This window comes from Callithrix jacchus, chromosome 6 (genome assembly GCF_049354715.1).
Source record: "Callithrix jacchus isolate 240 chromosome 6, calJac240_pri, whole genome shotgun sequence".
Taxonomy (NCBI): Eukaryota; Metazoa; Chordata; class Mammalia; order Primates; family Cebidae; genus Callithrix; species Callithrix jacchus.
In genome coordinates this window covers 102,454,013-102,718,868 of record NC_133507.1, presented here as the reverse complement: position 1 = coordinate 102,718,868, position 264,856 = coordinate 102,454,013, and the positions used below count along the sequence as shown (strand labels likewise).

General features: G+C 41.2%; 3 protein-coding genes and 2 pseudogenes across 19 annotated transcripts; 3 read left to right on the top strand and 2 right to left on the bottom strand.

The window, feature by feature from the left end:
* Nucleotides 1-55,139: 55,139 nt before the first annotated feature.
* On the top strand, nucleotides 55,140-55,812 carry LOC100400529 (large ribosomal subunit protein uL6 pseudogene; annotated as a pseudogene).
* Nucleotides 55,813-81,252: 25,440 nt separating this feature from the next.
* On the top strand, nucleotides 81,253-194,750 carry CCDC93 (CCC complex scaffolding subunit CCDC93). Of its 17 annotated transcripts, none has more exons than XM_078327947.1 (26): nucleotides 81,253-81,438; nucleotides 88,728-88,841; nucleotides 90,240-90,334; nucleotides 95,163-95,274; nucleotides 99,997-100,095; nucleotides 100,872-100,928; nucleotides 110,403-110,503; nucleotides 111,083-111,100; nucleotides 119,260-119,296; nucleotides 121,462-121,554; nucleotides 121,829-121,876; nucleotides 122,742-122,828; nucleotides 139,187-139,300; nucleotides 145,821-145,883; nucleotides 148,837-148,910; nucleotides 150,041-150,122; nucleotides 151,086-151,157; nucleotides 152,381-152,434; nucleotides 153,976-154,038; nucleotides 157,172-157,280; nucleotides 159,349-159,431; nucleotides 161,563-161,600; nucleotides 162,986-163,070; nucleotides 167,124-167,237; nucleotides 186,267-186,361; nucleotides 187,860-194,750. In XM_078327947.1, the coding sequence occupies exons 1-26, from the start codon at nucleotides 81,397-81,399 to the stop codon at nucleotides 187,882-187,884; spliced, it is 1,974 nt and encodes a 657-aa protein (XP_078184073.1). In that variant the 5' UTR covers nucleotides 81,253-81,396; the 3' UTR covers nucleotides 187,885-194,750. The 17 variants fall into 17 exon arrangements, with proteins under 17 accessions (XP_078184073.1, XP_017829013.4, XP_017829012.4 ...); XM_017973524.4 differs by having other exon boundaries at nucleotides 139,184-139,300; XM_017973523.4 differs by having other exon boundaries at nucleotides 121,826-121,876.
* On the bottom strand, nucleotides 183,099-214,065 carry LOC100400167 (5-hydroxytryptamine receptor 5B). Its single transcript, XM_002749514.5, has 2 exons — nucleotides 212,903-214,065; nucleotides 183,099-183,579 (listed from the first exon to the last, which is right to left on the bottom strand). The coding sequence occupies exons 1-2, from the start codon at nucleotides 213,851-213,853 to the stop codon at nucleotides 183,244-183,246; spliced, it is 1,287 nt and encodes a 428-aa protein (XP_002749560.2). The 5' UTR covers nucleotides 213,854-214,065; the 3' UTR covers nucleotides 183,099-183,243.
* Nucleotides 214,066-246,095: 32,030 nt separating this feature from the next.
* Nucleotides 246,096-264,060, bottom strand: DDX18 (DEAD-box helicase 18). Its single transcript, XM_008999007.5, has 14 exons — nucleotides 263,894-264,060; nucleotides 261,098-261,382; nucleotides 258,857-259,000; nucleotides 257,376-257,511; nucleotides 256,925-257,025; nucleotides 256,610-256,809; nucleotides 256,410-256,524; nucleotides 253,014-253,153; nucleotides 252,625-252,786; nucleotides 252,116-252,268; nucleotides 251,367-251,480; nucleotides 249,799-249,855; nucleotides 249,332-249,509; nucleotides 246,096-247,905 (listed from the first exon to the last, which is right to left on the bottom strand). The coding sequence occupies exons 1-14, from the start codon at nucleotides 263,997-263,999 to the stop codon at nucleotides 247,763-247,765; spliced, it is 2,034 nt and encodes a 677-aa protein (XP_008997255.3). The 5' UTR covers nucleotides 264,000-264,060; the 3' UTR covers nucleotides 246,096-247,762.
* LOC100399802 (selenoprotein K pseudogene) lies at nucleotides 253,987-254,636 on the top strand (annotated as a pseudogene).
* Nucleotides 264,061-264,856: the final 796 nt, after the last annotated feature.

Genomic DNA, 264,856 nt, shown 5'->3' with positions numbered 1-264,856 from the left:
TTGGCACTGGACTTTAGGAGGAAATCAATACAGACAAGGCAACTTCCCTTGTGAAGCTACAGTCCTGTGGGGGAAACACAGTAAATGGTGGAATTAATATATAATTACAAACTGAGATAAGTGCCTTGAAGATAGAACATCTCCATACTGTGAAGGAGAATAAAGGGGAATACCTGGAGACTACGGGTTACTTGAAGTTTGAGAGGGATCTGCTAAGAGCAGGATAAAAAACAGGTGTGGGGGCACAATAGCTGAAAACCTTGGTGCATTCTGGGGATTGAAAGAAAGGCAGAGCTGGAGTAGCAATTGAAAAGAAAATCATGAATTGAAGTTATATTTTAACATCATGATTGATGTTAATCACTTTCTATGTGTGCCAGGCACTGTGCTAAGTAAAATCTCATTTTACATGCTCAAAATCCATTTGAAATAGATACCAAATAGCAGATGAGAAATTAAGGCTAAAAGCAGTGATTCTTAACTTTAGCTGCATATTAGGATCATCCATAGATTTATTAAAAGTTCTAGTGCCTGAGCCCCACCCTCTGTTTATTCTGTGCTCTTTTAATAAATTCCTTGTATAATTCTAATGTGTAGCCAGTGTTGAGAATCACCAGCTTAATGTTAATTTGTCCAAGGTCACTTTGTAACTAAGTGGCAGAGAAGGCAGAAATTGAAGCTAGATCTATTGGATTCTAAACCTGATGCTCTTAGCCACTCACTAGTGCCCTGTCAACATTCAAAAGCATATAGTAAACAGTAGTTATGTGTGGGAACTCTGTTAAACACTGAGATACAACGATGAGTAAGACAGAGTTCTTGCCATCAATAAATTCACAGACTAGTAAAGCAGACGTTAGGCCAGCCCACACGTACAGAAGCAAGTCAGCTGAGAACTCTCAATGAGGTCAGATATGTTTTTCCTTTTTAAGCTAGATTGGTGTAGGTAACTCATGACAGCGTATCTACGTAGGCTGCTAGTGGGATTGTCAGCTGAGAGGTGGTGTAAACCTAACAAAGTCAATGGCGGAGGATACAAAGAATCGTCAGGATTTGCTGACTGCTAATGTTAAGAGTGAAGAAAAGATGGTAGAAGATGATTTCAAGGTTTTGAGTTTGAAAGACTAAGTGAAAGTAACATTATTGATCTAGAACTAGTACAAGAATTGAATTTCAGGATGAATGAGTTCGAAATACTTGTTGAGCATTCAGGTCAAAATGTCTGGTAGAGCAGTGGAAATGTGCATCTGGAGTTTGAATCAGCAAATTGATCTAGAAATGAAGATCTGGAATTACTGACTTATAGGAGGTAGTTGAAACCATGCTTTGCATAACACATATTCAGGGTATGGAATTTGTTAAAAGACAATAGAGTTAGGAGAAAGAAAAAATCCTGACATTGCCATCCTGACATTGCCATACTTGAGTATGTCAATAAAACTATTTTTTATCTATAGTGATATTAAACACAATCAATTCACGATTATCCATGATGAGTTTTTAATACTTTCTAGGCTTTCCTTGGCCACATAGCAAATGTAATAGATGAGATATAGCCAGGGAATGCAAACCAATTTTAAATACTGGCTAAATATTTAAGAAGAATGCCATACAATGCATTCAGAAATGCAGTAGGAATATCCTAGAACAGTGTTTTCACACAAATAATTTTTATATACCCCTCATATTGACTTAAATTATTTTTATCATAATATTACTTAAACCTGAAAAAGCTACAATGTTCTAAACATTAAAACCAGAGAGAGAATTCTTAGGCTTAAGCTCATATACACCATAAAAGCAAAACATCTGCAAAGTAACTATGAAGAAAAGCATAAAGTAAGTAAGCGTAAAAGTATAGTAATGTTAAAGGACATCTTGAGATTGATGTGTAATGTCATCAATATTGAGGTGGGTGATGGGGGTCAGGGGGAGGTTTGCACATCAAAAGCTCCAAAAAAGGAGGAGAATGAGGACATTTATCTTTTAGTGGCATAGCACTTTGGGGGCATTTTTGGAATGGGTCTGAACGGAAGCAATGACAACTAAAGTCAATAAATTGAATGTATATAATGTCAAATGGTCCCTGTAAGGCTCGGTATGTATCATCAGGCAACAAATAAACTAAACAAAGCCCAAACGAGGTCACTACGGATGAGCAAGCAAATGCAAAATACACCTCCAAGACAAAGCCACTGAGGTGTAAAACATCAGAGTGAGAAGACACCTGGAAAGATTATAGACTATAAATTCTTTGTCAGAGAGGCAATGATAGAGACTCAGAATATAAAAGCAACACTAGCTATTAATTATTACAAGGGCCCATACTATTTGAGGTCAAAAAACATAACAAGGTGTTCTCTAAGAGATTTTTGTCCTGCTAATTCACTGTACTGTTGTTGCAGCTGTGGGATACTCCATTCTAACTGAACTCACACACAGGGGGGTTTATATAATGTTATATCCCTCCCAAAGGCAATGTATGTATTCTTATCTCTAACTGAACTTAAGCTAGGCTCTTGGTTGTCTAAGAGCATATAATATTTTTGTAAGACACTAATGGAAGTTTCAGAGAATTTCCACTGACTTGCTAATTATATGTATGTGTATATGTATATGCATTGGTTCACAAAAGCAAAGGGTTTCATTTGATAGCAGATGAAGGACATGATGATCCAATAATTAAACTTACCCAAAAGAAATATGTATAAAGCTAGCTGTTGTAACAGACATAAAACACACTATAGAAACTCAGGGACTTGAATTTAGATTTGTTCTGGGATTGAGACTTCCCAAAACCAAAAACTATCAAAAGAATTTCCCATCAAAGTAAAGAAATTATGTGAAATGATTTTAATTTTAATCCCCTTGGAATTTGAGAAAGATTGCTTTTTTTAAAGGCTAGGAATTAATACTTTAGTAATGATTGAAAAAAACTAAAAGAACATAAACTTTAAGAAGCAGATCTTAGATTCATAAAATTAATTTCAGTATTGAGCTATGTTAGAACCATCATCTGAAAAGACATTCCAAACTGAGAAACAGTATGTGTATCTCATTGATGGCCCAGAGATTCCTGGTGATGCTTAGTATTCTCAGAGGACATATTAGCTACTCTAGCTTCAGTAGATCCCATTTCTCCTAGAAATTCATCCAGTGTCCTCTCCTGGAAATAAGAGCTCAGTTGTATTTGAGGAAGCCTTGGGCCTGTTTAGAATAAGGCATATCTGTGCTTGCAGTCTGTGCTCTTCACTACCAGCTGGGTATTCTGGGACAAGTTATTTCTCTGTTCTTCCATTTTTTCATCATACAAGTGCCTCCTGTAAGGAATAAGTGTGATGAAGTAGTGGTAAAAGGTCATAGTTTTGCAGATTTATTCTTAATCACTTTGATATTATCCTTGACAAATGACCTTCCTATGTCTGTTGAATGCCTTCAGGATTGGAAATTCCTCACCTTTTGAGGAAACTGCTTTTATCTTTGCATAGATCCAGATTCAAGGGAGTTTTCCCTAGGCTTCAAGTGTCCCCAGCTTCTTTATAGCTCCCACCCATTCCCACTAAATTCTGTATGCCAGCCTTTAAATTGTTAAATCCTCTTCCAGCTCCATGCTCCCTGAAGACCCTTGTCCCGTCTAAATATATCCAGTTTCTTTAGTCATTTTCCATATGACTTGTTCTCCATCCCTTAACTATAATGGTTGCTTTCTTCTGGACATGCTTCGGTCTGTCACTATCCCTTCATAGGACCACTTCCAGAATAAACATCAGAGCTGCACCAACACATCTTTTGTTCTGTATACTTCTTTTAACTCAACATCCCATGACAGTGGCATTTTTGGCAGCCACATCCCACTATTAAGTTGTATTGAGCTGTTAAATTTAGACAACTCTTAAATCCTTTCCATGTGGGTAAACCACATTTTCTCTTTCCTGTTTTTTTATTGTTGGGGTAAAATTTTGGGGCATTTGAATTTTTTTTTCTATTGGGAGTAAGGGGAAGGTGCCTAAACAAAAGGGCTTATAAGTTCCCTGTTGAATTTCTTCTTGTTAAAACCTGTCCGTAGTTACTACCTATCAAGATGTTTTTGGTACAGTTCCAGCATTCAGTATATTGGTGCACCCTGCAACCTGCATCAGCACGCCGTCATGCTGTCAGAACCTTATTTGTAATAAACATTTTCATAATGCAACACCAAGACAGGGGTCTGTGGTGGACTCTGGAGGTGTGCCTTTTGGTTAACTAAATCCATTCATCAGAAATAATTATTTGCCTACAGCTATTCTCGCTGTGTGCCCAGCTCATATTCAGAATCATGTCATTAGAGATTGGTAAATTCATACAGAAATTCAGGTTAACCACTTTGTCTTCAGGAACTCATGCTGACTCCTTTGCTGAGAGCTTATAAACCATCCTTCTGAGAATTTGTTCTGGAAGATAACCCAGATCTGAAGCCTGGCTGCCTAGGGTTCACAGGCTTCACCTCTGTTTTTATAAGAAGACATTTACCCATTTTCAGGTTTCCCTAATTCTCAAGATTCTTCGTAATGATTGACAGGAGTTATGTTTTATCCTAAAGTTCTTTTGGTGTCTGAGAAATCTATCTCATGTAGGTCATGAGACTTACACACAGCTTCAGTAGGCAGTGCTTACTTATGGGTTCCTCACCTACCTTATTTTTTAAAACAAGTGTTAGTGCTGTCCTTCTCTATGTGACAGTTGTTCATTTGGAGGGAAGATAGGAATTAAAGCAGTTAGGGAGTTCTCCTTTCCTCCTGTTATCTGTTATCATTGTAAATTTCTGGGACTATCAGGCTCCTTTGACCTTCGGAACATTTCTGTGTCACACATAAAAATGCACCTTGCATAGCTCATCACATCAGCCCTGACCCAAGTACACTGGTATCATTCATAGGGTGCAGTCATGAATGCTTGCGCTCCATAGCCTGACCTGTTTCCAGCCTGATCTTAATACTTATTTTTCATCTTTCACTCTTACTTCACTCCTTAGACCTGATACTTCTCACACTTTGAATTTGTTCTTCGGTCTTTTCTCTGGGTGGATACTCTCTGGTCTGACATTCTCACCAGGTGTTTCAGTTATGCACTGCTTTGTATCAAACAAGGTAGCAGCTGTATCACCTCTTAAGTTATACATGGTCTCTTCTGCCATACTGTGTTGGCCAACCAATCACTGAGATTATCCCAGAGAGGAGAGAAGAGGAGATCTGGACTCCACCTCTAAATGAGAGGAGAGTGAGCATTTGCAGACAAATTTTAAAGCCTCTAAATGAGGATTAGCAAAGCCCAACAAACAGATCGTAGGCTCCATGCAGTGAAGATATTTGTTACTTGTTCTCCCTTCTCCATAGAAGTGTAGGCTTCCTTTTGCTAACTAACACGTTTCATATAGCTCACTTACATTCTGGACATTAGCATCTAATATTCTTACAAGGTTACGTTGCTACTTTATCTTTAAATGAGATTACTTGTCTGTTTTCTGTTTACATTCATCAAAGAACATCCTCTGAGCCTTTATTAGTTTCTCAGGAGTTCCTCCATTTGTTCCAGCCCACTGTATTGCCAAAAATTAAACTTTGAAAATATCACTCCTTCTCTTAGTGCCTCTTTAAATGGATTCTACCAATCCTTTTCTTATTCTTTCTGCACAACTCACTTTTACACACTAGATATTTGCATCTTGTTAATGCTCGCCATCCCTTTTTTAAGCCAAAGAGTATAATGGAGTGATTAAGAGTCAGACAGACATGGGTTTTAATTCCTGCTCTCCCTTACTATCTGTGTAATCTTGAAAGCATTATGTAACCTCTTTGAACTTCAATTAATTGTATATGATAGTCAGAGATTATAAGGGGATTAAATGACAGTGGTATTAAGTGAGAGAATATAAGTACATAGTAGGCACTCATTAAATGGTAGCTCTTAACAGTATTCATCTCTTATCTTTTTAATTGACAACTGTAATAGTCTCCTTCATTCTGTGCTTCAGTTCTGCTAAAACATACAAAACACCCTGGCAGGTGATTTTGTAATGTCGTGTTTTCTGCACAGGTGAGTTGTTGCATATGTTTCTGCCTGGTTTTGTTTTTGTTTTTTTTTTTGTTTTTGAGACAGAGTCTTGCTGTGTCGCCAGGCTGGAGTGCAGTGGCACGATCTCGACTCACCGTAACCTCTGACTCCCTAGTTCAAGTCATTCTCCTCCCTCAGCCTCCAGAGTAGCTAGGATTACAGGCACGTGCCACCGTGCCCAGCTAATTTTTGTATTTTTAGTAGAGACAGACAGAGTTTCACCATGTTGGCAAAGATGGTCTCAATCTCCTGACCTTGTGATCCACCTGCTTCAGCCTCCCAAAGTACTGGGATTACAGGCATAAGCCACTACACTCAGCCTTGCCTGATTTTATCAACAATTTTAGCAAGGTCTACTAGGGTCAGATTCATCCACTCTCTCTTCTTTTGTAATCTTTCTAGCTCCTAGCTCAGGCCCAAGCTAAAATGTCTAGAGGTGCATTCTAGATTATATAAACTGCTCCCACATTCAACAATTGAGTGTCAGAGCCAAGACTGACTGTTGCCCCAAATTCTCTCTGCAAACAGCTCTAAGACACCTTCCTACAGGAAAGCTAATGTAGAGGAATGTTGCTTGTCTGGAATGATTGCAGTGCTTGCAAGTGTATAATTAGTCACTAGTCAGTGTATAAATACACTGTAAATTGCTTTATTTGTTAATGTGAAAAGCTCTGCCGAAATACAAGGTATTATAGGAATGAAGGCTGAACATAGGAGATAAGGTATTGTGGGAGAAGAACAAGTGAGTGAGGCATCAGTGTGTGTCATGTATCCCTCTGCTGGGACGAAGCTTATAGGTTCTCCCCCTCTCATTTTCTAAGAACACCGACTCCCCTGGGTGGATAATTTAAAGGACAAATTACCACTCTTCTGGGTACCAAAGCCAGCCATAAGCTGAAATTAAATTAATTCATACAGCCCTACAAGAAACTGAGGGAAGAGTCAGAAATAAAAAAAAAACCAAGGGAATCCAGAGCTAAGGATGAAATATTAGAGTCAGTGCGATGTCCTTGCCTTCCTGTGCTGATGAAGTAAAAAACTGAAAACCACCCTGGTACAGACTTAAAGGACCACCATCAAATATCCATTGTTAAGTACTTGGCAGTGGCTATTGCAATGATTTCAATTCCGATGGGGTATTGGAGAGAGGTAGGAGAGAGAACACTAGATCAACTTCAAGTCCTTGTACTTAAGCTAACTAGCTAGGTGACCTTGAGCCAGCTACTACCCAATCTGGGCCTTTGTTCCCTTCATCTCTGGATTGAAATAAATGTAATCAGAGTTTGGGTTTCTATTTTGTTCCCCATATCAGCTCAGCGATCATAGTGAGCTGATAAAACACATATACAATTTGCCAATTAAAATATTGAGAGCTTATTTTCTTTTCTCAGAGCGCAAGCCCTATTACCACAGTAAAAACTTTCCCTGTACTCCTTAGTAAGGGACCAGGAGATAGAAGGGCAACTGTGGAAGTGGAAGACCTTAAGGTTTTGTTAAAACACTGTGTCCTCACAGTTTCCTCCAGAGGGAAATGAGTATTTACCTAGTGGATTAGAGGGGCGGGACTACCCTGTGTCCAGGAGGTAAGCAGTACTTTAAATGCCCAAGATTGGCTTCTGAGAAAGCAACTTGGCTTGCTTGTTCTGCACATCTAATAATCTAGTCACTTTACATCAATGGAATGAGAGAGAATTGTGAAATCATTTCTTCATTTAATCTACAAAAAGCAAGGACTTGGGTAATCAGTTTAGCAGCTGGTCTGCTGCCAATGTGGAATGTAGGTTGGAAACCAAGTAAAAGTCAAAAACAAAGCCGATGTTGTTTTCTAGGGTGCCATATCACTGAAACATGTTCTAGGTCCAGCATATTAAGCTTAACCCTATCAACATCACAGCTAAGCCTGATTAGCATTTACTGCCATGACAGTATCACAAGAAGAGAAAAACAAAATCCTAAAATTCAGTGGTTCTTTGTCATGCTAGAAAGCTATGCTTGACTTCTGGGCATACATGGGTAGAGGCTACAGTACAGGAAACATCTAGAAATACTCACCTACTTGGTAGTCCCCAGATCTTTGGATTTCATTGGCCATTAAAATCTCAAAGGAAGAGAGAAAGAGAACACGAGAGACTGGGACAAATTTGATGCCATTGCTTAATTAAAACATCTGGTTCATGCCATACTCCTAGCACTTTGGGAGGCCAAGTTGGGTGCATCACTTGAGGTGAGAGTTCAAGACATCCTGGCCAACATGGTGAAACCCGTCTTTACTAAAATTACAAAAATTGCCAAGCGTCGTGGCAGGAGCCTATAATCCCAGCTACTTGCGAGGCTGAGGCAAGATAATTGCTCGAACCCAAGGGTGGAGGTTGCACCGAACTGAGATCACTCCATTGTCCTCCAGCCTGGGCAACAGAGAGACACCATCTAAAAAAATAATAAGAAAACAACTATTATCCATTACTACTATCATTATTAAAGGATGTTTTAACACAAAAAAATGAGGAAGGACACTGTCTTGGAATAAAGGAAAGCCCTTTAAATTGCTTTGATTTTGTTATTAGACATACCAACCACATTGCCCTTCAGTTTTCTTAGTAGTCATGGATCAGTGAAAACTTCATCCTCAAGCAGAATAGTTCATCTGTGTGAATCATGGAAAGCACTGCTCTTTGGAAGATCCTCTTAAAACTAGAAAGCCTTCTTCTCCAAAAATTCCAGTCTTAAATCCCCTCAGGGCCCAACTTCAAACCCCATTTTTACTTTGAAGGTTTTCCTGACTACCTAATGACCACAATGATCTACTTTCTGAATTCCTGCAGCACTTGTAATTTTAATATATAATCTAGCATTTTTATTTTGTGAGAAAGGTTTTTGAAATGTAGAATGTTTTGGAGATAACAGTTTAATTTTTATTTTTATTTTTGAGATGGAATCTCGCTCTGTCGCCCAGGCTGGAGTGCAGTGGCATAATCTCACCGCAACCTCCGCCTCCTGGGTTCAGCAATTCTCTGCCTCAGCCTCCAGAGTAGCTGGGGTTACAGGCACCCGCTACCACACCCAGCTAATTTTTATATTTTTAGTAGAGACAAGTTTCACCATCTTGGCCAGGCTGATCTTGAACTCCTGACCTCGTGATTCACCCACCTTGGCCTCCCAAAGTGCTGGGAATACAGGTGTGAGCCACTGTGCCCAGCCAACAGTTTAATTTTTAAGTAAATATTTAAAAGCTTTATTACCAACTGATAGAGCCACAACTTAGCATTTCTAAAAAAAATTCTAATTTAAGAAAGAAAAAAAGTATAAAACTCTAGAACAGAGATGAAGCTTCCATTGTTCAAAATGCATCTGAAGGTAGCTGAAGTCTTTTATGGTTGGCAGTATAGAATCCAATATATTTTGATCGATAGGCTAAACTTACATTAAGAAAGGCTCATTAGCCTTTGGATTTTCATGTTTTCTCTTCTCTTCACCAGGATAAGTAAGCATCAGAGCAACTCTTCTACTTCCTGTTTCAAATGATCCCATATTCTCATATAGCTAGAATAACAGACTCTTATGTAATAGAAATTGATCTTAGAGATCATCTAGTTTATATCTTTGTTTAACAGAGGGAGTATCTATAGCCAAGGTACAGTGAAGTGACTTGCTTCAAATCCCAAATTGATCAGAATTAGAGTTGGGTTTTCTGCCATGATCTCTAAGCTTGCAAGTATTTTAAGTATGCTAGTCTTATACTCTTGTATTTTTAGATATACAGTACATTGCACATCATGGTCCCTAAACAAGATTAAAAAGACAAGTTTTCCCCATCCCCTAGGCTCTTTCACTCTTGGCTATTTCTTCTTTCCTTCCTTGGCACCAGTTTCCCTGATCTCTCCTCTCCCCTCCCCACCCTACTTCTAAACCCATTAAAATCTAGGTTCTTAGGAAAGGCTGTGAGAAGCTCATCTACACAGTGTAAATTCCTCATAGTTGTTCATGGAGTGATTGATGTGTGCCAGACATTTTTCTGGGTTGGCTGAATGTAGGACTTTTTGCAATTTTACAAGGTAGGAAGAAATAAGCCAACAAATTGAATCCTCATTCAAGGGAGAAGGGAGACTTCTTATTTCTTTGAAATTACCACATATCAGCAATGAGTTTATTTCTAAAATCAGCCAAATTCTTCAGAATTGGAAGCCTGCCCTCCTTTTGTCCCTCCACTACAATTGCCACAAATATTAAATATTTAGAAATATTTACAAATCTATATTGATAACATAACAGATCCTTTTTCATTTTCCTATTTGGGAACTGGTCTTTTCCACCTTCACAAAAACCAAAGCCTTAACACTTAAATGGAGGTTTGACATATTTTAAACATTTTTAGCTGTTATTCTCAAAACCAAGTAGACCCAGTCCTAGAAATGAGGGCTACCTTCTCTGGAACAAATTTACTACCTGACCTTCTCCAATTCTCTAAATTTGCCTGGCCACAAGTTTTCACATTTGTGAAACAGAAAAATTGTTCTTAATGGAGACTGAGGTATTGGAGGGTTGGGACCACACCTTTTAATCTTCCGTATGTTACCACATAGAGCCTCGTCTCGGGCTCTGCCCACGCAGATGCTCAGGAAATGCTTGCTAACTGAAGATTTTTATGATCACTGATAGAAAGACGGAATAAATGCAAAACACGATTTTTCCCTTGCCCCGAGTTACCCAGGAGCGTCATTCTCATTCAGAGATGACCACATTTCAGAAAGTGGGTCTCATAAAACATACAATTTAATGAAGCCATCTGGGAAGATGATTGTCATATAAATGCAAGATATTGATATTATCTGGCTACTTGGGGAAATACCATGTAAATGAAGGCGCAATCCAGCTCCATAATTCAAATCTAGTATTGATGTACAAGGTCTTTGGATAATGGACTTTGCAGATTGATATTTCTCACACATCTGAAGCTACTTTTCTCCCCTCCTTTGCAATTTTACTATATTCGCAGTAAGATTTTATTTTACTTTTTGGAAACATCTTTTTTTTTTAACAGGAATCTCTCAGTGTCAACTGGGAGTCTTGAAACAGATTTTACATCTGTACTGGTGTTTTTAAGCTTCTCTTCTTTTGAAGCAACGAATGATGCAAATAACATAGGCATTTCTTTGCTGCTCCAGTAATTATACAGGATGTTGTTCAGTTATTCAGCTTCCCAGTTGATTTGGCTGCTTTCTTTTCTTTTATATTCTAGCAAGAAGGAATGCTTTACTTCTGATATTATCCTGAAGACTATTCTAAATGAAGCCACCCAGTAATCTGTTCTCCTCTCTTAACAAATGTTACCTCCTTTCTCTGAGCGACAATTGCTAAAACAATACCAAATTCAGGCATGCCAGCAGTCACACAATGATAACATCCAGCAGGCTTTGGCACTCTGTATCTTTTATGTAGTCTGAGAAATGGATGGAGGGTTCTCTCTACAATTAGGACTCTGTCTCACTACCTCTGCTGAAGAAATTACCATTGGCATTGAGGCAACAGCTGCCCCCACTGTATAAACCAAAGTTCTTCTGAGGTCCTCACCATCTCTCCAGGAAAGAATGGGATCTAGTATTTGTGCTTGCCCCTCCTGACACACTGAGCCTGTTTGGCCCTGGCTTTCCCCAGCCACGCCATCACCTCACTCTCAACAAATAAGACTTAAGTGCCGTCAATCACCACACTCTTCCTAGAGGTTGTTGGAGCTCATGGACATTGTCTGAGTATATGTGTCATAGGTTTGCTCACCCAGGAGCCACACATGGTGTTCAAACATGGTGTTCCTTTAGAGAATATGCATGGCAGGGGTTAGAGGTGCAGAGGTGGAGGGATTGTTTCCCATGCTGTGTCTGGCTGATGACTGAGGTGGATGGAATAGATAGGGAGCTGGTAATATATTCTTGATCTTTAATTCTTTTGATATTCAATAAAGAAATTCTTTTTCCCATTGTTAACTTCTTGCATCCCTAAATCACAGACTAGAGGTAAGTGTGTCCAAAGCTGAGGGACAAGACACTTGCATGCTTTATATCCCAGGGTGGAGTTTGCATGCTGAGAAGCAGGGTAAGAAGGAACTCCTAGCCCTCTTTCTCCTTGGTCTCATACAAGCACTGTCACTGCTCATCCCTGATGGGAAAGGAATATTCAGGATTTTAGTCTAATAAGGCTGAGGAGAGGAGAGTCTTAGAAATAATGTTAGCAAATGTATTCAGTGAGTGCTATAGGCCAGATACAGTGCTAGGTACAGAGCAGTGACATCACCAAGATGGCTCAGTAGAAGATGTTAGCCTTCCTCTCCCCACACACAAAAAACAAATGCAGGTGGCCATTGAACAATTCAGGGTTAAGGGCACCAGCCCCCCATATAGTCAAAAATCCATGCACGACTTTTGATTTTCTCAAAACTTTACTATTGTAATAGCTTACTGTTGACCAGAAGCCTTACAAATAACATAAACAGTTGTTTAGCACATATTTTATGTTATATTATATATTTTATTCTTAAAATAAAGTAAACTAGATAAAAAATGATATTAATTGCAAAGAAGAGAAAATATATTTACTATTCATTAAGTGGAAGTAGATCATTATAAAGGACTTCATCCTTATCATCTTCCATTGGTGAGGCTGAGGAAGAGGAGGAAGAAAAGGGATTGCTCTTACTGTATTAATAATGGCAGAGGCAGAGGAAAATTTGCATGTAAGTGGAGCAGGATAGTTTGACCTTTTGTTGAAGGGTCAACTGTATAGAGGACTCGAGGACCTATTTAAAAATCTACAGCAATGCAGTGGAGTAAAAAACGGTGAATATCTACACAGTAAGGTACTACACATGGGGTGTGGTAAGGAAGAAAACCCAGTTTGTGCCTTCAGAGAGTTCTCAGCCTGGTAAGGGGCTCATAGCAGATTTTATATATATACATCTGTTAATATTTCAACATTAATTTTCAGAGTCTCCAAAGTTGTTCTTTTTCATGTTGCAAAACATGACACTAAAATTGCAAAGTTAGTGACAAAAATAGTCTAAACACTTCTAGGGATTGGAACTCTAACATAGAAATAACAAGTAGAGAGATTATTCCATCCAAATAGCTGACTATATCATATCAACGACTAAGATGTTGAGAAAAACAGCAGATTTGTGGCAAACAAAAAACATATATACCAGGGAAAACCTTTCAGTTTCTCATAAAACATTACATAATTATGGGAGCCAATTATTTTTTATTTATTTTTATTTTTTGAAATGGAGTCTTGTTCTGTCACCCTGGCTGTTGTGCAATGGCACAATCTTGGCTCACTGCGATCTCCACCTCCCAGGTTCAAGCGAATCTCCTGCCTCAGCCTCCTGAGTAGCTGGGATTACAAGTGCTCACCACCACATCCAGCTAATTTTTGTGTTTTTAGTCAAGACAGGGTTTCCCCATGTTGGCCAGGCTAGTCATGAATTTCTGATCTTAAATGATCTGGCCACCTTAGCCTCCCAAAGTGCTGGGATTACAAGCATGTACCACCTCACCCAGCCCAAACGTTTATTTTTAAAAGGTATCTTTATATAGAGAGATTAGGCATTCCAATAACCACTTTTTTTTAGCTGACTTCTATTCAGAGCTAGGTTGCCACAGTAGAAAGACAAAGAAATGTAAGACAGTCTTTTCCTTGAGTCACAATATTAGTGAGAAGATGAAGTTTTGAATGTGGAAAAATTAAAGGTATATTGATTCACACTGTAAAATATTTTTAAAACCTTTTGCTTGATATCTAAAGATTCTATTGAGGAAAAAGATACACAGCCATAACCAAGAAGTTAAAAATTGGGTTAGGGGCTTTTTGTAGTTAATTGAGGTACAGAGGGATACACATAGTGACAAGAGACATAGCTGATGAAGTGCTGTTCTTACAAACATAAAGCAAAATCCTTTATAATCATTATCCCCCAAGCAATTTTCTGTAAGCATCAAAAGTATAGATGATACTTAGAATGATATAGGGCTTCATAATTCATCATTAAAATGTTAGAGAAATGTTGAGCCAAAAATAGAGTTGTTTCGGAAAAAAAAGGGAATCAGAATTTCTTTTTTAAATTTTCTCTTCATAGCAAAACATTCAGACTGTATGGCAAAGAATAGAGAGAAAAACAAGTCACTCATAATTCTGCCAACAGAGATAATTATTAGCATTTAGGTGTATGTTCTTCCAAGCATTTTTTCTATGTATGTATACACAAATATTAAAATATAGCTTTTTAATATAAAAACGGAATCACACCAGGCATACTGCCGTTTAATGCATATTTTGACTTAATAATATAGCGTTTTGCCTAGCAACAATACAGATTTAGGGCTGGGTGCAGTGACTCACACACTTGTAATCCCAGCACTTTGGGAAGCCAAGGTGGGAGGATCACATGAGGTCAGGAGTTCAAGACCATCATGGGCAAAATAGCAAAATCCCACTTCTACGAAGAATTTAAAAATTATCTGGGCATGATGGTGTGCACCTGTGATCACAGTTACATGGATGCTGAGGAGTGAGGATCACTTAAACCCTAGCATTTGAGGCCACAGTGAGCTATGATTGCACCACTTCACTCCAGCTTGGGTGACAGAGGAAGACCCTGTTTCTAAAATTATAATAATCATAATAATACAGATTTAAATTGGTCTGAGCTGAAGAGTGTTCTCAAAACATTATGTCTGCCTAAAACCTGAGAATGCAATCACTTCATAGATGAATAATGAATACTGATGATCTACAAGTTTTTTTATCGTGTGCTTCATTAGTAAAAAAAATACACCATGCTCCTTGAATTTGTATATTTATTTATCAATTACAAACATGTGCTATTTTGCTATATGCACATTATAAAACAATCTCAAAAATGGAAGTTTCAAACGGATAAGATAAAATCTTTTAAGTGTTGGCCTTTTTTCCCCACTCTAGTGGATCTTCTGGAATGCCCCCTTCCCCAGGGTTCACATAAACCACTTTAAAGATCCCTGATGATACAGTATTCTCAATTACAAGATGTTATAGTAATGCAATGGGTTCAAGAATGTTCTGATCACCCAAATGTGCATGGAACCAACCAGCAAAATATTTCTGGAGGACGCAAGGATCTGTTTGGCACAGATTGCTTGTTGTTTCCCACTTGCTCGTTCTTCAAGAGTCTGTTCTACAATTATCCCTGCATGAAACTTCTCGGGGCACTTCAGGTAGAATTGACAACTGCCTCTTTTGGATTGTCCTATCCCTATGCAGATATCTACATAACGTTTGTAACACTTGATTACATTTATTGGTTTCTGCATCTCTCTCCCCATCTGGATTTCAGCTTCTTTAAAGCAGGAATCATGTCATATCCTTCATTAATTTGCCAGTGCTCGTTATCTAGTAGGTCCTTAATAAATACTAGGCAAATGAGTCGACAGAGCTAGAGAACCAATGCAGTGCATAAAAATTAGGATGTCCCGAAAGCCTACAGAAGAAAAACAAAATGCTATGAGACACTACCTAGAGCTTCTTCTACATATGATTATGTTTAATTAGATTATAATGTCTGACTTGTTTGCAGCAAATTTTACAGAATCTCCCAGTGAATTCTCCAGATGCTTCAGTGAAATTCATTGTTGCTTCGCTTATCTGCACAGCTCCTTCTCCGCTCTACAGAGGAGGGGATTTAGTCCTGGATTGGGATGTTTATGTACTTGCTAATCATACATTTGTTTTCCCTCTAAGCTTAGTCCTGCCTGCCAAGAATAGCTCAAGATGACAATCATTTTCATGTTTTCAGTCAAAGGAAGGCTCCATACGAATAGGAATAAACAAAGCCAGAAGTTTATCATCAACAAGAAGGAAAAAAGAAGAACATAAGTTTAAATACTCTGCTCCCATGTTTTGCTATCCAATGTCAGCATTTTAGTACTCCTGTTCACCCACAACTGCTTGGCACATTGGGGATGAGAAGGAGTGGGTAGACTTTTTAAGTAGCTACAATAAATAAGAAGGCTCAATTTTACCCTTTGCTTATATCCCTCAAGAGCCACTGGAGTTTTTAAATCTCTCTCATTCCCTCACTTCTGTGTGTGCCCCTGTACATGGGTGCCTTTCATGTTAACTTGAAGCCACAACTAGTAACTTACCAATATTTATTTCCACATCTGCTTCCTTAAATTGTTGTTTTCCAAACTAAATTCTATGACATGTCCATAGATGCTCTATAGAAAAGGGTTCTGTGGTCAAATGTTGGGAAAAGTTATAGTTATACAAGTTAAACAGATGTCTTTGCACAAGGATTTCTCAAACCCTTTAATTTACTGGTGTATCTTGTCAGTCTTCAAGAGGAAGCATGGGTTGCACCAAAGAACCCTCTTTCCCAGAATTATCTGGGCAAACTGTATTCTATTAACATACTTTAAGAAATGCTGCTGATTCGACGTAAGGGTTTGGCTTAAACTGGAAGCTCTTGTCACCAGAGACACAGACATTCAGAATTACCTCAGTCACTTGGATTGGCAACCAAGCTCTTGAAAAAATGGAGAAAACATCACAAAAAAACACTCCCAAATACTAACAAAACTCTAAAGTCATCCCTCCTGTGGGCTGGCATCTCTATATTCTAGAGCCTGAAATGCCATTGTTGCTTAGGTACACAAATGTACACAAATGTGTACCTAAGCAATGTTGCAGAAAGAGATATGCTAGAGAAACAGCCAGGTGGAAAGGCAAAAGGACCTAACCAAGGCACTATGGTTTTAGGAAAATACAGCTCAGGACCTGACTTACACATATAATCTCTGGGCAGTTGTCTGATAGAAGTGGAAATCCCCTTCCATCTTGGGTGGCTTTCATGGAGAGGCCCACATTTTCCATTTTTACTCCCACTAACCACCACATGAAGCCTTCCTGAAACACATAGTTTTGTTTATATCGTGCTCCCAGCATCTCCTCTATACCATGTAACCATCATAGAGTGTACATACGCAAACCTAGATGGTACAGCCTCCTACACACCCAGGCTGTATGGGATAGCCTATTGCTTCTGGGCTGTAAACCTGTGTAGCATGTTACTATACTGAATACTGTAAGCAATCATAGCACAATGGTAACTATTTGTGTACCTAAGCATATCTAAACAGAAAAGGTACAGTAAGAATTCAGTATAAAAGATTTAAAGGCCGGGCGCGGTGGCTCAAGCCTGTAATCCCAGCACTTTGGGAGGCCGAGGCGGGTGGATCACGAGGTCAACAGATCGAGACCATCTTGGTCAACATGGTGAAACCCCGTCTCTACTAAAACTACAAAAAATTAGCTGGGCACGGTGGTGCGTGCCTGTAATCCCAGCTACTCAGGAGGCTGAGGCAGGAGAATTGCCTGAACCCAGGAGGCGGAGGTTGCGGTGAGCCGAGATCGCGCCATTGCACTCCAGCCTGGGTAACAAGAGCGAAACTCCGTCTCAAAAAAAAAAAAAAAAAAAAGATTTAAAAATGGCACACCTGTGTAGGGCACTCACCATGAATGGAACGTGCAGGGCTGGAAGTTGCTCTGGTGGGTAAGAGTGAGTGGTGAGTAAATGAGAAGGCCTGGGACATTACCGTACATGCTGTAGACTTCATAAACACTGTACACTGAAGCTTCATTAAATTTATTTTTTTTATTCTCCAATACTATGTTAACTTTAGTTTACTGTAACTTTTTAACTTTCTGAACTCCTTTCTAAACTGTTGACTCTTTTTTAATAACACTTAGCTTAAAACACAGTATAGATAGGCTGGGCGCGGTGGCTCATGCCTGTAGTCCCAGCACTTTGGGAGGCCGAGGCGGGTGGATCTTGAGGTCAAGAGATCGAGACTATCCTGGTCAACATGGTGAAACCCCGTCTCTACTAAAAATACAAAAAATTAGCTGGGCATGGTGGTGCGTGCCTGTAATCCCAGCTACTCAGGAAGTTGAGGCAGAAGAATTGCCTGAACCCAGGAGGCAGAGGTTGCGGTGAGCCCAGATCGCACCACAGCACTCCAGCCTGGGTATCAAGAGTGTAACTCCGTCTCAAAAAAAAAAAAAAAAAACAGTATGGATGTACAAAAAAAAGTTCATATCCTTATTCTATAAGCTTTTTTCTATTCTTAGAATTTTTTTAACTTTTAAATTTGTTTAAGATCTAAGACACAAACACACATTAAGCTAGGCTTACACAAGGTCGGGTCTTCAATATCACTGTCTTCCACTCCCACATCTCGCCCCACTAGAAGATCTTTAGGGGCAGGTAACACGCATGAAGCTGTCGTCTCCTAGGATGACAGTGCCTTCTTCTGGAATAACCTATCTGAGGCTGTTTTACAGTTTACTTTTTAAAATAAAAGTAAGAGTATACTCTAAAATGACAACAAAATACAGTCGAGCAGTAACATGGTCATTTATTATTATGAAGTCTTAGGTACTGAACATAATCGTATGTTCTTGTATGTGCTATACTTGTATACATCTGGAAGTGCGGTAGGTTTGTTTATGCCAGCCTCAACATAAACATATGAGTAATGCTTTGTGCCACATTAAGCTGCCTGTGACACCACTAAGCCATAGGAATTTTTCAGCCCCATTTTATTACGGGGCCACCATTGTATGTACGTCCCATCATTGACCAAAATGTTATGTGACATAACTGTAGTTCTCCATGGTAGCTGTGAAAATACTGTATTTTTTTACACAAATTACACAACCTTAGTACTCTTTCCATAAACTATACAGTACAGTGATTCCAACTGTCCCAAAGCATTTACAACCCCCTCTCACGCCACATACATTACTGAAGCTCTCCGTGTAGCCTAGCAGACAGAATGTGGACTGGCAAAAACTGATCCATACGGTTTTCTGATGGCCATCATGCCAATCTTCCTAATGGCCACTTGGAATCCCAGTCCAGCTCCATGCATCTGGGTGGAACGAGCAGCTGGCTGAGACCTATCATCCCAGGCAGGACTGCTCTGCAACCCCCTGTCATCCTAATGCTGGAGGTTGCTTACATAAATAAACCTCCAATGGATGAGACTGGAGGGGACAAGAAGCTGTTTGCAAAGCCATATTATCTATTCTAAAGACCTCTCCCATGAACATTTGTGAGGACAAATGAATATCCTAAGCTAAAAGTGATGAAAGAAGTCTCTTTTCAGAAAGTCAACCAGGAAATCCCCTTCATGAGGCTTCTGATTGAGTATAAAATTGGATAAATCCCCTTCTTTATTAGCGGCTTTTATATGCTCAGGTGGGGTTAAACAGACCTCTGAAAACATGCCTTTAGTTTGTTCACTGCTGATGAATGGGGCTGAAAGTTGTATGTGCGGCTGACACATGCCTAGGTGCATTTTCATGGCTCTGAGCAGTCGTCTGTGCTGGGCTGGATTATTCGTTGGTATAAAGCCACCAACAATTTATTCTATCCACAAATAAAATTGCCCTCAAAAAAGGAAAGGCAAGATTCTCACAGCTCTCCTGCAGCAGGTCGCCAGCTCCAGCACTTCCATCAGAGTGACTCATCTTTGTTTCTGAATAAATGGGAGCATTGGCTTGGGGTTAGATGTGATGTGATCCTATCCTGGCCTGGCCCCTGTTTATGGCCCAAGCAAAAAGACTATGGTTTTATTTTCTATTGTGAAATTGCTGAAATAGCTTATATGTGTATCTTTAGAAAGTAGCCTTTTATAGTATTAACAATTTTCTGTAGTTACAGTTTTCATGGTGTCTACTGGTTGAGAGATATAGGACTTATTCATGGAATTTACACTCTGGTGGTTTGATAAATATATAACATGTTGAAAAGGAGTTTCATGGAAAAGTAAACATTATTCATCAGGGCTTTGGTTTCTCTTATATTTGCTTTCAGCTGAGAATATTGTAAGTTGTTCGTTTGATTTTTATTTATTTTTCATTTATTTGGCTTCCTTTCTAGATCCTTTACCTAATCTAATCCAAATAAGAACAGCACTTAACAACTCTAAATATGGCATAGGGGGAAATGTGTATATCCTTTTCTTTATATTATCTTTTGTTCACGTACTGAGGGCTATGGAAGGCAAAATGTGATGAGGTGCTATTTTATAGTGTGGTTAATGCTTATCAGTGATTTTTTCCCTCTGACCTTCTGCCTCAGACAATTAATTTTCTTGAACTGCTCACACACTGGCAGAACATGGAGAGGGAATAATGTTAGTACCAGTGAATATAATCTTGGAAGAAAAGCTGTGCAATTATTCAAAGACCTAATCTTATCTCTTGTTTCATTTTTATATCACAGGTCCACATTTAAAAGTATTAGGTATCCTGTTCTGCTATCCCACACCTTCAAACCTCAGTAAATAAATGCTGCTAAGTGCCACCAGGAGTGAAAGAGCTTGTAATGAGAAGTGTGAGGAGATATGTGCTCCATTCATCATTCTGTTCAGACCAATATTGAGGCTCTTGTTATCAGCAGGATTCGTGGCGATGTCATCATGGCTGGCATAAATCTTCTGTCAGTGTGGGTCGGACTGATGCCCTATTAAAACTCTGCTTTCACCTAATCACAGAATGACCTTTCGATGTCTTTAATTAACCTCTGACCTGAACCATGCCAATGTCTTGTTGGTAGGTAAATCTATGGCATGACATTTGCTTATGACACTACATTTGTCTTGCTTTAATCATCATACCTTTCAGATTATGGCTTGAATAAAATACAGTTGGGATCCCTGTTAATAGTTGGATTAATTTTTAAAAGGTTAGAACATAATATTTTCCTCTGAGCTCCCACTGATATCTTTGCAGACATTTTTCCCTAGGGAGTTAGGGTTCTCCATTAAAGTAAATTCAGGTGAGCCTTCGTTTCACCAATAACAAAATCTTTTCTATCCAAGTTATTTTTTTTTTAATGACCTGGAACTGGAAGCATTCTATGTCTTATGGATGACCAGAGTACAAAAGTTTTAAAACATAATGTAGCCTCACTTGTCCAAGACATTCAAATGCAGTAGTTGCATGGAAATTAAAGAACTCGAAATAGAGGGAGAGGGGAAGGGAGACAGGGACAGAAACTTTTTATCTCATTTGGGGAATGTGCTTTTCTACTCTGCAATATGTATGCCTCAGGTTCTGAGACTTTTTGGATAATAAAATATCATTCACATCCCATTCTTTCACTAAAAGAAAGTTTATTTGTGAACTCCTATCTGAATTAGTAAATATTACAAATGTAAAATATTTATAATGAAATATACTTTTCCTATAAACAAATGTAATTATAAATTGATTGAAATGGCTTCTAATTCACATAAATTAAGTAGGTTGTTCAAAATAGCAGGTCATGATTGGCCTATAAATCATAACATTATATGAATAAAATAAAAGTTTTGAGCTACCTAAGATTTATCCAATTTTATACTCAATCAGAAGCCTCATGAAGGGCTTAGACTAGATAATCTCTCAGGTCTTTTTCAGTTGTAAAAGTCTATGATTCAGTGTCTCAATATTGCAAATGCTGGGTTTATTGAGTCTGAATTCAGAAAGTTTTCCTGCCTTTAAAATATAATTCAAAAGTTATACTGTAAAGACTTTAAGAGCTGGGAAGTTTTCAAGCATCCCACCCTGTTCCCTGCATCTTCCTCCTACTGAGCCTTTGTTGACTCACCTATAAAATGAGAATAATAATACCTACCACTAGAATTGCCGTGAAGATTAGAGAAGACATATGTACCACACCTTAAACAGTGACTGGCGCGTAGTAATGCCCAGTCCATTGAGGATGCTGGTGCATTATATAGTATCTGCTGCACTTGCCAACAGGTGTTACCTTCTAGGCCTAACTTAATCTCTTTCCTTCTAAAATTGTATAATGTTATGGTTAATAACTTTGGAGTCACTCCTAGGTTCAAATAACTGCTATATCACACCGGTTTATGGCCTGTATGATCATGAGTAATTTAGTTAACCTTCCAATGTCACAATTTCTCAACTACAAAATGGGAAAATAATTGTGCCTAATTAATAGACCTATTAAATAAGATAATGCATGAAAAATACTGTCTCTGATTTTGCTCAATAGCTTATTCCCATTGCCTAGTATAGTATCTAGCACAGGGCAAGCACTCAACAAATATTAATGAAGCTTTAATTGTTTTATATAATTATTTTATTATTTAATTGCATATTAGCATTACATAACTATCATCATCAATAAACTTGTACTATTTATATCTCCCACCTTTCTTGGTATAGAAGTGGTAGTCACATATTTAGACAAAAGTAGATTTTAACATTGAATATACATGAACACAAAGAGTGGAACTACAATAGACATGATTTTACTTGAGGGTGGAGAGTGGGAAGAGGGTGAGGATTGAAAAATAACCTGTAAGGTACTATGTTCACTACTTGGGTGATGAACTCATTTGCAGACCAAACCTTAGTGGCATGCAATTCACTCATGGAATAAACCTGCACCATGTAGCCCCCAAACCTAAAATAAAAGTTGGAAGAAAAAAAAAGTGTGTTTTGGTTAGGTCTTAGTCTGAAGTAGGAAATTACTCCTGTTTAATTATTCATTTATTTAGGAAGCCTTGTCTGAGCCAGGCTCAGGGGATGTGCCAGGCTCTGGGGATACTACGAAAGTTGAAAGATACACAATCCCAGCTGTCATGGAGCAAAGAGTTTATGAGAGAGAGGGATGCTAAGCCAAGAAGGACACTAACAAATGACAATTGGATAGCTTTGCCAAAGACCATGAAGGAGACAGACACAGCTCCATGAGGGGGCTTTGACGTAGGGAGGTAAGGTGAAGTCTGAAGCAAAGGATGGAACAGCCTGACCACATGGGGGTCATGTTTTGAAATTTATTTAATAGGGAGTAGGGGATAGTATCATGATAAAGTTTGTGTTTCCAAAAGTTTCCCTTGATTACAATGTGGAAGGTGAATCAGAACAAGAAAAGGAGATATAGGGAGATGTTAATGTCAGTGATTTTGTACTTAATCCCAAGGAGGTGGTCTCCATGGCAATTCTGTCTTTGAATCTCAGCAGAAAGTTACGTTGATGCCTTGCTCATAGGCACCAAAAAGATAAAGGGAAAGAGACCACTCCCCATGCCCAAATATACAAACTTTTCTTTTCACAACTAATATCAATATTGAGGACAAGAGATACCACATAGGTCTCTGAATTTGTTATTCTTCTCTGCCACTTTTGCTGTGTCCACAAGAGAACAAAGACGCCCATATTTCATGTTTTATATTATGGGCAGTCACATGCCCTCTAATTGGAGGATTGCATGCCAAACCAATGGCCTAGCCTCATAAAACTTCATTGGCTCTTATAATGATGGGGCCAGACTATGATGTAGAGTCATGAAACGTATCTCTAAACCTTAGTTCCAAAAAGGACAGAAAAAGATTAACCATTTCTAGCTAGAGAGCTCTCATGGCAACCAGCCTTTTAAATGAATAAGGCAATGAGTTTATTCATATTTCATCCTGCAAATATTTACTCAACTCTTATTATGTGCCAGCCACCTCCTGAATATTAAATGGTGAACTAAGCCCAGTCTTGAGAGGGACATCTGCCATGTCATGTGATTTAAGGGGGAGGGCTACCATTTATGAACTTGCTGTATACTTTATATAAGTTATCTGATTTGTTCATCAAGACAACTCCACGAAATAAAAATTATGACCTCTACTTTAGGAAAGCTAGGTTTTGAACCTAGGTCTATTGACCACAAAGCCCTTTCCTTTCCATTATACCATGTTGTTTACCAGAAAGGAGTCCCTTTTCAGAGATAACTCCCCAAGGAGGCCAGAAACTCTGCCATTAGTGAGTTTCCTTTGTGCCAAGATTCATCCTTTCTCCAGCACGCTTTTTAAAACCACTGCAGGATTTCTCAACCTCAGCACTACTGGCATTCAGAATCGGATAATTTTTTGTTGTGGGGGCTGTCCTGTACCTTATAGGATTTTTAGCAACAACACTGACCTTCACCCACTAGATGTCAGTAGCACCCCAGTTGTAATGACTAAAAAATGTCTCTGGACATTGCCAAATCTCCCTGGGGAGGACAAAGCAGAGGAGGAGAAGGTTGTGTGAACAGCCAAGAAAGCAGAGTTACAAGAAAGAAATGGTTGGCAAAGACAGCTGTTGCTGAGAAATTGTGTAAGATATGGGCAGAAACAAAATGATATTTGAGTTTGCTGATGAAGAGATCGTTGGTGACCTCAAGGAGGGCAGTATCAGAGGGCTGGTACGGTCAGGAGCCTGAGGGTGGGGTATATGTGGAAAGTATGGAAGTAGGGTCAGTGAGGAGTGATTCTCCTTTCAATAAGCTTGAGAATACTGCAGAAGTGAGGCTGTGCCAGCTCTGGGCACAGGACTCATTATCGTTTCTGTATCTTGGAATACTCTCTCTGGGATCCTGAGCATCTATATAAGATGTTCAACCAGTCTGAGACCGCCATATGGTGATTGTACTTTCAAATGAACCCAACATTTCACCTGTGCCTGCCAGGCAGCAGACATGCAGCTGAAGCTATCTTGAAGCCTCTAGACCAACCCATCCACCTGCTGAATACCAGTGAGTGACCTACATCCAAGCTACTAGAAGTGGAATTGCCAGCTGATCCCTGCCTACATTTCCAAGCCACACAATTGCAAGATACTGTAAAATGGTAAGTTTTATAGCAGTGTGCTACCCAGCAGTATGGACCTGGAGCAGACTACAGCACCAGTCCTGGTTTCCCTCTCCTAGTCAATACAAAGATAGGGATGATGAGCTAAATGCCACCCAGTCCCCTCTGCTCTGAGAGTAGCCCCTAAGCATGTGTTTTGTGTCATGGTGATGGTCAAGCCCTCAGACTCTAGAGTCATACAGACCCAAGGTCAATTCTTATACCTCTCTACTTCATGGATTTGTAAAATAGTGATTTTTACAGGTCCCATTCATAGAAATGGGGAAAAAATGGAGTGAGATGCATTTATGTAAAGCACTTATGCAGTGCCTGCCACAATAAATGCTCACTAAATGTTAGCTTTCATTTAAAACATGAGTTTTTCTGTCAATGGACAGCAAATCATCACATTCCATGTAAAATGAATCTGACTTCACGAAAGTTTGCGCTAACTTCATCTCTCCCCACTAGAGGGACTAATGAGGCCTTGTGCTCTCACCTGCTTCTTCACAACCACAAGTCCATTCCTTTTGTTCTTTTCGTGGCTTCCAACCTCCTGTTCTGACTATTTGACCTACAAACCTTTAAACACACACACACACACACACACACACACACACACACACACACACGAAGAGAATGCCTCTAAACCACACGTTCTCCTGTGGGAGATGTGTATATTAAAGGATTGACTTCTGAATGCCCTTTTAGCAACCACAAGCATTTTTATTCTAGTCTGCATGACTTGTGAATCACTCCTGTTTGAAATAACCAGAAAAATAAAGAAAATTAGGTGTTGGGAGCAGAAATAAAGGCTAAAGGATAAAGCAAAGGAGGAATAGAGAATTTGCAGCGAAGCATTGGGGTACTCTGAAGGAAGTTGAAAAAAGAACAAGATGCCTGATTCTTCCAGGAAGCAAAAAGCTAAGCTATGTATTAATAGGGCCCCAGGCAGAGCTGAAGCTATAATCCTGGTTCCTCGACAGATATTTCAAATATACCAAATTAGCCATGAGAGCAGCCCAAGGCCTTTTCCAACTAACACACCTTAACTAGTCTGTGTTTTTAGACCACAGGGGATCCAGGGTCTTGGTTGTGGGAGTTAATACTTCTGAGTTCAAACATGAACAAACACTGAACATTTAGGAAGAGGAAAGACACAGAGAGAAAATGTCTCCTCCTATTCCTATTATCTGATATCTGAAAACACAGTTTACAAACATTTCACTGATTTTCCCTGGGGAGGAATTCCTGCTAAGTTGCTCATAAGCGATGGATAACATAAAAATAATTTGCAACACCCATCATAACTAATTTGAGTGGGTGAAATGTTACCAGAAATGTATTTAGTATGCTCTCTTTATTGTTTTATGTTCAGAAACAGAAAAATGTAAGGTAAGCGGCAACCTCTGAGCCTTAACTCCAATTTTCACATTGTCAGAAGTTCCTTATATTCCATGAGCTTTTCAACAAGAGGGCTAAGGATAAATACTGGTGTGTGGAAGGGTTGGGCTTAACAGAATGGTAGCTGGTAGCCAGGCACTCTTCTAGGATCCTTTTGGTGCTAAGGGAACAGGAGAACTTTGTAGAAACAAGTTGATTTGATGCCTCCTGAGTCAAAGGACTTAAGATGTGTCTGTCTTACTGAGAACTATTCTGTGTGACCACAGGGCACGGAGCTGTGGACCAACTGTGCTTCCTGTCTGTAGAGGTTCCTTTGAGTATTAAAATGCTCCCCACTCAGTTCCATTTAGACCTCATTCCCCACAGTGAGGGCTTTTCTTGGCAAGGCTGAGCATAAGTGGGGAATGGGAAGGAGAGGAGCCAGATCTCACATTCATAAAGGGCTTGGAATTTAGACTCTTGGCATTTTCTCCAAATGCAGTTATATGATCAATATAATTCTGACGTATTAAAATATTAATTTATTAAATGTAAGCATTTAAAATCTACCACACATTTTCACCCCTGTTTTGGCATCTCTTCTATTTTTAATATATCTGGACCCTCAAACGAAAGTGGCCTAGGTTCTTTCCATCTCTGGGAAACACTGCCCAACCCAGCAATCATCCACAGCCTTTCCCCAAAATGTTTAAAGTCCTGAAACAAAAGGAGTTAGATGAGGAGCCGAAAATGAGAGTGATAAGTGAATATGCAGTGAGTCTGTGCAGGTCCAGAAGAAAATACTAAAATCTATTCCATTAAGCCCCACTAGAAGGTACATCCCTTGAGAGCTGGGGCTTCATCTTTCATCTCCATATCTCTAATTTATCATGCAGTCCTAGAACACAGTAGGAGCTCAATGCACTTGTGTTGAATGGGTGAATGAATGAATGAATGAATGAACAACACTAGCCTGGACAGATGATTCTTTATGCAATATATGATACTGTCAAGTTCAACTGCCTGCAAGGGAATCATTTGTCTATGGAGTAGGCAAATTTTCAATATGAAGCTGACTTCAAGCCATTGCTCAGACCAAGTGCCCAACTAAAGGAACATAAATGATTCTTAATATCTGACAAGGAAAAGTGTAAGTGGGAGAGGGGATCTGCAGCTGGAAAAAGCAAAGCATATTCCAAAACCAAAGAGAAATTCCTTTTGGATTGTCAATTATTTGGGATTACCTGGGCCTGGGTCACAGACCATTGGTGTGGATAATCAAGAATTGACTGCACATGTGGATATCAAGCCCGCTTGGACTCAGGTATCCCCCAGTGGCCTGATCACAGCCTCCACTACTCCCCATCACACAGAGCCCAGGGTAGGAATTGGAGGCATAAACCTACTATGAGACTGTGGGGCAGAAGCCTTCTAATACCCTCAAAGGTTAGAGTTTCCTCCATAGTGGCAGGAATGAACTGGGGTTTGTCATGAACTTGGCAACCAGAACAAAGGTTAGCACAAATAGGGGTGTCATGAAAAAGAGAATCAGGAGTTGTCTGTGCCAGTTGCATTTTCCTTGTTGCTACAACCTTAGAATTGTCTGTCTTAATACATTACATATATTAAAAGTAGGGACCACTATGAACCAAGTTGAAGAGTAGGAATTCCTGCTGTGGGCACTGCCGTCCTTGTCTTCGCCTTTCTGTCCCCATCACTTGGCCTCCACCCTTGGCCCATGAGTGGCTAAAGGTCTTCCCTGGACAATGTTTTCTGAGGATGAACCACATTCTCAGCCTCTCTTCCAGTTTCATAACCAGTTTCCTGTTCCACACTCTGTTCTGACAGAGGCCTGCCCTCAGCTCTCAAAGGTCAAATCTAGGATAATTTGATAAATTAATCTGGTCTTTTAGATTAATGTGTTAATGGATACTCTTTCTGACAAGAGTTTTCAAGAAAGTTGCCCTATTTGTGTCAGACCCCCAATGGAGTGACTCAGAAGGAAGCCATCACAGGGCTGAGTCAGGTGTGGTCAGCCAGCGGGAGAATATTTTGGGTTCTGTGATCTGAGGCTCTCAAGACACTGTTGGCTTCCTATGGCTGGATCTGTCTGTGATAGGAATTTTCTGCACTGAGGGATAAATGTAGAATGTCACTTGATAGATTTCTACCCCAGTGGGCTCCCAGGGGCATTTTATGGATTATTCTAGTTTCCTGAGAGTATGTAAGCAAACACAAAAGGAGTCAATTTGAGAAAATATAAATACAGACAAAGGAATCCACAAGAAATGAGAGATTCTGTGGCCCATTCTAGTGAGGGAGGGCAGAGGACGCAAAAGAACTGAAATTCTGCTCCAGATTGAGCTTTCTAAAGGAGTCCTTAGCCTCAGCAGAAAGAGAGGGATAATTTATAGGTTAACATTTCCTTTTAATGTGGATAGCATTTTCCTCATTTATAGTTAATTAGGTTAAGCATGCATGGGGAGTAAGGGAAAAAGGCTTTTAGTGATGCTCTAAATGATTAGTAATTTGAATACAGTAAAGAACCTCTAAAAGATGGAGCACTGGAACACATTGAACAGGCTTCTCTTCTAAGTGCTAGAATCAGCTCACTCTAATTTTGAAAATACTGTGGCAATTAAAGCACTAAAGATAAAAAGCCACAGAATGTGCTAAATATTTTGAACAGGTTTTAAGCTATATGTATGTGTGATATTAAGTGATTTCAAAACAAACGGCTTAAGATTGCAGATGTTGTCTATTTGGCATCCTGGCAACCCCAGTGTTGAGCTTTGGTCCTGAATCATGCCAACCTGCTAGGGCCCAGGGATAAACTAGTAATAATGGACAAGAGACAATATGTTTTAAGCTTAGCCCCTCATTTGTTCAATGGGAGGAATAGGGCTAGGCGTGGTAAGTCACATCTGTAATCCCAGCACTTTGGAAGGCCAAGTCAGGAGGATCACTTGAGCCCAGGAGTTCAAGAACAGCTTGGGCAACGTAATGAGAAAATTAAAAATTAGCTGAGCAAGATGGCGTGCACCTTCCAGCTACTCAGGAGGCTGAGGTGGGAGGATTGCTTGGGCCCAGGAGGTTGAGGCTGCAGTGAGCCATGACTATGCCACTGTACTCCAGCCTGGGCTGCAGAACAAGACCCTGTATCAAAATAAAAAAAAACAAGGTTGTGGGGGGAGAGGGGGAAAATAATAATAGTGCCCTTCTTCCCTAACTTTGTGGTGTTGTTATGATTAGAGATGATATATGCTTATCGTTTAGCAAATAGTGGGCACCAGTAAGTAGTAGCGATTGTTATAAGTTTAAAACCTTCGTTTAATGGAATCAAACATTTCATCATTTCTAGTCCTCTTCCTTTTAACCATTCCAGACCTCTTATGTTTAGGGCTGCTACCAAATGCAAACAAGGTGCAAGTTTTATACCTGGTTTCCCTAGCATTAATCCAGCTGGAAGAGTTTCAATAACTGCTTCCTTACCAATAATTTTCAACAAACAAAAATTTAAGCAACATGAAAGGTTATTCTGTAAATAACCTTTACAGAAGATAGGTTTCTTTCTATCACAGTGCATCAGCTTTAAGGCATTCTTGGGATATCCCTAAGCATTTCCTTTCCTTTCCTTTGCACAGACAGGCAAGTGTGGTGTCACGAAGAACCCAGGAAAGCTTACGAGGATCTGGTTTTGCCGCCCCTACCTATGTGACCGTTGGCAAGTTCCTAGACTCTCTGGACCTCTGTTTCTTTTCACTCTTCATAAAATGAGGGCAATCTTCATAAAGTAAGTAAAATAAATGAGAGAATTATAAGTCTCAATCTACCAGTCAAGTAATCAGTTTCTGAGACACCAAGTTTTAATGGTTTAAAAGAATCGTTTGCCCCCATTTCTCTGGCTGACCTCTCAGCAGTTTTCCTTTATCAGCCTCCTGGTGAGGGCTTCCGGGTGATTTTGAGTGGAAAGAGTATAGGCTTTGGGCTTCCGAGCCAAGCAAACTGAAATTTGGATCTCTGCTTCCATTTACTGGCCATGTGAGCTCCAGCAAATATCTTAGCAGATTGAGACCTCAGTTTGCTCCTCTTTAAAGTGGCTAAACTAGCACAGAGCTCACTCCCAGTGTCAGCATGAGGTTGCAATAAGGACAAACAGGGCCTGGCACATAGTTATCGAGGAACAAGTTTCACTTCCCTTCCTTCCAACGATCAAACTGGACATGTGGTAGATTTGCAAGATCTGCTTCCCTATGAACTCCTGCATAGACCCCTGAAAGTAGTCAATAAAAAGGTACTTTCTAACTATCTCCTGCACGCATGTGTGCATGTGCACACACACACACCCTTCCTCACCACCTTGACTGCCTTTAACCTTTGCCCACCTTCCCCATTTTCCTCGGAAATGAAGCTTCCATGACAGTGAGGTCTAGGGAAGACAGGACCACTTAAAAGCTGTGTAGATCCTGGCAGGGAGGGGTCATTGCCTTCCAGATTCCGAGCCACCCCACCCCCTCCAGGCAGCTGGCCTGATGAGGAGCAGGTGATTTCTTTTTTCCATTGTTTTAATTTAATCCTAATTAAATGTAAGGCTGGAGATGCCTTCAATGGGCCCTTTTTTCTGGTTAAATTTCCTTGGGGAGTGTACCCTAAGACCTCTCTCTTTGTGATAACTTATTCTGGCCAGCAGAGCCAGGTCTATTTATTACATCTCCCGACCACCCCCCTCCACAACCCTAGCAGGAGGGGCCTCTCTGCAGTTGCTGATGACTAGAGAATTACTCAAGTGTGAACTGTTTCACTGTCTGTCACTTTGCTCATTAGGCAAGTGAGAAAATGTATCTATGGCTCTGTCTCACGGTCCTCATTAGCTTAGAGGCACATTTTTACTTCCCTTATTTGTTTCTAAGATGAATATAAGAAACAGTATTTAGTTTGTGTTCCTCAGTATAATTTTAAGAAGCAAAAGCCTGGATAATCTTATTATCTTCCCAATAATTGTGTTGTTTGGATGGTAGGGAAAGGGTAATTGCCTCTACTGCATTTCCAGCCAGGGTAGAGAGGGGTGTAGCTGTTTTAGCTGTAGTAAGGATTCAAGTTCTCAGCACTGGGGGAAGATTATGGTATTTTCAGAAAGGTGGTAAACAGATACCCCCAATAAGAACAGCTGAGGAGCCTGTACCCTGAGAATGTCGTTTTGTTTTCTTCTAATACTCTACTCTCTGTAGGTATAAAATATAGTATTATTATTATTACTACCTGTGTGTTGCACGTAATTCTATTTCTACCTAGAGGTTTGGTAAAAGGTTAGTGTTTTTTTGGTGGGGGCAGGGGTGGAGGATGGTGATTGGAGAGGGATAAGATTTGTTTTTTATGGAGCATTTGTTACAGGTATTTATGGTTGTTTATCATCTGTAGATTTATTTACTGAGATGATAAAACAAAGCTGAGATCGCCCAATATCATTTCAGGAGTTTGACATTCTGGTTGCCTTCCTGATAGAAATGTGTCAACCTATTTCTTGTTTGCTGCGCTCAATTTGGGGTGTTTAGGATCCATTGTTGATCAGCCACTTAAATGTTGTTCCAAATTCATTAGCATCTGTGTGGAGTCCCAGACACGGATGCCCTGTGGCTGATAATTTAAGTGGAGAATGTCTGTCTTGCAGGGCTAAAGGAAGAAAGAGGCCAGTTCCTGTCTTCACCTAAAAACTTCTAACACATATGGAGCATGTTAGGCTCAGCATTAGCTGCCTGCATTAGTTCACAGATAGGTCTGCAAAATAGAACAAACGGATGAACTAGACTGGTAAATATAAAGAGTGTATTTATGTTTATTTGCATTTTCAGATTTGAGTCTTAAAATCTAAGAAGTGCAGAGAAAGCAGCATTCTATTTGTTTTAAAAGCTTGATTCTTTCAGTAATAGTGCCAAAGTGACTGAATTTTCATCTCCCTCAACCATTTTCTTCATTCAGAGAAATGAGAATGCACATCACCCATTCAAGGGAAATATAAAGCATTATTATAATATGCCTTGGCCTAAGTAGCTAATCACTTTTTATTAACACTTTTTGGCCCAGGGAGTTGGGATTTCTCCAAGCTGACTGTCAGGGTAGGGATTCTGGGAGTCCATATTAGTAATTAGCATTGCAAGATCTTGACTCCTGGGGTGATTCAAATTAATACAAAATAAAAGTGCAAATTTCTAAATAGCTTTGAAAGCCATATCTATTATTAAATTTATGTTATTAAAGCCCTTTCCAGCCAGTATGACAGGAGTCCAAAGCAAAAGCTTTCCTTAAATATCTGCACGACTCGTCTTGGATTCTTTAAAATTAAATAAAAGAGCATACGATGAAAGATCAAAAGAAATTTCTGTACAATTGAGTTACGCCCTGGCAGTAAAGTTTTCCACCAAACCAAATCCCTACAAAGCAATATTAGTTTCATGGTCACAGTTGCTTTTGGACTTTCCTTGATACATTTGGCAGCTATCTTGAGAGCATCCAAAGAACCGCTGGCAACATCAATCACTCATTTCATAAGCAGGCGCTAAGAGGCGACAGGAGGGCGCTTGGCACAATACCGTCTCTCCACCATGGAGCCCCTCCCAGGCAGGGAAAAAGAGAAACGGTGCAGCATAGAGACATTATGGAGCACTCGGCTTCGAATAAGGTTCTGCTAATGTGTAAATAACCTGCTTTCTCTAACCATGTCTTTAGCAGACTAAGTGGTTAATTGTTATTGATCAGCTCTGCCCACTGTTCCAATATCAGTCATCATTGAAAATAATCTCAGTATCCTTCATTAAGCATGCATCTGTTTCCATGGGAATGCATTTTAAACACAGAGAGCTACTTGAGTGTTATTGGTTTCACTGGTAGCACCGGCACCGAGGGCTGTGGTTGCCCAATCTGTCATAGTTAATCAACTCTCATCTCTTAACACTGGCTGCAGTTATCAATGAGGTAAGGATTAATATTCTGGGCGAAGCGGATGATAAATCATTTGTATATAATTAGTGTACAGCAAGGTTACAGCTGACATGAATTTTTATCTTAATTATGAGAGAAATTTGTTCCATTAATTTAATTTAGTTTGCATGAGTGGCTAGACACCTAACAAAGTTAATCTTACACCTGTCATTACAACATTAAGTAGAAAGCCTCGTGTTGAGGCACTAGTCTCATATCCTCCTGCGGATGAGGATAATGTTGTTCATCTTGATGTGAAAATAGATGATTGTAGACAGAAGATGTAAAGTCGACTCTTTTTAAAGTTGTCCCAGGGAATTTATGGGTGAATATTGAAGCGACTCAAGTTGCTGTGCTTTGGATGCCACAGTCCCCTTGCAAAATTACCTCTCTCCTGCCTTGCAAATCAGGTGGAAGACACTACATACAAGAAGAGATTGGTTGTTTTCTAAATGTATATATGCTAACTTCAGAGCTTTTGGCCAAATAAAGCTTTGCCTCATTACAAGCTATTGCATTTGTATCAAATGCAATGCATTAAGAAATAAATGTGTGCTAGTTCGAGTTGCCTATTCTAAGTGCTTCATGTTTATAATTGACTAGCAGAATTCATATAACTCGATTTCCTGTACAAATGGTAATTATGCAGACATCCCAGAGGCTTTAGAGTACTGCATAAACCTAAACCCTGTACTAATTATCCAAGTAATCACCATGTCTGATCAATCATATTTGATTGATAGATTAGGTGGGGCTGTTTATGCAGTAGAATGTGATGTTCTTTATTTTCCTAAAGATTAGCTACATATTTGAGATTTTAAAAACGAAGAAGAGACTTGCTGACTTGGCTTATTTAAAACGGTTTTCTTATAGACTTATCTTTGTGATAATTATTTTGCCTTGATGTCTGACCTGGTGTAGGCAGAAATCTTTAAGTAACAAAAGGCAGGAAGTCACAAAGTTACAATACAAAATCCCTGAAAACAGGATGACCAAGGAACAACTCCAGAATGTGGAAACAGCACTAGAAATGGCATCATGGAAGAGCCCATTTCTGAAATCGTGCATTTGAAATATAAGCTCTGGCTTCCAAAGGACTGGGCTTGCATTTAGGAGACCCCAAATAAGCCTGCAGCTGAAATGCTAATTGCACAGTAACTCAGATTAATGTATTGTAATATTAGTCCACAATTATCACTCGGAGATAGGGTCAAGAAGTGTATAGTTGGTTATTCACAAGAAATGACTGATTTAAAAACAAAGAGCTCTAATGGAATTCAATAGTGCTTTTCAGTCATTCTGCTTGGCATCTCTATTACCTGAGATGATTCACAGTCCATTATGGGAGCTTCCATGCTAATAGAATGTCTATCTTCTGTAATACAGACACATCAGAGCACTAACTGGGAATCTGTCACAATGAATTTCATCTAGATTTCACTTCATCTCTTCATGGACTGTAAAATTTGCTCTTGTACAATGCCTAAATTTACTGTGGGTAATTGAGAGAGATCTATAGATGCAGCAGCACTCTGTTAAAAACAGTTTTCCAAAGATCTATTGTAAATTGTGCAGCTTTGCCTCAGCTGGGGAAAGATTATGGTGAGCTGAATCTTGCCTTTACTAATGAGATGTTGTGGTGAGTTCAAAAGAAAGAGGGGGGAGATGCCTTAGTGAATTCCACCACGTGGAAAAAGGAAAACAAGGAAGGGACCTATCTTTCATTCAGAGGAAAGCTTTGCAAAAGGGACAAGTTTGGACCTTCATTACCTTCCATGGGAAGTGTAAATCAGGGCTATGAAAGACATAATATTTTCCAAATCGGCCTGCATTTACTCGGCAGAAAAAGAATGTCTCGTGCATGGCCCAGCCTTCTAGTAGCTTACATTTGCTACCTCGTGCAACTGCAGGTAGAACAAATTCCGTCTCTCATTTGCTACACCTTCTGTTTCACAGATTGTTAATCCTAACTAAAATATTTGGTATTAAGCTATCTGCATGAATTGTTGATAAAGAATTAAGATAACATTTGAGCTATTAAATATAATGTGTGCTCATATTTTTTCAATGGATACTTGGGTTACTGGTCATAAAGTATACACGCTAACCTTTTTTTTCCTTCAAATCGTTCCCCTTTCTTTATTTTACTTATTCCCATCAAAAGCTAAAACAGAATCACTGGGTGCCCTTAACAATTGTAGAGCTTAATATTTGTTAGCCAATTAGAATTGTGATATATTCTACAGCTTTTTTCCTAAGCCAGGAACTGAATAATAGCATCATGCTTCACTGGCGGTGAAGTGAGCTGAGCCTTTACATTAGGAGAAAATCAGAATGGTATGACTGCAGTTCATTACTGAAATAGGTAACTGATGAACTGAAAAGACAAAGGGCATTGTTAAATGAAATGTCATTATTAGAGGTGCTCATGTTTAACAAATGTACTGTAAGTTAATTCAGTAGTGTTTTCTATAAAGTTCTCCACTGAATGTTCGCTGCTCATTTTTACTGTCTCTGCATACCTAACATCTCCTTAAAAATGTCTTCAAGGAAACAATGTCAACTCCCAGTCATGGGGAATATTTCAACCAAGGTCAGAACCATCTTCTAGGCTCAGGTGTTTGCGTCACTTTCACTGAAGACCTTAGCCAGATGCAATTGTGTTTATGTTCCTAGATCTACATGCAATACATTAGGATATTAAAAATGCTGCTAGGGGGCTGGTGGGGGGGGAAATAAGCACAATCATTTTGCAGAAGACTTGAGAAAAATGTTTTCAGCTTAAAGAGGAGGAAAGGCAATGAAACCCCTTTGGCATCTGGGCAAAACTGTTTGCTTGACTCTGGAGGTGATAAAAATAATTTATGAAGCTCTACGATTTTAGCAAGAGGAAATGACCTCAGCTTTTGGCAATCTGATGCAGTTAGTGAAGCCTCTCTGTACTACTTTTATGGATTTCCTTAAGCTACATATTCTGTGACCTGTATTTCAGATTTATTGGCAGATACATAAGCCACATTAAGTAATATAAAATGCAGTGAATGCATCAAACAACTCAGCAGGGACCCACTGACAGCCGGCAAGAGGCTGCCTCTTCGAAGAAGTCACTCTAAATCGAATACCTGTTTATGCATTTGTCGAAGCAGGCTCTGAATTTTTGTTTGAAATAAAGACATTAGTTCAAAACAAAAGAATCTCCAGCCAAACCCATAACATATTGGGTGGCAGGAAGAGGGTGTACAGCCAAGTTTAAAATCTAATCAAACACTCAGGATTTTGAGTGGGTACATGCTTTGCTTCTAGTTTGGGGGGAAGCACAACTTCTCAGGAGGAGAGAAGGGGACCCCAGCATATTGTGTTTGATTCTCAGCAAGACAATAGAGTAGCATTTTGATGAGGGAGATGCAGACTGACCAGTAATGTCTTTTGGGAAATTCTTATTGCCTTGATAGAGGTACGTACCAATGAGGAAATGAGTATTGCACAGAGCTATAAGCTAAGCACTCGAAACAGAACTGAGAGAATATGTATAAGACCTATACGCCCATCCCTGATGCCATCAAAGGCAGGGGCCCAATGTGGCAACGCAGAAAGAGAATGAGTATGGCAGTCAAGAGACTCAGTTTCTAGCTGGGTCAGCTGTGTCACCTTGGGCAGCTCCCACCCTCTCCCTCGAGGTCATAGCAGGACTCCTGGCATTCCTTTCAGCACAAAAATCCCTTGATTCCTTAAACAATGATGTCCAAATGATTGATATAAGAGAAATGAGATCACAGGATTCTGGGGACACCTGAACCAGCCGTGAATTACTTGAGAAGATTCAGGCCCTGGCATTAAGCTAAGCAGAAAAATGATGGACATGTGGTTTCATGGGGAGCTTCTAATTCACCTTCCTGTGACTGTTATATTTTACTGCTAGCCATTCCCTTTTGAAGAAAGCTTTGTGGGACTCAGGTGAAGTTACACTCCCTCCAAAAAAATGTTCTGGGTAAATTCCACCCTATTATGGTCTATCCAGTCACTGCAAATTGATAGCCCTTTGTTTGTACCACTTTATACTGTCCATGTGAACCGTTAAACAGGGTGGTTAAGGGCTCAGGTTCCAGAGTCAGGTGGCCCAAGTTTAAGTCCTGATTCTGTCAGTATTAGCTGTGTGATCTTGGGGAGGACTCCTAACCTCTCTGAGGTTTTTCTATTCTGCAAAATAGGGATGACAACAATAGTTTTGTTGACTGGATGATTGTGATGTTGATATAAGATCCTATTTTTAAAGCATTAACACAAATATGTCACAGAGTAAAACTCTCAATCTATATTAGACATTATTATTATTGTGTTTCATGCATGTCCATTTTGTCTTTTCCTCACAAGAGTGTAATTCATTAAAGACAGAGTCACAGCAGCATGTTATTTGCGTTCCCTACAGTGTTGGGCTCACAATATGTTTTTAGAAAATAAGTACTGAGGGGTAAAGTTCTGTAACGGTGGAGAAAGGAGAATGAGGCATAATAGAATAGAAATCTCTTCACTCCTGTTGCATAAAGAGCAGTTGTAACAATGCTTACCATTATTAAGCGTTCACCTCTTGCTTCTTGCCAGGACTTCACACAAGTTATTTCTAATCACTATTCTGCCAGATATGTATTATTATCCCTGTTTTACAGAAATAAAAATTGAAGTTAAGGGTAGGTAAGAAATAATACACATGACTGAAGTGAAACAATGGAATTCAAACCCAGGTCCGTCAGCTGCCAATATCCAGTTATACCTACATTTAGCCTTTCCACCCACAGCCTGCTGTCCAATCAGACAGATGCTCCTTCAAACAGCCAACATAGCTATCTCCTGCTGGCCAATGGTAAGAAATTAGATGGGATTGCCAGAGGAGCCTTTGATGCTGACTCACCCAGAGCAAGACATATCACAGGCAATGACAAAAGCTGAAAGTTGAGAGTCAGAGTCAGTCTTCAAAAATGCACAGTATGAAAAGAAATGCAGATCACAGTCATTCCGGGCTCACACCTTCGCAACTATCATCACCCAGGTTCTATTTGAAGCCAAACAATAGTGCCTTAAAGGTGCTGAATAATTAAGACATTGAATATAGGTATTAAATAACAACAATATGATACTTTAGGACCCAGAAATGACAGCCATGCCTTACACTTGCAAAGCTCCTCTATCTCCCTAGAATGTTCCCTCGCATTAAGTGAGGGGTAATAAGACCGGGGAATTCACATTGCCAAGGTTGGTACATGGTCTGAGGAGAAAGACGGGATTAGGAGAGGTAGCCAGGATCAGCCGTAAACTCCTAATTGGAAGTTTCAGTACAGGTTGTGGCTTGGACTAGGGCCAGCCAAGAAATAGGTGGTTCACACAAAACATGTTGGGATCCATATTGTCCAGAAGGACGTGGTATTATGAATGTCTTTGTCTGAATGGAAATAGCTAGTCTCTCCAAACAACCATTTCCAGATCTCAATATTGTCTGCCTTCCAGAAATGTTTCATCCTAGACTTGAGTTATTCACATTGTTTCTCCAAATGCCAAGGAGAAATGCTTGGGATGATAAAATAGAAAGCACAGAATACATTTGCCTTAGGTGCACATTCTTAGAGTACTTCACCACAAAGCAGTCCAGAGCTCTGCTAGCTAATAAGAGAGTTGAGGCAAGAACCAAAACTAAAATTAGACATTCACTTGAAAAATCTAGGTAACCGAAACAAAAACGAGGGAAGCTTTGTTTATTTAAATTATGAGATAATTGCCACAATTCTCCAATTCCCCTCACTAGGGTAGACTTGGCTTGAGTGTATCAGTATCCATGGTGACTCATCTAATAAGTAAACTGCATTAGCTCTGCTACCAGCAGAAAGGAAGGGGAAAGGTCTTGAAATATATCTGTTGTGGCTTCCTTCCAGAGCAAGGGATTTCATTATATCCTGAGGACATGAGACAGTTCAAAGAGATTTGAAATATGGAATGAGAAGGCAGAGGAGGAGGAGTTTGGGATTATACACTTGCTTTTTAGTTTTGATTTTATACATGAGAATCAGACGCTACAGACCGAGACTCTAGGGGGAGACTTTATTCTTCTGGTCCAGGGTTTTGTTTTGGTTCATTCTGTGATTGATATCTTTCCAAAAAGTTCCCCTGACATGGGTAGGCCTTCATGTTTACTCCCATGTACATAATTTCAAAGAAGTAAGACAGAAAATCCTTTAAAAAGCACACATGCCCGATTTTCTAGTCCGTGGCTGAAATGAAACTTGATGGAAAAAATGCGTGATGGTGCCTATTTACTAAAATCCAGACAATGCAGAATGATAATAGGAATCATCCCGAAAGAGGCACTGCAATATTCCTTTAATAACAGAATAATAACTTGCTTTGCATCTGTCTACTTTTAAAATCATTTTACAATTACAAGCATGTAAGCTATTCTAATTATTACTGTAAATAATTAATCATTTCCTTACAATCACTTATTAATTAGCTGTCATAACATTGTTGTGAGTTAGGTGGAAGACAAGGATTCAATATTCAGTTATTAACACCTAATTAAAATATTCATTGTTTTCCATATGTTGTTTATAGCTTTGCTTCCTCGCACTTGAAGACAGAATTTCTCTGAGAACAATGTCCTCTATTTGCTTAGCTACATCGCCATCTGTTGTTGAGAAGTAGAAAATGTCCTTTCCTGCTTTTTCACATAGACAATAGCTTAATCCTTACCTCAGTTTTTATTTGGAATTGAAAAAGATTGATCCACAATATCCTCCTCCTAAAAGATTTTTCTTGACTTTATTTGTTCTGCCGCTGACTACATGAAGTATTCTGCTGACTAATGCCAATGGTATCATTTAAGCAGTAAATTAAGTGAGCCTATTAATGAAGCTACAGTGAAAAATTCAAATTATTCCAAAGTAGTTAAAGTATAAGAAGGGGAGTTAGCCATCGTTTGGTTTACAGAAGGTCATCATAGAGGGAAATTTAAGATTTAATAATCCACTAGCCCAGGCAATGTGGCGAAAGCCTGGTCTCTACTAAAAATACAAAAAAAATTAGCCAGGCATGGTGGTGCATGCCTGTAGTCTCAGCTACTCAGGAGGCTGAGGTGGGAGAATCACCTCAGCCCCAAAGTCAAGGCTTCAGTGAACCATGATCATGCCATTGCATTCCAGCCTGGGCAGCAAGAGTGAGACCCACCCCACCCCATCTCAAAAACAAACAAAAAAATGATTGAATATTCTGAATCATAAAGATATGTTTTATACTAACTCATAATAAAAGCTCATGTTTATTGAGAAACTACTGAATCCTAAGCACTGTTTATTCTTGCAACAATCCAGTAATGGAGACAGTACTGTGGTTGAGCCCACTTTACAAATAGGGAAACAGAATCACCAAGAAGTAAAGTCAATTGCTGATTCAGTGGGAGGCTCAATAATTTGTGGGGCTTAGTGCAAAATGAAAATATGGGACCTTTTCTTCCAAAAGTAGGGAAAGAAGTGCCGTTAAAGGTATTAAAACATAAAGCTTTTCCTTTCTTCCTCAGCCTCTCTCTCAACTTGTTACGATTTTTTAATTTGCTACTTAATGTTATTTTAAGTAAAGGAAAAATTTAATTTTGTCATTGTATGAATTTTAGTATTCATCTTTTATATTGTGCAATATGTTTTAAATGCAAATAGAAGAGCATGTAACTCACATGCAGAATAATCAAAATTTCATAATTCATTATTTTGTAGCTCATGTGTATATTTCACTCTCACCAGAATGGTAGAAATGCTTCACAAAACTAACTCAACTGTTTTCACCTCACTTGATATGTGTACATTCTACCAACACTGCTCATCTTTGGCTTACTGATGAGTAAGGAATTACAATTCTCTTTCCTTGTATGTCATCATTTTCAGTATAAGTAGTTGGCCAACACAGACGTAACATGTCATTCATGTGTCTTGGAATGCCCTGGCCTTCTTTTTGCATTCAAAGCAAGTTCTGGCTCAAGCAAAAAGTCGGTGGTAGATATGTAGATATGCCATGCTCCCCTTTTACTCTTTGAGTCTCACTGAACTCCCACATATTGTGGGTCCACCAGAATTCTATGTTCACAAGGTGTTTTGTACTCTGTAAGGAAATAAGGTAGCAAGGAAAGCAGACACCCCATTATTCTTATTGATTAACATATTGTGCTTATCTTCTTTACTCACGTGCAAGCTCCAATGTCCCGTCAGAATTCACTTGCAAAGCATAAATTCAAACATAAAATTATCAGTAATTTCAAGACAGTGACAACAGAGCATTAAAGTAAGTGTGAGGTTATCTGAGCCTGGGGCCCTGGGAGACTACATGCATTGAGCAGACCCCGAGAAGATGGACACACACAGAATGACAGATCTGTGTCCAGAGTTCACACTCCTAACCACTGTGCTCTGCTGCCCCTTAGACTGTGCCCAGAGGCACCTTCAAAAGCTTCTGCTTTATGTGTCCATTATTCATAGAATTAAAGAAAGATGATGGTGAATGGAGGGCCTTAGAATTCCAGCCTTCTCATTTTATAGACAAAAGACAAGAAATCCAAAGAACCAGGATGACAGCCCTGGCGTCCTGAATCTAGGCCTCCTCAGATTGTCAAAATGAATGTAATATCTCCTTCCCTTTTCCATCCCTTCCACAACCCACCCTTCCTTTGGTGCCCCTGTTCAGTAATCCTATTCAGTCCCCATGGTTCTGGGAAGTGGACTCACCCTCTGCACTCAGGCCCAGAGGAGGACACAGAATGCAAGCAGGCTTAACAAAGCCTTATTCTCCACAGGAACTTGGCTACAGCTGTGGGGAAAGAGACACCCTTTTCCTCTGGGATGATGAGACATGACATCACAGAGCACTGGATTTGTCACCAGGTAGAGAGGGACTGCCTGAGAATGAGGCCAATATGGAAGAAAGCAGAGTTGAAATACACAGACAAAAATAAACCCCTCAAGGAGTACAGATATTGAGCATCTCAGTTGAGGCCTAAGTTACATACATGAGTTAATATACTCTCCCTTTGTTTTTTAATCAAATTTGAATCAGGTTTCTGTTACTTGACTGTTTTCAGCTCACTATCTTCATATGTGCACATTCTACCAACACTGCTCACCTTTGGCTCATTGATGGGTAAGAAAATTACAATTCTCTTTCCTTCTGTTTCATCATTTTCAGTACAAGTAGTTAGCCAACCCAGAGAAGTAACATAAGAAAGCATATGGCAAGCTTTCCTGTCATTCATGTTTCTTGGAATGCCTTGGCCTTCTTTCTGCATTTAAAGGAAGTTTCTGTTTCTGTTTCTAAAATCAAGTTTCTGTTACTTGAAACAAAGAGTCCTGATTGGTACAAGTTTGGAAATCATTCTGTAAATATGATCATTAAAAACATGGTGAGAATGCAAATAGATCCAAAGATTAAGCTATAGGGAATGTCATTTAAGGAGAGAGCAAAGGAAGAAAAGTCAGAAAGAAAACTGTGGGAATGATCAGGGGGTTCCAGGAGACACGGCACAGGAGACAGTGTCCAACAGGTAAGAGCAGAAAAGAGGGGTGCGGGTGCGGGCAAGGCCTGGAATGCAGAAAGTTCAAGCAAAGTGATGGTTGGAAAGTCTACTGACCTGGAAATTAAGAGGTCAGTGGAGACCTGCACCAGGACTTTGTTGGGAACAAAGCCAAGGGGCTGTGGGTTAAACAATGAGTGGAAAAAGTCTTGTGTTCAACACTGCTGAAAGAAATAATAAATGACGCAAACAAATGGTAGCACATCCTATGCTCATGGATGGGATATTATGAAAATGACCATACTGCCAAAAGCAATCTACAAATTCAATGCAATCTCCATCAACGTACCATCATCATTCTTCAAGAATTTAGAAAAAAAAAATCTAAAATTCATCTGGAACCAAAAAAGGAGCCCACGTAGCCAAAGCAAATAGAACAAATCTGGAGGCATCACACTACCTGATTTCAAACTATACTATAATGCTATAGTCAACAAAATGGCATGGTATTGGTGTAAAACTAAGCACATAAACCAATGGAACAGAATAGAGAACCCAGAAATGAACCCAAATACTTACAGCCAACTGATCTTCAACAAAGCAAACAAAAAGTAAAAGTGAGGAAAAGACACCTGTTTCAACAAATGGTGCTGGGATAATTGGCTAGCCACATGTAGGAGAATGAAACTGGATCTTCTTCTCTCACTGTATAAAAAAATCAACTTAAGATGGATTAAGAACTTAAATCTAAGACCTGAAACTTTAAAAATTCTAGAAGACCAAATTGGAAAAACCCTTCTAGACATTGGCTTAGGCAAAGATTTCATGTCCAAGAACCCAAAGGCAAATCTGATAAAAACAAAGATAAATAACTGGGACTTAATTAAACTAAAGAGCTTTTGCACAGCAAAAGCAACAGTCAGCAGAGTAAACAGACGACCCACAGAGTGGGAAAAAGTCTTTACAATTTGTGCATCTGGCAAAAGACTAATATCCAAAATCTACAACCAACTCAAACAAACCGGTGAGAATAAAAACAAACAATACCATCAAAAAGTAGGGTAAGGACATGAATAGACAATTCTCAAAAGAAGATATACAAATGGCCAACAAACATATGAAAAAATGCTCCACATCACTGATGGTCAGGGAAATGAAAATCAAAACCACAATGCAATAGCACTTTATTCCTGCAAGAATGGCTATAATCAAAAAAATCAAAAAACAGTAGATGTTGGGGCAGCTGTGATGATCGGGGAACAATTCTATACTGCTGGTGGGAACGTAAACTAGTAAAGCCACTATGGAAAACAGTGTGGAGATTCCTTAAAGAACTAAAAGTGGAACTACCATTTGATCCAGCAATCCCACTACTGGGTATCTACCCAGAGGAAAAAAAGTCATTATACAAAAAAGTTACTTGCACACGCATGTTTATAGCAGCAAAATTAGCAGTTGCAAAATTGTGGAACCAACCCAAATGCCCATAAATCAATAAGTAGATAAGTAAACTGTGGAGATTATATATATGTGTGTGTGTGTGTGTGTGTGTGTGTGTGTGTGTGGTATATATGTGTGTGTGTGTGCATGTGTGTGTGTGTGTGTGTGTGTGTATATATATGATGCAATACTACTCAGCCATAAAAAGGAATGAATTAACGGCATTTGCAGCAACCTGGATGAGATTGGAGACTATTATTCTAAGTGAAGTAATTCATGAAATGAAAAGCAAACATTGTATGTTCTCTCTGATAAGTGAGAGCTAAGCTTTGAAGATGTAAAGGCATAGCAATGATACAATGGATTTTGGAGACTAGGGGAACGGATGAGAGGGGAACAAGGAATAAAAGACTGCAAATAGGGTACAATGTACACTGCTCAGGTGATGAGTGCACCAAAATCTTACAAGTCACCACTAAAGAACTTACTCATTGTAACCAAACACCATCTGTACCCTAATAACATATGTAAAAAAAATTTTTAAGTCTTGTTTAAAATGGTAGGTTGGGTATACATACTGATTGCTTCTTCCTACTGAGACACAGCTGAAGTGTGAGGAAAATAATTAAAAATATATATTTAACCTGCAAGGACAATGAGAACAGGAGAAAAGACCACTATGGACAAAAATTGAACAGCAAGTGAAAAATGTCAACAAATTTTTGGAAATGGGGAACAAAAAAGATGGAGAATTGGTATCTGGCATTGCAGAGGGGAGAATGCAGAGTCACCTCGGAGCCAGTGGGGGCAGTGGCAGAGAGTGATTCATTGCTTAGAACTCTGACAACTTCAGGGTTAAGGCACAGGTAGCTTGGAGAGCAGGAGTAAGGCTAAGGCAGAGCTGAAAACAGGGAGACAGTCTGAAAGCCTCTGTTAGAGCCACTGGACCCATCCCTGATCATTCCCATCCTTTACAGTTGCATCACCAACTCCCTGATTCTCATAAGCAACCAGAAAATTATTTCCAGGAGACCCCAAAAGGGCCAGAATCCTGATTCTGAAACATGGCAGAGTCAAGGCCATGAATGAGGTTCTGTGCCCAAACTGAAGGATTGGTAAAGGTCCACATACTCACAGTCAGAGACCTATCCTGTCTCTCATCTTTGACCAGAGCACCAGGAGCCTGGTGTATGCTCCCCATGCAAGACAATAAAAGAGCTTCTCTGCAGAAACAATCTCCCTGTGGTTTGGTACAGTGGCAACTTAGCTAAGTGGGAACTGCGTTTAGCAGAATCCCCTTCCCTGGGTGGCTCTGCTTGGGATGACAAGAAGATCTGGGTGAAGTTTGGAAAGCAGGAAAGGGAAGCAGCCTCCACCATGTTCTGAATGTGGGTGTAGGGTTCTAGGCACCACCACAGCCCCCGAACATCATCACTAGTGGCTAGCTCACTCTGGTTTTATAGGGGGGCCTCCAGACCCACAGCTCTGCGGCCCCCACAGACTTCCTCACCTCCTTGCCTTCCAGGTCAGGTATGGCACAGCTCTGCTGGGGAATGCTCCGGCTTCCTTGGCAGGTCACCTGCACCGTTGAGGTGGAGATGGTGGTGGCAAGAACACCTCTAACTACTAAGTAGGTGTTTGAGTACCACAAGCTAAGTGGCTTAAACAGCAGGAATGTATTCTGACACCTCTGGAAGCCAGAAGTCTGAATCAAGGTGTCAGTAAGCCATGCTCCTCTGAAACCTGTAGATTTCTTCCCCACCTCTGCCCAGTTTCTGGTGCCTTTTTTGTTTTTGTTTTTGTTTTTGTTTTTTCATTTCCTGGCATGCAGCTGCGTGACTATGGTTGAATTTGAGGATTTGCTTTAATATTAACTTCACTTCATTTTTCAGGTCTTGATTCCTCACCTACAAAATGAGAAAATCGTGTTAGCCTAGAAAAGGATTAACACTAATATCAATAATAAGAAATACTTCACTTTTCAATAAAAAAATTATGGGTTCCTTCTCCACGCCAGATACTGTACTAGGCCCTGAGGATATTCCAGGCTACATGACAGGCATATTGTCTGCAGCTTCATGAAGTTTACAGTTCAGAGCAGGTAAGAGTCATGAGTATTCAGAATAATGGATTGTGGCACATTGGTACAGTGAAATATGACAGCCATAAACATAAAATAAAATACCACTACATGCAATCATCTGGGTCCTTCTCACAGCCACAGGGTGAGCATCTATAAGAAGATTAAGAAGAGGAAAACTAGTCTGTGGTGATAAATGTTAGAAAAGATAATTATGTAAGCAGGAGAGGAGTAGAGAGCCTTCTGGGATGCTGAAATGATCCACAGCTTGATTGGGGTGGTGGCTCCTCAGATTTATACGTAAAAGTTCTTCAAGATTAGGCACTTTACTGAGTATATGTTATACTTCAATACAGTGTTAACCAGTGTTCCCACATAGCATTAATCATTTGCAATGAGTGCTATCAAGAAAAGTTATAGGCCAGGCACCATGGCTCATGCCTGGTAATCCCAGCACTTTGGGAAGCCAAGGCAGGTGGATCACCTGAGGTCAGCAGTTCAAGACCAGCCTGGCCAACATGGTGAAACCCTGTCTCTATAAAAATACAAAAATTAGCTGGGCATAGTGGTGTATGCCTGTAATCCCAGCTACTCCAGAGGCTGAGGCAGAAGAATCCCTTGAACCTGGGAGGTGAAGGTTGCAGTGAGCTGAGATTGTGCTATTGCACTCCAGCCTTGGTGACAGAGTGAGATGCTATCTCAAAAAAAAAAAGAAAAAGAAAGAAAGAAAGACAGACGAAAGAAAGAAAGAAAGAAAGAAAGAAAGAAAGAAAGAAAGAAAGAAAGAAAGAAAGAAAGAGAGAAAAGGAAAATGTTAAGTTGTAGTGTTCCACAAGAGGGCCTGGTGTGACATGGGATCTCAGAGAACACCAGAGAGGCTGGGCACAGGAGGTGTCCAGGGGCTGTGGTGTGAAACAGGTATGGGTCAGAGTGGGCACCCACTTGCAGCCCACGATAAAGACATTACACTCATCTCTGAGACCTATGGAGGGCCTTCCAAGCATGAGACATGTCATAGGTTACTTTGAGAAGAGTGAATGTTCAAGTACTTTTTTTACTAGCTAAGTTAGCAACTGAGTGTGTCTCTGTAGCAATACTTTATTTTTCTATTTTCATTTAGGGCATACACTCATTTCATATAGATCATGATATGCTTTGGATTTGTGTCCCCATATGTCAAATTGTAATCCCACATGTCAAATTGTGATCCCCAGTGTCAGAGCTGGGGCCTGGTGGGAAGTGGTTAGACCATGGGGGCAGATTTCCGCCTTTGGTGCTGTTCCCCTGGTACAGTGTGGCACCTCCCCACTCTCTCCCTTCCTCCTGCTCTGGCCATATGAAGATGTGCCTGCCTCCTCTCACCTTCTGCCATGATTTTTAAGTTTCCTGAAGCATCCCCAGCCATGCGTCCTCTACAGCCTGCATAACTGTGAGCCAATCAAACCTCTTTTCTTTATAAATTACCCAGTTTCAAGTATTTCTTTATAGCAGTGCAAAAACAATCTAATACAAATAATGACTTCTCTCTTCATTTTTCCCATCTATTTTGTTCAAGACAACAGTGCCATTAAGTCAGTGTCTGACATACACACAGGATAGTGCTCATATACCTCTCCCAGACATAACTCTAAGAATGGACTACATCTAGACCAAGACTCTTTTGCAGAACCAGCCAGCCGGATCTTCCAGTGGACCATTGCTCAGACAGTGCTCCATGAGGCACTGATTAGTAACTGCAGTGTAATATGCTTGGGAAATATTTGGTCAGACAAAGTTACACAGTTTTCCTACTGCAGGACTTCTCATAGAGTTTCTTATGTTAATGTGCATTAAGGGGGGACATTATATGCAACATTCTCAAACTTATTTGAACCACAGGACCCTTTTGTGAGGTGAACAGTATTTGCAAGCGAAGATATTATGTTGATGTGAAGACTTACAACACAGTGAGTAGGTAATCTCTACTAGTTACTGATTTGCCTCCTTTATCTTAATTCATTTTTAGAATAAATGTAAAGAAATGACAGAAAGCTGAGGTTGTTCTTTTATTTTTGTCTTTCACAAAGCCTTATTTCTTCTATCACCATTACCTGCTCACTTTCTTCATCTGTTCTTTAGAGGCTCATTCATCTTCATTGGCTATTGATTACTTTCTTCTCTGGTGATTTTTAAGTAGCTAAAAACACTCCCACTGACTCTTCATATTGTGTGAAAGAAATTGTGTTTTTTTTTTAACCCCTTTCAGAAGTTATCATAAAACTAATGGGACTCAGATCACCGTTGACACGTAAAATCGTGTTTTTCATATCTTAAGTCCAAACTCATGTTCTCTGTTGTAGATAATTTTAGTGAAATAGACTGCAAAGAATCCTAGAAATGTTAATTCTGCTACATCTGACATATGGAGCATTTTTGGTATTCAACTCAAGCTTTGCATTTTCTTTGCAATTTTCAACATGCACAGCCTCACACTCTCTTTCAAAGGCTCTGGTATTATCCAGAAGCAATTACGAAGAAAAACGAAATTACCTTTCGTCATTCTATCTATTCAGGGCCTTGGAAATGCAGACTGACAATGAACTGACAATTATTTGCAATCCACTTTCAGTTAATTTCACCATAAATTGAGCCTGAGGACTGCTGACAAATAAAATATATTATTCATCTGAAAACATTCTCGTTGGGTCTCCAGATCTCCAATCTATTTCATTAGTGATCACGATCAAACTATGTTGGGAATTGATTTATGCAATAGTTATCCTCTACAATAATTAATTAGGAAAATAATACTTTGGTGGAGCTTTGAATAGGAACAGTTTCTAAGGCTGTTTGATAAAATAGAAAACTTTAAAAATAATTATGAGACAGTGTTCCTAAGGGAGTAGATATGCATTGCCTTGTCTATTTCCACAAGACACTAGACTTAACTCACAGTCAGGGATAGCTCCTTGAATCTCAATTCAGTTCATCTAACAGTTTTTGAGAATGTACTACATGCCAGGCACTATGTGCCAAGTCTGTGAAGGCAACAGAAAGGGAGCTTCTTCAGTGAGTTTACATGGGCAGGTAACCATGTATGGTATTAACTGTCCTAATAAATGCTATGATAGACATAATTGGAAAGTATTTTTGCAGTCATAGCAGCTCAAGGGATTGATTCTGCTTACATCACTGGGGAATGCTTCATGGGAGAAAGTCACATGAGAATTGGTCTTTCAATTGGGCGAGATGAGTGGCTGTGGGCTGGAGAGAAAGCAAGTGCAATTCTAGGAGGAGAAAATATACAAACAATTGCAAAGAGCTGGGAAAGTTCCAAGTGGGTTTGAGGACAGGTGAGAAGTCTGGGTTGGCTGTGAGAGGTTAAGAGAGGAGGGTATGTTGGGATCGGATTGTGAAGGAGAGATGTAAAGTGCACAGACAATTTTTAACAAATAGGGTTTTAAGCCAGAAAGCTGTGTTGTTCAGGTGATAAATCTGGTTGCAGTGCCATAGGGTGAGGGAATCATTGGAAGATATTGCAATTGCCCTGGTAAGAGGCAACGAAAATTATAGGAGAGGAAAATAGGGAAGAAAGGAGAAACAGAACTTGGGAATCATTTAGTTTAGAGGTCAAAGAGTTACAAGGATCTCCTGGGTGTTGAGGTCATGGAAGTTGAGCAAATGATGGTGAAGAAAGACACAATGAATCAAGTGCTAAAGGCTTGAAAGAAGTCGGAGGTGTCTAGGAAGCTGATAGATGAGGATAATGTTTGTTCACTCTTTGGTTCATGTACTTATTCGAAGGCCTGTAATTCAGAACCTACTCTGCTGGGCACTGGGGATGCAAACACCAATAAGACACATTAAGTCAACAGCATTGATCAAAGAGAAAATGTATTATCTTCATGCAGGGAAATGTTTCAAGGTTAGTCAACAGACCTCAACAGTGGAAAGTCATGAAATTCGGGATAATACGTACAGGTCAACGAGAATTTATAAAGAAATGGGAAAAGGTGCTGCTTCTACTCAAGTTTCATGTCACTTTTCCAGGCAGGAAGACAAGAATGGAAAATGGCAAACAATATGTATGTTAAATTTTAACCTTTTATGAAGGATTTTTTTAGAAGTCATTCACTTACATTTTATTTTTCAGAACGGGTCACATGTCTATTCCTAGTCTGCATGAAAGCGTGAGAGATGTAGAATTTAACTGAGTATGTTTTTGTGCCCAACAAGTTATTCCAGAAAGGAGCAAGAAAGAATAGACATGGCTTAGACAAATAGCAACTACATTTTGATGGTAAAGGCTCTTCCCAAGGAATAGTTAATTATCCTAAATATATGTGCACCCAATACAGGAGCACCCAGATTCATAAAGCAAGTTCTTAAGAGACCTACAAAGAGACTTAGACTCCAGCTCAATAATAGTGAAGGACTTTAACATCCTACTAATAATATTAGACAGATGATTGAGACAGAAAATTAACAAAGATATTCAGGACCTGAACTCAGCTCTGGATCAAGTGGATCTGTTATACACCTACAGAACTCTCCACCCCTAAACAACAGAATATACATTATTCTTATCATGACACTTACTCTAAAATTGATCACATACTTGGAAGTAAAACACTCCTCAGCAAATTCAAAAGAACTGAAATCATAACAGTCTCTCAGATAACAAAGCAATCAAATTAGAACTCAAGATTAAGAAACTCACTCAAACCCACACAACTACATGGAAATTGAACAACCTGTTCCTGAATGACAACGGGGCAAATAATAAAATTAAGACACAAATCAAGAAGTTCTAATGAGAATACATGCATACAGGGAGGGGACCAACACACACTGGGACCTGCTGGGTGTGGAGAAGAAGAACATCAGAATAAATAGCTAATGTATGTAAGGCTTAATACCAAGGTGATAGGTTGATAGATGCAGCAAACCACCATGACACACGTTTACCTATGTAACAAAAATGCACATCCTACACATCTCCTGGAGCTTTAAATTAAGAAATCAAGAAGTTATTTGAAACTAATGAGAACAAGGAGACAACATACCAGGATCTCTGGGATGCAGCTAAAGCAGTGTTAAGAGGAAAATTTATAGCACTAAAATGCCTACATCAAAAAGCTAGAAAGATCTCAAATCAACTACCTAAGATCACACTAAAAGAAGTAGAGAACCAAGAGCAAACAAATCCCAAAGCTAGCAGAAGACAAGAAATAAGCAAAATCAGAGGGGAACTGAAGGAGATAGAGACATGAAAAACCCTTCAGAAAATTAACAAATCCAGGAGTTTTGTTTGTTTGTTTGTTTGTTTGTTTGTTTTTGGAAAAAATTAATAAAATAGATAGACTGCTGGCTAGACTAACAAAGAAGAGAAGAGAAAAGAATCAAATAGATGCAATCAGAAATGATAAGGGGGATATCACCAGCGACCCCAGAGAAATGCATATTTAAATATATTTTGGCCAGACATGGTGGCTCATACCTGTAATCTCAGCATCTTGGGAGGCCAAAACAGACCAGGAGTTCAAGACTGGCCCAGGCAACATAGTGAGACCCTGGATCTACCAAAAAGAAAAAGAAAAATTTGCCAATTATGATTGTGCACAACTGTAGTCCTAGATATTTAGGAGGCAGAGATAGGAAGATCACTTGAACCCGGAATTTCAAGGTTACAGTGACCTGTGATTGTACCACTGCACTCCAGCCTGGGCAACAAGAGATCCTGTCTCAAAAATAAATAAATAAATAAATATATTTTTTTACTATATCCTCCTCCTTGATTAAAGGTTTCCTAGAGCATAAGTTCTAGTTTAAAAATAATTTTTCTAGAATTTTGAAGCATTGCTCCATTGTGTACTAACTTCCAGCGTTACTCTTGAGAAATTGTGCCACTCTGATTCTCATTTCTTTGTTATGTGACCTGGTCATTCTTTCTGTAAAATCTAGTTTCCTCTCTTTATCTCTACTGTTCTGAAATGTCATATTAATGTGGCTTTGTGTAGATCATTTTTCCATTTCTTAACAGTGGCATTTGGAGGATCTTTTCAATCATGACACTGCTTTATTATTTCTTTGAAAATCCTCTCCCCTACTGTTTTATACTAGGATATCTGACCTTCTGGACATTTTCTTTATTCTATTTCCAACTCTTCTACTTTATTTTTAAATTTCAGCTATTATTTTTTAATTTCCAGGAGCCCCTTATTTTTTCTCTAATTATTACTGATATGGTTTCACTATGTTAAACCATAATCTCATCTTGAATTATAGTTTCTATAATCCTGATATGTTGTGGGAGGGACCCAGTGGGAGGTAATTGAATCATGGGGGTGGTTACCTCCACGCTGTTCTCATAATAGTGAGAGTTCTTGCAAGATCTGATGGTTTCATAAGGAGCTTTTCCCCACTTCAATCAGCAATTCTTCTTGCCGTTGCCACGTGAAGAATATATTTGCTTCCTCTTCCACCATGATTGTAAGATTCCTGAGGTCTCCCCAGCCATGTGGAACTGAGTCAATTAAACCTCTTTCCTTTACAAATTACCCAGTCTCAAGTATATCATCATAGCATGAGAATGAACTAATACAATTACTAACTATATTAATAATTATCTGTAATTACAGTACAACAAGCTTTTAAGTGAGGTTTTTAATCAATTTGGAGTTGTGGCTGAGGCTTAAAGCATAGAATGCCATGTATGCCTGTATTAAAAAAAAAAAAAAAAAGATGCTAGACATTCATGAAGGACTAACATAGCACGCATTTACAGTAAAATAAGTCTTGTGCCCATAGCCTACATCCCAACTTTAGTCCATATGTGATGAAAGAAAAATCCATAACAAGGCTAGAAACTCTTTACAGTGAGTTAGGATATTTTTTTGAGGAGTGTCATATGTAGGCATATGAACATTTAAAGTAGCAGTTTCTCTCCACCTTCTCTTGGGTGGAGCAAGGGGAGGATTCATGCATACTCAAAAGACTGAGTTACTTGCCAAGGGTGGAGACCAACATCTCAGCCCCCAGTCAGCTACTGCTGAGCTGAAGAAATGTGTAAGCTTGCTCTGTGCTTCTACTTGAGCAGAGAGTGGGGAAAGAGTATTCTTGGGAGAACTAGACCCATGTCCTCTGGATTTAGGGGGTCAGATGGAGGTGGGGCAGAAGGATTTGTGCCTTTCGTTCACCTGAGACTGCCTGGAGATGCTTGTATAGAACAAAGAAGGGACTGCAGTGGGAATGATCTAAACTTCTGTCATTGTATTGGACAGAGAGTCAAGAGTTTTCCTAAGAACTAAATGGGAAACCAGGAAAGTAATAGTGAGCTTGAGTTTCCACCCAAGAGTTCTGGCTCAACAGAATGAGCTTGCATCGAGAGTACTTGTAAAGAGAATTAGGGGAAATCATGAGAAGTCAGCTGCATGGGGTGTCACCAAGTGAAGTGTGGGGAGAACAGTGTGAAGTCAAAAGTCTTATGGGGGAGTAAGCAAAAGAACTATGCAAAAGCACCTCCAGCAGAAAGGGTCAGCGTTGGGGTTCCTGCCACACAGAGGTACCAATGTCAGGTACAGCAGCCCAATAATATAGGACTGTCTTTTTCTCTTCGAACCCCTGCTTTCCTTGGGCATAAGACTAAGATGGGCATAGAAGCATCACTTGGCGAAGACAGAAAGAAGGGTTACAATGGAGAGAAAAAGAATAGACCATGAAGCTGCACTTTCACCTGGCAGAATTCAGGATCAACCCAAGCTAGGAAGTGGGAAAAGATATAGATTAGACAAAAGATTGAAGATTGTATGAGAGTGGACCTTTTAATACCCCAAAATGAGACTATTCTAGTCTCCAAAAGTGCCCAGAAAAGCCTTGGACTCTGCACAAGATGTTATCCTGCTATAGGAGAAAGGAAATCTGACAGAAAATTTAAAGATGACCAGGTTGTTTCCTGCTTGTATCTTATCAAGTACAATCCATTTAAGAAATCGGTTACAATAGCATTTTTGTTTCCCTTTCCATTCTCTGTGTCCTTGTAGAATCATACTTTTTCCATCATTTCAGTGGGATTTCTGGTGAGTCGAAAGATGGCCACATGTGCTCAGTCCCTTTTTGAACCACAAGTCAGTGTAATTGCCTTATTTATTTTTATTTTTTGGACCAAAAACTCCTCCGGAAAGGACTAAGTTGACCTATTGATATTTGAGTGAGAAATCAGTAGATAGCAGGAAAGTCCAAACTTCCACTTCAATCGTGGGCATATTCCACTTAGATAAGTTCACCTAAGAGAAAAGTTTTAGCCAAGCATAGCGGTGCACACTTATGGTTCCAGCTACTCGGGAACCTGGGAGACTGAGGCTGCAGTGAGCCACGTGAATTCCCACGTGAGTGACAGAGTGAGACCCTATCTCAATAAAGAAAAAAGGAAAGAAAGAAAGAAAACAAAACAAAAAAGAAAAACTGTGGTCCATTACCTTGTAGCTAACCATCTGAACTAATTTCTCAGAAAGAATAATCATTGACTGTCACATCTGCCACCTAGTGGCCACTCTGATGCACACATTATGCTAATATTACCGTACTTAGCCTACACCTTTTCATCCTTGATCCCTGCATCCATCATTCATTCCTTCACCCATCCATCTATCCATCCATTATCCCTTCATCCATTCACCCACCCATCATTCATATTCACTCACCCATCCATCCATCGTGCCTTCATCCATCTGTCTACACATACATGCATGGTACACTTATTTGGGTCAGGCTCTAGGCATGCAGAGAAACAGAATAAACTGAGCCCTCGTCCTTTCTTAAGGAACTGATGATCTAGTGGGGGAGAAAAACTTGTATTTTTTTTCTTTGATGGAGGATTCTAAAAGCTAAGGCTCCAATGTCCAAGTCTGTGTTTCAACCTTCTTTAAAAAAAAATCTCGGATACAAGTACGTGATGAGAAAAGACGTTCCTTCTTTGCCACGTTTACTGCGAGAATGAAGACCATTCTTAGCAATCAGACTGGCGACATTACTCTGAAGGGACGCACAGTTATCGTGAAGGGCCCCAGAGGAATCCTGCGGAGGGACTTTAATCACATCAATGTAAAACTCAGTCTTCCTGGAAAGAAAAAAAAGAGGCTCCAGGTTGACAAATGGTGGGGTAACAGAAAGGAACTGGCTGCTGTTCGGACTATGTGTAGTCATGTACAGAACATGATCAAGGGTGTTACACTGGGCTTCCGATACAAGATGAGGTCTGTGTACGCTCACTTCCCCATTAACGTCGTTATCCAGGAGAATGGGTCTCTTATTGAAATCCATAATTTCTTGGGTGAAAATACATCTGCAGGGCTCAAATGAGACCAGGTGTTGCTTGTTCAGTATCTCAAGCCCAGAAAGATGAATTAATCATTGAAGGAAATGACATTGAGCTTGTTTCAAATTCAGCGGCTTTGATTCAGCAAGCTACAACAGTTAAAAACAAGGATATCTGGAAATTTTTGGATGGTGTCTATGTCTCTGAAAAAGGAACTGTTCAGCAGGCTGATGAGTAAGACCTTAGAGTTGTCCAGCTACAGAAACAAGATGCTTATCATAGCTAAGACCTACTTGTGATATTTACATGATGCAATAAAATACCTATTAATTTGGAAAAAATAAATCTCAACTGGCTTCTTCCCTGTAATTTAACGAAATACTTAAGTCTTTGCAATAATAAAGGGGAAAAAAGCAAAAAAACAGTTTATGAATCATATTACCCCTAACGATTTTCTTATTTCTTTCCTTTTATTCATAGCCAAGTTTCTTCAAACTGGACTCTACATCCTCTGAAATCCTTTCCTCGTGTCTAACTCATTTTTGTGGTCCTGTTTCTTTATTTTATTTTTTAATATATTTTATTGTAAAATAAGAATATTCAGAAAACAAGCATAATATAATTACCTATGTATTCATCATCTACTTTTTATCAGACATTATGTCCTTTTTTTCTTAGATCTTTTTTCCCCGAGAAATAAAATATCACAGATAGTGACTTTCTCAGTTCCTTCTTTCTGCTACCTTCCTGCTCCTTCCCCTTCTCTTTCTGCAGAGAAAACCATGATCATGACCATAACTCCATGCATGTGCTGACACTTTTGCTACCCATTTATGTATCCATAGCAGTGGATATTATTTTGAATGTCTGTAAACTTGGCAAATCATTATGAGTGTTGCTTTTTTTAAAACTCAAATTTCTATTTATAGTTTTTCATGTTTATCCATATTCAAACTCCAGTTCATTTTCACAACTGTGTATTATTCCACTGTATGAAGTTATCACAAATAATATATATCTATTCTTCTTTTGATGAATATTTAGGTCATATTCAGTGTTTTTCTATTTCAAATAATGTTTGCCATGAACACTATCATGGGCATCTTGTCCACATGTGCAGTTCTTAAGCAGAAGATCTTCTGTATTACCCCCAGGAGTTCTCTATATCAAGGATTTTCAATAGCAGGCAGGAGCCATGGCTCATGCCTGTAATCCCAACACTTTGGGAGGCCAAGGCAGATGGATCACCTGAGGTCAGGAGTTAGAGACCAGCTTGGCCAACATGACAAAACCCTGTGTCTACTAAAAATATAAAATTTAGCCAGGCATGGTAGTGGATGCCTGTAATCCCAGCTACTCAGGAGGCTGAAGCAGGAAGACTTGCTTGAACACAGGAGGCAGAGGTTGCAGTGAGCTGAGATCGTGCCAATGCACTCCAGCCTGAGTGACAGGGCGAGACTTAGTCCCAAAAAAAGAAAAAAAGAAAAGGATATTCAAGGGCCCATTACATCTTCCACTAGCAACAAGAAATGTGCCTGTTCTTGCACTACATTTTGTCCTTTGTCCACACAACGTGGTAACAGGGGTGAGTCACCTAAGTTGATTCCACCGTGTAATAAGAACATGTCCGAAGATTCAGAACCACAGCAGGACTATTTATTCCTCTCTACTGCTAAAAAGAAAACTATAGGAGGCCATTGTTTGGGGCTAAACTCCTACATGAGGCTCCAGTAAACCAGACTAAAAATTAGAATGCAATTACCAATGCTCACTGAACGGAAACTGAGTTGTCATCTGGCCTTCCAAGAAATCAGGAAACAGATAATGTAATGCCCGAAACAGGCCAGTTTCAATCTTCAATCAGCATGCTAATAAAGTTCCTCTCTTTTACCCCTGCAACAAAGAGTGACATGCAGTAACCCAATGCTGGCTAATCAGTTATCTTTTTATTGCTGTTTCCCTGTTCCCACCTTACAAAGAAAGTAACTTTGAAATGACCAATCCAGTTTTTGCTTTTTGTTTCTGCTTTATTTGGCCCCTTTTTCTGGCTATAAAGCCAACCACCTTTGTTCAGCTCATTGGAACTCTTATTCTATTTTACGGAATGAAGTATATTGCCCAATTCTTAAAAGATGCCAGTTTTTAAGGTAACTGATGGCAGTAAGTGGTCATTACTGAAGGTCCTCTTTATTTCTTCTCTTCATGCAGGTCAGGATGTCAGGGTCAAAGCCATCTCAGCCCCAAGAGACCCAAGATCCAATATAAAAATGGTATTAAATTTCTAAAGTTCCAAGTACTCTGCCTTCCAGCCATACCTGCCTTTCACATATGGGAATTCTGGCTCTGAAAGCTGCAAATTTGACAGCAGTGACAAGATTCTGAAAGCAATTCAGAATTATAATGGCCATTACATAGAATGCCCCTGATAAACGATACCACACTTTTTAAAATTTTTAAATTTTTAAAAAAATATATAAGGTCTTTCTATGTGGCCCAGGTTAATCTCCAACTCCTGGGCTGAAACCATTCTCCCGCCTTGGCCTCCCGAGTAGCTGGGATTATAGGCAAAAGCCACTGCACCTGGTTCAACATTGTATCAGTGGCAGTGAATCTACACAAACCTGCAGCGACTCCATTCCTGCCTCCTTAAAGGAAAGAATTTATCTGAGGGACATAAGGCACAGCAGGAGTGAAAGTTTATTTAAAAAGTTTTAGAGTAGAAATGAAAGGAAGTAAAGTACACTTGGAAAAAAGCCAGGCATGCAACTTGGGAGATTCAAGTGCCTCCCCTTGACTTGGAGTTTATATGTTGCTATAATTCCAGGGTTTGTGCTTCTTCTCCCCTGATTCTTCCCTTGGGGTGGGCTGTCCACATGCGCAGTGGCCTGCCAGGACTCGGAGGGGGCACATGCACAGTGTGTTTGCTGAAATTTGCACATGCTCATTTGAGGCACTTTCCCCTTACCAGTCATGTGTTCCTAGAAGAGGGTCATATACCAGTTAAACTCTGCCATCTTGCCTTTTATTGTGCATGCTTGGGCCCATTCGCCCTACTCCTAAGACATTATTGGGAAGGTGCTGCTCATCAGCTTCAGGTGTTTTCTATCTATCTGGAGATGGCCTTTCCCTGGCACCAGCTGTGACCAATTATAACAATTAGCGAGACAGTTTAACAACTGCCTGACCATTACTTGATAGTCGCCTGACATTCCTGGTGGAAGGGGGTCCTCTCTAGACATGTCCTGCTCATGTCTGCCTAACTACCCACACCCATGGAAGGGGTAGCTATTGCTTTCCTGATCATCTCATTTCTTGTTCTGAGAACTTGGCTGACTTCATCTTTTGGGGGTACATGGGTCGTTGGGCCTGTATGTACAGGTGGCGAATTAAAAGGCTAGTAGCCTCAAAAATATAGCTAGACAAAAATGCAGCTGCACCCCATTTGCAGCTAGCAAAATATGGCCGGACAGAAATGTGAGTTTCACCTTATTTGCAGCTAGACTGTGATACAGTAGAAAATATTTAGAAGCAAGGTGTGATGGCTACACCTGTAATCCTAACACTTTGGGAGGCCAAGGCAGGCGGATCACCTGAGGTCAGGAGTTTGAGACTAGCCTGACCAACATAGTAAAACCCCGTCTCTACTAAAAATACAAAAATTAGCTGGGTGTGGTGGCATGTACCTGTAATCCCAGCTACTTGGGAGGCTGAGGTAGGAGAATCACTTGAGCCGAGATTGCACCATTGTACTCCAGCCTGGGCAACAAGAACTCCATTTCAAAATAGAAGGGGAGAGAGAGAGAGAGAGAGAGACAGAGAAAAGAAGGAAGAAAAGGAAGAAAGGAAGAAAGGAAGGAAGGAGGGAAGGAGGGAGGGAGGGAGGGAGGGGGGAAGGAAGGAAGGAAGGAAGGAAGGAAGGAAGGAAGGAAGGAAGGAAGGAAGGAAGGAAGGAAGGAAGGAAGGAATTATTTAGGCAGATAGTGAGGACAAAGAGTCCTTGGCGGAACTTCCCTTTTAACAAAAAGCAGCCCTAGAAATCATGTCTTTTCTAACAAAGAGCAGCCTGAAAGATCAAGCTGCAAAACGTAGAAAAGGAAGCTGGAAGCTCACACGGGGCAATGCCAGCAACTGCACCAATAGAAAAGGGCTACCTGGGAGACAGGCATGTCCGCCGTGGAAGCTCCATCTTCCCATTTTTGTTAGCACAGGTATAGTAAGAAAGAAATAGGCAACATGGAGAAGCTCAGACATAGAACTCACCTTCATAATAAAAGATTGGGGTGGGGGCTGCCAGAGATTTGCACCTTATGCAGATTTGCACTTTATAAAGATGACACACCTGATCCTAACTGATTTTTTGCATCCTATGTAGATCAAACATCGCCTCCCCATTAATTCATCTATAAAAATCACTGCATTTCACCATGAATTGGCAACCCATTTTTCCGGGACACCTCTCTGTAGCAGAAAGCTATTCTCTTTCTTTTGCCTATTCAATTTCCCCTCTTAACCTTACTCTTTCTGTGTCTGCATCCTTGATCTCCATGGCCACAAGACAATGAACCTCAGGTGTCATTCCAGGCAATGAGGCCGCTTCAGTTGTTGCAGCTCTCCAGACATTATCTGAGTCTTTGGTTTTTTTGGCTGATTTGGAATTGGCTCTGGAAGAGCTGATCTACAGGGCTCCCAGATTAGACCCACCCAGGGATGCCTTCAATAGGCATAAGCTTCTAATAGTGCCTTCAATAATGCAGAAGCTTCTAAAAATATTTTTTTAAAAATGTATTGCATCTTTTTGTTGTTAAGAACAAACAGCTTCTCTTCAAAGGGTTTTGGTTTCTGATTCTTTGTTCTATTCTATTAAGTAATCTTGGTAGAATACTATCTATTAATTCATCTATCAGCCCTCCATGTCTCTGCTGTGACCAAACACGCCCAAGCATTTCTCATCACCTATGTAACTGTCCTTCTCGTCAAAAGCCCACCCTTGCCCCTTGATGATGTCAACAGTAGCCAATCAGAGTTAGCCTAGATTGTGTTATCTGAGCCCAGCCCACAGGGGAGGACACAGGAACAGGGTCCATGTTAGGGAATAAAACTGCTGCTCTCCTTTGTTCAAGGTGCTCTCTCTTGCCGCTGCCTGGCATGCAGGAGACGCCCTTCTATAGAAGTAAATTGCCTTGCATTTACTTTTATCTCCCACATTTTGAGATAAATAATAAATAAAATGCTTAAGCGATTGATAAGAAAATTAAATCTGTTGATCTTTTTGTTTAGCCCTGTTCATTAAAGAATTCCATCCTAAAGTGAGTAATCTAATGAAGAAACAAGCTAAATTGAAAAGACTGCCCATTGAACTAACTTGGTCTCCAAAATACAACCTTCTTCATTTAGCTAGCTATTTTGAAATCTCTGTAAAAAGAAATTTACTTCTATAAATGAAATCTTCATTTGTAAGGGTATCTTCCTCCCTGTACCTAAACCACAATAGGTAAGTCGTTGATCGAAAGTTTACATAACAAATCTTTCTCTTGTTTAAGGTACTTTTCCCGGCCATCTTGTCTTAACTGAGTCTTTTACCTATGCCCTTATCTCAGCAAATAACGCCATTGAGACATACAAGTTCTATAAATTTTCCACCTCGTTTCACACAAATGTCATGCCTTTGGAAATGTCAATTTAAGGCCACCTACCTAACAATTGTTTAGAGCAAGGAATAAGCAATCATAAGATTGATAGTCTAAAATGGGGAGATTGAGATTTCGAAAACTGGAAAATGCAAAATATTTATTTATTTATTTGTTTTTGAAACAATGTCTCACTCTGTCACCCAGGCTGGAGTACAGTGGCACAATCATAGTTCACTGTAACCTTGAACTTCCAGGCTCAAGCAATTCTCTCACTTCAGCCTTGGCGTAGCAGGGACTACAGGAGCATACCACCATGCCCAGCTAATTTTATTTTTGTAGAGATGGGGCCTCACTATTTTGCCCAGGCTGGCTTTGAACTCCCAGCCTCAAGCGATCCTCCAACCTGAACCTCCCAAAGGGCTGAGATTACAGGTATTAAAAAGAAATAAATCTCAGGACCCCAAAATCACTAAGCCAAAGAGAAAAGTCAGGCTGAGAACTGGGAAGGGCAAACCTGCCTCCCATTCTATTCCTAAATAAGATGGCTACAAAGATTAAAAAAAAAAAAGCTGCATACTTCCCATACAATTTGTCCACAAAAAAATTCCTTGTGGACAAAGGACAGACAGAACTCAAAGCCATCCCTTTGCTCACAGGAGACAAATGCACAGCTGAGTGCTTCTTTTGACTCAGTGGAAGGCTAATCAAAAACTCAAAATAATGCAACCATTGGTTCTTTAATCTACCTGGAAGCCCCCCTCCCCACTTTGAGTTGTCCCACATTTCCAGACCTAATCAATGTACGTCTTACATATATTGATTGATGTCTCATGTCGTCCTAAAATGTATAAAACTAAGCTGTGTCCCAACCACCTTGGGCACAGGTTGTTAGGACCATCTGAGGCTGTATCATGGGTGCATCCTTTTTTTTTGGGTTGTTTGTTTTTTTTTTTGTTTTTTGGGGACAGAGTCTCAGCTCTGTCACCCAGGCTGGAGTGCGGTGGCACAATCTTGGCTCACTGCAACCTCCACCTCCTGGGTTCAAGCAATTCTCCTGTCTCAGTCTCCTGAGTAGCTGGGACTAGGGGTGTGTGCCACCACACCCGGCTGATTTTTATATTTTTAGTAGAGACCAAGTTTCACCATGTTGGTCAGGCTGGTCTTGAACTCCTGGCCTTGTGATCTGCCCACCTAGGCATCCCGAAGTGCTGCAATTACAGGCATAAGCCACCATGCCCAGCGGGTGCATCCTTAACCTTTGCAAAATAAACTTCTTAAATTGATTGAGACTTGTCTTAGATACTGAGGGACTTCTCTTCCCAGTCCGTGAAGGGTGTGGTTTCAAAGGCAGGAGTTTCCTGGCTCCATGCCTCCATCCAGGAACCAGAGGGGTTTCAAATATAAAGTTATTTCTCTGGGTTTCCCAGAATCACAGGCTAGGTGAGGAAAGCCAGGTGGGTTCCTTTGTCCCAAAAAACCTGCTGAAAGCTCTGGGAGGAGGGGGCTCTGTAACTCAGAGTTGTAGACCAAGTAGCCAATCTGGTATCAGTGTCAAAGATCAATCACTCCAGAGGAAGTTTAAACGAACTCCTCTCATTGAATGAGAACGTGAACGGGGAGGGAATAACTCAAGGGTTAAACCTCCAGCTGTTCCTACCTATAGGGATTCCTTCTCTGGGTCCCCTCCCACAACAGGGTGGGAGCTGTCTTTCTTTCTCTCTCTGTCTAACAAAGTGCTTTTCCGCAAAACTCTCTGGGTCCACGATATTTATTTGAAAGGCAAACTCACCACACCTCCAGGGGCCCTTTCCCCATTCTTCAGGGCTAGCGAGACTAAGAACCTCTTCAGAATGGGCAGTTGGATACACTCCCCAAGTTACATCTTTTGGTGAGCCAGACAGGAGAACATTGGACTTCAGAGTGGTGAGTGATATTGGACCCTTTTTGCTTGCTAATCTGTCTTTTCCCTTCTTTTAGATTTGTTAAGGAGGTAAAAAAAACAGGTGCCCGTCAGCCATCTAAGTGCAAATAGCACGGCCGTTGGTCCAAAGACACGGGTGTCAGGCTTTCTGGGAATGGACTCGCTAATCTCGGCTCTTTGGGACTGGGAGTGTTGGTCAGCCCTGAACCAGCTTCCATTTCTTGCTGTTCTTTCTTTCTCTATGCCAAGCTGCCATTCTGAACTCCAGTTCAGTCTGGTTGGAGGAAACAGTGGTGGTCCTGAACTCCTGGTTCAGTCCAGTTGAGGTCAAGAAAAAGCCGCCTATGCGAACCACACCCAGCCTTTCAGACCCCAACGTCCTGGGTCCAGATTTCCGTAAGGTAGATTTCTTCCTGGCTCTTTCCTCTAAGATATTTCCTACACAGGAGGCTATTACCCTTCTTGCTAGGACTTTGAGGCTCTTAGGGTGGCAATTCAGGTACCCTCGACTGTGGTGCCTTCAGGCTTATGCCTATGAAGACCTCCTCCTACAGGATAAATGCACAAAACCAGTTCTCATGGTCCACAGTGGTAGGTTATGTCCTAACAGAGCCAGAGTCTATTGTGTTTTTTTTGTCACCCACAATTTCCCAATCCAACTGAGAGGTGCCAGAATCCAATGATGTACAATTTGTCTTGCCTAGGATTGGCTCTCTGTACGGCAGAACTTCTCCATCTAGAATGCCATAGTCTGGCCTGGTCCGAGGCTCCAATAGTTAACTACAGGCCCCACAACCCTAGGGCATATTCCTATGGTGGAAAATGGGGTGGGGGAGAAGGCCCAGGTCCTGAGGGCATTGTTCCAGCCCCAGCCAGGCAGCCAGCCGTTACCTTCTAGACCATCCTGGTCAACAAGGTGAAACCCCGTCTCTACTAAAAATACAAAAATTAGCTGGTCATGGTGGCACGCACCTGTAGTCCCAGCTACTTGGGAGGCTGAGGCAGGAGAATAGCTTGAACCCAGGAGGCGGAGGTTATGGTGAGCCGAGATTGCGCCATTGCACTCCAGCCTGGGTAACAAGAGCAAAACTCCATCTCAAAAAAAAGATTGTTGTGCTTAGAGGCCCCTCCCAAGGAGTTTATCCTCCTAGCGAAGTTTTATGGTCAGGCCTATGTTAATTGAACTCTTGCTAGGGAATATTGGCACCCATCACCCAAGGCTCACTGGCCTAGTTCTTCAAGGATGCAACAGTACAGGGCTACTAAGCCCGGCAGTCCCCATGTCCTTATTAGTGGCCCATAAGGACATTAGACAGTGAGGGGTGTGCCCATGATGCTGGTAAGCGTGATTAAAACCAACACATGGTGGGGGGGGTGGCTCAGAAGATGATCACGCATCTAGGGCACAAAGAAACTACAAGGTGCTATAACTGGGGGACACCCCAGGGCCAGCAGTTGCAAGGAATAACCAGGGATGCGGGCAACCCAGTGTTCAATTTCAGATGGGTGCTACTCTTTCCAAGGCAAAATCACCCTTGAAGTATATTATGGATAACTGGCACCAATTTGACCCATGATCTTTGAAGAAGTGTTTTCTGCCAAACAGCATGGCTGCAATACTCTCTGCTGAATGGAGAAACCTGGCCTCCTAAGAGAAGTATAAATTATAACACCATTCTACAATTAGACCTGTTCTGTAAGAGGGAAGGTAAGTGGATTGAGGTCCTCTATGTGCAAGTTTTCTTTTCTCTAAAAGATAATCATCAGCTATGTAAGGCTTATAATCTATGTCCTACTGATCCCTCCTCAGAACTACTCCCATTTTTAGGTCTTCCCGTAGCTCCTCCCTCCACCGATGCTAAACAGGTCTCCTCAGCTCCTATAACCCAACAGGAGCCAGGGAAGGCCAAAGCAGCCAAGGCACCTCAGGCTACTAGGATACCCCAGCTCTGCCCCCTACAGGCAGTAAGAGGAGAATTTGGCCCAACCAAAGTACATACCCCCTTTTCACTTTCTGACTTAAAGCAAATCAAGGCAGACTTAGGAAAATTTTCAGATGACCTGCAGGGCCTGGGTCAGTCCTTCTGCAGGGCCTGGGTCAGTCCTTCTAATTATATTGGAAAGATATCATGTTATTGCTTAGACACTAACCAGCAATGAGAGAGAAGCTGCTCTATTAGTGGCCCAAGAGTTTGGGGACACCTGGTACCTTAGTCAAGTACATAACCAAATGATGCCAGAGGAGAAGGATAGATTCCCTACAGGTAGACAAGCAGTCCCTAGCATGGACCCTCGCTGAGATCCTGACTCAGAACATGGGGCCTGGAGTTGTAGGCACCTGTTTACCTGCATACTTGAGGGATTAAGGCGAACTAGGAAAAAGCCCATGAACTATGCACTGTTATTTACCATAACTCAGGGAAAGGAAGGAAACCCAACAGCCTTCCTTGAGTGGATTTGAGAGGTCTTAAGAAAGTATACTCCCCTGTCACCAGACTCCATCGAGGGTCGGCTAATACTAAAAGACAAATTTATTATGCAATCAGGAGCAGACATTAGGAGAAAGCTCCAGAAGGTGGCCCTGGGGCCAGAACAGAGTCTAGAATTATTACTAAATCTAGCAACCTTGGTGTTCTATAATAGAGACCAGGAGGAACACACTGAAAGGGACAGGAGGGACAAGAGAAAGCTGCAGCCCTAGTCATGGCCTTCAGGCAGGCAGACCCAAAGGACTCAGGAGAGAGAAAGGCTTGGGTTAGCTGCCAGTCTGGCACAGCTTCCTACCACTGTGGCCTACAGGGACACTTTAAGAGAGATCATCCCCAGGGAACAGACCACCTCCTCCTCCCTGCCCACTGTGCCAAGGGGATCATTGGAAGGCACACTGTCCCAGGGGACAAAGGTTCCCAGGGCCTGAGGTGGCTAACCAGATGACCCAACAGCAGGACTGAGGGTGCCCAGGGAAAGTGCCAGCACAAGCCATCACCCTCAACAAGCCCCAGGTAAAGCTAACCATAGAGGGCCAAGAAGTCAATCTCCTCCTGGACACTGGCACGGCCTTCTCAGTTTTGCTTTCCTGTCCTGTACAGTTGTCCTCCAAGTCTGTAACTGTCCGAGGAGTCCTAGGACAAGCATTCTCCCAATATTTCTCCCAGCCCCTAAGCTGTAACTGGGAAGATGTGCTCTTCTCCCATGCCTTCCTCATCATCCCAGAACGTCCCATTCCCTTACTGGGGTGGGACCTGTTAGCCAGAGCAGGAGCCATTATCTACATGAACATTATCAGGGAGGAAATCTCTCTCTGCTGCCCATTATTTAAAGGTTAATCCCAATGTTTGGGCAATGGAGGGACAACTCCAATAAAGCTAAAGGATCCCACCTTTTTTCCTTACAAAAGACAGTATCCCCTAAGACTGGAAGCCAAAAAGGGGCTACAGGATATTGTAAGGAACTTAAAAGCTCAGAGTCTAGTAAGGTCCTGTAACAGCCCTTGTAATACTCCAATTTTAGGAGTATAAGAACCTCATGGACAATGGAGGCTGGTGCAAGATCTCAGGCTTATTAGCGAAGCTATAATCCCTTTATGCCCAGCCATACATAACCCATACACCTTGCTTTCTCAAATACCAGGAGAGGCACAACGGTTTACAGTCCTGGACCTTAAGGATGCCTTTTTCTGTGTTCCATTACATCCTGACTTACAGTTTCTGTTAGACTTTGAAGATCCTTTAGACCAGAAATCTCAGCTTACTTGGACAGTGTTACCCCAGGGCTTTCGAGATAGCCCCCACCTATTTGGCCAGGCTCTAGCTCAGGACCTTAGTCATTTTTCACATCCAGGTACCCTGGCTCTTCAATATATGGATGACTTACTTTTAACCACTAACTCAGAAACCCAGTGTCAGCAGTCCACATAGGACCTCCTAAACTTTCTAGCCACCTGTGGATATAAGGTTTCCAAATCAAAAGCCCAACATTGTTGGCAAGAGGTAAAATACCTAGGGCTTGTCTTGTCTAAGGACACTTGGGCCCTTGATGGAGAACGTCTCCAACCCCTACTGGCCTTCCTCCATCCAAAGACCTTAAAACAGTTGTGGAGATTCTTAGGAATAACTGGTTTCTGATGATTATGGATTCCCAGATATGGTGAAATAGCCAAACCCCTATACACGGATTAAGGAAACCCAAAAGGCTAACACGCATCTAATACAATGGGACCCTATAGCTGAGGCAGCCTTTAGGACCCTATAGCTGAGGCAGCCTTTAGGACCCTATAGCTGAGGCAGCCTTTTGGACCCTATAGCTGAGGCAGCCTTTTGGACCCTATAGCTGAGGCAGCCTTTCGGACCCTGAAGCAGGCTCCACGGCAGGCTCTGGCTCTAAGCCTTCCTACAGGGAACAACTTCTCCCTATATGTGATGGAAAAGTCAGGAGTGGCACTGGGGGTTCTCACCCAGACTTGGGGACCATGCCACAACCTAAGTAAGGAAATTGATGCTGTAGCAAAAAACTGGCCACTTTGCTTGCGGGTCATAGCCACAGTGGCTATACTGGTCTCAGAAGCTGTTAAAATAGTGCAAGGGAGTGATCTAACTTATGGACTTCACATGATGTAGCTGGAATTCTGGCCTCTAAAGGAGGCTTATGGCTGTCTGACAACCGCTTACTCAAATATCAGGCCTTAATGCTCAAGGTGTCTGTATTTCAGCTGTGCATATGTGCAGCCCTCAATCCAGCTACTCTTCTTCCTAAGGAAGGGGTAGACAAAGAACATGACTGTCAGCAGATTATAGCCCAAAACTACGCAGCTCGAGAGGATCTCTTAGAAACTCCTCTAGCCAATCCTCACCTTGACCTGTACACTCATGGAAGTTCATTTATGGAAAGCGGAGCTTGAAAGGCAGGATATGCAGTAGTCAGTGATCAAACAGTGCTTCAAAGGAATTCCCTTCCTCCTGGAACTAGTGCCCAGCTGGCAGAACTAGCATCCCTCACTCAAGCTCTAAAATTAGGAAAAGGAAAGAGAATAAACGTATACACAGATTCCAACTATGCTCACCTGGTTCTGCATGCTCATGCTGCCATATGGAAAGAAAGAGAGTTCCTAACCTCAGCAGGAACTCCCATTAAATACCACAAGGGAATTTTAGACTTATTACAAGCTGTCCAAGAACCCAAAGAGGCAGCAGTCTTACACTGCCAAGGTCACGAGAAAGGAGACGAGAAGGAAGCAGAGGGCAAACGCCAAGCTGACCTAGAGACAAAAAGGGCAGCTAGACAAGAATTTATAAAAAGACCTTTAATATGGGAAAACCCCCTCCAGGGAACTAGACCTCAATACTCACCAGAAGAGGTAGAGTGGGCAAGCTCCCAGGAACATAATCTTCTTCCTGCAGGATGGCTAGCTACTGAAGAGGGAAAAGTACTCCTACCTGCTGCCAGCCAGTGGAAGGTACTTAAAACCCTGCATCAAACCTTCCATATGGGTATAGAGAACACATATCAAATGGGCAAATCTATATTTATAGAAAAAGTTTCTTCAAGGCTCTCCAACAAATAGTCAAATGATGTGAAATATGCCAGAAAAATAATCCTTCCTGGGGAACAGCGAACTGGTCATTACCCAGGTGAGGACTGGCAAATGGACTTTACCCATATGCCTAAGTCTCAGGGATATCAATACCTGTGAGTATGTGTAGACACCTACACAAACTGGGTCGAGGCTTTCCCCTGTAGAACAGAAAAAACCCAAGAGGTAATATGAGTCCTGATTAATGAAATAATCTCTAGATTCGGACTCCTTCTCTGTCTTCAAAGCCCTTCCTTCAAAGTTGCAGCGACCCAAGGAATTTCCAAAGTATTAGGAATATAGTATCATCTCCACTGTGCTTGGAGGCCTTAGTCCTCAGGGGAAGTGGAATATGAATGAAATTCTTAAGAGACATCTAAAGAAACTTGCACAAGATACCCACCTCCCATGGCCTTCTCTATTACCAACAGCACTCTTAAGAGCTCGAAACTTTCTTCAGAAAACAGGACTCAGCCCCTATGAGATGCTTTATGGATGGCCCTTTCTTACTAATGATCTTGTATTAGACAAGAAAACAGCAGATCTAATAAAAGATATAACCTCCTTGGCTAAGTACCAACAGGCTCTTAGACCTTACCTGAAGGACAACCTAGGGAAAAGGGGAAAGAGTTGTTCTGCCCTGGAGACCTAATGCTTAAGTCTCTCCCCTCAGACTCTCTCCCTCTCTAGGCCCATCTTGGGAAGGACCGTTTTCAGCTATACTGTCTACCCCAATGGCAGTTTAGGTGGTGGGAACTGACTTGTGGATTCATCACACTCGGCTGAAGCCTTGGACACCTCCTGAAGAAAATCTTAGGCCCTCCACTCTACAGCCTGAAGTTCCAGGAGATGACCCTTTGTATACCTGTGAGCCATTAGAGGATCTACCTTTGCTCTTCCAATGAGATCCCCAGGAAAGTAACTACTCACAAGTCTAACTTACATCCTGGTATTAATAGGACTATCACTCTTAACTTTACTATTTGTGACCAGACTCTATGCGGTTGCCTTACAGACTGGCCTAATAGCTCTTCTCCTCTCCTTCCTAGTGCCCGCCCCCCACCATGACAATTTACACCGACTCTCAGGTGCAGAGTCTTCTCTTGCCAAGGCCACACCATAATCGAACCCCAATTATTCCTTTCATAGTAGGGGGTGGCGGAATAATAGAAGGACTCGTTACTGGCATTGGAGGAATTACTGCCTCTACTCAGTTTTAGTATAAGCTATCTCAGAAGCTAAATGATGACATGGAAAAAGGTTGCTAATTCTCTCTGCAGAGGCAGCTCTCTCTGCAGAAGCAGCTTGACTCTAGCTACCATGGCTCTTCAAAACAGAAGGGCCCTGGATCTGTTAACAGCAGAAAAAGGAGGAACCTGTCTTTTTTTAGGAGAAGAATGCTGCTACTTTGTAAACAAATCAGGTATTGCCTTAAACAAGTTAAAGAACTCAGGGATCAATCGAACACAGGGCTAAAGACTTCCAAGAAACTGGATCACAGAGCTTGTTTAACAACTAGCTGTCCTGGCTCTACCTTCTTCTAGGCCCATTTATAATCATTCTACTATTGCTGGCCTTCAGGCCTCTCATCTTTAACCTTCTTGTCAAATTCATTTCTTCTAGAATTAAGGCCATGAGGCTACAAATGGTCCTGCAAATGGAACCCCGAATGTTCTTGGCTTGTAAATTCTATCATGGACTTCTGGATCAACCTGCACCCCTGGAAGACTCCCCTCTGGAGGAAACCTCAACTGCAGGGCCCCTTTTATGCCCCAGTTCAGTGGGAAGTAGTTAAACTGCGATTGACACCTGTGTCCCAACAGCAGTTGGACTTTCCTGTTGAGAGGGGGTACTGAGGGACTTCTCTTCCAGGGTCTGCAAGGGGTGTGGTTTTAAAAGCAGGAGTTTCCTGGCTCCACGCCTCCATCTGGGACACAGAGCGTTTTCAAATGTAAAGTTCTTTCTCTGGGTTTCCATCTCTCAGGCTAGGTGAGGAAAGCCAGGTGGGCTTCTTTGTCCCCCCAAAAAAACCACCAAAAGCTCTGGGAGGAGGGGACTCTGTACTCAGAGTTGTGGGCCAAGTAGCCAATCCAGTATCAGAGGAAGTTTGAAAGAATTCCTCTCATTGGACAAGAACATGAATGGGGAGGGAATAACAAGGGTTAAAACTCCTGCTGCTCCTACCTATATGGATTCTTTCTCTAGGTCCCCTCCCACGACAGCGTGGGAGCTGTCTTTCTCTCTCTCTGTCTAATAAATTGCTTTTCCACAAAACTCTTTGGGTCCATGATATTTATTTGAATGGCAAACTCACTGCACCTCCGTGGCTCTCTTCCCCATTCTTCGGGGTTAGTGAGGCTAAGAACCTCTTTGGAATGGGGAGTTGGATATGCTCCCCCCAGTTACAATACTGTTTGATTTGCACAGGCATGGGCCACCATGCCTGGCTAGAAGAATCTTTAAAAAAAACTGTAATATCTGCTTCTCTCTGTGTGTCTGTAGGTCTATATATATTAAGTGTATGTGATATTTTTCTACCAAAATATATGAAAAACGCTCTGATTAATTTGCTTGAAGAAAACCTAAGCATTTAGATCAAATATTTGAATGTCTTTGAGTTTATGTGATTTGAGTAAATCATTGGTAAATAGAACTAGTTTATTACTATTGTTGTTTTCATAAAAGCAACAGTGTCTTGTGATCAGGAAAATATTCATGTATTTAACTTTAGAGATTGTACTTAGGTGGCAGCTTCCTAACACTTGCATGCTATAAAAATAGTTAACAGGGAAATAACTTAAATGATGGTGAGCCTTGTTTCTGATCAATTCAAGAATTATTGTTAAAAACGAGTAGACTAGGTGAATATAGACAGGATAAAAGTTTATGAATCAAATTTTCATGGTTTCAAAAATCCTTTTTAAATAACTTAAAGTTGTGTTATAATTAAGTAATAGATGCTCATGAAATGTCTGAATCCTTTCTAAGTATGATAAATACTAAAACATTAATTGCTGCACATAAGTTTTAAGTTTGTCTTTGGCTTGTTAAATTGCATAAAAAGACAAAATGTATTTAGGGTTGTTTGTAAATATGTCCTATTCCACATTGAAAAATCGTATTTTAGCCAGGTACAATGAATGGCAAATGCTTGTAATCCCAGCTACTTGGGAGGCTGAGGCAGGAGGATCACTTGAGATCAGGAATTTGAGCCCAACTTGTGTAATAGAGACCCTATCTCTAAATGAAAAAGAAAAAGCGTACCTTCAGGAAGCACATATTTCTAGAAATTATGAAATGGTGCTAGTCTACAGAATTGATTTGCAACTGCTAAGGATTAAAAATTATAATTAGTATATAAAATTAAAACTACTAAAATAGAGAGAGCAACTCTGTATACTAAGTAAGAAAGTGAGTGTTTTCATTGAGAAAAATTATAAGGAAGGCATAAAGGTATGCTTTTTTTTCTCTTTGGGAAAAAAGTAATTTTGTCTAATTTTGAGATTTAAAGATTGAAAATATGGATTGAGGAAATAAATAGAAGCAAGGAAAGAGGGAATCAGTAAACAGCAGAAAGAGGGATTTTGTGTTTTCTCAAGATAATTTCCTATGCTATATACTATCTTTATTAGGTCTCTGATTACTTAAGGAAATGGAGTTAAATGATTAACTGTTTTAAAAGAATCAGAAATCTTTCCATTTTAAGAAGCCATTAAGCCCCATTATTCTTTCTTGTCAGTTCATTCCGTCTACGTAAAAAAATTTTTGTTCTGTTTGATCTTGGTTAGCAGTTTCATAAACCCATCAGTTCTAGAAAGTCTTACCCAGTCCAATGGCATCTAAAAATAAACGAAAAACCTCTAAGTTATCAGAAACCTGTACTTGAAATGTCTGAATCATTTCTAAGTATGATAAAATACTAAAACATTAATTGCTGAACATAAGTTTTGTTTTTGGCTTCTTACATTGCACAAAAAGATAAAATGTATTTAGGTTTATTAGTAAATATGTCCTATTCCACATTAAAATTCCACATGCAACTTTTTGTTTGTTTGTTTGTTGTGTTTTTCCATTTAGGGTCTGGTTCTGTTGCCCAGGCTGGAGGGTGGTGGCCTGATCTCAGCTCACTGCAACTTCTGCCTCCCAGACTCAAGCCATCCTCCCACTTCAGCCTTCCAAGAAGCTGAGACTACAGGAGCATGCCACCATGCCTGGCTAATTTTTTCATGTTGTTGTTTTCTTTGTAGAGACAGGGTGTATTAGACTGTTTCCACGCTGCTGATAAAGAGATACCCAAGACTGGGCAATTTACAAAAGAAGGAGGTTTGTTGGACTTACAATTCCACGTGGCTGGGAAGGCCTCACAATCATGGCTGAAGGTTAAAGGCATGTCTCACATGGTAGCAGGATAAGAGAAGAGAACTTGTGCAGGGAAACTCCCCTTTTTAAAACCCTCAGATCTATGAGACTCATTCAATATTACGAGAACAGCACAGGAAAAACCTGCCCATATTCAACTACCTCCTACCAGGTCCCTCTCATATACACATGGGAATCCAAGATGAGATTTGGTTAGGGACATAGCCAAACAATATCACAGGGTTTTGCCATATTGCCTAGGCTGGTCTCGAACTCTTTGGCTTGAGCAATCATCTTGCCTGGGCCTCCCAAATTGCTGGGATTACAGGTGTGAGCCACTTCTCCCAGCCTTGCAACTTCTTTTAATTAAAACTCTGGTTAAAGGAATAATTATTATTTCATAGTGACCTGTGATTCTATTTTTGATTGTTTTGAAAGTTTATTTTTGACAAACTTCCTAAAACCAAATGATAAAATTAAGTCTTTTTGACCTTGAGCCAGCTGTTGGACAGTCCAGAGGGCCCCTGGAAATGCAACAGAGAGATATTAAACAGATTAAGCAGCTTATTTGATTCATAAAATTACATGATAACTTTGTCAAATGAGAAATGGAATTTAATATTCATTGAGTTATATTTGTATGTCTTCAAGGAGGTTCATAAAAAGGATAGAAACAACTCTGGCAAGCACAGGTTTCTGATAACTTAGAGTTTTTGTTTTTTATTTTTTTAGATACCATTGGACTGGGTAAGAATTTCTAGAACTGATAGGTTTATGAAACTGCTAACCAAGATCAAACAGAACAAAAATTTATTACATGAGAGTGAATGAACTGACAAGAAAGAATATAATGGGGCTTAATGGTTTCTTAAAATGGAAATATTTCTTATTTTTTTAATGTTTTATTATTGTGATTTAAGGGAACTTTTTTTCATTTAAGCTATCTATAGCTTATAGCAATTTGCTAATGCATACTTTTGTAAACAAAAATTGAAACATTTTTGTTCCCTACCTGATTCCTCCAAAACTCAGGAAATAATTCATGAGCATTCTTATTTTTATTTATGACAAGATGGTTATTTGCATAAATTCAACAGGAATCTGTTCTCTTTAATATGATACAGTTGTAAACATTGACTATATTACCAAGGCTTGACTGGAATGTCATATTTGAAAACATGCAGAGAACGGCTTTAAGGGCAACGTCTGATATCTGCCTTGGTTTGACTTCCTAGCATCAAGAGGTTTTTAAAAGTCCAGTCTGAGATTTCTTGTAAAAATCATTGGCAAAGCAAACTTAAAAGGAGCCTATGTGGTTATTCTTGCTGTACTTATACAAATAATTAGGCCAAGTTTGAGAAAACTTATTTTACAAACAAATTGGTGTGACTGTGATTATTTTTAGTAGAAGTGGAGGTGACAATAGAGAGAAAAATTATGTTTCAGAAGAAAACCATAGTAAACATGATATTAGATCATATCCCTGTTCATTGTTTTCAAGTTTTTATTATTTATTTAGGATTTTATTATTTATATAGGAATTTAAGATCTTAAATTTCTATCATTTACTTCATTATCTGGCTACAACTTTCCAACCAAAAATAAAAACTGCTAAGCGGGACAACCTGACATAAGTTTCAGGGATCAAGTCTTATGCCTGATGTGTGGATCACAGGGAGAGCTCATCAGAATACCCAGTACCACAACCCAAGAAGCGAATCACGGGAACCCTGTTTTACAGTCAGTGGGCCAGAAGCTCAAGTCAAAATCTGAGTTTGTAATTGGCATGTGAAATGGGGTCAGGCTTCTAGGACTGAGACTTAACCTATCCTGCACCCTCAACTCAACTTTACCTGGCTGTCTCCAGGTAACCAGGATCAGAATTGAATCGAATAGTAGGATACCTAGCTGGTGTTTGCTGCAGAGTTGCTTGATTGGCATGTGGAGAAAAACCCCCACTCATCTCCACATTGGCATGTGGAGAGAAACCCCCACTCATACAAAGTACTGTATGATTGTGAGTAGAGATTAGGGAAACATACTTAGGTTTTTCCTATATATATGTCCACACAAATATATATGCTAGACTTAGTAAATTCTTTTCATCTTATTTGATTTCAAGATAATGAAAGTTGTATTCTTATTGCTACTTATTAATAGTAAGTCTCTCATATTAATCCAGAAAACAGCATTTTTTGTTCTCTCTTCTAAAGTAATCTTCATTTTCTCTCATTTAGTTTTCACATGATAGCTTGATGAAGCTATAATCCAAGGATAATTTTATGTAAATGTAGTCTATTTAGAAGTGAAATTCCCAAGTCAATTGTTTCCTTTCATTTCTAGACAGTGTAAGGATAGTACTTGAGTTGGTGGTGGTAAACCTTTCTCCAAAACATGAATGAGGAATGCCCACATAGGGTTTCTATGTGGGCAGTCCTGTCACTGGAGGCATTTGAAACAAATTCCATTTCTGTAGATCAAGGATAAATCACACTAGTGGTAAAACTAATATGTTTACAAAACAAATTTTTATTTAAACAAACCAACAAAACTCCATTTGATGGCTCTCATTGCCCTTAGGTAAAATCTAATCCCCTCCTGGTGACCCCCAAGGTTCTGCTTGGGCTAGGCAATCCAGCTGGCACCTAGTGCTCCTGCTTCAGCCCCTCAGGTGCAAGCTCCTCCCTGTTCATGGCCCCCTCTCAGTTGGAAGCCCTTATCTCACTCCAGATCTAACCCTCTTTCATCTCAGGTTTTAAATGCTGTGTCCCTGGAGAAACTTTCATTGACTTCCCACTCAAGACTGTTCCTCCTGTACCTCTTTTTCATCATACTTTTCAACTCATTATTAAAGGTACTTATTTCAACATGCACTGTGTCATTTGTGCTGTGATGATTTGGTGACTGTGCATGTTCATCCCAGGGCTCCATTTTCATTCTTTTCTGTAACCAGTGTTTTTCAGGCAGAGGGTTGGGTGCACTTATGGCGTCTGGAGGAACAATTCTTTGTGCAGTTTATTAGATTACGCATGATAATGATGCTTAACAAACAGTCTCCAAACCTCAGTGGTCACAACAAACATTGATATCTCACTCATGGGCCTGGTGCTCAGCTGGGCTCGGGACTCAGGTTTGCTCTGCTCTCTCACTGGTGTTTCCTGTTTGAGGGCCCAGGTGGAGGGAGGTATGGTTGCCTGAATATGCATTCTCCCGGTGAATGGCATGAGCAGAGGAGAGTAAGGGAACACAGAATGATTCTTAACACCTCACCCAGGATTGGCACAATCTCCTATCTGCTCACATTCCTCTGGTCAAAGAAATTTTTGTGACCTAAAGTCAATTTTATGCCTCATCTCTCACTGTTTTATGGCCTGCTGAAGCACACATTTTCACTGGCAATATGATGTTGCATCAAATGGACAGACTAATGTACTTAACCAGTCCCTTATTATGGACTATTTATATAGTTTATAGATTTTTTCTTATCAGTAACATTGCGATGAAGATCTTATATAAGCCCTAAAAGTGGAAGCATCATATCAAAGGATATTTTTTAAGTTCTTAATATATTTTGCCAAATTACTATTGAAATCTTACTCCCTAGACCCTATAACTCAGTTTCCCCAAACCCCAGGACTCACATCCCAGATATCCCTTCATCCCAAGACCCACATCCCAGATCCTCATACGCCAGGCCCTGCTGCTGAAGCCCTTACTGCTCAGCCTTGTGCTGAAACAAACAAGAAGAGGACTGAGAGCAGGACTGGAAGGGTAATGGGAAAGTGTGCAGAACACCTCGGATGCTCCTTTTGCCAGCAATGCTTTCCCCTGAGGTTCTTCTATGGCATCTTTTTGGAAATTAAGTCTCCTCTCAAATGACAGTGAAAAGCCTAATCCTGGCCCCTTCATCTAAAAGTGACTTTGACTCTAGCTATTCTTTATTGTATTACTGTGTGTGTGTGTGTCTGTGTCTGTGTCTGTGTGTGTGTGTATGTGTGTGTGTGGTGTGTTTTAATTGTAGAGATAGATATTTGCCATGTTTGCTAGGCTGGTCTCCAACTCCTGGGCTCAAGCAATCTGCCAGCCTTAGCCTCCCAAAGCTCTGGGATTACAGGTGTGAGCTACCACACCCAAACTACACTGTTTCCCTTCCCTCAATAGCACCTATTTCTCCCTGATATTAATTAAAGATTTAATTTCTATGAGTAATTATCTTGTTTGGTGTGTTGTTTGCGGTATCTCCAGCACCAGGAACAGTTTCTGGCACAGAGAAACTCTTCTCAAATTGACTGTTCATTGGGAGCCTATGAGGATTTGAAAATCCTATTCCCTACCCCACCGCCAAAAAAAAGAATTGTTTAATTATTAAATCACTTTACCCAAAAATGTAAATATCATTTTCTCCTGGAGATGGAGAATGTAGTAGATATTCTCAAGCTTGTTTATTCACTACTGTGTAGTTGGGTCCTTGACAAATCCTTCTAAATGTAGCTAATAGAGTATGATTGTACAAACTATGGAAGTTATTAAAATTCTTTGATAAAACCATCATTTTTTTTTGAAAAATGTATTGAAAGAGCTCATCCAAGTCTGTATGTGTACACCCGGTATTTTTTTAAACCTTTGGAAGTAGAAGGGGTTTAGGTCTGCTTGCACTGCTTGTGCCTCCATTATTTTACTGTAGAAATGTGATATGCTAAATATAGGATGGTGCATTATAAAATTGTACTGCTTAAGAATAGACCAGCATGCCATTAAGAATTCTTAGGGAGAACTCATTTAACCTATGAGCTCTTAGTTTGTTTATGGATTTTGAATTTTGTATGCCACTGTGATCTATAAATAAACCAACCCATAATGAAGTCACTATTCACTACTGTGCTATATATAAAACAATATGTTCTGAGGTAAAAAATTCAATATTCATGCATCTCCCAGCCCAATTAAATCAGAATTGCTGAAGGTAGACTCCAGGTGATTCCAATGTGCAGCCAAGTTTGAGAGCTACTAATGTAGAAGTAACTCAGCAATATTTGTTGGATGGATGGATGGATAGATGGGAGGTTGGATGGATGGATGGGTGAGTAAAAAAACATGGGGAATGAGAAATGTGGGGCTCTGGTTCCAGCACTACCTCTCATGTGCTGTGTGACCTAAGCTGTGTCATTCTGCTTTACTGAACACCCATTGTTGCACTACATGTCTTTTTAACTTCCCTTCTTGCTTTATGATTTCATCATTCCCCTTTTGGTCATAACAAGAGCCCAGAGTAGAAGGAATGAGAGAAGCCTGGAGACAGAATAATTGAGGCTTTATAGAAGACTTCCTCCAGAACAAAGCTAAGCCTAACAGGAAGCTCTTTACACATGAATCAGACCATTCTCACATTGCTACAAAGAAATACCTGAGACTGGGTATTTTTAAAGAAGAGGTTTAATTGACTTACAGTTCTACAGGCTTTTCAGAAAGCATGGTACCAGCATCTGCCTGGCTTCTGGGGAGGCTTCAGGAAGCTTACAATCATGGTGGAAGGTAAAAGGGGAGCAGACACATCACATGGCGAAAATAAGAGCAAGAGAGGGTAAGGTGCTACACTTTTAAACACCCAGATCTCGTGATGAATGACTTACTATCACTAAAATAGCACCAAGGGGATGGTGCTAAACCATTCATGAGAAATCCACCTAGCGATTCAATCACCTCCCACCAGGCCCCACCTCCAACACTGGGGATTAATCTGGGTGGGACAAACAAATATCCAAACTATATCTCTATGGTACTCCTTTACCTAGGAACTGGAAAGTATTTGTGAGGCTCCAAAAATCTTGCAATAGAAGAACATCACACAACTCTGTACTCGGTGTACAGAAGAAAGACAGAGTGACTGATTTCTAGTCCTCAGATATCACACTAGGGAGATGCAATGTATGAGGGTACCTGGAGTGAAGGGAAAGGGAGAGAGATGGATTTATCTGAGAGTTTCCTCACAAGTCTCTTCTGCATTGTCTGTTCAAGGTCTTCTTCAAGACTGTGAAGGGTTTCTACTCTCAAATATGGGCTGCTCAAACTTTCTTTTACTTTTTCTTTTTCTTTTTTTAAGAGACAGTGTCTTGCTATATTGCCCAGGCTGAAGTGCACTGGGATCACGGTCGTGATCCTACTAATGATCAGCACAGGAATTTTGACCTGCTCTGTTTCTGACCTGGGCCAGTTCACTGCTCCTTAGGCAAGCTTCCTCCCTGGAAGTCACTTTATTGATACCAAACTTAGCGCAGATACCTGATTGGCATGGCTTATTAAAGCCCAGAACTCCTGGCCTCAAGCGAGTTTCCTGCCTCAGCCACCCGAGTTGCTGGGACTGAAAGCAGGTGCTACCTAGCCCTGCTCAACAGTCAGACTTTCATGACTGTTATCATGGCTGTTTCACTAAGTTGTGTTTTTTTTTCTTTTTTATAGCATGCCCCATGTCCCTCAACTCTGTTACTGTCACCCTACACCTATAGTAACATAGGACAGTCTCTTATTGAGGAAGTTAGCTACACATGCTTATTTAAAACATTGCAAAAGCATTATAACAGGGGACTTGGGGTGTGGGCTGTCCGAGTCCTGTTATTCTCCAAGCCCTAGTCTCCGGGCTGCTATTACATACAGCTGTTTAGGTTTGCCTGTTATGTGAGATCTTGCTACCCATTCCTAGGCATCAGTATCTGTCTGGTTACTTAATAGTGGCCACAGATGATTATTACCCTCCATTCCCCCTCAACCTATACCATTTCAGTAGAGGACAGTTTTAAAGCTACAAAAACAACACATTTGGGAAGTTATGAGAATAGAAATTGAGTTTTATTAGCTTCATAAGGGGTAAGAGCAAGATGTACCACACAAGGTTCCCATCTCAATATCTTAACTTGCATATTTAAATTATTCAAATTATTGGCGACCAGGGGTCGGGGATTATGCACAGCTTTGAGTAGTATTTGCTAGTTATATTTAAGAATGAAATGGTGTTCTTAGGGCACCTCCAACTACTTGTGAGCTTTGGCTCCAGACAAACCTCTGTCTGTCAGGATAAACTCCAGAAGTATAAAGGGTGCAAAAAAAAAAAGTCAAAAAGAAAACATCACTGCATACTTTTTTTTTTTTGAGACAGGCTTGCTCTGTCACCCAGGCTGGAGTGCAGTGGTGTCATCATAGCTCGCTGCAACCTCAACCTTCCTGGCTCAAGCGATGCTCCCACCCCAGCCTACCGGCTAGCTGGGACCACTGACACTGGGTTACTTTTCTTATATTTTGTAGAGATAGAGGTCTTATTATGTTGCCCAGGTTGGTCTCCAACTCCTGGATTCAGGTGATCCTCTCGCCTCGGCCCCCAAAATGCTGGGATTACAGGCATGTGCCACCGCACCTGCCTACTCTTTTAAAGATGTTAGGGATGCAAAGAAGAGAGAAAAGCAAACAAAACCTTTTTGATCTCAAGGAGCTAAGTGTCTGACACTCTCCATCCCACACACAAATACAGAGGGAAGGATCTCTTCTACAGCAAAAGTTTTCATGGAAGTCATCTGTTTCCTCATCTCTTAAAAGACACAAAAAGCCGGGAAGCCGTTATGGAGTGGGTGTGGGGTCCTGTGACCTTTTGTCTAGCTGCCACCCTCCGGGACCGACAAGGGGTTCACCAAATAGGGGACGCGGCCGCTAAAATGACGTGAACACAGGAGTCCGCATTCTCTGAGATGTCATTCCTCCAGGAAGACCCAGAAACCGTGAATGGGGCGGGGTGGTGGGCAATATAGTAAGCGAGGTTTCCTGGGAACGCGATGCCACTGGCCAAGACGCTGGGGAGGGCTGCGAGCGTGAAGAACCCCTTCTCAGGGGGTCCGTTCCTGATCTGTATAGGGAGAAGGTTGTCCAAGCGTATGCTTATAAGGGCTAGAGCCGGGCATGGATTCGGAATCCTCAAGCTCATCTCTGTGCTTGGACTCTGACCCTGTGCGAGGGGGTGTCCGAAGTCTGGTTCACGGAGAGGACGGGACCCACCTGGGGCATCCGATGCCAGCGAGAAGGGAAGGGAGCCGAAATGTAAAATGTTCTCAAGATGCAGGAGGAACCCCTCTCATGCGGCGCCTCGGAGGAAACTTTAAAGCACGCGGCCAAAGATCCAACGCATCGCTAGGACCCGCAGCCCAGCCCACCTCTCCCAGGGCTCCTGCGGCGCAGGCGCAGTGGCTCCGCGCTCCGGTCCCAGCGCGCATGCTCCGCTCGGCCGCTGGGCTCCAGGCCGGCAGCGGCGGTGGCGGCGGCGGAGGAAGTTTCCGCTTTGCACTCCACCCCGGTAGCAGCTCCGCGGCAGGGACAGCTTCCTCCGGACGCTTGGCGGGGTTCGCTGTCGCCGTACGGCAGCCCAGTCGGATCATGGGGTTACCCAAGGGGCCGGAGGGCCAGGGTCTCCCGGAGGTAAGAACGCCTCCTTCCCTGGCACGTCGGGGTTGCTGATGAGAGGGCCGAGCCGCTGGGCGGCGGGCAGAGCGGGCCCCGGGTGCGTTAGGGGCGCCCCGCCCCCTTCCTCAGGTGTATCCACCTTGGGAAAGCGCCGACCCTCTTCTCGGAGGCTGGGAGCAGGTGCCCCTGCGTGGGCAGGGGGCAGCGGACGGGAGGGGACAAACTTAAGCCGCTCTGGGGTCTCTTGGGGCGGAGGTGGCCTTCCTAGCCCGACACCTGCCCTGACGCAGCCCCATGCCCCGCGGGGCCCTGAGCTCCCACCTCTCCCCACGTCCGGGACGGGCGCCCCAACCCAGCGCTGCGGGGCTGGCCCCGAGGGCCGAGGCTGCTACACGCAGGAGTCACGAGACCGCGCTCCGAGGCGGTCCGGGCTCGGGTGGTGTGAAGGACGGTGACCTTGGGACGCCTACCGCCACCCTGCGGGGTCCCGGCGGCCAGCCCCACCTGCCTTGCTGTCGGGAGGGAATGCCACCCTCCTTGCGTTGATCCGGGCTGGGGCGGCGGGAGGAAGTTTGGGAGACTTGCGCGCACCAGGGAGGTGTCCCGTAGGGTCAGCGCGCCGTGGCGTTCAGGGTGGGACGCACTCCAGGGGTGCTGTGTGGCCGGGGACCGAGCTCTGGGCGGAAACGTTGCAGCTTCTCCAGAAGAGGGCCGGGTTCCTTTCCAGAGGTGTTTGTTATTAAGTACTCAATACTGGGGAGAGGGTCATGAGTGGTTTCCGGATTTCCATGTTTGCCGGGAATACAGGGAAAGTGCATTCATTTTCTTTTGGCTGCAAATGTCACTTAACATCTCATAGGTAGTTTGCATCTGTCGTCCCTTTCAGTTGATTTCACTAAAAGCCCAGTCTGTTTACTTGATTCGGGAGAGAAATAGGATCCACGCCACACCTCTGCCCCTTTCCTAAGGTTCTGGAGCAAGCATTGGGCAGAGTGACTGCTTGCTTGACGTGGTGAGTGGTCCCTTCACACTTAACTGCCTGTGACCCATCTTGCTCCTCTGCACTCCTCTCAAATCCTCAGTTCTTTCATGTTACAAGTGTCCACTAATTGAGGGATCACTGTGTTCTGTGTCCAGAAGCTGGGAATATAGTGGTGAAAGGACAGATTTGTCTGTCAGTGTGTTCTCCCAGAATACAAGTCCATTTGTTTGTCTTAAGAAAGCCTAACAAGCGTAATGTTGTCAGAATCCCTGTATTAGGTAAAACCTTACATGCAGTTGCTTTGATGTGACTCAGGATACTGAACAATAGCATCTGCACTGTGACATTGGAAGTTTTCTTTTTTGCCGCTTCTTTATTCTAGGCTCTCATTAAGTTTTTGCCTGGCCTTTTGCTGTAGACTCCTTTCTGGTCTCCCAGGTTCTGCTTTAAATCCCTCCAACCCAATATCCTACAGTACTATCAGTGGAAGTCCTTCTGGAGAAGAAAAAAAGGCAAACTGCTGCTGTGTGTCATTTGTTTGACTGACTGCTAAGAGGCCAGGTCTAATTGGTAATTGTTTGGGAAGAACCTGAGACAGTTCCTGGCAATTATGAAGTCAGGGTGAATATAATCAAATTGTTATCCTTTAGTTCAGAAGCTTGTAAATATAAATATGGAGAGTGTGTTATCAGGCTGTCACTAGACTAGTTAATTCATTAAATTCATTCTTTTCCTTTTTTGAGACAGTCTCATTCTGTCACCCAGGCTGGAGTGCAGTGGTGTGATCTCAGTTCACTGCAACCTTTGCCTCTCAGGTTCAAGCAATTCTCCTTCCTCAGCCTTCCCCGGTAGCTGCAATTACAGACATGAACCACTGCCCGGCCCAAATTCATTCTTTTTAACCCTTTACAAAGATAACTAGACTTGGCCCTGCCTTCCAGCTTACAAGAACTATAGTGCATGGAAATTGAAAATTTATTGGACTTGGTTTAAGAGCCAATTGTTCATCTTTGTCAGAAATTTAGTTTTAACATCTGGATGTAATTAACCAGGCTGGTGGCTTTTTATGTCTTCAAGAGAGGGTCTTCTTTCATTCCCTGCATGCCAGGCAGTGGCCCTTTTCCACTTTGTTTCAGCGTTGATCTACTAAGTGAATTTGGAGTTAAACATACCCATTTGTTGTCTTGTGCCAAAAAGTTACTTCGCAAATTATATTGCAAAAGTATACTTCTCCATTTTAGGGGTGAGTGGATGGAAGCATGGGCCATGTATCTGTACTGGGGTAGCCAGTGGGTGCCCATTAGCTAGGTGTTGAGGCAGTGATGATCCTCCTATTTTTGTTTGTTTTTTGTCCTCTTCTTGGAAGTGTTTATACAGTAAGTGATGTTTTCATGGTAAATGACTGAACAAATGAAGTGTTCCTGTTTCACACCCCAGAAGTTTTAGGAAAGTACTTATGTCATTTTCTTTTTCTGCTTTAACGTTTTGAACTACAGCTACTCTTTAGCTTCTCTTTTCTTAGAGTCTTCACTTGTAGATGTTTCTCAACTATCCCAGATTTTTTGCAGAAGGGAGAGAAGGTGTGAATAATTTATATTACTTAAGAAAATGTTGAGGGAACGATCCAAGATGGCCGATCGCTAACATCCCGGGATTGCAGCTCTCAGGGAAGGCGCGGAGAACTAGAGGACGCCACACTTTCAGACAAAGTCTGGTCGCTCACGGAGCAGAAGATCCCCCAGTGGTGGAAACACAGGGGTCACCAGGGCGACTCTCGTGGTCGGCGCAGCGGTTCCGCCGGCACCTCAGCTCTCGGAGCAGAGTAAACGGGACCGGTTTCCCTTCTGACCGAGGTTGGGAGCACTGGGAAGGCAGAGTCACCTACTACGGACACAAGAAGGAAGCCCGACAGGAGAATCCTGGGCGGAAAAGCACCATCAGTTTTAACGCCGCTGCTCTGGCCCTGGGAACTAACAACCTGGACGTCCACTCAAGAGACCTAATCTGAAAGTTGGTAACTTCAAAGACGAGAGGAGGATAAATTTACAATGACGGGAAGAAACCAGCGTAAAAAAGCTGAGAATACTCAAAGTCAGAACGCCTCTCCCTCTAAAGATGATCACAGTTCCACATCAACAATGGAACAAGGCTTGATGGAGAACGAGCGCCTCCTGATGACAGAATCACTCTTCAAGGAATGGATAATAACAAACTTCGGTGAGTTAAAAGACCATGTTGTAGCCCAACGTAAAGAAACTAGGAACTTTGACAAAAGGCTTGATGAAATCCTATTGAGAATAGACAACTTAGAGAGGAGTATGAGTGAATTAATGGAACTGAAGAATACAATACAGGAACTCCGAGAAGTATGCACAGGTTTAAACACTCGAATTGTTCAAGCAGAAGAAGGGATATCAGAGGTCAAAGTCCAACTTAATGAAATAAAACGTGAAGAAAAGATTAGAGAAAAAAGGATAAAAAGGAATGAGCAAAGTCTCCAAGAAATGTGGGACTATGTGAAAAGACCAAATTTACGTTTGATAGGTGTACCTGAAAGCAACGGAGAGAATGAATCCAAGTTGGAAAATACCCTTCAGGATATTATTCAGGAAAATTTTCCTAAACTAGCAAAGCAGGTCAACATTCAACCCCAGGTAATACAGAGAACACCACAAAGATATTCCTCAAGAAGAGCAACCCCAAGGCACATAATCGTTAGATTCACCAGGGTTGAAACGAAGGAGAGGATACTAAGGGCAGCCAGAGAGAAAGGTCGGATAACCCACAAAGGCAAGCCTATCAGACTTATAGCAGATCTCTCGGCAGAAACTCTACAGGCCAGAAGAGAGTGGGGGCCAATATTCAACATCCTTAAAGAACAGAACCTTCAGCCCAGAATTTCATATCCAGCCAAACTAAGCTTCACAACTGAAGGAAAAATAAAATCTTTTATGAACAAGCAAGAACTCAGAGATTTTATTACCACCAGGCCTGCTTTACAAGAGCTTCTGAAAGAAGCATTACACACAGAAAGAAACAACCAGTATTAGCCTTTCTAAAAATACACCAAAAAGTAAAGAGCACCAACATAAAGAAGAATTTACACCAACACATGGATAAAACAGCCAGTCAACATCAAATGGCAGTAACCCTAAATTTAAATTGACTAAATTCCCAATCAAAAGACACAGCCAAAACCTAACGGCATGTTACATCCAGACCTGTTTCACATGCAAGGATACACAAAGACTCAAAACAAAGGGATGGAGAAAGATTTACCAACCAAATGGAGAGCAAAAATAAATAATAAATAAATAAAAAGCAGGAGTTGCAATTCTTGTATCGGATAAAATAGATTTTAAAGCAACAAAGATACAGTGGTAAAAGGATCAATGCAACAACAAGAGCTAACGATCCTAACATCCAGATAGGAGACTTAGACTCAATGAGACAGAAAATTAATAAGGGTATCAAGGACTCGAACTCAGATCCAGAACAAGTAAACTTAATAAATATTTATAGAGCTCTCCACTTCAAATACACAAAATATACATTCTTGTCAATACCACATCACACCTACCCATTAGTTTAAATGAAACATTGATTGGCCATTATTAATACCCAATTTTTTTCAAAATAAAGCAATATTTCCATTTACTCTCCCTCTTTCTCTTCCTCTTTCTTCCTCTCCTTTACTTATTTTTTTTTTTTTTCTTTCCTTCTCTCAAAAAAAAAGAAATCAACTTGTAAACCTCTAGATCCAGGTCGGCAATGTCTCTTTCATTGCTTGATTTCCTTTCTTCCCTTCCCTCCCTCCCTCCCTCCCTCCCCGCTTCCTCCCTTCCTTCCTTCCTTCCTTCATCCCTTCCTTCCTCCCTACCGTCCTTCTTCCCTTCCTTCCTGCCTTCCTCCCCCCCCAAAAAAAAAAAAAAAAAAAAAAAAGAAAATGTTTATGTCCACTAGGAACTGGTGAATGCTCATCTTCAAGATCCTTAAAGGACTGGACCAGGGTCATTTCAGAGAAGGATGTAGCTCAGTACCATCACCTCCCCCACAGCACTCCTACTCTATTGCAGGGCATTATCAGTCACTTTAATAATTCTGTATTAACTATATTTTAATATGTATTCTTCTTTTCCTGGCAGTTTATACATCAAAATAAACTTTCCATTGTCAGGGATATGACTACCAAAACATTTTAATACGTGACTGGTTTAAGTTCATTTACTTTTTGTAAGCATTAATACATCATTCTTCATTTAATAAGTGTGTCCTTTGAAGTTAATGCTGTTTTGATACAGAGGAGTAAACCCACATTATAATATATAGTCCCCTCCTTAACCAACCAATAGTCCAGCTGGAAAGAGAAGCAGGTACATAACACTAGATATCTCACTTAGAAGAGGTTGATATTTAATTATATATACAGCATAGACTTCAAATAAAATAGAAATGCAGAGGAGTGACCATTTCAGGATAGATTTGTGAGGGATGGCATTGAATGGGAGCTGGAATATGAGAGTGATTTCTCAATAGTTAGAGAATATCATAGCCATGACCGTGTCTTGGTTGTTTGGGGGGGAGTTAAAGGATGAAGCTGAAAAGATAGTTTGGTGGCCAAAGATCTGAATGTGAAACCAGGACATCTGGAGTTTATCTTAGAGGCAGTGTGTGTGAAGCATTGTTGATAAGGGCTGGGAGGGTGAGCTAAAGAGGGATCACATGAAAGCTGTGATTTAGGAAGGGGTAAGCAAAACAAATTAATAGGGAAGAAAGATAAAGCATTTGCAGGAGCCCTGGAATGAAGTATGAATACAAGGGAAGGGAGGATAAATGTGAGATGCATAGTAAAGAAAGACTTAACAGGCATTGTTGGGTAAGGGAGTAGTCAGGAGTATGAGAATGTGAACCAGGCTATCTTGTTGGTGTTTTATATAGGGATGGTTTTTTATTTTCTGCAGCAATGGAAGAGAGGCAAGGTAGTTCATGATAGTAAATAGACGAAGGAGTATTAGATTATTTAGATGGATTTAAGTATTAGATAAAGATGTGGGATAAAAGGAGGATATAAATTAAAAATTTTAAATCAAAACAAAATATATTAGAATAATTTATTCTTTTTAAGGCAATTGTATTATGTGGCAGTAATCATGGTTTAATATATCTGGGTTGGCAGGCAGCCTTTCTTATATTTTTCGAGATCAAAAAGGAAAGTGCAGAGAGGGATACATATTTGAATTGCCTTCTTCATTTCCATACCTCTTGTCAGTAACTTCTGGGACCTGGATGAGTATAAAGTTTTTTGTTTGTTTGTTTTTTGGAGACAGAATCTTGCCCTGTTGCCCAGGCTGGAGTGCAAGGCACCGTCTTGCCTCACTGTAGCCTCTGTCTCCTGGGTTCAAGTGATTCTCGTGCTTAAGCCTCCCGAATAGCTGGGGTTACAGGTGTGCACCACCACATTCTGCTAATTTTTTTTATTTTTAGTAGAGATGGGGTTTTGCCATATTGGCCAGGCTGGTTTCAAACTCCTGACTTCAAGTGATCAGCCCCCGCTTGGCCTCCTAAAGTGGTGGGATTACAGGCATGAGCCACTGCACCCAGCGAAGTATAGTTTTTTGGTAGAAGGTCTTGCTGTGTCACCCAGGCTAGAGCGCAGCGGCACAATCTCAGCTCATTGCAACCTCTGCCTCCTGGGTTCAAGCAATTCTTATGCCTCAGCCTCCTAAGTAGCTGGGACTGCAGGCATGTGCCACCACACCTGGCTAAGTTTTTTACTCTTAGTAGAGATGGGGTTTCACTATGTTGACCAGGCTGGTCTCAAATTCCTGACCTCAAATAATCCACCCACCTCAGCCTCCCAAAATGCTGGGATTACAGGTGTCAGCCACCACGCTGGCCCTACGTGTAGTTTTTTTTTTAAGAAAACACCATGAAACTTTGTTCCTGTCTGTTAAGGAGTTACAATTTATTTGAGAAGGCTGTCAAAGTCAACCATGGGTTAGAGAAAAAGGAAGTATTTTACTCTAATCTTTCTTCTTTTGGATTCCTTTAGCATGTGATGAGTAGTGTATTCTGCCTGGGCATATGTCTCCCTCAGCTGTGAAGATTAACAGCCCATTGAGGATTGGGGACCCATTTGTGACTCTGGCAACACTGTCCACATGCTTCTGTGTGAAGCTTGCTGAATTTTCAGAGAATCTAGTGCAGTGATGTAGCCCATGTTATCTGCTCCTTGGCAGAGAGATTGGGGCATCAGGGGATATACCTGGTATTCCTTTATTCAGATAGGTTTTACCAGTCAAACTTTTACCTTTTGTTTTAGGTGGAAACAAGAGAAGATGAAGAACAAAATGTCAAGCTGACTGAAATTCTGGAGCTCTTGGTTGCAGCTGGGTATTTCAGGGCAAGAATTAAAGGCTTGTCACCCTTTGACAAGGTAAGGGGAAATCTTTCTAACCATTAGACTGTTTTTGTCAGAATGAGATGGTTAATCATGGCAAAGAAAGGAGGAAGAAATGGTGTTTTAACTTCCTTCATGTCTGTGTTGCCATTTCTTCCTAATTCACATTCATTATGGAAGTGTTCAAATTTGTTTTCAAAGAGAGAAATGATATATCAGTGAATATGCTGTCAGTTCTTTTTATATGCACAAAGCTTTAGGAAATGCAAAGAAGCAAAATAAATAGTTCCTTCTCAAGGAATTTACAGTTTGGGTGGGGATTATAAAATTTATAGAAAATAAAATAATCAGAGTTAATAATGAGCTATCCCAAGTCAGCATGCTCACAGACAGTTGCCAGATATTTTGCGGATGGTAAATACTCTGATTTAGGACAAGAGAGATCACTGTACAATGAAATCTTTTAATTCAGCAGAACCTTGAATTATGATGCATAAATCATAGTAATAGGACACAGACAAAACAAAGGCACAGTTCTCAAAGAGCCCAATTTCTGTAGAAGAGGGATGAGAGACAAGTAAATCAACATCCACAAAATAAATGGCATGTTGCAGAAAGTGCCACAGCAGACTGGACACATCCAAATCAGATAGGGCAGGCTGTGGAAGACAGTGCTGAGTGCTCCAGGGGCGTCACAGTCCCATCTGTGCATAACAGGATCACTCTGGGTTATTTTATAACACAGAACCCAGGACTCATTCATTGAAATTCTGTTTGGCTAGGTCTGGGCTCAGGCCCTGGAATCTACATTTTTATCCAACAACTCATAAGAGTCTAAAACAGCCAGGGATAAGATTCAGTGTTGTTTTTTTCTAACATCAAGCTGTGTCTGAAAAGAATTTTGTTTTAAAATGGGTTTTTAGTCTTACTCTCATTTGCATCTCAGAGAATTCCTGAGGGAAAAGTAAAGCGAGGAGTTTTCATCTCAGGTAGATAAGAAAAATAAGATGTATGGAAACAAAATGTCAGCCTTGCTACCCGTGTATCTGGTCTATAAAACACAGAATTAATGTCTGTCCTTTTGACTTTGAAGAGGATCTATGTACATTATATTCATTTAATAATAAATGTCAGCTCCTTAGTCATGCCAGCCACATTTCAGCTGCTCAGCAGCCGCATGTAGCTAGTAGCTACTGTACTGGTCCATGCAGATAACAGAATATTTCTGTCACTGCAGAAAGTTTTCTGCAACAATGCCATTTTAGATTAATTGTAGTTGATCGGGTAAGGAGGACACATTCTCTCTCTCTCAGGATATATAATTTTGTGTGTGTACTGAGTCTGTCCGAGCTTTTTATAGTTTACCTACCTTCTACTTCTTCTATTCTCCCCAAACTAAAAAGAGAAAACAAGTATTTTATTTGTATCTTGCAGGTAGTTGGAGGAATGACTTGGTGTATCACCACTTGCAACTTTGATGTAGATGTTGATTTGCTCTTTCAAGAAAACTCTACAATAGGTCAAAAAATGTAAGTTTTTCTACGGAAAACCTAAAGGTGGAGAGAAGGGAACTAAGTTTCCTGTGCTGGTTTTACCATTTCTTGGATTCCACATGTGCTTTCTTTCTAAATTCCCCCTTGAGTTTTACAGTGGTTGTTAGGCCGCATTTTCATTTCGATATCCTTATGGGATATGATAGGCTTCCATCAGTGGCAACATTCCATTATACTTCTAATAGATATGGGAACACAGTATTTTTTATATGTATTCTCAATTCTTCATATGTATTTCTGAAATTTAAAAGATGCTGAACATTGTTTTTTCTTCTTTTAAAGTTTAGATACAAAGTTTATTTGGGAGCAAAACATGACCCAAATTGAATAAATTTACAGCTTTATTGATCCCACTTATGTGAATATTTGTAAGTTTTGCTGAGTAAATTTTTTTTTTATTATGGAGTGTGGCTCTGGATTTTCCTGGGTTCTTACATAATATATAGTATGTATCCTTTAGGTTTTTTTTTTTTGAGACAGAGTCTCGCTCTATCACCAGGCTGGAGTGCAGTGGCACCATCTCAGCTCACTGCAACTTCCGTTTTCCAGTTTCAGGCAATTCTTCTGCCTGAGCCTCCCGAGGAGCTGGGACAACAGGCATGCACTACCACCCCCGGCTAATTTTTTGTGCTTTTAGTAGAGACGGAGTTTCACCGTGTTGGCCAGGATGGTCTCAATCTCTTGACCTTGTGATCTGCCCACCTCGGCCTCCCAAAGTGCTGGGATTACAGGTGTGAGCCACCGCACCCGGCCTCCTTTAGGTATTCTAAAGAACTAAATGTAAAGAATTCTGAAACACATCTAACCCAACGGGTTTGGATGAGGGATTGAGGATGTGTTACATTCTCTGGTAAGTGCTTGATGTGTGTCTCTTAAGTGCAGGCCCATGAACTGTAACTGTGCACAAAGCTGGAGATGGGTTTATGTGGCTTAGGACCCACCAGACTCAGCAGTGTATCAGGGAGCTCATTCTTCATTATCTGTAGAAGACATGTTATGGCCATAGGGTACTGAGTCACCAAAAAGTCTTTTCTGTTTGGTTTTGGAATGTGTTTTGTTTGGAGTTCCCCACTCCCGTAGAGTTTCTGGTTAGGTGCAGTTTAGACTAAAATGGCCCTACGTTTGCAATTTCTCCTATCTAGTCAATTTAAATAGGTGGGCTGGACATACATCCAAGGAGTGCACTTGCCTATTGAGGGCACGGTTATCTCTCAAGCTGTCTTCTTTATGTACCCAATTGAGGCCCTGTTCCCTGGCATCCTTCGTTGCTGAGTGTTGCATAAGTTTCTATCCTCCATTTCTATCCTCTTCTGAAGCCCCATTAACAGAGGGTCCTATGGCTGGAGGCCCATAATGAGATCTTACATTTATAACTGAGTTTATTTCAACAACAAACATTTATTGGACATCTGTGTTACAAGCACTTGTATGTGTATTTTATTATTTTACCTTCACTACAGCAGGATTAAACCTAGTTTTATAATCAGAGTATTGGACCTGGACGGAGTTACTTGCCAAAGTTTCAGAGTTGGTGGTGGAACTTGAATTTAGACCCAGGTTTAATTCACTCTCTTTCAAACTGTTTGCAGTGGAGAAGAAAACAGTCTACCGAACACTCTCACAAATGAAAGGAGTCAAACTAATCACAGCTGGGCATGTTAAAAATCTTAGTCTAGGAAACCTGACTCTGCAATTATCACTTCCTGTGATTTTTTAGGAAATCTGAAGGATCCACCTTGAGCTGCAGAGAGAAGCTTGATGGGGGTTGTTAGATTTCTGGAAGTATTTCTCACTTTCTTTTCCTGCCCCCAGCTTGCCTGCATTTTCCTCCATGTCCTTATCTTAAACCTTCTTGGAGGCAGGTTTAAGAAGGTTGTAAATCCTAGGATGACCCGTGATAGCCTTCTCTCTGGGCCTTTATGAACTGGGTGAATAGGCTGGCTCCATAGAGTGGCCAGGGAGAGCCATGTCTGGAGGCAGGGGGTTAGGCTAGATGGTGTTGTGGATCCCAGCCTCTTGTTTTTAAGCTACTACCGTTCTAGGCAATTGATAACTCTACGCAAACCAAAATATCTGTAACCACAAGAGGGAGCACTCATCCTGCTGAACCAAAATGTAACTAAGCAAAAGCTGTATTGATTATGTGCCCCTGTATAGTTAAGACTTGCACTGAGCAAAACCAGGACTGATAGTCGTTTTTATTTGCTAAGCTTGGAGTTTAAGCAGCAGTTCCAGTTGAACACTCATCTCTTCTTTTTACAAGTTTCAAGGAAATTAAGAAATAAGCCATGAGAGTCTGATGGTCTCAAAATTAAAAAAATAAAGCTTATCAGAGAGAGCGCCTTAGATATGTTGCCAGATGGGTTTGTTAGTACTTCACTACAAAGCTATCCCATGTGAGTCCCAAGCAGACCTGGACAACCACAGGCTTCTGTAGGGCAGGCAGTACATCTTATGGCAGAAAAGAGGCGTGTGTCCCAAGGACAGGCTGCCCTGAAAGGAGGGGCACCAGGAATGACTGGGAGGTGCATAACAGTTTCCTCTTCTCAGAACTTTTGGTTTTGTTTTAAGAGACAGTTTTACTTTGTTGCCCAGGCTAGAGTGCAGTGGCATGATCATAGCTCTCTGCAGCCTCAAACTCTTAGGCTCAAGTGATCTTCCCACCTCACCCTTTTGAATAGCTTGGACTGTAGGAATGTACCACCATGCCTGACTAGTTTTTAAATTTTTTATACAGCAGGATCTCACTGTGTAGCCCAGGCTGGTCTCAAAACACCTGGCCTCAAGTGACCTCCCGCCCTGGCCTTCCAAAGCACTAGGATTACATACATGAGGTACCAGGCCTGGCCCCCCTTAGGACTTTTGGATAAATCACTCCTCACCCCTGCTTCTGTTGGAGGGGGAAGAGGCAGCAAATAATTCTATATGCTTCCCTCCTAGGATATAGATATTCCCTCTCTTCTATGAATGTGTGTACTAAGGTATTAATCTTCCCCCTTCCATTTTTTTTTTCCTATTAACACATTGGACCTAACATTTGATCTTATGATCAGTGGGGTGTTACTCTTGTTCTCAGCACTTTTAACCTTGGTCCCAACTTGGAAAGCTATTTTCCAGATAGCAGACACTCTTTCTGAATGTGTTCTCTAATGACCATTCCCTAGGTCATAACTAGGTCACCTAGTTACTATTAATACTAAGACTGAGGGTGAAACCTACTAAGGGAAACAAAGATAAGACAATAATAACTCTCACCCAGCCCTGAATCAGATGTTCATCTTGAGGGTGTCTGTCTCCTGGGAAGGATTATTGAAATGCAGAAAGATAAAGGTGGGCAAGACTTCTTTGAACAAGAAACACGTTTGGTAGACCCAAAACTTGTTGTATTTGAAGCACCTAGTAAGTTCTAAGTGACCCTTGTTTACCTGGACCTTCGTCTATTAGAACATAGTACTATACTTGGTTATACGGCCACAGTACCTCCTGCGACTGGCTAAGATTTTTTTAAAGGCTCTTGTGTGGCAATATAACCTATCATGTAGGCTGAGCCAGGAGCTCCTGTTTCTCCACATATCCACAAGGCCATGCCTGGTGACTGCTTCTCAGCGTTTCCAGGCTGTATACCATGACTTTGGGGTTAGGCACACTACTGAATAATGTATTTTTCTCCCCTCAAGTCTTATACTATCCAATTAAGATAGTATAAGAAACAGGATAATGTATTTTTCTCCCCTCAAGTCTTATACTATCCAATTAAGATAGTGTAAGAAACAGGAATCACATAGCTAGAGATCAAATGCTAACTGATTCAGGAAGGAGGCTTCAAGCTGCAATAAAACAGAATTGCCACTGATGCCATAAACTGTCCTGCCCCAGCTCAGGCTGAGCTGAGAAACCTCCCTAGCAGGAGAGAATGCTTACCACCTGCTCTACAGAGAATAACACTGTGGGACCTCAGGGAAGCTGGTTCCTCCCTTTCCAGTCCTGCCTTGTGGTCTTCTATAGGAGGAAGACTGAGGCGAGGTGTTAGAGAAAGGTCAGTGTCCCTCATGAGAAGCAGAAAATCTCTCTTCTGTGTGGAAATAAGCGTGAGGATATACAATTTCTTCAACTCCAGGATTTATTTTAGAGTATCAAAAAAGTAAAGATTTCTATATATTTTAAAAATATTTTTGTACCACAGTAGAGAACTCCAAATATCTTTTGGGGCTCCATGATTCGTCTTAGTATTCTGGGTACCCGGTGTAAGGTCTGGTAATTATTTGTTGCCTAAATGATATTTAGAATATTTTTTTAAACTTTTAGAAAGAGTAGCTCAGTAAAATGAAATGTAAAAAGAATACAGGGCCCTAATAACTTTTTATCTTACTACATAAGGATGTTAAAAAGATAGTTAACTCCGGGCGCGGTGGCTCATGCCTATAATCCCAGCACTTTGGGAGGCCGAGGCGGGTGGATCACGAGGTCAACAGATCGAGACCATCCTGGTCAATGAGGTGAAACCCCGTTAGAAGATAGTTACTACTTCTAACATCACCATTTCATAAAGAAAAAATATTTCACATCTAAAAAGGAAGAAAAACATCATAGAATAAAGGATGAAGGCAGTTTTGTGGACATACACACCCCACTAAATTGTGCTTGTTTTTCTCATTTTGCAGTCATCTAGGAGAAGCTTGTCATGGTCTGGATTAGCCTGGCATGGAGAAGCCCCAGATCCTTCTGTGATGCTGCCCAGACTTTAGAGTTGCCATAATGGCTACTTTGTGTGTCTCACTCTTTGCTTGTTGCTTTTTCTGAACAGAGCTCTATCAGAAAAAATTGTCTCGGTCCTGCCAAGGATGAAATGCCCACACCAGTTGGAGCCCCACCAGATTCAAGGGATGGATTTTATTCACATATTTCCTGTTGTTCAGGTGAGAGCTTCTGTATGGTTTCTTTTCTTCTGAAACATCAGAATTCCTATAATGGACCTGGCTTGTCCAGGTCCATCTGTCCTGGATCCTGAATTTAATGGGTGTGGTATAGACTTGGTACAGCAGAACATAGTAGTGTTCCTTGTGGTCATCTTCAGAAGATTGCTAGGGTATATTGCATATACCCTAGTTTCCTGCCCTTTTGGTAAAGACAGAACTCTGCAGCCTGGTATGCTCTGTTCCCTTTTGACCTATCCAGCTTGATTTCATTCCTTGCTTTTCTTTGTTCTCTTTGTTCTAGCCCCCTCTGACGTTCATTCAGATTTCCCTAGGTTTATTATGCTTCCACCTGTCACGGTGCTTTTGCCTTGTTGGTTCCTGGAATGCTCTTCCATTCTGTCCTTACCTGTTTAATTCATATGGCTTAATTCAACCCTTCAGATCTCAGTTCCACCAAACCTCTTCGAGAAAGCTTTCCCTCATCCCCTAATCCACAGCATGTTCCTTTATGGTATGCACTCCTATGGCCACATTCCCTTCCTTCACCAGAATCTGCTGCCTTACTGCAGTTTGTAATCATGTATATCCATGTGTGTGATTATTTACGGCTTCTCTCATTAGACTGAAAGCTGCATGAGAGTAAGGCTGCATAGGTGTCTTGCTTGTTTTGTTTCCAGTATCTACCAGAATGTCTTACAATGTATAGATATTTAGTCTGTATGGCTAAATGCCTAAAGGGGAGACTTTTCTCTGCCTCCAGCTGTTTCCCAAACCCCTAAGTAGCTTATGCTGTACAGCTCCCAAACAGTTGGCCCTTCATATTCGTGGTTCCACATCCATAAATTCAATGAACCAAGCATCAAAAATGTTTGGGGGAGCCGGGCGCGGTGGCTCACGCCTGTAATCCCAGCACTTTGGGAGGCCGAGGTGGGTGGATCACGAGGTCAAGAGCTTGAGACCATCCTAGTCAACTTGGTGAAACCCCGTCTCTACTAAAAATACAAAAAATTAGCTGAGCATGGTGGCACGTGCCTGTAATCCCAGCTACTCAGGAGGCTGAGGCAGGAGAATTGCCTGAACCCAGGAGGCGGAGGTTGCAGTGAGCCGAGATCATGGCATTGCACTCCAGCCTGGGTATCAAGCAAAACTCCGTCTCAAAAACAAACAAACAAAAAAAAAATGGGGATGGGGAGAAACACAATAAAAATAACAATACAATAATAAAAAGTAATACAAATTTAACAAGCTGGAAAAAAAATTAATACACATGTAAAAATACAGTATAACAACTATTTATGTAGCATTTACATTGTATTAGGTATTATAACCTAGAGATGATTTAAAATGTAGGGGAGGATGTGTTTAGATTGTATGCAAATACTGTGCCATTTTATATCAGGGACTTGAGCATTTGTGGATCAGTATCTAGAGAGTTTTGAGTTTTGGAACCAATCCCCCACAGAAGATGCCTTGGGACAACTGCATTCTTTGCCATTCTATATGGGCTTTCTCTGTAGGCATCTCAGAAAGAGGAGGTGCAAAGGGACTCAGATGTTTTGCTAGCTGTGTGAACACTACTTTCTGTCTGATCCTAATAGAGTTCTTTGAAGCATTTATTATAATCCCTTACATTTGAGGAAAGTGAGAAATGTAATTTCCTTACATTTGGGAGAAATGAGGCTGAGAGAAGGTAACTGATTTACTTAAGGGCAGAGAGCTATTGAGTGGACAAGCAAAGGTTTCAGTCTAAACTCTGTCTCCAAGCCTGTGCTTTTTCCACTCCTCCATTCGTGCAGCCACTGAGAAGGAAGGTACACAGTCCTAGAAGTTAGAAAAGTTTTCTAGTTCTGTGTTAAGATTATGAAATATAGGGGTCAAGAGTATGGACCCTGGTGACTTCCTGGGTTCAAATTTGTCACTTTCTAGCTGTGTGTGACCTTGGGTAAATAACTTTCTCTCTGTTAAACAGAAATAAATAATATCACCTACATGATAGAATGAGAATTAAATTAGTTGTATATCTAAAGCACGTAGATGAAAGACTGACCTTTTTAGTAAGTGCTCTCTGAGTGCTATATACTTGTTTCTGTTACTACTGTTACCTGCTGAATCTTCCCCTCCACCTGACTTCAAATCGAATGCCCTGAAATTTGTAAATTTGAGGTCACGACTTTACCTTAAAATTGATTTGTATGTTAGCCTTTTTGTCTTTCCGATACAAGGGGACACTACCTGATTGTTTTTGTGAAAATGGGAAGTTGAGGCCCTGTGTTGATTATCATTGAAACCTCCAACATAATCAAACTGTGACATTGTTACCTTTCCCCCAAAACGTGGATCTTTAGAGATTAGACCTTTGTTAACCCTATACTAGGACTATGGGGGCAAAAAAATCTAGTCAGGTTGTGAGAAGAAAAATGGGAAGTGATCTTCTGCAGTCAGTTTGGGTGTTTTGAGGGTCTGAATGTTCTCCATTGTGAGTGGAAAGCTAGAGGGTTTGTCTGGATGGGAGGCCCCAGGCTAGTGGTTACAATTTCTTAATTTCAAGGACCTGTAAAATTTTAAAGCAAGAATGAAGTGGCCTAGGGTTGCCACCTGTAGTTTGCCAGGCAAGGACACTTTTAAAAAAATAACTACTATCTTCCTTTATCATTTCCTAAAAGAATGGCCATTAATTCTCAAGCTCAGAAAAAAGCAATCCCTCAAATTAAATACAGTTAACATGATGAAAGTCACCATGTGCTTGTAGCTTTTCCCTGTTGATCCTCCTCCACCGCCCACCCCCACCCCCACCCTGCCCCCGCCAGCAGTGAAAGAATAATTGTGGGCCAGCAGTTGAAGCTGTTGACCTACTTCTCTTGTGTGATTCTAGAAGCTCATCATCGTGTTTATGCCATTTTAGCAAAGCTGTAGTAATGTTCTCTGAATGCCAGAAAACAGCTCTAACTTCTAATTCCTGGTGGTTCTAGGTCATATTTTTTTCTCCTGTGTTGGACATGTGAGTCCTGTGAAGGTCGATATTTTTCTTGAGTGCTAGGGAAGCTGTGGCAGAGCTAGGCTGTCCAAGAGTTTCCCTATATAGCCTTTCATGCTGGAAACTCCAAAACAGCTGTTACGACTCAACAAGCTTTCCCGTCCTTTCCCGTCCTAGTGGGATCATGATCTCCAGGATCCAGCCAAGCAGTAACTTGGGGTAGATCTGGGATTAGTGGAAGCAGCTCTGAAAGGGAAGCAGATGTGAAAAGCCAGAAACTGGGTTCTCACAGTTCAAAAGAAAGCAGAGCTAAACTGAGTTAAGCAATGACCTCAATGCCTTAGTTGGCCCTTAGTTGTCCTGGGCCATCATACTGGGATGGAGTACAGGTAAGGGGCTACAATAGTTCTGAATGCTCTCTGATCATCTGTATCTGGTTCTGGATTTTAGTTAGTGCTGGAGGTCACTGTTTGGGTGTGAAGTGGTAGACATATATGGAAGATACTAACAGCAAGGAATATTCCTCATAGAGTTATTTGTAGTTACCTCTGTTCCGAGCAGCTATTTCCTAAACATGTGCTTTACTTGAGCTGGCTGTGATTTATGAACAAGCATCTCTTCCCATCCCTGCAGGAGCACCATGCAGCACTGTGTTATGTGCCATGTGCCTGCTTTCCTAGGTGGCTAACCCTCACCAAGTGTGCTATGCTGTTGTGGAACACAACTACTGTCCAAAAACTGCTTTTGAGATGTAGTAGCTCTCTCTGGGGAGGGAGTGGAACCCCTCTGTGATGTTTTTCAGAGAAAAGAGAATGAATGAAGAGCTGGGGAGGAAAAGCAAAGGTTCTTTTTATACTTTACACCCTTACCCTCAGACTGGTTGGATCTTCTACAGATTTTAGTGGGGTAATGTTTTAATGATAATAACGAGTTTTAAATTGGGAGAAGTGAAGAGTAGCTGTTTCTGGGTATCAGCCTAACAAAGGTGGGAAACATTTCATAAAATCGTTTGTCCAGTCTTCCTTGTAGAATAGTCTCTAAGTTGTGACTCCCATCTTTGCAGCTTGCTAGCTGTGGATCCATGAGTAAGTTATATAGTCTCCCGGCATTTCAGGTTCTGTAAAACTCAGCCAGTACTATCTAAAGTTTTGAGGATTGAGAGAGAATGTTGTGAATGTCAGGATAAACCAGTGCCTTCAGCTGTGTACTCAGTATGCACCATTGTTGAATCTGAGTATTTTGGACATTTTTTCATCTGTCAAATGGGAAGTTACACTAGCATTTGCTGTGGTTCTCTCCCATTTCCCTGATCTGTGGTGTAAGGAGCACAGGAAAAGGATTTATATGAAGATCTGCCAGTAGGACCAGAAGTTGGGAGATAACTGTTTTGTGCTTCAGGTATTTACAAATCACTCTTCTACTTGTGATTTCATTTGCTCCCATGATAGCTCTGGGAGGTGAAAGGAACTGATACGCTTGTACAGAAAGGAAAACTGAGGCTCAGCGATATTACGTAAGGCTTTAAAGCTCCTGCATGAGTACTCAGCACTAGATCCTGCTGGATCTTAACATCTGGGATGTCCAGCTGGTTGCTTTTCCTATAGGGCAGCATGTGGTGATAGTTTCTTATCACCTGTTCAGTTCAGCTGTGCTGATTTGAGTTCATGAGTTGTGCCATGTCTGAATTGACCTTCACTGTAGTGGGATGTTGTCCTGAGCAACTCATGTCTTTTCACTTTCTTCCCTAGTGGCTGGTGAAACGAGCTATAGAAACAAAAGAAGAGATGGGTGACTATATCCGCTCCTACTCTGTATCCCAGTTCCAGAAGACTTATAGTCTCCCTGAGGTCAGTATTGTGATTTTCTCTTCTTGTCCCGCTGAGAACCAGAGTGCACACTTAGAGACTCCCCTGCAAAGAGCCGAGTAAGCTCAGGCTCCCCTATATTCCCACCTCCTACTTGGAATCCTTAGTGCCTCTTTTCACAGTCACTGAGTGCAAAGCTCTATAATTTTGTCATTTTCTCTGAGTTTTAGTGTTTGATCTAAAACTGTTTTATTAACTTAGTATTTGATCTAAAACTTGTTTTATTAACTTAAGAACAATGGTTGATTTTTGTATAAAGTTTTTTTGAGAGGCCACTTGTCCAGAATATCTCTATAGTAACAATTTAATAATAATAATAATTACCACAGTAATAGCTAATAGCCATCATGTATTTACTACATGCCAGTATCAACACATCTTATGGCCTTTATTCTTTAATCCTTACTGCCTCTGAGATAGGTGTTTTTATCTCTGTTTTACAGACAGAGAAACTGAGGCTTAGAGGTTAAGTAACTTTGAGGTGTCAGTGCTTAAGAGGATTTGAAATGAGAACTCTTGTTTTAAGCACTACTCCTTATGACCCCCTTTTTCTTGCTGACTGTGTAGGGAACTATGTTGGAGCCATCTTCAGGGTTCCTAGTTTTCTTATGGATAATATATTCCAATTTGTTAGAAAATTGAGACTTCTTCAGGCAAAGTAGTGATGAGAAGTCAGTTTATGAGGCAGATTCTGAGTGGTTCACTAGAGTTTTAATTTTCCCATGGGATTTGTTTAATTTCTCTGTTTTGTCTTGTAGGATGATGACTTCATAAAGAGAAAAGAAAAGGCCATCAAGACGGTTGTGGACCTCTCAGTAAGTTAGTTCCCTGGCTGTATTCTTCTGTCAGAGCCCTGCTTAGTCTCAGCCCTTTGATTTAAATCACAAAAGTGCTGCTCCTGAGGCTTTTGTCTGCAGGGGTTGCTTAGGAGTTAGACTCAGATGGCTGTGCTTCCCTGCTCAGGGCTAGGACACCAGCATGCACAGGTAGAACCTGACACACTACTGCTCTGTCTTCTTACTTCCAGTTTTAACGGAGAAATAGCCAAACATAGAGCCCTTTTTAGTTTATCCCAGTGGCAGGTGTAAACTTTGAATAGCTCTGAAGAGTAGGTGGTGAATAGAGATGATAACTTGAGGTTACTGCCCCCACCCCCATGATGGCTTTGCATAGACAGAATAGCCTCTGAGCTTTGTGTGGGAAGCTCTGGGAGGGCCTTTGTACCCATTCACAGGATATCTTAATCACGGCGAGTCTGCACATGTGTGCCCACTTTCCCAGCACGTGGGTTAGTGGAGCCTTTGACCATTTACAGAACACTGAACCTGAGCTGTGGAACCTCGTCAGCTGCACTCTCCACCCCCAGCCTTCCTACCTGAGCTGAGGGGAATAAAGCCTAGGTTCCTGTGTGCACATTCTCTCTCTTCTGAAAATAATTTATTTTGTTGTTTTGCATGCTTTTTACTTCATCTAAATTATATAGTTGGTTTTTAATAGTTGCATAGTTTCTTGTATTAATATGCCACCCAAATGAAATATCAGATGTACTTATACAGATGGCATGGGTTACATACCTGTGTCACTGTGAAGATTGATATTGTCTGGTGTTTGTGGCTTTGTGAACTGGCTGCAGAGTCTTTCCAGAAACAGAATTCCAAATTGGCTTATCCTATAAATAAATGTGTGGTCTACCAAGTTGTGGTATACCAAGGTGATTACTCTGAAAAGAACAATCTTGGTAATGAAAGAAACAAAAATCTCCTATGGAACAAAAGGTCTTGATCACTTTATCATTGTAATTTCTTTTTTTCTCAATTCCATTTTAGAAATGGAAGGGGTAGAAAACCTTTAAGAAAGTGACACTCCAAAGCCAGATACTGTTTTCAGATTTGGTGGCAGTATTAACAATAATAAGAAAGAATGATATGACCTCAGAGTAATTTTCTTTCCTGGTTGTGAAACAGGTATTCAGTTTAAAGCATCCTCAAAAGTTTTTAAAAAGGTTTATGGATGTAGGGGAATTAAATCAAGGTTGATTTTCTCCTTAATTTTACAACACAGAAGCAACCACTTTTAATTTTTGGATATATTTCTTCCATGTTTTTATTGTGCATTTTTAAACTGAATTGGAATTATACTTTAAAGATAATTTTGTGGTTTTTTTCACTTATCAATATAGAGTCTTTTGTATGCTATTAAGGATTCCTGCTGGCCAGGCATGGTGGCTCACACCTGTAATCCTAGCACTTTGGAAGGGTGAGGCGAGTAGGTCAGGAGTTCAAGACCAGTCTGGCCAACATGATGAAACCCCATCTCTATTAAAAATAGAAAAATCATTCAGGTGTAGTGGTTCACACCTGTAATCCTAGCTACTTGGGAGGCTGAGGCAGGAGAATCACTTGAACCTGGAAGGTGGAGGTTGCGGTGAGCCAAGATCGTGCCGCTGCACTCAAGCCTGGGTGACAGAGCAAGATGCATCTCCAAAAAAAAAAAAGCTAACTACACTTCTCATGGCAAGTAGTAACCGATTGGTTGGATAAGATATTGCTTTACCCTGTTTTAAATGTTACTTCATTTCTGGAACAATATGAAAACCAGGTGATAATCACATTATTTCTGAGGCAGGAAATTGCTAGGCCAGCAGCAGGACTGGAGGGGAAATTTTCTTTTTCCTGTAAATTCTGTACTGTTTGAATTTTATTCTAAATCTGTTTATTCAAAATAGTACATATTAAGGTTATTTATTTTTTTTGGTAGCAAAAGCCACATTCAAACATTAAAAAAAAATTTTTTTTTTTTTTGAGACGGAGTTTCGCTCTTGTTACCCAGGCTGGAGTGCAATGGCGCGATCTCGGCTCACCGCAACCTCCACCTCCTGGGTTCAGTCAATTCTCCTGCCTCAGCCTCCTGAGTAGCTGGGATTACAGGCATGCACCACCATGCCCAGCTAATTTTTGTATTTTTAGTAGAGACGGGGTTTCACCATGTTGACCAGGTTGGTCTCGATCTCTCGACCTCGTGATCCACCTGCCTCGGCCTCCCAAAGTGCTGGGATTACAGGCTTGAGCCACCGCGCCCGGCCACATTAAAAATTTTTAATGCTTAATCGAATATCTTCATTTGTAAATCTCACTCTGATCCCTGGGTAGAGAATGAGAAAATGGTATAGTGTTCAGCCCTATAGCTCGGAAGAAAAGGCCAATCATCCTAGTACTGAAAGTGGGCCTGGCATCTCTATGCCCATGGAATAGTTAAGGCCCCTAGAGTTACATTAATTTTTCTTTTCATTTTTAATGGAGTTTTTTTTTTTAATCCACTTCTGCTTGTAATGTGATTGCAGAGAATTAAGGAATATGTGATAATGACAAATACTTACATAGTGCCCAAACATTGTTCTGAGTGTTCATCTCGAATTTATCTAGTCCTCACAAGAATCCCATGAAGTAGCAGTTTGTTGTTGTTGTTTTTAACAAATGAGGAAACTGAAACACAGGTTATATATAAGTTGCCCAATGTCACAGTGGTGATGGTGGAGGCAGGACTCAAACCCAGTCTTGTAACTGTACTGCTGTGAGCTTCTAGATAAAATGCTGTTTGCCAGCTGATGAGAAAATAGTATCAGAATGAAGGAAAATGTGCCAGACTTGGTGGCTCATACCCATAATCCTAGCACTTTGGAGGCAGAGTTGGGCAGATCACTTGAGCCCAGGAGTTTGAGACCAGCCTGGCCAATATGGTGAAACCTCATCTCTGTAAAAAATGCTAAAATTAGCCAGGCATGGTGGCATGCACTTGTAGTCCCAGCTCCTCAGGAGGCTGAGGTGGGAGGATCACCTGAGCCTGGGGAGGTTGAGGCTGCCGTGAGCTGTGATTGTTTCACTGTACCCTAGCTTGGGTGGCAGAGTGAGACCCTGTCTCAAAAAAAAAAAAAGGAAATGGAAAAAAAATTGTGAGTCCCTGGTTATAATTTGTATTGTTTAGTTTATTTCCTTTTTCATTCATGAACTTACCCTCAGTTGATCAGCAATACATTTTCAGTAGGAATGATAAAGAATCTTTATGGATGGCTAAAGGCTGCCTTTGGGTTTTCTTTTTCTCATCTGCTGAAAATACGCCTCACTTCCAGGAGCTGTCTGCATAGGTTTCTCAGCTGAACTTCATCACCATTAACTTTCCTCCCTCCCTCTTGCCATTTCTGCAAGCCCTTCCTTAGCTGACTTGAAATGAGAATCCCAGAAGCTCTCAGAGACTCTAGGGCTGTGGTGCATATCCCTGACCTATTCTTGTGAGTCAGTACATAAAATTAAACCTCTTGAAATTTTATTTATTATCTTGCTTCTCAAGGAAAATTCCTCCCTTAGTAAATGAAAGGAAATCCTTAATTTTAAGTTGTGAATGGAAAATTAAGGACTAAAAAAATAAAGTCAAACACATAGGTTTTTAGACCCAGCCTTTTATAAAATGTAAGTTGTTAGACCCAGCCTTTTATAAAATATGTATGTAGCTGCTGTGTATTTATTAAGTGCCTACCATGTGCCCGGCATTTCGGTAGACATTTAACAAGCATTAGCTCCTTTATTCCTCATGAACACTTAAGGAGTTATATATTATTATTTCCATCTTACAAATCAGGAAATTGAAGCTCAGAAAGGTTAATAAATTCCCTGTGTAGTTGCAGAGCTAGGAAGAGGGAGCCAGATTTTGATATTGCACCTGACTCTAACACGACAGGTGTTGGCATTCCTCCACCTTTCTGGCTTTTCACCTGGTCTCTGCTTTTCTACATATTCCTGGCACCAGTTTTGCAGTACTATTGCTGACTTACTTCAGGGCCCTGGGATATTACTTATTTGGGTCCCAGAGACTCAGATGCATCCAAAGTGGTTGGGTTCTCTCCCACCACCTCTTCAGTTCCTATGGGAACATTGACTGTGACTTCTCATTTGAAGACCCTTTGCCCAGCCAAAGAATGGGTGCCAGGTGGGGACTGTCCTGTTGTTATCTTTTTGGTCAGCATGATGCCTTTGTGCCTCAACCAATAGTCTTTTACTTATTCTTGCTTAGACATAACATAAAACTGTTTAAATATTAAATCTTTAGCTGACTGTGTTTAGCCATCCTTAGAAGTGGCAACAGCATATATAAGCTTTATTTGGGTGATTCTTTGACAGGTTTGCTTACAGGATAAAGGAGTCCCTTGTACCATGAGACCATCCAGAAGCTTGGGTGCAGGGGCAACATCCACAGTGGGAGGAGAAAGGAAGTTCCCCAGATCGTAGAGGAAGCTCATCTTTCTTGGCGATGTTGCTGAGCATCACACAGGGGGTCTGTGGGTCAGAGGCCTATGAAGAGCCTTAGTGGCTTGAGGCCTTCATAGCCACAGGGCTTATCCTGTCTATGGTTAGAAAAATGCCAACAGTTTTGAAGGGTGGTGTTTTGAAGGGTTTGCAAAGTAGGCAGGGTCTAAATGACAAAACATAAACCTGATTACTTAGGCCATGTATAAAACATTTTGATAAGTAAAAGTTTGAGTTTGTCCTGGTCAGCTTTTGAGCCAATGGGTGTCAGTCTTCTGTGAAGAAGTCTACAACATAGGAGCCATCTTTCGCTCACTTATATAACACAACAATCTTATTCTTACCCACCGAGTCATACTGTTTAGTACAGACTCAAGGAGACCTGAGGTGGGACTTGTGCTGTACCTCAAAGAACAGAAGATGCATACTTACATAGCAGAGCTCATGTAAAAGAGAGTGGAAGAACAAGGGAGAGGGGTGTCACTGAAGAAAATTCTACAGAAATGATTGCCATCCATCCGCCTTTCATCATTCCTTCAGTCACTACCTAGGCACTTCATTTTTGTTGTTGTTCTTTTATTAATGTGAGAATTTTTAAGAAACATTGATTTGTCCCATTTGTAGTAACATTGTCTTACAAGATTTTTCAGGACATCTGTGGGGTCCCTTTAGGTAAAAGGCAGAATTACTGACAGGGCACATAAGCTAAGTAAGATAGATCTGTTGGAGTTGGGTTTGGGATGTGAGGATGAACTGTTAAGGTCAGCTTCCTGTTGAGTCGGGTGTGGGCTGGCCCACTGGAGCTTCTGAGTGTAGAATGCCAGCTTGGTGGTGGCTGTTTCACTGCCTGCTCCGCTATTTCAATAAAAAAGTTGTCTACAGTAATTGTGAGACACTGCCATGGTGCTGTGCTGTTCTGCCTCCCTTCCCTGCCTTGAGGAATGTGAACTCAGACTAATTTCTCTGACAGGTGAACCTGACTTGTAACCAGATCTGCAAAGTAGAGCTCTGACTCTCACAGTGCAGGAGTTCTCTACTTTGCAGAAGAGTCACCATAATTTTTTAACCCTGCATTGTGCCTTTTAGCGTCTGCAAAAATAAATATCAGAACCTAGATAAAGGGTGATGAAGGTAGAGGTATGAGATATTTTACAAAGTGCTTAAGTGTGTCAGTTCTGGAGTCATCCTGTTTTTATCACTTACTGCCTTTTTCGCCATCAGCAAGTTTTTTAACTTTTGTGTGCCTAAGTTAAACTATAGAAAGAAAACAAAGATAACTACCCTCATAGATGTGGGGATCAAATGAGCAGCACAGATACAGCAGAATGTGCCTGGCACATACCTACTATTCAGTAATTGATAACTATAACTATTGTTGTAGTTATCAACATGACAGTAATCTGTCATGATAAGTGACAGAAGGATAAATTGATTATATATTCCTTTTTAAGAGCACATTGTATAAAGCATGGCATATTTTTAATTAGTCTCAGGTTTTAAATTTTTGATGGAATTAATGTGGAATTAATAATTATCAAGTCAGTATCTTTACAGGTTTAAAAGAGCACGAAGGAAGAGATCCTAGGAGTGTCCTTCAATATCTGTTAGTACAACTTCATTTTACAGATACAGAAACTGAGGCCCATTGAGGGGAACTCCCTTTCCCAAGGTCATGCAGTTGATTAGTGGCAATGATGGGACTAGATATCAGCATTCCTGACACCTGTTGCTTTAAAGGGTGACTTAGCAATAGCTCCTTATAGTTGGCCTGTAAACCCCTGGCATTTAGGTTGTGTTACTTAAGCAGACCATTGCTGTGATCTATGTGGCAGCTTGAGATTGTAGAATGAGTCTTGTGAGAGGGCTAGCTGAAATGGCTAGTGGGTGGCTAGAATGGCAACACTGGGCAAGTTAGTGTCGGGGGCAAGCCTTGAAATGAGAAACCAGGTGACCTAGGGCCAGGCCTCATAATGTCCTATGGATCTTGTACAAACTATTCAGTGTCTGCTTCCTCAGTAGTAAAGCGAACAGTGTGTACCCTGTCTCTACTTCATAGTGTGGTTATAAAGTGTAAAAGAAAGGTGAGATGTATATGAAGTTTTATACTTTAACATGTGAGGAATAATTCACGAAAACCAACGTTGTCATTGTTTGGAAGAATAAAAGGTTCTTTTAGCTGTTGGTGTCCGTATGTTCTTGTTTTGGAGTTAGTACTTTTTTTTTTTTTTTTTTTTTTTTTTAGAAGAATCCAATTTCTTATCTTCGGTTATTGACTCTTTCAGTTGTAACTAAGGACAATAGAAGTGAAGCTCAAGCTGTAATAGTAGAGCTCAGTGGAAGCTAAACCAGGCACAGTAATCAATGCCACATAGTTTGATTATATTTTCTATCTCCCTGTAAATCTGTTTTATGTTATTTAGAGCTTCCGATTCATGTAGATACCAGCAGTAAACTGGGGAATATTTGTGGTAGGAATTTTTAAGAACAACCCTTTAGCATCATCTCAGGCCCTGTTCTATTTCCTTTTCCACAAAATCATTTTAGATTATATAGTGTGTGTTACAGAAATAATGTTTTTCTGTATGCTTGAAACTGTATATTAAAGTAAAATAGTAATAAAGTTAACTAGAATTATCCATGGGGAACATCCAATTAAAATAAAATGCCATTATCTGGAAAAGCCTGATGGTAATGCTCTTTGTGGCGATGTTCAGGTAATGATTAGATGCAATAAACCTGGGTAGTAGGGAAGACGAGGTGTGGGGAGGAGCAGCCCGAACACCTTACTGGCATAGCAGCTGCCTGCCTGCATCAAGAGCCCTGAGTAGTAGATACTACTAGGGTACTATTTGACAGCCGGCTTAGCAGTCAAGAAGGACATTTCATTTGGGGTAGAATGACAAACCACTTCATCTAGGGCTGAAGACCTGCATTTATTGATCACTTACAACATGCCGCATATATTGTTTAGGATATATATGTGTACATGTGTATAAGTTTAGAATATAACTCATGGTAAATTGATGGATATTTGCTTCTTTGTTTATAACGAAATCACACTGTAATAATTTGAAAATTCAGTGAAAGTTTCTAGTACATTTTGTCATAAATTCTCTTGAGGATAAACCCCCAAACACTTTTGTTAAAAAGCTGTATGTCTCTGAAGGGTTTGTATCCACTCTCCTTTTCTGGTATTAAACCTAAAAGAATTGAAATTTTCTTTGACCATTTAAGGTGGGGTTTTCGTTTGTTTGTTTTTTGTGCGGGGTGGGATTCTGGGTTAACATCTGTGAATGGTGAACTGGTTTCTGGCTCTGGGTGGTGGAAAGGTCTGGATGGGTAGTAACTGTAAAAAGCTTGTATTCTTTCTGGAAAACTTTATTAAAGAATAAGAAACACTTCAGTGTTTCCCTGCTTCTCAAGGCAAGACTCAATGTTATAAAAATGTCAGTTCTTCTCCAAATATTCTACAGGTGTGGTGTGATTCTAATGAAAACCCAACCGTTTTTTTTTTTGTAACAAACTTGACAAACTGACACTAGTATTCATTTGAAGAGAAAATGAGTAAGAATAGCTAGGAGATTTGGAAAAAGAACCGTGGAAACAAGGTGAAGAAACATAAAGCAGAAGGAATTGAAGACGGCAAAAAACTCTTAGATTCTTCCCGTTCACTATATTAAAAAGTCCAAATGGATTAAAAGGTTAAATGTAATCTGTAGGCTAAATATAGCTATAAAAGTAACATCTGAGAATTTTTATGTAATCTATGGAATAAGAAGTATGACAAAAATCTTGAACTATGAAGAAAATGATAAATTTGGCTGCATAAAAAATTAGAATGTCATGGGACCAAAAAGCACCAAATTGAAACAAAATCGACAATAAATTAGATGAAAGTTATTTGCTAAATAAAAGTCAAAGGACAATAAATTAGATGAAAGTTATTTGCTAAATAAAAGTCAAAGGACAATAAATTACATGAAAGTTATTTGCTAAATAAAAGTCAAAGGACCAATACTCAGTGGGTGAAAGTTATTTGCTACCTAAATAAAAGTCAAAGGATTAGTGCTCAGATTACATAACATGTTTACAAATTGGTTTTAAAAAAATGACAGTTTAAGAAAATGAAAGATTTGAACAAGATAAGTGGCAAATAAGCAAGATTTCTAGCCTCACTAATAATTTGGGGAAGCCTAATCAAAGCAGTGAAATATTTTTCACCCACGTGTCAAGGCTTGTGTATATTTTTTGTTGCCAAAGGTGTGATTAACAAATTGGTGGGCACACGAATCAGTACAGATTGTCTTTTGGCTCAACTTGGTAGCAGAAACACCCATCAAACTAGTGATTTCACTTGTCCTAGCAGTCTACTTATACAAGTATAAGTATTGTTTTTAATAAGAGCTTGGAAATAACCTAAATGTACCTCCATGAAAGTTAAATAAACTAGGAAACATCTATATTAAGAAATAGCACATCAGCTAGGCATGGTGGCTCACACCCTGTAATCCCAGCAGTTTAGGAGGCTGAGATGGGCAGATCACCTGAGGTCAGGAGTTTGAGAACAACCTGATCAACATGGTGAAACTCCGTCTCTACTAAAAATACAAAAATTAGTGGGTATGATGGTGCACACCTGTAATCCCAGCCACTTGGGAGGCTGAGGCAGGAGAATTGCTGGAACCCTAGAGGTGGAAGTTGCAGGGAGCTCATTGCATTCTAGCTTGGGCGATAGAGCAAGATTGCATCTCAAAACAAAGAAAAAAAGAAAGAAAAGAAATGGCACATCTATTTGAAAAGAATGAAGTAGACTCCTTGAAGGCCTGAGTGCCTTCTGTAGTCCTATAGCAGTGCCTTCTGTAGTCCTATAGCAGGGCTGTTGACATCCAGGCTATGCTAGGGAAAGAGCCCACTCCTACTTGCGGGAAGCATCCAGCAGCCAATTCAGAGAGCCTTCTCACACTTAGTAACTTGGCTGTCTCATCCACTTAGGAAGTGTACAAGCCCCGTCGGAAATACAAACGCCACCAGGGAGCAGAGGAGCTGCTTGATGAAGAATCTCGAATCCATGCTACGCTTTTGGAATATGGCAGGTAATGAGTGGGACCCAGTCTAGGTGTATTTTTTGTAAAACTATTTAAAAGAAAAGCTAATTTAACTTGCTTCGTTTGGATTAATTTGATTGGCTTCTACCTGATTGAGTTTCTACTTTCAGCCATGAGATTTCCAGTATCAGGGACTTTTCTCTGGTAAAGAATTATCTATTTCCATTGGTATCCTTTGTAATTCTTCTCTAGAAATATGCACCGGGCTCTGCCCTCATTTGGGAGTTGGGGTGTTCTAGGCATTTGCAGAGGCCAGGGTAGTCTGTCCTTCATGCCCCTGTTATTTATTGAAATCTTCAGGTAAATGAATGCAGTGAAAGCAGTTTCAGTGATTACACTGTAAGTGTTAGAATAATAATTTTGATTTCCAGTGAATATTCCTAACTAGGAAAATGAAGACTTTAGAAGTAGTTTTATCACTTTTTAAAAAATCTCTAGTTAAAAAAAAAATCTTATATTCTTAGTTTTTACTTTAAAAAAAATGCAAGGACATGCTTCTCCCCATTGAATTTTTTGGTTGGCACGGGGTATTAACCTTCCTTTGTGTCCTATGCATTCTCTTTTTAGGTTAACTGATACATTGATGTGAGTAAGTCTCCTTGTGCTTCCTTCCTTTGTGTTGGGAGAGGCTTCTGTGTGCTGCTCTGCCTCACAGCCCAACCCTTGTGGAGTGGCTGGAACTAACTGCACTGCCACTGGCATTTCCCTAAGTGAGCATCTGATGGCTTTGCATGCTCTCTAGGGTACTGGAGAGAACCATCGAGAAATTAGGCTTAATTATTCTAGTTTCCAAATGGAAGTGCATGCAATTGTTTTTGTTTAATTTTTTTCTTCCTAAGAAGAAAACCTTGTTTCTTTCAAAGGAAGTTGAAGTAGTTCTGGCCTTAGGCTGCGTGTAATGGCTGTCCCCAGATTTCACTAGTTACTGCTCTGAATTGAATGCCTCCTCCAAGTCAGGCATCACCAGGACTAGCTATGTAATGAAAATGCAGAGTACCTTGTTAGCAGTTATTAATGATAATTATTAAGAATTTAAAGACAGCAACAACAGCCAAGTGCAGGACCCTTCTAAGCATGGGGCACTGTGTGCTCAGGAAGCCAGCCCCGGAATCATGAGAGAGTATCTCTAGCCATGCCCAGCTGCAGTTGGGCAAGTGAGGCTTTAACTTGCTGATTTAGCCTCCCTGCCTGTCCTTGGGAGTGATTGATGCAGTTTGAGATGAGAGTCTGGCTTGTCTCTCTTTAGGAAAGGAAGCTAGACAGGTTTTCTGAGCGTAAGAAAGAGCGAGCAGTGTCTTGATACCAATTTTGGCTCCTGTTGGTACAGTCATGCTGACTTATTTCTAAGGCTGCGGTAGGCATTTTCCTGAAGGTGTTAGGTTTTGGGTTTTGGGGGGCAGGAGAGAGATGTTATTTTGTTTTATGTTTAGCTTTTTTGGCAAGGAGAGGGTAAGTTTGTGGTAGGTGGGGTAGTGGGTACTCAGGACATTCTGATAGTATATTTAGCTCATTCTCCTCTTTGAGACTAATAATAACATTCAGAAAGTTTAAAAAAATGACTAGCTTAATTAAGGTAATAAACTATTAAGAGGCTCAATATATATGTACCAATATAAATGCGACTAGTGTGGCTCAGGAACAGAATTTTGCTTTTAATTAAGTTCAATTTAAATTTTAAAATTTGTGCTTGATTTGGTTATTAGAAAATGTTTATCTTTGGAATAACCTGGGCATGTGAACCTACTAACCTAATTTAAAAAATTGTATGTGTGTCTTTCCTTACATTTCTTTTGTACTGTGCTATTCTAAATGTACATACATATATAATTTTGAGCAGTTTGTTCAATGTAGAAAACACTCAGTAAATGTTAACTACACGCTGCTGTCATTATTCTCCTTATTGTAATCATCATTATTAGCAGCAAGTTTTCAGTTTTTTTAATGCCCTCAGATGTGACCTTTTCTCCTTGTTCTTGTGTGCTTATGTATGAGTGCAGATGGGAAAGCTTACCCTTGGCCTTCTGAAGGTTCACTGAAAATAAACTGACAAAAGGTAGATTAACAGGAGAGAATGGCATACATAATTTATTATTGTGTGGGGGAAAACCACAGAAGTGTGACTACCCAGTAACCCAGTGATGTCCAGAGGCATGTATATCCTTCTTCACAGGGGAAAGGCAGATAGGGAAATATGGCAATTTGAGGGGTAGTAAATGATGTTTAGGGGAAATGAATCAGACCATGGTTAATAAATTACTCTTAGAAATTGAATGGGATGGAAATAGAGCATGGTTTGGGTTCTAGGTATCTTATTCAATTTTCAGTCTCTTGCTCTGTGGTAAATACTGAGATTTCAGGGAGGGGTTGGAAGACATTTGTTTCTTTAACAGGTCCTATCTTTATACAGATAAGAGAAAAAAGCCTATTCTAACATGTGCTGAACTTCAAATACCTTTAATTCAAGTTATTCAGCATATTGTGGTGCTATATTTTGGGGCAGCAGCCCATGGGCTCCTTGACTTATTACTCCTCACATAGCCATCTCTCTAGCCACAAATATGGGAAGTCTCACCCTCTGGCCCTTTTCTTCCTTGCCCCCATCTGGCCCTCTGCTGGCCCTGTGACTCACTTTGCTCCATCCTCCCTTTCTGTTTAACATGGCAGCATTCCTGACTTCCTCACCCACCCTCCACTGCAGTATGGCATCACAGCTTTAGGAGTCCAGATCCCCCTGCCAGTGTTTCTATTTTCTACCTTATCTTATCTCTTGTCAGAGGAAAAGTATTTTGACTTCTAGAGCAAGAAGGTCTGAAATCAGTGTTTCTTCTTTGGGGTTGAAGGTCACTAATCAGCCTTTCACCCACAGTGCCCTCTGGCTTTTAGGTCAGTATTCCAGAGAATGATCCAAGATGGCTGATCACTAACATCTCAGGATTGCAGCTCTCAGTGAAAGCGCAGAGAACAAGAGGACGCCACACTTTCAGACAAATTTTTTTGCTCACGGACCAGAAGATTCCCAGTGGAGGAGCCCCACGGGTTGCCAGCACGACTCTTGTGGTTGGCACAGCGGATTTGCCAGCACCTTGGTGCAGCAGCTCTTGGTGCAGAGTAAACGGGACTGGTTCCCCTTCTGACCAACGTTTGGAGCTCCGGGAAGGCAGAGTCACTTATTACGAACTCAAGAAGGAAGCCAGACTGGAGATACCTGGACAGAAAAGCACCATCAGTCTTAACGCAGCTGTTTTGGCTGACGCAGTGGGTTGCTCAGATTTCAGCCCTGGGAATTAACAACTTGGACGTCCACTCAGAGACCTAATTTGAAAGTTGGTAATTACAAAGACAACAGGTGGATAAATTTTCAATGATGGAAGAAACCAGCGTAAAAAGGCTGAGAATACTCAAAATCAGAATGCCTATCCCTCTAAAGAGGATCACAGTTCCTCATCAACAAGGGAACAAGGCTTGATGGAGAACGAATGCATTCCATTGACAGAATCAGGCTTCAGAAGGTGGATAATAAGAAACTTCTGTGAGTTAAAAGAACATGTTGTAGCCCAATGTAAAGAAACTAAGAACTTTGAAAAAAGGTTTGATGAAATCCTAATGAGATTTCTAGGATTTCTAAATCCTTTCTAAAGGAATATAAGTGAATTGATAGAACTGAAGAATACAATATGGGAACTCTGAGAAGTATGCACAGGTTTAAACACTTGAATTGTTCCAGCAGAAGAAATGATATCAGAGGTAGAAGTCCAACTTAATGAAATAAAACAAGAAGACAAGATTAGAGAAAAAAGGATAAAAAGGAATGAGCAAAGTCTCCAAGAAATATGGGACTATGTGAAAAGACCTAATTTACATTTGATAGGTGTACCTGAATGCGACGGAGAGAATAAATCCAAACTGGAAAATACTCTTCAGGATATTATTCAGGAAAACTTTCCCAACCTAGCAAAGCAGGACAATATTCAACCCCAGGTAATACAGAGAACACCACAAAGATATTCCTCAAGAAGAGCAACCCCAAGGCACATAATCGTTAGATTCACCAGGGTTGAAATGAATGAGAAAATACTAAGGGCAGCCAGAGAGAAAGGTCTGGTTACTCACAAAGGGAAGCCTATCAGACTTACAGCAGATCTCTCAGCAGAAACCCTACAAGCCAGAAGAGAGTGGGGGCCAATATTCAACATCCTTAAAGAACAGAACTTTCAGCCCAGAATTTCATATCCTGCCAAACTAAGCTTCACAATTGAAGGAAAAATAAAATCTTTTATGAACAAGCAAGTACTCAGAGATTTTATTACCACTAGGCCTGCTTTGCAAAAGCTTCTGAAAGAAGCGTTACACATAGAAAGGAACAACCAGTATTATCCTTTCTAAAAATATACCAAAAAGTAAAGAGCATCAACATAAAGAAGAATTTATATCAACGAATGGATAAAATAGCCAGTTAACATCAAATGGCAGTAACCCTAAATTTAAGTCGACTAAATCTCCCAGTCAAAAGATACAGCCAAAACCTAATGGTATGCTACATCCAGACCCGTTTCACATCCAAAGATACACAAAGACTCAAAACAAAGGGATGGAGAAAGACTTACCAACCAAATGGAGAGCATAAATAAATAAATAAATAAATAAATAAAAAGCAGGAGTTGCAATTCTCGCATCTGATAAAATAGATTTCAAAGCAACAAAGATATAGTGGTAAAAGGATCAGTGCAACAATAAGAGCTAACGACCCTAACACCCAGATACATAAGACCCATAAAGAGATTTAGACTCAATGAGACAGAAAATTGATGAGGACAACCAGGACTTGAACTCAGATCTGGAACAAGTAAACTTAATAAATATTTATAGAGCTCTTCATTTTAAATACACACACAAAAAAATTCTCCACTTTAAATACACAAAATATTAATCTGCTGTTATTAATACCCATTTTTAGAATAAAGCAATATTCCCGTCTCTCTCCCTCTTTTTCTTCCTCTTTCTTCCTCTCTTCACTCCCTTTTTTCTCTTTCTTTTCTTCTTTCCAAAAAAAAGTATGTTACTGCAAATATTTCATATAACTCTTCATGTGCATCTCTGCATATAAAAATAAATAAAAATACGTGCTTGATTTAGTTATTGGAAAATGTTTGTCTTTGGAATAACTTGGGCATGTGAAACTACTAACCTACTAATTTAAAAATTGTATGTGTGTCCTTTCTTATATTTCTTCTGTACTGTGCTATTCTAAATGTACATCCATGATTTAAAGACCAAGTCCTAGGTCTAAGCTCTGAGGAAGTGAACTGGATGATGGGAGGAGCTCTTTGGTGCTGACAGTGTGGATAGTAAGAGTTGTTGCATCAGAGCTAAAGAGGAAAGCAGGAGCCAATGGAAGCATGCGGCACTGCAGATCAGAGTGGCATTTGGGGGAAATGGGCAGGGCCAACAGGAAAAGAGGAAAGCGAGGCAGTAGTTAATAGGCAATTGTGGACAGAGCTTTGTCATGGAAACCTCACTACTGTGTGACATGGAGGAGGCCTTTAGAAAAATCATGTGGACTCTATTCATGCAATAATTGATTGAGTGCCTACTATGTGCCAGGCACTGAACTGCCAGGCAATGGCAGTATTGAAGTGAATTAAGCTGTACATGAATGTTTATAGTAGCACTGTAAATATGTTGTATAATATATTGCACAATTATGAATTTAGCAATTCATAATTGCTAAAAAGTGTAAACAACCCACATGTCTATCAGCTGATGAAACAAAATGTGATTTACCCATCTAATGGGATATTATTCAGCCATAAAATGAAATTAAGTCATGACTCATGCTTCAACCTGGATGAACTTTGAAAGTATTCTCATGAGTCATAGAAACCAGACACAAAGGCCACATATTGAGTGATTTCATTTCTGTGAAATCTCCAGAATTGGTAAATCCATAGAGACAGAAGGCAGATCAGTGGTAGCCAAGGGCTGGGAAAAGGGAAAAATTGGGATTAACTGCTAAGGGTACCAGAGTTCTTTTTGAGGTGATGGAATGTTTCTTGATTTCAACAGTGGTGATGGTTGCATAACATCGTGAATACATTAAAATCTAGTGAGCAATACACTTTAAAACGGTGAATTTTATATTATATGAATTATAAGTCAGTTTTAAAAATATTTTTTAAAAGTGAATGAAGCAAATTTCTTTCTCTCCAGGAGTTCAACACACAGGCTTAGAGGTTTACTCATGGCAGATAATTATGTTCACCATACAATGAGTGCACTGGCTGTGTAAACACAGAAGCTCACATCTGGGGGGCTAATGTAGTTTTCGTTACTTAGAAGAGTCTTCCCAGAGCCTCTGTCTTTAAGGAAGAGTAGATGGGTTCTGGGAATCAAGTCACTCAGATTTGGTTGTTTACTTCCTTATTTGGAAAATCCATGAAGTCCCTGGACCTTAGATAAGGGCCATATGTCTTCTGCCCTGAAAGTCTCCATAGACTAAAGGCATAAAAAAGGCAGGATGAATACTTGAGATGCAAGGACTCTTCTATAGGAGTGGGAAACTTTGGGAAGACCCTGTATCGTTTAGGGTACCCTGGTTGAGAAAACAGAACCCTCCCACCAGTTTCAGTAGAAGGGATTAGTTACAGGGCTGGAAAACTAGGCTGAGCCAGGGTCAGCTTCCAAGCTTCACATTAGAACTGGAGCTCAGGATGCTGTTTCTGCCTCCAGGATCAGAAAGCTAGCTAAAAGCCACTGTGATAGCTGCTAGCCCAGAACCTGGTTATTTCTACTGTGATCCACACAACACAATGGAACCTTTATGTCTCCCTCTCTCCTTCTTAACTGTTCCATATTCAGAACTCTAGCAAATGAATCTGATTGGTAGAATCTTAATAGTACTCAGAACCCTAGGTGCAAGGGAGTATGGAAAATAGTCTCTTTTCCAACCTCTGTAGTACTGGAAGATGGAATAGATATTAAGCCAGTCCACAGAATCTACCATAAGGTCCTTTACAGTTTTTGTGGATAGCCAAAATTTAACCTTAGTCTGCTACACTTTGGACCTATAGGTTTGTTTCTGAACGGTGGGAGCACTGTGCCCAGCAGTGACCTTTTGGTCTCCCCAGTTGTAGGACAGTCTGTTGCAGGGTCAGTTGATACTTTTGGCTTCTTGATTTTCGCATTTTTTTCACTTATGTTTAGTTGGGTTGTTCAGTGAATATTGGAAAAAAACAGATGTAAGGGTAGAATCATTGCTCTCAGGAGAATGATACAGATATGTAGTAGTTGCAGGTAATCACCATCTGGGAAGTGAGAGGAGCATGAACAGATGCAGGATGGGTAGGCCAGACTGAGCACATGTACATGGGGTATGCTTCACAGGGGAGGAGGCTGTAGAGTTGAGGGGTGAAGGGTGAGTGGAGAAGCAGTGGAGAGAAGGGAACAGCTTAGTGTGTGCAGAGCTCTCTGTTCAGGTAGTAAGTATAATAGGAATGCAGAAGGTGCTGCCGGTGGAAGGTGAAACCGTTGTTAGGCTGAGCCACGGAAGAGAGGCCTTAAGAGACTCCTGAGGATGTTCTGTTTTTTGATGAGGGAAGAGGCCTGCCACTGATAAAAGTGCATCAGGCCAATGCAGAAGTTGGACAAGGAATGGGCAGAAAGAGTGTGGGAAGTGAAGCTGGAGGACCAAGACCCAGATGAGAAGACAGCAAAAGACACAGCAAGTGAGGCATGTAGAAGCTAGGCAGAGAGTGGCCTTTAGTTTGTTCTTTATTTTTATTTATTTATTTAGAGACAGAGTCTAGCTCTGCCGTCCAGGCTGGAGTCCGATGGAGTGATCTCGGCTCACTGCAACCTCCGCCTCCCGGGTTTGAGAGATTCTGGGGTTCCAGCCTCCCAAGTAACAGACTACAGGCATGTGCCACTATGCCTGGCTAGTTTTTGCATTTTTAGTAGAGACAGGGTTTTACCATGTTGGCCAGGCTGGTCTTGAACTCCTGATATCAGATGATTGGCCTTACTCAGCTTCCTAAAGTGCTGGGATTACAGGTGTGAGCCACTGCATTGGGCTCAATTTGTTCTTCTTAACTGTTTGCATTAACTTTATTTTCTTACAAATCACTTGAAGGTGTAGGTGATTTTGCATTTTTTGTTGGGGGTTGAATGGTTTTTTGCACTGGTTTACTTGCTTTCTTAAAAAAACACAGATTAATTAGAGCCAGGAAATAAACTCTTTTAAACTGAATTGTGCTTGTGTGTTTCTTTGAATTTAAAGTTGTGTGAAGTGAGTACACATTATCGGCATCATGCTTGGATTATGTTTGAGAATAAAAAGTGTGCTAGACTCTACGTTATGGAAGTAGCCATTAAAGAGCATGTTTGGCTTAAGCAAACATATTTACATTTGTTTGTATAGATATTTGTAAGGCTTTTAGCTTAAATTATGGCTTAGAAATGTTGTTCCTGATTCAAAAAGTCATGATTGCACTTAAGGAAATGTTGTACTCTATACTCTCTGAGACTTCCGATTTACATTATAGTATTTGCATAGCAAGTAGGGTGGCTGGCCCTTTTATTCAAAAGACAGTGGCATATGTTTGTAATTTAGGCCTTTAACATTTTCTCTAGTCACCAAATGGCGTAAATTCTCTTGATGCTTTTCATGTAAAAAGTCAACCAAAATGTATTTGACTAAATTTATTATAATTTTTTGAGTAGTAATTCAACTCCTTTTTTGTGGCCTGCAGGAGATATGGATTTAGCCACCAGAGCAAAACAGAGAAGGTAAGAAAAGCATAGATAATGGGAGAGAATACTTGAGAGATGGAAGTGACTTCTCTCACCTCTGACTGACACTCACAGGCTGAGCAGCAGCTCCCTGGGAAGCCCAGGAAGGGAATGGCAGGGCTGTAGCTGCCCAAGCCCGGGTCCCTGGACAGGCTGTGATGGTAGGGATGTGTGAACTGCCTTTGGCTCCTGCATCCCCATCTTGGCTTTTCTAGCTTGCCTCCTCTGCAGATTGGGGAGCAAAGCAGCCATCTCATCCTGGGGCTGGAAATGAGGGGTGATAGAAAGTTGTGGCCCAGGGTCAGTCACATGGGGTCTAGTAGCTCTACAGTATGAAGATGAAGTCCACTGCCAGGGCTCCCAGACCACTCCTTGTCCGAGGCAAGAGACTCTAGACAGTTGTCAACAGGATGCTAACAGTGAGGTAGAGCACAGCTGTGAATTACAGGCCCACCCTCTGCTGAAGCAGCCAGTCATCGAAGAGCCAGGTAAGTCAGGAGGGCTTTTCTAACTTCACAACGGTTGCCCAAAGATTTCTGTTAATTTATGTGTTACTAATGATGCTTCATTGTCAACAGCAGGGCAGGTGCATAAATCTTATGGTGCCAAACCCCTTCTGTGTTCTAGGCTCTATATTAAGGGTTCTGTATGTTTTCAATTACTCCCTTTAACAGCTCTATGAGGAGGATACTTATTTTTGCTTTTCAGGTCGGAAAGCTAATGCTCAGAGAGGCTCAGTCATTTGTCCAAGGTTACACAGCTCTAAAGTTAATAATAAGAATCTGAACCCAGAGGTCTGTCTGACATAAGCGCCTGTGTTCATAGCCACTGCCTTCTAAATAATTGTCAGCTAAAGTGGTCAGTGGCCTCTTAAAAAGATCTATTATTAACCTCTTATTATTCTCCACCTGACCCCCAGATTTCTTGAACAGGACTCATTCCCCCTGATGTTCCCCTGCCACCCACTCCTTGGATATCACCACAAACATAGCTCCCCCAGGTTCCCCTTCTGCTTCCTGTGGTGACTGTTATCTTGGTCACTGCAGGCACCAGCAGTGTGTTTCCTGGATTTGAGTATGTCATGTTGTATCTGGTATATAATAAGGGTTTGCTGTGTACATTTAGTTTGATATGTAATTTCAGTCTGAAAAGATTGTCTTTATATATGACTGGGCAATTTGGTTATGATTGGAAAAATCATGAGATGTTCATGAAATAGTGTTCAAATTGTGCTTGTCCTGTTGTTCTTATGTCAGAGCGCACATTTGAATTAGAAGTCTCATCCCCTATAGATGTGCCTAAGCAGTTAGGAGCTCAGAGTGTTCCCATGGGCAGTGGTAGACTCGTTATAGAAAAGCATCCTAGAGTTGGGATGGCCCAAGAAGGGCATCTGAGACCAAACCTCTCTTTTGACCCGCGAGATCCTTAACATGCAGGGATCAGAGGTCACCCAGCTGGTGGATTACAGAGATAGAATTAAAACCTGTAGCCCATGATTGAGGAGGAAGAGCTAATCCAGGGTGCCTTGAGTTTGATGTGGTTCATTTAGAGCCTGGGACTGAGTCCAGAGCATGCTGCTTGCGTTTTCATCCTTCAGACCAGTGGTATTCAAACTGGATTACTCTAAGCAGTGAATGTGTCATTTTTTGTCATGATTCAGTGTACACACACTAATACCCCCCAAACAAAAGTTTCACTAAGTGGTACTTAACCCCTCACTACAAAGCACTCTGGCATGTTCTGTTATGTTAATTTATACAGAGCTAGTCATACCTGCCAAATTTCTTTTGTGTCTCACTAATTGGCCTTAATGGGCAGTTTGAAGAAACTCCTTTAGTAGTGATGTGCTCTTGAAAGTGTTAAAGTAGGGAGAAGATCCAGATTCAGTCAAAGTGCAAGAGTAAATCAGGCAAATGTGTGTGGCCTGAATTTAATCAGTGAGCAGTTGGGACATGGAAATAGGCATTTGCCAGTTCCCGAAGCTTAACCTGCCTGCCCTGTACTTGAGTGGATGTTCAGGCCTTTGGAGTATCCGTTCTCTTGGGGTGGTGCTGCTCTGCAGGTCTGTGTTTCTTTCAGACTCATGCCTCTTGGCAGTATTGTCCTTTCTCTGCTGAGTCTCCAACTCCAATGCTCAACTGTTTTCACATCTTCTTTTGCAGGCTGAGGACAAGAAAATGGCACTTTCAGCACGGCTGTCAGCTACAGAAAAAGGTGATGCCCACGAGGAAGATGAGCTTCGAGCTGCTGAAGAGGTGTGTGGTCCATGTAGGTCTGAGGTTTCTGTGTAAGTCATTTTGGGAGAAATTGTACTCTTATCCCTAGCTTTTCCAAATGGCCAGCACCTCCCACAGCGAATGGGCTTTTCACAAGTTCGAGTTTCCTTTTGTCACCTGTCTTTGTCACCTTCCTTTGAGATCAAGGAAGACACCCTTGGATATCACCACAAACATCCATGTAGGCATATTGCTTCTGTCTTACCTGTTCAGAACCGCTCACTGCTGCTCCCATCCATTCCTCTTTCAGCAGCGTATACAATCACTGATGACCAAGATGACCGCCATGGCAAATGAGGAGGTGAGGGGGAGTGGGGGAGGTGTAGGGATGGGGACTTGGCACCACCTTGCTCCGCTGGGGGTCTTCTCCCAGAGAGCCCATTTTCTCCAGAGCCCTCCTTACACCAGCATACCATACCTCCTCTTCCCTGGGGAGTTCCTTTTGGTAAACTGTTTTTAATGCCTAGTGCTGCCATCCATGGGAACCTCTAAGGAGGGAGACTTGAAGGACCCCTATGAAAGCAGAATATTGCTACTGGGAGGTTCACAGGGCCTCTGCGGAAGAGGTGGGGCTGGCCTTGCCTCACCATAACTACGAGTTATGCCTCATGCTGAGGCAGCTCTTGTCTTCTGCTTTCTTGTTAGACTATTTAGGTAGGAAGCAGGATTTTGATATTATAGTTGGTCTTTCCAGATCTCAAAGCCTGTCCAGAAGGTATAGCCAAGGGCTTTGAAAGGATCATTTCTTTTGAGGCCTGGGAAGGGCCTATGGTAGTACAGAGAGATTTTAGAGTTCTGAGATTCTTTGTCCTTTTCCATGCTCCTCTCTATTCCCTGTGTCCTAGGCCTGCCAAATCCCCTGCAGGCTCTGTTTGGTGACTCTCAGGAGGTGAGACCTTGGGGTGGGGCATAGAAGGGAAGAACCATTTTTCAGGGGTGCCCAGGGTCTGAGGAAAATGTAGCACCAGCAGCTCAGTGACTCAGGAGATAGCTGCATGTTTGTCCTGAGGCTTATTTTCACCCTTCCTGTCAGTAATACATGGCAAAGCCAAATTATTTTTTCCCCTAGAAATATTATCTGTTTTACTGTAATAGAGTGTTCAGATTTTCCAGTGCTGTGGAAGACAAAGCTTGGTTTTGAGAACATTCCCTCCATTTGCTTGCAGAGCCGTCTCACTGCAAGCTCCGTGGGCCAGATTGTGGGACTCTGCTCTGCCGAGATCAAGCAGATCGTGTCTGAGTATGCAGGGAAGGTAGGTGGGGGCCCAGCTGGAGTCTGTGCCCAGGATAATGCTCCATGGCTTTGTTCTCCCACTTCCCCACCCCTCTGCCCCAGCAGTGCTCTGTGTTTTCTTGTAACATCACCAGCCACATTTGTCAGAAACACACGGGGCTTTGCCATTCACAACCATCAGCACTTGTCCGTTAGTTAAATTAATTTTGTTCTGCAGTGTCCACTTTTCTGTAAATATAAAGAGAAAACCTGTCTCACAGAACAGTTAACCACATGTGATAAATTCATGCCTGAGGGTATTGGATGAGCATTTTTCCTTCTCTATCAGACTTCTTATAACTTGGGCTCAGTTTGGTGATTGGGCTGAGGAATGAAGCTTTGCCTCTTAGGAGATAAACCCCATAACTCAGCCAAACCCAAGGCAAAATTTTTTGTTCTACTTATTGAAAGAGTATCGAATGAAGAAAAGCCTGAAATCATATTTCAGAGTTCACTTTTTTTTTCCATCCTAAGGAAAGGCAGGAGGACCTTGAATATTTCAGGAGACGGTGATTAATCATTTTGCACATAACTGATTCTGGTCTGGCTGAGATGTAGTATCAGTAAAATCAGATTTACGGGACACTGTTGCACATCCCTCCTTCCCCAGCCTAAAATGTTGATGTCTGTTGAAGCATCCAGCTTGCTTTCTTTTTCTCAGAATCTTTTACTACAAATTAGCTCTGCCTTGACTCTTTGTGACATATTCTTCTGAAGTGATTGCACAGGTGATATGGTCAGGGAAAAAGTGTTATCGGCTATAACACCCCCAAGACTTTTGGAAAACTGTTATAAATGCCTAGTGCTGCCATGCATGGGAATGTCTGGGAGGGAGACTTGAAGTACCCCTGTGCAAGGAGAATATGAGTGAGTGAAACAGCTTCGAGTGTCTCCAGGTGAGATTCCTTTGTTTTCCCCACTCCCCCAAATAAGTGCTTGTTAACATGGGCTTTCTAATCCAACCCTCATAGAATCCAGAGTGTCTTCTCTTTCCATTTACCACTTAGGAAAGATGACACTGTTCAAAGTGTCATCTGAAATTTGACCAGAATAGGATTTTTGTTATCCTTAAAGTACAAATGAAGATGTAATTGTGGTAAAGGTATTAATTCACTGAGGAGAAAGTGTCTTGGTTTCCTGTCAGCACACACACCTGAATGGCAAGAGTTTATACCTGCCCTTATGTTGCCACCAAGCATTGCTGAACCCAGTTTTTTAGGAAGAAACAAAAGACAACTGGAGAGAGCAACCAATGCTGTTTCTGTGGGGAGCATGTAGGAGCTCTGATGATTGTAAGAGGAAAAGCAGGCAGGCAGAGCCCCTGTGGTTGAGTACATCTCTCTTTCCACCCCTTCCTCCGCCTAGGACTCCTGAAGCTCACCTGCCTTCCCCAGTTACTCTGCATTTTGCACATCTCCTTCTGGATCTCTTGCATCTTTGTCTCCTGAGCATTTTCTTCTTCACCCTTGACCAGTGAGCTGTATCCAGCTCTGATGGTTTCTGATGTTTACCTTGGACCATACTTTACTTCCATCCCATTCTTCTAGAAAAGAGTGAAATTAGGAGTAATTTGGACAGGAAGCAATGCCATGATTTTTTTCCAAGGTCATATATGCTGTTGATTCTTGATCAACACAGGATTGGACTGTGTGGGTCCACTTATATATGGATTTTTTTTCCCAACCAGATGTGTATAGAAATGATAGTATTCATGAGATGCAAAACTGGTATATATGGAGGGCCAACTTTTCATATATGTGGGTTCTATAGAGCTGACTGCTGAGTATGCACAAATTTTGGTATATGTAGGTGGTTTTGGAACCAATCCCCCACGTACACGAAAAGATGACTGTAGTTAAACTTCTGGTGGAGAACTGGAGGTGTCAGACATTCATTACTTGATTGTGTTGTTTTCATTGGGTTGGTAATATAGCATTGAAGCTGATAGTTTTTTTAAATTAAATTGCCTTTAATCCTATTCCCATATTATAGTTATTTTATATTTGTATATTATCTTGCAGTGTTTGTTCCCAGATTTCCATAGTGGGGCATAGTTGCAATCATCATATATGTCTAAAAGAGATAGGGCAGTGAGTGAGTGCAGTGATTAAAAGCACACCATTTGAAGTCATATCTTGGTTCACTTCTGCCTTTTTCATTTCCCAGCTGTGTGACCTTGGCCAATTATTTAACCTGCCTTTGCCCTAGTGTCTGCTTTATAAAATGAGAATAATGTTACTTTTCTGGTAGGTGTTGGGAAGATTAAATGAAATGTGACCAAAATGCCTCAAATGGTGCCTGGCATATTATAACTCTTCAGCCATTGATAGCTTTATTTTCATTTTTGTAGTCCTTTTTTTTTTTTTTTTTTGTCGCTTTACATCCTAAAGATTTTCTAGCCTTCTCATTTATTTTTATTTTTTTAAGAGTGCATGTGTGTGTGTTTCCTGAGGTAGGATCTCACTCTGTTGCCCAGGCTAAGAGTGCAGTGGTATGATCTCAGCTCACTATATCTTTGGCCTCCCAGGCTTAGGTGCTCTTCGCATCTCAGCCTCCCAAGTAGCTCGGACTACCAGCGCATACCACCATGCCTGGCTAAGTTTTGTATTTTTTGTAGAGATGGGGTTTTGCCATGTTGCCCAGGCTGGTCTTGAACTCGTGGGCTCAAGCCATCTTCCCACCTCAGCCTCCCAAAATGCTGAATTATAGATCTCAGCTACTGTGCCTGGCCATTCCCATTTATTTTAACAACCATATAATTTATTTGTTAATACAGCATAGTTCATTAACATCTTTTTTGTTAGACACAATTTTAAGCTGTTTCTGTTTGCCATTGTAGATAATATTGTGAAATATGAGCAGATAGTTTCTGCTAAGAGGTTTTCTAGGTGTTGGATGACTGGGTTGTGACTCCCTCTCTGTGTTATGACTACATAAAATACTATCAGTGATTAAGGGACTTCCCAGCATATGCCCCCAACATTTCCAGCTTTGATTTTTTGTTTGTCTTACTTATTGCTGTGATAACTATAAAATGGCAGCTCTTTAGACCACTGAGAGGATTGAAGATGGTTCTGTGTAAGCACAGGTTGCAGAGGTTAAGTAACTCATCCAGTACCATGTAACTAATAAATTCCAGGTTTGAATACAGGACTCTTTACTCTGTTTTATTCTCTGAATTGTCTGTTACAGACTATACTCATGTAATGTTTTCCTTGTGAGTTTGAATGAAGTCTGTACTTCAGATTTAAGTGTATTGTCACTGTGATGCAAGTATTTCTCAGGCAGTTGATTTTATTTTGTATAGTTTTTCATTATGTACTAGGAATTTGTACCTAAATTGGTCAGTCTTTATTTGTTCTTGTTTTCAGATGAGAGGTTCATTGTCTTTCCATCGATCTGGTGAAATAAACGCATGTCAGCTGGTCTTTTATTAATTGTTTAATTCTTTAACATATGTAAAATTTATTCTTCTTTAGCCTAAAGTGGGGACCTGACCTATTTTTCCTATTTGTATCCACTTATCCTCCTACTGTTTGTCAAATAATTTCTTTCTATTCATTTCGAGATACTCAATTCTAATTTTTTTTTCTTTTTCAGAGAGTCTTGCTCTGTCGCCCAGGATGGAGTGCAATGGCACGATCTTGGCTCACTGCAACCTCCCGGGTTCAAACAATTCTCCTGCCTCAGCCTCCTGAGTAGCTGGGATTGCAGGCAAACACTATCACACCTGGCTAATTTTTGTATTTTTAGTAGAGACGAGGTTTCACCATGTTAGTTAGGCTGGTCTCGAATTCCTGACCTCTTGATCCGCCCACCTCAGCCTCTCAAAGTGCTGGGATTCCAGGCATGTGCCACCATGCCTGGTGATGATTCTATTTTATGTCATATCTAATTTAAACTGAGTATGGCCTCTTTCTTGTTTTGTTGGTTTATGGTTCTATTTTATGCAAGTTCTATGCTAAAGTCATGTTTTGTGTTTTTGTTATTTGCTTGATTTATTTGTTTTTGTTTTGTCAGTGCTCTCCAGTGAAATGTGTGGTTGGATTCACCTAGGAACATATCTGTGGTTGAACAAGTTGGTGTATTGCTGCTTGTAGTGAGGGAAAACAAATACCAACGGGAATCACAAGGCCTTCCAGTAAGAGGGTGTCAGAAAGGATTTAGAATAGGATTTGGACTTACGTAAGGTGACTTGGAGGAGGGTTCAGGGAAGTAGGACTTTGATTTGGGTTTGATGCTATAAGGAGGGGCGAGTCTATGAATGAGTATCTTAATAAATCTTTGAGACATGGGGAAAATGAATCAAGGTTAAAGCTATGTATGCATAGTAGCCAGTATAGGGGATATTTAGTCATTATTAGGATTCAGACAATGTTTGTGTTTTCGTTCATGTTCAGACATGTTCATAGTCATAGGGTGGCCTTGTCTGGTGTTAGTATTCTTTGAAATTGTTTGTGTTTTGCCACAAGGCCTGCTTATGAGTGCAAGCCAGCACCCCAGCAGCATCAATGCCTTGCTAATAGTACCAGGCTAGCTTTCAGATGTCAGGGGCTGCTTTTCTCATCTCACATTGTTTGTGTGATTATCTGATGCTGTGTGGCAATATTGCCACAAATGTAATGATTTAAAATAGCACAAATTTATTTAGTTATTTAGTTATTATACTTTAAGTTCTGGGGGGCATGTGCAAAACGTACAGGTTTGTTACATAGGTATACATGTGCCATGGTGGTTTGCTGCACCCATCAACCTGTCAGCTGCATTAGGTATTTCTCCTAATGCTATCCTCCCCTAACCCCCACCCACCAACAGGCCCTGGTGTGTGATGGTCTCCTCCCTGTGTCCATCTGTTCTCATTATTCAACTCCCATTTATGAGTAAAAACATGTGGTGTTTGGTTTTCTGTTCTTGTGTTAGTTTGCTAAGAATGATGGTTTCCAGCTTCATCCATGTCCCTGCAAAGGACATGAACTCATCGTTTTTTATGCTGCACAGTATTCCATGGTGTATATGTGCTACATTTTCTTTATCCAGTCCATCATTGATGGGCATTTGGGTTGGTTCCAAGTCTTTGCTATTATGAACAGTGCTGCAGTAAACATACGTGTAACACACATTTTTTATCTCACTGTTTCTATGGGGCAGCAGTTGGGCACAGCTTAGCAGCACCCTCTGTGACTCTTACAAGGCTTCAGTCTCATCTGAGGCTTTCCTGGGGAAGGATTTGCTTCCAGGCTTACATGGTTGTTGGCAGCATTTAGTTCATTGCAACATGCTCACTGAGATTATCAGATTTTGCTGGCCATTAGCTGAAGGCTACCCTTAGTTCCTTGTCATATGAGCCTCCCCAAATTGCCACTTATTTTATCAAAACCAGCAAGGGAGGGCTTCTCCCTGCAGGGGAGACTTCTCCTTAGAGGTATTATAGACTTATATAATGTAATTACATATATGTAATCAAAAGATTCTTTTTCTGTGGTGTATTCTATTGGTTAGAGCAAGACACAGCTTCCATGCACACCCAAGAGAAAGGGGTTACACAAAGGCAGGTGTGAACATTGGCAGGTGGGATTCATGGGCCACTGTTGAGTTGTCCACCATGGTTTGCTTATTGGTCTTCTAATCTTACTGACGCAGACTGGAATGAATCTGGGCACTGGCAATGCCGCCACCTTCAGGGTCTTAGTAATGCACCTTGGAAACAGAGTTGGGATTGAGGAATGCCCAGGAGGGAATCTGTTGGTAGTATCTGAGAAAAACTCACTTAGGCTGAGGTCAGGAATTTTTTTTTCTTTGTGAAGAAAGGGGACAGGATGATTTGTGGGGAAAATCAAGTGTAAAAATGATTCTGTGACCAAGGAATAAATGGAATAACCTGCCTGGTTTGAGTGTTTGGGAAGTTGACAGGCAATGGGATATAAAAGCAAGGTAAAAAACATGTGCAGACTTCTCTTTCATTAGTAAAGTTCACAAGTTTTTTGTTTGTTTGTTTTTTGAGACGGAGTTTCACTCTTGTTACCCAGGCTGGAGTGCAATGGCGTCATCTCGACTCACCGCAACCTCCGCCTCCTGGGTTCAGGCAATTCTTCTGCCTCAGCCTCCTGAGTAGCTGGGATTACAGGCACACACCACCATGCCCAGCTAATTTTTTGTTTTTTTAGTAGAGACCGGGTTTCACCATGTTGACCAGGATGGTCTCAATCTCTTGACCTTGTGATCCACCCGCCTTGGCCTCCCAAAGTGCTGGGATTACAGGCTTGAGCCACTGTGCCTGGCCGAGTTCACAAGTTTTTAAAAGAGTATAACATAACATGTGTCTCAAAGAAAGTTCCTGAGCTATGTAACTCAATTTAATATGGTTCTTTTAGAGCAGAAGGAAGAGAAATTTTTAGACAGTTAAGCATTTTGGTTTTCTGTAAGTCATAGTAATAGATTCTTCTTCCCTGTAAAAATAAGTGCTATGATGCAGTAAGAATATTAGCCATCAACACAAAAAGCACAGTGGTGCTTCTTCTAGCACATTCAAGGAAGGTTGTTACCCTTTGGAAACAATGGCAGATGGAGCTACTCAGCCTAGAGTCTACAGACACTTATGAATTATATATCTGGAAGCTTCTTCACAATGCTTCCACCCTACAACCTCCTAAGCCTTTTTAGGAGCCAGAAAAAAGAAAAGGAAGCTGGGCCAGGGAAAGTGCAAGTTCCCTGGAAGGGCAGAAAGGGACCTTCCATAATGTTGCATACTAACTAACCATACACTGTTTTGACTGCTTTAATACTTAGTCTGCCAACTAAATTATTCGTTGGCCAACATCTCCCTAAGACAGGACCTTGGAACATTTTGTAGTTCTGGAGGCACAGATTTATCTTAGGGAGTCAGAACCTGAGTGCCTTCTCCCTTATCTTTGTGTATTCTTATCTCATTTAGTTCTTAAAACTTTCATTATTTTTTAATTCTAAAAATTGTTTAATTCATATAGACTGTCTTCTTGCCTATAATCCTCTGCCTTCCTCCATCATTATAGTTGTATGCAGTTGAAACTATCTGTTTATGTAGCTGTGGGCCACCTTTACTCTTGTGTGTAATCTCAGAGCCTGGCCAAGGACCCACCAGTGTTGTTCGATAAATGAGTATGTGTTACTGTATCAATTTTGGAGGCAAAGAAATGAGGTTAAGTGACTTGTCCAGTGCCATACAGCTAATAAGATCTAGGTTTCAGTACAGGACTGTTTGACTTTGCAACCTTTCTCTTTGGCTCGGTGGCGCTTCCTTAGCAAGACAAAGGGACAGCCTCCTTTACCATCCTTAGTGTCTGCCTTCCAGACTTGGATGTGACTGTGCCTCCTTAGACTGTCCCACTATTCAGCTGCCTACCTTGGGCTACTGGTAGGGCATGCTTGGAACTAACCACAGAAACAAGAGAGAGTGAAAATGGTGCAGCTCAGCCCAGACACTCACACACCATAAACCTAAGCTACTGAAAGCTGTGTAAGTTTCTGTTTGTAGTATCTAAGTGATTCTTCATGTTTCTGGAGAACACCACATTATAATGTTCTCATCCAGTTCTTCAAAGCGTAATATATGGCCAGGCATGATGGCTTGCACCTGTAATCCCGGCACTTTGGAAGGCTGAGGCAGGCAGATCACTTGAGGTCAGGAGTTTGAGACCAGCCTGGCCAACATGGTGAAACCCCCATCCTAATTAGCTGGACGTGGTGGCACATGCTTGTAACCCCAGCTACATGAGAGATTGAGGTGGGATTGATAGCTTGAACCTAAGAGGCGGAGGTTGAACCTAGGAGCTGAGATTGGCCACTGCACTCCAGCCTGGGTGACAAAGAGAGACTTCATTTAAAAAAAAAAAAGGCAGGGAGAGGTAATATCCTAGCCAGAAGAATGTCAGCATCTTGATCTCATTTTTATAGCAAGGTGTATTTTAGTACATCAAGGGACTTATTTGTGGAAGGAATCTTTTTTCTTAATGGATTTTGTAAATTTTCCGGTCCAGCAATTAAGAAATTCTGGCACCGTTGCCTCTGACCTTTTAATTCTGAGGATCATTCTCTGGCGGTTAGTCAGAGCCTTTGCTCTGTCTTGAAGTCATTTTGTTCGAGAGCACCTAGGGAATCTCACCAGATAGTTAGAGCTTGGGTATGGTCAAGGATGCACTTAGGAAAAAACACAAAGGAAGGGGTCTCCTCTAGAGAATGCAGACAGTCACATCTGATTAGAGCAGATCTTGTCCCCCCCTCTAACATGATGATTTTTATTCCACTTTATGATAAAATTAGCAGAGAAAACTGCCTCTTCAGTTCTGTCACTCACTAACTTGAACCCTGTGCCTTGTAAGCCTTTTGGTTACAAGTAATAGGAATCCTACCCAGCATGTTGCTATAAGCAAAAGAGAGCCTTTATTCATCTCTCAGAACTGGAAGTCCTTACGGGACTTAGATGGCTCTGCCATAGCCCTTTGCCCTTGCTTCACTTTGTCTCTCAGCCTCATCGCCTTGGGGACCTGACCATAGACAGTTTCTGCTTTACTGCCTCCTCCCTCCATCAGTATATAAAATTTTAAGGAAGGATTGTCCTCTGTCATGCCTTAGGTCACAAATTTCTCCCCAGGCCCCTTGTTTCCAGGAGTTGGGTGTGATTGGCAGCTCCTCTGAACTAGAGAGAATTGGAGACAGGGATTGCTATTCTACCAACAGATGAGGGGCACACACAGTGGCTAGCACCCCCATAAGTCCTTCATTTCCACTAGGCCCTCAGGAAATTTATTTAACAAAGTTGAAGGGAATTGACCCAAAATAATCAATTGTCAATAAATCCTCTGTCCTCTTAGTAGCTACCTTCATGTTGTTATTTCTATATCCTGGGTTTGTAACCCTTACACTTTTTCCAGGTGTCTGAAGTCTTCTGAAAATGTGTATATTTTTAAATTAGTACCATTTTTTATATATTTTAAGTCTTCCGTTTTGTTTGTTTTTCTGCCAGAGAACCGATGGAATTGACCTCGTAATCACTGTCATGTGAAAGAGTGGATTAGCTACATTTCTTCTTTCAGCAAACACCTGTTGAGCAGATCCTACATCCAGGCAGTGTCAGGTGGAGGGGGCAGGGATTAGGCTACCCGTGAGTCAGGGTTGCAGCCCTGAGGGGCTTCCAGTAATGAGTCAGTCAATCTGTGAAAAGATAAATTACAGAACAACACAATTTGTGTGCCTACAAAGTGGCTGCCAGGTGCTGCTTGGTTTGTTATTTGAAGTGACAGTATCTGCCTAGAGAAAAGTGATTGGCATAATTGATACTGAACTATTTTTGCCTGATAATAACCGGGCAGAATGGGTGACTTTTTAAATCACACCATGGGGTGAAATGGAAAAGAGGAGGGCTAAGGACTGAGCAAAGATACCACACCACAGGGACCTTGCCTGGGCCAGAAAGTCACAGGAAGCTTAGCAGCTAGGAGATCTGACTGCTTTGTTAGAAAATCACGCCTGATCTGGCATCTGTGTGGTTTCTAATAAGCTTAGTATGAGTGTTTTCAGTCCTGTTACCCTGCCCCAACTCAAAAGATGTTGTTAGCACTTGCTAGCAGCATTGGTTTTGGAGCTGGGTAGAAGTGTAGTATGGGGCAGGAAAGGGGTGGGGATGTTGCCCTCTTGGGAACCTCCTATTGTGGCCACAAATGGAAAAACCCAGGTTGGAATCAGGAGGGGTGGGGGCCTGGGTAGATTTTTAAACCCCTTCATTCTAGACATTGTTCCTTCACATAACATAATAGGTGTTGCATACATCATATTCCTAATCTCTAAACTCTTAGAGGGCCAATATTTCATTTTTTTATCTTTGTATTCCTGTTGCCTCATTCATAGTAAATACTCAATAGAAGATAAAGGATCACTTGAAGACTTTGTGGCGACTCATCTGATAGCCAAGAGCAATGATTCTGGGCCAGGCACAGAGGCTCATGCCTGTAATGCAAGCACTTTGGGAGTCTGAGACAAGAGGATCACTTGAGGCCAGGAGTTTGAGACCAGCCTGAGCAACATAATAGATCCCTATCTGTACAAAAAATTAAAAAAATTACCCAGGCATGGTGGCATTACCTGTAGTCCCAGCTCCTTGGGAGGCAGAGGCAGGAGGATTGCTTGAGCCCAGGAGTTTGAGGTTGCAGTGGGCCATGATCACGCCACTGCATTCCAGCCTGGGTAACAGAGTGAGACCCTGTCTGTTTAAAAAAAAAAGAAAGAAAAAAAAATTCCACTTCTTAAAAGAGACTCTTCTGTGATGTTGTAGAGATCAATGCTTTATCTCCTTCATAGCACTTCCCTCGAGCACTGTTTCATTTGTCTCTTTGCCTGTCTCCCAGGACTAGAATGTTTGCTTTACAGGAGGGCTAGGATTGTAGTAAACCCTCAGTGCCCAACAAAATTGGGTTTTCACAGACATTTGCTGAAGGAAAGAAGAAAGAAAGGGAGAGGAAGAAACAACAGCAGCTTTCAAAACTTCCTCTGTGACACAAGTTAGGCCTTGAGGATGCAACACCTTTGCTTATGAATGAGCTGGTTTTGTCTGACTAGATTATGAAGGGCCAGAGGTATGATCTTCGTCTTTTCCCACTTCAGTATGTATCCCCACACACTGTGCCCCCACACAATAAGATCTGAGTAAAGATTAGCTGAAATAAGCCAAGGAAGATGGGGAGAGATTTAAAATTTTAATCAGAGTTAAGAGAGGAGCCCTGTAAATCTGGAGAGGACAATGCTAAATTTGTTTGTGGTTTCCAAACAGCTCCAAGATTTCTTGAATTTGGAGTGACTGTTATGTAGTGAGTATACAATACCTAAGTGCAAAGGGAATGGTATCAACAAACGAATTGTCAACCTAGTAAAATTATCTTAAGCCACAGAGCACAACCTATACATTTCAGAGTCCTTATCAATTTGCATAAAGACTTGGGTTTTATCTTTGCCAGATTTGAGCATCACTTGCAAAGATAATTGGAGCATCACTTAAGAAAAATGTAAACTGTTGAATTTCAGAAAAGTGAGTTGTGCCAATTCACAATTTGGTGAGGATGCCATCTAACCTGACAGTAGTGTATAGGGATAAAAGTGGGAGGTGTTGGTTCTTGTTCACATCTCCTAAATGTTAAGCACATTCTGAGCAGGCACATCGTATTACTCACTGTGGAACCCAAAGCAAAGCCTTAGACTCAGTAAGGTTTCATAACTTGGTTTTTAGAAATTCATGGAATTTCATTAGTGGGTTTTAAAAATATTAAAAAGAGCATATATTTAGTTTCACTTTTGGAAGCAGAATGTAGATCAGGGAAAGTGGATGATCCCCTCCTATCTGCAGTGGTCACACATCATCAGGAGTGCTTCCGAAGTTTACTTACAAACTAGCGTATATCCAGAGGATAACATCCAAGGTGGTGAGAGGTGTCAACATCTTGTGATAGAAAGGACAAGTGGAAGGGCTGTGGACACTTAGTTGAACCGTCATCTGAAAGAGTGATTACTCTGTTGCTTTGTGGGGGGAAAGCATGTTTGTGTGTATATGGTGTGTGTGCATTGGAAGAGGGTATATTTGAATAAGTCTTTGCAGATACAATTCTGGTTTCTGTTTTCGCTGGCTTTTGTTTATGGTAGTTTGACTTCTTGTGTACTTTTGATTTTTGACTGTGAGCCCATATTCCTTGGAAATTTATCTGTAGGAACTATTTGGGGCCTAGGATTGAAACTTTGTTCTTTCAGGGAAGATCTGCTTTTGCTTCTGCCAAACACCTAGGGATAGGATACTTCAGCCCAAGTCCATTTTAAACCTAGTTCTTACTCATGGTTTTTTTAGACCAAAGTGGTGTGTGAATTAGGATTGCAGAACTGCATGAGGGCCAATCTGTTATAAAGTCTCATTGTGGATTTTTTCCCCTCTTACAGCTGTATCAGGATTCGTTACTGAATTGTAAAATCAAAGTTTGTGATCATCAGGTTTTGGCAAATACCCTTGGGAAAAAAAACCTGCTTCAGTGGGTACACATACATTCCTGGATTTTCACTTTCACTTATCTTTTGGCCTTCTGGAATTTTCTGGAATTTAACGTTCTTGCTAGTTCTTAGATTGAAAAACATTTTTAAAATAAATATTTCACATAGTCTGTTTACTTGTCTTTATTTATTTATTTATTTGAGACAGAGTCTCACTCTGTCGCCCAGGCTGGAATATAGTGGCACGATCTTGGCTCACTGTGACCTCCACCTCCTGGGTTCAAGTGATTCTCGTGCCTCAACCTCCCAACTAGCTGGGATTACAGGTGTATGCCACTATGCCTGGCTAATTTTGTATTTTTAGTAGAGATGGGGCTTCACCATGTTGGTTAGGCTGGTCTCAAACTCCTGACCTCAAGTGAGCCACCCACTTTGGCCTCTTAAAGTGCTGGGGTTACAGGGGTGAGCCATTGCACCCAGCCTACTTGTCTTTAATTAAAGGGTCAGTCAAGGTACCAAAAACTGAAGTCCATCTATTTAGTGTAGAGAACTCCTTGTACCGTATGAGATAGGGATTCTTTATTATTGTCAGCTTACTGACCATATTTTGGTGGGGTAAAGAAATGATACAGGAGAGAACCCTGTATTAGAACGATGGTTGATGTGTAAATAACCTTTTGGGTCTCTTTCAATTATAAAAGTATATAGTTTTAGCCAAAATAATCATTTTTTGCTTCTCTTGAGAATTGACCATTTTGAACTAGACTAATATTATTCAGTGACATTTAAATCTGTTTCCTCTAAAAATAGAAGTTGTAAATATCTGTCAGTTATTAGAAAACACTGAATTTACACTAGAAGTCATCTTAATCCACAATGTGTCTTTGAAAGCACGTTCTTAATCTGAAAATGTTGAACAAATCAGATTGGCACTTTAGCCCTCACTCCAATGTAAACACAAATGGATTATTTGTAGATGGTTGATGTTCTTTGACAGATGTTGCATTTTGGAAGTAGAAATCTGTTAGGATGCGCTAGGATTTAAATTTTTTCTGTCAAGGATTTAGTGTAAATCCCCTTTTCCTCTTCTCCTTCTGTCTGACCTTGTCTCATCATTCAGAATCCACCTTGGTCATCTAGTTTTCTTTCTCATCGTATCTCTCAGTGAGTGAACTATCGGATGAGACCTGCTGTTTTATGGACCTGTTCCTATCTTCATCAGTCTGAGTTCTCTTGGCTTTGAGAAACAAAAAATTTACATTGCTTGATAAAAAGCATGAAAAAATAGAGCAGTCAACTTACTGTTTACAAGGTTAGGAACTTTCATTTAAGCTCTGTAATAAACTGTTTTATCTGTTTAAAAATAACATCCCATTAAACAAAGTAGCTTCCCATAGCCCTGTCTCTAGACTCAAAGGCAAAGAGAGGAACTTACAAGTTTATATGTACTGTGTGCCTGTAAATGTGCATTTACAGGACTCCACACAGCACTAAGAATTATTACCTACCAATAAGGGAAAGTATTTTGAAAGCCCATGTTTCCTTGGAACATATGCTATTATAACAGATGTGATAGAGGTACACATAGAGACTTCAAGATTTTTTTCTGTGCATTGCGAGCATTTTCTCTCTGTTCATATGGTTGTCTGAATCAGGGGTCTAGTAAAGGAGTAGAATCAGAAAGAACTTTTCCCTTTCAGGGTTATGTAAATCATGGCTGGCCACTTAGTGAGCACACTCCATTAACTGTTCCAGTTCATGGGTGGATTACCAGGTGAACCATGCTCTTTAAAGTAGCAGTTCTCAACATTTTCTAATAGTTTTAGGACCCAGTTAAAGACTCTTAAAAACAACTGAGGACTCAATAGCTTATATATTAATTCATTTATAGTAACTTATGTATTCATTTATAATAGCTTATGTATTTATTTACAAATAATAATGAGCACGTTAACATCAGAGCAGTGATATCACATCATATAACATCTGGAAGATTTCACTGTATAATCATGAGAATGAGAGTGAAAAGGCAAATAACATCTTAGTAGTAGTATGAAAAGATGTTTGGCCTCTCAGACCTTCTGACAGGGTTTTGAGGGAATATGTGGCTCCAAAATTCAGATTTAGATAGATATCTGTCACGGGAATAATCTTTCCACATATCAAGATAGCTGCTGATTATCCTGCGAAGAATTCTTGTAAGTGAAGTTTGAAGGTCATAGTTTTAAAACAAAGCTGTATGTATGCCACATACACTAATATGAGAGCATGGAAGCTAGGTGGGGAATGCAGTTTTTATTCTCTTAGGACTTAGGCCATAAAAGCAGTTTATGAGCAAGAAAACTTGCTGAGAATCAGAGACATAACCCAATCCAGGCCACAGCTGCAGAACAGAATTGAATGAGTTTACTCAGCACCCGCACACTTGAGGAAGTCTGGAAGGTGAGTGATGCGTGAATCCACTGGAGCCTGCCCACATCTCAGTCTTGAAGCCTGACAGGCCTCTGGAGGAAGTCAGGATACTCAAGCATAATTCTGACATCAAACATAGAGACAGGTATGGGGAAATTAGTTCTGTTTCAGGTATCAGTAAAGCACAAATTGGAAGACTTATGTAATTCTGCTAGTAAAGCAGAATGCTCTGAGGATATCCTTATGACACGTTGGAAGTCAAAGTCAAGGAATCTAAGCTGGATGTTAAAACCCAAAGCTAAAATTAACTGTAAGAAAAAAGCTATAAAATATATAATGTACAAAAGTGGCCAAATTAATAACACAGTTCAGGGCAATCCAGTCAAAGTAGAGGAGATGTAGTTAATTGTAATTTTGTTTCTGGAAAGTGATTTAGAGTAGGAGTGGTCTTTCCTCTTCCCCCATCCTTTTTTAATATTCTCAAATAATTTTCAGAAATAGTTTGGCCTTCTCTATACTACAAGTTGTGAATATTTTGCTATGTCCAAAATTAATTTTAAACAGTTAATTCTAATTCCCAGAAATCCTGAAAGCTAAAATAATGTTGGCATTTTACAAATTCCCAGGTTTTAAGGCTAAATGTATTGTAAAACTAAATGCTTAGTTTTTCTGTTTCCTTTATGGCCTACCAGCCCACGAGATGGAAAATGATGTTTCTTACCATTTTATGCAGCCATATCCTGCTGATTGTTGTGTAACTACAGAGTTGTTAAGTAGCAGAAGAACTCATCATCCATTAATAGTACTGCTGAATTATTCAGAGAAATCCTTAAGCAGAATAAGTGGTTATAGCCATCCAATTTCTCCTCCCTCTCACTTTCCCATTCATTTTTCCTGTGGTTGAGTATCTCAGACTTTCAAGCCCAGGATCACTGTCAAAACATGCAGGGAAAGTCAAATATTCAAATAGTTTTGTTGTACATGAGTTTTGAATCAATGATTAGCTTGGAATTGGGGTACTTACTAAAAAAAAGGAGATGTTTTATTGTTGATGTTTGACTGTTTAATAAAGCTATCTATAATCATCCAAGAAGTATTATAATTGCACTTACTGCAAAAAGGTCTACCTTTTAATTTACCTTTCCTGGGGTTTCTCACAGGAGTCTTGAGGCAGGTGTTTGTATTTATGTACACCAAGCTGCTTGCTACTCTGCATGGTTTTTCAGTAATGGCCATTTGCCCTCCTGGAAAATGTCACATTCACTTCATCAGCTTGTTCAGAGATCTCTTTCACACTCACTTCTAGTCCTGAGAATCCTTCTCCATCCCCTCCTCTCTCATACAGTTGCAGAACTTTTCCTATGTGACCTCTCTCAACACCTTTAATCCATTTCCAGTCAATCCCCTGTTAACTCTAGAACATCAGAAATAGGAAATGACTAAAAGGGAGTGGGCCAGTTGATGGAAAATGTGTTGAGAGATTTTTTTCATTGTAAGTGCTGCTGAATGGCTAGACTTTTTAACCATATGTTTTTAATATTTTGATCACAGTGAATCAATTCATTATTCTTGATAACTCCAGAATGGTCTTATGAAGATATTACTATCACCATGTTATTCCCCTGTTTAAGACTTTTTGATGATACCTTATTTCCTGTATGATATTGACATAACCACAGTTATGTCCCTGTGCTTTTTTACACATGCTGTTTCCTCTGCCCAGAATGCAGGTTCTGTTGGTAGGAATTTGGCCATGGTATCAGAATCTCTTCTCTACACCAGAGTTTTGAACAGGCCCCTGTAGATGCCCTGGCTTGGTGTGACAGGCTTCCCAACAGCACTTTACCCAGATTGAACAGGTCTTGATTGCGTGAACCAAGGTGAACTAATTAAATTCTTTGGATTTGCCCTCCCTTTTTTCCACAGCAGACTGAGCTATCAGCTGAAGAAAGTCCAGAAAAATTAGGAACCTCCCAGCTACATCGTCTGAAAGTCATTTCCTTAAACAAACAGATTGTGCAGAAGACCAAACATCTTGAAGAGGTTAGTGTTTTCTTTTCATAAGTCTATTCAAGATCTTCATGGTAGATTGGTTAAAAGAGATTCCAGAACAGGAGTTAGCATACTATGGTGCTCAGGGCAATCCAGCTGCCACCTGTTTTTGTAAATAAAGTTTTATTGCAGCATATGTACATCCATTTGTTAACATATTTTCTGTGGTTGCTTTCAGGCTACAATGGCAGAGTTTAGTAGTTGCAGAAGACTATAAGACCTACAAAGCCTAAAATATTTACTATCTGGCCCTTTGCAGAAAAAGTTTGCTAACTTCTGTTATAGGAAAAGATCACAGAGTAATAATAGCATTAGTTCACAGATATTTACCAAGCAATACTGTATGCGAGGCACTGAACTAAGTTAATGGGATGAGTGAAGAACAAGTTATGATCCTTGCTGTCAAGGATCTAAAGATCTAAGGAGAAGGCATCACACTCATCATTTAATTACAGGTGTGATAAATGCTTAAAGGAGAAGTCGAGGAAGCTGGGAGAGTGACTAATAGGGAGACCTGCCCTAGCCTCAGGTCACAGAGTTCTGAGACTGGAAAGATGAGTGGGCATTTCTGGGCAGGAAGTCTGTATGGGCTATGTGGACTTACAGAACAGTGTGAACGAAGATCAGAGGAGGATGGAATGGTCTTGGCCAATCTGTTTTGTGGCCAGAGAGTCATAAGTGAGACGGTTGGCAATGTCTGATCGAACAGGACCACCCAGGCCATGTTAAGGACAATGGAAGCCACTGAAGGGTTTAGATAGGGGAGTGGCATGATCAGAACTGCATATTGTAAAGACAATTCTGTTTGCTGCAGGAGCATGAATTAACTGGACTTGAGTGAGAAGGAATTCAGGGAGAACTGGTAGGAGGCTGATGCAGTAGTCCACACATGGACTGTTACTATTAATGGCAGGGAAATGGAGCAAAGTTGATCTTTTAGAGAGCTGTAGGAGAATAGGAGAATAGGAGTAATACCTAGTGATGGATGAGACTGTTCTGGAAAGACCTACATATATTTGTTCTGAAAAGCAGACCTAAGAGGAAGCTGGGAAGTTTGACTCAGGAACAGTCATTGGACAATAAAAAGTTATGTGCTGCAGTTGCATTAGCAATAGATTAGATTAGAAACATACACGTAGCAAAAGATTAAGAGAATGAATATGGGCTGGGGGCGGTGACTCACACCTGTAATCCCAACACTTTGGGAGGCCGAGGTAAGCAGATCACCTGAGGCTGGGAGTTTGAGACCAGCCTGACCAACATGGAGAAATCCCATCACTACTAAAAATACAAAATTAGCTTGGCATGGTGGCACATGGCTATAATCCCAGCTACTCCACCAGCTGAGGTAGGAGAATCGCTTGAACCCAGGAGGCAAAAGTTGTGGTGACCCAAGATTGTGCCATTGTACTCCAGCCTGGGCAACAAGAGCCAGCTCCACCATTATACTCCAGCCTGAACAACAAGCGTGAACCTCCATCTCAAAAAAAAAAAAAAGAATGAGTATGGCTTTCTAAAGAACAATTCACCAGTAGTTACTATAACCGTTAGTTTTCTAAAAATGGGTACCAGTTGGCATTTTGCATTTTGAGCTTATTTTTTAATAAAGTCTCACCTATTTAAAAGATATTAACATATCAAATGGTCTTGCTCAATCGTTTCTTTCTTGCATTTCTTCTATTAGAATTTGTTCTACCATAGCTGAACAAACAATACGTTGGCTTTGCTAAATGCACTGGATCAAAGAAGGATGAAAAGATAGCCTACGATTTGGTTTCTGTTCAGTTATTTGTTTAGACGTTTTAGTGAGTTCTCAACTCAGACAGTATCATCTCTACTCCTGACCCCTGCTGGTGATATAAGAATGGTTCAAAAAGAACTCATCACAGAATCAGAAGGAGCAGGAGTCAAGGATGAGGCTTCTTTATTATGTTGTCTTTATTTCTGAAGGAAGATAGTTTTGAGGTTATTGTGGACTCCAGGAGCCAGAGTATCCCAACAGGAATGGATATTTGCTTCTACCTCCTGTCTAAACCTGGGGAGAAGAAATGGTAAGCCTCAACACAAATAGCAGTCTTGACATCTTCTTGATCTTCTTGGTCCAGCTGACAGGACAAGCCTCCCTGAGGCTTGAGTCTGTTTTGCAGTTGGTTCAGAACACGTTTACCCAGAGGCTATTTTTCCATGCATCATTATTGCTATATTTAACGTAATTAAAGATAATGATCAGCACATGCAATAATCCCTGGCCATGTAGCTAGGCCAACTGGGTAAGAAAAATAAGGTAGGGAGGAAAGAGACTTGCTCAGAGTCTGTATTTCATGTTTGTGTGTATGTATGTGTGTGTGTGTGTGTGTGTGTGTGCGCGCGCACATGATATACTAAACACATTACTTACGTCAGTTTCTTGGGTGTTTTTTTAAATATTTTTGAGATGGAGTCTCACCCAGGCTGGAGTGCAATGGTACAATCTCGGCTCACTGCAAACTCCACCTCCCAGGTTCAAGCAATTCTCCTGCCTCAGCCTCCTAAGTAGCTGGGACTGTAGGCGCCTGCCACCAGGCCTGGCTAGTTTTTGTATTTTTAGTAGAGATGGGGGTTTCACCATATTGGGCAGGCTGGACTTGAACTCCTGACCTTGTGATCCACCTGCTTCAGCCTCCCAAAGTTCTGGGATTACAGGCATGAGCCACTGCACACGGGCATTCTGTCAATTTTCAAACGTTTTAAGCGTCGTTTCTTTTTTTTTTTAATTGTAGGGATAAGCTCATTATAAATATAATATATATAGTATAGAACTATATAAAGTATAGTTTTTATATACTTTATATAGTATAGAACTATATAAGATAAGAATAAACAGAGCAAGCTACTATTTGTGTCTGCTGTGTTTCCTGACAAACCTTTTTTTTAGGCCTTTGCAAACGCATATGCCCCTTCACCTGGGGAGAATGAGTTGTATGGTTACAAAATTGAGTTTTTATTTCGTTTATTCTATCACAGACATCTCTCTGTCAGTAATAAGAATGGCTAATAAGTACTTTGTTATTGCTTACTAATTACTATATGCTTTATAAAATTAACTCGTTCAGTTTGCACAGCATCCTTATGAAGGGGAGGTACTGTTACTTTTCTCACTTTACAAATAAGGATACTGAAACACAAATTAAGCAGGCTGTCTGTAGTCAAACAACTTGTTAGTGGTTGAACCAAAATTTAAGCATGTAAATCTACCTCATTCTTTTTAGTGACTGGATAGTGTGACATAGTATATATGTAACATAATTTATTTAACTTGTTCCCTATTCATGAGTATGTAGGTTTTTCGAGGGTTGTCTTTTCCCAATTGCAAACTTTTGCTACCATGACCACCTTTGTGCAACTGTATAGAAGTGTTTGTATAAAATAGACTTTAGAAAGTAGAATTGCTAAATCAAAAAAAAAGTATTTTCATTTTTTATTTTGCTAAAAACTGTCAAGTTGTTCATCAGTTATTTTATCAATTTGTACATCTACTTGTAGTATGTGAGGGATTCCAAACTCTTTAACTTCCACAACCTCTTTTACAAGGTTATACAGGCATAAAGCATCTGACATGCATCCTTTTTTAGGCTTTTGCAAACACGTATGCCCTCACCTGGGGAGAGTGAGTTGTATGGTTACAAAACTGAGTTTTTATTTCATGTATTCTATCACAGACATCTCTCTGTCCATAACAGTAGTGGCTAATATATGGTTTGTTATTACTTCGTAATTACTAAGTGCTTTGTGAAATTAACTTGGTTTGGACAATATCTTCTTATGAAGGGGAGGTACTAGTATTATCCTCACTTTACAAATAAGGAAATATTAGACCATTCTCACCCTGCTAATAAAGACATACCTGAGACTGGGTAATTTATAAAGGAAAGAGGTTTAATTGACTTACACTTCTGCATGGCTGGGGAGGCCTCAGGAAACTTAGAATCATGGCAGACGGAGAAGCAAACATGCCCTTCTTCAGATGATGGTAGGAAGAAGAAGTACAAGCAGGGGAAATGCCAGATGCTTACTAAACCATCAGTTCTCATGAGAACTCACTATCATGAGAACACCATCGGGTAAACCGCCCCATCATTCCAATTATCTCCACCCAATGCCTCCCACAACATGTGGGGATTATGGGAACTACAGTTCAAGATGAGATTTGGGTAGGGACTCAGCCAAACCATGTCATGGTCCAATAAGGGAATATGCTACACAGGAATAAAAATGGAGTGTAGCTGGTAGGTAGCTGAGAAGAAACCCGAGAGTGACAAAAGATCCAGAGAGGTGGTGTTAACCAGCAGCTGAATTTTTCGGGTAAGTATAGGGGTTAATTATGATGAAGAAAATAGAGGAAAGAGAATCCTGGAGGACTCCAGCAAGATAAAAACTAAGCTAAGTTACCGGGATACTTCCTATTTAAGAAAAGATGATCGGATGAAGAATTAAAGAGTTCTTGTTAGTTAAATTAATTAAAGAAAGAGATGAACCTTTCCTTCTTAGCAAGCTCCTACTTCCCTGCCAAGATCAATCTGGGGTAAGTCTTTGTTGGTGAAGGCTTCCTGAACCCCCTGGTGAGGGAGCTGATTCTCTTTCCTCGGGCCTGCCCCTGCCCCATCTCATCTCATATTTTAATACCACAGTTACAATGTCATGTTCTATATCCCACATACCTCATTTGAACAGAGCGTTGAGTAAATGTCAGATGAGAGGTGGGTGCAGGGGTGAGAGGCTACACAAGAAGGTGGGTAAAGTAGGTGGGAAGATCCCAGGAACCTTTCCTAGAGCCTTGTCTTAGTCCATTTGGGCTGCTCTAACAAAATAGCTTAGACATGGTAATTTATAAACTACAGAAATTTGTTGCTTACATTTCTGATGATTGGAAGTCCAAGACCAAGGCACTAGCATATCTGGTATCCAAGGAGGACTCATTCTGCTCCACAGATGGCGCCTTGTTGCTGCTTCCTCACATGGTAGAAGAGGGCAAGGGAGCTCACTCAGGCCTCTTTTCTTTTCTTTTCTTTTCTTTTTTTTTGAGACAGGGTCTCACTCCATCATCCAGGCTAGAGTGCAATGGCATGATCATAACTCACTGCAGCCTCAACCTCAACCTCCCAGGGTGAAGCAATCCTTCTGCGTCAGCCTCCCACATAGTCAGGACCACAGGAACACCACCATGCCTGGCTAATTTTTTTTATACGTCTTTGTAGAGACAGAGTCTCACTTTGTTGCCCAGGCTGAGCCTCTTTATAAGGTCACTCATCTGATTCAGAAGGCTAGAGCCCTCATAACTTAATCACTTCCCTCTTGAAACTGTCATATTGGGTATGAGGTTTTAAGATATGAATTTGGGGCAGACACTAACATTCCCAAAATAGCAAGTGTCAACAGTTACATCACTGGGATTTCAAGAGAAAACTAAACTTTCTCCTGAAGTACCCTTATACTACCAGTTACACAAACAGGTTAATAGAAGTTGTCATTGCACGAGTGGCTCCTTTTGAAAAGGGAGACACCAGAATCTACCTGCTTCTCTCTCCTTTATCACTTTGCTCTCAGCTTGAGTTGGCTTCTTGATAGGCCTTGTTGGAATTATAACCATTTATCAGTCAGAAAGACTGATAACTAGATGGGAGTAACAATTTCTGAAGGTGATGTAACTCTTAATAAGCTGCTTACAGGCCCAAGGATGGGGCATGTTACTTTGAAATAACCGTTGAGATATAGGTTAAAATTTCTCATTGTTAACTTGAACTCAGGTCATAACTAGTTTGAAGGTGGTTTTCTGCCTCTTATCCTTTTCAGAAGTGAAACACACAATCCTTTTGAGCTTTTAAAGGGATGTTTTCAAATTTCTAGAAGTTGATAGATACACAAGGATATACTATTTTAGCAAGGGAAAGGAAATTGACTTTTTCAAAATGTGAGTTTACAGTTTTATAACTTGGAACAGTAAAGGTAATTTATTTTCATTCTCTTAGTGTTGAAGTCCTGAATCCTATCTTTTATGTGGCATCATTTGCCAGCCAGTCCTGTTCTATGCTAGAATCTCAAGTGCTGAAATACTGTTTGTATTCTGCAAACAGGCAAGTTAGTAACTACATTGAGCCCCACTGAAAAGTCAGAGGGACTTGAATTTGGATCTGGGCCTCATCAGTTATCAGCTATGAGACTTTAGTCAAGTAACTTAACCTGTCTTGAGTCTTTATTTCCTCACCTGTAAAATAATAAAAATGTCTTTTTTCACCGAATAAAAGGATTTGGTAATACGATTTATGCAAAATGCCTAGTACATTGGCTGACATGTACTTGGTGCTAATTAAATATGAGAGTTTTTTTCTTCATTTATTGTTGGCAACTCTTCTGCAGTTTCCACATTTGCTCAGTTTAAATCTTTCTGAGCTTTCATTTTCTCATCTTTGAAATGCATATCTGTGTTGTCATAAGGATCAAATGAGAGCGTGTGTATTTTATCTTTCATTTACAGCTGCGAGCAAGTCACACTAGCCTACAAGCCAGATACAATGAAGCCAAGAAAACACTGACAGAGGTGAGCAGATTGATTCTCCTTCTTCGGTCAAGAATCATTTTTGGCCTACACCACCAATGGAATGACTTGTTTCATCTATCTGTGAGAGGGACACATGATCCTGTTCTCAGAAACTGCAGTTTGAGGACATAGGACAGTTAGTAGTGTGCGACCCATGTCATCAGTTTGTCCACACTGCCACATTCTAGACCGTTAGTGGTCTTGGTGGAAAAGGTCTCTGGGCTGCGAGGATCAGGAAAGGCTTCCTGGGAAGGCAAGTCTGATGGGCTGGGTGGGACACAGAGAAGAACTCACAGTGTCACACATAGTAAATAGCCCCTGCTCCTCAAATATGATAGCAGCTTATATAATATACCTCTAAGATCCTGAATTCCTTGAGAGTGAGATTTCTTTTAAGATATGAGAGAATATAATTGTTGTTCAGAATTTCCAGTTATCTCCTAGGCAGAATGGGGAAGGGGCTGGAGGAGGAGAAGGACGGCTAGGAGTACATTTGTACCCTGAGATTCAGTCTGTAGTCCAGGTTGCAAGTGTGCTACCTCACAGCAGCTTTGTCGCTGCTCCCTTCCCACTTCTGATTGCTGAACAGTCACCTCTGCTGCCACCTCTATCATGAGTAGCATATAGATATTTCTGTCCCTTGGTTTCTACAGAGAGCTATCCTCACTCAGGCCTGAAAAGCACTCTTCCTTGTAATTTTGGTGCTTGGATTATAGCTGTACTGTGGAAGGATCTCACTGCACAATCCCTACTTTCTGGACCATTTGGAAACTTGGATCTTCAAAGACATCTCTTAAACCACCCAGTCTCCCACCTTTCTGGAATTAACATGACATTTACCAATTTAAAATTCTTATTTCTGTAGCAATATGTAGCAGTTAATTTGCCACCTTGATGTAAACCTGACAAAGCTTTTCAGTTCTGATCTGGACTAACCTCTTCAGTTATTGTCAGAATGTTTCAAAAGGGCAGGCACATGAATGGCAACTCAATTTTTCTCATTGTTCCTAAAGATGCCTGCCTTGCCTTTGGACAGATCAGCGTCCTTTACACTGCTCTGTGACTGCTTTCCTTATGGATTAGATGGCAAGTTCTGCAGGATGGGAGCCCTGTTGCTGTATTACTTTTAATGCTGCAGAGCCCCTGGCATGAAGTTTGCCAATTCATGGATCTGTTTTTACATAACAGTCTGGAGGAGATTAAAGGCAAAATATCTTGATTTTCTAAGATATTTATATGCCTTAGGATATAAATTATCAGTGACTATACAGGGGCTTTTTATATTAAACACTAAATCAAATATTTGTTGAGCCCTTTTCATGTTATAGAAAGGTGGAGGGTGTGATTTAAGTCAGTAATAAGACTATCCTCAGATGGAAACAGCAGCCAGCATATCATTTCTGCAGTCATAATTCCTTTTTGCAGATGGGGAAGCTAAGGCAGAGAGGCTAAATAACTTGTCAAAGGCCATGCAATAGGGTGTCAGGATTCAAAAACAGTCAGCCTGGCACCAGAGGTCTCTCTGGGAGCTTGCTGTCTAATAGAACAATGAAACTCATTCCCATCTAGAAAAATGGGAAGCTATATAAAACCTAGTACTGAACAACTTCTGAAGAAACTTGATTTCATCAGCCTGTGAGTAATGTCTTTCACCTCTGGGCCTGGTTCTTCTTACCTATCAAAGTGAATAGTGAGCAGAAAGAGCACTCTGAACCTTTCACTCCAGAGTTCCCTGCTTTTACCTCTTCAGCAAAACTTGCCTTTCCAGGATAACCTAGTGGCACTGAAAAACAGGGAGGACTTGTGTCTTTCCAGTAAATCTGGAAAAAGTAGAGCAGGGTGTGGAAGGTCTCAAACAGACAGCAGTGGTGCCTAACACCTGTGGGGGAGGCTGCATGACTGCTTCAGGAAGGCCAGGAGACTGGCTGGCCCCTCTGCTTTGTAACTTCAGCAGTCAGTACTCTAATTTCCTTTGTGTGAGGCTGATTCTTTTTATGCGGTATTCTTTTATGTCTAAGGACATTAATTGTATTTAGTTTTGCTTGCTCTGTAACTGTTACTTCATATTAGGATTAACTTGTTGAATTGATACATATTTTTTAAGTTTAAGGTATGTCTGTCGATGATCCTTGGTTATATGCTCATCTTTAATTTTAAAATTTAGAATTACCACCTATGCAGATCTATCCATTTTATGCAGCCCACTTGCTGTGTTTATTCTGGAAGGGATCTACCTACTGTTTGCTGGGATCAGCCAGTAGTAGCTGATATTCTCGGTCAGGGAACTCCCCATTTCTCCTGGGTATCACCAACTATATGGGACCCCGCCATGCCCCTCAGACTTAACCACCAGCTCTTGCATTTAAAAGAGTCTCTCATTACTGAGCCCATGTGACTGTTTCTAAAGCAGATCCACAGCACTGCACCCCAGTCCTTCCTGTGTCTGCTAACTCCACATAGCTTCTTCCTCAGGCCATTCCTATCTGCTGACCATCTTTTTTGGCCTGTGAGGTTAAACTCTCATGTCCTAATGTAATAGTCTGGATGTTTGGGGGTTTTAGGGCAAGAAGGGGTGGCTGCAAGTTATGCTTAGTCTACTATTTTCCACTAGAACTCTTGGAAGTTTTTAAAAACTTAAAATTTTTAAATAGGTAACACATTTACATGGTACAAAATTGAAAGAGTACAAAGGGTGTACGTTTGGAGAAACAGTAGGTGTTTTCTTCACCGAACAGTAGCTATTAGAGATCATTGTAAAAGAGCTCCTTTATTCTTTTTTTAAATATTGGCTTAGTATTCTGTTGAATGATGTAATTACCTACTTTATGCATTAAAATCCGAGTTCTAAGTTTCTTATTTAAAAAATGTCATTCTCTGCCTCACAAAAAGAAGGCGAAGTTGTTCACCTATACTACCAGGGCTCCAGCAGCCATGACTCCATTCTGTTTTGCAGCTGAAGACTTATAGTGAGAAACTGGACAAAGAGCAAGCAGCCCTTGAGAAGATAGAATCCAAAGCTGATCCAAGGTAAGAGGTTTCAGCATGCACTTGTTTTTGCTTTCTTGAAAGTAACTTTGCTGATACTTAACTGGCTTAATTTGTTTAAACACAGAACAAAGCAGCCAAAGGCTATTGGTCTGGCCCCTGCAGGTCAGATCATTTTACTGCTCATCCAGAAAGTGGTGAGACTCTGTTACTCTGAAATATGCTTGGGCTGCCCTGGGTTAGCCACCTTTCTTCCCATACCCCTTGTGTGCAGAAGCAGCATAGTTTTTTGTTTTTCTGTTTTTCAAAATGGTCATACCTTCATAGTACAGAAAAGGGTGTGTGGTAAAAAATGTTTCTCTCACTCCTGCCCCCAGCCACCCAATTCTCTTCCCTAGAGTTCACTCTTGTTACAAGTTTTTAAACAGCACCTGCCTCCTTGGTAGAAAAGGTGCAGTCTTTTCTGTCAAGACACAGCTACTGTAGGTATTTGTTCTTCCATGTAGAATGAATTGTCATTAAAGCATTAGAGGAGAGAAAGCACCTTAACATTTGACCTTTTTAGCTTCAGACTGTTTCAGTGGTAAAGTCTCCCAGGAGCTTCTTGTTTGAATAAGACTGAAATCATAAAAAGTTGGAGGCACAGAATAAGGAGTTCTGGTTTGATGAACATTTTTAGCAAAAAGCACCCATAGGTAACTTGACTCTAGAATTAGAAACCTTTCTTTCATGAAATGGACCAAAGCACTGTCAGATATTTGATACTTTTATTGTCAAATTAGTGCTTTTAATGACCTTAATCGGTTTCCTTTTCAGAATGAATTTTAAAAATAGTTTTCAATAACACATATTCCTCGAATACAGTTGAATAATTGGTATCATTAACTATATCCAGAACTATTGAAACTGATGATTCTATAGTTGATATTTTAATTCTGGAAGCTGTAATGTTTGCTTGGATCCGGCATGATGATCTTGGGTGTATAAATGAATAATAATGTCAGTTAAATGGAAGTCAGTGTCATTTGTGGAGAATCCATGAGACACTCTTAGAGCTGAGAAAGGAAATTAAAAAGAGAGTCCTTCTTTAGCTGGGAACCTGCTTTTAGCTGTGATTCATAAAATCATAATGGCTTGCCTATGTCATTTTTTTTTTTTTCTTTTCTCTTCAGTATCCTACAGAACCTGAGAGCACTTGTGGCTATGAATGAAAATCTGAAAAGTCAAGAACAGGAATTTAAAGCACATTGTCGAGTAAGTATTGTTTTGTGTTAGCAAATAAACCAGGACTCTTAACCAAATCTCTTGGTTTACCTCCATTGTCCTGTTGTGACGTCCTACCCAGTGCAGTTTAAAAAGCAGATTCATATAGCAGTTATTTGTCAGTTGTATAAACTGAATAGAGCGCCATGGTTGGGACCCTCCAAAGACACCAGAAGTAAGTCAGATTAGTAACTGTGCCAAACCCAAAACAAACAATGTCACCTAACTTACAAAGGTATTTGAAAGAAAAGTCTTATAAAATTTTTGAAAAAATATATTTTGTCAACAGATGGCCTTTGTGAAAAGAGTAACATCATACAAAACCAAGGCTGCCCTGAAAACCTGGGATGTCTATACCCTATGTATAAGTCCTGCCTGCCACCTTCTGGAAACTTGTAGTCTAGTCATGGGTTGATGTGTGCTCAGGTGACTAGTGTGAGACAGGAAATGACACCAGACAAGTTCTGTGTGAGCTCCAGGGGAGGAAAAGGCACTTCAGCACAGGAGCCATCAATAGGTAGATGTTACTTAACCAGGGAGGACAGCAAGTGGAAGAGGGACTTGATGAGGCAGAGTTCCAGGCTGGAAGATGGACAGGTGAATAAGGTTGAGGCCTGCTGGGGAGAGGAAGCAGGCAAGATCAATTGGAACTAGACTGTATACCACTTGTTACTTTCATTGCCCAGTGATCATTGCCCAGTGATTACTGCATACCTCACCAGCCCTTCAGAAAGAAAGGCCTCTTTTGATGGAGGCATAGCTAGCTGCCTGTAGCCTCCTGAAAAGAACTTTCCCAGGCTGAGAATTGGGGATCAGGGCAGCTACCCCATTAGCTTTTTGTCCCAGAATAAATTCATGGAATGTGAAAATAAGACTTGTAGACCAAATAGTTGAATAATTGCATCTGGTTACTAACTTGTCCAGATTTTGTAAACGTTCATGTTGCTTTTAAAGGAGGAGATGACACGGCTACAGCAAGAAATTGAAAACCTGAAAGCTGAGAGAGCACCAAATGGAGATGAAAAGGTAAAGGCTCTGAATTAGTCCTTGGGACTGTCAGGTGCTCTTATGCCTTACATGGGGAAAAGATAGTTCTAGAGAACCAAAGACCAGACAGTCTGGTGCTAACTTATCCTATGAAAACACATTTCTCAGCTGTTTTCCTTCTGTGATCTTAGATTTGCATCCATCTCTTTACTCTTTCCTCTGGGAGTTAAAGGCAGCAGAGGGCTTGGAAGGCAGCAACCCAGATGCGAATTAACAGATTACACAACTGTGGCCTCCCTCTGTTTAGGGAGATGTTTCCAGGAAAAGTCTGAGCTCTGTTTCCTGCTCATCCATTCCTTAAATTTTCTGCCTCATTTCACCTTTCTCCTTTCCTACCTAAGATAATGCCGCACTCCCAAAAGGCAGCAACAACATGAAGAAGGAGAGAGCAGTATTAGATTCAGTGGAACAGCTCCCGGCTTGCAGGAGCAGTCTGGGTTTAGGGAACACACCTGGCCAGCTAGTTCTCTGAACAAAGGACTTAATCTTCCAAGTTGCTAGCATGAATTTTCATTAAACCTTAAATTGTAAGAAACAAGGAACTTGAGGCTTAGGGAGGGCAAGAGTGTCCAGCCACCCAGCACCAGACCACATGCCCTGCTGCCCAGCCTAGCACTCTGCACTGGACTGTGCCCATGGCTGTATAGGACACTGCCATGCCCAGCGGGGAGACGAAGGCCTTGCAGGTCTCTTCTCACTTCCTGAGTGGTTGCATTATTTCACCCAAGCCATACAACTCTTCACATCTGTGAGGGGACTGGCATGGGTGAACAGGAGAGCCCAGGAGGCAGTGGTATCCCACTGGGTCATTGTCATAGAGCCCACCTCTCCAGTTGTTTCTAAAACTTTGAGCCTTTAAAGCTCAAATCATCAGCATGGTTAGCCTCTGAATTTGCACAAATTAGACTCTCAGGATCTTATTTCTCTTCCCAGCACATCTTGTTAGTGAGAGTCTTACATTCAAAAAGAGCTACAGTTTACTGTATGTGTAACTGACAGATACCTAAGAACAATTTAAAATCTGGGGCTCATCTAAGGGCAATTTCCTTTCTGCTCTCTTCAGAAATGCTCAAGGGACATCAGTGCATTTCTTAGCTGCACCCTTTTGCCCCTACCTGGCCCCTGCCTACATCTAGATCTTTGGCTTCTGTCCCATTCCCAAATGCTCAGCAGAAGTGTTTATTATGTTTTCATTGTTTCAGACCCTCCCCAGTGGAGAGCCACCTGGTACCCTGACCTCTGCAAGGACTCATGATGTAAGTACCTGCTGCTCAGGGTTGGCGTTGTCTCCTGAGGGCAGGCAGCCAGCTTTGCAATCTCCTGTGATGGCTTCTCATGCCCATTTTAATGTGCTATATGGCCGGCTCCACATCTGTGCTTTTCAGGGCATTTTCCCATTTGATACAGCTGGCCCCTCAGATGGAGGCAGGGTCTCACCAGGAATGGCCCTGAAGGTCACCCTTCTGGTGGGTTTTCTCCCAGTCCCATGTACAAGTATCTTGTTTTCATGCTGGCATCTCAGTTGGGAAGGGGAGAGGCCTGCATTGGCCACATATGCTGGTCACCATTCAGGCTCTGAGGGGTGGGGTGGTATATAGGGGAAGACCTTCTCTTTGTTGTACTATATACCAGGCTCAGCAAACTTTCCGTAAAGGTCCACATAGTAACTCTTCACCTTTGTGAGCCAGCTCTGCTGTAGTGACCATAGTTTATTGGTAAATGAATGGACATGGCTATGTTCCAATAAAACTTTATTTACAAAAATGGGCCACAAGGCATATTTGGCCCAAAGGTTGTCGGATTTAGCTCAGAGGCTGTAGTTTGTCACCCTCTTCTGAGTTAAATCAGTGCTCCCAGCATTCCAAAAACCTCCCGGAGAAAGATGGGAAAGGAAGTGGAGGAAAGGAAAAGCAGGAAAACTGTAAGCCTTCTTGAAGGGTTCCTCTTTCCTTTGTACTCTCATAATATCCCTGGAAAATGAGCTTCAGCACTCTTCCAGTGAAGTCTGTTGGAGATTACCTGCAGCTGAGTCCCTTGGGTGGGTGTGTGTGGGTGTGGGGATGTTTATATTCTCCACGCTGAGCCCCTTGAAGGGGTGTGTGTTTGTGTTTGTGTGTGTGTTTATATTACCCATGCAGAGCCCCTTGGGTGTGTGTGTGTGTGTGTGTGTGTGTGTGTGTGTGTGTGTGTGGTGTGTGTGGTGTGTTTATATTCCCCGTGCTGAGGAAAGAGGGCTCCTTTGACTTCTTTTATAACTTTCTCTGAAGTGACAAACCATCCAGCTATTTCTCTTACCCTGCTGGGTTCGATGGGGGACTAGTTTCTTTCTATTTTCTATATCAGTGCTGTCCAAAAGAATTTTCTGCAGTGATGAAAATGTTCTGTATCTGCACTGTCTGCTGTGGCTAATGGCCATCACATTGGATAACACAGTTCTAAGTAGAAACAGAAAACTAGCATAATCTCCAAATACAGGCATAAAACAACACAATCTTTAAGTAATGATTTGTCTCCACATCATTCATTATAGGTTTTTGCAGAAGAAGGGCATATACGTTTGGAGGTTAAGAACATTGGATTCAGACTGGGGGCCAGAAGGAAGAGTTTTATAACATGATATGAAAGGGTATCAAGGGTCTCAGATAGGTCCCAGACACTAAACTTGGCCATTTGAGAAGAGAAATTTAAGGCCTTAGGATAGGGCAGATATGATAAAATCATATTCAACTTTCAAAGAGTCCATTAAAGAGTGAAAGTTTTCTATTCTCAGATAATTACAGCCTTTTCCAATTTTTAGGAAGACCTAGACAGACGGTATAATATGGAGAAAGAGAAACTTTACAAGATACGTTTACTACAGGTAAGTAAAAAAAGGACAAAAATATGCATAAATGCTTCTAACTAGGTATAAATGTCCTGTGACAGAACTAGGAAGTCTCAATATCTAGGAACTAGAGAAAAATAAGTCATGAGCCTGCTGTTCACCAGTCTTCTTTCTATCTGGAGTACAGCTCAGCAATTTAAGATGTTGGTAAAAACATCTCACATTGGTATGTTACTTTAACAACCACTCCTTTGAGTTAATCCTCATCCCAGGTGGAAACTGGATATTATATCCTATTTTCTTTTTAAAGAAATTGACTCAAATAAGGTGAGTACTTGCCCAGAGTCAAGCAGCTGGTAGGTGCCAGAGTCAGGATTCTAGTTACCTAGTACTCATCAGGTACTAAACGAGAATTGTTCTCTAGTACTGTTCCTCTGAAACTAAGTGCCATTTCAACTGGTTTTTTGATAACTGGTGGTTTATTAGAGTGGCATCAAACATGGGGAAGTAGGTTTCAAAATTAGCTCTAAAATTTAATTCATGCAGAGTCAAAATTACATTTAAAATCCCCTACATTGCCAGGATTTACTCATGGAAGCTCAAAAGCCAAAAGTTCCTTGTGTTGCACTTTGGTTCAAGCCAACCTTCTGTTCACTGGGAGGGAAAGGCTGGGCTGTGGTGGGAATGGCCAAGGGGCTGCAGAGGCCAGTGAGATCCCGTTTCCCCTCTCTCTGGCACGTACTTATTTTGCTGAGCTGTTACAGTTAAATTTAGGTGAGTCAAATTTGTCCTGGTTACAGACTCTACTAATCTTTAAAGAGGCACAGAATTAAATAAAATCGGGACAGTACAGCAGCGTATTTGGAAACTTTGAGTGCTTTGTATATATTCAGCATTGCATCGGGTCCCAGAAATAATAAATAGGATGACCCATCTCCTGGAAACGCTGACTATTTGAGAACCAAGACATGTCTATATATACACTAAAGTACAAGGGAGTTTATGTGCAAATTGCTTACTAAGGGCAGGTTCAGACTGGCTAGGGGAAAGTTTCAATAAAGCCAGTGGCTTGCTGAGGGCAAGGATCTGAGTCAAGCCGTGGCTGTAGAATGCGTGGAAATGAACTGACAGAGGACAGATTGCAGGGCCATAACTGATGGAACTTAGTATCGATTGAGATAAAAAGAGGAGTCAAGAATGATGCTGGAATTTCTGACACAAGGGTGGATGACATTTGTGTTATTCATTGAGAAAAAGCATAAAAGAGAAGGAATGGACTAGGGTTAAGGGCGAGAGGAGAAGTATAAATGGGAGTGTTAATGAGATCTGTTTGGGGCTTTTCAAAGTTGGGGTACTCAACCACATTTAAATGTCCAAGGAGTGCTTGGTTGTCAGGCCTCACTCCCAGAGTAGTATGGGCCAGAGATTTGGATGCCTGGGCAGTGATGAGGACTGGGACTGTGGAATGTGGAAGAGGCCCTGAGACTAACCCTGGTGAGCATATGTGAGGATAGGCAGAGCAGAAGGACGGATCCCCAAGTGAGGATGCGCCTGAGCAGCCAGATGGGAAAACAAGTGTACGAGGCCCGTGGGAGCCTAGCAAAGAGCTCAGCAGAGAGAGTGGGAAGCGTCACTAGAAATCAAGAAAGCTAGGAGCTGAGAACTGTCCATGAGGTGTGTCCCTGGGAAGGTGCTCAGCGACTTTGGCAAAAGCAGTTCAGTGCGGCACTGGGGAGAGCCCAGTTACAGTGGGTTGAAGGAGGACTTGTGTGGACAGAGACGCTCGTGTCCATGGCTCTCAGTACATTTCTCTTACCTGTAAAAGGGAAGAGAGAGGCTGATAGCTCAAAGGTGATGGGACTTAAAGAAGGGCTTTTTTTTTTTTATGAGATGGAATCTCACTTTGTCACCCAATCTAGAGTGCAATGGCACAATCTTGGCCCACTGCAACCTCCGCCTTCTGGGTTCAAGCAGTTCTCCTGCCTCAGCCTCCTGAGTAGCTGGAATTACAGGCATGCACCAGGACGCTCAGCTAATTTTTGTATTTTTAGTAGAGACAGGGTTTCATCATGTTGGTCAGGCTGATCTCAAACTCCTGACTTCGCGATCCACCTGCCTCAGCCACCCAAAGTGTTGGAATTACAGGTGTGAGACTCCTTGCCCGGCCTAAATAAAGGGGCTTTTAAGGAGTGAGGACATGAATTTATTTAAATGCTGCTGAGAAGGGTCAGTAGGTAGGAAAACAGATGCAGTAAAAGACTGAATAGTTGTATCTTAAGACTCTTGAAAGAAAACTAGAAGTCAGGGCCTGAGCACCTGTAGAGAGTGTAACCTTGACCTAAGGGAGAAATACATCCTTCGCTCTCCATAGAACTGCTGAGACCCAGTTTTGGATTAGGTCACCAGAACTGAATGTGGGTTTCCCACCAGGAGGCTCCTGTTTTCTCAGTGAATTAGAGATTCACATCTGGTGCTGCAGGTGAAGCAGGCATGAGAGTGGGAAGATGTGGTGGACAGAGGGATGCAGGCACAGAAGAAAGGCAGTGCTTACAGCCCACTTGGTTTGGAGACTACACATGTTCAGTGGGATCCATGCACAAGTGAGTGGCTTACCCTCCCAGCAGCTGCACCTGCCCTGTGCCACACCACACACAGCAGTGCCATGCCTCCCAGACCCAGTCAGTAGGGCAATTTCTGGAGTCTGTGGAAGGGAGAAAGTAGGTCGTAGGAGCTTTTCCACCAGGATGAGGAATTTGGGGTGCATGTAGAGGCAGGCAGCAAGGTGGCATAGCTTCCCATCATTTTGAGCATTTCTGTTATTGCCTGTCCCCACCTGGCAGTGGTGGAGCTGGCTACTTTAGAGTCCTTGGGGGCCTTGGTTGCAGGTTCTGTCCATAGAAGCCCTTCCCATTCAGTGTCTTCCCTCCTGGTCCATTCATCTGGTGTCTTCTCTGGTTCAGTTCATAGCCACGCCTCCTCCCACACCTAGGAAAGTGGGAAAGTCAATCCAAATCTGAGATGGGGACCTTTAAGCTGATGGCAGAAGTTTGTGCCTGCATTCTAGGGTGTGTGGTTGGGCTCAGATCGGGGTGCAGGCAATATTTTGACTCCCCAAAGAAGTAAGGCCTTTTACCAAATAGTACTGTCTCTGCCTCCCTTTTGCATTTAGGCTCGAAGAAATCGAGAAATAGCTATTTTGCACCACAAGATTGATGAAGTCCCCAGTCGTGCCGAGCTAATACAGTATCAGAAGAGATTTATTGAACTCTACCGCCAGAGTAGGTGCATCAACCACAGACAAGCTCTCGAGGCTGGGGAGGGACAGGAGGCGAGGGGTCTGTCCCACTTTAGCATGGGAGAGCGTGCACCAAAGTGCAGTCCACAAGGCCAACACCAGAAAGCTCTGTTTCATCATCAGGCCCGCTTGGCAGTCCCGGGAGCAGCACTGTGGTGCTCTCACTGCCCTCTCCACGGACAGATTGTTGAACCAGTTGCGCTCTTAGAATAAAGCTTCAAAGCAGCCCTCATCCTGGTCCTCCACACAGCCTTCCCTGTGTTCCTGCACCACTTTCCAGCTTCACACAGAACATCGTGACCCTAATCTCTGAAGATCAGTCCTCACTCATGGTTCTTCCCTGCAGACTTCCGTGCTGATGTGGTCCTCAACCCTTAACAGCATCATATTCACCCAGTAACCCAGGTTCGTGTCTCCCTCAGCCTGAATAAAGGCCATCAGGCTCAGAGTGGCCTTCAAGGCTGCCATTGCCTTTCTCTTCCTACGACTCCTGCCACATCTGCTCTTGCATCATATGTCAGCTAAATGACCTTTAGCTGGGTGCCTCCAAGTCCCCTAGCCACACATCTGATTCTGTCACTTCTGTCTCTGCTAACAAATCTTCAGGAATTCCTTAGTCCCTACTGAATAAAGCCTCTTTCTTTACTATGCCTGGGTTCCTCCCCAGTCTGAGTTGCCTGCCTAGAGGCCCCTTTCCTGATCTGAACCCTCACTTTGGCCTCGCCAGTCTCTACACTGCCTCTAAGCAAACCCTGAGCTTTGACGTTTTAGCCTTGACTCCTGTTCCTGGATCCCTTCTCTTCTGTCAGGCTAAATTCTTCAAGACCCAACTCAGATCCTGTAAATCTATTCTAGGCTTCCTACCCCAGGCAAGAACTGATCATCTCTTCTCTAGCCTCCCACTTTTGTATGTCCCTATGATGCCTCAAACTCCACAGGCAGAAAACAATTTAGCCCCCGTACCCCATATTCCTCTTAGCCAAACTGGACCCCTCTCAGTTCTCTGACTCAAGCTGCTTGCCAGTTCTGCGTCTTACTAATTTTCAAGTCTGTTTCTTCTGGACTGCTACTGTAACCGCCTTTCTTTGCCACCCAGAGTCTAATTAGATCCTTCTCAACATATATTTGATCATTTTACTCTAAAAGCTTTAAAACTTAATAGCTCCCTGCAACTTTTTGGGTAATGTTTAGAATCCTAAATATACTGTACTAAGTCCTGCATCGTCTTGGCCCACTTCACCCAGCTTCACCCCTCTTGTACATCTGCATCTTGGCCTGTGAGCTGGTACCCAAGTCCAGAGTGCCGTTATCCTACAATTCCCGCTTAGTATTTCAAAATCCACCTAAGACTTTGCCTTGAGGGCTTGGCCTCTCCAGCTTCCTTCCTGGTGTAAGCTACAGCACTGACTCTATTGGAGGAGTTCAGATTACGCTTCCTTCACATCCTCTCTTCCACCACGCTGGGATTTCATCCAGTCCTCACATTGGACTCAGATGATCAGAGGTGGGGATCAGCAGTGACAGTTTTCACCAGAAAGTAGTTTCTGCTTTAAGTTAAGTCTTTCCCTTTAATTTTCTATTCCTGCTTGCTTCAAAGCTTTTGGCAATAATAATAATACTTGCATCTGTATATTTCACAGAACAAACTTCAAACAGGTTAAAGTCATTTGGTAAAGACATGTTTACACTAAGGACATTTTCAAGCAGTTGCACCAAAATACCTGTATCAATTTATTATTGTCAAATATCTACAACCCCCACCAATTTCTTTAGCTGGATAAGGTAAGGATGACTGGTCCATTTATGGGAGTGATTTTCAACTTTGGGTACTCACTGTCACCACCTGGGTCCCACCTTCAGGCATTCTCCTTTTGTTGATCCTAAGACTTGTTAGTAGCTTCCCAGGCGATTCTGTTTGTACACTGTGGGGTTTCTGCAGACTAAACTCCCAGGCCTGACAGCTGTCCTGGCAGTGCATTCATCGGGGAGAGGGCAGGTAGGTCGTTCTGATACCTGTTCTTATTCATGTGCTGATTTCTTTACATTTACAGTTTCAGCAGTGCACAAAGAAACCAAGCAGTTCTTCACTTTATATAATACCCTGGACGATAAAAAGGTTTATTTGGAAAAAGAGGTAAGAACATTTGTAAAAAGAAAATGGCTTAATCAGATGATCAGGTAACAGCGCAGTTGACTCCAGGAAGTCAAATGGAACTTGATGTCTGGGACAGATAATGTTCAGCATTAGCAGAAAGAGTGCCTATTTTATATGCTAAGTGCTGGCCTACCCAGTCAGAAAGTGCAAGATTCCTTTGGAGCCCAGATTGTCTGCTGTGAAGTGAGATTAGTGGACAGCCATTCTACAGTGCTGTGGGAGAAATGCCATTGTTAAAAGGAGCACAATGGAAGCTCTGGAGTTGGTGAGACTAGTTTGAATTTTAAAGGAAGGGAGGAACCAGTTGAGTGAAACGGGTTTGGGCTTGGTATCATTTACAGGGAGAAAGTAGCATTTAATCATCAGTGGCAGACATAGGCATGAACTAAAAGGTTTGTAAAATTCAAAGCAGGGGTGAAAGAGGGTTGATATGGTCACTGTCACTCCCTGCATCTTTCTAACACTTAAAAACAGGTTAAACTGAGCTTTCCCGAGTTGATGACAAACAAACGACTGAGGCACAGTATGCAGATATGTGTTAATTTTAAAAAGAAAGAAAAATCCTGGTCTTCACCAAGACAGCACAGTGTCCTGAAGAGAATACGGGCTTTGGAGTCAATCAGATTTGGGTTTATGTGGGTTATAGTGTGGCCTCATTTTTCTCACCTGTAAAATGGGGATAACACCTGATTGCATTGGTGATGATTATAATGAGGACAGAATGAGAAAATGTAAAGTTCCTTATACATGGTGGATTCCTTGTATAAAGTTCCTTATACATGGAGTATGGTAGTATATACTCGTTCCTACCCTCCCCCTCACCTTGAGGTTGACAGAATGTGTTTTCATTTTATCATCACCTTGCAGCTTACAATAATATTACAGATGTGGCTTTTACCTGCCCAAATTGAGGCATCTATAATTACTGTCACATTTATCACCTGCTGTCAAACCAGGTAGATCTCTGTCAGCCTAGAGGGCACTCCTTGAGAAGTTGTTTTATTTTTCTGTGTATCTGGGGCCTTATACAGTGGCAGGCATATAACAGACATTTGACAAATGCTTGAATAGATGAATTCACCTTGTTGGGATTTGCATCAGACCTGGGGTCTGTGCTCTGCCCCACATCCTGTCCTCAGAGCCCTCCTGCCTGACTTAGGGGTAGGCCAGCCTCTTCCCAAAGGCCTTAAAACTCCATTGACCTTCCTTCATCAGCAGTGTTTAAAGTTCTTCCACTATTTAAAAACTAGGAATATTGTGAGGCGGAGTGGGGAGCTGGGCTTCTTAATTCCAAGCCACATTAACACAGAGTGTTATATTTGAATAAATTTGGTATTTTATTTTAAATGGATTTATGCCTATGGTATTTTAACTTTAAAACCTTCTTGTGTAGTAGTAAGGATAAGAAATATTACTACATTGCAGGCTGTGAACCTAAAGTTAAAATGTGGTAATTACTTAGTTCTGAGCCTCCAAGTTGAGTCGTTTTATGGCCAGAAAGATGACCCAGGTTTCCTTACTCCTGTCTCAGAGCCCTTCCCAGGACTGTATAATTGGGGCAGATAGAGGATCTCCTGTGGGGCTAAGGCAGTGTCCATGGAGCCTTGAACAGTGCATCTTCTTGGAGACACTCAGCCACCCAGCAGCTTGCTTCATTGGCGAGAAGATTCTGTGGGAAGGAATACGGTGAACACAGTTCTCACTCTCCACACTGTCTGACTCCCTTAAGCTGTTATCCCTGAAAATAAAGTGCAGTATTTGGCAAGATGGAAAGGGCTATGGTGGCAGCTTGCCTAGAGAGCCCTAATGTTAGCTTGGTGTCCTCTCAGCTGGGATCCAGGTCCCTTCAAAGCACCCTCTCCCTACATTCCTGTGGGAATGCCCTGTAGAAAGAGGGAATTTTTTGTGAGAAGAAGGTGGATTCCCTGAGGAAAACTGAGACTGAGAACATGTGGCTCATTTTTTTTCATATGTTACTTTAATCTTCATAAACAAGGCATGTGTTCCTTGCAGAAGCAGTATCTGGAGACAGGCAATTGCAGCAATTGTAGTAGTGTGGACATCTTTTTGCCTTTCTTACAGTTTCATTTGTGTTTTTTTACTTACCCAGATTAGTCTTCTGAACTCAATTCATGAGAACTTCTCACAGTAAGTACTGTCAGTTCTCCTTCCTGCTAATACCCTGTCACTCTGCTCTTTGAATTCAGCCCACCTCACATTGCTGTAATGTGTTTGAAAAAGGCACATGCAAGACTTAATGCTGGGTATGTGATTCTTACTCTTTTAGCCCTTCTGCGAAATGCAAATATATCTTGTTTACACTGTCTGGAGTACCTGCAAAAATGTAACGATAGTAGAGTGAAGGAAGAGCTTAGGAAAAAAAGTTAACTTTCAAATAATTTGACTGTGCCTACCTACTAAAATCTTTCTGTATATTATCAAATTAATATTTGTTAATGAACACGTAGAGATGCTTTAAAATTTACATAATAGAATTTATATAATTTAAAAAATTTTTTAAATCTCATGGTAGTTTTTGTTAATGTGTACATTCTCCAGAAACTAAATGTCAAGACCCACCTGTTCCCAAATCATACCAGTCCTCAAGCATGTCCATTGCCCCTCCCCCCCACCATCCAGCAGCCCCAGGGCTTGCTCCTTGGAGAGCATGCTTCCCTTCTCTCTGGCACAAATCTCTGCTGTCGCTTGTCAGGTGACAGGGGACACATTGAGACTGAGATCACAATGAATTACAGGTTCTAGATTTTAAGCTTCTTTTCTAATTAAAAAAAAAAAGGGAAGCCCACAGCTTTCTAATAAGATTCAGATTCACTATGTATATAACATACAACCTTGTGACATTTGTAAAAATGCCATTTTCATCTTTCCCAGTGATTGAGAGAGCCTGTGGTTTGAGTATTTTGTGAAGAGTTCTGCTCCATCAGCACATCCTTTATGAGAATTCTTAGTGTGTGCACACGTGCATGCGCGTGTGTGTTCTGATCCTCCTGGTATCCTTCCCTCTACAGAGTTGGGAGGTGAAGAGGAATGTTTTAGGACATCAAGGAATCTACTTGTTTAGCTGCTGCTTCTAGAAATAGGACCAGGTTGCTCAGCCCTGATTTTAGGAAATCTCAGAATATGTCTACCAATCTCAAGTATCTCCCAATCCTCAAATTTTATAAACCAAATGAAATTCATTGCTTAAGCAGTACATGCCATATTTCAAATAAATAATATTTTTGTTAATTTTAATCACATTTTAAGAAAAGACATATTAGTTTAGAAAGTTATAGGGAAATTACGAGAAAAAAGATTAATATGCAGTTATAAGACCAGGCTAATATCCATGCCCTCTCAGAGGTATTGAATCCTTAATTGCCTGGGATTCCAGAGGCCCCCATGGCTCCACTGCCTTGCAAAGGCCTAGTTGCATTTTGGGACATAGTCTGGATACAAAGCTGACTGCTTGCCATCTCCCCCTGCCTCAGAGTCCTGTGTGCCACTCATAACTCTGCTGGTTTTTCTTTCAGAGCCATGGCCTCTCCTGCTGCCCGGGACCAGTTTTTACGTCAGATGGAACAGATCGTAGAAGGAATTAAGCAAAGTAGAATGAAGGTCAGTTGGCTTCTTTTCTGTAATGCAGCCCAGGTTTTATGTAATGCATTTATGTAATGCAGCCCTGGTGACAGGGAAGGTCCTGGGAAGAATAGGCCTCTTCTGGTAGTTGGGGAATGTGCCCTCAATCCTGAAAAGACACATTTCTGCAGAGGGATTCCCACCATGTCTCTCACTCTGTAGTGGGCAGAGCCTGTCCCATGGGATGCCTATACCCAGTGGTTTAAAAGCTGCTGTTAGGAGTAGCTCCCAGGATTGAACACCTACTTGGTCAGCATACCAAGCACTGTGCTGACCTTCCTAAAAAACCTGAAGTGAACAGTATTACACCCATTTTACAGATGAGGAACCCACTTTTCACCAGCAGGCTTCCTCTCTTGACTAGATTCACTTCCTCGGTGGATCTGTGATACCTGACATTCTGCCACAAGAGATTCAGTCCTTAGAATCTTAGGATCTTGAGAGCATTTTTATTTTCAGGAACCCCCTATAAAAAAGGGAAATCATTGCTGAACTGAATTCTGCTAAAGTGAGAGGAAATTCAACCTCAGAAGTCTGAAGAGAAAAGAGAGGCACCACTCAGGGTGCAACATGGGATTTTCCTACAGACACAACTGCAGTTTCCTACCACCATTCTCAGATGAATCCTAACTAGTACTTCCAAATAGCTCTTGCTTCTGGTCCTGTTTAAAAAATGTATCACACCAGAGTGGTTCTTTGACAAGGCAGTAAAATCTTCCAGGGACTTAGGGCTTCTCCTCTTATCATCTCGGGGCAAAGGGCCCCTGAGAGTGAAACCAAAATGTAAACACATAAGAAAGAAGGAATTACCCATAGGTCCTGTCATCATAAAATACCCTGTTACAGAAAACAAACATTCAAGCCGCCTGTAATCTCTCACAAGAGTTGAGCTAAGGGCAGAAGTGCTCCATAGCCCTTTCCCTGTAGAAAAATACCATTAATCTCTCTGTGAATGGCTTCAATAAAACAATGTCAAAGGAGGAGAAAAAAAGTATCGCTAGAAACAAGCACGATTTCTCAGACTATTCAGCCACAAAAATGAGAACTACGTAAGTCAGTACTTGCCTGTATATGCACACTCACCCGAGCCAGGATAGGCTGTTTTGCAGAGAGCAAATGCAGTCCCCTCTCAATGACCTGGGGTGTGAGTAGGTGGAAGGCAGAGAACCTGGCTGACCAAAAGCCTGTGACAACCCAGGTGTCAGTGTGGTGGTCAACGTGTACCCTGCCATTGCTCCTCAGAAAGCTGCTCTGGTTCAGTCAAGAACAACAGGAATTCATGGAGTTTTTTTCCTTTGGCTTCCGCTTCCTGTCAGTGTAAACAGGAAGCGGAAGCCAAAGGAAAAAAACTCCATGAATTCCTGTTGTTCTTGACTATGAACCAGAGCAGGGAAAGAAATGGGCCTCACCTTCACTCTCCCCCAGGCTTCATGCTCTTGGCACCTCAGTGCTGACCAGTGTGAATAGGCATCCCTGTATCTGTCTCTCCCCTCCATGGTGGGTATCAGATGGGCCAATGGTACCCAGGGCAGAGTGGGCTCTCTTTCTCAAGTCTGCATCCCCAGTGGCTAACGTGGCACCTAACCCCTGATTAAGCCCTCAAGGACTGTTTGTTGAATGAGTGAATTCATTCAGTGGAGTCAAAGAGCAGTTCTCAAAGAGGGTTCCAGATATGCTTTAAATGTTGAATGTTGACACTGTGAATAGAACAGCACTCACTTGGATGGATGTGTTTTATTGTGTTTATTTGAAAAAAAAAATGTAGCTTTCCCTGTAATGGTGCCATAATGGGTCCTGCTGTCATAGATGTAGCAGGGGAATCTGTGTCCTCTCAAGCACAGGTTTCTCAGAATCAGCAGGTTCAGAGTGTCACATTGTAGACCAGCATTGGGTGGCAATAATTGAATAGGTATTTATGCTTGGCACAAGCACTTCACAGACCTAGGATGTGAAGAGGTGATAAGTAGGGAATAAGAATGGTATGTTTCGGTAAAGGGACACTAAGAAGAGTGTGCAAATGAGGCTTATATCAAAGAGTCAACTCCGGATTCTTAGAGTTAGTTGGACTCTTACTACTTACCTCATGCATTCTAGGATGTGAAATGTTAAGAAGAAAAACTGTTTTTATTGAGCAGCTACTATGGACCAGATTGTGGATCATTCACTCAATATCTAATGTCGTGTGCTTCTCATAACAAAAACTGTGATATACATAATTTAAGTGCATTGCTACCTCACTAGGATATAATCAGTCATGGTGAGTGTTTACTAAAGTACAGAGCAGACAGGAAAGGCCTGAGATAGAGCTTCCAGTTATGCTAATAAGAGAGAGGGACCTAGCTGTGAGGTCCTAGACAGCACAGTGGAAAAGGTGTCTGCTGCTTTGACAGTTGGAGCCTATGAAGGAACAGTAGTGAGAGTTGTTGTGGGCTGGTGTGTCAGTGTGGTAGGATCATGAATGGGTGTGAGAGACCCACGCAGGCTGTGTTAGGGGTTCTGTCGACAAGGATTAGGACTTGCTGCTGAGCCAGGGCTCCAAGTGTAGTAGGACACCAACCAGGGACCCCATAGGGGACTGCCCACTCTGGAAGACTTGGGCACAAGGGAGGGCACCAAATTCAATACCTAGCATGGGTATGCAGCAGGCATCCATGTGCAGACCTGTGGAAAGAGTAGGATACAGGATCTCGAGACTCAGGAACTGGATGCAGGGTCAGGATTTGACCAGGCAGATCAGTCCCTCTATGTCATGGGTCTTTCTCTGAACAGCATTGGGATACGCCTTGGGGACACCAAGTTGCATTTGTCCCATGCAGTCAACAGAGGCCTATAGTGTGGAGGGAACTGCTGAATAAAATGTAGCCAGTTTACTTGTAGCTTATGTTTACTAAATCCCTTCCAAAGTGTAACACAGAAATCACGGTCAGGCATCTGCAAAGCCACAGCAAAGCATCTCTCGGAATTTGATTCAACAAGCTTTTGAGCACCGGCCATGAGTCAGGCACCCAGTCTGTACCATACATAACTCTTTCTGCCCTCATTTCCTGGCTGATGCTCTGGGTTTACCTTCTGGAAATACACCCCATAGCATTGCCAGCCCCACTGAAGGGTCCTCAGAGAGCCTCCTGGAGCTTCCAGCTGAGGAAACCATGTACCCATTCTCCTCTCTGTTTCATTTTCCTCACAGGACTGATCACTGTTGGGAATATTTTGTGTGTCTGTCAGGGTGCTTGCTTAACGAGAGTCTCTAGAATGTAAGTTCTATGGGAGCAGTGATTTTGCCGTGTTCACCGCTACATGTAGCTACTCAGTAGGTTCTAAGTCCTTATTTGTTGAACGAATAAACTTTTAGGTACCTTAGAAAAGTCTCTTTAAATCAAAGCCTAATGTCTATTTATGAGATAAAAATCCTGAAAATATCTTAAATCGTCTACCAGTAGAAAGATGGGTAAGTTAGCAATCAGCAGGAATTTTGTATTGTTTTTAAAATGATATTGTAGAAAATTTATAATATGAAAATACTTACACAGTTTTATTATATGAGCAGTTATTTAAATCAGGGTTTCTCAACTTCAGCACGTTAACACTTTGGGCCAGATAATTCTTTGCTGTGGGGGTATCCTGTGCACTGTATGATATTTAGCAGTATTGCTGGCCTTGACCCAGTAATGCCAGTAGTACCCACTCCCCACAGTTATGCCAGTCAAAACTCTCTCCACGCATTGCCACTGTTGTTGGGGGTGGGGGGCAAAATAGCTCCCATCTGAGAATCACCAACCTATTCATTGTGAAATTGTAGTGAGGAAAAAAAATGGAAATAGTTAATACTGAATGATAGAAAAATTGCTAAATTTTAGAGCCTCCATGTAATAGCATGCAAATAAATCAACCTGAAAAATTATATATTGAAGGAAAATACTGGAAGGAAATCCATGAAACTGTTAACAACTGCTGCCTTTTGGATTTTGCCAGCAGCCCTTGGGCAAAACACCCCATGTCTTTTCATCACCATTTCCCAAAATGTTTCAACAGATGGAAAAGAAAAAGCAAGAGAACAAAATGAGAAGAGACCAGTTGAACGACCAGTACTTGGAGCTGTTAGAAAAGCAGAGGCTATACTTTAAGACTGTGAAAGAGTTCAAGGAGGTAAGAAGAAGGTTGGGTAGCACTTTAAGGCTAATGTGAGGTATATGATCACCTCAAAAGTAGCCATTAAAAAACAGCAATATTTTGGTTTTCTTCTGGTCTGTGAAGGGAAATAACAAGACAGAGGTGTAATCTGGCAGTAAAGTATGGCATCTAAGTAGTAGAAGATTGCATTTTTCTGTGGCCCATCTTGAGGTCTAATTAAATGTTTTAAGACCTCACATCACTTTAGTTTTCCTAACACTTAGGAAGCACATTAAACTCAAACAAAATGATTTCATCAATTCGTATCAAGGGCCACCTGGAAACAGCATTTGTTGTGGATTTAGATATAGAATCTTCCCTCCTGCCAATCATAGGGTGGGGAGGGACATCAAGAAGCCATGTGGGAAAAGAGAACTTCGAAATGTCACAGACTTGGATTCGAATCCTACGTTTACGGCTTACCAGCTGTGTACTTTGGCAGTGACCTAATCCCTCCCAGCCTCAGTTTCCTTATTGGTGGGTCCCATTGGGTCAGATGAGACATATGAAACATACAGCACCAGGTCTGGGGCCTCCTAATACCCAACACTCAAACAAATTTTGTTTTTCCTTCCTGCATTTGGGCAGTTACTCTTCATTGTTCCAGAAAGAAAAGTGTCTTCCCTTGAGAGATTTTCCAAAAAGACTTCATTTTGTCCCTTGCTAAGGTCTCAGCAGCTTTATTTTAAGGGATTCCTTCTCCCTAACCTAAATCCATGGGGTTTCAGTGACTTTAGAGACTGCTGAAAATACAGCAGAGTTAAAGGTAGGTTGTATCCTGGTGTTTGGTCTGCAGAATAAAAAATGTGGTCTTTCCATGCTCATAGTTTTGTTCTTATTTTTTAAGACTTTTCTTTCTTCCTTCTTCATCTTTCCCTTCTCTTCTACGTCTTTCCTTTTTTTGTGATTTAACTTCTGGAAGCCACATCCCATGGGCATTTCAGAATCTTATCTTTTCCAGTGTTCCAAATCCTCTACCCCTGGGCAGATGCCAGTATACCTCCCTCCCCTTAAGGAGTGTACATTGTGGTAGGAGAGACTGGTGACAGGCTAAGAACAAGTCATAACAAATAAGTAGTAACAGTTCCAAACTCTGCCAGGTGAGGAGACTGATTTAGGTGATGTGGTCAGGGAGGGCCCTCTAGGGTAAGCAGTATTTAGCTCTGGGTAGAAAGAGTTCTTCAGCCACAGCAGTGCAGGGATGGTGAGGGAGGAGCTGGGGCTCCAGTCTGGGACTCCTTTGAGACTAGCACAGGCTAAAGCTGAGGTCCCAAAAGGGCAGTGAGCAAACTGGCAGGGAATAGTTAGGAACTTGCTGCCTGCCTCAGAGCGCCTCCTTCCCTTTAATCAAAATAACTCATAAGAGAAGAACTGTGTCTCAAATGTTGGTTGGAGACACCCTTTTGACAGTGTAGAAACAAAACACACGTAAGTTGAGGAGGATAAGTATAAGCTGTCAAAATCAAAGCAATTGAAAATGAAATGGAAAAGCTCATTTTCCTCCTGTAGGCTCTCAGGTGAGGGCTTAGGATGACCTTCAAGGCACCATGCTTCAGAGGTGTTAAGTGGCTTGGGTCTGGGTTCCCATGTGTGCTGGCAGTCATATGTCACACCAGACACAGAGGGTGGTTCCTTCACAGCCAGCTAAGACACCTACCAGATTCTTGCCAGGCCTGTTTCCTTTAGTCCAAAGCAAGTAAGAATAGGGAGAGGGGATGAAAATGTTCTTACATATTTCATTTAAATATATTTCACCTCACATTTAGCATGTCCTTTTATTTTTGGTGTTAAAATTGTCTTTCTCTTAGAAAATAATGGTGATGGTGGGTAGTCCTTTTTTTTTTTTTTTTTTTTAACATTTTACTTGGCAAAAATTTTAAATTGGCAACCACGTGTCAGTGTTCCAGCATCTTAAACTTTCTCCCACAAGCTCCTGCAAGGTAATCTGGGGCCACCACAGGTGTTGAGGAGGAGGTGGTGATAGGGACTTGCTTGCTGCTCTGTAGCCTCTACCCCGTATCTTCAGCCAGACTAGTTCTGCTTCTTTTCTGTTTTACATATTATAGTTCAATTTGGACTTTCATCCAGGGTGGAGTCTTCTCCCAGTACCCTCTGTTTTGCCTTCCCACCATCCCCTCACTGAATTCTCACTGTATCCTGGCCCTGAGCACTTGTAATGTGTAATAATTATTCTTAATGGAAAACACAATATTGTTGTCTACAGTGTGGTTTTTTTGCCACCTTAGCGGTTGCCTTAGTTGAGTTTTTGTTTACCGCACATTAAGTGGGCAACAGTTATGCATCATGTGCACCATTTAGGTACCAAGTCATGCCCTCATCCTGACAACCAGCCTCCTCTGGTTTCAGAAGCTTCTTGATTAGAGACATTGGGTTTTCTCTAAAACCCCGTTGACTTGCCCTGAGAGAGCTGATTAATTGTAAGTCTGCCAGGAAACAACACATACTCTGAAATCACCCTAATCATAGTATTAAGTGAATACTTAGTTTCACTTAGTGTTGCTTAGAGAGCCACAGTTTCTCATCAGGTCATGAAACTAAGATTTAAATTCGATAGCACTGATAAATTCAAACCCTACATTTTTGTCAAGCTGGCTTTGGGTACATGACATTGAGTGAACTGAGAGCTCTCTGTCTGGCACCTAGTGGGCCTGGATAGAGTTTTCAGCAGGAAAGAGATGAAGTGATGAGATATTTTCCCTTTTCTTCTAGAAACAAATACCCAAAGTGCCTCTTTTATATTTGCTTTGAAGACACAGAGTATGATTCTGTAGGCTTACATACTAGGCGACAGTGTAGACTGTCTCTACCAAAAAGTACAAGCATCACCTCAGTGTGCTGTGACACACACAGTTCCCCTTGGTGGAGTTCTGATCCTTCTGGGTTGTTCTGACCTCGTTTAATAGGTGGGATGGGTGACAGTTGAAATTTATTTACTGTTTTATATTTTCATTATGGAAATCTTCAAAAATACACAAAGTAGAGAGCGTAGTATAACAATATAATAATGTAGCTCTCTGTTCCTGTTCCATCTCTTCCCCTCCATTTGTTTTAAGCTGGAGTCTTTTTTCCCCCAAGTACATCTCAATAATCCATTTTATAAAGAAAACTTTCTTTTCTTTTTTCTTTTTTTTTTTTGAGACAGAGTTTTGCTCTTGTTGCCCAGGCTGGAATGCAATGGCATGATCTTGGGTCACTGCAATTTCTGCCTCCCAGGTTCAAGCAGTTCTCGTGCCTCAGCCTCCTGAGTAGCTGGGACTACAGGGGCCTGCCACCATGCCCAGCTAATTTTTGTGTTTTTAGTAGAGATGGGGTTTCACTATGTTGGCCAGGCTGGTCTCAAATTCCTGACCTTGTGATCTGCCAGCCTCAGCCCTCAACGTTCTGGGATTACAGATGTGAGCCTCTGCATCTGGCCAACTTTCTTAATTTTTAAAGAACAGATATAACCCAGCATCACCTTATTTCTGTCCTGCCACCACCCCACCCATGAAATGCCTCTCCCCAAAAAGGTGCTCAAGTGTTAGAGCACCTTGCTTCTGACAGCCTCAAAGTATTCAGCCTTACTACCAGGGCAAGTACCCACCTGTTTCCTTGCTCCCTGAGCGAAAGGTATGTCTGAATCCTATAGATGAGCCTGCACTAGTCTTAGCAAAACCAAGGTCACTGTGGTCATGCTGCCATCACACTGCCAAAAGATCAGAGGGCTTCCCAAGAGCTGGGAGCACCTGACCCTGGCCAGGGGAGGTGGAAAAATTGACGGTGGCGGTTTTGAGTGTAGAGGGTTCAAGGGTGAAAGTTTTTCTCCCACAATAAGTGGACCTCCAGGAAAACACAGCTCCTGGAGGGCTGACCAGTGCCAAGCCTTGGGCCCTGTGAGCTCTACCTCTCCAGGCCCTTTCTGTTACTACTTTTACCTCCCAATTTAAAAGCACCGTTCCTTGTGACCCTGCCCAGAGACGGGCTCAGGGTTATTGGAGGTTTGCTGGCAGGTGGAGGTATCCGGAGCTGCTAAGGCGAGTGGAACAGGAGCAGAAGGCGCGGTTAGAAGCTTTTGAAGATGACCCAAGAAGGGAACATGAAATGGTGCAGAGGTGACTTGTGCCACTGGATGTCAGATTCTACAGGCAGGGGCTGGGACAGTGACCAATTATCTTCAATGATAACCTGCAGTACATGCCATTGATTTCATATACCTTGGTTTTAAGGAAGGGCAGATTATTTCTTGATGAATATCTCTTACTCTATTTTCTGAATTTCCTGCTTAAAGACAATTCTTAGCCTTCACTGTTGTTAGAACTTCTGTACATGTTTTGCCTGCTATGTAAACTAGGACTGCCTTTTATCTCTTTTTAGGCTGCTGTCTCCAAAGCCTTCCTTTACTTCCTCACCACAGTAGGCCAAGATTGGCAGATAAGCGTGCTTTCTGCTTTCCCTTTGAGGTTTCATAGACTTCATGAAGTGTTTTGGAATGACAGTGCCTATCCTCGCATTTCATTCTCAGTCTGACAGCTTAGAAATGGAGCATCATTATAGCTATTTTGATGTTGAAGTCAGTAGATCATCAGGAAGCTTTACCATGCTGGCAGCAGCTTGCCAAAAGACAGGATCAGCCAGGAGGTATCTCCCATGGGGATATGAGAAGAGCATTAAGACCTTCTTGGCTTCACATGGGTGCTAACATAGTCACCACTCTCTTTACACTCTCTACTTCCCCTCCAGGAGGGCCGCAAGAATGAGATGCTGCTGTCCAAGGTGAAAGCCAAGGCCTCCTGAATATCCCCAGCCATGGTGTATGTCATTGATTTTATTTTTAAGCACCGTATATCAACTACAAGATCATGAGATGGTTGTGAAAGCAACAGTAGAAAGATGCAGATGTAATGGTTTCAACAACCTGGATGTTTTCTTTCTCCTCTGCTTCCATTCATCTCTGTTGGCTGTTGATGGAATCAGAGAGTATAAACACATGGCTTGGATAACACCCGTCATCCTCTGAAGAATGCGGGCAATACTTGTTCTCTGTTAATTCAACTTTTATGTCTCCAGTAACATTGCACTTTTGAAGGTACCTGTATTTGTATGGACTCTGAATAAAGAATTATTTGTTTAGCAAGTGGTAATTGAGCACCCACTGGGAATTAAGCACTGAGGAAGATTCAGAGACATGTGAAACACAGTTCCCGCCACACAGGCATCCAGCAGGTGGCCCAGAGAGGCAGGTAGAGCCCACTTGACCATAGAGCTGGGCCATCTGAGGTGTTTTTCAGTAAACAAAAGGCATTTAACTGAATGATCAGCCCATGTAGTGGTCACTTGGGCTTTTCACCTGCCATGGAACTTTTTGTTCCCAGCTCCTCCAGGTGCCAGCCAGCAGGCTTGGTGACAAAGCAACTGGAATGAAAGTTTGATGTCATTGGTTTAATTTTTATATGTTACTCAAGTTTATATCTCAGAAAATTGAAAATGGACCTCATGCTGAGGACACTTCAATAAAAATTACACCTTCCCCTGCCCCAGTGTTCATTTGAGTCACAGCATGCAGAGGGGCTGTGCATCCACCTCATTGAAGGCACAGTCCATGAAGCTACACTGCAGATGGGTCATGATCTGATCCAGGAGACAGATGGACACTCTTCCCTGCACTCTAGGCAAGTAGGGTGTCAGGAAGAGCAATGGTGTTTGCAGAAATCCAGGGAAATTTCCTGGAGGAGGCAGCATTTGGGCCCAATGTAAAGGGAGAATTGGATGTTGATAGGTGGCAGTAAGTCTGTTTTAAATGAAAATACGCTATGATTAAAAACCCAAGAGGGTGCAGAGGAGTGCAAGGCATGCATTTTGTGAAAGGAAGGGATAAGCCAGTCTCTGCAGGAGGCTTCAAAGACCCATCTGGGAAGTAGGGCCAAGACTAGGCTTTGGAAGGTCTTGAAGGGCAGTTGAGGGGTTGACTTTAATCCTTGGAAATGACCAGTGCAGATCAAACCCAGTTACTAATGCCCTGGACCTCAGGAGTCTGGTAAAGCAGTCATGTTCAGTACGTTTGTGCTCCATTCTGCATAAATCTTGCAAACATACCAGGCAGCAAGTTTGGACAGTAACACAAAAGCTTAAACATGTCAACCAAGTGAGGCATTCAGCGGCCACAGAAGTGTGTTCATTTTTAGTTCCCTAATGGATGTGATTAAGCAGGGCTGATGTGTACAGATTTAAAAACACACACACGTGTTTGATTAAAAACAGCCATTGGTTTCAGTGCCAGGGCCCACATGGCCTGCCTGAGCCAGGCAGAAGCATTAGCTTCCAAATCGAAACTGCCACCTGTGGATGCTTCCTGGGCCATGTGCAGCTCCGCCTCAGCTGGTCCCTGAGCTATGGTCATGTGGGGGCTTTGAAGGGCTCAGTGAAGTTGAAGGAAGTAATTGCAAAAGAACAGGTGGCGCTTTGAGGGCAGGCAAAGGAGACAAGTTTGTGTTTGAACTCATTTCAGTCAGGGAAACATCTGTGTGATCTTGTTAGGAATCTTACAGGCCCACCCCTGGCTAACTGAACTTTGTGAGTAGTTACTTGAATATTTGTCCACAGGTGGTAGGGAGGCAAATGACATTCTGTGGTTACTGGAGTCCACCTCTGTGTTGATGGGGAAACTATGGCATGATTAATCCAAAGCAACCAGTAATTCTTTTTGAAAGTGCAGGCATTTATTTTGAGCTCTATTTCACAGGTGTTTCATTTGGTTGGGTTTTGGTGTACAGAGGTCTCCATCGATCTCTTATTTCCTTTTTTTTTTTTTTTTTTATTGCATTTTAGGTTTTGGGGTACATGTGCAGAACGTGCAAGATAGTTGCATAGTTGACCCAGCAATCCCATTACTGGGTATATATCCAAAGGACTATAAATCATTCTAATATAAGGACACATGCACACGAATGTTTAGTCCCTTTTTTTTTTAATCCACAAGGCCTAGTACAGATAAATCAGTTTCTGTTGCCTGAATACACTTTAAATTAGACCACAAAAGCCAGTTTGAGAAATTCACACTTGCTGCAGACAACTCCCAGTGTGGACAGTGCCTTTCTGAGTAATTAGGATGTTACATGACTTTACAATGAGGCCATACAGGCTAAGGAGAAGCCCCAAGGAGGGCTGATCATTTCAGAAACCACCCAGAGAGCCAGAAGGGGGCCTCCCAGGGTTACGGCTCTCTGTGTGCCTAGATATAACATGGCATTGTGCTCTAAGCCCACAGGCTTCTCCAGAGTTAAAAGGAAGTGAGAACATCCTTAAGTTGCTTTTTTAAAATGTGCACTTCAGGAGGAACCAGGTTTCCCCAGGAAGGGGCAGGCTCCCTGCTCAGTCAGCACAAGGAGTTGCTAGTGGGCAGCCTGCGCAGTGCCGTGAACTCTGCCAGCCTCTGGGTCAGGGGCTCCCTCCCACTATGTGCTTCTCATGGAGTAGATGGGACTGCTCTGCTTTGAGCCGCAATCATAGCTGTTGTGAGCAGGACAAGATTGGGTGATCAAGAATTGTGTTGGGAGACACTGGGACATTTTTTTATGTCTTTGACCTGCATTCCATCTCTATTGGATGACTGGGGTTACCTACACCACCAGAGGGAGGTGCAGAGTGTTAAACAGAGTCACACTGAGGGGTGTTTTAACAGAGGACAAATTCCAGTTTGTCAGGCATATCTCTGTTAGAGTCTGGAGTTCATGGTTTTATCGGTTCTGGCTCGTTGCCCCTACATACTTTGAAGATAGCTGGGTCCTGCCAGTGTCCACTGAGTCTGTCAGCTGGGGAAGCATTCTCTGACATCACTGAGCCCTTGGGATCTCCTGAAGCAAAGGCTGGGGAAGGCCTTCAGACAGTCCTTTTACTACCTCACAAAGTGCCACTCCCGGGACCTCAGACCTCAGGGTTACGACATTGATGTCAGTCCCCAGTCACGTCTCTAGTGACCAAAGCAGACCTGCCTAAAAGGGCTTTCCGGACAGTGAGCCCTGGTTGTAACCTGTGCCCTCACATTTCTCCTTCCTCAGATGGTCTTGTTTGCCCACTTTTTAAGTGACTGATGATCACCCTAAAAGGGAGGTAGGCATCTAGCAGTAGCACAGTTACTTTGACTGAGCCTGACCCCTTGTTCTGAAGTGCAGATGTTGGGTTGAAACACGCATTAAGGAAGAACACTTTAAGGAAGCACTTTATGATTTACTCATGGCCAGTGTTGGCCTCAAGGTAAAAGAACATCTTAATGTAGAATAGTACAACAAGAGCCCCATAGGAAGGGGCACCATCATCCATCCCTCTGGTTGGGATTGCCAAGGAAAGTGCCTTGTTCCGTGCATCTTCAGAATCCCCCACACCCTCTCTTGATCCTTTTCATGAAGTCCAGAGCATTCCTTCTATGACAGGCTGAAGATGCTTTGTAAAAGGCAATGCTATAATAGCATTCCCTCTTTTCACAGTAAATGTGCAAAAATCCTGGGGTATTTGGTGCCTGATTTGCAGCATACTTGACCACACGGAATACCGTGGATATTCCACGCCAGTCTTACATCCGTCCCCCAAATATGCCAAGCTCATGCCTGCCCATGGCCATTGGCCCTGGGCAACAAAAGTAAGGGCCTTTCCTGTCCTACCACAGTCTCCCTAGCATCTGGCTCAAGGTAGCTGACTGAATGGGAAATTCCGGTTGGATAAAACGGCATTTCTAAATTGCAGCTTTGCATCTCTGTTTTAGCAAAATTAGATTTAACCTTTCCTTTACTGTATGCATAGTTTGAGAACAGGTAAAACAGTTTTCACAACTTTAGAGGGTTTCTTAATGTTTGTTATACCGGAACCTTGAAGTTTGGGATGAAACAAGGTGTCAGAGGTTTCTAATCTTTCAAAGGAATTACCTTTTACAGATTGTTTTTTATTCCCCAAGAAGGGAAAAAGAGAGAGAGGGAACGATTACACTAATGTCAGAGATAAGGTATGTTTTGGCTTAAAATGTGTCATGAATCTCAAGGTAACTTGATGGGTAGAAATGTCTCAGCCATATGAACCAAGAAGTGAGACCAGAGTGCATGGCTGTGGGTGGCAGCACTGGATACGGTGTTGGCAGGAGTGTGACCTATAGGCGCTCCATGGGGGACAGCTGTATAGTGTCCATCAAAAGTGCAAAAGCATAAGCTTTTTGAACCAGCAATGCTACTCCTAAGAATTGTTCCTGTGTACAATGGTTTTTGTTGAAACATTATTTGTAATAGCAAAAAGTTGGAGAGTGCCACCAATATAGGGGAGTGGTTAAATACATTATGGCCAGCTTAAACAATGGAATAGTTTGCAGAAGTTTAAAAGAATGGATCCTGTGTTTATGTACTACCATAGAATGATCCCTAAGATGCATGATTAAATGGAGAAAAAAGAAGCTCATGGTATCCTAATGTTTGGAGTGGAGAAAAATGTGTAGATTTGTGTGTGTGCATATGTTCTCACACAGACATATACATGTGTATATCATGTATCTGCCTACATAAGCCTAGGAGATCTCTGGGAGGATACTCAGCAACCCGGCAGCCTGATTGCCTCTGGGAAAAGGGGTGGGAATGACTTTTCAATGTACACCTTTTGTACCTTTTGAATTTTGTACCATGTACATGTATTATCTATTCAAAAATAAATAGTTTCTAATTTTTAATTTTGTTCACATTTCTTAAAAAATAGAACCAAAATGGAAGAAAATTCTGATTCACTAAATCTGCTTTCTTAAGATAAAACCTTTGATTCAAAAGTAGTGAGACTTTCTTGGGTCTTGAGGCGATGGGCCGTGCAAAGGGGCTGTCCTTCTCTGGTGGAACAGAATGGGGCAGTGAAGCAGAGGCTGGCTCTGCTCACACTCTGGGAGCATGTTGGGCTGGCAGAGAGAGAGATGGGGATGGGGAGGTGGACGGTGAAGTGACTAAGACCTGGGACAGACAGGCTGCTGCAGGGTTGCCTATGTCTCACAAGAATCGCAGTGCAACCCTGGTCCTCTAATTTTTGGGGTGCAAAAGGTACAAAAGTTGGAGTCATGGTCCAAGGGGAGCTGTTAACATCCTCCAGAAGCCATGGCCATCTTGTGTGGAAACCTGCTGTCGTTGATCCTTCCCCACTCCTTCTTTTTTTTAAAAAAAAAACAACTCTGATTTTGTCCAGCTCTGATGTGGCCCTGTGTTAGCCCCAGGAGAAAAACATGACATACCCAGCCGTTCCAGTCCGGGGAATCTCACTTCTGTTTGCCAAATGCTGGTTTGCGGATGGTCTAACCCAGCTATGACCAGTTTTGGGGAGACTGCTGAAACTTCTAGGAAAGACATTCCTGCTGATGAGTGAGAGATGCATTTGGAGAGCTTCACCCTTTCTTCCTGTGATAAGTTTTGGAGGAAGGACAAGACAGGGTTTGAGCAACTTCAGCCATCTTGAGACCATGAGAAGAGATATCCCAACATACTGAGGTTGGCAGAGGGGAAAGATGGAAAGAGCCTGGCTCTCTGAAGGCATGATGAGCCTCTGAACCATGCTGGGGCCTACCTGCTTCCATATTCTTGTTCCATGAGAAAAATGAACCTCTGTTAGCTTGTGCATTCAACCAACAAATACTTGAGTTTCTTCTATGTGTCAGGCCCTGAGAATATAGCAGTAAAAAAAGCAGACAAAGGAACCCATCTTCCTGGAGCTACTCTCCCCAGTGAAAAAAATATACAAACAAGATAAATATGTAAATATTGTCATGTGGTGCTTCAACATGCTGGTTAAAGCAAGGAGGAGTATCAGGAGTGTCTGGTTTGGTGGCAGTTGCAATTTTATATTGAGAAGTCAAGGAAGTCCTCACTCACTGACTAAAGAGGAAGTGAGTATAGAGATACTGTGTGAAGAAAATTCCAGGCAGTGGGGACAGCAAGTATAAAGGCCCTAAGGAGGCCAGGTGCGGTGACTCATGCCTATAATACCAGCACTTTGGGAGGCCGAGGCGGGTGGATCACGAGGTCAAGAGATTGAGACCATCCTGGTCAACAAGGTGAAACCCCGTCTCTACTAAAAATACAAAAATTATCTGGGGTGTGGCATGCGCCTGTAGTCCCAGCTACTCGGGAGGCTGAGGCAGGAGAATTGCTTGAACCCAGGAGGCAGAGGTTGCGGTGAGCCGAGATCACGCCATTGCACTCCAGCCTGGGTAACAAGAGTGAAACTCCGTCTCAAAAAAATAATAAAGAAAATAAAGGCCCTAAGGTAGGAGCATACCCAGTAGGTTAGTTTGAGGAATATGAAAGGGACCTGTGTGGGGAGCCACTAGAGGGTTTTGAGAAGGAAAGTAATGTGATCTGGGTTCATTTTAATAGGCATCCCTACACTGGGTGCAGAGGCTTATGTCTGTAATCCCAACATTTTGGGAGGCTGAGGAGGGCAGACCACTTGAGCCCAGGAGCTCAAGACAGCCTGAGCAATATGGTGAAGCCCCGTCTTTACCAAAAATACAAAAAATTAGCTAAGCGTGTTGGATTTCCATCATCCCGCCAGAGCAGATGCCTTGTCATGGCAGGTGGAATGTACTTCCCCTTGACTTTGGGCTTTTGCTTGTCCTATGGGTTGTTAGCTTACTTGATACAAGTTTCGAAAGTATGCTTGTATGGTTGGGTTACCTTCTTGCCCTTCTCTCTTGAGAAGAACATGGTCTGTTGGCCCAAGGACAGGTTGAAGGACAAACAGGGCAGCCTAGATGCAACCTACAGCTTGAAGCCAAGCCCAGAAGAGCCCCGCCTAGATCAGTGAAAGCCAAGCCAAGTCAGGCATATAAGCAAGAAATAAAACTTGCTGCATACCACCAAGACTTCATAGTAATTGCACACGACTATTGAGAATGTAGCTGATTGGGCCAACTACCAAATTGGTTTCATGCTAAGTTATCACCTAGAGTTGAAAAGATACCTCTGTACACCACCCAGGTGAGGGGCCAGAAGAGCAGCCTTCTCAGGATAGGACCTGCATGTGGAACAGACACTCACAGAGCAAAGCCATTATCATAAGAATCCAAATTCTTTCAGACAAGGCCGGGCACGGTAGCTCATGCCTATAATCTCAGCACTTTAGGAAGCCAAAGTGGAGGATTGCTTGAGGCCAGGAGTTCAAGACCAGCCTGGGCAACATAGGAAGACTGTGTCTCTATATAAAAAGAGTTTTAAACATTTTTAAAAAAGAAAAAGGCTGGGCTCAGTGGCTCACACCTGTAACCCCAACATTTTGGGAGGCCAAGGCAGGTGGATCACGAGGTCAGGAGTTCGAAACCAACCTGGCCAATATGGTGGAACCCCATCTCTACTAAAAATAAAAAATTTGCCAGGCATAGTGGCACACACCTGTAGTCTCAGCTACTTGGGAGAGTGAGGCAGAAGAATCACTTGAACCAGGGAGGCGGAGGTTGCAGTGAACTGAGATCATTCCACTGCACTCCAGCCTGGGCAACAGAGGGAGACTCCATCTCCAAAAAATGAAAAAAATTTTAAACATTCCCTCAGATATGCTCGAAGAAACATGGCCGTACTTAAAGGAAGAAAAGTAGCATAATTCATGTGTTATGCATTACCAAATTAATAAAATAAAACTCTTCCATTAGCCACATCCATCTACAGGCCTGGAATTTTGCAAAATTAAATTGTGACACCTTAGTGATACCTTAGAAAATAAATCCACTCAAGGAAGAGATGAATTCCTCCAACAGCCTCCCAATTCCATCTTAGTCATGTTCTATAGGCAAAGGGATGAAGGCAGAACAGAGACATTACACTTACCAAGGATGTTCTGAGAATGTCAGTTGGAAATCAGATGTGTTTTTGTCAATAGAATTCCATTTTGTTTACTCTGAATTAAAAGGAATCATAAGTGCATCCTTGCATAAAGTCAATCATCAACTGATCCATTTCAGGAATTCAACATTTTAGTTATAGTGAGCAGTTCAAGAAGGCTTTACTGACTAGAGAAAAGTTTGAAGTCTAAAATATCCAGCAGAAGTTGTCACCAAATTAGCAAGCAAATAGTTTTCTTTTAAGGAAATCTAGACATAAATGTGATTCCTTCTGCCCAGATGCTTCCATAATGATAGAATGTTAAGTCAAAGCCCCTGCCGAATAAACACGATAATAAAAGCACACTATCCAATAGCAAGAATAAACCAAAAAATTCTACAGATGTCTACCCAACCATACCCTGACCCTCCTTGAAACCTTCTTCCTGGAATCCAACTAGAATAATGCAAGAGGATCCACTATATCAGGTGCAGTCTGCAAAGGTTCATGCAGATCTCCTGCTGCAAAATGCAAGCCACAGTTGAAACATGGAGTCTAGTCAGGTTTCTGTTAGATTCCTTTCATCTTTCTCATGTTTGGATACAGGCAGACTTGAGTCCAAATACCTGTTGGCTGTGTACTCACTGTGTGACCATGGACAAGCTATTCACCCTCTTAGAATGTAGTAAAGTGAGGACTATATTTACCTTATAGAGTGAATGCAGTAGTAAGTGATCATTTGTATATAAAATCCAGTACAACAGCTGTACATGACTGGTGCTCAATAAACACTACTTATAAAATTTATTCCAGAATGTGCATTTTATGAAGGGAGAGATGGGGAAATTATTCATACTCCCTATTATATTTCACTCAACAAGGGAAAATCTTCAATGGACACAAGCTTGAGCTCTGGCCCTTAAAAGATAATGATGGATAACTGAGTGTATCATTTGACTGGTAACTACATACCTACCTGTTTCACCACCTCCTTAATTCACGGGATGTGAGGTGGCTTGTAGGAAACAAGCAGAATGACAGTAAGCTAAAAACTGAACATAAAATGCTGGGATAGGGAAATCTAAAATTGGAATTAGAGACTGGCTGGAAACATTATACACAAATAAGTAGGTTACTGGGTTTTATTTAAATTCCAGAGTAAAGGAATTTGGTTCTGTGCTTCTTCCTCATCAAAATGAAAATGGAAACACAGTCAATTAATAATTCTCATTATCATGAAAAGAAAACACACCTTCACAAAGAATGTAATAGGATGATTAAATACATCCTTATATGAGATGCATTGATGGGCTTTAAAAGAATGTTTCCTGTATCTCCTAATGAAAAAGAACAGAATTCTAAAACACAACTCCAAGAAGGGTGTTTAGGGTGCCATACTACTTACCTTCATGATGTCCCAATCTCTAGCAACAATGGAATGTATGGACCATGTATTCTTCCCAGACTCTCTTCAGAATTCCTCCTTTTAACAGGATTGGCACCTAGCCGAGCTAGAACTGTATTTAGCTTGAGGTTATACTGGTCCATGTACTTTCTCAAGAGTTGAGAAAACAAGTGTTTGTAACTCATTTTACAATACCAATGATCTGATTCAAATGACTTAAATGACCTGCACTAATATGAGGCTATTTCTAGTCCTTTTCTTACAAGGTATATATTCACACATATTACTGTGGAAATATTCAGGTATTGATGACATGCAGCTGTCCTAGGCCCAGTCAGGGGTGTTTTCTAACTTATAGACTAGAAGATACATCTCTAGAAATGATACCTTATAAAATAAGGATTTATTTTCTAAGCCATCACTAAGCTGTCACAATTTAATTTCACAAAGTTCCAGGCTTGTAGGATGGTGTGGCTAATGGAAGAGTTTTATTAATTTGGTCATGTGTAATGCACAAATTACGCTACTTTTTTTCCTTTAAATATGGCCGTGTTTCTTCAGGCATGTCTGAGGGAATTTTTTAATTGACTTATAGTTAATTTTTTTTTAAAACTTTAGAAAGGCATATATAATGTGTGTGTGTGTGTGTGTGTGTGTGTATGCCTTTCTAAATCTCCAAAATAATTATTGATTCTGAAACACATCTGATCCCAAAGGCTTTGAAAAAGGAACTGTGGACCTGTATTCTCTGATAAACCTTAAAATACTGGAAAATACTGGTACTTTTTAGTATAAGTGTGAAGAATGTCTATATAACTCAGTTATCAAATGAGCCAATGGTGGAGCAGAACCTTTTGTGCAAATTAAAAAGCAATAGACAGTTATTCTGCCTCCAAAATGAGGTAGACTATGGCCAAGATGATGTAGTCCATGCCTTTGGATTCCTATACATCTGGGCTACATTTAACATTTTCTGGAAGGCTATGAGTCACTATGGCAGTTTTGGGTGGGGGTGAAGGATTGTTGGTTTTGAGTCCTACAATGGGCATCATTTTTCCCATCTTGGTGTCTTATGCCTGTGTGTACACCACAAGAATGATTCTGAGCTAGAAATGAATTGCCTGACAAATTCTAAAAAACACTGTTGCCTGGGGTTGCACCTCCCAGAAATGCCAATTTAATTGGCTTACAGAGAAACCTAAATATCCAGAAGCATCTTTCACTGATGAAGGACTCCTCCTCATCTCACAAATTGGGATACACTATCCTATTGGGGAAGCATAAGAGGCTGGGGAAGATAAGTAAGGTTGATAAAAGACGTAGACAGGGCTCTTTTCACAAAGAAGGAAATCTCTTGAGTGCTGAGAAACCCCTTCTGAGAAATATACTATTAAGAAAGGAAAAGCAAATCAGCTTCAACTCTTGCATCCATTTTAAACAATCAACAGTAGCTGCCTAGAGTGCTGTCCTGGAAAGGATTCTGAGACGGAGTTGTTGCTCAGTGGGGAGAGAAGCCATGACCGACTGGCAACATCTGCCATGCACATGGGAAGAAGGCATAGTTACAACCCCTGCCAGACCTATGCTGTCTTTCTTGACAGCCTTGGCTCTGCTGCTTGTACAGTCCAGGCCCAATGGTATAACTCTCCAGACAGCATTAGCACTCAGCTGTGGAGGGAAGGATCTCAGATTACTGATGAACAAGTCCAAGTTTCCTTCCTCTTTACAACTCTACCCATGTCTCTCTAACCCGTCTTCATCTCTGCTTATTAAAGAGGCTCTTGAAGGCATTGTTGTAGTTCTTGTTAAAAGCTGTGTAAATCAGGGGGTTGAAGAAAGAATTGGAGTAGCCAAGCCACAGAAATATGCTTTTCCAGATGGGGGGCAGGCTGCAGGCACAGAGTGGGCTGATGAGCTCTGTCAGGAAGAAGGGGATCCAGCACAGTACAAACACACCAATCAGAATTCCCACCATCATGGCTGCTCGCTTCTCCTTCTGCTCCCGCCAGGAGTCGCCACTCGCCTGAAAGGCCACTGTTGCTCTGCAATGTGCTGTGAACACCATTTCAGCCTCATCAGGTGCTTCCTTTACCTTAGAACAAAGAAAATATGGAATTAAAAAATAAAACAGAAAAACAGGGAAGAAGCTGAACAAACCAGAAAGTCAACAGCTCCTCTTAGATTTGTCAGAGAAGTGAGGTCACAGTGCTAAATGCTGCTCCAAAAATGGGACAGTCAGGTGAATACAGAGAATCACAGCTTTCCAGAGCAAAAACCCACAAGCAGAAACTTCTGCAGGAACTACTGCTGGGGTCAGAAAACGTAAACTCTAATTGACAAATTTCTAGAGGCTCAGTGTGGAAAAATCTGACGGTTAAAAACTCCAGGAGAACTTAGTCATGGAGAGGAGTAGAGTGTGGAGGTAGACATCTTTATGTTTTATTTTCTCCAGGGTCTCTATCAGGTCCACACAGTGAATACTGAAGAAAAATCACCCTGTGCTTTTGGCAAGGGGAAGGGAAAAGAATCCATTTTGAAATACACCAAACCATTCTGTTCTAATAGGGCCTACCCTTATGAGAATTAACTTACTAGAGCCTAACCTGAGGGGCTTTTATCAGAGCCTAATCTACCTGGGGGAAGGGAAATACCCAACCCCAGCCCCCTGTAGCCATTCTGCCCCACTTGAGGGGGAAGTACGATTGAGAAGCACTAGGAAGTTTACAGTCCAGGTGCACAGGCTCAAAAATAACTGAGACCTAATCAGTTCTCAGTAGTCACAGGACTACAAAACACTTTCCCTTCTCCTATACCTCACCACCATATTAACTAAAGGCCTATCTATCACAGTTCCTTTTACCCAATGCATCATGTCTACCTTTCAACAAAAAATTACAAGGCACATTAAAAGGCAAAAAACACAGTTTGAAAAGACTAAACACACATCAAACCAGAGTCAAAGATGGCCTCAATGCGGGAATTATCAGACAATGAATTTTTTTTAACTATGATTAATATAACAGCTTTAAAATAAAAAGTAAACAATATGCAAGAACAGATGAATAATGTAAAGCAAAGAAACTGAAAATCTAAAAAAGCATTTTTAAAATGTTAGATATCAAGACACCAAAAGAAATGAAGACTCCCTTTCATAGATTCATTAGTAGACTAGGCACAGCTGAGGAAGGAACCTCTGAGCTTGAGGATATGACACTAGAAACTTTTGAAACTGAAACATAAATAGAAAAAAGATTTATAAAAATAGAATAGTCCAGAATGGTAAGACGACTACAAACGTAAATACACTTAATGAGAATACCAGAAGCAGAACAAAGAAAGGAACATAAGCAATATTTGAAGCAATAATGACTGAGAATTTCCCTAGTTAATATCAGACACCAAACCACAGATCCAGGGAGGTTAAAGAACACCAAGAAGAATAAATACCAAAATATAAAATACAGACACCTAGGCATATCATATTTAAGCTTGAGAAAAGCAAAAATAAAGAAAAAAAATCTCGGAAGAAACCAAAGGGAAAACCTATAGAGTAGCAAAGATAAGAATTACATCTAGCATCTCTTCAGAAACGATTCAAGCAAAAAGAGTGTGAAGTAAAATACTGAGTCCTCCTTTAATGAACCACTCCAAGGCTTCCCAGTCTATAGGCAGCAGAAGCTGCGTGTAACCGTTTCTGTTTACAAGAGATAATACTGACCCATCCACATCCTAGTAGACTATCATCAAGTCACCAGAAAAAGTCTAAATGACAAAATTTGGCATCCTGAAATCACCCCATGAATATTTAGCAGTCCCTTGTTGGGACAGAAAAACATCACCAGAGCCTGAGAGGAAATGGAAAGTGATTTTGTTATTTTTCTCCCACTAAGCTCATTAATGGGCACTTTTCCAGCCATTTCTCTGCTGACCTGAATGACCTTCCAGGCACTTGAGTTCCTTCACTGTGTAATGAAATTCCAAATCCTTGTTAAGCTACTGAAGTAAGGAAATTGATGGGGTAAGTTCAATTCAAAGAGATCCTGGGGGAAAGAGAGACAAAAAAAGGAAGTCTGGTTCATTTAAAACACACCTGGCTCTACCACTGCAGCACTGAGCAGGGTCCACCTGTGCTCTGTCAAGATGTCTGTTTGCTAGAAGTCCTGTGTTCATAGCTTTTCTGCCTGAGCCTGGTACAGCCTGTGCAGAGTGATGCTGGAAAGCAATGGAATCTTTCCAGAAACAGCCTCAAAGAAAATGAGCCAATTGTGGGTGATTATTACTATTATTTTGCTAGGAGATGACTAGCTTGGTTTTTTCAGTTCAATGTGTAATTTCTATTAGGAAATCAACATAAACAAAGAAGAAGCAGTACAACTTCTGAGAAGCTGCTATGAAACAGACACGTGCTACATGTCTGCAATAGATGACTCTCATTCTTCCTTAAGAGATTATATTATCACCCCCACTTCACAGCTGAGAAACCACTCTGAAAGGTTAGATACCTTGGTCCAGTCACACAATTGCTTATTGTTAGAGCTAAAAGTCAAACTTGGGTAATTTAAAGGAGAGCCCACACTCTTAACCCCCACATGTTATTCTGCATCTTTGAGTAAAAGTGATTGAACTGAATGGGTTCCTACAGAATCTATTTTTGGGGTCATATTTATGTTGGGGCACTTGCAGAATGGGCATCTATGGCTCCTCAGGCAATTCCTGGGCCTCTAGAAACCAGCTCTGGGGGCACCCAGAGTCTCCCTCTTTCCTCTTGTCTTTCTGCAGCCTTTGGCCCTCAGTGCCCCTCTGCACACCTGTCTGATGACCACTTATGCTCAAGAGGCCTCTGACCCTGGATTTAGAATCTGCTCATCAGGAAGGTAAGAATATAGATTGTTGAATCCACACAACCAGTACTACCTGGGACTTTCTGGTCCTCTTGTACAAGGAGAAGTGCTCTGAATACAGAGGTTGGAGAGATAGAACACTATAAACAAGGCCACACAAGCAGGGAAAGGCAGAACCAAGTTGCCTGCCAGTCTCCATGGTTCCAGGGCTGCAAGTTTCTTTCTGCCATGCTAAAACATGACCTAAAAGATGAGTTTACCTAAATGTCTTTATAGAGTCTAGGGCTTTTCCATTCAAAATTAATTAAGGATCAAATCAGCCAGACAACAAATGCTCAGACCCTGATTGATCACCTGTGTGTATAGGAACAATGTACTGAAATTTCTCATAAGGTCTCAATTTTAAATATTCTGTCTCACTATTCCCATAAGTCCTGTATTGCCATACAGGTCATTCTATGGACATGCTTAAGTTACTGTGTCAGGTGCATTTACCCTATAATTTGGAACGTCATTCAGCCAGTCTGATAAAAGATCATGGAGATGAGGATAGAGTCCTTTCCTTTGCCAGTATATATCCAGCATCCTCCCCACCTGCCAATTGGAGGAAAAGAGAACAAACAATATCTCCCTTATCTTGAAGGGCAAACATGTACTCTCTGAAGAGACAGCTGAGAACTGGCCTGCCAGCCAGAGCCCCTCTTTATATTGGGGCATGAATTTGTAGATGTCATTCAGAATATTATATCATGACAAACACTCTACAGGGGTAGGCACCTTGAGTATTCTGTCTACTGAAGAATCCCTAGCACCTAGTGTGGTGTATGATATACAGTAAGTACTCAATAAATGTGGGGATCACTCCTGCAAAGGGCCCTTGACAGGACCCTCACCATCTTGAGCTTGAGCCCATACATGTTTCTCCTCTCCTGGAGGCTGTTGAGCTAAGGGAAAAGAGGAAGTCTGATTGCACTGATTCTTCAATCATTTATTTTTGCCTCTGACGTTTGCAACAGAATGGCTGAGCTCAGGCCTTGTGGTCTAACAAGACATTGTGTGGTTTACTAGACATTGTGTGCTTCATAGTTCCTTCTCTGCACAATAACTTTATAACTCTGTTTATTTCGGCTAACTCACTCATATTGTCTGCATGTAATCCTATAAGAATAGATAAAGATTATCTCTATTTAGAATGACATTTGGAAAGTTCCAGCTGTACCTTGTTAATGATCTTACCTGCTTAACTTAATTTAGATAAACACATGTTTAGATTTATGACCCCCTTTTGCAAACTTTATTGTCCCTTTGCCATACACCCTATGATTAAGAGTCATACTTTCTGTACCCCTTTTCTTTTGATTTTTCTTCTTGATTTTATTTCAAGATACAATGGAATGTACGTCACTCCTCAAGTACTGAAAGGTATATAACCTGTAGTGTGCACAAATAAACTCACTGCTCTGGCATTGCCTGGTAGTCCTCCAGACCCCACTGTCTATCTATCTTTTCTTCCACGCACTCCCTCTTCCAGGTTCAGAACATTTGAGTGGGGCTGAGGCTCTCTGCTGGTTGGAAGCCCCCCGGCAAACATGCCGGACCCCCACATCTGGCACCTGAACAGGGACCCTAGACATGAAGGATCACAGTGACACTCAAGTTATAAAGGTAAGGCTGCAGCAGTAAGTTTAGCTTTTCTCATAAGTAAGCTCTCTATTTTTGATTTTGTATAATATTAATCAATTTTTTTCTCTCTTTGTTGTACATACAAGTCAAAGTAAACAGAATTTCTAAGTTTCATCTGGAGTAAAACATAGGGCATATAGAATCTAAGGAGTGTAACTTGTTTATACAATTATTGCAAAAAATGATTAAGTCACATGGACATGATATTAAACTAAAAATAGTGGAGGAATTTGTGCACATTATTTGTGAAATTTTCCCATGGGTTCCAGAAGGAGGAATATTGGAGGAAACTGCATGGGATGTAATTGGTGAGAAAAGTGAACAATATGCCTCTCATAATAAAGCTTTACCCCAGACTGAAGTTTTACTTTCTGTTTGGTTTAAGCTTAAGAATAGTGTCTGCTCCTCTCAAGCGGAACCTGCTCGTCCTTGCTCTAGCAATACTGTTTCTTCCCCTGCTGCTGCTTTTTCCTCTCCTGCTTCTGAACTTAATCCTCTTGATCAAATGGAGCATGGTATTAACTATTCTTCTTCTAGACATCCACCTATGGATAGCTGCCAACTTGTGACAGAACCATCCACATTACTCCTGTGGGATTTTGAGTGAAAGGGGAACTGATCCATAGTTGAAGCTCACACTGTGTAATAGTTTTTCAATTCCAACCCAAGAGCATCATGTCTTCTGCCAGCATCCAGTAATGGCAGACTGACTTGTTAGTCTGCAGGCAGAGTAAAATCTCAGACCCTTCATAGTTCTTGACCTATGTCTAGCACTTGGCTAGGTGGCTCCACACATGGTCCTACTCAGTTATAACAGCAACCACCTAAGGAAGGAAGGAGGAAACCAAGGCTCAGAGCACATTAAAGATTAGCTTGACTTCCAAGCTGGGTCCCCATTTCTAATATCCTACCAAGAGAACCTTACCTCTATCACAGGCTCATCGTGAGGACTGAAGGAGACTATGGTACAGAGTAGGCCCTCAGTAAAGGTCAACTTCCGAACAATCCAATAAGAGAGAAAATAGGGAAACAGTGGTAAAGAGGCAGGATGAACATAATGATGTAGGGGGAACAAGGAAGAACTTTACAGAGACTTAGAGAACATGGATATTTCTGAAAGTGTAGGGAAAATATTTGATGCATCCAAGTATCTTTGAAAATTTTCAGACAATTAGGTGCCAGTCTTAAAGGAATCAAACCATAGCCAGATGTTTTGTCATCACTGATACAATTTGATTCATAACCTTTAATTTTCTAGAGTTAAAATAACCTTGCAGATTGACATGAGAATGTGTTTGAGCCCACAGCTTTTTAAATAGAATCAGAAGAAGAGTGGTGATTTTCTACCACCCTCTTTTCATATCTGAGCTCAGGCTGAACCCAGCTTTCATTTTTGGTTCTATCTAGAAGCCTACCAGCTGCTCAGTCTTTCGGGTGATCCAGATTACAAGTAAGCATTGGAAAGGCAGTAAAAACATAAAAGGTTTAGATAAGGACACTACAAGAAAAGGAAGTTAGAGGCCAATATCTCTGATGAACATAGAAGCAAAAATCCTCAACCAAATACTAGCAAACTAAATTCATTAAATTCATTAAAAGAACCATTCACCATGATCAAGTGGGATTTATCCCTGGGATGCAAGAATGGTTCATCTTACACAAGTCAATAAATGTGCTACCCCACATTAACAGAATGAAAGACAAAATCATATGATCATCTCAATAGATGTAGAAAAAATCCCGGACAAAATTCAACATCTTTTCATGATAAAAGTTCTCAACATAATAGGCATAGAAGTAATGTAATTCAGCTCAACACGATAAGGGCCGTATATAACAGACCCACAACTAACATCATACTCAGCGGTTAAAAAGTGTAAAGCTTTTTCTCTAATATCAGGAACAAGACACAGACGCCCAGTGTCACTTCTTTTCAACATATAATACTGGTGAAGTCCTCGCCAGAGGAATTAGGCACACAAACACACACACACACACACACACACACACAGAAAAATAAAAGAGAGAGAGAGAGAGAAGTAAAAGGCATCCAAGTAAAAAAGGGAGAAGTGAAAATCATGTTGTTAGCAACATAATTTTATATATAGAAAACCCTAAACACTCCACCAAAAAAACTGTTGGAACTAGTAAGAAAATTCAGTGAGGTTGCAGGATAGAAAATTAATATACACAAATCAGTAGTGTTTTTATACACTAACAATGAACTACCTGAAAAAATTTAACAAAAGTTTCATTTAAAATAGCATAAAAATACTTAGAAATAAACGTATCCAAGGCAGTGAAAGAACTGTATGCTAAAAACTGTAAAACATTAATGAAATAAAATAAAAAGATATAAGGAAAAAGTTATGCCATGTTTATGAATTGGAAGAACTAATATTGTTAAAATGTTCATATTAACCAAGTGATCTAGAGGTACAATGCAATCGCTATCAAAGTATCAATGGCATTTTTCACATGAATAGAAAAAAGAATCCTAAAATTTATATGGAAACACAAAAGACCCTAAGCCAAAATGAACAAAGCTGGGGGCATCACACTACCTGATTTCAAATTATGCTACAAAGCTATAGTAACCAAAATAGCATGCGTGTTAGTTCATTTGCATGCTGCTATGAAGGAATACCTAAAACTCGATAATTTATAATTTAGAAGTGACGCACAGTTCTGCATGCCTGGGGAGATCTCACGAAACTTATAATCATGGTGGAAGGAGAAGTAAATATGTCCTTCACATGGCAGTAGGTGAGAGAAGTGCCAGCAAGGGAAATGCCAGACACTTATAAAGCCATCATATTTCATAGGAACTCACTATCCTGAAAATGGCATGGTGGAAACTGCCCCCATGATTCAATTACCTCCCATTGGATCTCTTCCACAACATGTGAGGATTACAATTCAAGATGATATTTGGATGGGGACATAGCCAAACTATATCATGCCATAACTGGCCCCTCCCAAATCTCATGTTCTCACATTTTGAAACACAATCATGGCTTCCCAGCAGTCCTCCAAAGTCTTAACTCGTTTCAGCATTAACCCAAAAGCCCAAGTTCAAAGTTTTTCTGAGACAAGGCAAGTCTGTTCTGCCTATAGACTTGTAAAATCAAAAGCAAGTTAGTTACTTTCTAGATTGAATGGAAATACAGGCATTGGGTAAATACACCCACTCCAAATGGGAGAAGTTAGCCAAAACAAAGGGGCTATAGGCCCCATGCAAGTCCAAAATCCAATAGGGCAGTTATTAAGCCTTAAAGTTCCAGAATGATATCCTTTGACTCCATGTCTCACATCTAGGCCACACAAATGAAAGAGGTAGGCTCCCATGGCCTTGGGAAGCTCTTCCCCTGTGGCTTCTTAGGGTACAGCCCCCTCTCAGATGCTTTCATTGGTTGGCATTGAGTGTCTACAGCTTTTCCTGGTGCACGGTGCAAGCTTTTGGTGGATCTACCATTCTGGAAGGCAGTGCCCCAGTGGATTCTGTGTGGAGGCTCCAACCCCACATTTCCCTTTCACACTGCCCTAGCAGAGGTTCTCCATGAGAGCTCCACCCCTGCAGCAAAGTTCTGCCTGGACATCCAAGTGTTTCTACACATCCTCTAAAATCTAGGCTGAGGTTCCCAACCCTCAATTCTTGATTTCTGTGCACCTGTCGGCTCACCACCACATAGAAGCTGCCAAGGCTTGGGGCTTGCACCCTCCAAAGCAATGGCCTGAGCTGTACCTATATCCCTTTTAGCCATGGCTAAAGCTGAAGCAGCTGGGATGCAGGGCACCATGTCCCAAGGTTGCACAGAGCAGTGGGAACCTGGGCCCAGCCCATGAAACCATGTTTTCCTCCTAGGCTTCCAGGGCTATGATGAGAGGGGCTGCCATAAAGGTCTCTGACATGCCCTGGAGACATTTTCCACATTGTGTTGGTGATTAAGATTCATCTCCTCATTAGTTATGCAAATTTCTGCAACAGGCTTGAATTTCTTCACGGAAAATGGGTTTTTCTTTTCTACCACATCATTGGGCTGCATATTTTCCAGATTTTTATGCTTTGCAATCTCTTGAGTGCTTTGTCACTTAGAAATTTCTTCTGCCAGATACCCTAAATCATCTCTCTCAAGTTCAAAGTTCCACAGATCTCTAGGGTAGGGGTAAAATGCCACCAGTCTCTGCTAAAGCATAGCAAGAGACACTTTTGCTCCATTTCCCAAGAAGTTCCTCATCTCCATCTGAGACCACCTGGACTTCATTGTTCATATCAATATCAGCATATTGATCAAAACCATTCAACAAGTCTGTAGAAAGTTCCAAACTTCCTCATATCTTCCTGTCTTCTAAGCCCTCCAAGTATCAAGGAAGTTTCAAACTTTCCCACATGTTCCTGTCTGTTTCTGAGCCCTCCAAACTCTTCCAACCTCTGCCCATTACCTAGTTCCAAAGTTGCTTCCACATTTTCAGGTATCTTTAATAGCATCACCCCACTACCTCAATACCCACTTACTGTATTAGTTCATTTTTACACTGCTATCAGGAAATACCCAAGACTGGGGAATTTATAAAGGAAGGAGGTTTAGTTGACTCACAGTTCTGCGTGGCTGGGGAGGCCTCAGGTAACTTACAATTATGCCAGAGGGGAAGTAAACATGTCCTTCTTCACATGGCAGCAGGAGAGAGAAGTGTGAGCAGGGGAAATGCCAAACACTTATAAAACCATCAGATCCTGTGATAAGTCACTCACTATCATGAGAACAGCATGGGGGAAACTGCCCCTATGATTCAATTACCTTCCATTGGGTTCCTCGTGACACATGGGGATAACGATTCAAGATAAAATGTGAGTGGGGACATAGCCAAACCATATCAGCATGGCACTGGCATAAAAACAGACACTTTGGCTAATGAAACAGGATAGACAGTCCAGAAATATATTCATGTATCTGTGGTCAATTGAATTTCTGTACATGTGCTGAGAACACATAATGGGGAGAAAAACAGTCTCTTCAATAAATACTAGATATAAAATGAAATTATAACTAGGTATTTTTCAGTAAAAACTAGATACCCACATATAGAAGAATAAAGTTGGACACTTACCTTACCTCTTATATAAAAATCAACTCAAAATATATTAATGACTTAAATGTAAGACCTGAAACTACAAGAGTACTAGAAGAAAACATAGGGAAAAGCTTCCTGACATTGATAGATGTATATATGTAATCATTTTGGGGATATGATCCTTAAAGCACAGATAACAAAAGCAAAAATAGATGAATGAAATTAAATCAATCCAAAAAGCTTCTACACAGCAAGATAAACAACAGTGTGAAAGAGACAACTTACAGGATGAGAGAAAACATTTGCAAACGACATATCTAATATGGGGTTAAATATGTAAGGAACTTGAATAACTCAACAGCAAGAAAACAACCTGATTAAAAATGGACAAAAGACTTCAATAGATACTTCTCAAAAGAAGATATACAAATGGCCAAGAGGTTTATGGGAAAAAGAATTGTCAACATCAGTAATCAGAGAATGCAAATTAAAATCACAATGAGATATCACATCATATCTGTTAGAATGGCAATTATCAAAAAGATGAAGGAGAAGTGTTGGTGAGGATGTGGAACTAACAGAACACTTGCACATTGTTGGTGAAGTTTACATTAGCACATCCATTATGAATAACTGTATGGAGGTTCTTCAAAAAGCTAAAAAGAGAATTATCATATGGTCCAGCAATCCCACTTCTGGGTATTTAGTATGTTAAAGAGATATCTTCACCCCTATGTTCATTGCACAATTATTCACAATAGCCAAGATATGAAATCAAACTAAGGGCCCATCAATAGATGAATAAGAAAAATGTGGAGAACGATCCAAGATGGCCGATCGCTAACATCCCGGGATTGCAGCTCTCAGGGAAGGCGCGGAGAACTAGAGGACGCCACACTTTCAGACAAAGTCTGGTCGCTCACTAAGCAGAAGATACCCCAGTGGTGGAAACACACGAGTCGCCAGCGCGACTCTCGTGGTCGGCGCAGCGGTTCCGCCGGCACCTCTACGCGGCAGCACTCGGCACAGAGTAAACGGGACGGGTTCCCCTTCTGACCAAGGTTTGGAGCACCGGGAAGGCAGAGTCGCCTACTACGGACACAAGAAGGAAGCCCGACAGGAGAATCCTGGGCAGAAAAGCACCATCAGTTTTAACGCCGCTGCTCTAGCCCTGGGAACTAACAACCTGGACGTCCACTCAAGAGACCTAATCTGAAAGTTGGTAATTTCAAAGACGACAGGAGGATAAATTTACAATGAAGGGAAGAAACCAGCATAGAAAAGCTGAGAATACTCAAAGTCAGAACGCCTCTCCCTCTAAAGATGATCACAGTTCCACATCAACAATGGAACAAGGCTTGATGGAGAACGAGCGCCTCCTGATGACAGAATCACTCTTCAAGGAATGGATAATAACAAACTTCGGTGAGTTAAAAGAACATGTTGTAGCCCAACGTAAAGAAACTAGGAACTTTGAAAAAAGGTTTGATGAAATCCTATTGAGAATAGACAACTTAGAGAGGAGTATGAGTGAATTAATGGAACTGAAGAATACAATACAGGAACTCCGAGAAGTATGCACAGGTTTAAACACTCGAATTGTTCAAGCAGAAGAAGGGATATCAGAGGTCAAAGTCCAACTTAATGAAATAAAATGTGAAGAAAAGATTAGAGAAAAAAGGATAAAAAGGAATGAGCAAAGTCTCCAAGAAATGTGGGACTATGTGAAAAGACCAAATTTACGTTTGATAGGTGTACCTGAATGCGACGGAGAGAATGAATCCAAGCTGGAAAATACCCTTCAGGATATTATTCAGGAAAATTTTCCTAAACTAGCAAAGCAGGTCAACATTCAACCCCAGGTAATACAGAGAACACCACAAAGATATTCCTCAAGAAGAGCAACCCCAAGGCACATAATCGTTAGATTCACCAGGGTTGAAACGAAGGAGAAGATACTAAGGGCAGCCAGAGAGAAAGGTCAGATTACCCACAAAGGCAAGCCTATCAGACTTATAGCAGATCTCTCGGCAGAAACTCTACAGGCCAGAAGAGAGTGGGGGCCAATATTCAACATCCTCAAAGAACAGAACCTTCAGCCCAGAATTTCATATCCAGCCAAACTAAGCTTCACAGCTGAAGGAAAAATAAAATCTTTTATGAACAAGCAAGAACTCAGAGATTTTATTACCACCAGGCCTGCTTTACAAGAGCTTCTGAAAGAAGCATTACACACAGAAAGAAACAACCAGTATTAGCCTTTCTAAAAATACACCAAAAAGTAAAGAGCACCAACATAAAGAAGAATTTACACCAACAAATGGATAAAACAGCCAGTCAACATCAAATGGCAGTAACCCTAAATTTAAATTGACTAAATTCCCAATCAAAAGACACAGCCAAAACCCAACGGCATGTTACATCCAGACCTGTTTCACATGCAAGGATACACAAAGACTCAAAACAAAGGAATGGAGAAAGATTTACCAACCAAATGGAGATCAAAAATAAATAATAAATAAATAAAAAGCAGGAGTTGCAATTCTTGTATCAGATAAAATAGATTTTAAAGCAACAAAGATATAGTGGTAAAAGGATCAATGCAACAACAAGAGCTAACGATCCTAACACCCAGATAGGAGACTTAGATTCAGTGAGACAGAAAATTAATAAGGATATCAAGGACTCGAACTCAGATCCAGAACAAGTAAACTTAATAAATATTTATAGAGCTCTCCACTTCAAATACACAAAATATACATTCTTGTCAATACCACATCACACCTACCCATAAGTTTAAATGAAACATTGATTGGCCATTATTAATACCCAATTTTTTTCAAAATAAAGCAATATTTCCATTTACTCTCCCTCTTTCTCTTCCTCTCCTTTACTTATTTTTTTTTTTCTTTCTTTCCTTCTCTCAAAAAAAAAGAAATCAACTTGTAAACCTCTAGATCCAGGTCGGCAATGTCTCTTTCATTGCTTGATTTCCTTTCTTCCCTTCCCTCCCTCCCTCCCTCCCTCCCCGCTTCCTCCCTTCCTTCCTCCCTACGGTCCTTATTCCCTTCCTTCCTGCCTTCCTCCGCCCCCCCCAAAAAAAAAAAAAAATGTGACCTGCATATATTACAATAGAATACTGTTTAGCTTAAAAAAGTTGGAAATGCTATTATTTGTGGCAACATAGTTCAACCTGGAGAACATGCTGCCAACTGAAAAAAAAAAAAACAGGGACAGAAAGATAAATACTCCATGATCTCACTTTGATGTAAAATCTAAAAAATCAAATTACAGAGGTAGAGAATAGAGTGGTGGATACCAGAGACTGGAGGGTAGGGGGTAGAGGGGCTACGGAATGGAAAGACTTTGACTATATAGTACAAAGTTTTAGTTAGATGAAGGGAAAAATTTTCAAAATCTATTGCACAGCAAGGTACCTATAGTTAATGTGATGAATATTTAAAAACTGTTACAACATATTTTAAATTTTGTCACTACAAAAATAAAATATGTAAAGTGATAAATATATTAATTTTCTTGATATCCATATGTGTATGTATGTACATATGTGTGTGTGTGTGTGTGTGTGTATATAAACATTACAGTACTTATACAGAGGCAGAGCAAAGATGGCCAAATAGAAGGCTTCATTTATTGTCCTCTCTGCAGAAACAACAAATTGAACTGTCCATATAAAGAAACACCTTCATAAGAACCAAAAATTTGGTGAGTGTATTAGTCAGGTTTCTCTAGAAGGACAGAACTAATAAGATAGATGTACATATGAAGTGAGTTTATTAAGGAGTATTGACTCACACAATCACAAGGTGAAGTCCGACAATAGGCCATCTGCAAGCTGAGGAGCAAAGAAGCCAGCCCGAGTCCCAAAGCCTCAAAAGTAGGGAAGCTGCCAGTGCAGCCTTCAGGATGTGGCTGAAGGCCCAAGAGCCCCTGGCAAATCACTGATGTAAGTCTTAGAGTCTGAAACCTGAAGAACTTGGAGTTGGATGTTTGAGGGGCGGAAGCATCCAGCACAGAAAGATGAAGGGAGAAGATTCAATGCGTCAAGTCCTTCCATGTTCTTCTGCCTGCTTTTATTCTTGCCACACTGGCAGCTTATTAGATGGTGCCCACCCAGATTGAAGGTGGGTCTGTCTCTCCCAGTCCACTGACTCAAATGTTAATCTGCTTTGGCAACACCCTCACAGACATACCCAGGAACAGTATTTTGCATCCTTCAACCCAATCAAGTTGACACTCAATATTAGCCATCACAGTGAGTGATCAGTCTCTGGTTTTAACGTTTTATCAGTGAAAGAGGCACTGGAAGAACAGTCTTGAATTGCTGATGCCACCCCTCTGGCATCCCCTGGCAGTGGCTGTGTGGTGTAGAGAGACAATCTGTGTGCTTGTTAGAGGGAAAGTGCAGGGACTGTGGGACTTTGCATTAAAACTTTGTGCTGCACTGTCACAGCAGAAAGCAACACCAGGAAGAACTCAGCTGATGCCTACAGTTGATGCCGTACCAGTGGTCAGAACCGGAATTCTGGCAAGTCCCATCACTGTTGGCCTAAAGTGTTCTAGGTTTCCAAATAAGCCTAGAAGGCAATCTAGGCCACGAGGACTGTAATTCCTGGGCAAGCCCTGGAGCTTTGCTGGACTTGGATCCAGTGGACTTTGGGGGCAATTAACCTAGAGAGAGACCAGCCAGGGCAGCCAAGGAAATGCTTGTGTCATGCCTCTGCAAACCCTAGGCAGCACAGCTTAGAGTTTCAAGAGACATTCCTTGCCTTTGCTTGAGGAAAGAAAGGGAAGAGTAAGGAGCATTTGTATTGCAGCTGAGGTGCCAGCTAGTCCGAAGTAGGGTAGTGCACCAGGCAGACTCTTAAGGTCCCCAATTCCAGAACTTGGCTCCTGGACAGTATTTCTTTCTTTTTTTTTTTTTTTAAAGTTCTGGGGTACATGTGCATTTCCTACAGGATTGTTCCATAGGTATACACATGCCATGGTGATTTGCTACATCCATCCCCACTGTCATCTACATTAGGTATTTCTCCTAATGTTATCCCTCCTCAATCCCCCACCCCCTGCTATCCCTCCCCTAGCCTCCTCATCCCCCAATAAGCCCTGGTGTGTGATGTTCTCCTGCCTGTGTCCATGTGTTCTTATTGTTCAACACCCACTTATGAGTGAGAACATGTGGTGTTTGGTTTTCTGTTCTTGTATCAGTTTGCTGAGAATGATGGTTTCCAGCTTCATCCATGTCCCTGCAAAAGACATGAACTTATCTTTTTTTATGGCTGCATAGTATTCTATGGTATATATATATGCCACATTTTCTTTATCCAGTCTGTCATTGATGGGCATTTGGGCTGAGCATTTCTAGACCTGTCCTGGCTCAGAGGAGAGCCCGCTGCCCTGAAGGGGGAGTCACAGACATGGCAGCATTGAATATAAGCTGACAGAAGAGCCCTTGGGCCTTAGTGAATATTGGTGGTAGCCAAGCAATACTCACCACAGGCCTAAAGTGGTGTAAGCCATGGCAAGAGACTCCTCTTCTTGTGGAAACTGGAGGGAAGAGTGGGAAGAACATGGTTGTGTGGCTTGGGTGCAAGCTTGGCTGCAGTAGAGGAAAGCACCATGTAGATTTCTAAGGTTTCTGACTCCAGGCCCTGTCTCCTGGACAGAAACTCTGGATATGCTCAGGGCCTAGGAGAACTTGCTGCCCTGAAGGGAAGGGCACAAGCCTATCTGGCTTCACTATCTGCTGATTGTAGAGCTCTAGGGCCTTGAGTGAACCTAGGCAGTAGCCATGTAGTAGTTATTATGGGCCTTGGGCAAGACCTGGTGCTGTGCTGGCTTCGAGCCCGACCCAGTTCAGTCCTAGTGCTGGTGGCCACTGGAGTACTTGTGTTACCCCATCCCCAGCTCCAGGCAGCTCAGCACAGAGAGACTTTCTTTGTTTGGGAGAAAGGGAAGAAAATAAGAGGCTCTGCCTTGTAATCCAGAGAATTCTTCCAGATCTTAACCAACACCACCAAGGTGATATCTCCAAGCTTACAAGAGCTACAGCGTTACTGGGATTGGGTTGCCCCCAATGAAGACATGGCTGTAGTCACTGAAAACTTAGATTACCCTTTGGATACCTTAGAAGCCTTCCCAAGAAGGATGGGTATAAACAAACCCAGACTGTGAAGAATACAATAAATGCATAACTCTTCCATGCCCAGATACTAACAAACATTGACTAGCATCAAAACAATGGAGGAAAATATGATTTCACCAATTCAATTAACACCCCAGGGACCAACCCTGGAGAGACAGATAATTTGGTCTTTTGGATAGAGATGATTCAAAATAGCTCTTTTGAGGAAACTCAATGAAATCAAGATAACACAAAGAAAGAATTTGAAATCTCATCAGATAAATTTAACAAAGAGATTGAAATAAAGAGTCTAGCAGAATTCTGGAGTTAAAAAAAATGTAACTGACATACTAAAGAATGCAAGGGTCTCTTACCAGTGAAATGATCAAGCAGAAGAAAAAGTAAGCTCTAAGACAGGCTATTTAAAAATACACAGTCAAAAGTGAAAAAAGAATAAAAAAGAATGAAGCATGCCTACAAGATCTAGAAAATAGCCTCAAAGGGCAAATCTAAGAGTTATTCACCTTCAAAAGGAGGCAGAGAGAGAGATAGGAGTATAAAGTTTATTGAAAGAGATAACAGAGAACTTCCCAAACCCAGAGAAAGTTATCAATACCCAGTACAAGGTTATAGAATACCAAGCAGATTTAGCCCAATAAGACTACGTCAAGACATTTAATAATCAAACTTCCAAAGGTCAAGGATAAAAAAAAAGATCTTAAAAGCAGCAAGAGAAAAGAAATAACATACAAGGGAGCTCCAATACATTTGGCAGCAGACTTTTCAGTGTAAAACTTACAGTCGAGGAGACAGTGGCATGACATATTTATCATGTTGAAGGAAAATAACTTTTATCCTAGAATAGCATATCCAGTGAAAATACCTTTCAAACATTAAGAAGAAATAAAAACTTTACCACATAGAAATTGAGGGATTTCAACACCAGACCTGTCCTATAAGAAATGCTAAAGGGAGTTCTTCGGTCAGAAAGAAAACAGCCTGGGCATCCTAGCACTTTGGGAAGCCAAGGTGGGAAGATTCCTTGAGGCCAAGAGTTCGAGACCAGCTTGGCCAACATAGCAAAAACCAATCTCTACCGGGGGAAAAAAAACCAAACAAACAAACAAAAAAAACAGCCTGGAGTGGTGGCACATGACTGTAATCCTAGTATGAACCCAGAAAATCTGAGACAGATCTCAGTTAACTTAGGAAGTTCATTTTACCAAAGTTGAGGACACACACCCATGACAGCCTTAGGACGTCCTGACAATGTGTGCCCAAAGCCCAAAGTTGTCAGAGCACAGTTTGGTTTTATACATTTCAGGGAGATATAAGAATCAATCAACATATGTAAGATGAATATTGGTTGGGTCTGGAAAGAGGGCACAGCTTAAAGAGGGGAGGCTTCCAGGTTATAGGTAAATAAGAGACAAATGGTTGCATTCTTTTGAGTTTCTGATTAGCTTCTCCAAAGGAGGCAATCAGATATGAATTTATCTCAGTGAGTGGAGGGGTGACTTTGAGTAAGCAGTTCCCAGCTTGACTTTTTCCTTTAGCTTAGTGATTTGAGGGCCCCAAGATATTCTTTCACAGTAGCTACTTAGAAGGCTGAGGTGGTAGGATTGCTCAAACCCGGGAGTGGGAGGTTACAGTGAACCGAGATACTACACTCCAGCCTGGGTGATAGAACAAGACTCCATCTCAAAAAAAAAAAAAAAAGAAAAAAGAAAAAGGAAAAGAAAAGAAAAGAAAGAAAGACAGGAAGGAAGGTTGGTCAATAAGCTTTAAGAAATCACAAAATTCACTAGTAATTATAAGTATATAGAAAAGCACAGAATATTGTAACACTGTGATTATGGTATATAAACCACTCAATCTTGAGCAGAAAGACTAAAAGATAAACCAATAAAAAATAATAACTACGACAACTTTATAAGACATAGACAGTCCCATACAATATAAATAGAAACAACAAAAGGTTAAAAAGCGGGGGAACAAAGTTAGTTTTATTAGTTTTCTTTTTGCTTATGCAATCAGTGTTAAGTTGTCATCAGTTTAAAATATTGGGTTATATTATTGGAAAATCTCATGGTAACCTCAAGTAAAAAAAACACACAACACATACACAAAAAATAAAAAGCAAGAAATAAAAACATGTCACCAAAGAAAATCACCTTCACTAACAGGAAGACCAGAAGGAGAAGACCACAAAACAACCAGAATACAGAAAACAAAATGACAGAAGTCTGTACTTATCAATAATAACATTGAATGTAAATAAACTGAACTCTATAATCAAAAGAGACTGAGTCACTGAATGATTAATAAAACCACAAGATCCAACAATCTATTTCCCACAAGAAATACACTTCACCTATAAAGATGCACATAGACATAAAGGGATGCAAAAAGATATTCCATGTTAATAGAAACAAAAATAAACAAATAAATAAAAGGCCGGGTGCAGTGGCTCACGCCTGTAATCCCAGCACTTTGGGAGGCCGAGGTGGGTGGATCACAAGGTTAAGAGTTGGAGACCTGCCTGACCAACGTGGTAAAACCCCATCTCCACTAAAGATACAAAAAATTAGCCAGGCATGGTGGCACGCACCTGTAATCCCAGCTACTCAGGATGCTGACACAGAAGAACTGCTTGAATCTGGGAGGTGAAGGTTATAGTGAGCCGAGATTGCACCATTGCACTCCAGCCTGGGTGACAGGGCGAGACTCTCTTGAAACAAACAAACAAAAAAAAAGAGTAGCTATTCTTATGTGAGACAAAATATATTTCAAGACAAAAACTACAAAAGAGACAAAAAAGGTCATTATATAAGATAAAAGGGGGTCAATTCAGCATGAAGATATAATGATTATATGTGATCCCAACATTGGACCACTGAGATATATAAGCAAAAGTTATTAGAGCTAAAAAGAGAGATAGACCACAATACAATATTAGCTAGAGACTCTAATATTCTACCTTCACTATTGGACAAATTATCTATACAGAAAATCAACAAACCAACATTGGACTTAACCTATGCTATACCTAGTAGATATTTATAGAACATTTCATCCAACAACTGCAGAATATACATTTTTCTCCTCAGTACATGGATCGTTCTCAAGTATAAATAATATGTTAGTCCACAAAACAAGTGTTAATGGATTTTTTAAAAATAAAATTATGTTAAGTATCTTCTCTGATCATAATGGAATAAAACTAGAAATCAATAACAGAAGGAATTTTGGAAACTATGCAAACACATGGAAATTAAACCATATGCTCCTGAATGACCAGTGGGTCAATGAAGAAACTAAGAAGGAAATGTAATAATTTATTATACAGGTGATAATGGAAACACAACATACCAAAATCTATGGAACACAGTGAAAGCAGTAGTAAGAGGAAAATTTATAGCTATAATTGCCTACATCCAAAAAGTAAAAAACAACAAAAAAAACTTTACAAAAAAGCCCTGATATGCTTCTTACAGAACCAGAAAAGCAAGGGCAAACAAAACTCAAAATTAGAAGAAAATAACCAATAAAGATCGAACCAGAAATAGGTGAAATTGAAATGAAGAAAGCAATAAAAACATCAACAAAATTAAGAGTTAATTTTTTGAAAAGATAAACGAAACCAACAAACCTTCTTCACCAGACTAACTAAGGAAAAAAGATAGAAGACCCAAATAAATCAGAAATGAAAAAAGGAAGCATTACAACTGAGAGCACAGAAATTCAAAGGATTATTAGAGGCTACTATGAGCAACTATATACCAATAAATTGGAAAGCCTAGAAGAAATGAATAGCCTTATACTATGGTTGAACCATGAATGAATAGCCTTCTACCACAGTTGAACCATGAAGAATTCAAAACTTGAACAGATCAGTAACAAGTAACAAGACCAAAGCCATAATAAAAAGTCTCCCAGCAAAGAAAAGCCCAGGACCCAATGGTTTCATTGCTGAATTTTACCAAACATTAAAAGAAGAACTAATACCAAACCTACTTTAACTATTCTGAAAAATAGAGTAGGAAATACTTCCAAACTTATTCTATGGGGCAATATTATCTTCATACCAAAACCAAACACACATTGAAACAAACGAACAAACAAAAACCATAAGCCAATATTCCTGATAAATATTGATGTAAAAATCCTCAACAAAATACTAGCTAATCGAATTCCATAACACATTCAAAATATTATTCATCATGACCAAGCAGAATTTATCCCAGGACGCGAGAATGGTTCAACATATGCAGATCAATCAATATGACACATCATACCAACAGAATGAAAGACAAAAAACATATGATGATTTCAATTGATATTTAAAAAGCATCTGATAAAATTCAACATCTCTTCATGATAAAAACTCTTAAAAATTAGGTATAGAAAATAACATACATCAACACAATAAAAGTCATATAAGACAGACATACTGCTGGTATCATTGAAGGGGAAAAACTGAAAGCCTTTCCTCTAAGATCTGGAACATGACAAGGACATCGCTTATTACTTTCTAAATCATGGATAAGGACAGTGTCCAAGACAAGAACACCGTCACCACTGTTATTCAACATAGTATGGAAGTCCTTGCTAGAGCAATCGGACAAGAGAAAGAAATAAGGGGCATCCAAATTGGAAAGGAAGAACCCCAATTCCATTGTCATTGTTTGCAGATTTGGAAAAACCTAAAGATTCTACCAAAAAATCATGAGAACTCAGAAACAAATTCAGTGAAGTTGCAAGATACAAAATAAACATACAAAAATCAGTAGCATTACTATATGTCAATAGCAAACAATCTGAAAAATAAATTTAAAAAATAATTCCACTTACAATAGTTACACATAAATTAAATACCTGAGAATTAACTTAAGGAAGTAAAAGATCTCTAGAATTAAAACTATAAAACATTGATGAAGGAAACTGAAGATGACCTGTAATCCCAGCTACCTGTAAGGCTGAGGCAGGAGAATTACTTGAACAACCGAGGAGGCGGAGTGTGCAATGAGCTGAGATAACACCACTGCACTCCAGCCTGGGTGACACAGTAAGATTCCATCTCAAAAAAAAATTGAAGATGACACAATATAATGGAAAGATATTCCATGTTCATTGATTGGAAAGATGAATATTGTTAAAATGTTCACACTGCCTACAGTAATCTATAGATTCAATGCAAGCTCTATGAAAATACCAATATTCTTCTTCACAGAAGTCAAAAAAAAAATCCTAAAATTTATATAAAAACACAAACGACCCAGAATAGGCTAAGCTGTCCTGAGCAAAAACAACAAAACTGAAGGAATTATATTTCTTGACTTCAAACTGTATTACGAATCTATAGTAACCAAAACAGCATGGAACTGGCATACAACAAACACACGGACCAATAGAACAAAATAGATAACCCAGAAAAAAATTCACACATCTACAGCAAACTCATTTTTGACAAATTGGGGAAAGGACAATCTCTTCAATAAATGGTACTAGGAAAACTGGATATCCATATGCAGATGAATGAAACTAAACCCCTATTTCTTGTCATATGCAAAAATTAATTCAAAATGGATTAAAGATTTAAATCTGACCTCAAACTATGAAGCTACTACAAAAAAACATTGGGGAAGCTCTCCAGAATGTTGGATTTGGCAAAGATTTATTGATTAATAAATAACTCACAAGTATAGGCCACTAAAGCAAAAATGGATAAGTGGGATCAAATCAAGTTAAAAAGCTTCTGCACAGCAAAGGAAACAATGAAGAGACAACTCATCGAATGGGAGAAAATATTTGTGAACTATCCATCTATCAAGTGATTAATAACCAGAATATATAAGAGGCTCAAATAACTCTATAGGAAAAAATCAAATAACTTGATTAAAAATTGAGTGAAAGATTTTAAGAGACATTTCTCAAAAACAGACACACAAATAGCAAACAAACGTACTAAAAGGTGCTCAACATAATTGCTCATCAGGGAAATGCAAATCAAAACTACTACAGTAAGATATTATTTTACCTTAGTTAAGATGGCTTGTTATCCCAAAGATAGGCTTAGTTAAGCAAATTGTTAACAAATGCTGCTGAGGAAGTGGAGAAAAGGGCACCTTTGTACACTGTTGGTAAGAATTAGTACATACACTATGGAGAACTGTTTGAAAGGTCCTCAAAAAACTCAAAATAGAGCAATTAGATCTGTTTAACTGTTTGAAGGGCCCTCAAAAAATTAAAAATAGAGCAATTATTTAGCAATCTCACTGCCAGGTATATATCTAAAAAAGAGGAAATCGGTATATAGAAGAGATATCTGCATTCCCATGTTTATTGCAGTGCTATTCACAATCGCCAAGATTTAGAAGCAACCTAAGTGGCCATCCACAGATGAAGGATAAAGAAAACGTGGTACATACATGTAAACAATGATACTCCGTCATAACAGCATGGATGCGACTGGAAGTCATTATGTTAAGTGAAGTAAACCAGGCACAGAAAGACACTCTTCACATGTTCTCACTTATTTGTGGGAGCTAAAAATTTAAACAGTTGAACTCATGAAGATAGAGAGTTGAATGAGAATTACCAGAGACTAGGAAGGGTAGTGGGAGGGTACAAGAGAGAAGGGTTCATAGGTACAAAAGTACAGTTAGATAGAATGAATATGATCTAGTATTTGATAGTACAGCCAGGTGACTATAGTAAAAAATAATTTATCATACATTTGAAGATAACTAAAATAGTATAATTGGATTATTTGTAACATAAAAAAGGATACATGTTTGAGGTGATAGATAACCCATATACCTTGATGTGATTATTACACACTGCAGGCCTGTAACAAAATATCTCATGTACCCTATAAAAGTATAAATTTATAGTATATCCACAAAAATTAAAAATACAAAATTTTTTAAAAAACACATTGTATCCCGTAAATATATACAATTATTACTTGTCAATTTAAAATAAATATATAAACATAAATGGCTCTGTACAGATTTTGGGTCACTCAGGGCCTAATGCACATAAACTTTATGACAGTGTGTCACTGTTCAAATTGTTAACAAAGAGGATTGGCTTAGAGAGTCAGATTTTTTTTTGTTTTGTTTTATTTTTTGTTTTTTTTTTGAGACGGAGTTTCACTCTTGTTACCCAGGCTGGAGTGCAATGGCGCGATCTTGGCTCACCGCAACTTCCGCCTCCTGGGTTCAAGCAATTCTCCTGCCTCAGCCTCCTGAGTAGCTGGGACTACAGGCACGCGCCACCATGCCCAGCTAATTTTTTTTTGTATTTTTAGTAGAGATGGGGTTTCACCATGTTGACCAGGATGGTCTCGATCTCTTGACCTTGTGATCCACCCGCCTCGGCCTCCCAAAGTGCTGGGATTACAGGCGTGAGCCACCGCACCGGGCCAAAGAGAGTCAGATTTTTTTTTTTTTTTTTTTGAGACAGAGTTTTGCTCTTGTTACTCAGGAGGGAGTGCAATGGCACTATCTCAGCTCATGGCAACCTCCGCATCCTGGGTTCAGGCAATTCTCCTGCCTCAGCCCCCTGAGTAGCTGGGATTACAGGCACGCGCCACCATGCCCAGCTAACTTTTTGTATTTTTAGTAGAGGCGGGGTTTCACCATGTTGACCAGGATGGTCTCGATCTGTTGACCTCCTGATCCACCCTCCTCGGCCTCCCAAAGTGCTGGGATTACAGGCGTGAGCCACTGCGCCCGGCCGAGAGTCAGATTTTTTAATACAGCATTATGTAAAACCTGTGCTCCAAGTTGACATAAACCCTAAAGCTCAATACCTCACATTTATTTTGCCCTTTACAGTTTACATAGTGCTTTCCCATACACTATTTGATCTTTCAGATACCACTGTGCTTTAGACAGTTTTCTAGCAGAGCACTTAAAAGATTTTATTGCATTTATAATTCTATAATTACAATCTACTAAAAATCTATTAGGAGCAGGAAACTGCTTAATCATTCTTTGATAACTCAGAGGAAATTGCCTGAAACATAAGATCAGTAAGTCAAGTAATTTTGAACACTACATTCAACAGGTTTTGAAAGACACTTCTCCCAAAGACGGAGCCTAATTCCTCTTTTCTTGAATGTGGGCTGGACTTAGTGACTCGCTGCTAATGAATAAATAATAATCATATGTGATTTCTGAGACCAAGTCAAAAAAGTCATAAAGGGCACTGGAATTTCCTTCTTGCTTCACTCTCTTGGATGGCTGGCTCTGGGGAAAATCAGTTATCATGTGATGCCACTCAAGTAGCCCTTTGGAGATGTCCTTTTCTCAAGGATCTGAAGTCTCTTGTCAGCAGGAATGTGAGTGCTCCATCTTGGAAGCGAAGTTTCCAGCCTCAGTCAAACTTTCGAATGGCAGCATCCCCATGCAATATCTTGCCTGAGGCCAAAAGCGACTTTAAACCAGAACCACCTAGCTAAGCCATTTCCAATGCCCAACCCACAGAAACCGTGAGTTAATACATGTTCATTCTTATAAGCCACTAAACTGTGGGGTAATTTTCTATGCAAGCAATAAATAATCTACCTATGATTAAAAGGAATAGCACTAAGAGAAATAAAATAATACTTTTGTTATTTATAAGATAAATAGAAAAATAACAAAAGTAGTACAGGAGCTATTATTTATGGTTTTCTATAAGAGACTCCACATAGGCTAGTATTTCATTTGCGCTTTACAAGAATATTATAAGACACGTGGTAATATTTCCATTTTCCATATACAGAATTGCAGATGTAGTTTAAGTCACTTGGCCAAAGTGCTAATAAGTGGCAGTCAAAGAAAATTGAAACCCATGTCTCTTTGTTTCCAAGTCCCATGCTCTTAACCACTGTGTACATTACCTTCCAATATATTTTTATTGATTAAGAATGAGTGTAGGCCCGGTGCAGTGGCTCACGTCTCTAATCCCAGTACTTTGGGACAATGAGGGAGGCAGATCACAAGGTCAAGAGATCCAGACCATCCTGGCCAACATGGTGAAACCCCGTCTCTACTAAAAAAAATACAAAAATTAGCTGGGCGTGGTGGTGTGTAGTCCCAGCTACTCGGGAGGCTGAGGCAGGAGAACTGCTTGAACCTGGGAGGCAGAGGTTGCAGTGAGCCGAGATCAGGCCACTGCACTCCAGCCTGGTGCCTGGCGACACCACAAGACTCTGTCTCCAAATAAGAAAGAATGAGTGCAGGAGCCCAATTCATAATTGCAAAGATATGGAACCAACCTACCACTGACAAATGAGTGGATAAAAAAATGTGATATATATACATAATGGAATACTATTTGGCCGTAAAAAGGAATAAAATAATGTCTTTGGCAGTAACTTGGATGAAGCTAGAGGCCATTATTCTAAGAGAAGTAACTCAGGAATGGAAAACCAAACACCATATGTTCCCACTTATAAATGGGAGCTAACCTATGAATACGCAAAGGCATACGGAATGATATAATGGACTCTGGAGACAGAAAGGGACACTAGTCTGGTGACAATTGCACTAAAATCTCAGAATTAACCACTATATAATTCATCTATGTAAACAAAAACCCCTTGTAGCCCAAAAGCTATTAAAATAAAAATATATTTAAAAAATTAAAAAGAAAGCAATAGTACAATTTTAAAAGAGAATGAGTAGAAGATGTTAACCAAGGCTTCATTATAATTTATGTGGTCCCTAAACAGCTTTCTCGTCATGTGTCCCTTCCTTCATTAAGAAATACTTAAAATCGTGTTAATATAAAGACTACTATAAGCAAGTATAAGCAAGACTGGATTCATTATAATACATTCATTAATATTATATTCATTTTTCCTCAAATTTTAAAAGAAATTAAAATTAGGACATGCGTGGTGGCTCACTCCTGTAATCCCAGCACTTTGGGAGGCCAAGGCAGGCAGATAACCAGAGGTTGGGAGTTTGAGACCCCCTGACCAACATGGAGAAACCCCATCTCTACTGAAAAAAAAACAAAATTAGTGGGACGTGGTGGCATGTGCCTATGATCCCAGCTACTTGGGAAGCTGAGGCAGGATAATCACTTGAGCCCAGGAGGTGGAGGTTGCAGTGAGCTGAGATTGTGCCATTGCACTCCAGCATGGCCAATAAGAGTGAAACTCTGTCAGAAAGAAAGAATAAAGAAAGAGAGAAAGAGAGAGGGAGGAAGGAAGGGAGGGAGGGAGGGAGGGAGGGAGGGAGGGAGGGAGGGAGGGAGGAAGGAAGGAAGGAAGGAAGGAAGGAAGGAAAGAAGGAAGGTAAGAAGGAAGGAAGGAAAGAAAGAAGGAGAAATTGAAACATTTCTATGGGTCCCTAAAAGAATTCTGGTTCTAAGTAGGATGACTAGTACACCTGATAGATAACTAGGTCTCAGCATCAAATTGCACACAAAAATCAAACAAGCAATAGCAAAGAAAAGAAAGAGAGACAGAGAGAAAAAAACGTTTTGATGTCATATTTTTTAAAGCCAAAGAAATAATCTTTCTTATTTTATAAAAAGTAAAGGACACAGGGCAGTAGGAGGTAACTGTAACCCATGGGGGTTGCTTTAAGGTGAAGAGTAGATTATACTCTACGTGGGGTGCTCAGCATCTCAGTTGAAGATGTTGAAAGAAAGGATACCAGGGCAAGAATTAAACCTGTCTCCTGAAGGAAGCAGGTAAGGCTTTCGTGCTCAACTGTATTCAGCTCTCCTGGAAAGGAGAGTTCACATGAGTAGTTTTGAGATCCTGCTTCGTGGGATCCACGTGGACTGGGCTATAACTGCTTCATTCCTCTCAAGCTGAGATGCCCAGTAGCAGAGGGGCAGGCCTCAGAAGTCAAGTCCCTGGAGACAGCATGGAGTAATGAAAACAGTAGTTTTTGGATCTGGTACAACCTTCAGCCTCTCTACCCAGTAACTGTGTGGTTTTGGAGGAACTAGGTTTGTGGTGCCTTATCACAGTTTTCTCTTGCAGTTTTCTTATCTGTAAAATGAGGGCCTTGTGGCAAAGATAGTGCTCATCATATAGCCATATGCTCCCCTTCCAATTCCCTGTCAAAGGCTGGCCAATGAGCTGGAAATAGAGGTGACATGTTTCCAGTTCAGGGTAAGGCAGTAAAAAGCTGGTGTATCTCCATATGTAACTCTTCTCCCACAGCAAATCTGGAAGGCAAATGTGCAAGACAGCATAGCTAAAAGTGATAAATGGCCCAAATTTATAAGAGGAGGAGAGATGCTTGAAGGAGAGCATGCAGGTGGGCCACCAGACCCACAATGAACTTTAAGTCAGAGTGAAATAATCTTCTGGTTTGGGGTTACATGTTACTGCAGCATTCCTTAGCTTCTTCTGACTAGTAGAGACTTAATGCCAACTTGACCAAATTGTGAGAATGAAATGAAAGGGTGTATGGAAAGCATCACAAACCTGTCTGGAAGAGAGAATTCACTCAGTAAACATTTTTTTTCCATCTCAACTTTCAAAAACTGCATTTTGCCCCAAAGGATTAATCATTGCCCAAGAACTACTTTCAGATAAGACCCCTTTCTGACAATATTTTAGTGTTGGGACTAGACATAGAATTCTGAAAAAGATGAAGGTTTTACACAGCCTCATCGACAGAGGCCTTCAGGGTTCAAACAGGCTTCTGCTCCTTACAGAACACGGTACAGACACTTTGCAGAGCCTAACTCAACCCAACTCCTTTCCCCTGGAGTGTAGAAAGATGTAGGTGGGGGAAAGTAGAGAGACAGTTTTCTTGGCACTGTGTTTTACATTTTTGTTTAGGTGTCTTGTTGCCAAAAGGCTTACAAAAGTGGACTCAGGAACATTACCCAGAAGTTTGAGTGCAGGCTTTCTGCAACCCAAAGAAGCAGCATGCTCATGAATACTACCCTGCCTACAATCTCAGCATCCTGTGATTCAAGACTCTTACAAATGACTTAGAAGAATACTGTATATTAGAGAAGAGAAGTTGAGGCCCAAAGTGAGGAAGGGCTTGTCCCAGGGCCTCCTGCTGGGAGTGGCTAAATGTTAACATTTCCCTTGCCTCTCAGAGCTCCAGATTGGCCAGCCTCTCATCCAGGCACCTTCTCCTTATGCCCCCTGCCTGAATGGGAGCTGTCAAAAATGAACACTAAAATCAGGCTTGGCAAGCTTTTCTGGCATCCATTTCACCATGATTTCTCTAAGTGCACATTGGATTGATGTAGCTATTAAAAGTTAGCCCTACTTGGCAATCAGACAGAAAAGCTATAATCACCCCAGGCATTTCCAAGGGACCTTTCAAAGAACATCATTAATTCTGAATAAAGCTCTCCCTTACCAACACTTTCCAATTATAGTCTTGACATTCCTATTTTATGCTGCAAAATTCCTCTGTCATTTAATGAAGAAGAAGAAAAAAAAAGCCTACTTTTAAAATCACATGTATTTGGGAGCCTAAGTGTCTTAAATTTCCAAAATTAAAACAAAACCAACAGCAAAAAACTGTCCTTGTCTCTTTTTCCTCTTATATGTACCCCTCCCCTCATCATCCATGTATTATATTTGGAAAGGGCAATAAAACCGGTTAATCTATAGGACTGGGAGCTTGTTACCTGAAATACCTGAGACCCTCAAAAAAGAAAGCTGAGGCTTTCGGAGTGAGAATGATGCTGAGCACCTATGAGATCCTAGCCAAAAGGCAGAAAGCTCCAGACAGAAAAACACATACGGTGAGAGAAGATCTGCCAATTGCAATTTTGCTCATCTCATTACATTTCCAGTGTTACATTCCTGCTCCTGTTGATTCCCTTCTTTCTGCAGCCAGTCTGCCACCCAGTGTGTGCCAGCCACTGTGCTAGAGCTTTCCATTCTTCATCTCATGTGCTCCTCACCAAGAGTCCTATGAAGTAGGAATGAACATGTTTTAAAATGAAGAAATGAGACCCACAGGTATTAAGCAACTGTCCTAATGTCCCAAGCTGGGATTTGAATCCACTGATCTTTCCTAAATCCTAGAGGGTAGCTCTGGGGTTGAGCTAAGGAAAGCAAAGTGACACCGATTATTATATTTTAAAATCCTCACTTTTCCCCTTGGCAGGGTGCTGGCTAATAGAGTTGGGGATAGACTGAATTGCAGAGGATGGAGACGGTGGAGACAGAAAATAAGGCGTAATTGGCCACAGGAATTTCTGCAGGACAAATTCCCAGTCCACTGCATCCCCTCTAGGTCTAGTTGGTACCAGGAAGTCAGGGGCTCCAGGAGTCACATGGACAGGAGAACTTCAGGGGAAAAACAAGATAGTGCAGGTAACAAGATGTGCCCTCAGTGCTACTGAGACAGGCTGAACCTACAAGCCCCTCCGGTCTTAGCATGTGTCGTGGGTAGGTGTCCTAGATTGGGCTCCCTAGTGTGCAGGTGGTGAAACCCTTTTTTTCTGCACGTACCAAGTAGGCAGTTGGCGAACCCCTCCCTTGCGTGCCAGACGCACCGGTGATGAGCTCCTCGGTTTGCACAGAACTGATGGCAAACTTTTCCTTGTGCGCTGGTGGACAATTTTTAGGCGCGCGCTCCAACCGTACAAGCTTCCACCCACTCTCCCATTCGCCAAGCTGCCTCTTTCTCCAATAGCCCCATCCCCAAAGCAACATTCCGAAGCCCGCCCCTCACCTTCGTGGTGGCCTGCAACGGCAGCACAGCTCTCCGGCGGCGGCCGAAACGAAACTTGGCCGCCTTGTAGATCTTCCAGTAGACGAATAGCACCACGCCAAGCGGCAGGTAGAAGGCGCCGCAGGTGGAGAAGACGGCATAGGAGGGTTCCTGGCTCACCTGGCAGCGCTGGAGCCGAGCGTCGTACACCTCGCCCCAGCCAAAAAGCAGCGGCGCGAGCGCGATGAGCGCAGACAGCCCCCAGGTGAGCGCGATCATGAGCGCCGAGGCGCGGCGGCGGGTGCGCAGCGTGTACTGCAGGTGGCGCGTGATGGTCCAGTAGCGGTCCAGGGCGATGGCCGCCACGTTCCAGATGCTGGCCGTGCAGCACAGCACGTCGAAGGAGATCCACACGTGGCACAGGCTCCGGCCCAGCAGCCAACGTCGCCCGGCCGACAGCTCACTCACCAGGCTCAGTGGCATCACCAGCGCTGCCACTAGTACGTCCGAGACGGCCGTCGAGGCCACCAAGTTATGCGGCACGCGATGGAAGGCACGGACCCGCAGGATGGTGACCAGAACCAGCAGGTTCCACAGGAAAGTGGCGGCGATCAGCAGCACTAGCAGCGTCACCACAAGCACCGTGAAGACAGAGAAGGGAGGCTCCCGACCCTGCCGGACGGCACTAACCGGGGTCGAACTGAGGATCCCGCTTGGGCTTGGGCTACTGCTGCAGATCTCGGGTCCCAGGGCAAGGGCAATGCCGGCGGTGGCCACTGAGAGGTTAGCGGCTTCCATGGCGCGCAGGATCGCGGCTCCAGGGCAGGGGACGCGCGAGTGGTCAGTGAGCTCGGCCTGGACCGTGCAGGTGGGGGCGTAGAGGAGGTACTGCCTGCCAGGGGAGGGGAGGAGAGGGGTCCAGGTCGTCCTACCCTGGTCCCTCCTGCGGGCAGCAGCCCCCGTTTGGCACATATGCCTGCAGCCCCCGTAGACCCTCTTTTCCAGTAGAAAGGGAATAAGAGAGCAGGACCCCTCAGTCCAGCTCCGCCCTGTTCGATAGTCCCTCTCACCACCTCTCTTAGCGGTCCCGGGTGCCTCCGGCTGTCATGGGGCTGGGAATCAGCGCAGCCCAGTGACCGAGCGCCGCGCTTAGAGAGTTGCCCCCTCCACCACCCAGCGGCAGCGGGAGACCAGCTGCACCTGGAGTGGGCGGGGTTGGGCGGAAGGAAGGGGTGGCTGGAGAACCGACCAATAGAAGCCGGGCCTTCAACGCTGTCTCCGCTAGTCTCCCTGCCTCCGCCAAGCAGAAAGAACCCTAACTGCAGTAGCCTCTGGGAAAGGTTTACAACTGGTTTACAATGGGGAGAAAGTCCCTTGCCGCCACCTCCGTGGATACCTGGCACCTGCTGGCGGCCCGGTTTGACACTGGGAAACAAGGGTCCCGCCCCGTCCCAGCCCAGAGGGGTTCTGGTTTCCTGGAATCTCGATCCTACCTATACCCGAAATAGGAATCCAGGTATTGGGATATATAAAACAGAAAGCTCCTAAGCTCATCCCCATCCTGCCGCTTCATTTCCAGCAGGTGTGTCCGGCCAGGGCTTGGTGGCGCCTTGAGAAGTTCACTCCCTGGCTCTAAGCGGAAAGAACGCGCGCTTCTGAGCAATCTGGCAGAGATCTGGAAGCGGGACCCTTTAAACCATCATCTTCGCCAGCTCTAACCTCTCCCATCAGGTCCCCACCCCCAACATACCACACGCTCCACCCCGCCCTGTCCTTTCCGTTTCTAACATTCCTGACTCTCTGTCTTCCAGTTCTTCATATTCACGTTCAAACTGGAGTTCTTTTTGTTAAGCCTTGGGCAAAAGTAGGAACCAATTAGAAAAGTGGAATTCCCATCAGCCTCTCACACTTAAAAAATAGTTCAATCATAATTAACTCAATCTAAATCTGTGTTACTTGTTCCTGGGAGTAGAACAGAAACACAACACAGAGCCCAAACCGCCCCTTCTCCTGTCAAGGTGAGAAGGGTTAGACCTCAAGCAGGCTGACCTGGCTGGTGCCTGAATGACCGACCCGGGAATGCCGGAGGAAGGGGACATGAAACACTCAAGGTGCAAACCCCAAGAAGCAAGTTTGGACTTCATCATGGAGAAAGCTAGAATTGAGAAGATTTTGAGAAAATTGACCTGATGAAGAGGAATTTGTTAGGAAAAAAGGAAGACTAGCCTTTGAAATATGTTTACAATCTCTCTCCATTTTATTAAACAAATATAAGAGCAAAGAATATTAGAAATATAAAAACATTCATATTGCACTAGCTAGATGCATGACATGTTTTTATTCTCTTTTGTCCCTATCCACATACATTTTTATGGGTAAAAATCAATTTTTTATTTTGCAGATTTCTGTTAGCACTTTTCATGTTACTAGATATTGTCTTCATAATTCCACTTTTTATAGGGTACCATTTATCAGTTGGGAGACTCTGAGCAACTTAGGGTTTCTGAGACTCACCTTCCTTATCTTAAAAGTGGGGATAATTATACTTGCCACGAAATCATTGTAAAACTAGAGTTAGAGCCAGTAGCACAGGATTAAGTGTTCAATAAGTGATAACTGGTCCTGCTCTTTCTAACTTCTAATCTAAACCTTAGATTCACTTATCTTCTGATCTTTGAGGTAGATCAGATTTTTAGATAGTTTTATTCTCTAAAATATTTGTAGCAACAAAACACTTTCTCCACTTTATTTCAGTTGATCCTACCTACAATCATTTTAGGCACCATTCTCATTTGCAGAAGAAATGAGAGATTTGTTGACTTGCTGCTATGGACATAATTGTGTTGCCCAGATTCATATATTTAAGCCCTAATCCCCATTGTGCCTGTATTTGGAGAGAGGACCTACAAAGAGGTAATAAGGTTGACTGAGGTCATAAGGGTGGGGCCCCGATTTGATAGGATTTGTGTCATTATAAGAGGCACCAGAGACCTCACTCTATCTCTCCTTATCATGTGAAGACACAGTGAAGAGGATTCCGCCCACAAGCCAGGAAGAGGGTACTCACCAGAAAATGAATCTGTTGGCAACTCGATCTTGGATTTCCCAGCCCCTTAAACCGTGAGAAATACATTTCTGTTGTTTAAGCCACCCAGTCTAAGTTGTGTGTTATAGCAGTCTGAACAGACCGAGACACTTGCCTTGAGACTGATAGCTTGGACTCAGCTCTCTGACCCCCATTTCCCACCCCTCTATCCAACCACACTGTACTTCCTTTCTTTCCATAGCTCTTCACAGAAGTGACATCATATTATTATTTAATTCCCTTTCCATTGTCTAAATGACTTTCCCCACTAAAGTGTAAGCTCCTCTTGGGCAGGGAATTTGTTCACTGCAATATCCTTAATATCTTGTTCTGTGCCAGGCACATGGTAGGTCACTCAATACATTGGAATGAGTTAAATAAATAAATGAGGCATTGTTGGGAGACATAGTTCATAGGCCCTGAGCATCCCCTGAACCTTCTCCTTGTGGGTGCCAAGAAGGAAAGGCCCTGACTGCTCATGTCCTAGGCCATTCCTGAGTGTTATATTTGTAGCAAGCGACCTTAAACTCTCTCCTGGGCAAGGGGCAGGCTTACTTCCATTGACTGTCAAAGTGGTGAATCCCAAGCTCAGTGTTTCTCTCTGTGACCCTGCTCACTACTGGGCAGGCATGGGCCCTTTCTATCACCTACATGAGATTTGGGAAGCATGGAGAGCTGTCACAAAGATGAAGTTCTGGCTATGGCCTTTGCCTAGAATATTAAAGTTTGTTGTCTCTGACTCAGGAGTCTCATGTCTTCTGCCGGCATCTACGAAATTGTAACAGTGTAGCTTCTTAGCTTGAAAGTAGAGTAAAATCTCAACCCTGCACAGTACATGACAGGCAGTTTACTGGTTTTTAAAAAATTACAGTTAGCAACTTTTCTTTCTTTGGGTTTTTTTTTTTTTTTTTAGATATTTGACATCTCAAAAATGATTGACAAAATATGGTTTTTGTTTGAGATGGAGTCTCCCTCTGTCACCCTGGCTGGAGCACAGTGGCATCATCTTAGCTCACTGCAGCCTCCATCTCTTGGGTTCAGGTGATTCTTCTGCCTCAGTCTCCTACATAGCTGGGATTACAGCCATGCACCATCATGCTGGGCTAATGTTTGTATTTTTAGGGGAGATGGGGTTTTACCATGTTGGCCAGGCTGGTCTTGAACTGCTGACCTCAAGTAATCTGCCTACCTAGTCCTCCCAAAGTACTGGGATTGTAGGCATTCTGCCTAGATTTATTTTCTTGATATATTTTCTCCCAAATTTAATTACTGAGTTAAAACATAGGAACAGTGCAACTTCCTTTTATGCATTTTCAAATTGTACCTCAGAAAAATGTAATGGTGTCAGTTTTCTTATCCCTGGCTTTGGAGAAACAAGAAAAAACCGGAAAGCCTTGCTAAAGCAAATTCTTTAACATTAAAAACGATGTTTAATTGGTGTATAATGATGTATTTTAATTGTTTGATTTTCTTTTTTTTTTTTTTTTTTTGAGACAGAGTTTCACTCTTGTTGCCCAGGCTGGAGTGCAATGGCATGATCTCGGTTCACTGCAACCTCCCCGAAACCTGGGTACAAGCAATTCTCCTGCTTCAGCTTCCCGAATAGCTGGGATTAGAGGCATGTGCCAACTCGTCCGGCTAGTTTTTGTATTTTTAGTAGAGATGGGGTTTCGACACATTGGACAGGCTGATCTCAACCTCCTCACCTCAGGTGATCCACCTGCCTCAGCTTCTCAAAGTGCTAGGATTATAGGTGTGAGCCACTGCACCCAGCTTGATTTGCATTTTTAATGGATAAAAATGCTACGTTTTTCCATATGGTGTTTATTATGCATTCTTGTGTATTATGTATTATTTATTTTGTGTATTATTTATTATGTATTCTTGTGTAAAAACTGTTCATTTACTTTAAACTACTTTATAAAGTAATATGAGTGCTGATTTTATGACTATTTATCAACTTTAATGCATTTAGAGAGCATATTTTCATCCATTTCATCAGCATATTTAATGCATTTAGAGAGCATATTTACATCCTTTTTTTGTCACATAATTTTTCTGTATTACTCTTTGTGTTTATTACATTTGTTGAATAAATTTTTTACATAATAAAACACATTAATTCTTGTCTCCATTAATATCTTCAACTCACTCAGTAATTAAAAATCACTTTGCTGTCCTCCATTTGTGTTATTAAAGTTTATGACTAGATTAAAAGTGTAATTCTTTGATCCCCCTGAGGTGTTGTTGGTGCAGGAGATGGTGACTCAGCCTTCTCAGCTGTATGCTGTGTACAGTCTTATCCAGGGAATGGCCTGATTACTGAGGGCAAGACATCTTTGTCATACGAAGACAGGTGTAATACTGTCTTGATCCCAGAGGCTCTTACATTTATCACAGAATAAAATCTATTTACCGAATAACCATGATGCAGCAAAATGTGCTAACAGTTGATTAGCAGTACAACAAGGGTTTCTGGCCTTGCTGGGGAAAGAAATCACCTCCAATGAGGAGGATCAGAGACAGCCTCTGAGGGAGGCAGCTTTTGATCCGAACCTTAAATATGGGGAAGATTTTCATCAGCAAGTGTGGGGAGAAGAGGAAGGAGGCATACCTGGCTGAGCAAACGCCTGGAGGTGAAAGGACAACAGCAAAACAAAAACACAAGAATAATCAGGGAGTACCCAGTGTTGACCAGATGGCTATTCATTCACTTCAGGCTTGTCAATTTTTAATTTTAAAGAAAGTGTAGGTAGAACATTTCTATCATTTTCACTCAGCTGATTCTTTGCCTTTAGTAATTCCATGTATCTCCCATGGTTACCTTTTTTGCTGTGATTAAAAAACATTCATTCTTTGATATTATTTCCCTTGTGTGTTCTTCCAGATGATTTTTAATATTGTTTTATCAGGTTTTTTTTTTCTATTTGCTCATCAAGGCTGGGACCAAGTGTTACCCCTTCTGAGAAGGTGGTTCCTACATCTGCCCCCACCTCAGTCCTCACTGGTGCCCCTGCTCTGACTGGCTCCAGAAGCCAGTGCTGACACAGGGACGAATTTCTGCCTCTCTACTAGATGGCAGGCTCCCTGAGGATATGGTGGGGCACTGAGTGTCTGTTAGCTTTCCCTGCCATGTACCCCACTTCCACCTCACCCAAGGCCTGGCTTAGGCTTAATAAACTCGTATGAAGGAATGAACAAATGAGGAAAGATATGAAGAGAACCAAGAACCAGCTGAGAGTGGAGAACAGTTGAAGGAGTTTAAGGATATCAGAGAAGACATCTGGTCTTAGAAGCTATCCAAGCATAAAGCCAAGTGGAATTAAGGAAACAGCACAAAAGAAGGGAGGACATATACAGAGTTTTGGTTCTTTTTAAGGGTTTGTAGTCAGGGAATATGTTAGGGAGTCTTCCTAACGTCTGGACAAACTCCTGTATCACAGCCCAAACATCACCTCCTTAGAATGGTCTAATTCATTGGTTCTCAAACTTCAGCAGACATCAGAGTCACCTGGGGAGCTTGTTAAAGCAGATTGCTGAAGCTGTTGCAACGAACTGAGCACAGAAACTCAACACCAGAACAAAAGTATGCCAAATTGCAGGGTTTATTGCCGGCGACCATGGAGGACTCACGTCTCTCCAACCCGTGGCAGAGAAAGAAGGGTGACAAGACCTTTTTATACCCATAAAATCATCTTGGGGGTGAGGGGCTTCAGACATTCCGAGGGCCAGTGGATTCAGATCACCTTCTGGGCGGAGATGGGGGTGAGGGGGTTCCGGACATTTCGAAGGCCAGGGGACTATTCTGATTGTCATTTAAGATGCTAAGATTAGCATTTGTTTACACATCGTCTGGGTAGGGGTGGGATCCATAGATTTTCAGTTGCTTGGCGCCACGATGGAATTATCTGGGGGTGCTTACTCTGGGAAACAAAGGCCAGCAATTCTGGCAGATAAGAGAAGGTATGCAGCTTTACCTCTTTGCATCCTGCAAATAATCTAGCAGTTTACAGAAACCAAGGTTAGCAGTCCTTGTGAGGAGAATGGAAACATTTTTGTCTTTTATAAGATGGCAATGTACAGGTTCCAACTCTAAGTTAGCTATATCACAAAGCCATCCCAGAATCATGTCTGGGCTGTAATGTGATGAGTTCCCCATCAGATTACTTAAGGGTATGTATCTGCTGCCTGAACCCTAAAGGCTAGGCACAGTCCCATCTCTCTCTCTCTCTCTGTCTCTCTCTCTCTCTGTCTCTGTCTCTGTCTCTGTCTCTGTCTCTCTCTCTCTCTCTCTCTCTCTCTTTCTCCTCTCTCTCTCTCTCTTTCTCCTCTCTCTCTCTCTCTCACACACACACACACACACACACACACACACACACACACACACGGCAAGGAGCCAGAAAATTAGCTTAAAAACAGCTTAGAGATGGGAGATGGCACATATCTCTAGAGCTGCACTGCTGCTGCCCAGCAATCTCTTGTATGCAACTCCTAATAAACTCATCTACTAGCTAAGCTGTACTTGTTTGAGTCACTTTTTGTTCTCTGTGCTCCCTCCCAGTTTGGGGGATGGTTTTTCAGTATGATTCTGGGTTTTTCTCATTACAAGGGCTGGGGACCAAGGATTTGCATTTCTAGCAAGTACCCAGGGGATGCTGGTGCTGCTGATTCAAGGGCCATGCTTTGGGAACCACAGGTCTAAAGTAGGGTTCTCAGTCTTTCTCTGTCTACTTTCTATTTCCTTCGATAAACCATTGGCTCTTACTGTATGCCAAACATTGTTCTAAGCACTCTCTGTAAATCAAGTTACTCAGTTTTTACACACTCTTATGAGATACTTTTGTTACCTCCATGCCACACATGAAGGAAGAATCAAGAGGAATTAAGGAAGAATCAAGAGAAATTAAGTCATACCACCCACATCATGTAGCTAGTTAATTGAAGTCCATCTGACCATAAGAGGGACTTTAAATGCTGTGAAGCAACCAGACGGGGTCTATCGGTTGTGGACCTTGGACAAGCCACTTACCTCTGCCTCGGTGTCTTATAAAATGGAGATTATAATAGCACATATGTCATAGGGTTGCTGGGAGGATTAAATAAATCACTTCCCACGGGCTGTTATTATAATTAAGATCTGAAATGTATATGATATCTCAGGGTTCTTCCCTCCCAGCTGCAACATCAATTCCATGAGAATGAGACGTTGTCTTGCTGGTTGCTAGAAACTGGAACAGAACTTGGACTTGGTGCACATTAGACTCTCAATATCCCTTATGTTGCTTTTTGCCAGGTAAACTTTTCTTTTTAGATCAACATTATTAGTGCTTTTGAGATTCAGCTTTTATTGTATTTACATGTGAACATGTAAATATTTTTACTCCCTCCTCCTGGGTCAGGAATTCTCAGCCTTAGCACTATTGAGATTTTGGGCTGAATAATTCTTTGTTGGGGGTGGGGTCGGGGCTATCCAGTGTGTTGCAGGATGATTAGCAGCATCTTTGTTCTCTACTCCCTGGATGCCAGTAGCCACCCCTGCCCCCACCAGTTATCTCCTGGGAACAGAATCACCCCTGCTGAGAACCATTGATCTAGATAATTCAGATGTCTCTAGCTGGCATGTTCTCTCTTTCATGTCCGGTTCAACCAGGAAGTCTTAGTTCTACCAGAACAGTTGAGGCTAGGCGATGAGCGAAGGCCGTGGTACCCACCGAGGAGCAGGTGTCCCTGATAAGTTTCCCTCCTGTGGTTTCCCAGAGAGAGGTCTACAGCACTGACCCAGCCCTCGCCTTAGTGCCCTATGTGATAATCAATGTGTTTTTTACAAGGAATCAGAGAAACCCATCAGACACTGGATATGGCTGTTCCAAATGACCGTATTGGAAGGGTTAAACAGAGCCTCAACACAAAGGCCCTTGAGGATTTCTCTCCACCCTCAAGTTTGAGCCTCAACTCCTGAGACCTCACATTCCAGCCCATTTCTAGGGTATCTGGTACCCTAGAATGGTATAATGTCTATTCCCATCGGAAACAAAGAATCCTTCTAAGGCCTTGCCTTAGTCCTTCCCCTTACCTAGACAAGGCAAAACCCCTGAAAGAGGGACCTTTCCTGAGTCAGAGTTATTAAATCTGCCAGGATACCTAGTGTGAAGTGGAGAAAAGAAAGCATGTGATGAAGACATGCCACCACTTCCTTCCTCCTCCCATCATAGCTTCATTCTGCTCCTAACCACACAGACGGGTAAGTTTCCGAACAAGAATATCTGTGTACACACACCAACACACATGCACACCTACACACACACACACACACGCATACCTCTGGGGAACAAGTAAAATTTTGGGGGGATAGTCTAAGTCCACATTTAGAGAAATTTTTTTCCCTTAAAGGAAACGTGATGAGCAGAGAAGCATGCCACATACAGGGAAATGCTCTTTTATGGGGTCAAGCAGCCCAGTTTCCCTCCCTGTTGCTCCCAAACCTCTCTGTTCCAGAAGGGATTGCTGCTTTACCTTGGCATTACTGAAAGGCTTAGACAAAGAAACTGCTTGACATCAAAGGTGAAATTCAGATCTCTGCCTCCAGAGAAACCAAAAAAGTGTCTGCAACTTTAGCCGTCTTTCTTTCTCACCCACTGCTTGTCTCCAACAAGATTTTAGAAAATCATATGGAGAAAAATGAAGTTATATGCACCAAAAATCCTGCACATCGTTGTTTATAGCAACTTTATTCATAAGTGCATACTTGCCATAACTTGGGAAGCAACCAAGCAAAAAACCAAAATCATTTAATCTAGTTTCAGCCAATAATAACTGAGTAATTATTTACAATTATATCTCAGTTGTAAATAAATGGATGTGCATCCTCTATACGTTAATATGTGCCATAATGCCATCTGCCTTCATAAAACCGTTTTCACGTTTGATTATGTTTTACACTGAAATTTAATAATTAAAGGTCCTCTCCTGTGTTATAAACTACTATTGTTGCTACTCAACCAAAATGAAGAGTTTTGTTCTACGTGCAGAAACAGATCTGGGCTTAATGTTGGTCCCAGCCCCCTCACTGCTGTGGATTTGCTTTGGAATAAAAGTGGATGGAAATCATTTGTCCAGATAAGCAATGGGCTTATCTCCAACCCACTATCAAAAAAGTGTTAAGGATCAGATGGAAATAGCGAAGAGAAAACAGGTTCAGGGAAACATCTAGGCATAATTGGCATTTGTTTTCCTACTGTGTGTGGGTGTTGAAGCTAATTTGTTTGCAGGAACGTGGGGAGAGATAGTGCCTTAGAGTAATTGTTCCTCCTACTACTCTTGGAGTTTTAATTAGCAGATGGGCTCTTTCCCCCACCACCTCTCCAGCTGCTTTCTTTTCACATGACCAAAGGTGTTTTTTTTTTAATTTCCATGCATTCAAATCTCAGCTCTGAAAAATGCCCCCTTTCTCATGTAAAGACCTCTAGCAAAGACTCTGGGCCAAGAATGAAAAGATTCCCATAGTCAACAATGATAATAAAGACCACCCAATAACTGCAAGAATCCTGCACAAATGGGTCACACCCCAGGGGCGGGGCTCTGCTGGGTTTGAAGTTCTCACTGGCTTATCTTTCCCGCTGCTGTGCTCTCCTCCCTCCTCCATTAGGAGGGTTGAGGGGATGGAAGAAGGATAGGGTGGGGAAGGAGAGGGAGCACCTGGAGGAGAGTATGTATCTCAGCTGATCTTTTCTGCATTTGAAGCTGCTCACCAGAAGGCAAAATTGGCCAGGAGGGCTATAATGAGGTCGGAAATTAGCCCTCTGGAAGCTGATTTACTCCCTTATTCAGAGCTGCCTGAAGTTCAGGGTAGCCAGAACCAGGCGACTTAGCCCCAGATCCTGTAACTGAACCATCAGCCCTAGAATAACCAGTAGTTGCAATTTCTAACTACAGAGAAGCAAGATTAAAAAGTGCTTTAAAAACAAAATGACTAAAAGTACCCCAAGGCTCATAATTTGGAATGCCAATTAAGAGAAATATAGATTAGAAATATAAATCAAGACAAGATGATACTTGTTTAATATCTAGATAAATAGGATGAATATAGAGAGCCATAAAGAAATATCTTACTCATGTTTTGCCTTTCAGTGAATGACAGCCATAAGGTTTTAGAGAAAAGCATGAAATATTTTGAAAAATGCATGAGTTTAAGTATAATTTCTAAGAAAAATCCCTCACTCACTATCTTAGTTCAGGTTCTGTGATGAAAATGCCAATTCTGCCCAAGATCCTGGGGCAGAAGGTATTCTGATTTCTGGAAGCCCTTGCATTTCATTCCTCTCCAGGAAGTTTCTGAAATGAATTAAATTCTCCAGCTGCAGAGAAAGGCCCTGGTGGTTCCTGTTTCCCTCGTGTGCTGACTGGCAGCGGTAAATGAACTTCAGAATCTGGACAGAGGGAGTAGTACTTTCAAGTTGCCCGGGTTCCGTCAGTGCTCCCTTGCTTTTTCTACCTGCCCGGCTTCTCTTCTGTATTGATCTTTCTTTTTGCTAAAATTTGATTTCCTATGGGTGGTAGGAGAGAGTCGTTACCATGCCTCCTCCTCAGAGTTTCTTTAATGTTTGTAATTTCTGATTCCAGCACATTCCAGGCACATGCTTTTTATCTTACAAAATCTGAACTTTTTTTCTGGACTTTACAGAAATCCAGTCTCTGGATCCCCTTCCTCTAGGCAAACTTAGCTTTCACTTTTTTTTTTTTTTTTGAGACAGACTTTTGCTCTTGTTGCTCAGACTGTAGTTCAATGGCGATGATCTCAGCTCACTGCGACTTCCGCCTCCTGGGTTCAAGTGATTCTCCTGCCTCAGCCTCCTGAATAGTTGGGAATACAGGCATGTGCCACCATGACAGGCTAATTTTTGTATTTTTAGTACAGACAGGGTTTCATCATGTTGGCCAGGCTGGTCTCAAAATCCTGACTTCAGGTGATCCACCTGCCTCAGACTCCCAAAGTGCTGGGATTACAGGTTTGAGCCACCACACCTAGCCAACTTTCACCTTTAAAAATACAGTTTGTGCAATGGATTATTTTCCTACAGTGAAAATTTCTTTTGGTCTCTAAGGGTTAAAGAGAAAACAGAAGACTTTCAAGGTTCTTGTTCTTTTTGCTCCCATTGTTCTTTCAGCATCTCCACATACCCAGCAATGATGTGACACAAGGCTTGGTTTGCTGTCACTGAGTGAAGAAAGAAGGGCAGTTCTGGAGCCCAGCAGGTGCAAATGCCAGCCTTGTCACCACCAGGTCACTGGTGCAGTCACTGTGGGCAGGAGGCTTCATTGCTCTGTACTTCGTTCCATGGCCTTCTTGTAGCTCACCTCTCTCCTATAGGGAGTGACTGCCTTGGCACATTCTGTTCCAAAGAGACCTGACGAGCAAGTGCGATGGACGTTTTCCCTTCTTTCCTCTTCTTCCTCCATTCTCCTCCTCTCCTTTTCTTCTCTTTTTTTTTTAGGCCATCATAGTTGACACCAAAATCCCCCTTTCAGGACTGAAGGACTGACTTGTCCCTCCCTCTCTGTATTAGTTCATTTTCACACCGCTGATAAACATGTGCCTGAGACTAGGAAAAAAAGAGGTTTAATTGGACTTACATTTCCACATGGCTGGGGAGGCCTCCGAATCATGGCAGGAAGTGAAAAGTACTTCTAACATGGTCGTGGCAAAAGAAAATGAGGAAGAAGCAAAAGCAGAAACCCCTGATGAACCCATAAGATCTCATGAGATGTATTCACTATCATGAAAATAGCATGAGAAAGACTGGCTCTGATGATTCAGTTACCTCCCCCCGGGTCCCTCCCACAACATGTGGGAATTCTGGGAGATACAATTCAAGTTGAGATTTGGGTGGGGACACAGCCAAACCATATCACTTACCTTCTTAGCTGCTGAGAAAGCTTCCACAAACAGCCTTTACACTATCACACATCCTCTTCTGGAATCACCTCAAGCAAGGCCACTGCCTGTTCCAGAAGCAGCCCTCAGCCATAATCAACACAGGGTATAAAGTCCAAGGCCCCAGCCCCAACTTGAGGCTCAGAAGGGTCTGATCAGCTTCAGGACTGCCCAGTAGGGTCAGCTGTGACTTTTGTTGAAACTGTCATGCCTCAGCTTCCCCCTTGGCCCAAATCTTCCTTCATTTCCTGCACACCAGTCCCCATCTCAGTGTCCGTGTCCTAGGGAACCTGACCTACAAGAACCATAATGAAGTAAGATAAAGAAGACACAATTTAATGGACAAAACAAATGTACACGCAACAGGTTCATCATGATACAAGATGGTGACCAACGAAGAGTCATAATTCAGCATTCCATTCAAACAAATTATTCATGGGGAAAAAATCAATGAGGGAAAGTAGTCAGGGGAGGCTTCCTGGAGTAGGCGAAGTGAGAGCTGTTGTTCGTGGGTAGTGAGACTTGAAAAGGAGGAGGAAAAACACTGAGCACTTTAGGAAAGGGAATTGTTTAAGCTATTTGAGAATGAACATTCCGGCGGGGCGTGGTAGCTCATGCCTGTAATCCCAGCACTTTGGAAGGCCAAGGCAGGCAGATAACCAGGTCAAGAGATTGAGACCATCCTGGCCAACATGGTGAAACCCTGTCTCTACTAAAAATACAAAAATTAGCTGGGCATGGTGGCACATGCCTGTAGTCCCAGCTACTCAGGAGGCTGAGGGGGGAAAATTGCTTAAACCCGGGAGACAGAGGTTGCAATGAGCTGAGATTGTGCCACTGCACTCCAGCCTGGTGACAGAAAAAAAAAAAAAGAGAATAAACATTCCAAGTTTGTGACATGGTAAGTTTTATGTGGGCAAAGCAGACAAGTGGTTTGGATAAGCTAGATGTTGGTTAGTTAGATTTGGAAGAATTTTGACAGCTAGGTTGAGATATCTGAGCACCCCCAAGCAGTGGGAACAATGAGACATGCTGGTGCACAAGAGAGACTTGAATTTTATTTAGGTGGAGGTGATGTTGAATAATTGTTTAGGCTGGTTGGCAGAGATTTCTTGATCATACTTGATACCAGTAGTTGAAACAGTCACTCATAATTTAATTTTTTTTTTTTATATAGAGTCTCACTTGGTTACCAGGTGCCAGGCTGGAGTGTAGTGGCATGATCTCGATTCACTGCAACCTCTGCCTCCCGGGTTCAAGCAATACTTCTGCCTCAGCCTCCTGAGTAGCTGGTACCACAGGCGTGCACCACCACAGCCAGCTAATTTTTGTATTTTTTAGTAAAGATGGGGTTTCACCATGTTGGCCAGATGATCTCGATCCCTTGACCTCATGATCCGCTTGCCTTGGCCTCCCAAAGTGCTGGGATTACAGGCATGAGCCACAGTGCCCGGCCAATTTAAAAAAAAAAATCAGTTTTTTTCATTTTGTTGTAAAGTATTCAACACATGAGGTTGGTGTTAGGTTGGTGCAAAATTAATTGTGGTTTTGCTATTAAAAGTAATGGCAAAACCACAATTAATTTTGCACCAACCTAATAGAACAGTGACTCAAGTCTTACAAAGTGTGTGGCTGTTGTAGGAAGTATTGATGGCTCCATTGCAGTGACACATTCCCCTCCCAGCAGTTGGCACATTATGATGGGAGTTTGAGAGAGGGTACTTGGTGGTGCCACCAGATTTTTCCTACTGTGTTTATGTAGAAATATTATTTTAGGAGCTCTATATGATGAGTTAGTGCTGGGACTACACTGAAGGGAGGAAACCTTTTGGGTGACAATTTCCAGGGATCCAGTGGGGAGTGAAAGGAACGTGGACCCAGGCAGGGGCAAAGGGGAAGGACAAGAACAAACATTTCGAGGGAATCAGCTAGATTAATTGGAATTGCCAAAGAGATCTCATTCCTGCCTGACTGAAATTCTAAACACAGAAGATGGCGGTAGTAATGGGGAGTTGGAACTTGGGGCTCCAGGGACTCGCAAACCCCATCCCTTCAGTGGACCCAAAGTGCTGTCACCTGGGAAGGCCCAGAGCAAATCTGTCCCTTTCACTGTTGCTCCCCAATTTATCCCACTTTACATATTTGGGGGAAAATGAACTGACCTCCACAAGGAGGCCACACCCTCTCACTGTGAGTTTCTTTCTCATGAAGGCAAATGGTTTGCCCTGAGCCATTCACAGTCTCTGTAACTTGTGACCAAAGGATGTGAATAGGGCTGTGGATTTGGTGTGTGATGAGGACTTGGTTGGTATCAGAACTGTCCTCATTTGGAGGGTATTCTAGCCCATATGGACAAGAGTCAGCAGCCTTGAACTTGTTAGCATGGTAGCCTCGCTTTCCCGCTTTGCCTTGGGCATCAGGATGTTCAGAGCTGCATTTAATTTGTTTAATTTTTTATTGTGTTTATATATATATATATATATATATATAATATATATACACATATATATACACACATGTATCGTTTATAAACATAAAATTTGCCATTTTAAATATTTTAAAGTGTACAATGGCATTAATTTCATTCACAACATATGCAACCACCACCACTATTCTCAAACATTTTTTATCATCTCAAACAAAAATTGTCTGATCATTAAGCCATAACTCCTCATTTTCCCTTCCCCCAACCCCTGGTAGCCTCTAATTAACTGTATTTTTCTGTGAGTTTTGCCTATTCTAGATACTTCATTTAAGTAAAATTGTATATTTGTCTTTTTGTGTCTATTTTCACTTAGGAAAGTGCTGGCCGGGTGCCGTGGCTCACGCCTATAATCCCAGCACTTTGGGAGGCCGAGGCGGGTGGATCACGAGGTCAAGAGATTGAGACCATTCGGGTCAACATGGTGAAACCCCGTCTCTACTAAAAATACAAAAATTAGCTGGGCATGGTGGTGCTCGCCTGTAGTCCCAGCTACTGAGGCAGGAGAATTGTTGGAACCCAGAAGGCGGAGGTTGCGGTGAGCCGAGATTGCGGCATTGCACCCCAGTCTGGGTAACAACAGCGAAACTCCGTCTCAAAAAAAAAGGAAAGTGTTTTCAAGGTTCATCCATCTTGTAGCATGTCAGAAGTGTCAGAATTTCAACCCTTTTCATCTTCAGTTGAAACATACAAACCTCGTTTTATTTCTGCATTCATCTGTTGATGGACACTTGGGTTGTTTACATCTTTTGGTTATTGTAAATAAGGCTGCAAAGACATAGGCATACAAGTATCTGGTGGAGTCCCCGTTTTCATTTCCTTTGGAGTGGAATTGTTGGGTCATATGGTAATTCTATGTTTAATTTATTGAGGAACTGGTGAACTGTTTCCCACTGCAGCTGCACCATTTTACCTCCCCCAGCAATGTATGAGGATTACAATTTCTTCACATCCTTGCAACATTTGTTATTTTCCATTTGTTCTTTTCTTTTTTTAATTATAGCCATTTCAGTCAGTGCTCGTCGTATCTCACTGTGGCTCATAGTTATTATTTGCATGTATCTTTCCCTTCCTTTGCCATAATTTTATAAATTATTTTATTGTTTATTGTCTTCTTTTTTCATTGTAAATGTTTTTGGAAGTAGGTGAATTTTAAATCATGAATGAAGAAATGAAGAAAAAATATCACAAAGACTTAACGGGACTTTCACTACTTTAAAGGAGCTTATGTTTTGTGTTATGAAGCACTACATCCAAATTGCTCTTCAGCTCCCAGATGATCTTGTCATGAAGGATTTTCTTGTTTTCGCTGTTTTTCTTTTTCAAGTTTCTTATATTTGCCTGTATGGTCCATTGGAGATTTCTCTGTTGCCTGAGCCATATGACAGTTGAACTCATCTACTCAAAAGAGATGCTAGTCCTTATTGTCTATTTTGAGTAACATTTATATTCTGTTGGCAAGATATGAAATGCTTAGTGTATCCTAGGTGAAATGATACAGGTGACAGAAGTCACCACAACCAGTCCCAAACGCATACTCTGTCATGACAAATTCCCAAAACCAATTCTGGAAATTACCTGTTGTTCTTTAAAATATTCGCAGATAAATATTAACCATTATTTTCATTAATGACTTTAGAAAGGGCTAATTATAATGAATCACAGTGGAAAATAACACTTAATTTTCTTTACTGCATGGCTTGAGCATGAAATAGGAGACGGGACAAGACAACCTCTGGATATTGTTTCTAATTCTTTAAAAAGTTGTATTTGCATGTAGGAAAAAAAATTCACAAATTCAAAACCATTTCAAGACAAAATATCCAAGAAAATAGGATTAAAAGGGAACTTCCAGCCAGGTATGGTGGTGGCTCATAATCTCAGCACCTTGGGAGGCTGAGGTGGGTGGATTGCTTAAGCCCAATAGTTTTGAGACCAGACTGGTCAACCTGGCAAAACCCCATCTCTACTAAAAATACAAAATTAGCCAGGTGTGGCTGCCCATGCCTATAATCCCAGCTACTTGGGAGGCTGAGGCACAAGAATCACTTGAACCTGGGAGGTGGAGTTTGCAGTGAGCCAAGATCATGCCTCCAGCCTGGGTGACACAGTGAGACTCCATCTCAAAAAAAGTTGGTGGGGGGACCCTCCTCAACATGATACAGGACCATCGTGGTATATAGAAAACCACAGCCAACATCAGATGCAATGGTGAAAGACTGAAAGCTTTCTCTCTAAGACTAGGAACATGATCAGGATGCCCACTTTTGCTACTTCAGTTAAGCATAGTTCTAGCCACAGCAATTAAGCAATAACTAGAAATAAAAGGCATCCAAATTGGGAAGAAAGAATCAAAACTGTGCTGGCAGATGACATGGTATATATTAGATATAGAAAACCGTAAAGAAGCCATAAAAAATTGTTAGAGCTAATTAATTAAACAAATTTGCAGGATACAAGATCAACACTTAAAAATGAGTTGTATTTTTATACACTAACAATGAACAATTCAAAATAAAATGAAGAAACAATTCTACTTATAATACCATTAAAAAGTATAAAATACATAGGAGTAAATTTAACTAAAAAGGTGCAAGGCTTGTAAATGAAAACTACAAAACATTGCTGAAAGAAATTTTTAAATAACTAAATAAATGAAAAGACACGCTATATTCATGCACTGGAAGATAACATACTATTAAGGTATCAGTACATCTCAAAGCAATCTACAGATTTAACGCAATCCATATCAAAATCACAACAGCCTTTTTTAAATTTTTTCAAAAATAGAAAATACAGTCCTAAAATTTGTATGTAATCTCAAGAACACGGAATAGCCAAAAGAATTTTGCAAAAATAATAAAGTCGAATGACTCATAATTCACAGGTCCAAAAATGACTACAAAGCTATAGTAATCAAAGAAGTGTGGTACTGGCATCAGGATACATATCCACACCAATGGAATAGTACTGAGAGTTCATCAATAAATTCATATGTCAACAGTCAATTGATTTTTGAACAGTGCCAAGACAATTCAATGGGAGAAAGAATACTCTCTTCAACAAATGATTCTGGAACAAATGGATATACGCGTGTAAAAAAATGAAGTTGAATCCTTATCTCACATCTAATGCAAAAATTAACTCAAAATTTATCAAAGACTGAAAGATGAGAGCTAAAACTATACAAATCTTAGGAGATAACATAGAGAAAAACCTTCATGACCTTAGCTTATGCGCTGGTTTCTTAACTATGACACCAAAGGCACAAGCAACAAAAGAAAGAAATGGATAAATTGGGCTTGATCAAAATTTGAAACTTGTGCATCAAAGAAAAAGTTGACAAGTTGTGCACTAGTAAGAAAGTAAAAACACAACCCACAAGATGTGAGAAAATATTTGGAAATTATATATTTGATAAGAGTCTTGTATCCAACATATATGAAGAACTTTTTCAACTCAGCAATTTAAATTACCCAATTTTTAAAAGGGCAAAGGATCTGAATAGATATTTCTTTAAAGAAGATATACAAATGGCCAACACACACCTAAGAAGATAAGTGATATTAGTCATTAGGAAAATGCAAATCAAAACCATGATATCATTTTATACACACTAAGATGACTATAATAAGAAAAATGAAAAATATTAATAACAAATGTTAGCAAAAATGCAAAACAATTGCACCCCTCATGAAATGTAATATATAATGGTGCAGCTGCTGTGAAAAACTGTTTGGCAGTTTGTCAATAAGCTAATCATAGAATTATCATATGACCCAGCAGTTTCACTCTTAGTTATATCCTGAAAAGAACTGAAAAACTTAAACATGAATGCTCATAATAACCAAAATTTGGAAGCAACCCAAATACCCATCTATAGATGGATAAACTAAATGTGTTATATCCATACAATGGAATATTATCAGCTACATAAAGCAATGAAGTACTGATACATGCTATGTCATGAGTGAACCTTGAAGGCTTTATGGTAAGTGAAGGGAGCCAGACACTAAAGACTACCTACTGTATGATTCCATTTATGTAAAACGTCTAGAAAGGCAAATTTACAAAGACAGAAATTAGATAAGTGGTTACTAGTAGCTAGACAGGGGAAAATGGGGAGTGACTACAAACGGGTCCAGTAGTGTCCCCTTATCATTAAAAGATGCGTCCCAAGACTCCCAGGAGCTAGCTGAAACCATGGAATGTTACGTAGATGATGTTTTTACTATGTGTACATACATACAATCAAGTTTAATTTATAAATTAGGCACAGTAAGAGACTCAACAATAATACAATAGGGCAATAATAAAGATATACTATGATAAAAGTTATGTGAATGTGGTCTCTCTCTCTCTCTCAAAATATTTTATCGTAATATACTCACTTATTTTCAGACCATAGTTGACTCTGAGTAACTGACACTGTGAAAACTGAAACATCACTTAAGGGGAGCTACCATATAGATTTTCTTTTTGAGGCAGTAACAGGTTCAAAAATTGTAGTGATGGTTGCACAACTCTGTGAATATATGTAAAACCATTGAATTATACAGTTTAAATGGGTAAATTATATAGTATTTGAATTATATTCCCAAAAAAGCTACCCATAAGAAGTTATAAAGAAGAAAATATACTCCCTGCACTTTGGAAGGCCAAGGCAGGAGGATTGCTTGAAGCCAGGAGTTCAAAACCAGCCTGAGGAACAAAGCAAGACTCCATGTCTACACATACAAAAAAAAATAAATAAATTAGCTGAACTTGGTGGTCCATGCCTGTGGTCCCAGCTACTTGGGCGGCTAAGGTGGAAGAATTGTCCAAAAAGTCACTCCAGCCTGGGCAACAGAGTGAGACCCTGTCTCAATAAATAGGGAAAATGTAACACAAGAAAACATTCACGGGGGGCAGACTCCTTTAGCACCTTCAGATCACCTGGAGGCCCCTGGCTTGCATTCACTGCAAAGAGAGAAGGACCTCCCACTTTCCACTGAGATTCTCACACTGGCCTCTGTTGGTTATTCTGGGTTCTGTTCCAGGCCATGACTTCCCTTGACTTCTTCCACACATTGCTGATAAAAAGCAGGCCCTGTGGCAGTTTGGTGCTTTGTCCCACTCACTTGTAATTTGGGATTCATGGTGACACTTTATCACCTACTTTTGTTGTCCATGGCTTTTCAGTTTTTCTGTTTTCACATGGCACTCAGGAAGATCCAGACATTATTCTGGGACTGCTGTCACCGTCTTCCTAGACCTCCTGTTGGAGACCTTGGTGAAATACCCTGTTTTGATATGCATTTCAAATACTTTTCCCCAGTTTACATTTGTCTTGAACGATTTGGATATGAGGAGATGGGGGAATTTGGGGACCATGGGCGGCTTCCCACATTGCTGTGTGAGTTGGGAGCAGCACTTCCTAATCGCCCTGGGAGTTCATCTTATCCCCCTCCCAACAGCTCTGAGGCTCGATAAAGTGATTAGACTTTTCTCAGGTTGTTATTAGTATTTTTCTCTGGGCTTCTTCAGTAGTACAATTCAGTTCACCTATTGCTCAGAAAATATTGGTATGGTAACCTATTCTGGCAAGTAAAGCAATTACCTAGAGTTGAAGAAAAAGAAGTTGGACTAAAAATCTGAATAGTCAACCATTTATTACCCAAAGGCACTTGAAAGAATTAAGGAAAACAAAGGCAGGTACATTGCTCTGTCCATGACAGATGAGAAAGGGCTTAATCCAGCTGGAATGATCAGAGGATAATCCCTTAAAGTAGGGAGCGTGGGTGAATTCGATTCCTTGCCACACCGAGGTTTGTAGAATAGACTAATAAGAGGCAGCCAAATGTCTAATTGGGGGTCAAAACCTAGCTTGTGTTAAAGATTCTTCAAGTCATGTAAAGTTTCATTAATATTTAAACCCAGGTTTCCATTGCTGTGAAACCCTGTTCCTGGGTTCAATGCATCATCTCATTGGCTAGAACTTAGATAGCTACAATTACATTTAAGGCAGGCCAGACAGGGTTGTCTTTTTCTGGACAGCCATATGCCTAGATGAAATCAGGGGCTTTGTAACTGAGGAAGAACGAATATCTGGACTAGCATTTTTGAGAGTTTAAATTTTTCACCTTTCTTAAAATATTCATGAAGTCCATCATGGCTTCTCCATCAGTTCACTGTCTTGATTATCCTTTTATTTATTTATTTTTTTGACAGGGTCTCACTCTGTTGCCCAGGCTGGAATATAGTGATGCAATCTCTGCTCACTGAGGCCTCCACCTCTCAGGTTCAAGGGATCCTCCTACCTCAGCCTCCTGAGAAGTTGGGACTATAGGCATGTGACACCATGGCGGGCTAATTTTTGTGTTTTTAATAGAGATGGGGTTTCATCATGTTGGCAGGCTGGTCTCAAACTCCTGATCTCAGGAGATCCACCTGCCTTGGCCTCCCAAAGTGGTGGGATTACAGGCATGAGCCACCCCGCCTGGCCTTCTATTTTTAAGCCATTTGTTGTATTCTATTCCTTCCTCCCTGACTTTATCAATTGTTATTCTGGTTGCAAGTAACAGAAAGTGACTATGTAACTTAAGGAAAAATGGGGTGGCGGGGTGCAGGATGCGTACAGGATGGAAAGGAAGGCTTGAGAACCTGGTTCAGAGAAGTTAGAAAGTAGGCAGCTCTGGGGACTTAGCAAGCAGGAATTATTTGACAATCTCACTGAAATGTGATACTAAAGTTAGTGCGCTTCAACTATTTTTTTCAACAATTTCATCATGACTCCTGGAATTGTAAGTTATATTTGAGAACATCTCATTGGTTTAGCTTTTTCTCATGCCTGTACCTCTGTTAGGAGAGGAATGAGGGGGAGGAGATAATTCTTTATAGAAAATAGGTGCTGTTATCAAAAGGAGAAATAGATGCTAAGTAGCCAAAAACAAAACAAAAAAACCTACAAATGCATCCTACCCTTCTTCAAATAGAACAATGGTTAATTTTACTGCTCTGGTCCCACCTGCTATTCGCTGCTACGCATCTCACTCCTCTGCCTCATTACCTCTCTCACACAGCCCCACTAGGCATTTCCACCATTCTCACTTTATGTAAGTTCTGTCCACTGCCTGGAATATCCTTCCAGCCCTCACTCTTCTTTACCCAGGAGATCTCTACTGATGCCTCCTGTTTCTGGCCCATGATTCCTCAGACCACGCTGGGTGTCCCTCCTCTGGGCTCCCACAGGCTTTGCTCAGGACAGATGAACTTCTCTGCTTCTCCCACTATGTGTAGACCAGGAGTTCCTGATTCACAGGGTTGCCTTGCTCATCTCTGTTGCCACAGCATCTAGTATCATGCCTCACCCAAAATAGTCACTCAATAAAATTATGATGGCTGGATAAATGGCTCTAATGTCTTGCTGCATATTCTCTTCTGACTTCCAGTGGCCATGCCAGAGCCCCTCTGGCTGTCTGGCTGAACTCTCAACTAAATCTTTCTTCTTTCCTGTCAATCAGCACATGCTCCTGATGTCTGTTCAACTCCTATTTACTGAACTCATGCTTCGGAAGACATGAGGGGAACAAAGATAAATCAGATTCAGTGTATGCCCTCAAGAATGGTCTTCATTAGGGTTTCATAACCTCGGCACTGTTGACGTTTGGGGCTGAATAATCTGTGTTGCAAGGCATCCTGTGCACTGCAGGATGTTCAGCAGCATCCCTGGCCTCCACCCACTAGATGCCAGTAGCATTCTCCTCTCAGTCAGGACAGTTAAAAATGTCTCCAGATGTTGTTAAGTGTGCCCTGTGGAGCAAAAAAAAACTGACCTCAATTGAGAACCACTGGTCTAGATGTAGAGGCATAAAGAAACAGAAAGATAAATTTCAGGCCAGGCGCAGTGGCTTGTGCCTGTAATCCCAGACTTTGGGAGGCCGAGGTGGGCAGATCACGAAGTCAGGAAATTGAGACCATACTGGAGAACATGGTGAAATCCCGTATCTACTAAAAATAGAAAAACTGGCTGGGCATGGTGTCGTGTGCCTGTGATCCCAGCTACTTGGGAGGCTGAGGCAGTAGGATCAATTGAACTAGGGAGTTGGAGGTTGCAGTGAGCCGAGATCCCATCACTGTACTACAGTCTGGTGACAGAGAGACTGTGTCTCAAAAAAAAAAAAATTCAATATGAAGTAGATGTAAGCACAAGTACACAAATGGTCTGTAAGGAAATTAAAATTGGAGACTTTAAAAATACTTGTATCGGGGGAAGATCCAAGATGGCCCTTTTAGGAACAGATCAGGATTGCAGCTCCCAGTGAAAGCGCAGAGGGTGAGTGGACACCACATTTCCAGAATCTTTATTGCCCACACAGACCAGGAGAATCCTAGGTGGAGGAGCCCTACGGGTAGCCAGCGCGGCTGTTTTAGCTGGCGTGGCTGCTCTCTGTACAAAATACACTGGTCCGGTTGTGCTTTTAAGCTGGCCAGGAGATTCCCGGGCAGCGCCGTTGTTTCAGCCAGCGCAGTGGGTTGCTGGACGGGAAATCACACAGATCCTGGCACCCTTTTAGCAGGCGACTGGAATGCCAAGGAGAGAGTCAACCATTCAACTTAAAAAAAAAAAAAGGCTCTGAGGCAGGGAGCCAGGTGATCAGGCTTGGCGGGTCCCACCCCCACAAAAACAAAAAAACCCAGCAATTGGAAATGCTTGGGGTTGAGAGTTTCACCGCAAGCACAGCTGAACCCAGAATGGTGCAGCTTTGTGGGGGAGGGGCGTCTGCCATTACCGAAGCACTCCACCCCTACGGAGGTAGTCCGCCATTGCTGAGGCAGCTTGCCGTTGCCGAGGCAACCCGCCGTAACAAAGAGAGTCTGCCATTACAGAGGTGGGCCACCATTGCCAAGGCAGTTCTAACCACACCCATATAAACAGGACTGCAGGGAAGCTCAATGGCAGCAGGGTGGAGCTCAACAAAGCCTCTGCAGGCAGACAGTGACTAGGCTGCCTCCTTGCTGGGCAGCGCAGCCTTGGAAAAAAAAAAAAAGGCAGCAGCACAATGGACTCTCATAAATAAAGCCCTAACTCCTGGGACAGAGCACCTGGGGAGAAAAAGGCGGTTTATGAGTTCTGCTGCAGCAGACTTAAACATACCCACCTAGCAGCTCTGAAAGAACAACGGACCTCACAGCTCAACACTTGAGCTCCAATAAAGAACAGACTTTTTCTTCAAGCAACTCTCTGACCCCCATATATCCAAAGAGTCACCTCACAAAAGACTTATCAGACTGACATTTGGTGGGCATCATTCTGAGACAAAGATAGCAGAAGAAGAAACTGGTAGCAACCCTTACTGTTCTGCAGCTACTGCAGGTGATCCCCAGGCAAGCAGGGCCTGGAGTGGACCTCAGCAGTGCTACAGCAGAGGGGCCAGACTGTTATAAGGAAAACTAAGAAACAGAAATAATTTCATCATCAACAACCTGGACGTCCACTCAGAGACCCAATCTGAAAACCAGCAACTACACAGACGACAGGTGGATAAATCCACAAAGATGGGAAGAAACCAGCGCAAAAAGCAGGAAAACACCCAAAACCAGAACACCTCTCCTCCTACAAGGGATCACAACTCCTCACCAGCAAGGGAACAAAGCTGGATGGAGAATGAGTGTGATGAAATGACAGAATCAGAATTCAGAAGGTGGGTAATGAGAAACTTCTGTGAGCTAAAAGAACATGTTCTAACTCAATGCAAATAAACTAAGAACCTTGAAAAAAGATTTGAGGAAATGATAACAAGAATGGACAACATAGAGAGGAACATGAGTGAATCGATGGAGCTGAAAAACACAACATGAGAACTTTGCGAAGCATGCACAAGTTTCAAGAGCTGAATTGACCAAGCAGAAGAAAGGATATCAGAGGTCGAAGATCAACTCAAAGAAATAAAATGAGAAGGCAAGATTAGAGAAAAAAAAGTGCAAAAAGGAATGAATAGTCTCCAAGAAATGTGGGACTATGTGAAGAGACCTAATCTACGTTTGATAGGTGTACCTGAATGTGACGAAGAGAATGAATCTAAGCTGGAAAATACTCTTCAGGATGTTATCCAGGAAAACTTCCCCAACCTAGCAAGGCAGGCCAATATTCAAGTCCAGGAAATACAAAGAACACCACAAAGATATTCCTCAAGAAGAGCAACCCAAGGCACATAATCGTCAGATTCACCAGGGTTGAAATGAAGGAGAAAATGATAAGGGCAGCCAGAGAAAAAGGTCGGGTTACCCACAAAGGGAAGCCCATCAGACTCACAGCAGATCTCTCAGCAGAAACCCTACAAGCCAGAAGAGAGTGGGGACCAATATTCAACATCCTTAAAGAAAAGAACTTTCAACCCAGAATTTCATATCCAGCCAAACTGAGATTCCTAAGTGAAGGAAAAATAAAATCCTTTGCAAACAAGCAAGTACTCAGAGATTCTGTCACCACCAGGCCTGCTTTACAAGAGCTCCTGAAAGAGTCACTACACATAGAAAGGAACAACCAGTACCAGCCACACCAAAAACATACCAAATGGTAAAGAGCATCAACAAAATGAAGAATCTGCATCAACAAATGGGCAAAACAGCCAGCTAGCATCAAAATGGCAGGCTCAAATTCACATGTAACAATATTAATCCTAAATGTAAATGGGCTAAATGCACCAATCAAAAGACACAGACTGGCAAATTGGATAAAAAGCCAAAACCCATCAGTGTGCTGTATCCAGGAAACCCATCTCACATGCACGGATACACAAAGGCTCAAAATAAAGGGATGGAGGAAGATTTACCAAGCAAATGGAGAGCAAAAAAAAGCAGGAGTTGCAATTCTCATCTCTGATTAAATAGACTTTAAAGCAACAAAGATCAAAAGAGACAAAGAAGGACATTACATAATGGTAAAAGGATCAATGCATCAACAAGAGCGAACGATCCTAAATATATATGCACCCAATACAGGAGCACCCAGGTACATAAAGCAAGTTTTTAACAACCTCCAAAGAGACTTAGACTCCCAAACAATAAAAGTAGGATACTTTAACACTCCACTGTCAATATTAGACAGATCAATGAGACAGAAAATTAACAAGGATATCCAGGACCTGAACTCAGACCTGGAACAAGTAAACCTGATAGACATTTATAGAACTCTCCACCCCAAATACACAGAATATACATTATTCTCAGCACCGCATCACACCTACTCTAAAATTGACAACATAATTGGAAGTAAATCACTCCTCAGCAAATGCAAAAGAATGGAAATTATAACAAACAGTCTCTCAGACCACAGTGCAATCAAGTTAGAACTCAGAATTCAGAAACTAACTCAGAACTGCACAGCTTCATGGAAACTGAACAACTGGCTCTTGAATGTTGATTGCATAAACAATGAAATGAAGACAGAAATAAAGTAGTTCTTTGAAACCAATGAAAACGAAGACACAACATACCAGAATCTCTGGGACACATTTAAATCAGTCTCTAGAGGAAAATATATAGCAATAAGTGCTCATATGAGAAGAGTGGAGAGATCCAAAATTGACACCCTATCATCAAAATTGAAAGAGCTAGAGGAGCAAGATCAAAAAAACTCAAAACCTAGCAGAAGATAAGAAATAACTAAGATCAGAGCTGAACTGAAGGAGATAGAGACATAAAAAACCCTGCAAAAAATCAATAAATCCAAGAGCTGGTTTTTTGAAAAGATCAACAAAATAGACCGCTAGCCAGATTGATAAAAAAGAAAAGAGAGAACAACCAAATAGATGCAATAAAAAACAATAAAGAGGAAATCACCACAGATTCCACAGAAATTCAAACCATTATCAGAGAATATTACAAACAACTCTATGCACATAAACTAGTAAACCTGGAAGAAATGGATAAATTCCTGGACTCCTGTGTCCTCCCAAGCCTAAACCAGGAGGAGGCCGAAACTATGAATAGACCATTAACAAGGTCTGAAGTTGAGGCAGCAATTAAGAGTCTACCACACAAAAAAAGCCCAGGTCAAGATGGGTTCACAGCCGAATTCTACCAGACAGACAAAGAGGAGCTGGTACCATTCCTTCTGAAACTATTCCAAATAATCCAAAAAGAGGGACTCCTTCCCAGATCATTTTATGAGACCAACAACATCCTGATACCAAAACCTGGCAGAGACTCAACAAGAAAGGAAAACTTCAGGCCAATATCCATGATGAACATAGATGCAAAAATCTTCAATAAAATACTGGCAAGCCAACTGCAACAGCACATCAAAACACTTATCCATCATGATCAAGTAGGATTCATCCTGGGGATGCAAGGCTGGTTCAACATATGCAAGTCTATAAATGTAATTCACCACATAAACAGAACCAAAAACAAAAACCACATGATTATCTCAATTGATGCAGAGAAGGCATTTGACAAAATTCAATAGCCCTTTATGCTAAAAGCCCTCAATGAACTCCGTATTGATGGAATGCATCTCAAAATAATAAAAGCTATTTATGACAAACCAACAGCCAATATCATACTGAATGGGCAAAAACTGGAAGCATTCCCTTTGAAATCCGGCACTAGACAAGGATGCCCTCTCTCACCACTCCTATTCAATATAGTACTCGAAATTCTAGCCAGCGCAATCAGGCAAGAAAAAGAAATAAAGGGTATTCAAATAGGAAAGGAGGAAGCCAAATTGTCTCTATTTGCAGACGACATGATGGTATAACTAGAAGACCCCATTGTCTCAGCCCAAAATCTCCTGAAACTGATAAGCAACTTCAGCAAAGTCTCAGGCTACAAAATCAATGTGCAATAATCACAAGCATTCCTATACACCAATAACAGACTGAAAGAGAACCAAATCAAGAACGAACTGCCATTCACAATTGCTACAAAGAGAATAAAATACCTAGGAATACAGCTAACAAGGAATGTAAAGGACCTCTTCAAGGAGAACTACAAACCACTGCTCAACGAAATAAGAGAGGACACAAACAGATGGAGAAACATTCCATGTTCACGGTTAGGAAGAATCAATATCATGAAAATGGCCATACTGCCCAAAGTAATTTACAGATTCAATGCTATCCCCATCAAGCTACCAATGACCTTCTTCACAGAACTAGAAAAAACTACCTTAAACTTCATATGGAACCAAAAGAAAGCCCACATAGCCAAGTCAATTCTAAGTAAAAAGAACACAGCAGGAGGCATCACACTACTGGACTTCAAACTATACTACAAGGCTACAGTAATAAAAACAACATGGTACTGGTACCAAAACAGAGATATAGACCAATGGAACAGAACAGAGGCATCAGAGGCAACACAACATATCTACAACCATACAATATTTGATAAACCTGACAAAAACAAGCAATGGGGAAAGGATTCCCTGTTTAATAAATTGTGTTGGGAAAACTGGCTAGCTATGTGCAGAAAGCAGAAACTGGACCCCTTCCTGACATCTTACATTAAAATTAACTCCAGATGGATTAAAGACTTAAACATAAGACCTGGCACCATAAAAACCCTAGAAGAAAATCTAGGCAAAAACATTCAGGACACAGGAGTAGGTAAGGACTTCATGACCAAAACACCAAAAGCACTGGCAACAAAAGCCAAAATAGACAAATGGGACCTAATCAAACTCCACAGCTTCTGCACGGCAAAAGAAACAGTCATTAGAGTGAATCAGCAACCAACAGAATGGGAAAAAGTTTTTATAGTTTACCCATCTGACAAAGGGCTGATATCCAGAATTTACAAAGAACTAACACAGATCTACAAGAAAAAAACAAGCCCATTCAAAAGTGGGCAAAGGATATGAACAGACACTTTACAAAAGAAGACATACATGAGGCCAACAAACATGAAAAAATGCTCATCATCAGTGGTCATTAGAGAAATGCAAATCAAAACTACATTGAGATACTATCTTATGCCAATTAGAATGGCGATCATTAAAAAATCTGGAGACAACAGATGCTGGAGAGGATGTAGAGAAATAGGAACACTTTTACACTGTTGGTGGGAGTGTAAATTAGTTCAACCATTGTGGAAGACAGTGTGGCGATTCCTCAAGGCCTTAGAAATAGAAATTCCATTTGACCCAGCAATCCCATTACTGGGTATATATCCAAAGGACTATAAATCATTCTACTATAAGGACACATGCACACTAATGTTCATTGTAGCACTGTTTACAATAGCAAAGACCTGGAACCAACCCAAATGTCCATTGATGATAGACCGGACAGGGAAAATGTGGCACATATACACCATGGAATATTATGCAGCAATCAAAAACGATGAGTTCGTGTCCTTTGTAGGGACATGGATGAACCTGTAGAACATCATTCTCAGCAAACTGACACAAGAACAGAAAATGAAATACCGCATGTTCTCATTCATAGGCGGGTGTTGAACAATGAGAACACATGGACACAGGGAGGGGAGCACTATACACTGGGGTCTGTTGGGGGGAATGGGGAGGGACAGCAGGGGGTGGGGAGTTGCGGAGAGAGAGCATGGGGAGAAATGCCAGATATAGGTGAAGGGGAGGAAGGCAGCAAATCACATTGCCACATGTGTACCTATGCAACTATCTTGCATGTTCTTCACATGTACCCCAAAACCTAAAATGCAAAAAAAAAAAAAAACCCAGAAAAAAAAAAAATACTTGTATCTACAAGGATGAACAGGACAATAAACTGAAGCTTAACCACATGAAATAATTAAAGGACATCATAAGACAGCATTTTCACAGGCGGGAAGGGAGGAAAGGAACTAACACTTGTTTAGTCTTTGTTATGCAAAGCAAGCTTTGCATTTGTTGATTTATTTCATTCTCACAGTAATCCAAAGTGTATACCATGCTCTGCTAATAGCAGCTAATATTTTTGCACTGCCCTTGCTGCTAGCTCATCTAACCCTTAAAGCAGCCCAAGGGTGTAAGGGGTGGATGGGGGTGCTGCCTTTATTTTACATGTGACAGGCCCAAGGCACAGGGAAGTTCCTTGCTAGTCAGTGACAACACTAGAATTCTGACAGGGATGGACTCCAGGGTCCAGCCCCATGCTGCCCCTTTGCCTTGGCTCATGCTGTCCACGTTGCTTGCATGCCTTGGCTTCTCCCTTCCCTTCCCTTCCCCCACTCTGCTGTTTGAGCATCCTTCAGGACTCCGGAGCCCACCCAACGCTGTTCCTGAGCCTTCAGTCCTCCAGATGGCTATTTTCTCTTTGTGGTACAGTCCCCCCTGGATTTTCTTCAGATCCCTCTCACATGAGCTTGTAGAAGGTAGCTGGGATCACTCTTGCACCCCCAGGTTCTTACTCTTGGTAGCCACACAAATATACGTGTTACATTTGGAGTCCAGGGTGCTGCTCCTATGGAGTCTGACCTTTTTCAATTTCCTCACCCAAAGCCGCCCTGGTAACCGTCTCTACTGGAGTCTCAGGGCTGGAGGCCACAACCTGTTTCTTGGCCCCAGAACCTTCAGCCCTGGTTCCAGCCAGGCTCTCAGGCGTTTGCGGGTTTCTCCTGCCTGCATCTGAGGACACCACCTGCATTCCCTGGGGGGTAGCAGGGACTGGCGTCCGGGGTTGGGCCATCGCCCTCCTATCTGTGGTTGACTCTGCGCTTCTGCTCCCTCCCTGTGACATCCGGGTAAGACCGGCCTTCCCAGGGCTGCGAGGAGGCTGACAACGCCTGACTGAAGTACAGGAGCCTCAGCAGCCTGGGAGCCAGGCTCTGCTCTGCACGCCCCCACCTCAGCATGAGAGTCGTGTAGGTGTTTGTCCCACGCTTCCCCTATATTCCAACCTTTCTCTCTTCAAGCTGGATAAAACGAACCCTTTATAGTTCTTCTCCGCCAGCAAAGGCAAGTCAAAATCACCAGCCGCTCTAACAACGTAGCTGGCCCCGTTGCAGCAGCTGTCCTGAGTCGGCACAGCTGAGAGCCCTCTGCTGGGGACATCGGGAGCCGCGCAAAGTCCGGAGACTTCCCAGGAGGCACCTTTTAGCAGTTTGTTGGTCTAATGCCTCTGAAACCATAATTTGATGGTAGAGAGAGGGTGTGAAAAACCGGTAAGACCTAGAATACGTGGTTTTTCTTGTTTCCGACTTTAACCCACCTTTTCCTGATGTTCCTGGTAGTGTCATTAGCTTTTGTTTCTAGATCTTGTTTCAAGATCTGACTTGGCCTGACTCTGCACCTAATCCTTGTGTATCTATTCCTTCCATTCTACAGATGAGGAAACTGAGTCACAGCAGGGAGCAAAAGGAGTCATGGCCTTTGCTCCAAGCCTCCCATACCTTCTGCCTGACTCCAGAAACTGCTGCCCTGGAAGGTCTGACAACCCTCAGCTTCCCTTTTCCCAGCTGCAGACACTCCTCTGGAGGCTCTGAGTGATGTCAAGGGTCCGACTGTTTCCTGCCTCCCAAACCTCCAGAGCAGCTTCCCTATGACCTGTCCCAAGGTGGTGAGCTTGCCTGCCACTTGTTCTTTTTTTGGCGCATCCTTGCCCTAGATGTTTCAGAGTCCTGGACTTGCTCAAAACCCCCCATTTTCCCTGTGCCAAGGAGCAGGAGGCTCCATGCAGGGAATGGTAGCAAGCAACCCAGACATTTTACCACAAAGAGGGAGAGAGAAACCAAACCTTAACGGTTATTATATCCTTGGGCTAATTATGAGCAACAAAAAGCCAGTCTTGTGTAATCTAAACAGAAACAGAATTTATTGAAAGGATATGAAATGGTGGCAGAACTAGGCTTGCAAAATAGGCTGGAACAAATATTGGTGGGCTGCTGAGATCACCTCCCATCAGACAAGAAGAAATGCCTCCACGCAGCCAGGGTGGGGCTGTGACCTGGGTTTGACCAATCACATACACTTGCCCAGACTGAATTAGATACTAATAAAACAGGAGCAGAAACAGTAAACCTCACATTCTGCCTTCTAACCTTCATGGCTGCAGCCACCTGTCAAATGCCCACATTTGCCACCAACTGTGCTCTTAGCACAGAAACCTATGAAGTCCTTACTGTGCATGAGCATTGCAGACGGTGCTGCTTTCACTCACTGTACATAATACTAGTAACTGGCTCCTTCACATCTGAATCTGGCCAGGGTGGTCTAGTCTGGTTGTCTTTTGTCCCTAACCTGGACCATCCTGCCACTACAATCACAAACAGCACCCAGCAAGTACAGTAGTTCCCCTTATCCTCCAGGGATACATTTGGACCCCTGGTGCATGTCTGAAACCGTGGAAGACTGAACCCTCTATAAATTCTTTCCTATACATGACAAAGTTTATAAATTAGCACATTGAGATTAATATAAAACAATTACAATATATTGTAATAATAGTCATGTAAACGTGGCCTCTCAAAGTAGCTTATTGTACTGTACTGAGCTACTCAGACCACAGCTGACTACAGGAATGGAGATCATGGATGGGGGTGCTAAGGGACCTGAATTAAGTTCTTATATAGCAGGGCCAACCTATCCACTTTGTTTCTACGCTTTTCTCACAAAACCTGTAGAGACTGACTCATAATAAGAGGTAAATAATCTCAAGACCAGTAGGAGCACAAGATATACTGCAACAGGGACAGCCAGTCTAGCACAATCGGGTAGGGATCTTGAACCTAAATCCTGGCAGACCAAGCAAGGGTCAACAAAGCAGCCATAACAAAATAAAACATGAGGTAATTATTTAATGACACAGGAAAATACCATGTTATGAAACAAGCTGGTTACAAGCAGTATGTAGATGACTTCATTTTGATAAAAAAAATTAAAAAGCACAAACATGCATATAAAAATTAAATTATGTACAAAATATCAATAGTATTTACTTCTGCTCAGTAATTAAATATTCTTCCCTTTGTTTTTGTCTTTTAAAAAACATTATTTCTGGTGGGGGGGGCGGGGCGGGGAAGAAAACATGATCCTAGAGGGAGTTATTAAACACCAGGAAATAGGAATCCAAGAAGCCAGTCCAGGAGCTCAGCAGTCAAGGCTGGAAGCCTAGGACAGGTCTGACCAGGCTGATGACAGCCAAGCCCAGAAACAGAAGATTGTTCTTTTCTTTTCCTACTGGAATGTTCGTTACCAAACAGTTTCCTCTACATTAGATGTTAGCACTTCTTACATTTAATGGGATCCTATGATTAACTGGCACAACAGCCAAATGATGCTAGCAACTTTGGTTTTGAATTGCTACATAATGTACTATTTTGTAGTTATACACTATACAAAACACACTAGAAATCAAGTGCTCTTATAACAAAAACCCATCTGACTAAATCACTGACTTTGCTTTTTTTTTTTTTTTCTAACTTCGTTTTTTGTCAATCTTCATAGCAAATGTATTTTTTGTTTCATGGCCTGGAAGAGGTAATTTTTCTCAGAAAGAAGCTAACATTAACGTGTGCTGGGCACTGTTTGATAGCTTGGCTCTAAGTCCAAGGAAGTTGCCCCTGTCTTCTAAGTACTCTATAGAGTAAAAAGGCTTACCAAAATCCAAACCACCCTGAATTAAACAAATCTGAACGAGAAGCATCACCATTCTTTGTGCGTTTTTAGTCTTTGCTGTTACCAAATGAAGAAATGCGGTATATTACACCTCTATTGATATAAATAAGGCTCAAACATCTCAATTTCACCCTCTTCCTACCCGCTTCCCATCGAATGTTATGACTGCTAGTGACACTTTATTGAAATTACAATCCATACCTTTCGCTCCAAAAAAACCGAAACACCCAAGAAAAACTCATTGCTTTAAAATCAAGAATCTATAAAAGCAATGCCACCCTAATCCTAAGGTGCTTCTGAGCTCTTTGCGCTTTTATACGGCAGCATTTTCAGGAGGAGTCATGAGATACTGTCAAGGTCGAAGAAATAACTAAAAACAAAAAATAACCTGAGACTCTTTCTCTGCATTACCTCCAGCTGCCCAGTACACTAGGTCACCTTTACAGCAGTAAGAACAGCAATCCATGCCACAGAAATCTTCACCAAACAAGAAGGAGAGGTACAAAAAGAATTATATTAAAACAGTAACATACATTTATCTGTCTGAGGGAGGGAGATTTAAAGTTAAAATATTATATAATCATAAGAAAAACCAGATATTCTTTGCTCTGCCCTTGGGCAACCAAGAAAACAAAGCCTGTTTTGTATCTCAAAAATAAAAGAGAGACTTGATAGAAGTAACAGTGCTCAGTGCTTGCAACCCAAGTCAATTTATACTCTTGTTAACGAAGTCCAAATTCTAAAGGCTACAAAAATTCTGTTAAATCAAGGGGTAAAAAAAATTCACTTTAGGAAAAAGTTATTCAAGATGAAAGAAAGGCATGTCTTCAGTGAGAAAACTGCCTGCTGTCGGACGATTTCTTGCTAATATGTTTAAAGATTTTGGACTTTTCAACTTTTTTGGTTTTCTGGTAGCCAAATCCGCCACCGCCTCCTCGCTTTCTCTGCTTGCCTTCATTGCTGTTGACATCTAGGAGCAAACATTAAGGAAATCAAGTAAAAAAGATAATGAACTCCAACCTAACATCTACACAGGGAAAAAAGCAGCATGTACACTATTGTCCCTCCACAACCCCATTCTTACATGAAAATGTGGGAACACAGGCCTATGCAATGAATTTCCAGAAAATTAAGAGTGGCCACGTGACTACAGACTAAAATGAGCAGGTACAATTTTAAACTTCAGTGTGTAACAGTCACCTTAATTATTTCTTCCACGTAGTAAAACTCATGACAGTGAACAGGGATTTATGAGTTTAATCAGGAAGTTTACAGGAGCACATTAAAAAACCACCTCCTGTGTGTCAAAACAAGTGACTATCATTTCTCTTTAAAATTAATTTAGGAATGCCTGAGTGAAGGAGCTACTCTTCCTTCCACAGGACTTGACATGTATTCATTTCAGCTGACATTTATTCAATGTTTACAAATAAACATGGTAACCCAAAATTTGGTCCTCTAAGGCCAGGCGTGGTAGCTCACGCCTGTAACCCCAGCACTTTGGGAGGTCGAGGTGGGCGGGTCATCTAAGGTCAGGAGTTCGAGACTAGCCTGACCAACATGGAGAAACCCCATCTCTACTAAAAATACAAAAATTAGTCAGGCATGGTAGCATGTCTGTAATCCCAGCTACTCAGGAAGCTGCGGCAGAAGAATTGCTTGAACCCAGGAGGCAGAGGTTGCAGTGAGCTGAGATCGTGCCACTGTATTCTAGCCTGGGCATCAAGGGCAAAACTCTGCCTCAAAAAAAAAAAAAAAAAAGAAATTTGGCCGTCAAGTCCCCTCAGAAGTTACTACCATGGCACTAACGCACAGGCCTCATTTCAGCTGCTCAGTTTCTTCTTCTGAAAGGCACAAATTATAAATCACAACTGAAGCAACTGGAGACACTCCTTTTGCCTTCTATCGTAAGTAACATCTAAGTTTTATTTTCTTTTGCTGAACTTGCCACTTTCTTGTATAAAATTCTTCAGGGGCTCTAAGAGGATTAAGACTCCTTGAAAGGTCCCATCCTCTCTTTAGCTTCAAAACATCCCATTCACCTAAGTACCCTGCACAGTGTGGCCTCAGCAACCACCACGGAGTTTTGCTGTTATCTATGTTTCTGCCTGGAACACACAACTGCCTGTCTCTCCTTGTTCCACAGTCAAATTTGTCTTTTGAAGGCTCAAGGCATAAGCTGCCTTTTCCCTATAATCCGATCCTAATGTTTAATACCCACTTGTCCCACCCAACCTCTATGTGCTGTGCTAGCACAAACAGACACTGATCAGGACAAGCACTGGAGCCTCCAGTCTGAGAGAGAACACATACCAATCTACTGCAAAGCCCAAAATGCCTCTCTGTCAAGCTTTTGTTCCTCAGTTCCAGGATAACTTCATTAAAAAAAAGGATACTCAAATCAACAAAGGGAGGCACCTTAAAACCAAATGACAGAGCAACCTGAGGCAAATTTAGGTTATTAACATTAAAGATCTGCTTCAGAGAATGGGAATCATAGGCACGTATGTACGACTTATATGCTTCCTGGGCTGACTTATGAAGAAAGTAGTTCTTTTCAATCAATTTCTCAAGCTGAAATGGAAAGAAACACGGGTTTTAATAAACAAAAACAAACAAAACCCTCCAAGATACCAGATTTCAAATATCCTAGAGCAAAGTCACTCCATAGAAAACATTTAAGGAGGGCACAGAGTGGTGGTAACTAGAATAGCAAGAAACCTTATAGACGACACAGTCCAATCCTCATTTTACAATAGGGTAGACTTTAGAGGACAGTGACTGCCCAATAAATCACTACAAAGACAGGGCTGGGACAAGGTTAAGGTTCTTGCTTACTCACAAATGTTTAAAAATCACATACCTGGGACTGAATGTCAGAAATTTTAGACCAGGAAAAGTCAAATTCACTTAATGGAACCTAGAAACCAAAAGTATTAAGATTAGTAAACCAGGATGATGAGCATTCAGATACTGTGTACTGAAGACAGGGAAGGATGATCAGGCCTATGGAATTCCCTCAAGACAGACAGGAAAATCTGCTTTTCCTATTTTCCTAGTCTCCCAATGTTGGTGGGAAAGTTTCATCTTTGCTCTGCTGAGTTAGGCAATCTGTACTTCTTTCTTTCTGAAGGGCAAGGAATTGGACAGGGATCGAGTCAGTAAAGTACTTTTCTCTGAGAATCTTTACAATCCTGACTGTTTGGAACCATGAAACAGCCTAAGGATTCTAGTCAGAAGGGCCATCAGCCCCCTTTCTCCATGTCAGAAGAGGGTCCCTAATACCACATAGCCCTGTATTGAGGCTTGTGACACTACAGGCCATGATGACCACAAACTCTACAGGGTGGATCTGTCATCAGTTATCACTCATTAGATAACCAGAAAAGCAACAGGCTTATGCTAGGTGCTGGAGAACAGGTGCCTAAGTCCTGGATTCTGCCCTTGGAGAGCTTGCGGTCTTGTGAGGGAGAAAGATAAGTAATGAAATGTCAACCTGATGAGCACCTGTTCTGTGCGAACAAGGAGGAGGGCAGGAGATCAGAGATGGCATTCCCAGCAAAGACAGAGGCTAGTTGAAACCAAGCATTCTGGAGAAAGTGTACAAAAGCTGTAGAGCAATTTCAGGGCACTGCCTATAGTTGCAGGGTAGAGGAAACCTATCAGTAAGCGTATGCCAGAGAGGCCATGAGGATGCAAATGTCAGGGAGGAGAAGGCCTGATATGCATCCCCATGGCCTAGCAATGAAGAGGCCAATTAGGGTTCTGATGGATTCAATTCCGGTGTGACACTACAAAGCTAAAGCCAAATTAGGCCGGTTGGGGACCAAGAGGAAGGTAATTGGCAAGAACATAAACCAATGTTCCAATAAGGCAGACTGAGGAAAGGCAACAGACGGTAGCTATCCTGCAGGAAGGGGTAGAAGAACAGGTTTAAGTTTGAAGTTACTTTTTTACAGTGAGAAATTTCAGATGGTAAAGCGCTAACTGCAGAGAAGAGACTGTAGGCCAAGAGTTGATGAATAGGAGACAGAGGGCAGTGAAGGAGGCAGAGACTAGAGTGAATGAGGATTTCCCACTGCTTCATACAAGGTAAGAGGAAAGAAGGGGAGCAGAAGCAGAGATGACTAGGTGTGAGGGAGCTTCAAAGGAGTGGAGAAGGTCTCAAAGAGGCCTGGAGGGAATGGGAGAGGAGAGGCTGGGACACAGAGGCGTTGGTAAGTAACAGAGCTAGAAAGCTGAGCCACGTGGGCAATTCCTTCTGTTTTCACTTCCTGGTCTGGAAGTACATAAAATCTTACTTGCTTAATTGCCATCAGAATGGTTGTAATAGTACTGCCCAGACTCAAGATTCCTCTGACACATGTAGAAATGGTGCTTGCTAACAATCCCTACACCAAGAGAAATCTTTCTCCAAGTAAAGATCGTTACCTTGGATTGTTTCAAATAGCGAAGAAAACCCAATTCTTCTGGACGCAAAATGAGCAAGGCATGCCCTCTCCCATTTAGGCCTCTGGCTGTTCTACCTACACGATGAATATATTCCTTTGGTGGAGAAAGAAAGCCTGAGTTAACACAATGACTTCCACATGAGCTCATTTGCGTATATGCGTCCTGAGTATATGCACGTCTGCGCTGGGATGGTGCACTCCCATGGGACTGGGCCATACCCCTACAAAGCGGGACAGCAATCCCTCTGGCGCATATCACCCCCAAAGGGTAAAAGGCCAATGACTGAGGCCAAAAAGGCTGGACATGATATCTGCATTAACAGTGATCTAATAAAATATGTGTTATGCATGCTTCATCATCAAAATGGCTTTAATGCATTGTTTGTTAAAAATACTTCTCAATGAAGCTTATTCTACCACATATCCAGAAGCTTATCTACCTCCTTAAGCAATTTTATTTCCTTTAGGCATCTGCTGTTCTTAAGAGATCATTCTACATTTTCATAACTTAAGTTCCACTGATACTTCTAAATCCTCTTACACAGCCCCTTTGAGCTCTGAAAAGCCTTAAATACTTATCAACACCAGAGGAATACTGCAGTCACTGTATAGTAGGGATAAACCTTTCAAATGTGGAATGTGGAATGCGGTTTCCGTCAGGCAACTAGGAGAATAAGTGAACTCCTTAATGCAGAGTCATTTTGAAGATACCCCAAGGATGCCAGTTACCTTAGGGTCATCAGGGGGGTCATACTGAACAATCCAGTCGACTTCAGGAATGTCCAGTCCTCTTGCTGCCACATCTGTACACAATAGTGTTCCTGAATCTGCATTGCAGAACTGGAAGAATGTGGTTGTACGCTTGTTTTGCTTTTGCTTTCCCTAGAATTAAATAAAAACATCCGTAAGAGCTGGAATGTTAAGGTTGTCTCTAGGAAGTCTATCAGTAGAACCCCCAAATTGTGGAATTGTTACTCTATTTTGAGCTCATCCCCTGGCCTATGTTCTATTTCCCAGCTGTTCTGCAAGCCCTTCAAGGAGGATGGTGTCTTGTACTCCTTGGAAGTTCTCACAACCCTCCACACCCAGCAGTGCTCCCCACGTACAGGGTCTATCACCTAGTGGTGATCTAACTACTCAGAACGATATTTGAAGGAGTGGGCAATAATTCCAATCCTACAACCTCTAGGATTTAATAAGCATATGCTGTTTTCAATGAGCTCATTATAATCACTTACATGAATGGCCAAGACGGGCAAATCAATGTAATTCAGCAACTCATAGTGGTATTTCACGGACATACAAGATGAAAAGAAGACCATAAGTTTCTTCTTTCGGTTCTTCTTAAGGAATGTAAAGAGCAGAAGGAATCTCTTTTCAGAAGGACAAACAACATACCCCTAGAAATGGTTCAAATAGATACGAATGAACCAAGTGTACATTTTCCATTTCCTAACTTGTGTAATTTGATCAACGGCACTGATAATCATAGTGTGTAAACTGTTATGCCTCACCTACAGCATTTTAAAAGTTCATTAACCCATTTGCTTTCTGAATGATCCTTCCAATAATTACATAAAAACACCAAGTAAGATCCCTAAAGTTTTCAGTTATTGATAAAAAGTACCTGTTCAAGACCATCCACTGTTGCATTAGCTTTATCATCATCAACACCAACATACAATGGCTCCTTTTTCAGAGAAATCCTTGCCAGGTCTTCAACTTTTCGAGTTTGGGTGGCAGAAAAGAGCATAGTCTGTCTACGTGCTGAAACAGATACATATAAAAATAACCCCAGTCATTTTGGGACTCTTTACCATTGCCTCACAACTACAAATATTCTGGGTAGAGATATCAGAAACGGGAGGTATGATGTCTCTACAGATTCTAAAGATATTACAAAAGAGATTCTACAGCTATTATAAGAGATTCTACAGATATTATAAAAGGTAAAAAGGTATATCATGAAACACTAGGTCTATAAATCTGAGAACGTAGATGAAATGGACAAACTCCTTCAAAGACAAACAACTAAAGAAAATAGGAAAACTTTTAAAAAGCCTTGTGTCTACTAAAGAAATTTTAGTTAAAACCTTCATGTAAAAAAATTCCAAGCCCAAATGGATTCTACTGGTGAATTCTATTGAACATTTAAGGAAGAAACATCAATTATTCATAAACTCTCCAATAAATTAAAGAGGGGGTTTATATGTCAACTCATTCTTTGAAGTCAGTCATTCATTACACTATACAAAAACCTGACAATGACATTACAACAAAAGAAAACTATAAATCAATATAATTCATGAGCACATATGCAAAATTCAAAACAGAATTTTAGTAAAGTGAATTCAGCAATATATAAAAAGGATAATGTATCATAACAAAGTGGGTTTATTCTAGAAATGCAGGTTGGTTCAACATTTGAAAAATCAACCAATACAATTTACTATGTTAACAAAAGAAGAAACATGATTATTTTAACAGACAGGAAAAAAAAATCTGACCATTTATTTCTGATTAAAAACCCTCAGCAAACTAGGAACAAAAAAGATCTTCCTCAATCTGATAAAAGGCATCTATATAAAACCTGCGGCTGAGGCGCCCAGTCGCTCTGAAGCGGGGAAGTAGGACAAGATGGTTTACATCTCGAACGGACAAGTGTTGGACAGCTGGAATCAGTCTCCATGGAGATTATCTTTGATAACAGATTTCTTCTGGGGAATAGCTCAGTTTGTGGTTTTATTTTTCAAAACTCTGCTTCAGCAAGATGTGAAAAAAAGCAGCAGCTATGGAAACTCATCTGATTCCAGATATGATGATGGAAGAGGGCCACCAGGAAACCCTTCCCGAAGAATGGGTAGAATCAATCATCTGCGTGGCCCCAGTCCTCCTCCAATGGCTGGTGGATGAGGAAGGTAAATGTGTGCTCTAAGAAGCAGACAACTGGACATGTGCATTCATAGCAGAAGGAAACCATCAAGAAGTGGAAGGCTTATCATACTGAGCAGTGATGAATGTGTATGTTTAAACAAGGACTGTTCTGTGTCCTCACAGATGAATGACGTCATGCCAGGAATTCCCTCTGCAGAGAACTGGCCTAACTGACACGCAGTTCCATAAATGTACGTTTGTCTCATTACCTTTTTGTATAGTTTATTAAAGTATTAATATAGTTTTAATAAGTAAATTTTTAGGTTGCACAATGGACTCCTCATCTTTATATTAAATTCATGAAAAAACTGAAGAAGAAGAAGAAGAAGAAGAAAAAAAAAAAAAAAACCCTGCAGCTAACTTCATATGTAGTTATTGGTAAAGATTGAATCCTTTCCCCTAAGATCAGAACCAAGACAAGAATGTCTGCTCTCACCACTTCTATTCATTATCATACTAGAGTTTTTGGCCAGGGCAATCAGGCAAGAAAAAAAAAATTAAATAAAGACGTGAAACTGTCTTCATCTGTACATGATTGCCTATACCGAAAATCCAAAAGGATACGTGCAACTGGAAAGTCATACTGAATAATCATTCAGTACAGGATTAACTGTCTTGCTAGATATAAGAACAATATAAAACTCAACTGAGTATATATCTGTGTGTATATATATATACACACACATACACACACACATATACATATATATGCAACGAGCCACTGGAATTTTAAATTTTAATGAAATACTCAGTGATAAATATGACAAAAGATGTGAAAAAAACCTGTATCCTGAAACCCTCCAAATATTACAGAGAAATAAAATACCTAATACATAGAGATATACCTTATTATGGGTTTACATGACTCAGTATTGTCTTCCTCCAATGATGTCTATTATAAAAATCTCAATCAAGATTTAAGACTTTTTTGGAGGGAAAGGGGGAGAAACTGACAAATCAATTCTAAAATTTCTATAGCAATGCAAAGGACAAAAATACCACAACCTTAAAAGAGAACAAACTTGGGGCTAACATTACCTGATGGTCAAGTCTTACCAGGAGGAACTGGAACTTTCATACACTGCTCATAGGAATGTTAAATAGTACAGCCGCTTTAGCAAACACCTGGCAGTTTTTTAAAAAGGTAAACATACATGAAACACATATCAGCTAGGCCACTCCTAGGTTTACTCAAGAGAAAAGGAGATATGTCTCTACAAAGAACTGTAGATGAGTGTTCACAGCAACTTTATTTGTAATAGCACTGAACTGTAAAGAGCAGAAACATTCATCAGCAGCTATATGGACAAACTGGCATATTCACACAGTGGAATGCTACTGAGGAATACAAGGAACTACTGACACACATGACAGCAAGGACGAAAATCAAAAGAATTTACCGAGCAAAAGAAACCAGACCAAAATCATCAAAACTACGCTGATATAAATTTCCAGAAAATGCAACCTAATCTAGTGACCAAAAGCAGATCAATACTCATTTAGGGAAGAAGTGTGTGTATAAGGAGTCATGGGAGGGAGAAACAGAAAAGGGACAGGAAGAAACCTTTGGGTATGGTGGACATGTTCATTTTCTTGATTGCAGTGATGGTTTCACAGTGGTAAACTTTTCAAAGAATGTATCAAATTGTAACTTATAAATGTGTACGTATGTCAATTATCCTTTAATAAAGCTTTGAAAAATAAATTATATAATAAATGGGACCACAGTCTTAGTTATATCCAGTTCATAATGCTGCAAGTCCCATAACCAAGGTACGTACACGTAAGGCAACAAACCTGTAGCTACTTGAAGGATGTTAGATGAGGTAAGAATAGTCAAGAGGTGGAGGACAGGACCTAAGGTAACTCTGTTTAACGTTCATTATAACTTCTAAAAGAGCAAAACTACTATATTAAGTTGTTAATAAGTGTGATGCTTGTATTCCAAACTACCTTTCGGGTTGATTGGCACAACTAACTCACTTGGCTATGGTAAAGTTCTGGCATTAGTGCAGTTTTTCTATAGGAACAATTTTCATCTACCTCCAACAGATACTTTGCAAACCAAATGCAGATGCAACCTACTTACTTGGCAAAAGTTTAATAATTTGCTTTAATTCCTCTTCAAACCCAACATCCAAGATACGATCAGCTTCATCAATAACGAGACACTGCAGGTTCTTATACATAAACCCTGGGGTATTCTAACAAAACAAAGGACAAAGAACAACAATTAGTTGTCAGTTTAGGTTTCATATAAGGCAATGGGACAAGCACTGTATCTCTTACCTGCATATGGTCCAGCAGACGGCCTGGTGTGGCCACAATGATGTTGATCCCATTAGCAAGTTTCTGTGCTTCCGCAGATCTGTTACTGCCACCCATTATCAACCCATAGGTATGCACGTGGTGAGTCATTAGCTCCTTAAGAACACCAAAAGTTTGCATGGCTAGTTCTCTAGTAGGTGAGAGAATAAGGACTCCTGTTCCTAAAAATGACATATGGTAAAAGTCTAACTGTGGTTGTCACCATGAATCCATTAATACCTGCAATAAACTTCTGGCTAGTGAAATAATGGCAGATATAACATACTAAGAGCTTACCATTCCTGGGCATGAACTTTAACTTAACAATGAGTTCAACTGCAGGGATGAGAAAAGCCAGGGTTTTACCACTGCCTGTTTTTGCAGCTGCTAGAAGATCCCTAAATATTAAAAAGGGAAAGGAAGAAGACATTTAATCTACTCATTTATGATGTACTACATACACATACTTTAGGCACTAAGGCTAGAACATGAACAAGACATCCACGTTGCTAAAATTGATCTCCTGGGTTATATATGGAAATTGTAAGTCAGAACTGTGCTACGACACAAATGAACATCTTTCAAACATTTTCCTTCAAACATCAGTAATTAACTAAAAGCCTTTAATGCGTGATGGATACATGACCCAACATATAGTACAAAATGAACAGAATACACTGGTATGTTCTTTATAATCCTCTAGTTCTAAAAATAGATGCCAATATCTAAGCTTCAGTGTTAATCATACCTGCCTTCCAGAAGTGGTCTTATACTTATATGCTGAATTTCAGTCATGTTTGTAAAACCCATTTCTTTTATTGCCTTCAGAGTGTTTTCATTGACAAGATTAGATAGAGAAGCAAATGATGTATCCTCAAAAGCCCCTAAACAGAAGACAATTTATCATTAGCAAATTTACCTTTTTAAAAAAGATAAATATTTTGAAAAAGGTAAGTACTGCTATAGTTGCCTAAATCGGTTTTGCTTAGAAAAGCTTCCTAAAGTAAAAAAAGGCTAAACCTTAATTATTCACATGTGACAATATCAAGCAAAAGACCATATACCTTTCAAGTTTCTCCATTGTCAACGGCTGTGTGAGCTATAGTCCAGAGCCCATACTGTGACAAAATGAAGGCTGGAGAGGAGGTATAACCGAGGAATTTATATAAAACAAAATGAAAGAGTCCAGAGGTAAATTAAATGTTTAAGAAATTTGACATAAAATGTGAAAACACTGAGCATTAAAACTGAATTTGATGTCAATAAAATAAAAACTTGTTAATCTCACTCCAACAAGACACAGAAGAGTCAGATACAACCACAGAATGTCAGGCTAAACCTGTGTATCAAGTAGTATAGTGGTTCTTTAGCAGAAGGCATCAAAATCACCTGGGGGCTCCCCTCACTCCACATGCCCAGGGTGTAAACCAGTGACTCTTGATCTTGGCATTGCTGACATTTGGGCTGAATAAATTCTTTGTTGTGGATGCTATCCTATGCATTATAAGCTATTATGCAGTGTCTCTGACCTCCACTCACCCAGTAGACAGCCCCTAGTTCCAAGAACCGAAAACGTCTCCTAGGCTTAGGATGACTGATCTTCTCAGTAGGCTAGGGACAGAGGAGGTTCCTGGGAGTCAGGACTTTCAGTGCTAAAACTGGAAAAGTTCTGGGCAAACTAGGATGAGTTACTTGTCTTCAGGGGCAAATTTCCCTGCTTGAGAGCTACTGCCAAAATGTTTGCAATTTGGATTAAGCAGATCTGGGGTTGGACCCTCAACATTTTAACAAACCAACCACCCCAACCAAACAAGCAACTGAAGCAACTCCTAGACATACCCGGTTAGAAGCAGTGAATTCTAGTAAACTCAACTTTACAAAGGAACAAAGGCCAAAGGAGGTTAAGCTGGTAGAGGGCCAATGATTTTCCTATTACAACATAGAATGAGCCTAAGGACAAACCAAAGAATCCTAGAAGCTGTTTGTGTGCATATAAAATATTTAGTATCAGAAATGGACAAAAGAAAAAAAAATAGGGAACAAAAAGAACTAAAACACCACATAATAGAAGATGAAGAGAAAAAGCAGCAAAAAGATATATAAAAAAGCTTGTTGTTGACAGTTACTTTTTCCAGGTAAACTGAAAGTCACAACTGAACCTTCAAGCTATAATCCTCTGAGAGGCACATTTTAAAGAAGCTATGTCTAGAAAACTTCCTGGACATTTACCTGTCAGTCCCAGGGGCAGGCTGGGCACCTCACTGTCATCTTCATCATTATTTGGCTTCTCCACATTATTTTCTGTTTCTTTAGGAGTCTCAGCACTTTCATCTTCAGATTCCCCTTTGTTTCCAGCTTTTGCTTTTTTTGTATCTTTAGTTTTAAAAGACAAAATCCCCAAAATTTTTTTCTTAAAAAAAATTCCAAATGAGATCAACAAAACAGAAGATCTGTGATATAAAGAGGTATATTTTCAAAAGCTATATTCTGTATTAGTTTGTTAATAATTCCATTTCATGAAAAATGACTGGTAATCCAAGGTACAGAAAGACTTGGTGACAAAACTTTTTAGGCTTCTTAATGTATTATACCATCTCATTTAAAACTTTAAAAAGTTCAACTAAACAGTACAAAGATACCAATTATAAGTTTCACAAATTCCACTGAGGGGAAAAGAAAGCACATCTGATTAACATAATCCTTAAAAACTCATTATAAGCACTCATTTTTTCCTCCCATGTCAACTGCTATTAATCAAAGGCTCTTCATGTTACTAGAGATAGACTGTAAAGTAAGGGCTGCAATCCACTGTCCTGGCTGACATATACTGGACTGTTCCTTGGCTAACAGTGATGAGGGTGAGAGGAAAGGCAGGGCTTCCTAGCTTCTCATTTCTACATTCACAACTTTCACACAGTACCAACTGCCTTTCCAGTCCTACCTCACTTCTCTTTTCAATGTTCAACTCTGAGTCAAATGGATTAACTACATGCTGGGCTTGTATAAAAATATATGGCAATTAGTGATACTGGAAAAGAACTGACCTAGACCAGAACCCAGGACTCCCTGTAGCTCAGGACTGGTCTCTTCCTTGTACCTTATGGCCACCCTTCCAGGAAACAGTCAACTCTGCAGGACCCACATGTTCAAAACCCATAGGTATCTTCAGCTGGTTTCCATGGCTTGTTTTCCTGGGAACAGTTCTTAAAATTTACCCATTTTAAGAACTGGCTGGGTGTGGTGGCTTATGCCTGTAATCCCTGCACTTTGGGAAGTTGAGGTGGGAGGATCACTTGAGCCCAGGAGTTTGAGACCAGCTTCGGCAACACAGTGAGACCCCATCTCATTAAAAAAAAAAAATTACCCATAGGTTAAAACTCCCAGGATTGTGACTTAGTGCTCTAGAGCAGAAATAATACCACTTCCTTGGGCATACACAAAACAAGAACTGTGAAGGCAGGAATTTTAGAACAGGATTACAATAACTTTTGTTTGTAGGCATCATGAAGACAGTCATGCGTGTTTGAAAAAGTTCAAAGCTCCTTTTTAAATAAAACCCGTATTTCAGGTAAGGTACGTGAATAAAATGTTCTAACTCAGGTGCTGGCAAATTTTCTACAAAGGGCCAGAGAGTAACTATTTTAGGCTTTGCAGGTCATATGATCTCTGTTGTCATAAAGACAACCAAATGGGCACTGCTATGACCCAGTAAAACTTTATTTACAAAAATAGGTAGAAGGAGGGATAGTTTGCTGACCCTTATCCTATTCTACCTTGAAATCTCTGCTTGTACAAATCTCAATTAAAATGTCCTTTCTTTCATGTGAGCTTACCACAATTCTATCACCTTCAAAAAATAGTCCTTCCTTTTTCTCTTGCCATTCTTAGCACTTAGAAATTAATGTTCTATTTACAGAAGTTCCTACTTTACATATGTAACTAAGATTCCTTTCAAAGGGAGAAATTTATGGTGGGAAAACGGGAAGAATTAAGCCAAAAATAAAAGGTAACAAAAAAAAAATCATTAATGCAAAGCCCTTTAATACAGAGAGGTCTGGGAAGACAGATACTAATACCAGCCTAGATTTCTTTATATTAGTAATTCTGCAATTCTATTTGTAAACACGCGGAACTATAATACTATGCCATAGTATGTTCCGTTTATCATTAAAAGTCCAGATGACTGCCATAAAAAGAGAGAAAATTTCCAGAACTCTAAGGAGAATCTTTTCTGAGAGTGAGGTTTTCTTCAAGGTTAGAGAAACTAAATATATAGTCATCAATATTTTGAGAAGAGTTGAAATGAACTCCCCACTTCTGCCAATAAAATGTTACCATTAGCCACCAGGCTAATCTCTGATATTCTGGTGAGTACAGAGAATTCTCACATGTCATGTGCACACAAAAGTATGGAGGAACAATAACTGTCTTCGAAAAACTAAATGGCTGAAGTTCAAAGATAATACCCACCAGGCCCAGCATCATTCACCATTTTTCTCTTTTTCTTCTTCTTTTTCTTTTTCAATACTGAATTGGGAGACTGCATTGCTCCTTCCCCATTGGTTAAGATGATGGATTTCTGGGGAGATTTTTTAACTTTTATATTTTCCACTGCTTCTTGAGACACATCTCCATTTTGGGCGTCTGAGAAGCCCACATTCATAGAATGTTTTGATTTTTTAACCTTTCTACCTCCCATTGTTTCTTCAGACACATCTCCATTTTCAGTTTCCGATAGGGTCAGATTTGAGGCCCCTGTTTAAATAAACAGAACATACACTGTGACAAAGAAGAAGTTTACTTAGAAACACTGAAATGCCAAACAAGAACTTCCATGGCTTCCAGACACAAATTATTTAGCTTTTCTTCTCCTTCATGTAATTAAAACAACTTACAATTTTATGGTGTTCCCGTATAGGAAAAGTAAATTACCTTAAAGAAAAAATACTGGAAAAAGGAAACCTATATTGATTTCTTAACTTCAGAAGACCATACCTCTGACTTTAAGGTGTCTAGGACAGAAAAACTTCAATGAGGTCAAATATTTAAACAGATGAGGTCAGATAATAACAGTCACAAAATAAACCTAAGTATCTGATAAACATATGATTAACTGATATATTGAAAAAGACATTTACAACTCATTCATACAAATCCTATTTCTCATGCAACTTTAAAATATTCAGCCCCAACTCTTCTAGACTGCAGTGGGTTGAAAATTCAGTTGATAAGACCACTTATTTGCCCCAACATTTATCACACACAAATACAGTAATGCATGCACAATGACATTTCTGTGAATTAAGGACAACATATATAGTGGTTCCATAAGATTATAATGGAGCTAAAACATTCCTATCACCTACTGCCATCAGTTGTTGCAATGTCGCAGGGCAACACATTACCCACACTTATGGTGATGCTAGTGTAAAAGAAACCTACCGTGATGCCATCGTATAAAGTAAAGCACACATAATTATGTATAATACATGTGATAACAAACAACTATGTTACTGGTTTATGTATTTACTACACTTTTGATCATTAGAGTGTATTCCTTCTACTTATTAAAAAAAATAAGAGTCAACTGTATAAGAGCCTCAAGAAGAGAGGTATTTTAGAAGGCACTGTTATCATAAGAGATGTCAGCTCCATGCCTATTGTTGCCCCTGAAAATCTTCCAGTGGAACAAGATGTGGAGGTGGAAGACAGTGATACTAAATGTGTCTGTGTCTTTACATTTTTAACAAAAAGCTTAAAAAGAAAAAAAAATTAACAGAAAAAATCACACAGAAAAGGACATAAACTATTTGTGTAGAGCTGTACAATGTGCTTGTGTTGTAAGCTAAGTGTTAGAGTCAAAAAATTAAAATTTAACAAGTTTATAAAGTAAAAGTTACAGTATAAGGTTAATTAAGTATTAAAAAAATAAAGTGTAGCCCAAGTGTACAGTGCTTATAAAGTCTATAGTAGTGCACAGTAATGTCCTAGGCCTTCACATTCACTCACCACAAAAAAAGATGTACCATTTAAAAAATCTCTCATGTCATAGTATTTTTACTGTACCTTTTCTGTTTAGATATATTTAGCTATAAAAAATATTTACCATTGTGTTACAATTCTCTCAGATAGTACAGTAACATGCTGTACACGATGACATCTTAGAAGCAACAGGCTATACTATGTAGCCTGGGTGTGTAGCAGATTTAGGTTTGTGTAACTAGACTCTATGAAAGTTCGCAAAACGACAAATGCCCCTAATGACACATTTCTCACAGTGTATCACCTCTCCCATTATGCGATACATGACTGTACCTGAGAAATGTCCTTACCAAAGGTTCCCCGTTTATATATGGAAAAAGATAAAACGTAATACCCCCTTTTGTTCAAATTTACTTACATATACACTGAAAAGTAGTTAGTAATGCTGTATTATTGTTCTATAGGAATTAAAAATATTAGATAACTTCAAAACATATTCCTAAAATTCATAAACCTATTGCCTTCTTCAGAATTTTTTTTTTTTCCATTAATGTCCGTCGAAAACCAACTGGGGCAAGGCACTGTGCCTCCAACCTTTCCCTGGGGGAGTTTATATCTTAACCTGGACAATAGGTTAACACAATTACTTCAAGATTTGTGGTCCCACTGTCAGGACACTGGGACTGGAGATGAGGTAGGTAAGAAAGGTGACATTCTGGTAAAATCCTTTTCATTTAAGTCACTGTGCAGGACGCAAATACGTAGAAGCTCTTGGGAGGAAGTGCTACGAGAGCGTGTGGAGGTGGGGAGAGGAAGGCGACAGTATCAAAGAAGCTCTGCGGTAACAGCTAGACGGGCTTTTGGGGAAAGAAATATGGGAATTAAACAGATGTAAAAAGTGGGTGGAAATGAGAAAGTTCCACGGAGCCTAATCGGAAATGAGGGAAGGGGTGAGGTGCGACTTGCAGGTGGTGAGGGAATTAAAAGGTAAGGTAAAAATGCAAAAGGCCGGGTTAGCTGCAAGCCTGGAAGGGAAGGAACCGGGAGGCCTCCTGCTCTAACACTTAGTAAACTGCTCAGAAAGGTCAGGAGCAGCGTTGGAGCCAAGCAACGAGTGGGCAGCAGCGCGGGTCCCAAGTGAAGGCCGCTTTTTCACTCTCCCCAATCACACACGCTGCAGGGGAAGCTGCCTCGGTCATCCAGAGCAGCTGGACCCCCGGTCGCCCGAACGCGCCAGGGCTCCCGCCTGGGACTCCTGAGCCACCGCAAGTCAGCGAATCTCACCCTGCAACTTTAGGTTCCACTGCTGCAACTTTAGGTTCCGCTGCCGCAATTTGAGGTTCCGCTTCTCGATCTTCCTGCGCAGGAGTTTCATCGGCAGGTGAGACATGGTGTCCAAGAAGCGCGTAGACCACCGCGCCACTCAGCACAGCGGCTCAATACTCCCGGCTGACGTTACTTCCCTTCCAGCCGCACGTGCGTAGGTCGGCCAACCGGAAATGCGTCACAGGAATGCTGGCACCCCGCGAAACGAAAATGTTCCAGAGCAGAAATGCTTCCTGACGCGGGTACCGTGGTACCTTTGGCGACCAAAATCTTTGCGGCGCCCTCTGGAGACGTGGAGGCCAGGCCCTGCACTGGCTTCACGCTCTGCTGGAACTAGTTTTGAGCTCCCCCTACAGGAAGACTAAAGAAAGAAAGTGAAGGGGAAGGAGGCCTCAGGTAGTCCCCATTTTTATGTTCCTATCCTCTTTGGGTGCAGAACTAGGGTTGGCCTTCCCTGTACCCGGGTTACCTATCTGTGGATTCAAACAACGCTCCGTTGAAAACATTTTTAAAAAGTTAAAAATAATACAGTGTAATAACCACTTTCATAGCATTTAGGTTGTCTAAGATATTATAAGCCACCCAGAGATGATTTAAAGTATACTGGAGTTATGTATAAGATAAATGCAAATATTACACTATTGTATATAAGGGTTTTGAGCATCCTAAGATATTGGTACTCACAGAGGGTCCTGGAATCAATCCTGTGTGGATACCAAGGGATAACTGTATTTGGGAAACTGAATAAAACTAAATTACATGTATGCTTTTCCAACCTTGTTTGGCCACTCCCCTCTGAAATACACTTTCTTTGTCACTTGGTACACATACACCCATAAGTATAACATTTTCCCAAATAATATTCTTGTTTTTTCATTCTATTTTTCCTTCAATTCCATTCATTCCATCCTAACTTGTTCT

Coding starts and splice junctions, on each gene's coding strand:
- LOC100400167 (XM_002749514.5), bottom strand. CDS start 213,853: ATGTGCCAAACGGGGGCTGCTGCCCGCAGGAGGGACCAGGGTAGGACG. Junction 183,580..212,902: donor CGTTGCAGGCCACCACGAAG/GTGAGGGGCGGG, acceptor CTTTGTTCTAAG/GTAAAGGAAGCACCTGATGA.
- DDX18 (XM_008999007.5), bottom strand. CDS start 263,999: ATGTCTCACCTGCCGATGAAACTCCTGCGCAGGAAGATCGAGAAGCGG. Junction 261,383..263,893: donor GTGGAACCTAAAGTTGCAGG/GTGAGATTCGCT, acceptor TTATTTAAACAG/GGGCCTCAAATCTGACCCTA. Junction 257,026..257,375: donor AGACCACTTCTGGAAGGCAG/GTATGATTAACA, acceptor TTTAATATTTAG/GGATCTTCTAGCAGCTGCAA.
- CCDC93 (XM_017973522.4), top strand. CDS start 81,397: ATGGGGTTACCCAAGGGGCCGGAGGGCCAGGGTCTCCCGGAG. Junction 81,439..88,727: donor AGGGCCAGGGTCTCCCGGAG/GTAAGAACGCCT, acceptor CTTTTGTTTTAG/GTGGAAACAAGAGAAGATGA. Junction 154,039..157,171: donor ACAAGATACGTTTACTACAG/GTAAGTAAAAAA, acceptor TTTTGCATTTAG/GCTCGAAGAAATCGAGAAAT.